The 240686-nt window shown below is 42.0% G+C and overlaps 2 protein-coding genes, 4 non-coding genes and 2 pseudogenes across 12 annotated transcripts; 5 read left to right on the plus strand and 3 right to left on the minus strand.

Annotated features, from left to right (window-relative positions):
* Positions 1-19646: 19646 nt before the first annotated feature.
* LOC136334114 (general transcription factor IIE subunit 2 pseudogene) lies at positions 19647-21075 on the plus strand (annotated as a pseudogene).
* A 55160-nt stretch (positions 21076-76235) lies between these two features.
* LOC136336665 (small nucleolar RNA SNORA18) lies at positions 76236-76372 on the minus strand. The gene has a single exon (XR_010731500.1). It is a non-coding gene; the product is annotated as a small nucleolar RNA SNORA18 (small nucleolar RNA).
* A 2379-nt stretch (positions 76373-78751) lies between these two features.
* On the plus strand, positions 78752-78827 carry TRNAV-GAC (transfer RNA valine (anticodon GAC)). Its single transcript has one exon. It is a non-coding gene; the product is annotated as a tRNA-Val (tRNA).
* A 3121-nt stretch (positions 78828-81948) lies between these two features.
* On the minus strand, positions 81949-82140 carry LOC136336785 (U2 spliceosomal RNA). The gene has a single exon (XR_010731601.1). It is a non-coding gene; the product is annotated as a U2 spliceosomal RNA (small nuclear RNA).
* A 3985-nt stretch (positions 82141-86125) lies between these two features.
* Positions 86126-86649, minus strand: LOC136334194 (large ribosomal subunit protein eL32-like; annotated as a pseudogene).
* Positions 86650-91787: 5138 nt separating this feature from the next.
* Positions 91788-196452, plus strand: ATOSA (atos homolog A). 6 transcript variants are annotated; one of them, XM_066276283.1, is made up of 14 exons: positions 91788-91984; positions 93266-93380; positions 145494-145543; positions 155818-156002; positions 161447-161649; positions 161934-162059; positions 162670-164509; positions 167036-167155; positions 169772-169851; positions 170934-171042; positions 179370-179528; positions 187780-187848; positions 190320-190519; positions 195884-196452. In XM_066276283.1, the coding sequence occupies exons 5-14, from the start codon at positions 161510-161512 to the stop codon at positions 196035-196037; spliced, it is 2997 nt and encodes a 998-aa protein (XP_066132380.1). In that variant the 5' UTR covers positions 91788-91984; positions 93266-93380; positions 145494-145543; positions 155818-156002; positions 161447-161509; the 3' UTR covers positions 196038-196452. The 6 variants fall into 6 exon arrangements, 5 of the variants coding, with proteins under 5 accessions (XP_066132380.1, XP_066132379.1, XP_066132378.1 ...); XM_066276284.1 differs by lacking the exons at positions 91788-91984; positions 145494-145543 and adding exons at positions 92299-92384; positions 92876-92938; XM_066276282.1 differs by lacking the exon at positions 145494-145543.
* An 11807-nt stretch (positions 196453-208259) lies between these two features.
* On the plus strand, positions 208260-231829 carry ARPP19 (cAMP regulated phosphoprotein 19). 2 transcript variants are annotated; one of them, XM_066276285.1, is made up of 4 exons: positions 208260-208334; positions 208563-208617; positions 225382-225504; positions 228993-231829. In XM_066276285.1, the coding sequence occupies exons 2-4, from the start codon at positions 208573-208575 to the stop codon at positions 229161-229163; spliced, it is 339 nt and encodes a 112-aa protein (XP_066132382.1). In that variant the 5' UTR covers positions 208260-208334; positions 208563-208572; the 3' UTR covers positions 229164-231829. The 2 variants fall into 2 exon arrangements, with proteins under 2 accessions (XP_066132382.1, XP_066132383.1); XM_066276286.1 differs by lacking the exon at positions 208260-208334 and adding an exon at positions 208404-208426.
* On the plus strand, positions 231205-231306 carry LOC136337008 (U6 spliceosomal RNA). Its single transcript, XR_010731730.1, has one exon. It is a non-coding gene; the product is annotated as a U6 spliceosomal RNA (small nuclear RNA).
* Positions 231830-240686: the final 8857 nt, after the last annotated feature.

The following is a 240686-nucleotide window of genomic DNA, read 5'->3' on the forward strand; positions in this document are numbered from 1 at the left end:
ACTGATGCACTCTCAGAATAAAATTATTCTTAGAGGGATGGCCTTTAAAAATCCTCTTAAGGAAAAAAATGTGTGTGGTAGGAGGAGAAGTATCTATCTGTCTCAGAAGCTGGGTGGGGGTGGGGACTGGGCAATGAGATCCTCTTCTAGTTAATAGAGGGTAGTGATTGATCAAGAGGCTTGGTTCAGGGCCCTGGCCGGTTGGCTCAGTGGTAGAGCTTCGGCCTGGCATGCAGAAGTCCCGGGTTCGATTCCCGGCCAGGGCACACAGGAGAAGCGCCCATCTGCTTCTTCACCCCTCCCCCTCTCCTTCCTCTCTGTCTCTTTCTTCCTCTCCCGCAGCCAAGGCTCCATTGGAGCGAAGTTTGCCCGGGCCTGGGGATGGCTCTGTGGCCTCTGCATCAGGCGCTAGAATGGCTCTGATTGTGGCAGAGCGATGCCCCAAGATGGGCAGAGCATTGCCCCCTGGTGGGCATGCCGGGGTGGATCCCAGTCCGGTGTATGCGGGAGTCTGTCTGACTGCCTCCCGGTTTCCAACTTCGGAAAAATACAAAAAAAAAAAAAAGAGGCTTGGTTCAGGGAAAAAGGAAACTAAATTTAGAATTTCTGTAGTGCTGACTGCTAGTCGTGTGACCTTAGGCCAACCAGTGGGGTGGTGGGAGGTAGGTTGAGCTCTGCTCCAAGGATGATTAATACCAACTTTATTTCAATAGTATATATAATTTTTAAAAAAAGTATTGCTCCTCTATAGATAGTTCTGTTCTCTCCTGTGATGGTCAATTTTATGTGTCAGCTTGGTCAGTCTCTAGCCCAGGGTTATTCAAACACTGATCTACATGTTGTGATAGTCTTTTGTGGATGTTATTATTGTTCATAATTAGCTGACTTGAAGTAAAGGAGATTACCCTACACAAGTGCAGAAGTGTTCAATTCCCGGGACTCTGTCAGAGCTTATCAAAGTCCTTTATGGGTATCTCATTCTCTAGCTTTTCCTTTTAGATTTTTGGTGAGTGAGTTTCTTGTTTGCCCCCACGCTTGCCACCTGTCTCAGGCAAATTAAGCAATTGTTTCCGGGTTTTTTGTTTTTGTTATTTTTTAGTGAGAGAGAGAGTGAGGGACAGACAAGACAGGAAGGGAGAGAGATGAGAAGCATCAATTCTTTGTTGCTGCGCCTTAGTTGTTCATTGATTGCTTTCTCATATGTGCCTTGATGGGAGGGGACTCCAGCAGAGTGAGTGACCACCTCGCTCAAGCCAGTGACCATAGGCTTTAAGTCAGTGACCTTTAGGCTCAAGTCAGCAACCATGGGGTCATGTCTATGATCCCACACTCAAACCAGTAATCCTTTGCTCAAGCTGGTAAGCCTCGTACTCAAGCTGGTGACCTCGGGGTTTCGAACCTGGGTCCTCAGCATCCTAGTCTGACGCTCTATCCACTGTGCCACTGCCTGGTCAGGCTGTCCCCGATTGTTTTTGACAAATGCCCCAGGGGCAAGGTTTTCAGAAGTGTAAAGCCAGTAGCCAGGGTTGCCATCACAGCTGTCTGGCCCATGCAGGTTCGCATTGAATTCGGACAGTCGGTAAAGAAACAACGGAGCCACAAACTGGTGGGCCATCTTCTTTAATTCTAGCTTGCACCCGGCGGGCAAGTAAAAAACACATACTGGGCTCCAAAACCCACTCACATTCAGTGCTCACAAAGCTACTGACTTATCCGAGTTTCCTAGAATCAAAGGTTTCTAGCTCACCAGACTTATTCACCTCTGTTCCCCATCTCCTTCCTTCACTCTGCACAAACTCTGCACAAACTGGCTTCTCACTCATCATTCCGCCATCTTGGCTGCTTCTCCACATGGCCTGTCTCTGCTCTGCTCTCTGCTCTCTCCTCTAATGCTAATCTCAGGAACCAAGAGCACAAGATCCCGTTCTGCCCTCATTTTATAGTGTAGAAATCCAGACCTTTAATCCAATATACAAAGTAGGGAAGTCTCTAATACAAAGTCACTTTCTGAGGCATGATAGGATTGTACCACCTCACATCAAAAAGGGTGGGAAAGGCTTAATCCCAAAACCAAGCCCCAGGCTACAAGGATTCTGCCTGCCCACAGCCCACAGAGACACACATTAATATCACCTGGGTGACAGCCTCCACATGGGCAGTGCCATCTTTAACAAAGTGAGCATAATATATTTTATCTGCCCAACAAGAAGGTTTTCAGAATTGAGCAAGATCTGAGTGAGGTCAAATAAAATAAAATTAAAAAGCAGCCTTATGAATAGAGGTTTCCCAGAACTTCCAGATGGATCAAATAATGATCATTCTCTGAGAATGGTGTTTTGGGAGAGCTCCGACCCCATCTCCCCCCTTCAGTGGCTGCGAGGCTATTGGTTTTCACCACGATTACAGGGCTGTTTGTTTTTAAGGCTACTACAGAACCAAGAAGGGGAAGCAGATGGGAATACCACAGATTAAAACAACACAAAGCTAGCTGTGCTTACTGAGATTCAGCTATTTTCATTAAATAAACATTCTTCACAATGTTGCAAGCCTTTGGTTAATTCCAGAGTTCTTAAAAAGTTGATTTTGATGGTTTTTGCTTTTATGGAGGGGTGGCTTTTTGGAAATCCTTGCTCTGCCCTGTCTCTCCCCCCCTGCGCCCCCAAAGATGAAAGCAGGCGCCGAGGACACCTGGCCCTCAATCAAACACTGATCTACCTGTTGTTGGGAAGGCAACCAGCAAACACAAGGCAGTGGTAACAGTCTTCAGAACTCCTAGGGTTTTTTCAACCTTTGTAACTTCTCCGTGGTGGTTATGTTTGTCATACCAAGTCTGTTTCTCCACAGGGTAAAATACAGAGGTCCTGAGGGCCTGGATTGGACACAGTGATCAGAGAAGAGGAGTTCACTTGCCCTTTTCTGAATTCACACATTGAGAACATCATAGCATGTTATCTGAGATTCCTGAGAAAACCAATAGACATTTCAACTCTGGAATTGCCTTTAGATCTGTTCATTGGAGGTGGGGCCAGGTGAAATAGATAGTTTCAAAACATAAAACCTAAGCAATAGGAAAGCACGGTCATGGTCAGATAGTTTGTGAGGAATAATCTTGCATGGTATATATATGCCATTAAAAAGAAACAATAGAAACAAAATGGAATGTCTTTTGCTAAATCCTACCAAGATTCAATCCCTAACCTCATTGAAATTTCAGCCTCTCCCAGGAGTGGAATTTTAAACCAATCAGTCTAGAATTTCACTGTCATCGCTAGCAAGGTGATATGCCTGATAAGACCCCATGCCATCCCCTTAGGGAAGATGTTCTTGCCTTAAATAATCCACTCTTATCCTAAGAATGCAAGGTTGGCTTAACATCTGAATGTCAATTAATGTAATATACCATAGTAATACAATAAGGAACAAAATCCACATTATCATCTTAAGATAAATGTAGAGTCCTGGCTGGACAGCTCAGTTTGTTAGAGCACTGTCCCAAAGCACAGACGTTGCCAGTTTGATCCGAGATCAGGGCACATACAAGAATAGATGAATGGCCTGACCTGTGGTGGCGCAGTGGATCAAGCATCGACCTGGAACACTGAGGTCACCAGTTCAAAACCTTGTCTGGTCAAGGCACATATGGGAATTGATGCTTCCTGCTCCTCCCCCACTTCTCTCTCTCACTCTCTCTCTCCTCTCTAAAATGAATAAATTTTAAAAATAAATAAATAAAAAGAGTAGATGGATGTTCCTGTCTCTCTCTCTGTCTCTCTCACTCCCCCCTCTCCCTTCCTCTCTCACTAAAATAAATTTAATTTTAAAAAGATAGATGCACCGCCCTGGCCGGTTGGCTCAGCGGTAGAGCGTCGGCCTAGCGTGTGGAGGACCCAGGTTCGATTCCCGGCCAGGGCACACAGGAGAAGCGCCCATTTGCTTCTCCACCCCTCCGCCGCGCTTTCCTCTCTGTCTCTCTCTTCCCCTCCCGCAGCCAAGGCTCCATTGGAGCAAAGATGGCCCGGGCACTGGGGATGGCTCCTTGGCCGCTGCCCCAGGTGCTAGAGTGGCTCTGGTCGCAACATGGCGACGCCCAGGATGGGCAGAGCATCGCCCCCTGGTGGGCAGAGCGTCGCCCCATGGTGGGCGTGCCGGGTGGATCCCGGTCGGGCGCATGCGGGAGTCTGTCTGTCTCTCCCTGTTTCCAGCTTCAGAAAAATGAAAAAAAAAAAAAAGATAGATGCAGAAAAATCATTTGACAAATTCAGTGTGTTGTTTTTAATAATTAAAAACTCCAACAAACTAGAAATAGAAGGGAACTTCCTCAACCTGAATAAAACACATCTATGAAAAGTTCACAGCTAACATCATACTTTTTTTTTTTTTTTTTTGTATTTTTCTGAAGCTGGAAACGGGGAGAGACCGTCAGACAGACTCCCGCATGCGCCCGACAGGGATCCACCCGGCACACCCAGCAGGGGGCGATGCTCTGCCCACCAGGGGGCGATGCTCTGCCCCTCCAGGGCGTCGCTCTTTTGCGACCAGAGCCACTTCAGCGCCTGGGGCAGAGGCCAAGGAGCCATCCCCAGCGCCCGGGCCATCTTTGCTCCAATGGAACCTCGCTGCGGGAGGGGAAGAGAGAGACAGAGAGGAAGGAGAGGGGGAAGGGTGGAGAAGCAGATGGGCGCCTCTCCTGTGTGCCCTGGCCGGGAATCGAACCCAGGACTTCTGCACGCCAGGCTGACGCTCTACCACTGAGCCAACCGGCCAGGGCCACTAACATCATACTTAATGGCCAAAGACTGAATACTTTCTTTCTAAGATTGGGGACAAAGTCCAGTATCACCACTTCTATTCAAAATTGCATTGAATTAGGCAAGAAAAAGAAATAAAAAGTTATCCAGACTAGAAAAGAAGTAAAACTATCTCTGTTCACAGATGGCATGATCTAATACAGGGGTCCCCAAACTTTTTACATAGGAGGCCAGTTCACTGTCCCTCAGACCGTTGGAGGGCCGGACTATAAAAAAAACTATGAACAAATCCCTACGTACACTGCACATATCTTATTTTAAAGTAAAAAAACAAAACGAGAACAAATACAATATTTAAAATAAAGAACAAGTAAATTTAAATCAACAAACTGACCAGTATTTCAATGGGAACTATGCTCCTCTCACTGACCACCAATGAAAGAGGTGCCCCTTCCAGAAGTGCGGCAGGGGCCGGATAAATGGCCTCGGGGGGCCGCATGCGGCCCGCGGGCCATAGTTTGGGGACCCCTGATCTAATATATAGGAAATTCTAAGGGATATACAAAAAAAACTAATAAATTCAGCAAGGTTGGAGGACACAAAACCATTATACAAAAATCAATTATATTTCTATATACTACTAATGATCAATCTGAAAATAAAATTAACAACAACAAAAAATATTCCATCCTGGCCAGTTAGCTCAGTCAGAGTGTCATCCTAAAACACCAAGGTTGCAGGTTTGATCCCCAGTCAGGGCACATATGGGAAGCAGTACAACTGAGTGGAACAACAAATGAATACTTCTCTCTCTCTCTTTCTCCCTGTCTCTCTAAAAGCAATCAATAAAAAAATTTTTAGGCCCTGGCCAGTTGGCTCAGCGGTAGAGCGTCAGCCTGGCGTGCGGGGGACCCGGGTTCGATTCCTGGCCAGGGCACATAGGAGAAGCGCCCATTTGCTTCTCCACCCCTCCCCTCCTTCCTCTCTGTCTCTCTCTCTTCCCCTCCTGCAGCCAAGGCTCCATTGGAGCAAAGATGGCCCGGGCGCTGGGGATGGCTCTGTGGCCTCTGCCTCAGGCGCTAGAGTGGCTCTGGTCGCAACATGGCGACGCCCCGGAGGGGCAGAGCATCGCCCCCTGGTGGGCAGAGCGTCGCCCCTGGTGGGCGTGCCGGGTGGATCCCGGTCGGGCACATGCGGGAGTCTGTCTGACTGTCTCTCCCCATTTCCAGCTTCTGAAAAACTAAAAAAACAAACAAACAAACAAAAAAATTTTAATGTAGAGGATGGCAATAAGTAATCACCACAAGTAATTGCTGCAGACAACAGTCATTTGAATAGATGCTAAAATTAGTAGCTGAAAGTATGATGAGAAGATAGATATGTGTAGCCTGACCAGGTGGTGGGCAGTGGATAGAGCATCGGAGTGGGACACAAAGGACCCAGGTTCAAAAACCCAAGGTTGCCAGCTTGAAAGTGTGGGCTCATGTGGCTTGAGCATGATCTCACCAGCTTGAGTGCGAGGTCACTGGCTTGAGTGTGGGATCATAGACTTGACCTCATGGTCAGTGGCTTGAAGCCCAAGGTCACTGGCTTGAGCCTAAGGTTACTGGCTTGAGCAAGGGGTCACTTGCTCTGCTGTAGCCCCCCAATCGAGGCACATATTAGAACGCAATCAATGAACAACTAAGGTTCTTGAACAAAGAATTGATGCTTCTCATCTCTCTCCCTTCCTGTCTGTCTGTCCCTATCGGTCCCTCTATCTGACTCTCTCTGCCTCTGTCAAAAAGAAAGGGAAGGAAGGAAGGAAGGAAGGAAGGAAGGAAGGAAGGAAGGAAGGAAGGAAGGAAGGAAGGAGGGAGGGAGGGAGGGAGGGAGGGAGGGAGGGAGGGAGGGAGGGAGGGAGGGAGGGAGGGAGGGAGGGAGGGAAGGAAGACTGGAAGCCTAACCAGGCGGTGGCACAGTGGATAAAGCATTGACCTGAAACGCAAAGGACTCAGATTCGAAACCCTGAGGTTGCCTGGTTGAGTGTGGGTCACTGGCTTGAGCAGGAGATCATAGACATGACCCCACGGTCACTGGCTTGAGCCCAAAGGCCACTGGCTTGAAGCCCAAGGTCACTGGCTTGAGCAAGGGGTCACTAGCTCAGCTGGAGCCCCCAGTTAAGGTACATACAAGAAAGCAATCAGCCCTGGCCGGTTGGCTCAGTGGTAGAGCGTCAGCCTGGCGTGCGGGGAACCCGGGTTCGATTCCCGGCCAGGGCACATAGGAGAAGCACCCATTTGCTTCTCCACCCCCCTCTCCTTCCTCTCTGTCTCTCTCTTCCCCTCCCGCAGCCAAGGCTCCATTGGAGCAAAGATGGCCCGGGCGCTGGGGATGGCTCCTTGGCCTCTGCCCCAGGCGCTGGAGTGGCTCTCGACGCCCTGGAGGGGCAGAGCATTGCCCCCTGGTGGGCAGAGCGTCGCCCCTGGTGGGCAGAGCGTCTCCCCTGGTGGGCGTGCCGGGTGGATCCCGGTGGGGCGCATGCGGGAGTCTGTCTGACTGTCTCTCCTCGTTTCTAGCTGCAGAAAAATACAAAAAAAAAAAAAAAAAAGAAAGCAATCAATGAACAACTAAGGTGCTCCAACAATGTATTGATGCTTCTCATCTCTCTCACTTCCTGTCTGTCTGTTCCTCTCTCTGTCTCTGTCTGTCTCGCTAAGAATGAAAGAGAGAGAGAGAGAGAGAGAGAGAAAGAGAGAGAAAGAAAGAAAGAAAGAAAGAAAGAAAGAAAGAAAGAAAGAAAGAAAGAAAGAAAGAAAGAAAGGGAGAGGGAGGGAGGGAAGGAGGGAGGGAGGGAGGGAGGGAGGGAGGGAGGGAGGGAGGGAGGGAGGGAGGGAGGAAGGAAGAAAGGAAAGAAGAAAAGATTGGAGAAACTGTTACTTTTGGAAGAGACTAAAGAGACATGGCAGTGAGGTCCTAGATTGGATCCTGGACAAGAAAAAGGCCATTAATGAGAAAACAGTCAAAATTCAAATTAAGTCTGTAGAGTAGGAGGAGCTGATCAGACACTGTATAGTTTGTATTGTATTGTACTGTTTTGTATCGATGTGTGTTTCTCTGTTTCAATATTGCACTGTGGTTATGTAAGATTAGCAAGTCTGGGCAAAGGATAAATCGGGAACTCCCTATACTATGTGTACAACTTTTCTAGTATCTAAATTCTGATTTATATAACTATATTCTGAAAGTACAGTTGTGAACCACTTCCTTGCTTTATAGGTTGCTAACAGAATAATGTGAAAAGAAGCAACACAACGCGTTGTCTTGGAAACCTAAATTTTAACGTTTTCTATGCCAAGGCTCCATAGTTATATAATATATACATTGGCCAGTAGGTGGTAGCACTTGACCAGTTTCTCATCAGGAAAAAAAAAAACCAGGAAGAAGAAAAGCTGAGATCGAGCAGTGGAAAGTAAAACAATGAGACTTCCCCCCCAGGCTCGTGAGCTGAAGATGACAAGGTACAGTCACTACAGGGAGATGCCATTTTTATGGGCACTTAAGTGATGAGCTATGGAGGAAAGAACTTGTAAACAGTGATGTAAGGGCTGGAGGCAAAATTATCCACCCCACCCTGCCCCCACCCTGCCGCCACCCCAGCCTGGGGAGTCAGGCGGGAGCCAGCAGCACAACCTCTGCTGAGGTGCAAATGCCACGCTGTTAAAGAAGAACAAAAGGCGCAAATTTTTTAAGACAGTAAAAAAACGAATTACAAAGAAACAATAAATCATTAATAGTGTAAGAATTTTTAAAATAATACTATTACCATTTTGTTGTTGTCTATGATGTTGGTTTATTCTTAGAATTGTGGGCCTGGAAGGAACTCCACTCAATTCACTTTCTCCTCTGTCTGTCTTCTTTGTCAAGTCCCAGACCTGCTCCCACACCTGAGTTCTCTCAGTATTTTTAATAGTCGCTCAGCCCAGGCAGGTCAAGAGACTTGTTTAAAATACCACAGCCAGGCCCGACCTGTGGTTGCACAGTGGATAAAGCATCGACCTGGAACACTGAGATCCGGGTTGAAAACCCTGGACTTGCCCAGTCAAGGCACATATGGGAGTTGATGCTTTCTGCTTCTCCCCTCCCCCTTCTCTCTCTCTTTCTCTTTCTCTTTCTCTCTCTCTCTCTCTCTCTCTCTCTCTCTCTCTCTCTCTCTCCTGCCTAAAATGAATAAATAAATTACCACAGCCAGCAAGTGTCAGAGTTTGGATTTAAAACCAGACTTTGGATAAGCCCAGCCCTTCCACAGAGCTTAAACCCATTCTGAGCTCCTGCCTTTTATCTGTGGGCGACTGGGCTCAAAGGGGCCAGGAATCTAGATTGATTTCCAGCTGGGCACCAAGGACTGGCCGATGGAGTTGAGTTACACTAAAGCCAAACCCTTTCTGCACTGGTTAAAACATATGAAATCTGTGTTTTAATAATGTTTTATATTCTGGTTTTCCTAGATTGAGAACTTTTGTTCCTTATGCCACACCCCCATCTGGCTAACCTTTTCTTTCCCCCATTCAACTGGGAGGGTAATGGTAATGAAATGTAAAACCCAAAGCTTCTGATCAGAGCTTCCTGCTACCCCTGAAGCTTCTCCCAGAGTGACCTCAATCACCAGGCCTGAAACCAAACAAACAAAAAAAGAAATCTATTTAAAGAGATCCTTTCTACCACTCCTAATCCATAGCCTTCTGCTAAGGGACAGATGGGCATTGCAGTGCCAGCTCAGCGCGCTCCCCACCAGTATTAACACGTTCAGCTAACATTCATTGCCTGGCATCCTGAAACTCTCCCCCCATCCCCTCACAGCTCATTCTGCAAAGCAGCAGGTTGGAAGGATGTGTGGAAAGACACGGCCTTCAGAATCAGCCAGAAGCAGCAGGGATCCCTGGGGCCTAGGCTTGAGAAATATGAGGACTGACAGGAATGAGCTTAAAGAATCAGTTCCAACAGGAGCTGTTCTTGAGTTTCTGGTGCAAGAATAGGTTGGACCCCTAAGGGAAGCTATCACTGTGGGAGTCTTAGGGTCTAATCCAAACCAGGGAGATGGACGGTCCCAATCATGGGTGGTTCTTCTCCATGGTTACTCCTGAGAAAAGACAACTTAGAATGTAGAGGCAGAGACATGATTCTGAAGTCTGATGTTGGATGCTTGTGAGGACACTGAAGTCCCGTGTGACTCACATCTGTCTTTCCTCTCAACCTGAGTGCTTGCAATTCACTTTGACCCACCAGATAATGAGATCCAGAGCACAGGTTGCCTGCAATCCTGGGGGCAGGCTTTTTGTACTGCTTTGGAGCTTCTTGCCACATCTGCAGCTGAATGTGACAGACGGTATGTGGGTAAGAGGGCTTGAATACTGTGATGCAAGAATCCATGGCTTTAGAGAACACATGGCCTGCTTTGCTGATAGTGCAAAACTTAATACAAGAACTCAATACCCACAAAGAGGCAACTCAAGAAAGACAGCCATGCATGGCTGCTAACAATTTGAGTTGCTGTAATTTCCTCCCTATACACCCCCCCACAATTGTCAAGGGTGACACTTGCTTTTAAACAGAATGATAATAAAAATGGTAGCACAAAAAAAAAAAAAAAATGGTAGCACAGCCTTGTGACCCTACGCTGATCTGTGAAACCTTCATCTTAAGGATGCAAAGTGCCTGACCAGGCGGTGGTGCAGTGGATAGAGCATCAGACTGGGATGCGGAGGACCCAGGTTCGAGACCCTGAGGTCACCAGCTTAAGCACTGGCTCATCTGGTTTGAGCAAGGCTCACCAGCTTGAGCACAAGGTCACTGGCCCGAGCAAGGGGTTACTCGGTCTGCTGTAGCACCCTGATCAAGGCACATATGAGAAATCAATCAATGAACAACTAAGGAGCCGCAACGAAGAATTGATGCTTCTTATCTCTCTCCCTTCCTGTCTGTCTATCCCTATCTGTCCCTCTCTCTGACTCTCTCTCTGCCCCCCCCCCCAAAAAAAGGACTCAAAGTTCCCAGGGTAGGCTGGGGAGGGGCCCACCCTGTTTTGTTTTTTAGCTTCAGTGTACATCTTTTTAAAATAAGAACTTTGAGTTGTTTGGGGTTTTTTTAATAGTCAAGGTAACATTTCAGATTTAACCAAATTAAAGTATAAAATATATTTCTTAACATATATAATTCTCAGTTAAAATTCAAATTCCCCAGATTGTCCTTTAAAATGTCCTTTATAGCTGGTTTGTCTAAACTAAGATCCCATAAAAGGACCATATTTTGCACCTGTTTTTTTATGTCCCTATCATCTCAATCTACAACACTGAACTTTTTTCATGCTGCTGACTCCTTGGTGACATAGGTCAGTTGAGTTGTAGAATGCCTGGGTGTGTCTGATGGCTAATTCCAGATGTCGTTTAGCTTGTTTCTCTATTCCTTGAATTTCCTGTAACCTGGAAATTAGGTCTAAAAGTTAGATTCAGGTTAAACGTTCTTAACGTTCCAGAATTCTAAGTATATTCTTTTTTTTTTTTTAAGTTTTTTTTTTTTTTAATTTTATTTATTTTTTTACAGAAACAGAGAGTGAGTCAGAGAGAGGGATAGATAGGGACAGACAGACAGGAACGGAGAGAGATGAGAAGCATCAATCATTAGTTTTTCATTGCGCGTTGCAACACCTTAGTTGTTCATTGATTGCTTTCTCATATGTGCCTTGACCACTGGCCTTCAGCAGACTGAGTAACCTCTTGCTGGAGCCAGCGACCTTGGGTTCAAGCTGGTGGGCTTTTTCCTCAAACCAGATGAGCCCACACTCAAGCTGGCGACCTCGAGGTCTCGAACCTGGGTCCTCTGCATCCCAGTCCGACGCTCTATCCACTGTGCCACCGCCTGGTCAGGCTAAGTATATTCTTATAAAATGGAGAAAGTATCTCACGGAAAAGCTGGATGACATAAATGGAACACTGGGCAGGGGCCGGGAAGGATGGGCACTGTCTCCAAGTGCTAAGTTTCCCTAAATGTAAGTCAGTCTGTAGAAAAAAAACTAGAGAAAAACAAAGTGGGGGTGGGGGAGCAAGGAGCCACAACTGTTTGCTGACATGTAGGTAAGAAACAAAGGGGAACCCTAAAGGGACACCTATCTTACACGTGCCTGAATACGTATGGGCTGTTTCGGGAAGCATATATAAGGGGCTGATGAGTACAATCGCTGGCGGGAGGCAGGGGTGGGGGCATGAGGGTATGGGGTGGGAAGAAAACTAATTTTCATGTATAACCTTTTGTACTACTGAAATCTTTTTTACCATGTGCATGTATGACTTTTTCAACAAGTCTCTTGGTGGTGGTGGTGAATACATTGATCTATAATGTTACCCTTCTTGGAAAGATTTGTCTTTTCACATGTTTTCAGCTAAAGGCACCTATCAGTGAGAGAATTTCAGGTATTCTACCCAGGAGAAAGCTTTTCCCAACTCTTCTGAAATTAGATGTCAGCTGCAAACTGTGCCACCGTGCTTCTGTGGAAGTGTGTGCAGCCGCACTGGGGTCTGGGCGGCTCTCCGGGAACCGGGATCCCTGGTCAAGCAGGGGCGGCTGTGGCCTTAACGCCCCTCTCCCTGCTGGAGCCCTGTGTTCCCCCAGCCAGAACTGAGGAGGTATTTTTAACCTTGGTGTTGGCTTACACAGAGGTTCAGGTATTCTCTGGGGTGTACTATGAGACAAGAAAGCTGAGATCTGACGCTTAGACTCATTTGCCCTACCTCACTGTGCTGGTTTAATGCACCTTGGAGAATTGGACTGTAAAAGCTGTAACAAGTGAAAACTACTTATTATACTTCCCTAGAAACCCTTTGGATATCACCTTTCTTTTGTTTCTGACACAGAAGTGCAGCACAGGGATGGGCAGCTGCCTCAGCTAGAGCAGGAAGAGAAACCAGATGTGGGGCTATTACAAAAGAACTAGAATTACAGGTAGGTTATATAGGTCCTTTTCAGAAGGTGGTGTGCATTAGTCATAAGATCTAATGGCACGTGCGTGAGACAGATCAAGTCAACAGGAAATGGATCACGTGGCCTGGGAGAGGAGGACAAAAGTTGAAGTTATAGATGCTACACAGAAAAACTCTTAGGAAAATGCGGGTATCATGGATTTGTTTTTTCTTTTTTTCATATCAAAGGAGAGAATGAAGGAATGCTGATTTACAAATCTGTTAACAAAAGTGGGATACAGACATTTCATGAAAGTCAACAGATATCCTGCAAGGCACCAGGGTCACAAGTGCTGGGTTAGGAAGTGACAAGTCTGGGCCCATGTCGGAGAACCGTCCCTCCTTTTAAGCGTTAAGAAGGTAAACATAATCAGGTAGTCAGTTTGTTTCAAGAAGGAAACACAATAGGAAGATACATCTGAAGAGACAGAAAACATTCTGATTGTGAGGCTGTGTGATTCTTTCATTCCATGGCCCTTGTTTGTTTGTTTTTTTTTTTGTTTTTTTTTAGATTTTATTTATTCATTTTAGAGAGAAGAGAGAGAGAGAGAGAGAGAAAGGGGGGAGGAGCAGGAAGCATCAACTCCCATATGTGCCTTGACCAGGGAAACCAGAGTTTTGAACCAGTGACCTCAGCATTCCAGGTCGACGCTTTATCCACTGCGCCACCACAGGTCAGGCCTCCATGGCCCTTCTTAAACTAGAGCCCACTAAAGACAAGAAATCAAATTTAATCCAAGTCTTTTTCTTCTTAAGTTTTATTTTTCTAAGACTTTATTTATACAGTTTTGAGAGAGCGCATGCACACAAGAGAGAAAGAGAGGAAGGGGAGGGAGGAGTAGGAAGCATCAGTTTCCATATGTGCCCTGACCGGGGAAGCCCAGGGTTTTGAACCGGGGATCTCAGCATTCCAGGTGGATGCTTTACCCACTGCACCACCACAGGTCAGGCCAGTCCAACACTTTAGGGTTCACACTGGTCTAAGCATAAGCTTGCTACTCACATTTCTCGTCACGATAAACTAAGAACGGCCTCCTCCTGCACTATTGGGGTGATCGTAGTTTATGGCTGTCTGTCTTGTTCCAGATTCCAAATGTATGTTGGAACCTCAAGGGGCTCCTCAGGGCTGGATGGGAGAAAGGCTGCTGCTAGCTGTCTGAGTCATCCCAGAAAGGCAGCCTTGGTACCCAACTTCCCTCATTGTGACGTCTCCATCTCACACTTCCATTCCTCCCTCCCGAATAGTCATCCCTCTTCTTCAAACTCTAAAATAATAAAATAACTCTGATCATGGGGCTCTATAACTATTCAATCTTTCTTTTTCACTTAATTCTTTTTATATCTTTATTCATATCAAATGACACAATGGGAGAAAGCTGAAATCTGGGTAATTTTCAAAATCAGAATTCATTTACAGATGGAAGTGCCCATAATGTATGTGACTTCGTGTAGTTTTGGTGTAATGTCTATTGCCACACCGAGACTGAACTAAAGCATCTTGGTTCTTCAGTCTTGCTTCTTAACTGGGGGAAGAATGTGGAAATCATTGCCAAATGGACTGACTGCATGAGTCACAACAGGTGACTGTATTTTCCTTTCTGGTGTGAGGCAGTGCAAGATAAATTTAGTTTCATTATTTTCGTTGCTTCTCAGGAAGAGCAGGACTTGCCAAATAAACTGGGGTTACTGCTCTGATTCACTCCAGTTTTCATTTCCTTCAGGGGTGTTTCTGGCCAAAAAGGGATGGTCTTTTTGTTAACTGCTCAAAGGCTCTCTGTGAACCAGGACTGAGATGCAATCTTTGTTGTGAAAACATATCTGGACCACTTAATACCTGCAGTCATACAGTCTGTTGCATGTAGTATTGATAGCTAACAGGATTTTGACCCTTTGCTTTTCATTTTATTTATTTATTATTTATTGATTTTAGAGGGCAAAGGAAGGGTGAGAGAGAAAGAGAGAGAAAAACATGAGTTTGTTGTTCCACTTATTTATGTATATATTGGCTGGTTTACGTGCCCTGATTGAGGATTGAACCCACAACCTTGGCATATTAGGACAATAGTGTAACAAACTGAGCTACCTGGTCAGAGCTCTTTTCATTTTATATTCACCGTACCTGCTGTGTGGAGGATTGCCTTTTGAGCTGTGTGAGAGAGGAAGGTTTAAAATTTGACCTCTGGCCTGACCTGTGGTGGCGCAGTGGATAAAGCATCGACCTGGAATGCTGAGGTTGCTGGTTCGAAACCCTGGGCTTGCCTGGTCAAGGCACATATGGGAGTTGATGTTTACTGCTCTTCTCTCTATCTCTCATTTTCTAAAATGAATAAAGTGTTGGGCAAACCAATGTGTTTTAAGTGTAAAACAAGTGAGTTAGGTGTGCTCACTTGTATTTTGCATCGGTACAAGCAGCACCGTGTGTGTGATCTGTGGAAAGCTGCTGGTGCTTGCCCTCAGGATGACAGATTGCAAATTGCAGAGTGCCTTCCTGCTTGGGAGGGACCTTTGTTTGCTACCCTTTGTGGGAGGAGGGGTATTTCCACCCAGCCTGTTTGGTTGGGGAGTGCTGAGGCAGGTGGGGGCCTGTGGGTCTGGGTAAGTCCACAGAAAATCTGGAGTGGTGAGTAGGGGCCTGGGAGCCCTGGGAGAAAGGCAAGTAGTCTTCCTGCCTGTTTGCTCAGCCGCCATGAAGAGACTCGAATAAACAGAATGGCCCAGCATTTTCTGGCTCCACAGTTCCTTTACTGTCTGCCCGAATCCAGTGGGAACTGGCATTTGAATGGCCACAGCGACAGCCACCGGCCCTAAAGTCTTAAAAAAATAAAAAAATAAAAAAGCTAGGGAAAGAAAGAAAAAAGACCTGGCCTCTGTTTTCCAGGGATGACTAGTTCTGAGTAGCCTAAATGGAAATAAATACTGTATGGGTCAATACCAAGAGTTAGCATGGGGGATTACCTGGAAAGATACTGGAAGGAGGAAGAGTGAAGCGGGTGCTTCAGACAGGAGGAGGATCGGAGACACTCCAGCAGCGCGGCAGACCAGACACGCTGAATAGACACCCCAGCAGAACCACTCGCTGGCTTTCCTTTGGCTCAGTAAGCTCGAAGGAAGGGAAATTTCCCAGAGGGAGAGATTAAAATGCCAGGTGGAACCAGAATGGAGAATAATAAGCACAGGGGAGGAAAGCAGCAGTTACCCCGAGGGCAAAGCCTGACGAACCTTACTACAGAGCCTTCATTACGTGGTTTGTTTAGGCTGCCCTGACAAAATATCACAGACTAGGTGGGTTCATGTTAGAAGGTTATTTTCTCACAATTGTAGAGGCTGGAAGTCCAAGACCAAGATGTCTCTCACCTCCGCCTGAAAGAGTGTCTCCTTCTCCCACCTCCTCACATGGTCCTCCCTGTGCGCGAGCCTCTCTAGTGTCTCTTCTTTTATCAGGACACTAGTCTGGTGGATAAGGGCCCCACTCTAACAGCCTCATTTTAGCTTTATCGCTTCTTTCTAAAAAATTTTTTATTGAGCGGAAGGGAGGGAGAGAGAGACAGGACTATTGATCTGCTCCTATATGTTCCCTGACTGGAGACTGAACTGGCAACCTCTGTATTTTGGAATGATGCCAGTGGTCGCCTGTAAAGCCAGAAGCCAGGGCCAGGGCCACCATCACAGCAGCTGCCTGGCCCATGCAGGTTCACATTGAATTCGGACAGTCGGTAAAGAAACAACGGAGCCAAGAACTGATGGGCTGTCATCTTTAATTCTAGCTTACACCCGGCGGGCAAGTAAAAAATACACACTGGGCTCCAAAACCCACTCACATTCAGTGCTCACAAAGCTACTGACTTATCCAAGTTTCCTAGAATCAAAGGTTTCTAGCTCACCAGCCTTATTCTCCTCAGTTCCCCATCTCCTTCCTTATCCCAAATACAAACTCTACACAAACTGGCATCTCACTCAGCACTCCGCCATCTTGGCTGCTTCTCCTGGCCTCCTTCTGCTCTCTGCTCTGCTCTCTCCCCTAATGATAATCTCAGGAACCAAGAGCCCAAGCTCCTGCTTCGTCCCCATTTTATAGTGTAGAAATCCAAACCCTTAATCCAATATACAAAACAGGGAAGTCTCCAATACAAAGTCACTTCTGAGGCATGATTGGATTGTACCACCCCACATCAAAAAAGGGTGGGAAAGACTTAATCCCAAAACCAAGCCCCAGGCTACAACGATCCTGCCTGCCCCCAACACACATTAATATCACCTGGGCAACGGCCTCCACGTGGGCAGCGTTCTCTTTTACAAAGTGAGCATAATACATTTTATCTGCCCAACATTGGCAAACCACGGCTCACAAGCCACATGTAGCTCTTTGGCCCCTTGAGTGTGGCTCTTCCACAAAATACCATGTGCGGGCGCTACCTCGATAAGGAATGTACCTACCTATATAGTTTAAGTTTAAAAATTTGGCTCTCAATAGAAATTTCAATCATTGTACTGCTGATATTTGGCTCTGTTGACTAATGAGTTTGCCGACCACTGCAACCAACCAAGCTATCTCACCACGGCTTAATTCTGTCATTTCTTTAAAGATCTTATCGTTTAATAGGTGCTGGGCAGATAAAATATATTATGCTCACTTTGTTAAAGATGGTGCTGCCCAGGTGGAAGCCCATCGCCCTGGTGATAATATTAGTTGCCCTTCTTGCTTGGGATGGGCGTGGTTATGTTAATGTGTTGGGGGAGGGCTTTCGCACCGAAAGGTTTTAAAAGAAAGATTACGTTCCAAGAGAGCAGGAAAAGGCCACATGGAGGAGGCCAGGACATGCAGACAAGGTGGTGGAGTGCTGAGGGAGAAGCCAGTTTGTGCAGAGAGAAGGAGATGGGGAACAGTGAATAAGGCTGGTGAGGTAGAAATCTTTGATTCTAGGAAACTCAGATAAGTCAGAGGCTTTGGGAACCCTGAATGGAAAGGGAAGTGTGTTCCCACTAGTGTGTATTTCTTGCCCGCCGGGTGCAAGCTAGGATTAAAGCTAATGGCCCACCAGTTCTTGGCTCCATTGTTTCATTACCGTCTGTCCGAATCTAATGCTGTAAGGCCAGAAGTCAAGGCCAGGGCCACCATCAGAGCATTCCAGCCCTTGCAGGTTCTCATTGGATTCGGAAAGTCGGTAAAGAAACAGTGGAGCCAAAAACTGATGGTCCATAGTCTTTAATTCTAGCTTGCACCCGGCGGGCAAGTAAAAATACACACTGGGCTCCAAAACCCACTCACATTCAGTGCTCACAAAGCTACTGACTTATCCGAGTTTCCTAGAATCAAAGGTTTCTAGCTCACCAGACTTATTCACCTCTGTTCCCCATCTCCTTCCTTATCCCAAATACAAACTCTACACAAATTGGCATCTCACTCAGCACTCCACCATCTTGGCTGCTTCTCCTGGCCTCCTCCACATGGCCTTTCTCTGCTCTTCTCTGCTCTCTCTTCTAATGATAATCTCAGGAACCAAAAGCGAAAACTCTCGTTCTGCCCCCATTTTATATTGTAGCTTCACAACCTCTAATCCAATATACAAAATAGTCTCTAATACAAAGTCACTTCTCTGAGGCATGATTGGATTGCACCACCCCACATCAAAAAGGGTAGGAAAGGCTTAATCCCAAAACCAAGCCCCAGGCTACAAGGATTCTGCCTGCCTTTAGCCCACCCCAACACACATTAATATCACCTGGGCGACGGCCTCCTCATGTTATCTTTAACAAAGTGAGCATAATACATTTTATCTGCCCAACAATCCACCCCTATGCTCACTTTACTACCCACAATCTATACCACCGGCTTCCCTGTGCAAGAAAATTAGAACATTACACAAATTACAACAGCAAAAATAATACAGTTTCAACAATTACAAAGGTACACTTCACCAGTCTCTGAGCACTTTGCCCAAAGCGCAAAATGTCCTCGGCCTCGGGAAAAGCTTCCCGGGGCAGGGGAGTGCTTCCAGCAAAGCCACCCCCCACCCCCATCAGGGTATTTCACATTGTCCAAAATCCATAATCCGTAAGTCCATCCAACAAAGGAGCCAATAATGCCCACTCCGGTCGTAGTCCAGGAAATCAGTCCATGCACATGAGGCATCAGCCACCCCCCTCATTCCTGCCGTCCTGGCAGGTCTTACACTGTCCCAAAGAGGGGCCCGTGTGAGGAGCCACTGAGCCATTTCACCCACAGGTGTTGTAAAGTACCAAAGGCTACAGAATTAATATTAATATTTTAGGAGGCTTGGAGAACATTTTATTAATTTGGGTTAAGAGAAATTGTGAGAATAGTCTCTGTGCTGTGTGATTAGCATAACCAGGATGGCTCTTGCCATTGTATTGTAAATGAAAAGGGAAGGAAAGCATAGATTCCCTGACATTCCACCACACCTGTGGGGAAAGGAGTGAATGGCTAGCCAGGTGCAGGAAGGGAAAAGCCAAAATAAACCTTTTCTTATAGCAAGGAGCCATTTGCGGGCATTTGTCCCCACGGAAACTACCTCTCTTATGTAAATGCATGTGGTTAATACGTCTGACTCTGGACAGAGAGATGGTGGATGAACACTAGAAAATATAGGAAGGCCTTTTAATATGTAAAGAGATATCTTTCTACCATTGTGTTGACTTGTAAATTTTGTTTTCTCCAAAATGATGTATGGTTTGCAAATTGAACGTGGTCCTATCATGTTAAAGGACATATTACTATAACCAATAGCGGTAAGGGGCTCCTAATTGCAATTTTTGCTTCTGTACTTCCCACTTACAAAACTATAAAAACTAAGTAGAACAAAGGGCCAGCGCACTCTCCGTCAGATTTCTGTTGGAGTTCCCACCACTTGGCCAAGCTAGACAATAAAACTTTAATGTGTAGAGTGCCGAGAGCTCGGCCTGGCGGGACAGCGCTGGCTGTGCGGTTGGGCCAGCGGCGGCGCTGACCAGGAGCTGGAAGCGGCAGCCACGCGGGCGTGGGTGGCTGGCCGAGGCGGAGGCGCGGAGAGGCGGCGTCGAGTCGCGCGGGGCGGCCCTCCTAGCCCAGCATTATGGATCCAAGCCTTTTGAGAGAACGGGAACTGTTCAAAAAACGAGCTCTTTCCACTCCTGTAGTAGAAAAACGTGCAGTATCTTCTGAGTCATCATCATCATCGTCAAAGAAGAAGAAAGCAAAGCTAGAGCATGGAGGATCATCAGGCTCTAAACAAAATTCTGATCATAGCAATGGTTCATTTAACTTGAAAGCTCTATCAGGAAGCTCTGGATATAAGTTTGGTGTTCTTGCTAAGATTGTGAATTATATGAAGACACGTCATCAGCGAGGAGATACACATCCTCTAACTTTAGAAGAAATTTTGGATGAAACACAACATTTAGATATTGGAGTCAAGCAGAAACAATGGCTAATGACTGAGGCATTAGTCAATAATCCCAAAATTGAAGTGGTAGATGGAAAGTATGCCTTCAAGCCCAAGTACAACTTAAAAGATAAGAAGGCCCTGCTTAGGCTCTTAGATAAGCATGACCAGCGAGGCTTAGGAGGGATTCTGTTAGAAGACATAGAGGAAGGACTGCCGAACTCCCAGAAAGCTGTCAAGGCTTTAGGGGACCAGATACTATTTGTAAATCGTCCTGATAAGAAGAAAATTCTTTTCTTCAATGATAAGAGCTGTCAGTTTTCTGTGGATGAAGAGTTTCAGAAACTGTGGAGGAGTGTCACTGTGGATTCAATGGATGAGGAGAAAATTGAAGAATATCTGAAGAGACAGGGTATTTCTTCCATGCAGGGGTCTGGACCAAAGAAAGTGGCCCCTATTCAGAGAAGGAAAAAGCCTGCCTCACAGAAAAAGCGACGGTTTAATACTCATAATGAACACATGGCTGGAGTGCTGAAGGACTACTCCGACATTGCTCCTGGCAAATAGTGGACAATTTCGTAGGTGAGCAGAGATTTACAAATACAAAGTCAAGATCTTTCTTGCTGACACTGGGATCTGAAGACTGTCTTCCCATTCTACTTAGGACTGAGGAGAGGAGCAGTTCAGTTTACAGAACAAGTACGCATTACCAAACTCAAAGCTTATTTGAATGCAATAGGCTAATGAGGAATGTGATGTTCCCTGCTAACTCCCTTCATGAGGGAAAGGCACTTAGCGAGGCACACGGGTGTCTTTTTTTATCTCTCCTTCTAAGTGGTTCCCTGTTCTGTTTTTCCTTTTATTCCTTTAGAACAAGTTTGCAGATAGTCTTGAATGCACTATTTGTTTATTCCAAAATAACATATTTATAATAAATTCATTGCAGAAGGAGCTCGAAAAAAAAAAAAAACTTTAATGTGTAAACGATGGACTTTGCTCCTGTCTTCCATATTTCAGGTTCCTCCGAATTTGGTTTAACACGTGGCAATGGCAGTTAGCATTTCCATCTTGGCTCTGGAGAGCATGATAACGTCCATCCTATGTCCCCAAAATCGCAGACCTACCGGGGCTGTAGTAGGTGCTCCTTCCAGCTGGGCTTCCATCTTCTGGAGACTGCAGATCACAACTCCAGCCCAATTCTCCTCATCCTCCAAAGAGGAACTGAAAACACCAGCTCCCACTGCCAGGCTCGAGTCCCGGGCCGCTGACACCCTCTGCTCCGCAGAACTTGCAGCTCCGGACCCGGCCTCAGCTTCAGCCTCAGCCTCAGCCTCAGCCTCAGCCTCAGCCTCAGCCCCGGCCTCCTGCCGCTGCTGGCTCTCCACAGCATCCAGGGCAATCTGCAACTCATGAACCTGTGATTCCTCCTCCAGCAGCTGCTTCTTTTCCAGGCAAATCTCGCAAACCTGGTTGGCCTCCTCCTCCAGTGTTTCCTCCAGCTCCAGGGTCGGCATCTGTTTCTCCCTCATTTGCTCCAGCTCCTACTGCTGCTCGGTTTGCAGGTCCCAGGCAGCCTCCTCCACAGAGCTCTCAGTTTCCTCACACATGGCTGTAAAAGTCAGCCAGCCTACAATCCCCAAAAGGACAGCCATGGGGAACCCTAACACTAACCAGTCCTCTACTCCACCACTCAAAGGCTCCTTGCTGATCTGTATCGAATCCTGCCACAGACTACGCCAAATGTAAAGCCAGAAGGCAGGGCCATGGCCACCATCAGAGCAGCCCAGCCCTTGCAGGTTCGCATTTTATCTGCCCAACAAATGCGAACGTGCATGAGCAGGTGGCTGTGATGGCGGCTGCGGCTAATGGCTTTACAATAGGTTACTGTTGGGCAGATAAAATGTATTATGCTCACTTTGTTAAAAATAGGCGCTGCCCACATGAGGCCATTGCCCAGGTGATATTAATATGTGTTGAGAATTGTTGTAGCCTGAGGCTTGGTTTTGGGATTAAGCCTGTCCCACCCTTTTTTTGATGTAGGGCGGTTCAATCCTATCATGCCTCAGAGAAGTGACTTTATATTAGACTTCCCTGTTATGTATATTGGATTAAGGGTTTGGATTTCTACACTATAAAATGGGGACGGAACGAGAGTTTGCCCTCTTGGTTCCTGAGGTTAGCATGAGAGAGCAGAGAAAGTAGAGCTAGCAGCGGAAGGAGGCCACGTGGAGGAGGCCAGGAAAAGCAGCCAAGATGGCGGAGTGCTGAGTGAGATGCCAGTTTGTGTAGAGTTTGTATCTGGGACAAGGAAGGAGATAAGGAACAGAGGAGAATAAGTCTGGTGAGCTAGAAACCTTTGATTCTAGGAAACTCGGATAAGTCAGTAGCTTTGTGAGCACTGAATGTGATTGGGTTTTGGAGCCCAGTGTATGTTTTTACTTGCCCGCCGGGTGCAAGCTAGGATTAAAGACTATGGCCCACCAGTTTGTGGCTCCGTTGTTTCTTTACCGACTTTCCGAATCCAATGCGAACCTGCATGGGCTGGGCGGCTGCTCTGATGCTGGCCCTGGCCCTGCCTCCTGGCTTTACAGTTACATCCTGAGGTACTGGGCACTGGGACACACTGAACATATAAATTGGGGATGGATACAATTCAGCGCCTATCAGAGCCTAAGCTTTGGGGCAGCAGCAAAATGAGGGAGCTAAACTTTGTCTCCAGATGAAGCCAAGCACCCTCAAAGGGGCTAAACATTCCTGGAGGTAGTTACCCCGTTTGTAGATGCAAATAAAAATTTACTCGGAAAGAAAGCAACCCCAGTGTGGGCCCTGAAAATATAACAGTGAAATGCTTGGTCTCTCTGACTCCTTGTTCCAGCCTGCTTTGTTCCTATGGTCCTCAGGCTAATAGCAGCTGCTTAGTCTTGCATATAGACACACTAATCAATAGAGGAATTCTGCCTGCGGCTTGAACTTTACAAAAGCAGCCCCTCCCATTTCCCCTACCCTTCAGATAAAAGAAGCCTGAACTCTGCTTTCTTGAGGCAATGTGAGGCACCACTAGGCCTCCGTCATCTCCTTTGGTGCCTTCTTGGTCAATACACCTTTCCTTACTCCAAACTCAAACTGACATTTTGAGTTTTGGCCTCTCAAAGTTGGGTTTTGGACCTGTAACAAGGGTTCCTACTGAAGAGCCACTGAGTCATTTCACCCGCAGGTGTTGTAAAGTACCAAAGGCTACAGAATTAATATTAATATTATAAGAGGCTTGGAGAACATTTTATTAATTTGGGTTAAGGTGTGCAGAGAAATTGTGAGAATAGTCCCTGTACTGTGTGACTGGCATAGTCAGGATGGCCCTTGGCATTGTATTGTAAATGCAAAGGGGAGGAAAACATGGATTCCCAGACATTCCACCATGCCTGTGGGGAAAAGGGTGAATGGCTAGCCAGGTGCAGGGAGAGAAAAGCCAAAATAAACCTTTTCTTATAGCAATGAGCCATTCATGGGCATTTGTCCCCACCTAAACTACCTCTCCTATGTAAATGCATGTGTGACTCTGGACAGAGAGATGGCAGATAAACACTAGATAATATAGGAATGCCTTTAATATTAAAGAGACATCTTTCTACCATTGTGTTGACTTGTAAATTTTGTTTTCTCCAAAATGATGTATGGCTTGCAAATTGAACGTGGTCCTATCATGTTAAAGGACATATGACTATAACCAATAGCGGTAAGGGGCTCCTAATTGCAATTTTTGCTTCTGTACTTCCCACTTACAAAACTATAAAAACTAAGTAGAACAAAGGGCCGGCGCGCTCTCCGTCAGATTTCTGTCGGAGTTCCCGCCGCTTGGCCAAGCTAGACAATAAAGCTTTGATGTGTAAACGACGGACCTTGTTCCTGTCTTTCATGTTTCGGGTCCCTCCGAATTTGGCTTAACACCTACAGATTCAAATCAAACAAATAGACTATTTAATATATCCAACAAAACTATTTTCTAAGAATAAGAATAAATGATGTTTACAGATACACAAAACAATAAACTCACCAATAAACACACTAAGGAACTTCTAAAGGATCATATCTCCACGTGGGTTCCCTCAAAAGTACATACTGATTGACACTTGAACATAGTGGGGATTAGGGGCACTCTTGACTCTACATTTGGCCCTTCACATTCATAGATTTCTTTCTCTCTTTCTCTCTTTTTTTTTTTTTTTTTTTTTATTTTTTTCATTTTTGGGGGGAGGGAGGGAGGGAGAGAGGGAGAGAGAGAGAGAGAGAGAGAAGAGGGGAGGAGCAGGAAGCTTCAACTCCCATATGTGCCTTGACCGGGCAAGCCCAGGGTTTTGAACCGGCGAACTCAGTATTCCAGGTCGATGCTTTTATCCACTGCGCCACCACAGGTCAGGCTTTTTTTTTTTTTTTTTTTTTTTTATATTTTTCTGAAGTTGGAAATGGGGAGGCAGACAGACTCCTGCATGCGCCCAACCGGGATCCACCTGGCATGCCCACCAGACAGCGATGCTCTGCCCATCTGGGGCATTGCTAGAGCCATTCTAGCACCTGAGGCAACCAGAGCCATTCTAGCGCCTGAGGCAGAGGCCACAGAGCCATCCTCAGCACCTGGGCCAACTTTGCTCCAATGGAGCCTTGGCTGCAGGAGGGGAAGAGAGAGACAGAGAGGAAGGAGAGGGGGAGGGGTGGAGAAGCAGATGGGCGCTTCTCCTGTGTGCCCTGGCCAGGAATCAAACCCGAAACTCCTGCACACCAGGCCGATGCTCTACCACTGAGCCAACCGGCCAGGGCCTCTCTCTCTCTCTTTAAAAGATTTTATTTATTTATTTTAAGGAGAAGAGAGAGAAAGGGGGGAGCAGGAAGTGTCAACTCCCATATATGCCTTGACCAGGCAAGCCCGGGGTTTCAAACCAGCAAACTCAGCATTGTAGGTCAGTGCTTTATCCACTGTGCCACCATAAGTCAGGCACCATCCATAGATCAAAAACATAATATTCAATCAGGTTTAGGAATCCACAGCTGGAAAACAAATTGTGATTGGGAATGCAGAAATACTGTTTCAATATGCTGTTTGTCAAATCTATGGACAGCTACATTTATTGAAAGAAATTTGTATATGAGTGGACCGCTGCAGTTCAAACCCTAGTAGTTGAAGGATGAACTGTTGTGTATTGAGAGGTAATGCCAGGAAACACTTGTGGGGCCATAGGAAAGTGAGAGAGGAAATGAAAGGCAGCCAGAAAAGATAACATTATCAAGCAAGCCACCACCATAGGCGACTAGAGCTTCATCCCACTAAGGAACCCACTGGAGCCAGTGTGGAAAATGTCTCAGAGTTTTCCTGCCCAAATGGCAAGAGAGCTATGTATCCACCAGCTGCCTTCAGCCCGTGGTTCAGGCAAGAGCGCTCCCCCGCTGACACCTCTTGCCTGCACCAGGCAGGAGCAAGGGGCTGCAGCCACCATCAGAGAACTCAGGCCAAGGTGCAGGTGCTGAGAATTGGAGGTTGGCTGGCTGAACTTGAAAATGATAAGTGTTGATAGGATATGGAAGGTCACTAGCAAAGTCTACTACCCATGTACTGTAGGAAACCTGCAAGATGATTGTGGAAGGGGAAGGCCTGGTGTGCTATAAGCAATGATGTGTTAATACATTGACGGCTACGTAGGTACATCTAAAAAAACAGTTAGCATGAAAGCATGTTTGTGGTTCAACACAAATCAAAACAGGATATAACCAAACTATTGACTACTAGCATATTTTGAATAAAGAGTCTACATCACTAACTAGTATGGGAGAGAAATTAAAGGTTAGAAATCATATTTTTTTTCAAAAGAACAAAATTTGACTGTTTAGATTGGTGGACGGAGGATATAGGTAGGTCACCTGAGGTCACCTGATGGAAGAGAAGTTTGGAAGGGAGTGAGGAGTAGCACAAGCTTCCAGAAATGGGAATCTCAATCAGAGTGGAGGAGCTGTGATGGGGAAGGGCTGGAGAGGTCAAGCAAGGAGAAGACAATGGAGAAAAATCTTGAAGACATTTTATTTTAGAGGCCAGGGTCCCCAATTTTTTTGTCCAGTTTTATTGAGTTATAATTGGTGTACATCGCTGTATAAGTTTAAGGCATGCAGTGTAATAGTTTGACTTCCACATACTGTGAAATGATAACCACAGTAGGTTTGGTTAACATCCATCATCTCATATAGACACAATGAAAAGAAAAGAAACATTCTCCCTGTGTCAGGAATTCTAAGTCCAATTTTTAAAATTATATACCTCATCCATTAATATGCCTCATTTATATATAATATTTGTACTGTATTACTAATATGTATATTATAAAACATATACTCAGAAAGAATTTTTAAAATGAGATTGATTAGTTACAGTAAGTTTTTTAAATATTTCTTCCTAAAGACAATATTGAGTGTGAGAAGGTTATGATTCATTATTTTGGAAATCTTGATCTACAGAAGATGGGTATATTTTGACATTGGGTTTTAGTGGTTGTCATGGCTGATAAAAGATGAAAATAAAAGTAAAGCAGACCCAAAGGAAAAGTGTGCTTAAAAATCATGATAATTTTTATTTTTTCAGTCTCACATACTCATTATGCAAGAAGCATTTTTGCTGAAATTCATCTAGGAAATTTCCATGACTGATTTCAATCACTGGTAATAGCATACTAAGGTGACTAAATTACACTGTTTTGAACAAATGAGTTCAAACCTCATTGAAATGTTTCATCAGAATAATTTTTAAACAGATTAGAAATTTATGTTTCTGCATTTTTTTCAGCTGGCCCAGCTAGGAGGCCACTGCAGCTGCATGGATAGGAGGATTAAAACCCCCAGTCAAGGTGGCGCAGTGGATAGAGCGTCGACCTGGAATGCTGAGGTTGCCGGTTCGAAACTCTGGGTTTGCCTGGTCAAGGTACATATGGGAGTTGATGATTCCTGCTCCTCCACCCCTTTTCTGTCCCCTCTCTCTTCCTCTCTCCTCTATAAAATGAATAAATAAAATCTTTTTTTAGAAAAAAAAATGCCTGACCTGTGGTGGCTCAGTGGATAAAGCATCGACCTGGAAATGCTGAGGTTGCCGGTTCGAAACCCTGGGCTTGCCTGGTCAAGGCACATATGGAGTTGATGCTTCTTGCTCCTCACCCCCCTTCTCTCTCTCTGTCTCTCTCTCTCTCCTCTCTCTCTCTCTCTCTGTCTCTCTCTCTCTCTCCTTTCTAAAATTAATAAATAAAACAATAAAAAAATAAAAATTTAAAAATTAAAAAAAAAAAAGAAAAAGGCCTCCAGTCATGAAGTTTGGAAAGGGGTCTGAGGTGGCAGAATTTGGTAATGGAAGAAGGAGAAGCCTGAAATTGTAAATTCCTGGATTAGTCAGATTTGTAAATTGCAAAGTACATTCAAAATACTCCCATGAATAAAAATGTATTACAAGGATCCGGCATATCTAGAGGGGACAAGGAACCATCTTCGTAAATGCATTGCTGGCTTCATGAAAATGTCACTCATGCCTTTGCAAGACACCAGGTAATCCAGCTTCAACTCAGAGCTCCACTACAATCCCCATCAATGGCTATGTTTATGACTCAATTTCTGAGAGTCTGTTCTGTCTTTTTCTCACGGCTGCTGCTTAATCATGGTTTCTGCTGCCTCACGATTCCTCTTTGCTGCTTTCTCTGTGTCTCCCTTTGTTCAACCCCAGTTCACTCATTTAGCATTTCCTCTCTGCCTCACATTAAAAATCTTAAAGGTAAAAAAAGTCTCTAAGGGAGAGAATATAACTGGTCCAGACATCAGTGTTGGCCAAAGGTGTCAGGTGAGGCCAATCCATTCACTAGCCAGACATTAGATGGTTGCCTTTGGAGCATGTGTCCGTGCCTGGGGTGGTGGGTTAGAGCAGGGGAATGACCAGGTGCCTAATAGAATCTGTTCATTATAGTCGGGAGGCTGGAAGATGGGATATTCCGGAGGTGGCTTACTTTACAGCAAAAGCCAGTGACATGCGTGCGTTATTTCACTTACTACCTGAGGCTTTACTTTGGGTGTTAACATAGGACATAACAATTACTAAGTTATTATTACTACTACTAGCAGAAGAATGATAAGATGCTAAGTGATTAAGATCACAGACTTTAGAACTAGAGACTACCTGTGGTCATATCCCCAGTACTCTCATTTACTGGCTATGTGTGACCTTGGGCAAGTTACTTACCTGGTCTGTGCCAGTTTCCTCATCTGTAAAATGAGTGTGATAAGACCTACCTCATTAGGTTGTTATGAGAATTAAATCAGTTAAAATACTAAATCACTTAGAATAGTGCCCGGCATATAATTAGCACTACATGAGTAGTATTTGCTATTTTACTTTCAATTATGAGTTTAAATTCCAACTGTATATCAGCCGTTATGCATTATATCTGCCACTTTAGTCTCTCTGATTTAAGTTTTATCTCTGATGAAATTTTTGAATTATTTTCTCTTGCTAGTTTTGGCTCTTCAATAATAAGATTTATACTTTAAAGATTTTATTTATTGATTTTAGAGAGAGGAGAGAGAGAGAAAGGCGGGGGGGGGGGGAGAAGGGAAGCGTCAACACCTCCCATATGCCTTGACCTGGCAAGCCTGGGGTGTCAAACCTGCAACCTTAGCATTGTAGGTGGACACTTGATCTACTGCATCACAACAGGTCAGGCAGATTTATACTTTAATCTGCATAAAAGAAATATTTTCTGACTCAGAATATTAAAACAGCTTTCCTTACCCTGGCCGGAGGCACAGTGGATAGAGCATCATCCTGGAGTACCTAGGTTACTGGTTTGATCCCAAGGTTGCCAGTCTGACCCTGAGGTCACTGGTTTGAGCCCTCATCAGGGCATGTATGAGAAGCGATCAATGGGTGTAGAACTAAGTGAAACAACTAGTTGATACTTCTCTCTTTTTCTCTCCCTTCCTTTCCCTCTCCCTCTCCCACTTCCTTACTCTCAAATCAATGGAAAATAAATAAATTTAAAAAATGGCTTTCTTTGTTTTTATTTCACAGCCAATTCTTGGAAATAATTCTTATCTAAATAAATATTATTTTTAAGTAAATAAATATTCTTTTTATTTCCCCTGTTCTTATGTTTGTTCCAGGATGCTATTTTGTCATCGTTTGATTGATTTCCTTCTGGAGAAGGTCAATTTCCTGGAACATTTGATGTCATTATTTAGAGATGAAGTAGGTGTTAGATGTTTATTAAAAGTGATCCACAGGAGTGATTCAGAAATCAGGATACGTTGATATTTTTTGCCTCAGTAATCTTGCTTGCCTGCTTACATGGTTGGATGTGAATGGTAGTTTAAATTAAATCTTTTGTAAATGATCAATAGTTGGTAAGATTTGCTCTAAGTATTGAAACTGCAATGTTTCACTATATTTACAGATGTAACTTAAAAGCAAATCTTCATGATGTCATTATACTTTGAGATTGCACACCCTAACTCTGCAACATAACTCTATGTGGCAGCAAGTCGGGAGATATATCAACCAATAGATCCATCACTCCTAGGACATGGGGGTCAGCCTATCCCTGAACTGAATCTGAAATTGTCTTTATCCTATTACCACAATGACCTTCAGTAACTCCACCTTGAAGGAATCTGGTTTGAGGTCTGTGCTGATCTCTCTTTCCTCTCCCTCAGGGGTCAACCCCAGAGCCAGAGTAGTAACCCAGAGACCATCCTTCCTGCCCGAAGCCCCAGGAGAGACAGAGCCAGCTCACGCCTCCCCAGTTTCCTTCTCACATGGCCAATGCTGCTGGCACAATTGCTCATCCTCAGAGCTGGCTCTCCTGGCCAGCGTTATCACTGTGTCAATTAATCATAGAATCAGGGCTTCCCCTCTTTCCCACTGAACCTGGTACAGGTCAGATGCCACTCTTGATGGCAGAAAGGGAGGCAAGGAATTTCAAATCAGATGGTTCAGAAGGGCAAGGCATATGTTTTCAAATTAAACTTAATATTATAGGGCTATGGAGGTGGCCCATTAAGTACAGATATTGTATTCCTTCCCATCTTTAGTGATGGTAGCCACCATCTGAGAGAGCTGCTCCTCAGTCTCTGTGCACCCCAGGATCAGCAACACCCGAAATAAGGTCAAATGGGTTCATAGACTATGGTGCCTTCCAGCAGCTCAAATATCCGTCTCACACAACATACTGGAATAGAAACATGTGACCCTCCACGTCATCAAAGCGGCATTTTCTAAACCAAAATCGTGTGCTCAATATAATTCTGGGTGCTTACACCAAAGTAAATGATATTTTTCCTGCCCCAAAGAAAAGTGTATATAATCTTATTACAGAGCCAAGAATAGCAACAAGAAATAATATGAAAAGAGTGCACGATAACGTTTAATCAGAAAACTTAAGTCAGATTGGCCAAAATGGCAGATACAATGCATGCTGGGGTATGCAACCTTAAGAGAAGCATTCACTCCTTTTGGACTTCACTTTTCTTGTTTTTTGTTCTGCTTTGTTTTTAAGTAAGAACAATATCAATCTCTTCCTATCTTTTGAATAATCCTATGAAGCACAAATGTAACAAAATATGTGTTAGCACTTTGAAAAATTCTTAGCACTATTCAAATAAGGCATTATTATTTGATTATTGCTGTGATCATTGTCATGGTGATTATTAATATGATAATATTATACCAGGGTTCCTGGCACTCAGAGAAATCTGCCCAGAGAAGGAAGTATCTGAAAATGTGAGCAAGCTTTTAAAGACGTTCAGGATTCAGAGGGGCAGGAACAGCCCAGGCTTGGGGGTGGGGAGGCAAGTGAACAAAGCAGAGGCAAAGAGAGAGGCGTGAGGAATATGAGGTATAAGATGGATGCCCTTGGCTGAGCGGAAGGATCGCCAGAGGGAGGAAGAGAACAGATGTTTCTGTGGATAAGGACACTGGCCCGGGGCAGTCCTCATCCTTACAGTGCCACCTCACATGCGTCCTACCACTAGAAAAGAAGACAGACAGCATTTCCTTTGTTTAAGACTAGGGTTTGCTTAGAAAAAGCTAACTATACTTACCAGTTCAGATGTCTGGAGAATTACAGTTGACCCTTGAACATCATGGATTTGAACTGCACAGACCCACTTAGCAGATTTTTTTTTTTTAAATAAATACAGGAGGGCCCAACCTGTGGTGGTGCAGTGAATAAAGCGTCAACCTGGAATGCTAAGGTCACCAGTTCGAAACCCTGGGCTTGCCTGGTCAAGGCATATATGGGAGTTGATGCTTCCTGCTCTATCCCCTCTCCTCTCTAAAATGAATAAAAATAGATAAATAAATACAGTTGATTCCTCATATCTGTGGGTTTTACATTTGTGGATTCAACTAACCATAGATCAAAAACAGTATTTTCAAGCCCTGGCCGGTTGGCTCAGCGGTAGAGCGTCGGCCTAGCGTGCAGAGGACCTGGGTTCAATTCCCGGCCAGGGCACACAGGAGAAGCGCCCATTTGCTTCTCCACCCCTCCGCCGTGCTTTCCTCTCTGTCTCTCTCTTCCCCTCCCGCAGCCAAGGCTCCATTGGAGCAAAGATGGCCCGGGCGCTGGGGATGGCTCTGTGGCCTCAGCCTCAGGCGCTAGAGTGGCTCTGGTCGCAACATGGCGACGCCCAGGATGGGCAGAGCATCGCCCCCTGGTGGGCAGAGCGTCGCCCCTGGTGGGTGTGCCTGGTGGATCCCGGTCGGGCGCTTGCGGGAGTCTGTCTGACTGTCTCTCCCTGTTTCCAGCTTCAGAAAAAAAAAAAAAAAAGGAAAAACAGTATTTTCATATTCCCAATTGTGGATTCCCAATCACAAAAGGACAATACTGTCTTGGATTCATAGTTGGTTGAATCTAAGCATAGGAAGAGCCAACCGTAAAGTCAAAACTTATGCATGGGCCCTAGCCAGATAGCTCAGCTCGTTAGAGCATCCTCCCTAAGCGCAGAGGTTGCCAGTTCGATCCCAAATCAGGGCACATACAAGAACAGACCAATGTTCCTGTCTCTCTCTCTCTCTCTCTCTCTCTCTCTCTCTCTCTCTCCCCCATCCTTTCTTGTTGAAATCAATAAAATATATATATTTTAAAAAAAACGCTGATGGCCCTGGCCGGTTGGCTCAGTGGTAGAGCGTCGTCCTAGTGTGCAGGAGTCCCGGGTTCGATTCCCGGCCAGGGCACACAGGAGAAGCGCCCATCTGCTTCTCCACCCCTCCTCCTCTCCTTCCTCTATGTCTCTCTCTTCCCCTCCCGCAGGCGAGGCTCCATTGGAGCAAAGATGGCCCAAGCGCTGAGGATGGCTCTGTGGCCTCTGCCTCAGGCGCTAAAATGGCTCTGGATGCAACAGAGCATCACCCCCTGGTGGGCATGCCGGGTGGATCCTGGTCGGGCGCATGTGGAAGTCTGACTGCCTCCCTGTTTCCAGCTTCGGAAAAATGAAAAACAAACAAACAAACAAACCCTGAAAACTTATACATGGACTTTGGGCTGCCCCTGCATTGTTTAAGGGACAGCTGTAAAATGTTTCATTTCACTACACTTCCTAAGCACTACCCCAGTGGTCCCCAACCCCTGGGCCAGGGACCGGTACCGGTCCGTGGGCCATTTGGTACTGGTCCACAGAGTAAGAATAAATAACTTACATTATTTCCGTTTTATTTATATTTAAGTCTGAACAATGTTTTATTTTTTAAAAATGACCAGATTCCCTCTGTTACATCCATCTAAGACTCACTCTCGACGCTTGTCTCGGTCACGTGATACATTTATCCATCCCACCCTAAAGGCCGGTCCGTGAAAATATATTCTGACATTAAACCGGTCTGTGGCCCAAAAAAGGTTGGGGACCACTGCACTACCCCACTCTTGCAAGTGACTGTATTCTTTTCTTGTGACTTTTTTTTTTTTTTAAGCAAGAGAGAGGCAGACAGACAGGAAGGGAAAGAGATTAGAAGGATCAACTCATAGTTGTGGCACCTTAATTGTTCATTAATTGCTTTCTCATATGTGCCATGACCAGAGAGTCTCCAGCTGAGCCAGCGACCCCTTGCTCAAGCCAGTGACCTTGGGCTCAAACCAGCAACCATGGGGTCACAGGTGCTGAGCCCATGCTCAAGCCAGCACCTGGGTTTCGAACCTGGGTCCTCTGTGTCCCAGGCCGCTATTCTATCCACTGTGCCACTGCCTGGTCAGGCAACCTTGGAGTTTCAAACCAGGGTCCTCAGCATCCCAGGCCGATGCGCTAGCCAGTGCACCACTGCCTGATCAAGCATGTGACTTTTGTTTTATCCAGTCCAGGGCTTAGCTGATGATAAGTGCCCCAAAACTGCTGGCTGAGGAGAATTCATATGAACTTGTATTATAATCTTCCATCATCCACCATTACTGTCGCTCCTGTCCCTTTAAGTTACCAATGACCTCATTCTATGCCAGTCGCTGGTCATTTCTGTGTCATCCTTGACCTCTGCTGACTCTGTTCCTGGCCCTCTCATTCTATGTTTTCACAAAAGGCTGTATTGTCTGCTCTGTGCTGGGAACAATTCCATCCCCCATCCCCCGGCAAATAGCTTCAGAATTCTGCCTGAAATGTAAACCACTGAGATATTTATACCTGTACACCCCTGTTGTCTTTTAAAGTACAAATGCATCCAAGGGTGCTAAAAAGAGCAAAGGTTCGCTCTTTGTTGTTAAGTATTTTAATTAATTTTTTTTTTCTACGACAGTCTACCTATGAACTGCACTTAAAGGAATGAAGAAATGCTCGTTTTGACAAGTTTAATTGGAGGAAAGGTCACCTACAACAGGAGGAAAACGTGCGTGAGGGCTTTGGTCAAAGAAGATGTGTAGTGAGGACGCCAGGGATGAACCTAAGTTTCAAACTTCTCAAACGCTTTCAAAGTTTTCAAATTTTCTCTTTTTTTTCTTTCTTTCTTTCTTTTTTTTTTTTTTTTTTTTTTTTTTTTTGGTGGCAGAGAGTACAGGGAGAGTCAGAGAGAGGGACAGATAGGGACAGATAGACAGGAAGGGAGAGAGATGAGTAGCATCAGTTCTTCATTGCAGCACCTTAGTTGCTCATTGATTGCTTTCTCATATGTGCCTTGACCAGGGGGCTACAGCAGAATGAGTGACCCCTTGCTCAAGCCAGCGACCTTGGTCTCAAGCTGGTGAGCCTTGCTCAAACCAGATGAGCTCACGCTCCAGCTGGCGACCTCAGGGTCTCGAACCTGGGTCCTCCACATCCCAGTCCGATGCTCTATCCACTGAGCAACCGCCTGGTCAGGCAGTTTTCAAACTTTCTCAAAACTCAACCTAGTCTATCTCTCTAGGTATCTAGGTTTCCCCCTCAAGGTTCTCACCTCCACTCTGGGCTTACAGGCTCAAAAGGGAGACACCTTTTATTGTTTGGGGCAGCTTCAAATTAAAATAAGTATAAATTACCCTCTTCCCTCCAAATAAGTCCTGTAGGGCTCTCAGAAGAAATCCTTGGCTCCTTTTCAGAATTGATCTCAGAGTTTCAGTTGCAAATGCTCGAACTGCAAATTACATCTGCCGTTCCCTGCTCACCCATCATGAGAAAGAGGGAGTGAATGTTACCCAGCTCTGCCCTGATTAAAACATGGGCTCATTTGAAAATATAACTTCTCAGGACCCATCTGTTCTGGAATGTCCTTCTGAGAGGATAAGACAACAAGGGAACACTTCTCTCCTTATTCTCATGCTCCGTCATTGACCTCGAAGATAGTAACTTCTGCCCACACTTTGTCCTCGCAGGATAGCAAGAAAGCTTCTCCCAGCTCGGCTCTTTAGGGAGGGGTAACGGATAGGACCTGGCAGATGGAGGTAAAGGTCACATAGCCTGTTCACTCTGTCTGGCTAAGACCTGTCTGTACATGCCCGTGAAACAAGCAGAGCTGGGTAGGGGCTCAGGGCCTGCCACCTGGGGTAGGTCCCCTCTCAAAGTCTCACAGAGAGTGAGTGGGGAACCAGCCTTTGCTACCGAGGTGGGTCAGGAGTGCTCTGTAGAACAGCTCCCCCCTTCCGCAGGTAGAACTGAAGGGCCCCCCTAGGCCACAGATGAAGCTGTGTCCCCTGGTCTAGCTTTACCATTAATAAAAATGTGGTATTATTCCCATGAGACTTGTATGCCCATTTCTCAACTAATTCAGAACCAGAAGGGAGGAAGCCTGTGGTTGACCGGCATTGCTAAGATGTCCGTGACGACTTGAGAAAAATTGCTTAGCAAAGAATTCTACTCCCTTGTTTCTCAGTGCTCTCTGAAGAACAAGAATCGAAAATCCATTCTTATATATTTTCTTTTTCTTATTTTTTACTGAATTAATTGGGGTAACATTGGTTAATAAAATTACACAGGTTTGGGGTGTGCCGTTCCATAATACACCCTCTGTACACTGCACTGTGCATTCGCCACCCGAGTCAAGTCTCCGTCTGTCACTCCTGTGTCCACTTCTACCTCCCGCCACCCCCGCGCTATACTTCCATAGAGATCTTGTCCCTACCTTCACCTCCACCCCTAGCCTGTGCCTTCCCCCAGCCCCTTTGAGACCTGGAGCTTGTCAGATGGATTGTAGGTTAAAGAACAACTAAATTTGAAGATGAGAACCTAGTCATCCACAAATTATACCCTGCTTAACACCCTTTCAGTGTTCCTCAGACTCTGGTTTGGGGTACTTGGAATCCTCTCTAAGGGCTCTCAATACAAGGCACACTTAAGTGTATGTGGTTTCCCTACACAGTTATCAATATTAAGAGGAAGACTGGAACATTTTAAAAATCATTACTATTTATGGAAAACCACTGTGGGAATACTGTAATCTATTATTTCTCAATGCGACCTTTCATAAGGCTAAATATTTTTTATCTTTCAAGCAAACATTTGATATATATTTTAAAGAAAGGTATATTTTTGTTTCTCATGTTACAAGGGGGTTTAAACAATAATTATAGAATTCAGTTAAAGTATTACATTGTCAAAGTTATCTCTGACACCATTACTGCAATGTCTCATTGTAAGGCTGGTGGCCATGGCCATGCAGGTTCACACTGGACTTGGGTTGATGGTAAGGGAACTGTGGAGCTGGAGGATGGTGGGCCATTCTTTTATTAGAATCGAGTCTCGCAATGGTGGAAACAAACAGAGAAAACTGCTTCTCCCTCTCTCTCAGGATTCTTTTTTTTTTTTTTTTTTGTATTTTTCTGAAGTTGGAAACAGGGAGGCAGTCAGACAGACTCCCGCATGCACCCGACCGGGATCCACCCGGCATGCCCACCAGGGGGCGATGCTCTGCCCATCTGGGGCGTCACTCTGTTGCAACCAGAGCCATTCTAGCGCCTGAGGCAGAGGCCATAGAGCCATCCTCAGTGCCCGGGCCCACTTTGCTCCAATGGAGCCTTGGCTGGGGGAGGGGAAGAGAGAGACAGAGAGGAAGGAGAGGGGGAGGGGTGGAGAAGCAGATGGGCGCTTCTCCTGTGTGCCCTGGCCAGGAGTCGAACCTGGGACTCCTGCACACCAGGCCGACGCTCTATCACTGAGCCAACCAACCAGGGCCTCTCTCAGGATTCTTGAGCAAACTGATGGGAGGGGGAGACCCTTTCTCCAGCAAACAATAGCAAAAACTGATTCCTCCCAACAGTGGCAGGCAATCCATAATTTACAATCTGCCACCCTGAGGGCAAGCACCTGCAGCCTTACATAGACTATACGCACATGTGCTACCCTGTGCTCATGCACCAATCAGGCAACGTACAAGTGAGCAAGCCTAAAGCATTTGTAACACACTTGTTTGCCCAACATTTCACCCCTATAGGGTTGCTTGCCTAACAATCTATGCGACAGGTATCTTCCATGATGGTCCCTGTGCAAGGAGTGAAGCACATTACATAAACAGACTACAGCAACAGCACAAGTTATACAATTACCATAATTACAAAGGTGCCCTTCACAATGTCTCCCTGAGCACTCTGGCCCGACACTTTCCAGCTCCGCAGTTCCTCTGCCATCTGCCAAATTCAATGAGAACCTGCCTGGCCTCAACCACCAGCATTATAGTGCCCTTCAAAATGTCTCCCTGAACACTCTACCCAAGGCACTAACTGGAGCCCCCTACCCCATGGTAGATGGGAGGGCCTGTATAGTCCAAGACTATGTCCATGGAAACTGTAAAGTGTCCTTGGTGCATCTCTACAACTGGATGAGAGCCGCTTCCTGGTGCAGGAGGCCCTCTACCGGAGCTGCCCCCACCTCAGTCAGGGTCTCTTGTACTGTCCAAAAGTGGCATGTCCATCCAACAAGGGAGCTGGTGCCCCCCTCTGGTTGCAGCCCAAGAGTCCATCACAGTGCTCAATGATCAGTCCATAATAGACAGCCTAGCTGTCTGCACAAATCACCAAGGTAAAAGGTTCATCTTCACTAATGGACCTCAGTGCCTTTAAGCACTCTGTTCATTGCCACAAGCCCCATCCAAACATCTCAGCAAACTTTTCCTTGTTACTGGGGGGGGGGGGAGGGCAGCATGGGCAGCAGCCCTCATTGCTCCTGGCAAGTCTCCAGGAACAACTATAACTCCTTCTCCACAGATAGCTCCAGTTTCCAGGCGCCATTGGTGTTCAGCTTGCATCTCACACTGCAGCCTTCGAGAAAGCCATAGGCCTCCTTCTCCAGCACTCACTCCAGTTCAAGCTGTCTCTGGTTCTCAGTCTGTAGCCTGACCCACAGTTCTCAGACCTGCAGCTCTTTCTCCAATGACCATTCCAGCTCATGCTATTGCTGCTGCTTGGTCTGCAGCTCATCCTGGAGCTCTCGACTTCAGGCAGCCTCTCACAGGGTTGTAAAAAACACTCTGCCCACAGTCCCCAAAAGAAGAGCCATGGGGAACCATACGCTGGAGAGCAACAACCACTCCTCTACCCAACCCCTCCAGGGTGTTGGCAGCTCCATAGCAATCTGATCCTAACCCTGCTCACTGCGCCAGGGTCAGTGGCCGTAGCCATGTAGGGTCAGTGGCCGTAGCCATGTAGGGTCAGTGGCCGTAGCCATATAGGGTCAGTGGCCATAGCCATGTAGGTTCACACTGGATTCGGACAGATGGTAAAGGAACTGTAGGGCCTGAAAATGGTGGGTCATTCCATTTACTAGAGTCTCACAACAGCGGATGAGCAAGCAGACAGGGAAAACTGCTTCTCCCTCTCTCAGGACACGTGAGCAAACAGCTGGGTGGGGGGGGACTCCTTCTCTGGTAAACAACAGCAAAAAATGACCATTCCCAATGGCAGCAGGCAATCTGCAATCTATAATCTGCCACCTGCGGGCAAGCACCTGCAGCCTTACATAGACTATACTCATGTGGTGCTGCCGCATGCTCATGCACCAATCAGAGTACAAGCGAGCAAGCATAACACACTTGTTTGCCCAACACTCATAAAAAAGCAATGAAATAAAAAATTAAACACTGGTTTTTTAAATCTGGAATGTTGGCTAGCTGGTTGTCATGGCCATATTTCAATTGAAATAATGATAGTCCATCTATGTATTTTTCACTTATGATTCAACTGGATTGACCTGTAATAGGAAAAGTCATGTATCAGATATTTAAGGAATCAGGTTTAGTAAAATCTCACCCCATTCCACTCTAGAAGTAGGCTTTCAAAATTAGTGGTAAAGTGCCTGACCTGTGGTGGCGCAGTGGATAAAGCGTCAACCTGGAAACACTGAGGTTGCCGGTTCAAAACCCTGGCTTGCCTGGTCAAGGCACATATGGGAGTTGATGCTTCCTGCTCCTCCCCCTTCTCTCTCTCTCTCTCTCTCTCTCTCTCTCTCTCTCTCCCCACTCTTTAAAATGAATAAAAATAAAAATAAAAATAAAGAAGACAAAATTAGTGGTAAAGCAATTTCATTAGCCGTATTTTGTAACCAATCAAATTCTCAGCCATAAAGGCTACAGAATAAAATTCATTTGCATGGTGTAAGGTAACATAATATTTAAATAGGAATCACACAAAGCCCTGGCCAGTTGACTAAGTGGTAGAGCGTTGGCCTGGCGTGCAGGAGTCCCGGGTTCGATTCCCGACCAGGGCACACAGGAGAAGCGCTTCTCCACCCCTCCCCCTCTGCTTCCTCTCTGTCTCTCTCTTCCCCTCCCACAGCCAAGGATCCATTGGAGCAAAGTTTGCCCGGGCGCTGGGTATGGCTCTATGGTCTCTGCCTCAGGCACTAGAACAGCTCTGGTTGCAACAGAGCAATGCCCCAGATGGGCAGAGCAGAGCATTGCCCCCTGGTGCGCATGCCAGGTGGATCCCGGTCGGGTGCATGCAGGAGTCTGTCTGACTGTCTCCCCATTTCCAACTTCAGAAAAATACAAATAAATAAATAAATAAATAGGAATCACACATTTTCAGCCTGACCAGGCGGTGGCGCAGTGGATAGAGCGACAGACTGGGATGTGGAGGACCCAGGTTTGAGACCCCAAGGTCGCCAGCTTGAGCGCGGGCTCATCTGGCTTGAGCAAAGCTCTCCAGCTTGGACTCAAGGTCTCTGGCTAGAGCAAGGGGTTACTCGATCTGCTATAGCCTCATGGTCAAGGCACATATGAGAAAGCAATCAATGAACAACTAAGGTGTACCAATGAAAAACTAATGATTGATGCTTCTCATCTCTCTCCGTTCCTGTCTGTCTGTCCCTATCTATCCCTCTCTCTGTCTCTGTAAAACAAAAACAAACATATGTATATATAATAAAAAGACATTTTAAAAAATAAATAAATAGGAATCACACATTTTCCTAAAGTATATTGTTATTAGATACTGCTGTTAATATGCATTTCTAAGCAAAGTATTCTTATATCTGATGCTTGGAGCAAATGCTTAAATATCTCCATTATCTTGAACACATATGAATGGGGGACAGTTCTGTTTGAAAATATTTGAGAAACAGTATTGCTCAGACATGAAAAATCATGCACACTAACAAAAATTTGAGGTTTCCTAGATCATAGATTTCCCCTGCCTTACCAATAACCTAGGATTAAAAATTTGGCCTCTTCTGTTGCCTCTTTTCTTTTTTGTTCCCCACACCTTGGTCACAAAACCTTCTCAATTGCTGTCTCTTTTTCTTTTTTTTTTTCATTTTTATTTATTTATTTATTTTTAGACAGGAGAGAGAGAGGGAGAGAGAGAGAGAGGGGAGAGAGAGAGAGAGAGAGAAGGAGGGAGGAGCTGGAAGCATCAACTCCCATACGTGCCTTGACCAGGCAAGCCCAGGGTTTCGAACCGGTGACCTCAGCATTTCCAGGTCGACGCTTTATCCACTGCACCACCACAGGTCAGGCTCTCTTTTTCATTTTTTAGTCACAGATTTGTCACTTGTCATTGGGACTTTTGCAAGAGCCTTCTGACTCCAGTGCTGTTCTTAGCTGCAGGTGAGGGGTCCTGCCCTGGCCCCCCTCTGGCTGAGTCCTCCTTCACAGAAGAATACTGCAGAGCTGAGGGACATAACATTTAGAGTCCAAACTCCCCTACTTTTACAGCACTACTGTGATACTATTATTTGGATCCTAGAATTTTTTGTCCAAATAGTCCTGAGACTGCAGGCTTTTCCCTGGGGCCCATCCTCCCAGCAGTGAATGGTAGATCACTATATCTAACAGCTGACCTAGGGGTGACCATTTGAAGCGGGTATGGATGTGCTGGTTGGACATGGGAAAGGCCTTCACACATTTTGACATGAGCTTCCAAGAATTTAAAATTCAAACCTGGCTCTCCAGGTTGTTTTAAAGGTAGGAGGATAAAACATATTTTATTTAGCAATTGGTCAGCTTTATTTACAACTTTTAAATATTTAGATGTACGGTGTATGGGCTTCTGTTTGTACTCTTGCCAGACTCTGCTAGCATTAGCAGAAGGCCTGCCTGCCTGGCCTCCCACACCCAGAAGTTTCCAAGATGAACAGAAGCTCCTCCAGCTCCTAAATACAATGGGAAGACATCAGTGGTAGCTTAGGTTTTATCTCTAAGACTCTTTGGAAATGTGCTTTGAGGTTTTTCCCTCAATTATTCATTTTGTGTCATTTACAAAGATTTTTTTTTTTTTTTTTTGTGGCAGAGACAGAGTCAGAGAGAGGTACAGATAGGGACAGACAGACAGGAACTGAGAGAGAGATGAGAAATATCAATTCTTTGTTGCGGTTCCTTAGTTGTTCATTGATTGATTTCTCATATGTGCCTTGACCGGGGGGGGGGCTACAGCAGACCGAGTGACCCCTTGCTCGAGCCAGCGACCCTGGCCCCAAGCTGGTGAGCCTTGCTCAAACTAGATGAGCCCGCGCTCAAGCTGGCGACCTCGCGGTCTCAAACCTGGGTCCTCCACATCCCAGTCCAACGCTCTATCCACTGCGCCACCGCCTGGTCAGGCTTTTTTGTGTTGTTTTTTTTTTTTAAAAAAAGTTTGTTTAAACAGCTAACTGCATTAGTGAATCTATCAACATCTCCAAGTTATTAAGGAATCCAGAGCCACATTTCTAGAAACTAAGAGAGCTACATACTAGCAGAGAGCAAGCAAGCCAATCAACCACCCATCTTTGCAACAGCCTCTATCCAGGGGTCCCCAAACTTTTTACACAGGGGGCCAGTTCACTGTCCCTCAGACCGTTGGAGGGCCACCGCATACAGTGCTCCTCTCACTGACCACTAATGAAAGAGGTGCCCCATCCAGAAGTGCAGCAGGGGGCTGGATAAATGGCCTCAGGGGGCCGCATGCAGCCTGCTGGCCGTAGTTTGGGGGCGCCTGCTACAGTACCTCGCCTCATTTGACCCTTACAACTATGCCTTCAAGGCAGCTAGGGTGCAATCTCATTCCCACGTATAGATGAGAAAACAGGCTTGGAGAATTTGAATGAGTAAGTTGCCTATAATTATACAGCTAATAAATGGCATAGTCTCTCCTAAGGCCTGATTTCAACTTCTCGCTTCTAAGGGGTACAGGATTTAGACTTACTCTAAGACATACAGATGCACTTTTGGTATTGAAAAAACTTCCCTTGGAAAGTATATTTGGCTTCCAGTTCTGATTTGGCACTGACTAATGTTTCTTGGGGAAGTCGTCCAACAGAAGTAGGCCTCAGTTTCCATCGTCAAGATAAAGGAGTTGAAGTAGATAATCACTAAGGTTTCTTCCAGCTCTGTGGTTCTTTTACAGTCTATACCCCAGATTGCTTTTCACATTTGTGAAAGTGTCCCTGAAACCGGGCAACATGGCTGTGTTATATTAATGAGTCTTTATCAAATGGCCCCAGGTGTCCTCCCTCCCTCAACCTTAATCAGATCAGCTGGCACCAGTTTAATCAGAAGTTAAAAATAAACATTGGGGACAAAATGGCAAATCAACAGTACAATTTTTTGTTGCTTTTTCCAGACATTTTTAGGGACAAGACCACAGGGCAGTATTTTCCATAGTAAACCAGTTCCAAGGTATATTAATAGGATCTCCTTGAAAAGGGAACTTTTTGGTCACTGGGTCCAACAATGTCAAACCCAACCCAATGTCTAGAAGCTGGACTCTCAGAATGAAATCCCTTCGGGGGCCTCACAGGTAAAATAAATGAGTCAAGTCAGAGATTTAGGGGGTTGGGGGGAAATTAGAAGGTGCCAACATTATTGTGTGTGATATCTCTTACACTACTCACACAAATTAGGGGATATTTTATCACTTCATATTCATTTTGAAATAACCCCTAATTTGTGTGAGTAGTATAGATAAAAATGACTTGGTCCCACCTTCCCTTTTGAAACTTTAAAGGAAGCCCTATTTACTTACTACAACCTCTGCTTCATGCCAGATCTCTTATACAAACAAGCTCCAAAGAACACTCAGAGCCCTGGGATATCCCCCAAAGCTGAGTTCTTTGGATCTTAAAACGAGGATTCAAAAGTTATTCTCAAATTCACTGAGTCTGCTGACGGAGCTGGTGCCATAGGATAGTCTTGATTAAACTCCTCAGCAGAAAATTAGTCTGAGAATTAGAAATGCAGTCATTTGCTCCATGGGGTCCCATGAAGTTTTCAGGAAAGATGCTTTTATCAATTCATAAATGTGGCCTGGAGTCCTGAGAATTCTGGGCTCATTGGCTGACAGCTCACCTCCCCACCAACACTCCTGATATGTATATTCATAGCAATCTGTGAACAAGCAAGAAATGTCTTATTTGTTTACTGTCTTTTAACTTTATTCAGTTTTTGTTTGTTTGTTTGTTTGTTTGTTTTAGAGAGACACAGAAAGAGAGAGAGAGAGAGAGAGAGAGAGAAGAGCAGAAAGCATCAACTCTTATATGTGCCTAAGCCCAGGGTTTTGAACCGGCGACCTCAGCGTTCCCAGGTCGACACTTTATCCACTGCGCCACCACAGGTCAGGCTATTTACTGTCTTTTAAAGACTTATTTTAAATTAATTTATTATTATTTTAATGGTTGTCTTCCTTTCTAGCCTGGAAGCCTCCTTGGGGGAGCCTCTGCTATCTTGTTTACAGTTATCTCTCCTGCACTCAGCACAGTGCCTGGTCCACACCAAGTACACAATAACATTTATCAATGAATGAATGATGTCCTGTTCATTTAGTTCAGGGGTCGGGAACCTATGGCTCACGAGCCAGATGTGGCTCTTTTGATGGCTGCATCTGGCTCGCAGACAAATCTTTAATAAAAAAATAATAATAATAATGTTAAAAATATAAAACATTCTCATGTAGTACAATCCATTCATTTTCTACCGCTCACGTTCATGGTTGAGGGTGGCTGGAGCCAATCACAGCTGTCCTCCAGGACAACACCAAATTTTTATCAGATAATGCGTAAGGTACACGGGTCGCTGTATGGCTCTCATGGAATTATATTTTAAAATATGTGGTGTTCATGGCTCTCTCAGCCAAAAAGGTTCCCGACCCCTGATTTAGTTAATGCACATACATGAGATACCACCTATGTGTCAGGTGTTAATATTGGAGGTAGGGATAATGTTATGAACAATACAAATCTGCCCTCATGGCACTTACAATCTAAAAAGGGGAGGGGACTGGAGAAATACTTAAGTAAACAAATAAACTCTATAATTTCAGGCAGTGCCAATAAAGAAAAAGAAACATCAAAAGACAAATAAACAGCCTGACCTGTGGTGGTGCAGTGGATAAAGTGTCGACCTGGAAATGCTGAGGTCGCTGGTTTGAAACCCTGGGCTTGCCTGGCCAAGGCACATATGAGAGTTGATGCTTCCAGCTCCTCCCCCCCTTCTCTCTCTCTGTCTGTCCTCCCTCTCTCTCTCTGTCTCTCCCTCTCCTCTCTAAAATGAATAAATAAAAAATTAAGGCCCTGGCCGGTTGGCTCAGCGGTAGAGCATCTGCCTGGCGTGCGGGGGACCCGGGTTCGATTCCCGGCCAGGGCACATAGGAAAAGCGCCCATTTGCTTCTCCACCCCCCCCCCTCCTTCCTCTCTGTCTCTCTCTTCCCCTTCCGCAGCCGAGGCTCCATTGGAGCAAAGATGGCCCGGGCGCTGGGGATGGCTCCTTGGCCTCTGCTCCAGGCGCTAGAGTGGCTCTGGTTGCGGCAGAGCGACGCCCTGGAGGGGCAGAGCATCGCCCCCTGGTGGGCAGAGCGTTGCCCCTGGTGGGCGTGCCAGGTGGATCCCGGTTGGGTGCATGCGGGAGTCTGACTGTCTCTCCCCATTTCCAGCTTCGGAAAAATACAAAAATAAATAAATAAATAATTAATTAATTAAAAAAAGACAAATAAACAAACAAAAATAGACCAATAAAAAGGATAAAGAAAAAATAATAATTTCAGGTAGTGCTAATAGCTATAAAGAAAGAGAAAAAAAAGTGTCCTGTACCCTTTATTACTGTACCCTTACAGTAATAAACAATCTTTTAGGAAAAGTCAGGGGAAATCCTTAGAAAGACTGTTACTTGATGAACTGACTAATGAATGTTGGGGAGATGCTTATGGGAGCAGTAACAGTGAGATGAATGTTCCAGTTGCAGAAATAGCCAGTGCAAAAGTCCTGAGGCAGAACACGTTTGTTTGGCTTATTTAAGGGATGTGGTTGAGAACAGAGTGAGGATGGAACATAGTGGAAGAAGGTCACATGGTAGGGGATAAAGTGGAGCTGTTGGCAGGGGCAGAGCAGGGAGGGCCTTGGAGGACATGATAGAGACTGATTCCAGGGATTGCAGAGCAATCAGTTGTAACAAGAGCGAAGGAGCGGGTAGGCCCACACCTGTACCCTGTTGACCTAAAATAACATATGAATGCACTTACAACAGGAACAGAAACTTTACTAGTACAGCTGCAATCCTCCAGGTGCTCACTCTCACACCAGGCCTCTGAACCTCAGGACACCTGACCTCACTGCTGCCTTTGGCTGGGTGGGCTGCCAGCAATGCAGCACGCCAAGGACTGGTTAGCAACTCACCAGCCCCGGGAATGCTCAGTTTGTGTGAGGCAGACGTCAACCTGGCTCAGTATCATTATCATTATAACAATGAAAAACACCCGAGCTGCTTTCCTGTAGGTTGGACGAATCAGACAGCACTATCGGGAACTCGGCCATAATAACTAGTTCGGGTTTAATCAGGTTGTAATGGTCCGGGGACTCCCTCCAGCAAACTGGGCTTCTCTCCTCTCTTGGGAACTTTGGTGCTTCCCCTCCGCAGACTTCACCCTCTACAGCTGAAGCGGTGGCCTAGGCTGCTGTGCTATCTTATCTCCTGGCTGCTGTAAGCAAGACCTAGCAGGTATGTGTCTGGAGAAAGAGAGCAGTGTGAAGGGAGGTTGGGGGTGAGGAGATAGAAGATGGAAGAGAGGTGGAAGGGGGTATGTCATGGGGATGGAAAGGTTAGAGACTAGGCAAAATGAGGGACTCAGGTAGCTTTGTAGTTGGATGAGGTAAGAGAGTTATCTGGAAAACTCAAGGCGGATAAATGAAACCTGGGTGCAATCTTGGCAGGGCTGAAAGTAACCTGCGCATGTTTTATATTAAAAGGTCAACGTGGAAAAAACTTTGTAACTTGTCATTTTGTAACCGGCAGCTTGGTCTTTTAGGAGAGACAGCAGAATTCGAGCTTTGGGGCAAAGTTCCATAAACGCAGTTGACCCTTGAACAACACAAGTTTGAACTGTGTGGGTCCACTTATATGCGGATTTTTTTCAATGAATATATACAGTACTGTAAATGTATTTTCTCTTCCTTGTGATTTTAAGTTTTCTTTTCTCTAGCTTACTTATTGTAAGAATATAGTAATATGTGTAACATACAAAATACATGTTAATCAACTCTGTTATCAGTAAGGCTTCCAATGAACAGCAGGTTGTTAGTTTGGGGGGAATCAAAATTATATAGATTTTCAATGGTGCGGGAGAGTCGGCACCCCTAATCCCCGCATTGTTCAAGGATCAACTGTACGTGGAGCATTTGATGTGAACTTCTCCTTCAATAATAACCACTCTACCAAATAAAGGCCAAAGATTTTGCAATGATACGTGACCAGCAAGAGCCATGCAGGTTAATAAATACTGAGGAAACGGCTCCAGGCCAGTTAACATCCCAAATGTGAAATTTCAAAATACTGGGTAATCAATCACAGGATTTGGGAGATAAGAGGGAGTTTAGACATTCTCAAATCTAGAGAGGGCAAAACTGAGCCACTTACCTGGATGTGATTTGTATGGAAAGGCTTTGGGGCAAGGCATACTGTCTCCAGTGGCCCAGTCCTCACCACTCCCTAATGCTCACGTCACATTGGCCAGCTGCACGGAATTGTTACCTTGTTACACCCTAGAGGATTTGAGGTTGTGACCTCTGGTCAACGAAGAAACCTCATTTTACCAGGGAGGAAGGGGAAGACTCCCATAATATGTTAAGAAAACAATTAGCTATCTGTAAATAATTGGGTAATATTGGGGTAAGTGATGTAAGGGTTAAAGTAAGAGGCTCAAGGAGAATTTGTTCAGAATAACTGGAATAGAAACCAATTATTATTATTAGTTTTTTGGGGGGGTTTTGAGAGAAAGAGAAAGTAAGGGAGAGAGATGAGAAGCATCAACTCATAGTTGCATCACTTTAGGTGTTCATTGATTGCTTCTCACATGTGCCTTGATAGAGGGGTGCGGAGGGGGGGGCTCAAGCCAAGCCAGTGACCTTGGGCTTCAAGCCAGAGACCTCTGTACTTAAGTGATTGTAAGGCCAGGAGCCGCCATCGTGACCATTCACATGCAGGTTCCCATTGGATTCGGGCAGACGATAAAGAAATGGCGGAGTCAGAGCATGGGGGGCCATCCTATTTATTGGTGTCTCACCAAGACAGGCAAACCACAAAAGAAGACAAGGGAAAAGCAGAAAACCAGCTCTTCCCATGAAGGGCAAGGGATCAGGGGAGCCCCTGCAATTATGATAGCAGGAACTGTGTGTCTGAGCTCCTGGTCTGTCCCACTTTATAGTGTAGAAAACCAAAATCCCTTAATCCAATATACAAACAAGGAAGTCTCCGATACAAAGTCACTTATCCAAGGCATAATTGGATTCCTCATGAGAGTGCACCACCCAGATCATACAATCAGTCAAGTGTGTGGGGAAAAGCTTAGTCCCAAAACCAAACCTCAGGCTACAACAACCTGGCCTGCTTATAGCCTGTCCCCCACACCCAATATAAGTCACAAGCGAGCAAACATATATATCATGTTTACAAACTTATTTGACCAACAGTGATCTTATGATCTTCTTGTTGATCCCATGCTCAAGCCGGCGACCCTGCCCTCAATGCGGCGACCACAGGGTTTTGAACCTGGGACCTCAGCATCCCAGGTAGATGATCTATTTATTCACTGTGCCACTGCTGGTCAGGCATAAAATTATACAATTTTAAATTGGTGCTGTATTATTTCTTTTCTAAAGCAATTTAACAGAAATTATCTCTTCATTCCCAACAATTTTATGAGGTAGATTTTACAAATATAATGATTCTCAGTCCCATACAGACTGAGAAACTGAGGCAAAGAAAAGTGGCTTAATTTAACATCTATACCTTGACTTTTTTTTAAATTTATTGATTTTAGTAAGAGAGTAAGGTAGGGAGAGAGAGAGAGAGGAATTTAGTTCTGTTCCTTCCTGTATGTGCCCTGATTGGGGATTGAACCACCAACCTCGTTGCTCTAATCAACCAAACTATCCAGCCAGAGCTATACCTTGATTTTTAAAAATCCTCCAAAGCCTGAGCTCTGTTATAAAGTCAGTCTGATAAGCAAAGTTCATAAATCAAATGAGGAGAAGAGTTTATGTTCTACAATTTAATAACAATGATCTTATTAAGTGGCTCACCAGGAATCCTGGAATTGGCTTTCTAGCAAATTATAGAGGACCTCTCCTTTCCTCTTTCTATTTTGTTATTTCTTCTTGTTGTTGTTTCTTTTTGTTTATTTTTTCCTCCGTCTCTTTACATCCCAGGACTTTTTCTTTTTCCTTTTTACAATGCCTCTCTTTTCCAAAATGAGGAAATCTATTCCTAGTTCTTTCTTAGTCCTTTACAATTGTGGATTATACTGATTAGTTAGCTGATTACACTTCAGCATAATTGCATTTCTATGTGCAATATTCTGACCGATTCTTTACATTTGAAGACATTATCACAAGTGAAAGACTGCTTTCCGTTTGAAGGATTATGACTCAAGTGAGGAGTTTTGGGTGGGGAGAGGGAATCAGGAAGTGGCCTTTACTCTCCAGGCTAGAAAGTGTACCTGAAAGTCCTCTTTCTCCCTCCCCTCTCTTCTGCAGAGAGAGAGGGGAGTTGGAACATATGAGTGAGAGGCAAGGAAGGCTTTGGAAGGGGTCAGCAGCTCTGGCTGGAGAGTCACAGTACCCCAAACAGCTGAAAGCAGGTTGACCCCAGCTTCACTCAGGGGGATGGACCTTCCCTTTACTTTGTTCATATTTCACTTTGTCCTGTTAAAAAGAAACAATAGACTCAAAATGGAGTCACTTGTGGTAAGCCCCACTAAGACTTAATACCTAACCTAATTGCAGTTTCAACCACTCCCGGGAGTGGAATTTTAAACCAATTAGTGTGGAATTCCCTGGTCTGTTCTAGTGAGGTAATCTACCTGATAAGATCCCATGCCTTCACCTAAGGGAAGGTGTCCTTGCCTGAAATAACTCATTCTTTTAACTTTCTTGTCCAGCCCTGTTTCTGGCTGTAAAAGCCTCCCACTTCATATAGCTCTTCAGAGACCCTTTCTGTTTTATTGAATGGAATGCAGCTTGATTCATGAATCATTCAATAAAGCCAAACAGATCTTTAAATCTACTCAGTTGAATTTTTATTCTTTAACAGTTCTATCTACTACTATTCTTATTTAATATTCACCATGTTTTTCCCTGGGCAACTCTACTCTTTTCTTGAAATCCCAGAAAATATCCCTAGGCCTCCTGTGGTTTCAGACTCTGGTAACAAGTTTTCTGTGACATAGAGATAGTATTGCCTGACCTGTCGTGACACAGTGGATAAAGCATCCACCTGGAATGCTGAGATCACTGGTTTGAAACCCCCATAGGCTTGCCCGCTCAAGGCACATATGAGAGGCAACTACTACAAAGGTGATGCTTCCTGATCCCTCCCCCTTTCTCTGTCTCCTCTCTTTAAAATCAAATAAAATCTTTAAAAAAGAGAGAGAGTGGATTTGAGCCTAGGGTTTTCCTGGTTTATCCTCTTTGAATACGCAAAACTGCCCTCAGGGGTTCACATGCAAAAGACAATTGAGTTTAACAATCATTTTGTGACTTTAATGGGTACTTCTTAGAAACACACTTTTATTTACAGAAACATTGTAATAGTACAGAGCGCGTCTGTATATCCTGTACCCAGATTCACCTGTGTATCAACATTTACCACATTTACTTTACCATTCCTTCTCTTCCTTCCTTTCTTCTCTCCTCATATCATTTTACTTTTTTTTTTCTGAACCATTTGAGAGCAAGTGCTCCTTCAGTATGTATTTCTGAAAAACAAGGATATTCTTTCGTGAGAAGAGGGGAGATAATGAGACAGACTCACACTTGTGCCCTGACTGGGATCCACCTGGCAACCAAGCTATCCTTAGCACCCAAAGCCGATACTCAGGCCAACCAAGCTACTGGCTGTGAGAGGGGAACATAGAGAGAACCGAGAGAAGGAGGGGAAGAGAAGCAGATGATCGCTTCTCATGTGTGCCCTGACTAGGGATTGAACCTAGGACATCCACACAAACTAATGCTCTATCCACTGAACCAACCAGCCAGGACCAAGGATATTCTTTTACATAACCAGAATATATTTAAAAATTCCAAAAATTTAATATTGATAAAATAATTTTATCTAGTTTACAGTCTATATTCCAGTTTTATCAATTGTCCAAACGATAACATTTTCCCCCTACTGTATAAGATTACATCATGGGTCTTTTGTCTCCTGTAATCTGGAATAGTTCTGAAACCAGAAATATCAGAGATTATGCTACCTTTCACCATTTTAACCAAATAAGTAGAGACAAGAATTGAATCTTTTATGGGCGCTTTATTCAGATGACCAGAGATCTGAGGAGATGGAGGTTATGTTTCCAAAGACATCTCACTCCTTACCAGAAGCCAACCTTTTTATAAGGATTAAAAAAAAAAAAAGGGTAGGTGAGAGTTTTGGACTTTCAATGGAGAATTAATCAGATTATAGTAAAAGTTAATGGGATCGTAGTCAGCACCTATTGGAGCACAAGGGCTTTGCTTGCAGTTCCCTGGGGCACGAAGGTGGATCTCTGGCAGATCTCAGATTCTCAGACCTCCATAGGCTATGCCCGCCTGCTCAGGCATTCAGCTCCTAGAACAAAGCCTCTATTCTGCATTAACCATTAAGCCCACTGACCATAACCAAAGCCACCATTACTCAAGCAAAAAAATTTTTTTTAATTTTATTTATTCATTTTTTTTTAGAGAGGAGAGAGACAGAGAGGGAGAGAGAGGAGAGAGAGAGAGAAGGAGGAGGAAGGAGCTGGAAGCATCAATTCCCATATGTGCCTTGACCAGGCAAGCCCAGGGTTTTGAACCCGCGACCTCAGCATTTCCAGGTCAACGCTTTATCCACTGCGCCACCACAGGTCAGAGCTCAAGCTAAAATTTTAACACTTGAGTTCTTCCTGTCAGGTCCTGGGTCTTTGTCTTTTAGGACCTTGACATTTTCAAAAAATGTAGGCCAGTTATCTCACATGTTCTTCAATTGGCTTATCTGGTGTTTTCTCATAATTAGATACAGATTATGCATCTCTGAGTGGATTATTCATAGGTGATTTTGTGTTCTCCCAGACTGCCACATCTGGAGACACATGATATCTTTATGCATGTATTGGGTGATGTTAGGTTTAACCACCCAGTCACTGTTTATTTATTCACTGTACATTTAATACTGTACCCTTACTCCAGTAAACAATTTTTAGAAAGACAGTGAGACCATGAAAATATTGTGCTCCTTGTCAAAGTTTTCCTCCTTGATTTGGCATTCATTCTTATTGAAGCCAATCTTTTCCATGATGGTTGCAAAATCACTGCCACTACATTTATCAAATGACATCTGCTATTAGGAGGAGTCTTCCTTTCTGTGCCATTGTTTGTTTGCTTGTTTACAGTTTCAGTGACATAATTCACATGCCATATAATTAATTCATTCTTTCAAAGTATACAATTCAATGGTTCTTTCTATTATAGTCAAATACACGTAATAGAAAATTCACTATCTTAAACATTTTTAACTGTACAGTTCAGTTGCAATACATTCACACTGTGCAACCATCACCATCATCCATTCCCATAACTCTTTCATTTTGTAAAACTGACTCTATACTTGTTAAAAAATAGTGCTTCATTCTCCCCTTCCCCCAGCTACTATCCTCTCTGTCTTTTACTACTTTCAGTGGACTCATAAAGTATTTGTCTTTTTGTGACTAACTTATTTCACTTAGCATAATGTCCTCAAAATTCATCCATATTGTAATCTATTCCAGAATTTTTTTTTTCCTTTTTAAGGCTGAAATATTCCATTGTATGTATATGCCACATTTTGCTTATCTATTCAATCACTAATGAACATTTGGGTTACTTCCTAATTTTAGCTACTGTGAATAATGCTGCCGTGAACATGAGTGTACAACTATCTCTTCTTGACCCTGCTTTCAGTTCTTTTGAGTGTATCTACTCAGAAATGGAATTGCAGAATCATAGAGTAATTTTTTTTAAGGGAAAGAGAGAGAGAGACAGACAGACAGACAGAAACAGACAGACGGGAAAGGAGAGAGATAAGCATCAACTTGTGGCACTTTAGCTGTTCATTGATTGCTTTCTCATATGTGCCTTGATGGTGTGGGAGTGCTCCAGTTGAGCCTGTGAACCCTTGCTCAAGCCAGTGACCTTGGGCTAAAGCCAGCAACCTTGAGGTCATGTCTATGATCCCACACTCAAGCCAGATGAGCCTGTGCTCAAACCTTTGACCTCAGGGTTTTGAACCTGAGTTCTCAGCGTCCCAGGTCAACACTATCCACTGCACTACCACCTGATCAGGCTTTATTGTTTTAGGTCTTACATTTATGTTCTTGATCTATTTCTCATTAATTTTTGTATACATTGTTCAATAAGAAAGATAAGTACATCCCCATGGAATGAAGCAAGGGTGGCAAAATCCTGCAAGTTCTGAATTTGGCTGATGGGAAAATGAGTATCCATTGTGCCATTCTTTTTTTGTATTTTGTTTTTGATTTGCTGTTTCACCCTTCTGGGCTCTCCCTTCCCAGCCCTGTATACTTTGGGTCATTAGTGCTCAGGGATAGGTCTGTCTCCCCACTGGAAGGTGAACTCCAGAGGGATAGATCTGGGTTGTCTGTCACCACAGTGACCTCGGTATCATGGAGCACCTTGTAACAATGAATGAGCTCATTGACTGTGTAGAGAAGTCATCACATCAATTTAAAAGAAAATACTAACAATATTTATCAGGTTTTAACTATGAATCAGACTTGTGCTAACTGCATTACTATTATTAATAGTTTATGATTTAAAAAATAGTTGTAATTAATATTAACAAGACCAAATAAAAAATTAATCACATAAGTCTGACTGATGATGATGCAGTGGATAGAGCATTGACCTCGGAAACTGAGGTCCCAGGTTTGAAAGCTGAATTCGCTGGCTTGAGCACGGCTCACCGGCCTGAGTGTGGGATCATTGACATGACCCCATGGTCACTGGCTTGAAGCCCAAGGTTGCGGGCTTGAGCCTAAGGTCACTGGCTCAGCTAGAGTCCCCTGGTCAAAGCACATATGAGAAGCAATCAAAGAACAATTAAGGTGCCACAACTATGAGTTTATGCTTCTCATCTCTCTCTCTTTCCCCCTTCCTATCTCTCTGCAGCCCCCTCTCTCTCTCAAAAAAAAAAGAAAAGAAAGAAATAAAAAGAAAATTAACTATATGCCTGACTGGTGGTGGTGCAGAATGCTGAATGTTAGCCCAGAATGCTGAGGTCCCTAGTTTGAAACCTGGAAGTTGTCAGCTTGAGCACAGGCTCATTGACTTAAGTGCAGGCTTGCTGGCTTCAGTGCAGGATCACCAACTTGAGCACAGGATCATTGACATGATCCCAAGGTCACTGGCTTGAACACAAGGTTGCTGGCTTGAGCAAGGAGTTAATCATCCTAAGGTGTCTTTTAGGTGTTGTTTTTTTTTTTGTTTTTGTTTTTTTTTTTCATTTTAGGGGGGGGGGGGAGATAGAGAGAGAGAGAGAGAGAAGGGGGAGGAGCAGGAAGCATCAACTCCCATATGTGCCTTGACCAGGCAAGCCAGGGTTTTGAACCGGCAACCTCAGTGTTTCCAGGTTAATGCTTTATCCACTGCGCCACCACAGGTCAGGCCTTTTTTTTTTTTTTTTTTTTAAGGAGTCTTAGATCCCTTTGAGGATCTGAAAAGCATGGGCTTCCTTTATCCCAAAATACATATGCTCACAATATTTTTCATATGAGAGGAGGAGGAAGGGACTCCTTGAAGCTAATTCTTTCTTTTTTCCAAGTGAGAGGAGGGGAGATAGACAGACTCCTGCATGCGCCCCAACCGGGATCCACCTGGCAACCCCAGTCTAGGGTCCACGTTCTACCCATCTGGGACCATGTTCACAACCACTAGATTGTTACTTTTAACCTTCACTCCATGGAGCCATCTCAGTGCTTGTGGCCAATGTGCTCGAATCAATCAAGCCATGGCTGCGGGAGGGGAAGAGAGAGAGCAAGAAAGAGAGAGAATGGGAAGGGGTGGAGAAGCAGATGGTTGCTTCTCCTATGTGCCCTGACCAGGAATCAAACCCAGGACATCCACACACCAGGCTGACACTACCACTAAGCCAACCGGCCAGGGTCTTGGAGCTAATTTTTTGATGCTAGTTTTGAACCCCTGCACTACAGATTATAGGCTTACAAACCTACAGCTGCACAGACAATATCCACGATTGGTCACTTTATACACTGACATTAATACATATAATTCATGCCTGTGTACTTTTTCTGAGAGATTTATAATTTAACATAATTTGTTTCTGAGCCTATTTTAATTTGTCATGCAAAACCCCACCAAAAAGACAGTGTTGCCTGACCAGGTGGTGGCACAATGGATAGAGCGTCGGACTGGGATGCAGAGGACCCAGGTTCGAGACCCTGAGGTCGCTGGCTTGAGCGCGGGCTCATCTGGTTTGAGCAAAAGCTCACCAGCTTCAACCCAAGGTCGCTGGCTAGAACAAGGGGTTACTTGGTCTGCTGAAGGCCCGTGGTCAAGGCACATATGCGAAAGCAATCAATGAACAACTAAGGTGTTGCAACAAAAAATTGATGATTGATGCTTCTCATCTCTTTCCGTTCCAGTCTGTCTGTCCCTATCTATCCCTCTCTCTGACTCTCTCTCTCTGTCCCTGTAAAAAAAAAAAAAGAAAAAAAAAAAGACAGTGTTGTTCCTGTGAAAGTAGAAAAGTGAGTACCTGCCTTCTTACTCTACCGGTGGTTACTCTAATTCCCTACTAAGAATTTAAACTTGAGACTCTAAAGGATTTATACATTGAGGAAAGTACTTGAGGCCATACTCATCCACATTCTGAGCATTAAAGAAGAGGAGGTGTGCCTGACCAGGCGGTGGTGCCGTGGATTGAGCATTGGACTGGGATGCAGAGGACCCAGGTTTGAAACCCCGAGGTCACTGGCTTGAGTGCAGGTTTGCTGGCTTGTGTGTGGGCTCACCTGCTTGATTGAGGACAGGGTCTCTGGCTTGAGCGTGGGATCATAGACATGACCCCATGGTCACTGTCTTGAGCCCAAAGGTCGCTGGCTTGAGCAAGGGATCACTTGCTCTGCTGTAGCCCCCTGGTCAAGGCACATATGAGAAAGCAATCAATGAACAACTAAGGAGCCACAATGAAGAATTGATGCTTCTCATCTCTCTCCCTTCCTGTCTGTCTGTCCTTATTTGTCCCTCTCTCTGTCTCTATCTCTGTCTTTGTCACACACAAAAAAAGAAAGAAACAAAAAAAAAAAAGAAGAAGAAGTATTTTAGAAAGCCCAAAAGCCCCATGTCTAGTGTTTAATCTACTTCTGGTTTGGATCTGACAATTCTAGGAAACAAAGGCAAGAAGGCAAATATCAGAATTGCTGCTGTTACTAGCTCTCTTCAGATTCTCACAAATACTAAATCCAGGTGCTACAGTAGGCGGCAGGATTAAGACACCCCTAGAAGTCTGGGTTATAGTGATCCTCCAGAGGCTAGCCTGGGGACATAGATATCATATCTAAGGACATGTGCAGATGGCCTGCTGAGGATAAGACTGGAGAGGGAGATAGGCATCACAGACCCTAAAAGGCCTGGTCTACCACCATACACTTTGAATTTTTTTTTCTGAGACAAAAAGAACCCACTAAGTAGAATGACATGATCAGGCCCACCTTTTGGGTGAATCACTCTGACTTTTGGAGAATGTAATTGGTGGTGGAGAGGACATGTGAGGCAAGAAGACTACTTAGGAGACTATATTAAAGGCAGTGGAAAGCCCAGGCAGAACGGAAGGGGTTTGGGGGCTGCATTAGGAAGACCCATCCGGGATGATGGAGTATATATACAAGAATGTGGGAGGGTCAGGCCTTGGAGAACACAACCAATGAGTCCCTTTCTCCCTAGCCAAATGATCTCTCTCAAAAAAGTCATTTTTCCATCTCATTTCTGACTGCAAAAAAAATAAAATGTTCTTCACTCCCAAGTGCTACCAGTGAAGACACTGATAAGAAAGAAGAGAGGAGCCTGACTGGGCGGTGGCGCAGTGGATAGAGCGTCGGACTGGGATGCGGAGGACCCGGGTTCGAGACCCCCGAGGTTGCCAGCTTGAGTGAGGGCTCATCTGGTTTGAGCAAAGGCTCACCAGCTTGAGCCCAAGGTTGCTGGCTCCAGCAAGGGGTTGCTCGGTCTGCTGAAGGCCCACAGTCAAGGCACGTATGAGAAAGCAATCAATGAACAACTAGGATGTTGCAGTGCAGCAATGAAAGGCTAATGATTGATGTTTCTCATCTGTCTGTCCCTGTCTATCCCTCTCTCTGACACTCTCTCTGTCCCTGTAAAAAAAAAAAAAAAAAAAAAAAAAAAAAAAGAAGAGAGGAAATAGGAAGTAGACATGATAGAGATGTTAGCTAACCCCGTGGTAAGTATATTGCCATATATTAAATGCAGCATATCAATGCATTGTACACCTTAAACTTACACAATGTTATATATCAATTTTATTTCAATAAAAATAAACTTTAGCCCTGGCCAGTTGGCTCAGCGGTAGAGCGTCGGCCTAGCGTGCGGAGGACCCGGGTTCGATTCCCGGCCAGGGCACACAGGAGAAGCGCCCATTTGCTTCTCCACCCCTCCGCCGCGCTTTCCTCTCTGTCTCTCTCTTCCCCTCCCGCAGCCAAGGCTCCATTGGAGCAAAGATGGCCCGGGCGCTGGGCACCGCCCCTGGTGGGCGTGCCGGGTGGATCCCGGTCGGGCGCATGCGGGAGTCTGTCTGACTGTCTCTCCCTGTTTCCAGCTTCAGAAAAATGAAAAAAAAAAAAAAAAAAAACTTTAGAAAGAAAAACACGTTAATGGTCAAGAAGCCAACATTGTCACCATATTCAGTGCTTTCTGAGTCACTCACTGACCAGATTGTTTTGGTCCAAGGCTGAGGCACACTTATGCGAACATGGTACATTGCGTAGTGTGCTTTTGCTTTCAAAATACTTCTATTTTTATTCTCCTTTTTACTCATCTAAGAATAACTTTCTTATTCTTTCCTTGGGTCAATTGGTGGTTGTTTTGAACTATATTAAAACCATTTTCCAAATGGTTTTGCCATGGTTGGAATTTCCTAAAACACTACTACTTTTGCAGACTTGACCAACTTTATTTTACTGAGTAATATCATACATATAGTGAAGTGCACTAATCTTAAGCATATAGTTTGAATTTTTACATATGTATACATCTGGATGATCACCATTGATATAAAACTAGAATATTGCCCGCATCCCATGAGAGTCTCTTGTGCACTTTTCATTCTGTTCCCTGAAGAGTTCATCTCTTTTCTGACTTCTAGAAACATCTTTTAGTTTTCCTTATTCTTAAGCTCTGTATAAATGGAATCATATACTGAACTCTTTTGTGTCTGGCTTTTTTCATGTAACATAGTTTCTGTGAGATTTCTCTGCTTTGTTGCTAGAGCCAGTTATCTCTTTTTTAAATGATAGGCATGTCCCATTATATAACTGTATCACAATTTGTCTGTTGATGAACAATTGGGTTGTTTCATCTTTTGGATACCATAGATAAAACTGCTTTGAATATAATGGACAAATGAGAGGACAGATGAACTCATTTCTCTTGGAGATAATGAAATTGTTGTATAATGAGGCAAGTGCATATTTAATTATAGTAGAAACTAACAGTGGTTTTCCAAAGAGAATGTGTCATTTTGTACCCCCATCCCTACCAACAATATATGGCAGGGGTCCCCAAACTTTTTACACAGGGGGCCAGTTCACTGTCCCTCAGACCGTTGGAGGACCAGACTATTAAAAAAAACTATGAACAAATCCCTATGCACACTGCACATATGTTATTTTAAAGTAAAAAAACAAAACAGAAACAAATACAATATTTAAAATAAAGAACAAGTAAATTTAAATCCACAAACTGACCAGTATTTCAATGGGAACTATGGGCCTGCTTTTGGCTAATGAGATGGTCAATGTCCAGTTCCATATTTGTCAGTGCTAGCCGTAACAGGTGATCCCGCGTCACCGGAAGTAGTACTGTACGTGAGCAACGCTGCGCTTTGCGTGGTCCTCTCACTGACCACCAAAGAAAGAGGTGCCCCTTCCGGAAGTGCGGTGGGGGCGGATAAATGGCCTCAGGGGGCCGCATGCGGCCTGTGGGCCATAGTTTGAGGACCCCTGATATATGAGATCTACAACCTTGAAAACACTTGATATTGTCAGTCTTCTAAATCTTAAACTTTCTGGAATTGAAACAGTGGTCTCTAATTGTGGTTTTAATTTGTGTTTCTCTGATGAGTCATATAAAGCCCTAGTGAGCTTTACTTCATATGTTTTTTGACAATTGGATATCCTCTTTTTCCAAGTTCCTTTTCAGGTCTATTGCCCAATATTTTATTGGATTGTTCGTCTTTTTCTTATTGATTTGTAGGAGTCTTGTTTCATGGTGATTCTGAGTCCTTCGTCAGATATATGTATTGCAAATGTCTTTTCCTTGTCAGTGACTTGATAGCAAATTTATTTTATAAGCAAGTAGAATTTCAAGTCCTTAAACTAAAAATTATAAGGAGACTGAGGGAAAAAATTCTGAGGCATAATTTATTATGTCCTTATGAATGAAAGAAGTGAGTCACGTTATCGGTTCAATTCTCTAAAAAGATACTTAGTTCAGTTCAACATAGTCATTTATCAAACATCTGCTAATGCCTGTTAGGGATTCCATAGTGTGTAAGAAAATCTCTTCCCAGGAGGCATTACTATTGAACAAGAGGCAAACAAATCAACCAAGACCACCATAGGATGTGAAAAGGTGTGTGTGATGTGGAGCGGGAGTATGAGTGAAGGAAAAACTAATTTGACCTGAGAGGAGACAGTACTGGAAAGGGATGGGTCTTGAAGGTGGAGCAAGAGATTTCCATGAGTAGGTAGGCTTTGCAGGAAAAGGGAACATAATCAGCAAATGTCCAGAGGAGCAAAAGGGCCAAGTTCCAAGGAGCAGCAGGTGTCAGGGGTGGCCAGAATGCAGAGTAAGGGAGATGAGGAATGACTTGTAGTAAAGCAGAAACATTAACCCAGCAAAGATGTGGAGAACCTTGTCACCACTGTTAATATTTGGGACTTTATCCTGTGTGCTGGCAAGGCACCATAGGATTTTGAAAGTATGCAGGTAATAAGATTAGGTCTAAAGAGTTTATTTATTTATTCATTTTAGAGAGGAGAGGAAGAGACAGAGAGAGAGAAAGGGGGGGAGCTGGAAGCATCAACTCCCATATGTGCCTTGACCAGGCAAGCCCAGGGTTTCAAACTGGCGACCTCAGCATTTCTAGGTCAACGCTTTATCCACTGTGCCACCACAGGTCAGGCCAGGTCTAAAGAGTTTAGATATGGCTAGAACGGGACTTTTAATCTTTTCTGGTATTGAACACCTTTGGAAGTCTGGCTAAGCCTATGGATTCCTAAGAATAACAATTTTAATTGTATAAATTAAGAAACATAGGAATGAAAAGAAATCCAGTAACATTGAAAATACAAAATGTTTCTTAATTATGATATTTGCTCCATTATTAGCACCTTTAAAAAAAAAAAAAAGAGGTCCTGGCCAGTTTGCTCAGTGGTAGAGCTTCAGCCTGGTGTGCAGGAGTCCCAGGTTCGATTCCCGGCCAGGGCACACAGGAGAAGTGCCCATCTGTTTCTCCACCCTTCCCCCTCTCCTTCCTCTCTGTCTCTCTCTTCTCCCGCAGCCAAGGTTCCATTGGAGCAAAGTTGGCCAAGGCGCTGAGAATGGCTCTGTGGCCTCTGCCTCAGGTGCTAGAATGGCTCTGGTTGCAACAGAGTGATGTCCCAGATGGGCAGAGCATCACCCTCTGGTGGGCGTGCCCGGTTGGGCACATGCAGGAGTCTGTCTGACTGCCTCCCCGTTTCCAACTTCAGAAAAATACAAAAAAAAAAAAAAGATGTACTGGTAGGTTTAATAATTGTAATAATTTTAAAATTATTTTTATTTATTCATTTTTTAGAGAAGAGAGAGAGAGAGAGAAGTGGGGGAGGAGCAGGAAGCATCAACTCCCATATGTGCCTTGACCGGGCAAGCCCAGAGTTTTGAACCGGTGACCTCAGCATTCCAAGTCGGTACTTTATCCACTGTGCCACCACAGGTCAGGCAATTGTAATAATTTTAAACTAATAAAGAGCATAGATAGCCTGACCAGGCAGTGGCACAGTGGATAGAGCATCGGACTGGGATGCAGAAGACCCAGGTTCGAGACCCCAAGGTCGCCAGCTTGAATGCGGGCTCATCTGGTTTGAGCAAAGCTCACCAGCTTGAACCCAAGGTCACTGGCTCGAGCAAGGGGTTACTCGGTCTGCTGAAGGCCTGCGGTCAAGGCACATATGAGAAAGCAATCAATGAACAACTAAGGTGTTGCAACAAAAAACTGATGATTGATGCTTCTCATCTCTCTCCAATCCTATCTGTCTGTCCCTATCTATCCCTTTCTCTGACTCTTTCTCTGTAAAAAAAAAAAAAAAAAAGAGTGTAGATAATGTCTTGAGATATGTTTCCACTATAATGTGATGTGAAAATATAGTTTCTGTTGATGACAGTCATGAGTTCTGTTAATACGATGGTTTGTTACTTACATTCATAGGGAAATACTAAATTTCAGTGAGATGTTAGTGAAGATAAAAATGTTCTTTTCTCACTAAGGTCACAGTGAATACACAGGGTGTATTCAATGTTTGCATCCCAGATTAAGATTCCCTATGATAGAAGATACCCTGGCTGACGGATAGACTAAAAGCAGGGGTCCCCAAACTTTTTACACAGGGGGCCAGTTCACTGTCCCTCAGACTGTTGGAGGGCCAGACTATAAAAAAAACTATGAACAAATCCCTATGCACACTGCACATATCTTATTTTAAAGTAAAAAAACAAAACGGGAACAAATACAATATTTAAAATAAAGAACAAGTAAATTTAAATCAACAAACTGACCAGTATTTCAATGGGAACTATGCTCCTCTCACTGACCACCAATGAAAGAGGTGCCCCTTCCAGAAGTGCAGCGGGGGCCGGATAAATGGCCTCAGGGGGCCGCAGTTTGGGGACCCTTGCTAAAAGGGATAAAGGAGGCAGGGAGGCCAGTTAGGAAGCCACTTCAGTGAGCCAGATAAACCTCAGTGTGGGGGTGGAGGACAGTGCCTGGTATTTAAAAATATGACCAAGGTGGCCCTGGCCAGATAGCTCATTTGGTTGCAGCATCATCCTGAAGAACAGAGGTTGCCACAGAGGATCCTGGGTCAGGGCACATACAAGAGCAGATGTTCCTGTTTCTCTCCCGCTCTCTCCCTTCCTCTCTCTAAAAATCAACAATATAAGCATTAAAAAAAAAAAAGGGAAACAAAGGTGTGTATTGAAAGTAGGTAGGAACATGACCGGGGAGGAGGAAGAGGGGAATGACTAGAGTTCACTGAGGTCCTGAGCTTGGGTAAGAGAGAGATGACAGCAGTCCAAACCACACTAGCTCTTACCTGGATTGCAGTAGTAGCCTACTAACTAACTAAAAAAGTCTTTTCTTGCCCCACTATAGTCTAATTTCAATAGAGCAGTCGAAGTAGACTTTTAAAACATAAGCGAGATTACATAATGTCTTTGCTCAAGGCCCTGTAATTTGGCCCCTTAGGGGCCAAAGTCCTTACAACAGTCCGTGACACCCCATGTGGCCTAGACCTCTGTTCCTCTCTAACCTCATCTCCTATTGTCTCCACCTCTACCCTCCCCCCACCCTCCCCCAGACACAATTGCTCTTCTCAAACATACAAGATAATGTTCCTGTCTGGAGTCTTTGTACTGACTTGTCCCTCAATCTGGAACAGAGGTTGGCACATGATAACTTCCTTAACTCCATTAAGTCTTTGCTCAAACCTTTCCAAGACTTTGCTCCCTTAACCTTCAAGTCACAAAAATGAGGTATACCCTCACAATCCTATGTAGAATGGCCTTTCCTCAAGTCCCACTTACTCTGCTCAGTTCTTCCCTGCCTTTTATTTACCAAATCACTTGCTTAACTTATTGTCTATCTCTTCTCTCTAGAATAGAAACCCCATGAGGACAGGGATCTCTGTTTTGGTCACTGTACTTCCAAACATAACAACAGTGATGGTACATAGCAGCTGCTCAGTAGATACAGTGTGAATGAAGAGGAAATGGTGGTGCATCTCCAAATAAAGGAGAAGCAGGGGCGGAGTAGAGGGAATCAGGGGATAAAGAGAATGTTATCGTACTGAGGCCGGATTGGTGAGCAGTCGTGGGCGCTGTAGATAGCTAGGTGGTCTAGAGTCGAGGGAAAGGATAATTGGTACAGAATTAGAGATTTGGAAGCTAATTAGCATGTGGAAGATAGTTGAACCTTGGGCTTATTCAGAGAGTACCTTTAGACTGATGAAAGAAGAGAACTGATAAATTGGGATGGGGGGGTAGACTAACATTTAAAAAGTAGTCAGAAAAGACATAATAAGCTCTTTCTTTTGTTCTTTATTTCTTTTGCTATTTGAGAACATACAGTAATTACTAAATTTAAAAGTGGAAAAGTATGGTGACTCAGGAAAGTTGTGAGACAAATATATTTTTATTTAAAAAATGTGTAATGATTCGGGGGGACACTAGAAACTATGTACACCCAATAAATTAAAATTAAAAAAAAATTTTTTAGTTTTTTTGTGTTGTTTTTTTTTACAAAGACGGAGAGAGAGAGTCAGAGAGAGGGATAGATAGGGACAGACAGACAGGAACGGAGAGAGATGAGAAGCATCAATCATCTGTTTTTTCATTGAAACACCTTAGTTGTTCATTGATTGCTTTCTCATATGTGCCTTGACTGCGGGCCTTCAGCAGACCAAGTAACCAGCGACCTTGGGTCCAAGCTGGTGAGCTTTGCTCACACCAGATGAGCCCACGCTCAAGCTGGTGAGCTCAGGGTCTTGAACCTGGGTCCTTCCGCATCCCAGTCTGACGCTCCATCCACTGTGCCACCACCTGGTCAGGCTAAAATAAAATTTTAAAAAATGTGTAATGAGCCTGACCAGGCACAGTGGATAGAGTGTTGGCCTGGGACGCAGAGGGCCCAGGTTCGAAATCCCGAGGTCACCAACTTGAGCACAAGGTCGCTGGCTTGAGCATGGGATCATAGACATAACCCCAAGTTTGCTGGCTTCAGCAAGGGGTCACTGGCTCAGGTGGAGCCCTCAGGTCAAGGCACAGATGAGAAAGCCATCAATGGACAACTAAGGTGCCGCAACAAAGAACTGATGCTTCTCATCTCTCTCCCTTCCTCTCTGTCTGTCCCTATCTGTCCTTTTCTCTGTCTCTCTGTCTCTCTCTCTCTGCCTCCCATAAAAAAAAATAAAATTAAAAATGTGTAATGAGTTCTTCTAATTTTGGCAACAGTGCTGTTGTAAAACAGTGCGGTTTTGTGTGTGCTACAATGTTTTGTTTCAGCATTGTTGGTGTTTTCTAGCTGACTTAACACAAAGTCAGCAGGCCAAATTTCTGTCTCTGGCTTTTTGATTCTCAAAGGAGAAATGGTAATTATCTGCTTTAACTCTAAGCAATTACATATTAAAATGTACTCAGTTGGAAGTTTAGCTGTGAAATGCAAAAAGACTGACTTGAAACTGCAAAATTATAGGTTGTACATTTGAAGGGAATGAATCAAAGTGCAAAGTAGTCACATTGTGTAATGCCCTTAATTTCGAGAACTCACCTATAGTGGTTGAACAGGAGAAAGAAGGTCTGGAAGTGAGAGAGAAGAGAATGATTTAAATAGTGCAGACATTCATCTCTGCCATTTTCCTCAACTAATATCTTTTTCTACGAGAGCTTGAAAAGCAAGGTTTGAAGAGGTGATTCCATTAATTGGTAGTAGTTTTCACATACTCTAGTCTAGTGTTAAGTATTTCACTGTGTTAAGAATAAGGTATATCATGTAAACTTTTGTAATCAACTTGTCAATTCCATTAAAAATATTTTTGGAGATTTTGACTGAGGTTACATTAAATCTATAGACTGAGACACCTTATCTTTATTTTTTAAATTTTTATTAATTTTAGAGAGAGAGATTGGGGGGGAGAGAGAGAGAGAGAGAAACATTGATTTATTGAGGGAAAAGATGATTAGTACAGAATCATCCTTTGGTTGATTCTTTTTTTTTAATTTTTTTTTAATTTTTAATTTTTATTTTTTACAGAGACAGAGAGAGAATCAGAGAGAGGGATAGACAGGGACAGACAGACAGAAAGGGAGAGAGATGAGAATCATCAATCATTAGTTTTTCGTTGTGCGTTGCAACACCTTAATTGTTCATTGATTGCTTTCTCATACGTGCCTTGACTGCGGGCCTTCAGCAGACCAAGTAACCCCTTGCTTGAGCCAGTGACCTTGGGCTCAAGCTGGTGAGCTTTTTGCTCAAACCAGATGAGTCCTCGCTCAAGCTGGAGAGCTTGGGGTCTCGAACCCGGGTCTTCCACATCCCAGTCCGACACTCTATCCACTGCACCACCACCCAGTCAGGCTGGTTGATTCTTGTATGTGCCCTGACCAGGGATCAAACCCACAACCTTGGTATATGAGAACAATGCTGTAACCACTGAACTACCAGATCAGGGCAGGAAACCTTTTTTCTTCTTTTAATAAATTATAAACTTTTTTTTTTTTTTTTCCCATTTTTCTGAAGCTGGAAACGGGGAGAGACAGTCAGACAGACTCCCGCATGCGCCCGACCGGGATCCACCCGGCAGGTCCACCAGGGGCGACGCTCTGCCCACCAGGGGGCGTTGCTCTGCCCATCCTGGGCGTCGCCATGTTGCGACCAGAGCCACTCTAGCGCCTGAGGTAGAGACCACAGAGCCATCCCCAGCGCCTGGGCCATCTTTGCTCCAGTGGAGCCTTGGCTGCGGGAGGGGAAGAGAGAGACAGAGAGGAAAGCGCGGCGGAGGGGTGGAGAAGCAGATGGGCGCTTCTCCTGTGTGCCCTGGCCGGGAATCGAACCCGGGTCCTCCGCACGCTAGGCCGACGCTCTACCGCTGAGCCAACCGGCCAGGGCCTTATAAACTTTTTAAAAGACTATTCATTTTAAAGAGAAGAGAGAGAGAAGGGGGAGGAGCAGGAAGCATCAACTCCCATATGTGTCTTGACCAGGCAAGCCCAGGGTTTCAAACCAGCGACTGCAGCATTTCAGGTCAGTGCATGATCTGCTGCACCACCACAGGTCAGAAAAACCTTATCTTTAAAATCTTGAGTCTTCCTATCCAGAAACATAGTCTGTCTTTCCAGTTATTTAAAGCTTTTTAAATGTTATTGTTTTTTCCTGTAAGTCTTTAACATTTTTCGTTAATTTTATTTTTCAGTAAACTAATAGCTTTGCAGCTATTGTGAATTGATCCCTTTTCTCTAACATTTTCAACTTGGTTATTGTTTTTTTTTTGTTTGTTTGAGATTTTTATTTACTGATTTAGGGAGAGAAGAAAGAAAAAAGTGGGGGGAGGAGCAGGAAGCATCAACTTGTAGTTTAGTAGTTGTTTCTTATATGTGCCTTGACCTAGCAAGCCCAGGGTTTTGAACTGGTGACCTCAGCATTCTATGTTGACACTTCATCCACTGTGCCACCACAGGTCAGGCGTGACCTGCTTGTTATTGAAATATTAGAAGCTATTGATTTGTCAAATGTCAGTCATATATTCAACTATAGTACTGAATTCCCTTATTCTGCTTCTGAAATGTTTTTTTCTCACCCTTTCCATTTACTTGTATCTTATGTCTCTTTTCCTGCTTTAGTGTGTCAATTAAAATCTCAAATATAATAGCAAATTGTACTGGTGTACTTTCAAGGAAATGCTTGCTTTGAATATTTCACCTTTAGGTATGATATTGCTAATGTTGTGTTAATTCTCTATAAAGAAAGTTTCTTCTCTTAGCTCTCTAAGGCATCTTAATAGGAATGGTTTTAAATTTTGACAAAGGTATTTTTCAGCATGAGATGATCATTTGGCTTCTATTTTCTTTAACAAGATAGTATGATGACTTGTATTAATAGACTTTGTAACATTGAAGCAGTGCTGTATTCCTAGTCCTGTATAAACTTTCTTAGTCACGATATAATATTTCTTCATTAAACTGCTAGATTCTCTGCTAATACTTACTGTATTTAGGATTTTTGCTTCTGTGTTCATAAATGAAGGTTTTTCTTGTGGTTTTTTGGGGGGACACGTACTTTCCAATTTGTTTTGTTATCAGGATTATGTTGGTCTCAGAATGAAATGAGAAGCTTTTCATCCGTTGCTTTGCTCTGGACAGTATATAACAGAAGAATTATCTGTTCTTTAATGGTTTGTTAGAATTCTCTTATAAACTGGTCTGAGCCTGGTATCATTGTGAATAGATCTTTGACTAACTTTTCTATTTCTTAAATGATTGATGGTTGGTCTAGTCAGATTCTCTACTCTTTTTTTTTTTTTTTTTTTTTTTTTTGTATTTTTCTGAAGCTGGAAACGGGGAGAGACAGTCAGACAGACTCCTGCATGCGCCTGCCCAGGATCCACCCGGCACGCCCACCAGGGGCTACGCTCTGCCCACCAGGGGGCGATGCTCTGCCCCTCCGGGGCGTCGCTCTGCCGCGACCAGAGCCACTCTAGCACCTGGGGCAGAGGCCAAGGAGCCATCCCCAGCGCCCGGGCCATCTTTGCTCCAATGGAGCCTTGGCTGCGGGAGGGGAAGAGAGAGACAGAGAGGAAGGAGGAGGGGGTGGAGAAGCAAATGGGTGCTTCTCCTATGTGCCCTGGCCGGGAATCGAACCCGGGTCCCCCACACGCCAGTCCGACACTCTACTGCTGAGCCAACCGGCCAGGGCAAGATTCTCTATCTCTTGATTTCATTTTATGGTTTATATTCTCCATGAGATTATCTACTTCATGTTAATTCTCGTAATTTGTTTGTATGCAATTATACAAATAAGATCTTTAAAAAACATTTTTTAAAGATTTTATTTATTGATTTTACAGAGAGAGAGAAGAGAGAGCAGTAGGGAGTGAGATGTATCAACTCATAGTTGCTTCATTGGTTACTTGTTGTATGTGCCTGGACTGGGCAAGCCCGGAGTTTCAAACCAGCAACCTCAGCATTCCAAGTCAATGCTTTATCCACTGTGCCACCACAGGCCAGGCCAAATAAAATAATTTTGTAATTAAAAATATCTTCTGTAGCTATAGTTATACAATTTCTCATGTCTGTGTCCCCTGCTTTGAGAGTTGCAGACTTTTTTTTTTTTTTTTTTTTTTTTTTTTTACAGAGACAGAGAGAGTCAGAGAGAGGGATAGACAGGGACAGACAGACAGGAACAGAGAGATGAGAAGCATCAATCATTAGTTTTTCATTGCGCATTGCGACACCTTAGTTGTTCATTGATTGCTTTCTCATATGTGCCTTGACAGTGGGCCTTCAGCAGACCGAGTAACCCCTTGCTCAAGCCAGCGACCTTGGGTCCAAGCTGGTGAGCTTTTGCTCAAACCAGATGAGCCTGCACTCAAGCTGGCAACCTCAGAGTCTCAAACCTGGGTCCTCGGCATCCCAGTCCGACGCTCTATCTACTGCGCCACCGCCTGATCAGGCGCTGCAGACTTTTTTTTTTATTTTATTTATTCATTTTTAGAGAGGAGAGAGAGAGACAGAGAGGGAGAGAGAGGAGAGAGAGACAGAGAAAGAGAAGGGGGCAGGAGCTGGAAGCATCAACTCCCATATGTGCCTTGACCAGGCAAGCCCAGGGTTTCGAACCGGCGACCTCAGCATTTCCAGGTGAACGCTTTATCCACTGCGCCACCACAGGTCAGGCCAAAATTTTTTATTTTATTTATTCATTTTAGAAAGGAGAGAGAGACAGAGAGAGAGAAGGGGGGAAGGAGCAGGAAGCATCAACTCCCATATGTGCCTTGACCAGGCAAGCCCAGGGTTTTGAACTGACGACCTCAGCATTTCCAGGTCGACGCTTTATCCACTGCGCCACCACAGGTCAGGCTTGCAGACATTTTTTAAAAATTATTTTATTTGTCGATTTCAGCAAAAGAAAAAGAGGAATATCAATCTGTTCTCTCTCTCTCTCTCTCTCTCTTTTTAAATATTTTAGAGAGGAGAGAGAGAAAAAGGCAGTATGGGGGGGAGGAGTGGGAAGCATCAATTCGTAGTTGCTTCTCTTACGTGCCTTGACTGAGCAAGTCCAGGGTTTAACTGGCAAACTCAGTGTTCCAGGTAGAGGCTTTATTCACTATACCACCACAAGTCAAACATCATCAATCTGTTCTGTATGTATCTGGACCAGGAATCGAACTGGCAACCTCTGTGCTTCAGGAGAAAGTTCTCAGCAACCCACATATCCGGCCAGGGCAGAATGCCGCAAGCATTTAAACTGCAACCTATTGAATTGAATACAAGAGATAATTTCTATTCAGTTCTATGGCAACCAGACTAAGTTTAATACAGCAATTAGAGATGTAGGTGTTTCAGGATTGGGTATTTTGGAAGGAAAGCCTGAAAACAAGAAAAACTGAATGGTACAATGTAAACAAGAGCATTTCGGTCCCTTGATGCTCTGTGTAAACTACCTGGAGAGTCTGCGAAAATCTGAAACATTTAACAGTGTTCCCACAACTCCCTCCTCTCACAGGGCCATCTTATCTCCACAGAGAAAAGCATTCACTCCTAATTTTAGTTGGTCTAAGAAATATAGCATTAAAATTTTTGCTTGACTATTGAATAACCAGCAGGATGCATCAATGTCAATTTCTTGACGTTTCGATTTCACCAGGCACCCGATTCCATCTTCTCCATTTTTCTTCAATCTAGTTTAATGAATCACCTATATCTTTCTTTTCAGCCTTATTACCTCGGGCAAATCATGCCATTAACTTTTTTGTGTGTATTTTTCTGAAGCTGGAAACGGGGAGAGACAGTCAGACAGACTCCTGCATGCACCCAACCGGGATCCACCCAGCACGCCCACCAGGGGCGGTGCTCTGCCCACCAGGGGGCGATGCTCTGCCCCTCCGGGGCGTCGCTCTGCCGCGACCAGAGCCACTCTAGCGCCTGGGGCAGAGGCCAAGGAGCCATCCCCAGCGCCCGGGCCATCTTTGCTCCAATGGAGCCTTGGTTGCGGGAGGGGAAGAGAGAGACAGAGAGGAAGGAGGGGGGGGGTGGAGAAGCAAATGGGCGCTTCTCCTATGTGCCCTGGCCGGGAATCGAACCCGGGTCCCCCGCACGCCAGGCCGACGCTCTACCGCTTAGCCAACCTGCCAGGGCCTTTTGGGTTATCTTTTACTTAAGATGAAGAAAAATGTTCAGCCTTCTTTCTTCAGGACTCACTTTCACTTGTAGGTAGCAAAACACCACTGTTGCAAAACACTAGCACATGAATATCATCATTTTATTGTCTTCTACCATTGATTTGTGCAAGCCTTCTCTTGTTACTTTGTTCCTGGCTCTTCTCAGAAACCATGTTCTAGTTAATAGTTTATAGTTTTGTTAATCCTGTTGTTTGCTTTGTTTCAGATGTGGAAAATCTTAGAGAGCTCTGAACTAAACTTTATTCTGATATAAATGTAGGTATCATCAGAGTACTAACACATGGGTTTTAATGCTACCCATTATCAATGTAATATATCTGAAAAACCATGAATATTTACCACAAAAGAAAGCAAATGTAGTTCACAAGCTTCTAAGACATATTAAGTTGAGGTCTGACATACTAAGTTTAGTGCATATTAAGATCCAAGTAAAACCTAAATGTTTCAGGCTAGATCACAGCACCATATAGGCAAGGGTCATGTCAATCTTGTTCACTACTAAATTCCTAATGCTAGTACATATCTGGCACAGAGTAGATAACCAGTACATATTGTTGATTAAGTAATTAACTGACATTTGTTTTTGGTTTTTTTTTAATCTTTTTTAAGACTTTATTTATTCATTTTAGAGAGGAGAGAAGGAGGGGAGAGAGAGAAAGAGAGAGAGAGAGAGAGAAGAGGGGAAGAGCCGGAAGCATCAACTCCCATATGTGCCTTGATCAGGTAATGCCAGGGTTTTGAACCGGCGACCTCAGCATTCCAGGTCGACGCTTTATCCACTGCGCCACCACAGGTCAGGCTTAACTGACATTTGTAAAGAATCTAATTCAGCCTGACTAGGCGGTGCCGTGGTGGATAGAGCGTCGGACTGGGATATGGAAGACCCAGGTTCGAGACCCCAAGGTCGCCAGCTTGAGCATGGGCTCATCTGGCTTGAGCAAAAAAGCTCACCAGCTTGGACCCAAGGTTGCTGTCTCAAGCAAGGGGTTACTTGGTCTGCTGAAGGCCCACAGTCAAGGCACATATGAGAAAGCAATCAATGAACAACTAAGGTGTGGCAACGAAAAACTGGTGATTGATGCATCTCATTTCTCTTCGTTCCTGTCTGTCTGTCCCTATCTATCCCTCTCTCTGACTTTCTCTCTGTCTCTGTGAAAAAAAAAATCTAATTCAGTCATGTATCTTAACATTTTTACTCATGATTTGAAAGCAATGTAAAATTGTGTAGATGTTTTCAAGTTTCAAGTATCAGAGATGTTTAGGTTGCCTTTGTTCTAGGGGTATATTGTAAGGATTTATGGAGCCATAAAAAGGAAGATTTAGGCCCTGGCCGGTTGGCTCAGCGGTAGAGCGTCGGCCTAGCGTGCGGAGGACCCGGGTTCGATTCCCGGCCAGGGCACACAGGAGAAGCGCCCATTTGCTTCTCCACCCCTCCGCCGCGCTTTCCTCTCTGTCTCTCTCTTCCCCTCCCGCAGCCAAGGCTCCATTGGAGCAGAGATGGCCCGGGCGCTGGGGATGGCTCTGTGGTCTCTGCCTCAGGCGCTAGAGTGGCTCTGGTCGCAATATGGCGACGCCCAGGATGGGCAGAGCATCGCCCCCTGGTGGGCAGAGCGTCGCCCCTGGTGGGCGTGCCGGGTGGATCCCGGTCGGGCGCATGCGGGAGTCTGTCTGACTGTCTCTCCCCGTTTCCAGCTTCAGAAAAATGAAAAAATGAAAAAATGAAAAAAAAAAAAAAAAAAAAAGGAAGATTTAAAAAATCTCAACAGTCAGAGGCCCTGGCCGGTTGGCTCAGCGGTAGAGCGTCGGCCTGGCGTGCAGGAGTCCTGGGTTCGATTCCTGGCCAGGGCACACAGGAGAGGCGCCCATTTGCTTCTCCACCCCTCCCCCTCTCCTTCCTCTCTGTCTCTCTCTTCCCCTCCCGCAGCCGAGGCTCCATTGGAGCAAAGATGGCCCGGGCGCTGGGGATGGCTCTGTGGCCTCTGCCTCAGGCCCTAGAATGGCTCTGGACGCAACAGAGCGACACCCCAGAGGGGCAAAGCATCGCCCCCTGGTGGGCATGCCGGGTGGATCACGGTCGGGCGCATGCGGGAGTCTGTCTGACTGCCTCCCCGTTTCCAGCTTCGGAAAAATGAAAAAAAAAAAAAAATCTCAACAGTCAGGCCTTGCAGAGAAATGGACCATCATTCCTACCAGTTGAGCCTGGTAGCACCTCCAGCAGCTTAACTGCAGTCCTTGGCTTAAGAGAGTGCCAGCCTAAGACTTGACTTGCAGTGGTGAACACACGATGCAACATATAGATGATGGTGTATTGTTGAATTGTACACCTGAAACATGTATCATTTTATTAACCAATGTCACCCTAATAAAATCAATTTAGAGAAAGAGAGAGAGGGATTGTCATCCTAGAGAGGGTTACCCTTAAGTCGGATATTGAGCCTCGGTTCAATCACTGTGGCCAGGGAAGTAGGGTCACCTGGCAAAAGAAAAGCTACTAATGAGGCAGGTTCTCTGAGGCACCTTGTATGACTTAGTACTATCTTACCATTGAAACACTAACTAGGATCTGTCAAGTATCAACAGCCAACAATCCAAACAGCTATACTGGTTTTATGTTATATTCATGTTGCCACAATGTTTGCTGTGTGAATTTCATTCGCTACACAGCCATCGGTGTCCAGTTGTGTTTTTTTTTTTTTAACAGAGACAGAGAGTGAGTCAGAGAGAGGGACAGACAGGGACAGACAGACAGGAATGGAGAGAGATGAGAAGCATCAATCATTAGTTTTTCATTGCGCGTTGCAACACCTTAGTTGTTCATTGATTGCTCGCTCATATGTACCTTGACCGCGGGCCTTCAGCAGACTGAGTAACCCCCTGCTGGAGCCAGTGACCCTGGGCTCAAGCTGGTGGGCTTTTCCTCAAACCAGATGAGCCCGCGCTCAAGTTGGTGACCTCGGAGTCTCGAACCCGGGTCCTCTGCATCCCAGTCCGATGCTCTATCCACTGCGCCACCACCTGGTCAGGCTGTCCAGCTGTGTTTTCTACAATAATCATGGTATGTCCTGAAGAAAAGCCAGAAATGAACCATGATTTACTGAAAGGAAAACTTCATGTATTATAGCATACTGAAGAGAAAGTTAATACATGGGCAATTATGAATAAGAGCTGAAGAGGGTTTTGAATTATTTTTCATATGTGCCATTCCTATACATCAGAAAACATTTCTGAAGTACATTACTCTCAAAAAATCAATTTCTGGCCCTGGCCGGTTGGCTCAGTGGTAGACCGTCCGCCTGGCGTGTGGAAGTCCCAAGTCCGATTCCCGGCCAGGTAAGGCGCCCATCTGCTTCTCCACCCCTCCCCCTCTCCTTCCTCTCTGTCTCTCTCTTCCCCTCCCGCAGCTAAGGCTCCAATGGAGCAAGGATGGCCCGGGCGCTGAGGATGGCTCTGTGGTCTCTGCCTCAGGCACTAGAGTGGCTCTGGTCGCAACAGAGTGACGCCCCGAATGGGCAGAGCATCGCCCCCTGGTGGACGTGCCGGGTGGATCCCGGTCCGGCACATGCGGGAGTCTGACTGCCTCCCCGTTTCCAGCTTCAGAAAAATATATACAAAAAAATAATAATAATTTCTGTGAACCCTCTGCATGTTGGATTTAGCTGCAACACTTCACGAAATCATGGATAATGGTCTTGCTGGGATATACTACAAATGATGCTGAATTCCTGAAATATGTTCTCAGGGCAAATCTATTGGGTAATCTCAGAATTATGTGAAGTAGTGATGTGATTCAAAGCAATGGTACTGTGAACTTCCCAAATGTGGCTTATTTTCTGAATATACAGTGAATACAATCGGGCCCAGGCTACTGCTATCCATTTATAAAAGGATTTCAAAATTGTTCTTTCTCTTATGGATGACATGATTACCAAATCAGAAGACTCTTTCTCAGTCCTTACCTCATTTGACTTCTCCCCAACGGCCAACATTGCTGAGCACCTTTCCTTCTGGTATCCCATGATATCTTTATCTACTCCCATGGAGTAACCACCATTTGTATGCTGATGGTTTCTGAGTAACACATATATGGGGATGGAACTCATCCCCAAGCTATGATGTAGAATCCTCTGCTTTCAGAATGTCTGTCTAGCCTGACCGGGTGGTGGTGCAGTGGATAGAGCATCGGACTGGGATGCAGAGAACCCAGGTTCGAGGCCCCGAGGTCACCAGCTTGAGCAAGGGCTCATCTGGTTTGAGTAAAAGCTCAGCAGCTTGAGCCTAAGGTCGCTGGCTCCAGCAAGGGGTTACTCGGTCTGCTGAAGGCCCGCGGTCAAGGCATGTATGAGAAAGTAATCAATGAACAACTAAGGTGTTGCAATGCACAATGAAAAACTAATGATTGATGCTTCTCATCTCTCCGTTCCTGTCTGTCTGTCCCTGTCTATCCCTCTCTCTGACTTTCTCTCTGTGTCTGTAAAAAAAAACCCCAAAAAACCAAGAATGTCTGTCTAGATCAGGCGTCCCCAAACTACAGCCCACTGGCCGCAATGCGGCCCCCTGAGGCCATTTATCCAGCCCCCACTGCACTTCTGGAAGGGGCACCTCTTTCATTGGTGGTCAGTGAGAGGACCACTGTATTTGGCAGCCCTCCAATGGTCTGAGGGACAGTGAACTGGCCCCCTGTGTAAAAAGTTTGGAGACCCCTGGTAGATGGTTACAGGATTTTCAAATTTAATGTGTCTAAAACTAAATACTTTACACCCCTGTTCTCCACCCCTACCCCAGCTCTCAGTGGCCCATCTGAGCTTTCTCTTATGTTTCCTATCTACAAGTACATGATGATCCACAACTATTTCAAGCCAGGGTGGGATGGAATAGTGGGGGCAGGAAAGTTGCCCTCTCCTTTGCCTACAGCCAGTAACCACCCAAATTCTATCAAGTCTACCTCCCAAATCTCTGTCAAGTCTGTCTTCTTTACTCCATCCCACTGCCGCTGCCACAGTTCAGGTCCGCATATTCTTGGGGTTGGACCTTTGGAATAGCTTCTTTGCCAGCACCTCTCCCATCATCTTCTTTCCTTCTCCATCTTCCACTTTGCTGCCGATGCCATCTTTCTGAAATAACCTCATTATTTATTTATTAAAATCCTTTATTGTTTTCTGCCACCCATTAAATAAAATCTCAGTTCACTACTATTGCTATTGGTGCAATAATCCTGCATAATAAACCATTCCCAAACATAGTGACTTAAAGCTACTAGTTATACTCATGGCTGTATGTGTTGGCTGTAGTGGTTCTACTAATCAAAACTGGGTTAATCTGGCCTGACCAGTGGTGGAACAGTGGATAGAGTGTTGACCTGAGATGCTAAGGTCCCAGGTTTGAAACCCCAAAGTCACTGGCTTGAGCATGAGCTCATCTGGCTTGAGTGTAGGTTCACTCGCTTGAGTGTGGAGTCATTGGCTTGAGTGTGGGATCATCAACATGACCCCATGGTCACTGTCTTGAGTCCAGAGGACTCTGGCTTAAAGCCCAAGGTTGCTGGCTTGAGCCCAAGGTTACTGGCTTGAGCAAGGGGTCACTGGCTCAGCTGGAGGCCCCCGCCCCAAGTCAAGGCACATATGAGAAGCAATCAATGAACAACTAAAGTGCCACAACTATGAGTTGATGCTTTTTGTCTCTCCCTTACTGTCTCTCTCTCTCACATGCAAAAATAAAATAAAAATAGTACAGATTACATTATCATGCTCTACCTAGTACATGTGAAAAATTTAGTTTCAATTATGAGTACTCCCATTTGTGAAAAGGAGTTAGGGATTTTATGTATTATTTTTGTGTCATCTTACAAACCTTTAATCTCTTTCTTAAAAACCTGAGATGATAACAACATAATAACCTAAGATTCTTCTTTTTTCTTTTTTTAGTGTGTGTGTGTGTGGGGGGGGGGGGGGTTGGTGGTAGAAGAGAGACAAACAGGAAGGAAGAGAGATCAGAAGCATCAACTTTGTTGTTGCTCAAGTCAGAGACCGTGGGGTCATGTCTATGATCCCATGCTCAAGCCAGCAACCTCGTGCTCAAGCTGGTGAGCCTGTGCTTAAGGCAACCTTGGAGTTTTAAAGGTGGGACCTCAGCGTTCCAGGTCAGCACTCTATCCACTGTGCCACCACTGGTCAGGCCTAACATTTTTCTTACAAATGATTTTGAAGGATAAAACTCAAAACTTTTTCTGAAATATCTGATCATTTAGTTTATCATGTACATTTTTTAAAATTTTTTATTTTGATTAGGTCTTTCATAGTTTTAGCAGCTGTCTTGTAGTTTCTACCCACAGATCTAACATGTATTAATAGTTCTGTGAATAAAGGAAGCAACATATTTACTCTATGAGGCGTTTCCAATGATGTAGGTCTACAGAAAAAGCCCCAGCGGGATAGACCTCAACCATATCATGTACATTTTGAAACAGAAATCACAGCTGTTGTTTTTATCTACCTTTCAAGTCAAATGGTATGGATTCTTTTTTATTTTTTAATTTTTTTTAACCATGTAAAGCTCTATTATAGACTTCTCATTAGGATGCAATGAACTGATATATTCTGATGAAAAGATTTAAAAAATCAGTAACTTGATTTATAATAGACTTACTGTCTCTGTCAGAGCATGGTGAGTTTAACTGTTTAGTGGAATCCAGCCTCCTGCTTCTGAAGATAGTTCAGCATATAGAGTAAGATAGTTCTGTGTATGATTCTGTAACAAGCATGAAGGGAAAAATAATTTCTATGAAAACTCTATTGGGTTTAATGTATATGTTTTGAAGCTTCATTCATGGCTGTGGTGTATACATTTAGGTCTCATTAAAAGGCATGGAACTTTTTTTTCTTTTTTAGTGAGAAAGAGAGTGACAGACAGGGACAGACAGACAGGAGGGGGGGATCAGAAGCATCGACTTTGTTGTTGCAGCACTTTAGTTGTTCATTGATCGCTTTCTCATATGTGCCTTGACCTGGGGGCTCCAACTGAGCCTGTAACCCCTTACTCAATCCAGTGACGTTTGGTTTCAAGCCAGTGACCTTGGGCTTCAAGCCAGTGTCTATCTCAAGCCGGAGACCATGGGGTCATGTCTATGATCCCACACTCAAGCCAGTGACCCTGTGCTCAAGCTAGATAAGCCTGCACTTAAGCTGGCAACTTGGGGTTTTGAACCTGTGTCCTCAGCATCCCAGGTTGATGCTCTATCTACTGTGCCACTGCCTGGTCAAGCAGAATGGAACTCTTGATAGTATTAGGGAAAGCAGCAAGTTCCCTTTGCCCCAAATTTGCACTGCTAGAAGGCATCATTCAGTTAAGAAGGATACCTCATTTTCAACTGTCTTTTGTATTGTGCTGCTAAGCCCCTAAGTCCTAGAGCAGTCCTGTCTAAGAGAAACACTAAGTGAGCTATATATTTAACTTTACATTTTCCAGTTGCTGCATTAAAAAAAAAAATTAGGCCATGACAAAGTAGCTCATTTGGTTAGAGTCATCCCGTATGACAAGGTTGCAGGTTCAATCCCCAGTCAAGGCACATATAAGAATCAACCAATAAATGCATAAATAAGTGGAACAATAAATCAGTGTTTCTCTCTCTAAAATCAATCAATCAATAAAAATTTTAGAAAACAAACAATATATCTAAAGTATGATCATTTCCATATCTAATCAATATTTTTAAAGTATTAATAGAGCTATTTTATATTTTTTTCATACTAAGTCTTTGAAACCTGGTATATATTTTACACTTATTGCACATTTCAAATGGAATGAGAAAATTGTATTAGAAATAATAAGCCCTGGCTGGTTGGCTCAGTGGATAGAGCGTTGGCCTGGTGTGCAGACGTCCCGGGTTCTATCCCGTCAAGGCGCACATGAGAAGCGACCATCTGCTTTTCTTCACGTCTTGCAGCCAGTGGCTCTATTGGTTCAAGCATTGGCCCCAGGTGCTCAGTTGATTCGAGCATCCGCCCCAGATGGGGTTGCCAGGTGGATCCCAATCAGGGTGCATGCAGTCTGTCTCTCTCTCTCCCGTCTTCTCACTTAAAAAAAAAATGTATATATATTAATAAATATTGCCTTGGCCAGATGGCTCAATTGGTTAGAGCATCGTCCTGAAACAGAGAGGTTGGCAGTTCAAACGCTGGGCTCAGGGCACACACAGGTCGATCAATGTTCCTGTCTCTCTCTCTCTGTCCCCCTTCCTCTATCACAAAAATCAATAAAAAAAATATTTTTAAAATAGAAATAATAATATTTATATTTCCTAAAATCTGCTGTTAAAAAACTAGATTCATATGCAAAAACATACTTAGTTTTCTAATAATGTAATCAAGAACTAGTTATTAAATTTATGTTTAAATTAATTAAAATTTAAAATTCAGGCCTGACCTGTGGTGGCACAATGGATAAAGCGTCGACCTGGAAATGCTGAGGTCGCCGGTTCGAAATCCTGGGCTTGCCTGGTCAAGGCACATATGGGAGTTGATGCTTCCAGCTTCTCCCCCCTGTCTCTCTCTCCTCTCTCTCTCTCTCCCTCTCTCTTCTCTCTAAAAATGAATAAATAAACTAAAAAAATAAATAAATAAATAAATGAAATAAAATTTAAAAAAATTTTAAATTCAGTTTCTCAGTTTCACTGGTCACATTTCAAGTTTTCAATTGCCACATGTGACTAGCGGCTACTATGCTGGCTGGAGCAGTTCTAGAGAACAGTGATGACATCAGGTCCTCAGTAATTATTTGAGCCTTTGTGCCCAGGCTGGTGCTACTCAACACAAGAAAACAAATGGCCCTGGCCAGTTGGCTCAGTGGTAGAGCGTCGGCCTGACGTGCAGAAGTCCTGGGTTCGATTCCCGGCCAGGGCACACAGGAGAAGCGCCCATCTGCCTCTCCACCCCTCCCCCTCTCCTTCCTCTCTGTCTCTCTCTTCCCCTCCCGCAGCCAAGGCTCCATTGGAGCAAAGATGGCCTGGGCGCTGGGGATGGCTCCTCAGCCTCTGCCCCAGACGCTAGAGTGGCTCTGGTCGCAACAGAGCGACGCCCTGGAGGGGCAGAGCATCGCCCCCTGGTGGGCAGAGCGCCACCCCCTGGTGGGCGTGCCGGGTGGATCCCGATCAGGCGCATGTGGGAGTCTGACTGTCTCTCCCCGTTTCCGGCTTCAGTAAAAAAATACAGGGAAAAAAAAAAAAGAAATACAAATGAACTTGAAGCTGCAGTTCATCTCTGACCTTAAAAAAGATAAAATGAATATGTGATTTTAAGATCATAAATAAAATATGTGTTCAGAGAAAAAACAGATGGATGTGTGTGAGTGTAAGCTCTAGAAGACATTGTGAGGTAAGACTTTGGGCCTTGAAAGTCCAGAAGAATTTAGATAGAAATTGGGGAGGTATATTATATACAGGGAAATGGCAAAAACCCAGTGACAGGAAGATTCAAGGTTTGGGTGGAAAACCAAACTAAATGGGACCAATACCAGGTTGTGGTAAAGAATTTATTCTCCACAGTCATGCTCGTTGAGTGTGAATCCATCTCTGTCACTTCCGAATGGCTTCACTTTGGAAATGTTATTTAACTTCCCTTTTCATGTTTCTTTAGTTATGAAATAGGGATAGTAATACTTCATAGGGATGTTGTGAGGATTGAATGAACTGATACCTATAAAGCATTCACATAGTGCTTGCTACTTACGTGTTCAAGAAATGTGAGCTGCTATTGTTAACTAAATGTGACTATTTGCTATTTGGAGTCTACATTTAACAAACCAGAGTCCTTCAGTTTGGAACTTATATCTCAAAGTATTGAGCCTAAGTTTATATAAATCAATTTATAGCCTTAAAAAAATAATAAATGAACAACCATTCTTAATATTTCTGAGGCTTAGTGTTTCCATTAGAAAATTTTGAAATAATCTGGCCTTGGCAGGGTAGCTCAGTTAGTTAGAATATCATCCCCATATGCCAAGGTTGCAGGGTTGAACTCCAGTCAAGGCACATACAAGAATCAACCAGTGAGCCCTGGCCGGTTGGCTCAGTGGTACAGCGTCGGCCTGGCGTGCAGAAGTCCTGGGTTCGATTCCCGGCCAGGGCACACAGGAGAAGCGCCCATCTGCTTCTCCACCCCTCCTCCTCTCCTTCCTCTCTGTCTCTCTCTTCCCCTCCCACAGCCAAAGCTCCATTGGAGCAAAGATGGCCCGGGCACTGGGAATCGCTCCTTGGCCTCTGCCCCAGGCGCTAGAGTGGCTCTGGTTGCCGCAGAGCGATGCCCGGGAGGGGCAGAGCATCGCCCCCTGGTGGGCAGAGCGTCGCCCCCTGGTGGGTGTGCCGGGTGGATCCCGGTTGGGTGCATGCAGGAGTCTGTCTGACTGTCTCTCCCCGTTTCTAGCTTCAGAAAAATACAAAAAAAAAAAAAAAAAAAAAAAAGAATCAACCAGTGAATGCATAGATAGGTGGAACAACAAATTGATGTTACTCCCTCCCCCCACTACCTTTCTCTCTAAAATCAATAAATAGCCCTGGCCGGTTGGCTCAGCGGTAGAGCGTCGGCCTAGCGTGCGGAGGACCCGGGTTCGATTCCCGGCCAGGGCACATAGGAGAAGCGCCCATTTGCTTCTCCACCCCTCCGCCGCACTTTCCTCTCTGTCTCTCTCCTCCCCTCCCGCAGCCAAGGCTCCATTGGAGCAAAGATGGCCCGGGCGCTGGGCATGGCTCTGTGGCCTCTGCCTCAGGCGCTAGAGTGGCTCTGGTCGCAACATGGCGACGCCCAGGATGGGCAGAGCATCGCCCCCTGGGGGGCAGAGCACCGCCCCTGGTGGGCGTGCCGGGTGGATCCCGGTCGGGTGCATGCGGGAGTCTGTCTGACTGTCTCTCCCTGTTTCCAGCTTCAGAAAAATGAAAAAAAAAAAAAGAAAAAAAAATAAATAAATAAAATCAATAAATAAATTAAAAGGAATTTTTGGAATAATTTAACCTAGTTCATAATGTTGTAATGGAAATTAAATGAGTCCATTTAGGAAGCAGCCTCCTTCCATCTATTAACCATAGCCTTAAGAAAGTTACTTACCTCTCTGACACTCAGTTTCCTAATCTATAGATGAGAGTTAATATTATGATGAAGTGTATAATATATGCAAAATGCTGATCCCATTTACTGTCACAAAAACGAGCAATTATTAATTTTTGAAACAATCTTAAGTCTTTTTATATATATATATTTTTTGAAGACTTTATTCACTTGAGAGAGAGGAAGGGGAGGGAGGAGCAGGAAGCATCAACTTCCATATGTGCCCTGACTGGGCAAGCCGAGAGTTTTGAACCAGCAATCTCAGCGTTCCAGGTCAATGTTTTATCCACTGCATCACCACAGGTCAGGAAATCTTAAGTCTTGATGGCTCAGAGATTTCCAGTGGCTCAGCTAAGTTAACAGGCTTTTGTATTTTATGAAGTACTATAGTCACTTATGCCGGCAGGAACCAGAATCATTTTTCACTTCCTTATACCTGTGGTTACAGAAGGTAGACAAACAGGAGCCTCAAGAAAGGACAAACAAGCCAACCAATTTAAGGGAAGGTAGAGGGTTGTTTACATGAACCAGTACCTTAGCAATAATTCTGTGATCTTTCGCTTTAGAAAAAATGAACTGCAGTGAATTTAAGTGAACCACTGGAAACAGTTTAGCTATGGAAAGAATAGCTTGTGTATCTTCTTGCTGCTTCAAGAACTAAAAGTACAGCCCTGGCCAGTTGGCTAGAGCATCATCCCAATATGACAAAGATGTAGGTTTCATTTCACCAGTACACGTTCAAGAATCAAGCAATGAATGCATGCATTCATAAATAAGTGGAATAACAAATCAATGTCTCTTTCTCTCTTTTCCTTCCTCTCTAAAATCAATACATTAGAAAAGCAAAAAGAACTAAAAGTACACAATTTGATTTATTTTTTCACTTACTAAGCAAGACTAGATTTACCTCTAAACTTTTTTTGGGGGTGGGGGCTCCGCTCCCAGAGGAGCTACAGTACCAGATTGATGCCTGGTGTGAACTGAGCAAGCCTCTCTTCCATTTCCCTGCTCTAAAAATTAACTTAATAGGTTGTCCCAGGATAGAGGACATATCAGGTGTTAAACTGATAAGAACAGGTGCCTATGCTTGATCTTAGCCAAAATGCCAAGAAGGGATACTACATATTTTTTTAAGTGTGAGAGAGACATAGACAGAGACAGAGAGAGAAAGAGAGACAGAGACAGGAAGGGAGAGAAATGAGGAGGATCAACTTGTAGTTGCATCACTTTAGTTGTTCATTGATTGCTACTCATACTACATGCCTTGAGTGCGGGCCTCCAGCTGCACCAGTAACCAGCAACCTTGATCCCACACTCAAGTTGAGGACCCTGCACTCAAGCTGGATGAGCCTGAGCTCAAGCCGGTCACCTTGGGGTTTCAAACCTGGGACCTTAGTGTCCCAGGTTGATGCTCCATCTACTGAGCCACCACCAGCCAGGCAGGAATACTATACATTTTAATTAATTGTACTATTTAATTTTCAATCACTTATTCATAATCATTCCTTAGCTGTAGGTCATAAGGTTGTTCCTTTGTGACACTTCAGAGATTTTCTTCACATTTGCATCTTACTTGCTATAATTTTTTTACAGAATTAAAAATCTCCATGGTTTGGTGACCATCCAGAACCTGGAACATTTTGAAAACTTGCAATATCAGCAACACAATGTTCAAGCCAAGAAAACATTACAACAATTTCTTTGCCAGAATTCTTTATTAGTTTCCTAGGACTACAGCAACAAAAGACAACAAACTTGAGTGGCTGAAAACAACAGAAATGTATTCTCTCACAGTTCCTAAAGAGAAAAAAACAAAATCCAGGTATAAGCAGGACCATCCTCCCTCTGACATCTCTGGGAGAAATCCTTACTTGCCTCTTACTAGAATGTGATGACTCCCAGCAATCCTTTGTATTCTTTGCCTTTGCAGCTGCATCATTCCAATCTCTGTTGCCTTGTCACGTGGCCTTCTTCCCTGTGTCTCTTTGTCCTCGTATCTCTCTCACTTTACAAGGATTCTAGTAATTGGATTTAGCGTCCATCTCAATCCAGCCTGACTTCATCTTAACTTTATTATATCTGCAAAGACCTTATTTCTAAATCAGGTCACATTCACAGGTACAAGGGTTAGGATTTCAACATATCATTGGGGTGGGGGGGCACAATTTAATTTTTATTTTTTTATTTTTTTACAGAGACAGAGAGAGAGAGAGAGTGAGAGAGAGGGATAGATAGAGACAGAGAGAGATGAGAAGCATCAATCATCAGTTTTTCATTGTGACACCTTAGTTGTTCATTGATTGCTTTCTCATATGTGCTTGACCGTGGGCCTTCAGCAGACTGAGTAACCCCTTGCTTGAGTCAGCGACCTTGGGTCCAAGCTGGTGAGTTTTGCTCAAACCAGATGAGCCTGTGCTCAAGCTGGCGACCTCGGGGTCTCGAACCTGGGTCCTTCGCATCCCAGTCTGACGCTCCACCCACTGTGCCACTGCCTGGTCAGGCCGGGGGGCACAATTTAACCCACAACACATTCATACCAGTATGAGACAACACCAAAAGTGCAGTGAAAATCTATCTTTCACTAATGAAGTTTGTACCACCCATTAATTTCCCAACTCTTGAGGTTTATTCCACCAGGGAAAAATGCCAGTTGATATTAGGGGTATGGTTTGTGGGCGTGTAGAAAAAATTTTATTTATTTATTTATTGTATTTTTCTGAAGTGAGAAGCAGGGAGGCAGAGAGACAGACTCCCGCATGCACCCAACCGAGATCCACCTGGCATGCTCTCTAGGGGGCAATGCTCTGCCCAGCCGGGGCATTGCTCCTTTGCAACTAGAGCCATTCTAGTGCCTGAGGTGTAGGCCATGGAGCCATCCTCAGTGCCCGGGCCAACTTTGCTCCCATGGAGCCTCAGCTGTGGTAGGGGAAAAGAGAAATAGAAAGAAAGGAGAAGGGGGAAGGGTGGAGAAGTAGATGGGTGCTTCTCCTGTGTGCCCTGGCTGGGAATCAAACCCAGGACTTCCACATGCTGGGCTGATGCTCTACTGCTGAGCTAGCTGGCTAGGGCTCAAAAATTTTTTTATTGGTCATTATAAAGGTTGACATGTATTGAGCTCCTACTCTGTGCCAGGTCCTTCACTTGGTACTAGAGGTTTAAGAGGAAAAAAAAAGGCACCAGTTCCTATTTTGATGGAGCTTGTTATCATAGCCTGAACTGGTTCCATGACCTTGGTTATGCTAACAGCCTTGTATTAATAAATACTTATAGAGACTTCTATTAAATACACAGTCTTGTTATATACTGCCCATTTCAACAAAACCAGTAAATGTTGAGGGGAATTATCTCCTTGCTGAAGATAGCTTTTATTTTCAATTGTATAGAAAGAGGGAGAGAAAGAGAAAGATTGATCTGTTATTCCAGTTATTTGTATATTTATTGGTTTATTTTTTATTTTATTTTTTTTTTTATAGAGACAGAGAGAGAGTCAGAGAGAGGGATAGACAGACAGGAATGGAGAGAGATGAGAAGCATCAATCATTAGTTTTTCATTGCAACACCTTAGTTGTTCATTGATTGCTTTCTCATATGTGCCTTGACCGCGGGCCTTCAGCAGACCGAGTAACCCCTTGCTTGAGCCAGTGACCTTGGGTCCAAGCTGGTGAGCTTTTTTTGCTCAAGCCAGATGAACCCGCGCTCAAGCTGGCGACCTTGGGGTCTCGAACCTGGGCCCTCCGCATCCCAGTCCAACACTCTATCTACTGTGCCACCGCCTGGTCAGGCTATTGGTTGATTCTTGAATATGCCCTGACCCAAAATTGAACCCGCAACCTTGGCGTTTCAGGATGATGCTCTAACCAACTGAGCTACCCGGCCAGGGCAGAATAAAACTTTTTTGAAGTTACTCATAAGTCTTTGGAACACTAGGAGAAAGCAAAATAGACATCAAATCAGATGGAAAAAAGGTATGGTCCTGCCAGTTGTGACTTTCTTGTGTCACCTACCCTTACTCCTCACAAAGAATGAACCAAAGATGTTTGTTTTGCTTGGGTGCTCCAATATGCAAACACACTTATTGCCAACTCTCTTTTTTTTTTTTTTTTTTTTTTTACACAGAGACAGAGAGAGAGTCAGGGAGAGGGATAGATAGGGACAGACAGGAACAGAGAGAGATGAGAAGCATCAATCATTAGTTTTTCGTTGCGACATCTTAGTTGTTCATTGATTGCTTTCTCATATGTGCCTTGACCGTGGGCCTTCAGCAGACCGAGTAACCCCTTGCTCGAGCCAGCAACCTTGAGTCCAAGCTGGTGAGCTTTTGCTCAAACCTCATCTAAGCTGGCGACCTCAGGGTCTCAAACCTGGATCCTCTGCATCCCAGTCTGATGCTCTATCCACTGTGCCACCACCTGGTCAGGCAATCCTTAGAGTTGTTATAAGTAGGTCATTATTTCCAAACACTCTGGACAAGTTTTATGCAGTTACAGGTTAGAAAAGAAGGGGATTATATACTGTCTAGACCAGTGGTAGGATTCAGCCGATTTGCACCGGTTCAGCAGAACCTATACGTAATTTTTTATTGAGTTCGGTGAACTGGTTGTTAACATGGCACTTGTAATCAGGGTTCTCTCTAAGGTGGGCACCTTAGCAGCCGTCCAATGCTAAAATCAGAAATTTACATTTGTTACTTTTTTTTTTTTTTTTGTATTTTTCCAAAGTTGGAAACAAGGAGGCAGTCAGACAGACTCCCGCATGCGCCCGACCGGGATCTACCCTGCACGCTCACTAGGGGGCGATGCTCTGCCCATCCGGGGCATTGCTCTGTTGCAACCAGACCCATTGTAGCACCTGAGGCAGAGGCCATGGAGCCATCCTCAGTGCCCGGGCCAACTTTGCTCCAATGGAGCCTTGGCTATGGGAGGGGAAGAGAGAGACAGAGAGGACAGAGAGGGGGAGGGGTGGAGAAGCAGATGGGCTCTTTTTCTGTGTGCCCTGGCCAGAAATCGAACCTGGGACTCCTGCATGCCAGGCCGACGCTCTACCACTGAGCCAACCGGCCAGGGCCTTCTTACTCTTTTTTTTTTTTTTTTTTTTTTTTGGCATAATTTTTCAATTTTATTAACACAAATACAATGTGCACACAATCTGTCTATTCATTTTCTTCACTGCGCAGCCTGGCATTGGGATTGGTGACTCTGATGGCCAGCTGAGCTGCTCTTTCCACAATGGCTTTGCGGTTCTTTGAGGAGACGTTGTGAGCAATCTCAGCACAGTAAGATTTGTTGCACATCAGCAGTACTTCAAGCTCCTTGACGTTGTGGACCAGGAACCTCCGAAAACCACTGGGAAGCATGTGCTTTGTTTTCTTGTTGCTCCCATAACCAATATTGGGTATCAAGATCTGGCCCTTGAATCTCCTGCGCACTCTATTGTCAATGCCTCTGGGTTTCCGCCAGTTTCACTTAATTTTGACATATCGGTCTGACTGGTGCCGGATGAACTTCTTGGTCCTCTTTTTGACAATCTTGGGTTTCACCAGGGGTCTGAGGGCAGCCATGGTACCAAGTAGGAGATGGCTGCCACCTCCTTAGGCAACGCCGAGGAAGAGAAGGGACTTCTTACTCTTTTTTAATGTTCATCTTCACAACAGCATATTCTAAGGGCCTGTAGTAATGTTCATTCAGTCCATAGTTATAGGAATGGGATCCTACTCCTACAGTGAAAAGATGGTAAGTATAAGTCACACAGCCGATGATGCTTGGATAAAAGCAAAGAAAATTGCAAGTGAGGACACCAATCAAGAAGCACAATGGAAATAAATAATAGTTTTGTGGTCTTTTTGGTCAGGTATTATTTACTATTTTTTCATTAATATGTTAAAATTCTTATAACCTAGTTTTGTGTATCTTTTATTGTTCTTATTAAGTATTAAATGCATGAAATAATAAACTACCTTTTGGTATATCTTTTTTTATACTTAAAATGGCCATTAGGGCAGGGAACCAGTTGTCAAATTATTTGAATCCCACCACTGGTCCAGACATCTCATTTTTCTAGGTGAAAGAAGGCTGAAGAATGTGACTTGACCGAGGCCATGCAACTACAGTAGTCAGTATTGGAAGCTCCACAAGAATAATGACCCTGTTTTTGGTGACCTTTGTATTCTCAGAGATTAACATGTGCCTAGCAAATAGTGAATGCTCAGTAAATGTGTGCCGAGTGAATGAAATAATTTGAATAATGAATAAATAAGTCAAAAATTCACGTCTGTCAAATACTTTTTGCACTGCCATAATAATCTTCAATTTTCAAACAGACCTAAAATCCTCAAAAAAGTTACAAGGTAGTCTAACAAATGTTTAGACAGCATCATTTATTCATGTGCCATTAATTATTTATTATTATTATTTTTTTTTTTTTTTTTTTGGTGACAGAGACAGAGAGAGGGACAAATAGGGACAGACAGACAGGAAGGGAGAGAGATGAGAAGCATCAATTCTTCATTGCAACTCCTTTGTTGTTCATTGATTACTTTCTCATATGTGTCTGGGGGGGGCTACAGCAGAGCAGAGTGACCCCTTGCTCAAGCCAGCGACCATGGAGTCACATCTATGATCCCACACTCAAGCCAGCGACCCTGCACTCAAGCTGGCGACTTTAGGGTTTCCAACCTGGGTGCTCTGTGTCCCAGACCGATGCTCTATCCACTGTGCCACCTCCTGGCCAGGCATTTATTTAAAAGAATTTATAGTTTGTGTTCTATATTATCCAATATTCTCAGCTTTTGCTCTCAAGATTTTTCCATGTCTTTATACCTCTTGAAAATTAAGCAGAGAAAGAGGAATTAAATCACAGATCTTGCTGCCTTGTTCATTCAGTAAGCCTTTTACAATACCTGTTATCTGGTCCCAGCTGTTGTGCTAAATTTAGGATTTTGGATTATCTGTAACTGTCTCCCATTACCAAGGTTAGTTAAGTGATTGTAGAACAAGAGAAACTTCAGTTATCAAATAAACTACATAGTACAGTATCTAATAATATCAGAGTCAAATCCACTAGGTATTAACATTTGTAACTGTAAAGCCAGTATCCCCGGCCACCATCACAGCCGCCTGGCCCATGCCGGTTCGCATTGGATTTGGACAGTCGGTAAAGAAACAATGGAGCCAAAAACTGGTGGGCCATCATCTTTAATCCTAGCTTGCACCCGGCGGGCAAGTAAAAACACACACTGGGCTCCAAAACCCACTCATTCAGTGCTCACAAAGCCACTGACTTATCCGAATTTCCTAGAATCAAAGGTTTCTAGCTCACCAGACTTATTCACCTCTGTTCCCCATCTCCTTCCTTCTCCCTGCACAAACTCTGCACAAACTGGCCTCTCACTCTGCACTCCACCATCTTGGCTGCTTCTCCTGGTCTCCTCCACGTAGCCTTTCTCTGCTCTCCACTCTAATGCTAATCTCAGGAACCAAGAGAACAAGCTCCCATTCTGCCCCATTTTATACTGCAGAAATCAAAACCTTTAATCAAATATACAAAATAGGGAAATCTCTGATACAAAGTCACTTATCTGAGGCATAATGGGATTCTTCATGAGAGTGCACCACCCTACATCAAAAAGGGTGGGAAAGGCTTAGTCTTAAAACTAAGCCCCAGGCTACAAGGATCCTGCCTGTCCATATCCTGCCCCCAACACACATTAATACAATTACACCCATCCCAAGCAATCACCTGGGCAACGGGCTTCCACGTGGGCAGCACCATCTTTAACAAAGTGAGCATAATATATTTTATCTGCCCGACAGCAACCATTACATAGTATGGTAAGGTGCCAGAGAACTGTAAAACTTAGTATTGGCAATGCCATTTTAAAGAGGAAAAGTCAGGCTTTCTGTCCTGTCCTTTCTTTAGAAAATGGAGGAAAAAAGAACATAGAAGTCTCCTGACTTACAAGGACAACTGGGTCATTTGGTTTTAAATTCTCTGAAAGGATTAAGGTTATCTGAAGAACTCCCTTTCCCTTTCAATAAGAGGCAAAATTTACATACCACCCTACACTGATTTTGGCTCTCCCTCCCTTCCTGGAATCTTGAAATTAAGGTGTACCTCTAGGCAAAGGAGGAGAGATAGATACTAATGCCCTGTGTCAGCCATACGCGGCTGGCATATTTAATAAATCTCCTCCTTTAATAAAACCTTTCAAAATTCATCTGGACTTGGTGTCTCTACGTAAACCCACTGAAGTGAGGTACGGTACTTTGCAGAATCTGGGGTACAGTACTGTTGGGCAGATAAAATGTATTATGCTCACTTTGTTAAAAATGGTGCTGCCCAGGTGATATCAATGTGTTGGGGGCGGGCTGTAGGCAGGCAGAATCCTTGTAGCCTTGGTTTTGGGATTAAGCCTGTCCCACCCTTTTTGGTGTGAGGTGGTACAATCCAATCATGCCTCAGAGAAGTGACTTTGTATTAGAGACTTCCCTATTTTGTATATTGGATTAAAGGTTGTGAAGCTATACTATAAAATGGGGGCAGAACGGGAGCTGGGGCTCTTGGTTCCTGAGGTTAGCATGAGAGAGTAGAGCCAGCAGCGGAAGGAGGCCACGTGGAGGAGGCGAGGAAAAGCAGCCAAGATGGCGGAGTGCTGAGTGAGATGCCAGTTTGTACAGAGTTTGTATCTGGGATAAGGAAGGAGATGGGGAACTGAGGAGAATAAGGCTGGTGAGCTAGAAACCTTTGATTCTAGAAAACTCGGATAAGTCAGTGGCTTTGTGAGAACTGAATGTGATTGGGTTTTGGAGCCCAGTGTGTGTTTTTACTTGCCCGCCGGGTGCAAGCTAGGATTAAAGACTATGGCCCACCAGTTTGTGGCTCCGTTTCTTTGCCGACTGTCCGAATCCAATGCAAACCTGCATGGGCCAGAAGGCTGCTGTGATAGTGGCCCTGGCCGTGGCTTCTGGCTTTACAAGTACTTTAACAATAGATTAAGGTATTGTTGCCATTTGTCAGAATTTTCATCTTCAGAATATTTCCTTGAAAAAATGTAAAATCTTCATGTTCTGTCCTGTTTTGATTACATACAATCTTAGAGTTAAGGCTAATAATTGTAATTGTGAATATAATTTTACAGTACATATCAACACATCTAGAACATATTACTAATTTTTCATAAAAGAAATTTCATGTATTTGATGGACCCAAGGCAAGAATATGCAATTTCCAATCTCGCATTTTATAAAAACTTCTGATATAAAAGTAATACATACTCATTGTTAAACCTTGGAAACCACAGAAGAATACAAAGACAAAAGTAAGTCACCTATAGACCTTTCCTATTGTAAGGTTTCTTCTTTTTTTTTTCAATTGAGAGAAAGAGAGAGGAAGGGAGAGGAAGGGAAAGAGAGAAACATCTTCCACCCATTCATGCATTCACTATCAATAGTTGGCTCTTTTATGTGCCCTGACCCGGGATCAAACTTGCAACCTTGGCATGTCAGAATGATCCTCTAATCAATTGAGCTACCAGGTCAGGGCCTCATTGGTTGAGTTCTCTTTGTGTCCTGACAGGGTAGTGAACCGGTAACCTTGGGTGTATGGGGATGGAGTTCAAACCAACTGAGCTACTTGGCCAGGGCTTCCTGTTGTGTGTGATTCTTTTTTTTTTTTTTTGTATTTTTCTGAAGCTGGAAACGGGGAGGCAGTCAGACAGACTCCCACGTGCACCCGACCGGGATCCACCCGGCACGCCCACCAGGGGGCGATGCTCTGCTCATCCAGGGGGCCACTCTGTCACGACCAGAGCCATTCTAGCGCCTGGGGCAGAGGCCAAGGAGCCATCCCCAGCGCCAGGGCCATCTTTTGCTCCAATGGAGCCTCGGCTGCAGGAGGGGAAGAGAGAGACAGAGAGGAAGGAGAGGGGGAGGGGTGGAGAAGCAGATGGGCGCTTCTCCTGTGTACCCTGGCCGGGAATGGAACCGGGACTTCCGCACGCCAGGCGGACGCTCTACCGCTGAGCCAACCGGCCAGGGTCTGTGTGTGATTCTTGTATGCAAAACTATTTCTTTTAAAAAAGCAAAATAAAAAACAAACAAAAAAAAATCCACCTTTTTCCCAATGTAACTGAAGAGCATGGCAAATTTTATACTTAACCTTGCTTCTGTTTTGAGCTCACAACCCCATTCCTACTTACTGAGTAGCTAAAAGCTTCAGTGCTTGTTAGGACTGCTTTTCTAAATTACAGCAGATCCTTGTCATCTGTTTGTGTTTGAGTGATGACACAACATCACAACACGAAATGTAATGTCACATTGTTACAGCACAACAAGAAAATTACAGCTCCCCAACAATAACACGGTGTCAAAAAGTGTCCTCCTGGCATGAGTCAGTGTTTTAGATGTTATTAAAAGTTATTTTTAGCACAGCGAATGCCTCGGGAGCTTGGGTTACGAATCCTACTTAAAATCCTTAGTAATTTGGGAAAATCTAGGCTGCTAGGGCTTGTTCTTTAACTTCCTAATTCCTGATGCGCATGGCTGTCCACTCTCCTTCCTTGACCACATTAGACCCGGTTCCACCGTGCGCTGTTTGTGTTCCACTTGAGGCTCGGTTGCAACTCTGCGCCAACATCGCGTGTGGAGGAGGAGGAGGAGACTAAAATTATCCTCCACGTCTGGGGCAGGCCCTCGGATGACATCTCCCCAGTTACCCTGTGCTCTAATAGCGCAGCTCGGATTCCTGGTCCCAGACGCGCCGCACCCGTCTCAGAGCGCAGGCAGGAGACCACAGCCGCCGCAGCTGGCCCGCGCCTAACCCGCCTTCCCGGCTCCGCCCACCACACGCAGCCGCGGAGCACCTGCACCCAAACCCAAGACCCTCAACTAGCGCCCCCGGGCGCACGGGACGTTGCCATAACAACCCGGCGCCAGCCGCGGAGGCCGCCAGGGAGGAAGTGACGAGTGGTGGGTTGGCTGTTGTTGGGACACGTGACCCGGGCAGTGTTTTGACAGGGCAAACAGCAGAGAAAGAACTGGGCGAGCGAGGGGGATCGGGAGCTGGGCGCCAGAGCTAGAGACAGCGGGCGGGCAAAGAGCTGGCAGAGACGCGGGGCAGCCGGGCCGGCTGGGGGCCGCGGGGCTCGGGTGCGATTCGGCCAGGGCGAGGGGCTGAGTGCTGGGAGCCGAGCGAGGCGGCAGCTGGGGCGGAGGTGGATGGCCACAGGGGCGCCGGGGAGCCGCGTCGGACTTGTCCTCTCGGGCCCCCATGGTCCCCTAACGCAACCCCGGGGGGCGCTGCGCGCCACACTCGGCTCTCGCCGGCCCTGCGCCACCCAGAGCCTCAGGTCTGAGGTTGGAGTGTGATGTGAGTCGCCGGGCGAGCGGCTCAGAGAAGTGCCAAGGGAGGAGGGATCGGCACCCGGGAGGAGAGCGAGCTAGGCAGCAGAGGCCGGCTGAGGGCGACATGAAAACAACTCTCCGGCGGGGAGAGGGGCTGGCGTGGCTCTCGGTGCGGCGGGGCTGAAGGAAGTCCGGGGCCGCGCAGGACGGCCGCGCGGAGCAGGGGCGAGCGCCCATTCGTGAAGCCCTACCTGGGGCGACCTCCGTCCTCGCCACGCAGAGCTAAAGGTGGTAGGGGGCGATCCGGACAGCGCCGTAGAGTTCGCCTGGGGCGGGGGGCTGGGCGCGAGGCGATGATTCGAGTTGCTTTCTGACCCTCTTATTGTGCAAACTTGGCCGCGGTTGCGGCAGGAAGGCTAGCCAGAGGGTAATTACACAGGTGAGGCCCCGCGGGGCGGGAGGAGCACTTGGGGAGGCGCCAGGGGGTCTTGAAGAGTTTCTTGCGCCCCGCACCAGGTCGGAGAATATACCAGCCACTGCGGATGTGCCGCTGTTCCCAGCAGCGTTTTTTACAAAGGGGTTAGTTAGCTTGTGTTGCTTGAGTCTTTTTTTTTTTTTTTTTTCTCCTTGCCCGTACCTCCAGGTTATAAATAGATCTTCCTTTCGATTCAGAGACACTGTTAAAAGACACTTTGGCCTAGAGAGCACGGGGCAGGGAAGAGGGGTGTTCAGTCCGGAGGAGATGGGGGCAGCGGTGCAGAAAGAGTTTTGCTTTTTTTCAAACCTGCAGATGCTGCTGTCACCGCAGTTTGTGCCAGGAAGAGGCCTAACTGTTAACAGTAGTTTTCTTGCAAGGTTTAAGTATTAGAGCCAGGACCTGATTATTTTTCTTTTGGTCTCTTTTAGCATTTTGCAAACAGCAGTAGTCACAGAATCAGCAGCGGGCCGGTTGAAAGAACCCACACGTCTATTTCACAGCACCCAGGGTGGAAATTGGATGTGAAAATGAAGCCAGACCGAGGTAAATGATTTAAGTAGGCTTTTTTTCTCCCCCTTATGCCCCATTTTAGAACCTTTAACCTAATTCCGTGGGAGGTTCAACTCTTTCTTTGTCTATTACATATTATTACTTGTTTCTGTTACAGGTTCCAGCTGGTAAGGTAGAGAAGGGTATCTGTAAGGGAGAGTTAGGGTCTGTCTAAATGGGAGGATACAATTTTCACAACTGAAGTAGTTCGGAGAGAGATTCTGTTGTAACTCAAAATGAAATTGTCAAGGACAGCATTTTATCTGTTGCCATAGTACTTGGTATGATTTTAGAGTTACAATACTCATTTTAGGTAAAGAAAGTCTTAACTTCATTTTAAAGAGGTTTATAAGCTTTTTCAGCTTAAGAATTTGAACTTGATAAATTGAGAAACTTTTAAGATTGAGTAGACAAATACTGTTTTATTATTAGTATTGCTTTCATTTGCTGATTTTTGTGCTTTAGGCAAACTCTAAAACTTTGCAAATTAGTCCAGGGCCTTATTCAATAAATGGATAGTTAAGGCTATTGAAATCATTAATGGTAAGTAAATGTGTCATTTCCCTTCCAAACCTGTATTTTCAGGATTTAGAAGAATAATGTATACACTGTTTTTTAAGGATTTAAGAGGATTGAAAACTCATCAGTTTTTTTGTTTGTTTTTTGGGGGGTTTTGGTTTAATGGTGTGGACCATGATGAGATTTTAATATAGTAGTAGTGAGGAATGAAGGCTTTTCAGGCAGATGGAGATTTGATTCCTAGGAAGACTTTAAGAAGAGGATTATTGTATATGGTAGGGAGTTGGACTAGATGATAAAGAACCTTCCAAATGTGAGACTTTAGGAGTGGAAATGTTAATTTATCCTCATATAAATTAGATGCTCATTTTTTAAAAGATATGTATTAAACTGGTTAATTTCTTCCATATTTTTTTCCAAAGTGGGTTAGAAAGACAAATTTTCTAGTTAAAATATGTCTTTGGAAGTAGTGTCTTTTAAAATGCACTAGATAGAAATGGAGAAAGCCATACTTAATTTAGTGGCTTAAATTAGTTTTATGTGTTTGGCTTTTTTCTTAAAATTAGCTATTTATTCATGAAGTATTTGTAAGTGTATTGTTCCTAAGCAGGTTGTTTGTGTAGAATCCCAGGTTTGTTTTGACTTTTAGATTACATCAGTGACTTTGGAAAAATGGCACCAAGGTCAGTAGTTGCAGCCCAGAATAAACAAGCAAATAAAATCAAAGCCGCTATTTGTTTTGTGTTTTTATTGTTGTTATTATTAAAAGTTGTGTTAGCCCTGGCCATGTGGCTTAGTTGATAAAGCATCTTCATGATGTACTGAGGTACAGGTTTGATCCCTGGGTTAAGGCATATATGAGAAGCAATCAATAATCTAAAGCCATAACACCCTGAGAGCACCTGATCAGGATGATCAGGGAAGCTAAGCAGGGTCAGCCTTGGGTAGTACTGCACTTGGCAGAAGCAATCAATGAGTGCAGAACCTAAATGGAGCAACTAAGTGGAACAGTGAGTTGATCATTCTCTCTCTCTCTCTCTCTCTTTCTTTCTACCTCTCCCCCTCCACTTCCTTTCCCCTTTCCCTCCCCCCAATGAAAAAAAAAAGTTGCTTTAAAGTTATAAGCAGTTTAAAAATATTTGCACACAGCCCTGGCCAGATAGCTCAGTTGGTTAGAGCATCATCACAAAGCACAGAGGTTGCTGGTTCAATCCCAGGTCAGGGCACATATAGGAACAGATTGATGTTCCTGTCTCACCTACTCTCTCTAAAATCAATAAAAAAATATTTGCACACAATCTCTGTTTTAGCCAAAACTAGTAACAAAAACACAGTAAAATGTTAGTTATATACTGATATATACTGATACAGATTATTAAGGAAAATAAAAAAATTTATTCATCCAGACTCCTAAAGAAGTAACTTTTCCTCTCTAAAATTGTATCTTTCTTAAGCGTTATGGTGTAAAAATGATGGGATTGTTTAATACTTCATTTTTTTCTATATTGGTGTCTAAGAAACTGTCCTATATGAGTTAATTTTATAGATAATTGAAACTGCTCTTTAAATGCCAAAAATATTTTCAGTTGTAATCATGACATGTGGACAGATCTCTAAAATAGTAATGCTTCCTTGTCCTTTAAAAAAAATAAAAGATATATAGAATCATTGTAGTTTAATCTTTACGTAATGATAAAGGGACATTGTCATGAATTTCAGCTTTGTACTCTGTCATCATCTAGAAGTGCCATAAAGAGAGATTTAAATTTACAAGGTTTTTTCTTTTATTTTTTTCTCCAATTTAAACCCCTTTAGCAGATTTTTATTTTTTAGATTTGATTTTTAAATCCCATGCTGTCAACAGTTTTTAGTGCTAATATGCTTATTCTTGCCTTTTTTAAATTTCACCACTTTAAATCTCTGGGCTAGAAAACTAGATAACCATGCTTAACACTGAGTTCTCTAGAATGAGAGTAAATAGAAGAACCCTTCAGATAGTCATTCAGAATCTGAGTCAAGAGTATGAATTCTAGTGTAGAAACTTTGCGACATTTGCTTAGCGAGATACAGCTGTGCTTCAGAGAGTTTCTAAAGTACATTAGGAGTCTCTTATCCTGCATGATTGGGTGTGATGGTTGGCTAGTTGAAAAAGTCAGGTTAAATGGGAAATTATAAAAAAAAATAACATCCTAAATTATTTAACCTAACTTTTCATGTAGGATCAGAGCCTTTTGGGGGGTGAAATGGGGCCTGTTTTTCAAAGTTAGATATGATTTTTTTTTTCAAGCGAGAGAGACAGAGAGGGGCAGATAGGGACAGACAGACAGGAAGGGAAAGAGATGAGAAGCATCAGTTCTTTGTTGCTGCACCTTGTTCATTGATTGCTTTCTCATATGTGCCTTGATGGGGGGAGGGGGTTGCTCCAGCTGAGCCAGTGACCCCTTGCTCAAGCCAGCAACCTTGGCCTTAAGCCAGAGACCATGGGGTCATGTCTATGAGCCTGTGCTTAAGCTGGCAACCTTGGGGTTTCAAACCTAGGTCCTCTGCGTCCCAGGCCGATGCTCTATCCACTGCGCCACCACCTGGTCAGTCTGATCTTCTTTCTTTTTTTCTTTCCTTTTTTTTTTTTGTATTAAAAAAAACAAAACCAGTAATGTATACCTAGTTTTGATTTCTTTAAAGTGGAATAAGACTTTGTAGAGCAATCTGAAGGTAGAACCTTTTACCTTAAAAAAAATTAATTATAAGTTACTTTTAATGTTTCACAATTTTATAAGTGTGTTGTATACCTGTATTCTACAGGAATTTGTTTTTGGGGGAGAGGGAATATATGTTCATAAATATTTCTTTCCAAAGCATTCAACATAGTTGTTTTTTTTTTTCATTTTTCCGAAGCTGGAAACGGGGAGGCAGTCAGACAGACTCCCGCATGCGCCCGACCGGGATCCACCCGGCATGCCCACCAGGGGGCGATGCTCTGCCCCTCTGGGGCGTCGCTCTGTTGCATCCAGAGCCATTCTAGTGCCTGAGGCAGAGGCCACAGAGCCATCCTCAGCCCCGGGCCAACTTTGCTCCAGTGGAACCTCGGCTGCGGGAGGGGAAGAGAGAGACAGAGAGGAAGGAGAGGGGGAGGGGTGGAGAAGCAGATGGACACTTCTCCTGTGTGCCCTGGCCGGGAATCGAACCCGGGACTCCTGCACGCCAGGCCGACGCTCTACCACTGAGCCAACCGGCCAGGGCCTTAACATAGTTTTAACAGAAATAACTTTTTTTTGCACTCATTTCATTGGTGTATATATATAATATTTAGATAAATTAGTTAATTTCAAGTGGCATAAACAGATTTGGAACAAACACCAGCTATTGGTTAAACATATAACTCTACTAGTAGAAGTAAAAACATTCAGGTAACTAGAAAATACAGTAAGTCCTCACTTAAAGGCATGGATAGGTTCTTGGAAACTGCAACATTAAGCAAAATGTATAATGAAACCAGTATTACCACAGGCTATTTAATAGAAACAAGAGTTAAGTTCCTATGGTGTATTTCTGGTTACAAAAACTTTTAAATAAAGATCCCAAGCACTTCTAATATTAAACATTGAAATAAATGGGAGCTCTACATACATTTAAGAAGATGAAAAAAAACGAGGAAGATGATTGTTTTACAACCTACTAATTCCAGTTCAGGGTTGCAAATGACTGGATCTTTTCCCAGCAGGTCAGGGCACAAGTGAGGAATCACCCTGGGCAGGACACCCTTCCGTAGCAGGATATATCACACACACCGCACACCCACACTCACTCAGACTGGGACAGTTCAGACACCGTTCACCTCACATGCACATCTTTGGGTTGTGGGAGGAAACTGGAGACCCATGCAGACAGAGGGAGAACGTGCTGAAGCCACACAGACAGTGACCCCATCTGGAATCAATTTTTCTTGTCAACATTGTAAAAAAACAACTATTTAAGGACCTACTGTACACTCTTAGCTATTAGTGTCTTAAAAAGTTTGATTTTATGGAGGGTGTGGAAAGCATTGGTCAGTCTTGTTAGTGGATTAGGTGGAAGTCAGGAAAGTTTCTCCTGTCCTTTCAAATAATCAAGATGTCACTGTATAGGGCAATGGCTACATTTCACAGTAGTCAGTAGTATTTTACCATTGTCTGAGGTAAATCTTTATTTTTAAAATTTCAATTTTTATTTTTAATTATTTATTTTTTTATGTGGGAGGCAGACTCCGGCATGCACCCGGACCAGGATCCACCCTATAAGCCCACTAGGGAGCGATGCTCTGCCCATCGGGGTGTTGCTATTAGTCACAACTGAGCTATTTTAGCGCCTGAGGCGGAGGAGGCCATAGAGCCTTCCTCAGTGCCCAGGGCTAACTCGCTCAAACCACTTGAGCCATGGCTGCAGAAGGGGAAGAGAGAGAAACAGAAGCTGGAGGGGTGAAGAAGCAAATGGTCGCTTCTGCTGTGTGCCCTAACCAGGAGTCGAACCCAAGATGTCCACAGGCTGGGCCAATGCTCTACCACTGAGCCAGCCAGGACAGGGCTTTTTTTAAATTTTTAAGCAGTTACATAACATTACTTGGGCAATGCTACCCAAGGTGACTCGTTCATGTTATTAGCACAGGCTTTGTAATCAGACCTGTATTTGTATCCTTGTTACATTACTTGCTAGCTATTTAATCTTTATCAATTTACTTAATCCCTAGAGCAGTGGTTATCAAACTTTTTGAAGTCAGGGCGCATTTAAAATCCTACAAATAATTGTAGGCACACTATATACAGATTTCTGAGAAATATGTTATAATAATTAAGTCAAATATTAAAGAAAAAAGTGTAAAGTCCAATTGTGCTTTTATGGTAATTAAATGAAATAAATACAACAAAATTAAATTTATTCTGACATTAAAAAACATTTTTATGTTATATTTTTTGAGTTATGCTTTTTAGAATTCATAAGGGGTTAAAAATTTTAAAAATGAGAAAAAGTTATCTTTATATATATAGATACATTCTTAGTAAGATTTAGTAAATTTGGCAGGTCCTGGCGCGAATGTGTTGTTTTTTCATTTTTGTGTTTATGAGAAACATGAGCCTGATGTGTCCTAGTGATTTCTGAAAGGCAAACTCTCATTTCCTGGTCAATACATTGAAGAATTCCTCCCCCCCCCCTTTTTTTTTTATGGCAGAGACAGAGAGCCAGAGAGAGGGACAGATAGGGACAGACAGACAGGAAGGGAGAGAGATGAGAAACATCAGTTCTTCGTTGCAGCTTTTTGTTGTTCATTGATTGATTTCTCATATGTGCCTTGACGGGGGTGGGGGGGGGGGGGGGGGGGGAGAGTGGCTACAGCAGATCGAGTGACCCGTTGCTCAAGCCAGCAACCTTGGGCTCAAGCTGGTGATCTTTGCTCAAACCAGATGAGCCCGCGCTTAAGCTGGTGACCTTGGGGTCTCAAACCTAGGTCCTCCACATCCCAGTCCAACGCTCTATCCACTGCGCCACCACCTGGTCAGGCGAATTCCTCCCTTTTTACTCTTAATTATGTTGAGTGCAGAAAACCCCCACCATCCATACCATCTTAACTTGACACCAAACAAAGGATAGAAGAAACTTGCCTCCAGTCTTTCCGGGAACATGGGGGGTAGTGTAAACAATTCAGCACCACAGCTTAACAGCCTTTTGCAACCTAATCAGGCAAGTGAGGTGAGGGGTTGGGCAGACTGTCAGCCTACAGCCAATTCCCCACACCTCTGTCCCCAAAAATCTAAACTCCAAAAACTCAGTTGGTTTTTTGGTCCCCAACAGACACATAACTCTCTGGAGTACCATAGGGCGCACCTGGAAATCTTCTAGGGCACATACTTTGAGAACCACTGCCTTTGAGTCTCAGATTCTTTGTAAAATCAGGATAATCCAACTTTTCATAGTTGTGAGAATGAAATATGACAGTGTTTGGCAAATGGATATAAATTGAATGATAACCTTGATCACATTAAACAAGATATTACAGATACCTATATGCTTGGTCAGTTAACAAAATATGTTAAGAAGTAATCGCCTTTTAATATATAATTATCTTTGAAAAATATAAAAACTACAAAAGTATGCCTGCCATATATGTGCAATTTATTTCTTTATAGTGTCATTTGTTATTACAATTATAGTTTAAATTCTCTGAGATAGGTGGAGTAAGCTTCCTAGGAATAGAGTTTTAAAGGATGTTTTAACTGCTGAGTAAATCTGGGCATCTGGAAAGGTTAAATAACATTACTCTACCTTGTACTTGAAAATGTCAAGTTTGGCCCGACCAGGCGGTGGTGTAGTAGATAGAGCATTGGACTGGGATGCAGAAGACCCAGGTTTGAAACCCCAGGGTTGCTGGCTTGAGCACAGGGTCACCGGCTTGAGCATGGGATCATAGACATAACCCCATGGTTGATGGCTTGAGCCAAAAGGTCACTGGCTTGAGCAAGGGGTCACTTGCTCTGCTGTCGCCCCACCCCCCTCCCCGTCAAAGCACATATGAGAAAGCAATCAATGAACAACTAAGGTGCCGCAACAAAGAATTGATGCTTCTCATCTCTCCCTTCCAGTCTGTCCCTAGCTGTCCCTCTCTCTGACTCTCTCACTATCTCTGTCCAAAAAAAAAAAAGAAAATGTCAAGTTTGGACCTGGTCCTAGGCATGGGTTGAATATGTCCAGTGTTTCAAGAGAAGTCTAAAGTGTGATCTTCATATAGATATAATTAAAACATTATGTTATTTAATGTTGACTAGCTCACCTATGGGCAGCCACGTTTACCTAAATAAGCAGAGGGCCAGGTGCTTCCAGGTAGAGCCAGCTGCATCTTTGTTGGGGCCACTCTGTCCGAAAGTATTCATTTATTTTATTTTAAAAGTTGTCCTAACATTATACCAACTAAAAACTCATTTAGATTAATAAATGTATATTTAGTTACACATTTTTGAGGACTATTGAAATGGTAGCCATACTTTGGTATAAAATTAGCTCAAAGGGGTCTGTCTTAGTAGCATGCTGTAATGCAGGAAGAGTTAGTACCCTAAGGCCTCACAGTCAAACTTAGAAATTCACATTCTAACTTCAGCACTTACTAGTTGAATGACCTTGAGGAAATTACATAGGCTGTCTGAACTTCAGTTCTGTTTGTTCTAACATCATCAACTTTAAGGATTGTGGGAGACACTGAGAACCTATGTTTTTGCACTTAGAATATACCTGGCACAGGGTAGGGATTGGTAAGTGTTTTACTTCCAAGGATGTACAACCTGGATCAGCTGCACTGAGAAAATGACTCCTTTTTTCTTCTCTCCCATTCTTTCCCTCTCTCCCTCCCTCCCTCCCTCCTTTCCTTCCTTTCTCCCTCCCTCTTTCCCTTCCTCCCTCCCCTCCTTCCCTCCTTTTATTAACAGAAAAGCATACAATTTAGCCTTTATACTAGGTTTTAAAACACTTTTTATTTCACTTTTTTTTTTCAGAGAGAGGGACAGATAGGGACAGGCAGACAGGAAAGGAGAGAGATGAGAAACATCAATTCTTCATTGTAGTTCCTTAGTTGTTCATTGATTGATTTCTCATATGTGCTTTGACCAGGGGACTACAGCAGACCGATTGACCCTTTGCTTGAGCCCAGCGACCTTGTGCTCAAGCTGGTGAACCTTGCTCAAACCCGATGAGCCCGCGCTCAAGCTGGCAACCTCGGGGTCTCGAACCTGGGTCCTCCGCATCCCAGTCTGACACTCTATCCACTGTGCCACTGCCTGGTCAGGCTATACTAGGTTTGAGGAAGGTTGTCAAGCTGTGGGAAAATGTGATAGGATAAGCTAAGTGTAATAAACTGGGGGAAACAGATCTGTTTATTGAGATTCCTACAGGCTTCCCTCTGCCTTTGGAGATAAGAATGCTCCTTCCCTCTGCGTATGCGGGGGCACCTCTCATGATCTGCTAAAGGTAAATGAAAGTTGTCACAGAGTCATTCTTGTATCTGCCAGAGAAAATGAGTGTTTCCCTGTTGTGAAGGCTGGTCAAAACAGGCATAAGAGATCAGTAGACCCTTACTGTGTTACTCTGCACTGCGCTGCAGTGTACAACCAGAGCAACAAAACCAGCATTGAGCTACACATCTGTAATGCACACACAGTGGGAGAGGGAAAGTGGATAACTGGAGCACACCAGCTATTTCTGGGCAGTAATATACTCTAATGAGCTCTTAGAGCAGCACTAAGGCAGAGAGATTGGGGCTGGTGGACACTAGAAGGAGGTTGGTGAAAGATATTAGGAGTGGTGAGATAGTGCCCCAAATTGTTTTTTTCTTCAGAACATTACCTAGGATTGATTCAGTGCTTGGAGCATGGATGGCCCTTCTGCTTCTGTGACTCAGAATTTAGATTTGTTCCGTGGTTCTGCAACTAATGGCCATTATAAGTTAAGAAATTTTGGTAGGCTAGTTTGGGAATCTAGGTATAATTCACATTGTTTTAAAATAATAGTGTTTATTCCAAGTATGATGCTTATTTACTTTAAAAATTTACCCTTTTGGGAGCACAACCAATTTGTATTTGGGGATTAACATGTTAAGTTAATATGAAGTTTCCAATTTTTATATTTTCCCACTTATCAAACTTATATATTGTTGAATGGAATTTTAAAAAGCCTTTTTTTTTTTTTAATTGAGAGTCAGGGAGGCAGTGAGGTAGACTCCTGCGTTTGTGCCAACCGGCATCCATCTGGCAAGCCCCTACCGAGTGATGCACTTCCCATCTGGGGCCGCTGCTCGATTGCTCAGCAACCAAGCTATTTTAGTGCCTGATATGAGGCCATGGAGCAATCCTCAGCACCCAGGGCCAGCTCACTTGAACCATTCAAACCATGGCTGCATGAGGGAAAGAGAGAGAGAGAGAGGGGACAAGGAGTGGGGTGGAAAAGTAGATGGTCGTGTGCCCTTACTGGGAATCAAACCTGGGACTTCTAGACACAGGGCCAAAGTCTCTACCACTGAGCCAACAGGCCAGGGCCTGGAATTAAAATTTGATAGCAACATCTGAAATCAGACCATTTAAAAACTTTATCCTGACATCTAGAAAATTTTTTTACATTTTTTAACCAAATCTTCAATTTTCTTTTGTGAAAAGATATCATGGTTTGTCACAGTTTTACTTAAATTTATAATAATAAGAAAATGTGTAACTTTGGTTTTAAAAATAGGTTAAAGGTCTATATCATATTTGGTATACTTGATGAAAGGGTACTTACTGATAGACAATAAGTTCTGCTTTCTTCATTTTACAAAAGAATTAGCCATAAGGATTTTTAAAAAACTTCCCTACTTTGTTCTGTAATTTAATTTACATGTAATTTTTAAAAATTTCAAACCCTTAGAAAAGTTGGAATCATGCAAGTAACAATCTAAATACCTTTTTATAGATTGTGAACATTTTGCCACTCTTATTTTATCACTTAGTAGATAGATAGATAGATGGGTAGATGAGACCAACAAGCATAGAGGTTTATTTTATTTTTTTATAATTTGAAAGTTGATTGCAGACATTATGACACTTGAGCCTCGTCTACATGGAACTCGCTGGCCTGAGCATCTGAAAGCTGATTTTGTACATTTCTTCCCAACTCTGCATCAGCTGGTTGCTTGAAATCACAACCGTGGCAGTAATTATACTGTGGAAATGGATCCTGCAGCAAACCAGGGCTTCTTTCCTCTGGAGCCAGTTGTTCAACATTTATCATCACACCATTGCATATATCTCCTAAAAATCAGAACTTTCTCCTACATACCTGCAGTTCAGTTATCACAATGACAAACTAACTCTGACACACTACTGATATCCAACATGTGGTTTGCTAGTCATCCCAATGTCGGCTTGAATCACATTGCCTTTTAAGGAAGTAAGATGCTTCCTGTTACAGAGAGGGAGTTAGACTCATGTTGGACAACATTTAGAAAGATTTTAGAGTACACTTGTAAGGACATATAAAGGTAGAAGCAAGTAAAATTATTCGCTTTTGGAAAAAACCAAATTGAATAGTTAAGATTTTAGCAGTATTTTCTTATTTTATTTAACTTAAAAAAATTATGTGGCCAAAATGGAATTAAGAGAAAAAAAAGAATATTGATGAAATTTCGAGACTTTTTTTCAATTGATAAAGGATTATATTTGAATTGGGAAGAATTATAGTCTTAACCCTAAAGCTTTAGGCTACCTCTCTGACCTATTTCTTAGTATTGTAAGGCCTGCAAGCACTTTGCACACGTTGCTCTTGCTGTTCTTCAGTCACCACAAGCACATTGACACTGGAGCCTGTGCTTTTGCTGTCCCCTTTTGGAATACACGTCTCATTACTGTGTCCTTGACTTCATTTGACTTTCTGCTGGGTTGTCACCTCCTCAGAGAGGAGCCTTCCCTAATCATCCTATCAAAAAGAGTACAGCTCTTTTATTCTCTCTTTATTCTACATCACTGTTCTTCAAAGTCCTTATCATTACTTACCCTGATGTTGTGTATTTATTTATTTGCTTTTTTGTTTTTCTCCAACAAGAATGTAAGCTGTATGAGGACAGGGACCTAATAACGTTTGTTCATTACTCTTTTACCATGTGTGGACTGATGCCTGGCATTTAGTCGCTGCTCCATAAATATTTTTTGTTAAATGAATGCTTTAACAATGCTTTAGTATCTTTGTGATGTAGCCTAAAAGTAGTATTACTGGAAAAGGTTATGCATTTTCTTCCTGTGATTTGTTGGTCTTGTAATCCTAAGAATGAATTCTCTAATGTCAGATTTTGTTTCTAAATGGGGATATTTATGTCCACTTCTCAAGGTTATTGGGGAATCAAATGAGATAACTACACAAACATAATGTAAGACATTTTATAACTGAATAAATGTTAAAAGTAATGTCTACTGTCTGAGTTCATAGGGATTAATTTCAGCGGGGGTGATTACTTTCAGCTGAGGTGATTAATTTTAGGGCAGAGGTTGTATTTTGGCAGAGACAGCAGCTGGATTGAACCTTAAAAACAGGTATAATTTAGACAGATGGAATTTTACAGAGCTCGAGAGGAAGAGGACTAGAAGAGAAGACATTGTGAACAATTAGAATGTTCAAAGGGTAGCATGTAAACTAATGGGGATTGGAGGGGTTACTTCTCTATTTTCCTGTTGTTACCATTCTTTGTAATATATGAGAGATTACTGTTCCTTTTTGTGAAAATTTTGGGAATACGAGCATAGCATACAATACTGACAATATAGCTATTGTTTTATGGTACTCTTGTCAGAGTCATAAATTGCACTATTTATAAGTATCTATGTATTATAACAAATACAGGGGAGAAAAACAGGATAAAGCTGGAGATTCCTCCTCTCCTTCCAGAAAATTGTTAGCTAAAACTTAGTGCTGCGGGATTAGAGGCCCTTGCTCCTTCCAAGGTCATGCGCACTATGAGAGCATGGAGGCCCCCACAATACTGATAAGCTTTCCTGGCTATATTAAGGACAGAATGGACTCATATCCTCTCTCTCACCCAACCAGATAAACATTTTCACACCAAAGCTTCAAGAAAAGAAACTTGGCCATAAGAGGGGTTTTTTTTTTTTTTTTGGTGTATTATAGTGGAAAGAGCACAAAGCAGGAAATCTCAGAGCCCATCATTTATAACCCCTTCCTTAAAAATTGTTTCCCTGGGTACGTGTATTTCCTAAATTGGTATATCTGCTATTCAGAAATCGGAATAAGGAACATACCTGTGTCTTTGAGGAAATATATTTAAATCCTAGTAATTATTGTGTTGATTGAATGCTGGTCCGAGAGGCATATTTCTGTAGTCCAGCATGTAACAGCCCTGGCCTGTGCTTTTTCTTCTATCTTACAGAATTCAGGTATCTGCCAGGGGACTATGAAGGGCTAACAATGAAGAAAAAAAAATCCTCAGGTTATGTGGAGGTACAGATTAAATTCCATTATGAAGAGCTTAAGACATGAACGTGCTTTTGTTATTCTGAAATCACTCTCAAGTTATTGCTAGAAATCAGAGTTGGAAAGATCCTTAGAGATTGTCTCTTTTATTTTTACAGTTGAGAAAATATGAAACCAAGAGAAAAAGAAGTAATCTATCCAACTACAAAAGTAAAACTCAAATTTTCTGCTAGTGGTTGAGTATTTTCTGTACTATACTACCTCCAGCAAGGGCACAGAGCACAATGACCTGTAGACTCTGGCACCAGAAATGACACAGTGCCTAGCCAGCCTTTTTCAAGGAGCTTGAAAGAAACAAAGGCTTGGTGATTATAATTTAACATTGTTCTCCAGCTAATATCTATAATATATGCTGGAAATAAAATGGTGAGCAAGAAGTAACACGGCCTCTGGGCTCTGGAACTTGTAATCAAATGTAGACTTTCCTGATTTTTTTTTCCAGAGTCAACAGACAAAAGTGTTTTGGTAGTGGCACAGATGGAATAAGGGAGTGGGGCAAGTTACCCAAGAGGAAAAGAGTTTTGGGTGGCCTGCATAGACCGGTAGAACTCTTACATGCCACTATTCTTTTCTGTTCGTGGTGGTCTCAAATATTTTTGGTGAGAGAAAGAGTGTGCATTCTGTTTTTTGTTTTTGAAGCTGAGGAAGGAAATTTATTTTCAGTAAGTGCAGGTTTCAAATGAGGTGTTCAGTTCATGAGGCTTTATTGATTTTTTCCTCTAGGCAATGCAGCTCAAACCTTCCTGGTCTGAAAAGTTAGAAACTACTGAGATATTCAAATCATAAGTACCTTCCACTGGCTTCCAGGTGAACTGATTGTATAAACTGGAATTGTGTTGAAAGGGAGAGCTTTGATGGACACATTGACTAGCATTTGTGTGAGGAAAAAGAAAACTACCTCCCTCAACACAAAAGGTGTACTTAGTGGGTTACAGAACGTGTGCATTCTGAATTCTTTGGAATCTACACATCTGTCTCTAGAGTATAGTGTCACCTCTAGTAAAGAGGGGTTCGTAGGACTGAGTTATGATAGCCTGTGAGGTGTGTGAATTGTGGTTGTAAACCTCTAATAATACTTTTTATCAAACTCTTAGTAAAAATAAAAATATCAACCTTGAATATATGCTTCCTAAGCCCATGTTGGCTGAATGTGATGAGGTAGAACCAAATACATAATTGGGAACATTGTAGGGGGTGGTGGTAATAGAGAGACAGTATAGCATAGAGCAGTGGCTTTAAATTTTATTTTTTTTTAGCAAGAAAGACAGAGACAGATAGAGACAGACTAGAAGGGAGAGAGAGGAGAAGCATCAACTCTAGTTGTGGCACTCTGGTTGTTCATTGATTGCTTCTCATAAGTGCCTTGAAAGGAAGGGCTTCAGCTGAGCCAGTGACCCCTTGCTCAAGCCAGCAACCATGGGGTCGTGTCTGTGACCCCACGCTCAAGTCGGTGATTCCATGTTCAAGCTGATGAGCCCATGCTCGAGCCAGATGAGCCCGCACTCAAGCTGTGACTTTGGGGCTTGAACCTGGGACCTCAGCATCCCATGTCAACATTGACACTTTATCTACTGTGTCACCACTGCTCAGGCTAAATTTTTTTGACTGCCCACAGTTACAAAGAAAATTAATGTTGCTGCCTAACCAGTGGTGGCACAGTAGATAAAGTGTCAATGTTGACATGGGATGCTGAGGTCCCATGATAAAACATTTACCCGGAACATTGAGGTTGCTGTTTCAAAGCCCAGGTTGCTGGCTCTGAGTGTGGGCTTATCAGCATGGGGTCGCTGGCCTGAGTGGGGGATCCTCCACATTATCCAAAAGCTTGCCAGCTTGAACCTAAAGGTGGCTGGCATGAAAAGCCCCAGGTTGCTGGCTGAGGCAAGGGGACACAGGCTCGGCCCCAGTCAAGGCCCGTCGGAGAAGCAGTCAGGGCACAACTAGGGTGAAAGCAACTACACGTTGATGCTTCTCACCCTCTCTCTCCTTTCCAGTCTCTTTCTTACTTTTGCAATAAAATAAAATTAACAATGAAAGAAAATTGTTGTTGCTGCCCTATAACAATACTCTCTCCCCAAACAAGTCTTCACTGAATCTTGCTCGTGCAGTGGTGGCTGATCTTTTTCCTATTTTGTTTAAAAAGAAAATGATAGTCCTAGCACCCTGAATTAATTTCACAGCACATTTCATTCTACAGATTGTTTTAGCATTTAGAACTAGAAAGACCTGTATTCAAATTCTACTTTTGCCACCTCTGTGTAAGCTTAATCAAATTACTAACTTCTTTGGGCTTCAGTTTCCTCACTAGTTAAAACTGAGAAAATAATTGTATTCATTTCATAGGTTAGTTTTTGTTGTTTTTTTTAATAATGACATAACCTGAGTAAAATGATTGTGCCAGGCACTTAGTAAACACATAATCAATAGCTTTCATTCTCTCCAAAGTTTGTTAGCTTAGGGCAGTGGTTCTCAAACTTTTTGAAGTCAGGGCGCATTTAAAATCCTACAAATAATTGTAGCTGCACTATATACAAATTTCTGAGAAATATGTTATAATAAGTCAAATATTAAAGAAAAAAATAAAGTCCAAATGTGCTTTTATGGTAATTAAATGAAATAAATACAACAAAATTAAATTTATTCTGACATTAAAAAACATTTTTATGTTACATTTTTTGAGTTATGCTTTTTAGAATTCATAAAAAAAAAGGGGTTAAAAAATAAAATGACAAAGTTATCTTTTTGTATACATAGATACATTCTTAGTAAGATTTAGTAAATTTGGCAGGTTTTGGTGCGAATGTGTTAAGTTTTTTCATTCCTGTGTTTATGAGAAACATGAGCCTGATGTGTCCTAGTGACTTCTTCAATGTTTGGGCATATATTTGAAAGGCAAACTCATTTCCTCCTCAGTGCATTTAAGAATTCCTCTCTCTTTACTCTTAATTGTGTTGAGGGTAGAAAATCCTAATTTACATAAATAGGATATTGAAAATTGTAGTAAAATGTTCAAAGCTTTTTTAAGATATTGCCACATATTCTTCTTTTATAGAAATCCAAAAGGCTTCGAGACAATTCTTTATGTTTAATCATCATCCAAAACACCCACCATCCATATCATCTTAACTTTACACCAAACAAAGGTAGAAGAAACTTGCCTCCAGTCTTTCCAGGAATATGGGGAGTAGTATAAACAATCCAGCACTGCCTGACCAGGCAGTGGCGCAGTGGATAGAGTGTTGGACTGGGATGCGGAAGACCCAGGTTCAAGACCCCGAGGTCGCCAGCTTGAGCGCGGGCTCATCTGGTTTGAGCAAAAGCTCACCAGCTTGGACCCAAGATCACTGGCTCAAGCAAGGGGTTACTCAGTCTGCTGTAGCCCCCCAGTCAAGGCACATATGAGAAGGCAATCAATGAACAACTAAGGTGTCGCAGTGAAAAAGTAATGATTGATGCTTCTTACCTCTCTTCGTTCCTGTCTGTCTGTCCCTATCTATCACTCTCTCTGACACTCTCTGTCTCTGTATAAACAAAACAAAACAAAAACTATCCAGCACCATAGCTTAACAACCTAATCAGGCAAGTGAGGTAGGGGGTTGGGCAGACTGTCAGCTTACAGCCAATTCCCCACACCTCTGTCTCCTAAAAATTTAAACCCCCAAAACCCTGTTGGTGTTTTGATCTCCAACAGGCACATATTTCTCTGGAATACCATAGGACGCACCAGGAAATCTTCTAGGGCGCACACTTTGAGAACCACTGGCTTAAGGAATTGGGATTGATAAAGAGGGTCAATCTTCATAAAATTAATTCATTTTTAGATATATTGGAGTTTGAGGTGTTACAGATAGCCAGAAGAATTAAGACATAGCTAATTTTAAATTTTTATTTATTGATTGATTTTTTTTTTTTTTTTAGGGAGGGGAGAGACAGGAACATTGATCTGTTCCTGTATGTTCCTTGACTGGGGATTGAACCAGCAACCTCTGTGCTTTGGGAGGATGCTCTAACAAATGGAAACAAATGGAGCTATTCAGCTAGGGCAGCAAATTTTTAAAAACACAAGCAGAGTATTAAAACTTCAGGACCTTAACGACTGAGTCTTTCTTAAAACTACATGAGGTTTACTTAATTCTACACAACTTTTTACCTTTTCAGATTTCTGCTAAAATTCTCTAAAATTTAAAATGCAGAATCTGTCTGGCTGGTGGTAGCACAGTGGATAGAGCATCGGCCTGGGACGCTGAGGTCACAGGTTTGAAACTCCAAGGTCACCAGCTTGAGTGTGGGCGCATCTGGCTTGAGCGCAAGGTCACCGGCTTGAGCATGAGATCATCAACATCATCCCACGGTTACTGGCTTGAGCCCAAAGGTCACTGGCTTGAGCAAGGCGTCACTGGCTTGGCTTAGGCCCCCATCCCCCCGCATCTCACTCAAGGTACATAGGAGAAGCAATCAATGAACAAATTATGAGTTGATGCTTCTCATCTCTCTTTCTACCTCTTACTTAAAAAAAAAATGTATAATGCAGAATTTGTCATTTGTATGACTTTTTGGCATAGTTTGTAGAGGTAATGACATCTATCAGTGATAAGTAGTTTTAGAAGAAAATAACACAGGATTTAGGATTAAATAGGTAACCAGCCAGCTGCCATAAGCTCTTTATCTACAAAATATTCTTATATCACAGAGTTACAATGATCTAATAGACATAAGTATAACATACAATAGCTCCATGGGAACTTTTAGTAAAACATTATTTTGTTGGGGGAGGGGAGGGGCACAAGGAAAACCAGTTAGAAGGTGACGGAAGACAATTGGACTTTGGGTGATGGGAATGCAGCATAATCAAATATCAAAATAACCTGGAGATGTTTTCTCTGAACATATGTACCCTGATTTATCAATGTCACCCCATTAAAATTAATTTTAAAAAACAAAACAAAAAACCCATCATTTTATTATTCTGACCAGATAGCTCAGTTGATTAGAGTGTTGTCCTAAAATGCCAAGTTTGCCAGTTCAGTCCAGGGTCGGGGCGCATATAAGAGTCAGCCAATAAATGTATGAATACGTGGAACAACGAATTGATGTTTCTCTGTCTCTCCCTTTCTCTTTCTAAATATCAATTAAAAAGTTAATAAAATGATGTTAAATTTTATCAGAATGAAAATTCATGATTGGTTCTAAATTTATAAGTGAATCAAACACATCATTTTTTTTTATTGCTTGATTTTAGAGAGACAGGGAAAGCAGGGAGGGAGAAAGAAAAAGAGAAGCATTCATTTGTTGTTCCACTTAATTGTGCATTCATTGATTGCTTCCCGTATGTGCCTGGAGCAGGAATCGAACCTGCAACCTTGGCATTTTGGGACAATGCTCTAACCGACTGAGCTAATTGGCTAGGGCCCAAACACATCACTCTTTACAATATAATAGCAGGAAATTAGCAATATCCCAGATCATGTCTTTAAAGAAATATGGGTAGAGGTAAAAGGGAACCCACATCATCTTGGTATTTTATGTAATAATGGTGCTATTAATTTATAAAGACTAAGTATTTAGGATATGAAAAGTGAATTCTTATACCTGATGTTGATACTTATTGAATCTGACTTGTATGTGCAAGATATTATTAGACATAGTGTTTGTCCCAGTAGCTTAGATTATAAATAACCCCTGTTCTAGCTCATTTTAAACAATGTAGTATGAGTGATGCCAAAAAACAGGCTAGAACATTTTCTTCTCTCCAAGATCTTCGACTTTGTAAACAGTGCTGTGCTCCTGGAACTAATCTAGGTCATCATAACCCAAAATCTTTTGAAAGATGAGAACCCCAATTAAGACTCTTAGGAACTTTTTAATATATGACTAAGAATTGTTTTAGCTCTGAGAAACACAATATTCTTGGATTGCTGTTTGGCCACTTGGCTTGTTTGTGCCATGTAATGAATACAAATCACTGAGTAATCATTTCAGCAATAATGATAACTGGGAATCTCCATGCAAATGCAAATTAATGCACTTTGTTATGGCTTAATTTACCTCAGTACTGACCTAACAGCATAACATTTAGTTTTTGAATAAAAAGTGATTTAATGAGGAAAACCATATATTTTCCTTATCTCCAAAACTGGTAATGTTGTGAAGTTTTAGCTGCTGTTTAGTCTTTCTTGCATATTAGTTATTGAGCTGTGAAATGTGTTGTTAAATGTGACATATTTAAGAAGCTTTGAAAGTATCAGTGTCATAAAAATTTTTCTTTGATAGTCAAGATTTAAATTTCATCCCCATTGTTATTAATATGGGATACTGCTAATTTATTGCCTTTTATTTGTTGGAATGGGTGTGGGTATTTGTATGCATGCACAGTGTCACTTGATTAACATCCTATACACCTGAAGTTTGCATAAGAAGAGAGGAAACCTAAATTGCTTGAGAGCCAAGTACTCAGCTAGGTCATTTATTAGTCTTAGAGAAATTATTCTTCCCACTTTACAGGTGAAGAAATAGATTCAGATGAGTTAAATAATTTGATAGCACAGCTTGTTAAGTGGGAAGGACTTGAGCCCTAAACTCTCTGGCACTTCTCCATTATGTGGTGCTGCTTTAAAGGGGTCTTTCCAGTAATAAGAACATCAGGGATGATGATATCCTATTAGTAGGGCACAATGCCTTACTTTGTTTCTTGCTGTTTTTTGTTTGTTTGTTTGAGAGAGACAGAAGGGAGAGAGAGATGAGAAACATCAAGTCGTGGTTGCATCACTTGAGTTGTTCATTGATTCTCATACAGGCCTTGATGGGGAGGAGTGCAGGGGGGTGCTCAATCTGAGCCCTTGCTCAAGCCAGCGACATTGAGATCATGTTGATATCCCACGCTCAAGCCAGCGACTTGCGCTCAAACTCTGGTGAACCTGCACTCAAGCTGGCAACCTCGGGGTTTCGAACCTAGGACCTCAGCCTCTCATGTAGATGCTCTATCCACTGTGGCACCACTTGTCAGGCATGTTGCTGTTTTCAAAGTAATTTTATCCTATCTTATTTCATTCTTACAACATATCAATGTTGAAGACCAAAAAAAAGATTCCTGACTTGAATTTGAGCAATTTAGCGGAGTGCTTAAGATCACAAAGCTGATTAGAGGTAGAGTTTAAGATTAAAGCCCAGATCTGTGGTTCTTGGTTCAGTGCCCTTTTCTTCTTGACCTTCTCTGGACTGGGTGTGTGATCTCTGATCATGAAATAGTGAAGTTTCACAGATTAAATTTTTTATTGTATCGTATAGTGATAAGATTACAGCTACAGCCTGGCTTGCTGGTTAGCAGCCAATCCTGTTTTCCTATATTATAAGTATGACAGTTTTGAGGTATAATGAGCTGTAGTAGTGGTTATTGAATAACTAATAAATGGAAAATATTGACTTGAGATTTTTGTATTTAAACTTTATTCTTGTATGATGCCACATTTGACTATCGAAATGTATATAAGAAAAGAATTGTTAAGGAAAGAATAGCGGTGGATAAGGGCATTTCTGTTAGATTCAGGAAGACCTAAGTCCTGTATTTGCCCTCTTGGTTCTGCTTACTTGGGCAAGGAACAAGCCAGTTCCCTCATTTCTGACCACAGGGAGAGATTAGCACCATGCCAGGCCTTCAATATGTAGTAGCTATTTGACTTTTATTTTTTCTAGTAGCAATATTTCTTTTAGAAAGTGTTCAACCCTGGCCAGATAGCTCAGTTGGTTAGAGCATCATCCCAAAGTACAGAGGTTGCCGGATGAATCCCTGGTCAGGGCCCATACAGGAACAAATTGATGTTCCTGTCTCTCCCTCTCCTTCCCTTCCTCTCTCTACTATCAATAAAATAAAAATAAAAAATAAACTCATGAAAGATCTGATTTGCTATTTGTTTTTTTACATTATGATAATATAAGTAATTTATATTTCTTGAGCTGGTCATTTGGAGAACACAATTCTGACCATGTTCAATGGGAAGCAGGGGAATAGGGGGTTTCCATGGTTGGGGATGGAGAATTGACTAGTATGGGACTGGCGTTTAATATAGAATTTCATATTGTTCAGATTCCTAATTTGTAGACTCTTGAGATCTGCAAAGTAGATAATGTGCCATTATGTTATAGCACACTCATTTATAGCTTTATATACCAACATACACAATCCAGAGAGAAGCAAGCATTTTTCAGAATTATATAAAGTGGCATTTTGAAATTTATTGGCAAACTGGCAGCACATTGGAAGCATTTCACTAAATAAATCTCTTGCTTGCATTTTACTCTAGAAGGTGACATGTCTCTTGGGTGCATTTTATTCATTTAAAATTATAAATACATTTTTCTGACTAAATTTAATATTTTCTATAAGTTCTCTTGGTATATGTTAACTCAGGTTTGTTTTTTATTTTTATTTAAAAATATTTATTGGGGTGACAGTGGTTGATGAAATTATACAGGTTTCACGTGTACAATTCTTATGTGTCACCACCCTAAGTGAAGTCCTCGTCTGTCACCATCTATATTCCCTCTGCCCTCCTCCCCCACTCCCCTCCACCCCTTTCCCTCCTACAGTCCTCACAAACTGTTGTCTGTGTCTGAGTTTTCTTTGCTTAATCCCTTTACCTTTTTCACCCAGTACTCCAACCCCCATCACCTCGACAGCTGTCATTCTGTTCTCAGTATCTGAATGTTTCTATTTTGTTTTTTAGATTATTTTGTTCATTAGATTCCACATATAAGTGAAATTATGTGGTACTTGTCTTTCTCTGACTGGCTTATTTCACTTTGCACAGTATAATCCAGGTCCAGTTATGCTGTTGCAAAAAAGCAAATTTTCCTTTTTTATGGCCGAGCAGTATTCCATTGTGTACATGTGCCACAACTTTTTTTTTAATACAGTTTTATTTATTTATTTGTTTGTTTTTAACAGACAGAGAGAGAGTCAGAGAGAGGGATAGACAGAGGCAGGCAGACAGGAATGGAGAGAGATGAGAAGCATCAATCATCAGTTTTTCGTGGCAACACCTTAGTTGTTCATTGATTGCTTTCTCATATGTGCCTTGACTGCGGGCCTTCAGCAGACCAAGTGACCAACTTTGGGTTCAAGCTGGTGACCTTGGGGGTCTCGAACCAGGGTCCTTCCACATCCCAGTCCAGTGCTCTATCCACTGCGCTACGGCCTGGTCAGGCTACCACAGCTTTTTTTATCCACTCATCTACTGATGGGCACTTGGGCTGATTCAAAACCTTGGCTATTGTAAGTGATGGTGCAGTGATCATAGGGGTGCATATATTCTTTCGAATTTTTCTCTTAAGCAAGAGAGAATAGTTATTGACCATAAAGGTGTGGGTTTATTTCTGGGCTCTATTCTGTCCCATTGATCTATATGTTGGTTTTTATGCCAGTACCATGCTGTTTTGATTACTATGGCCTTGTAATATAGTTTGATATCAGCTGTGTGATTTCTCCAACTTTGTTCTTTTTCTTAATATAGCTATTGCTATTCAGGGTCTTTTGTGGTTCTATATAAATGTTTGAAATATTCTAGTTCAGTAAAATACACCATTGATAAGAATTGTGTTGAATCTATAGATTACTCTGGATAGTATGGACATTTTAATGATGTTAATTGTTCCTATTCATAAACACAGTATTTGCTTCCACTTATTTGTATCTTTTTCAGTTTCTTTCTTCAGTATCTTAAAATTTTCCAAGTACAAGTTTTTTGCATCTTTAGTTAAATTTACTCCTAGGTATTTTATTCTTTTTGAAGCAATTGTGAATAGAATTGTTATTAAATTTTTTTGGGTTTTTATTTTTTAGTTTCCTCTTTTGATAGTTTGTTATTGGTGCATAAAAATGCAATGTATCACATGATATTTATTTTGTATTCTGCTACTTTATTGAATTCATTTATCAGTTCTAGTAGTTTTTTGGTGGATTCTATAAGATCCTCCAATATAGTAAGTTCCATGTCATCTGCGAAGAATGACAGCTTTACTTAACCAATAGTTTTATTATAATTATTTTTTTTTTAGATTTTATTTATTCATTTTAGAGAGAGGAGACAGAGAGAGAGAGAAGGGGGGCAGGAGCAGAAAGCATCAACTCTCATATGTACCTTGACCAGGCAAGCCTGGGGTTTCAAACTGGCGACCTCAGCGTTCCAGGTCGACGCTTTTACCCACTGTGCCACCACAGGTCATTTAACCAACAATTTTAGATTATAGATACACAAAGGATGTCATTAGCCTGTAATTAAAAAGTTTAAGGGTTATAACTGAAAGGAGATATTTTAAAACAATTAAGGGATTATATATTATTCCTTTCTTGAAAGATTAGTTTTGTCTTTTTAAAAAATAATTAATTTTTTAGAGAGTGACAAAGGGGGAAAGAGGAAACATTGATATATTGTTCCACTTATTTATGTATTCATTTGTTGATTCTTTTTTTATTGATTTGAGAGAAAGGGAGACAGACAGGAAGGGAGAAAGGGAGGAGAGAGATGAGAAGAATCAATTCATAGTTGTTTCACTTTAGTAGTTCATTGATTTTTTTCATATGTGACTTGACGAGGGGGGTCTCAAGCCAGGCCAGTGACGTTGAGATCATGTCGATGATCCTGTGCTCAAACCACTCAAGCTGACAAGCTCAGGGTTTCAAGCCAAGGACCTCAGTGTCCCAGGTTGACTCTCTGCTACTGTGTCACCACAGGTAAGGCCATTGATCGATTCTTGTATGTGCCCCAACCAGGGTTGGAACTTGCAGCCTTGACAGATTGGGACAATGCTCTAACAACTGAGCTACCTGACCAGAGAGAAAGGTTAATTTTGAATTATAAAGTTACTCATCTAAAAATTTTTCTTCCCATCTAAAACTTTTTAAAATTTATTTCTTTTGACTTCTAGTTGTATGACTTTAAGTATATAGACTTTTAGAGGTGGCTTTCTTATTTGAACAATGCAAATAATGGTACTTGTTCTATTTACCTCCTGAAATAAATCAGATAGTATTTGTATATAAATCAGGCATGGTGCTAGGTAAGTAATAATGTAGACAAACTTAGTAGTTCCCTTTAAAGCACTTACTGTGTGATAGAACAGAATTTTATTAAACCAGTCGTTTTACAAATAATTAACATTCTATGAGCTAAGTACTAAGAAAAAAGTACAAGGAGCATGACTAGACTTGGATCTAAACTGAAAGCTGCCTGGGGAAAAGAAATATAAGCTGAAACATCAATTGAAAGGGTTGTGGGAGACCACTCCTAGTGAAAGAGGAATAGTATTTGCAAAGAAACTGAAGGGTCCTTAGTAAGCAACAGTCCAGTCTGGCTGGCAGTGAATACCCTTTAGCCTTTACAATAGCTCTGTGAGTTAACTCTGTTTTACAGATAAAAATACTGAAGCTCAGACCTCACCTGGCTGGCGGTCACATAGTGGATAGAGCATTAGCCTGGTATGCAGAGAAACCAGGTTTGAAACCCCTAGGTCATAACTTGAGTGCGGGCTCATCAGGCTTGAGTATGGAATCGTAGACATGACCTCATGGTTGCTGGTTTGAGCCCAGAGGTCGATGACTTGAGGCCCAAGGTCGCTGGCTTGAGGCTCAAGGTCGCTGGCTTAAGCAAGGGGTCACTCGCTCTGCTGTAGTCCCCTCTCTCTCATCAGGACACTTATGAGAAAGCAATCAATGAACAACTAAAGTGCCACACGAAGAATTGATGCTTCTCATCTCTCTCCCTTTCTGTCTGTCTGTTCCTATCACACACACCCCTCTCAAAAAGTAAAAGAATACTGAACCTCAGAATGGTTCAGTAACTTATATAGGGTTTTACTGTTTGTAAATGGCAAATTGATTTTTTTTTTAATTAAGTGAGAGGCAGAGAGTCGAAGAGACAGATTCCCACATGTGCCCCAACCAGGATCCATCTGGCAAGCCCCCTACAAAGCGATGCTCTGCCCATCTGCTCTGTTGCTCAGCAACCAAGCTATTTCAGTGCCTGAGGTAAGGCCATGGAGCCATCCTCTATGCCCCAGGTCCAACTTGCTTGAATCATTTGAGCCATAACTGTGGGAGAGTAGGGGACAGAGAGAGAGAGAGGGAGAGAGAGAAAGAGGGAGAGAGGAGGGGGAGGGGTGGAGAAGCAGAGGGTCACTGCTCCTGTGTGCTCTGACCAAGAATCGAACCTAGGACCTCCACAGACCGGGCTAATGCTCTACCTCTGAGCCACTGTCCAGGGCCAAGTTCATTTTTTGAACCCAGTTTGGTTGGCCTAACGCCAAAAGCCTTGTTCTGTCTACTGTGCCATTCTTTCCCTGAGTCACTTACCACACAAGCTTATTGTCCTCCCAAACTCATCTTCCCTCTTATTATTTCTCAGAAGGCTTAGCAGTTCTGAGCCAATGATCAGGTTCTTTCTTTATGCTAAGCTAATGATGAGGCTTAACTCTTACAGGTTGCACACTGTGCACTCTTACATACTGTGGAGCAGTTTTAGCCTTTTTCATCTCATGGCACACAAACTAATTACTAAAATTCTGTGGCACACCAAAAAATATATTTTTTGCCAATCTGACAAAAAAAATAGGCATCATTTTAATTCATTCACACCAGATGACTCTTGGTGTTTTGGCTATTGTCATTTCTTTGTTTGACAATCTAAGAGAAAAGAGGCCAGTGCCCCTGACTAAATAGTGAGGAATTGCATGTTTTTAAATTCTTGGAGTACACCAGTTGAAAATCACTGCTCTAGAACTTCAGAGACTCTAGAAGTTTTTCCATGGTTAGGAGCCTTGTGGATTCCAGGGCTTATGCAAAGCTGCAGTGTTGTTTATGGCATCGCATGTAAAAATAGCCTTGTGGTGCTTGTGGGGGGCCTTAATAGAGCCAAGATTTCCATCAGCCTCTGCTTCCTACCCCCTAGACACTCCAGATAAACAAAGATCTGAGTAATAACAGTGTGTTTCTGCTGTAGCCTCTGCCTACTCCCACAGACTTCCCTGTAAAAATCCTAAAGCCATCACTGATAATGCATTTTATTGGAAGAATGCAAGTAAGAAGGGTTCTGTTGCTTTACAGATTTGGAAAAAACACTATCATAGTGTATGCACTGTTCTAGGGACATATTTCCTAAATGAGGGTTTTTTCTGAGTCTTCACATCTGCTGATCTACTACCTGCATTAACTCCCCCAAACATCTTTGTAAATTGGGAAGGGGTTTTGTTGTTGTACTTAAAGCCTATGGAGATAGTGCAGACTAGTATATTGAAGTCCAGTTCTTGAAACCTGAAAAAATATCTCCCACGCTTTTGTATTTTCAGATAATTTTATGATAGAGAAAATAAATGAATTCAAGCTAAATGTCATTGTTGTTTTATGTAAGAAGAGATGTTTTTTAAAAAACTTTTTAATTAATTTTTTTTAATGTTACCCTTTTTAGTTGAATTTATTGGGGTGACATTGGTTAATAAAATGTAGGTTTCAGGAGTATAATTCTACAGTACATCATCTATATACATTTTGTATTTGTTACCAGGAAGCAATGATTTAATGCCAGGACCTAGTTAAGTCTTTTATTGTTGCCAGAGTTTACTAAGTAACTGATTATTTTTCCTTTTTAAATCTTCTAATCAATCTGTTAACCTCAATTTTTCTTGCCCTCTTAAAAGGCACTGCATAGATTTGAAGGACAACTGTTTTAGGCCTTCACTCATTTTAATTGACTGGATGTGCTTTTCTAGGAATGGTGAAGTTTATTTTAAAGTAATTCATAGTTCTGGATACATGGAGGTCGATGTTTCATTCTAATTGTTTTAAAATTTGTGTTGCTGTATTTTCAGGGGTTTTTACTTGAAACATAAAGAAGTAAATTAATTGTGTTCACCACCCTCTTTGTCCTCAGTTTTATGTGAAACACTGAGATGTTTACCTTACAAATCTCTCTCTCTCTCTCTCTCTCTCTCTCTCTCTCTCGTTTTGAAAATTTTTATGAGTTTATATGAGCCAAACAGACAACAGGCTGGGGAGCAAGTTCTCAAATGCACTCCTAATTTCTTTCTTTTTAAAAGTACCCAGAGACCCACGTTTAGAATACTCTGTCATTATTGCTCTACTGTTCTTTGAAGTTGCCCAAACACAGCTGAGTTGGTAAGAGGAGCAAAGACAACAGGATAGTGCTGCCAAGTAGACAGGAAGCCGTAGTGGACCTAGTGAGCAGGGAGGCTGAGCACACCCTCCATCCAATCAGCTGTGAGTGCTGTTGCTATGTGCGCTCTTACTCTGCTGCCTTTGTGAAAAACCTTAGAGGGAAGCGGAATGAGCACCCACCACTGAACATTTGTTTTAACCACTGCAGACATCTGGATCCCTCAGTTACTGACTGTATAGCAATTGACAGCCAGAAGGCAACTTCTTTTATACAAGGATTCCAGTATGGTTTTCAGTGGAAACAAAAGGCTTCACAGAGAAGGTGTGTAATGAAGTGTTTTTAACGGCATTATTTTTAAGCTTTCAATTTTCCGTAGCTGTTTACAGTTGTGAGTTTGCTTTGCTTGGATTTTTAATCAAAAGGTCAAGAAAAATGATCTCACTTTGAAAAACATTAACTTAGAGAATTTTATTTTAGTTACATACAGCCTGTTATCTTTGAATAGCATTGCTTTAGAGATTATTAAAATGATGATCCAAACAATGAGTAGGAAGAAAAGAAACCAAAATACAATGCGCTCACTTTAATGGGGGGAGAATAAGATAAAAATGAGAATACTAGGAAGAGAATAGGGTTAGGCAAAATCATTAGCTCTATTTGGGGGCAAGAAGGATCTTTTAAAAAATAAAAGCTGTTAAGGAAAATTTATTTAAAATAAGTTACATGTTTTTAACTAAAATTTTGTTGTTTATGAATTTGACAGAGATTGCCAGAATTTAGATTAGTGAAAATTTTGACAGTTTAAGGAATTGATGTACTATGTTTTTACAAAGGATTTCTGAAGATGCTACCTCAAAATGTACATTCTCCTAATTATTTGATCTATTGTCTAGTTCTGTGCAGTTCGGTAAAAGATAGTAGTATAATCCAACTACAAAGTCAGTGTTGTGTTCTATTAAATGTCTATTTAGAAAATTGAAAAAGGATTTTGAACACAACATATCATAAATGTTAAGATTGTATTTTAAAATTAAGGTAGGCCGGTTAAATACCTGACTTAGTTAATACTGGTAGAATATAGTAGAATCTTATTAAATTAAACCTCACTAATTCAATATTTGTAATAATTGAATAGAATATGGGTTACAGTTTGGTCTTACGGGATCTGGAAAAACCAGTTTATTCAACTAATAAGAAAGTTTTAAAATAGCTTAGATATACAAAGGATTTTTTACATGTTTTCAAATACTGTGAAATTATAGTTTATGTAGATGATTTAATGATTCTTTTAAATGACTGAAAGCAGAACAGAAGACTAATTAGCATATTGCTCATTTATGAACAGTTTTCTTTTGCTCATTCAGTTTCACCTGGTTTGTAAGTGGCTCTTTTCTTAATTTACTTAGTGATTTATGTCTGATGAATAAAATTAGTGCAATATAAATTCACAGTTAATATTCAAGCTGTATTTCTTATCTCTACAAATATATTTGGAATCAGATTGTTTTTGATGGTGGTGTTCTTTTCTATAATTACCTGTCACTAAGAAGGCTTAGCAATCAATGTTAGCATTATTTAATAAGTGACAAGAGATATTTCTTTTCTTTGGGAAAAAAACTCAAAATATATCTCATGCTTTTGTGCCCATTACTGATCATTATCATTATATATATATATATATTTATATATATAAGATACTGTATTAAATTAAAGACTTCACGTCGTAGATGCAGATATACAAAATAAATTGTCCTTAAACATTAAAAAAGCATTTTACATAAATTGGCATGCTGCTGAAATTAAAAACTGGCATTTTTCAGTTTTTCCAGTTGTTAGATGTAGCCCAAAATTTGAACTTTAAAGGAATTATAAAAATTATAACAAAATGAAGAAAGCTATTCTTTGGACTCGGTAGCCTCTATATAAGCACTTAGTTGCAGAAGAGGAGCTGTGAAGTAGGAAGGGATAAGAGGCAGAGGTATGTTGAGATAATTAAATAATAAATGTGTGGTGGTCAGTCTCATCATTTCTATTTTTTGAGCTATCACTCTTCCTCAGTTACTATTTTTTTTTTAAATTATACAACCACAAAAACCAAAGTTTTGCATTAGTTGGTTTGCTACCCTTTCCCCCATGGTTTGTTTCTTAAGAATTAATAGACTTCCAAGAGCAGGCCGATTTCATTCATATATTGCGAAAGATAAAAGAACATGATATTGGCCTTGGCCAGTTGGCTCAGTGGTAGAGCGACGGCCTGGCATGCAGAAGTCCTGGGTTCGATTCGCGGCAGGGCACACAGGAGAAGCGCCCATCTGCTTCTCCACCCCTCCCCCTCTCCTTCCTCTCTGTCTCTCTCTTCCCCTCCCGCAATAAGGCTCCATTGGAGCAAAGATGGCCCGGGCGCTGGGGATGGCTCCTTGGCCTCTGCCCCGGGCGCTAGAGTGGCTCTGGTTGCGACAGAGCGACGCCCCGGGTGGGCGTGCCGGGTGGATCCCCGGTCGGGCGCATGCGGGGTTCTGTCTGTCTATCCCCGTTTCCAGCTTCAGAAAAAATACAAAAAATAAAATAAAAAAAAAGAAAAAAAAGAACATGATATTGGCAAGAAAGTTAGGCCTATTGCTGTGTCACACAGAAACTATGCCTTTGTGTTGCAGGAGGACTAGTCTTGCAAAAATCCCAGATTTTATTCCTGGGCTCAGCACCTAAATTTTTTTTTAAATAAATGAAAGTTCTTGTTCTCTATCAAAACCTCAGGGTAATAACTGATGTTTATAATTTGATCAAATGAAATAATATTGCTAGAATATTTCAAGTCTACCTATTATTTGACAATATAATTTTTGTCTTATTCTGTCAATTCTTTAAATCTAAATTGGTTACACTTTTGTGTACCTATAAGTAGAAAAATAACTTTAGTTCTCAAAAATAGTGACTTTCTGAAAGGAACCTTAAATTTTATTTTTCAATTACAGTTTACATTCAATATTATTTTGTATTAATTCCAGAATAGTGGTTAAACAATCATGTATTTTAGAGTGTTCCCCCTGATATTTCTAGTACCCACCTGGCTCCATACATAGTTATAATATGACTATATTCCTTGTGCTCTCCTTTCCATTCTTACAACTATTTGTAACTGCCAGTCTGTACTGCTCAATCCTTCACCTTGTTCACTCAGTCCCCCAATCCCCTTTCTGTCTCTTTGTATGTTTCAAAAAATTGTGATTTCTTTTTTGTGTTGGCCACTTGATAAAGAATAGCAAATAGAAGTGCTTTTATTTATGAGATGCCAGTGATTTCTAAAATTGCTTTTATTTTAAATAAATTGTTTTTGTTTATTTTGAAATCAGGTGATATTATATAAGTAGGATCTCATTTACAGTTCTTCAAAAAAATGCTGTAATTTAAAACCTCATGCTGGGAAGGGATAACAATCTGAGTTTTTCTTTTTCTATAGAAATCTGAAATTTTAAAAAATCATTCCTGCTTTAAGTATTATCCCTAATGTTTGATTCCTATGTGCATTCTTTACGTGCTGTGTGACACGTTTCTTTGACCCTTCCTTGCAGAAATTCCATTAGTTGTTCATATTCTGGTTCCAAAAAAGATTTGATTATCATAGTCAACTGGGCAGGGAAGTTTAGTCTTGACAACTTCTGTCAGGTATTTTCATTACCCAAAGCAAATACACTTGTTCTTACTTACTCAAATACACATTGCCTAAACTGCATTGTGTTTACTGCATCTAAAATTAAAGACTTGAGTTTCAAGGAAATGGCTGTTTGCAGTATTGCTTGAATTTGATTATATAATCTTTTAAAAGATTTAATTGATTTTTAGAGAGAGAGACAGAAGGGGGGCAGGGAGCAGGAAGCATCAGCTTCTCATATGTGCCTTGACCAGACAAGCCCAGGGTTTCAAACCAGCAACCTTAGCATTCCAGGTTGATGCTTTATTCACTGCACCAACACAGATCAGGCTGATTATATAACCTTTTGTGATGAGGCCAAGGTAAAAGTGGAAGCATGAAGACTATCACTTGAGAAACTGGAAGTATCTTATGGTTCTTTCTTCGCTAGTCTCCTCAGTTTTATTTATTCAAAGATTTCTGAACATCAAAGGATTTGAATTATATGGTTTATGATAGGCCCAGGGACATTAAAATAATAAACTATAGTAAGTAGTTAAGATAGGGTAGAAAAATAAGGTCCATACGAAATTGAGCCTCAGATTTTGCTATAAGGTTCTTGTCATCCGAAGTATGAATGAATCAGTTCTCTATGTCTGTTATTGCTAATTTGACTGTTAAAATTTAAGTTGACTTCTGTTTTCTTAATATTTTGAGTTTTTTATTTTCTTAGGCTTAACTTTGTAATAGCTTGTCTTATTTGTTCTATGTGATTTATTATTATTTAGCTATGTGATATTGTACATGGTTTCACCTCTTTGAGCCTTAGTTTCCCCTTCAATATAAATAGGTTTAGGGTAATTGTTGACTTTAAATTGATAGAATGTATGAAAACTACTTAGATTAGTGACACAGAGTTACAAATCAATAAAATACGAGTTTTCATTATAATAAACTTAAAAAATATTCTGCTTTTAAAATTCTGAGAATTCTCAGTGTAGACTTTTAGACTTTGCCCCTGAACTTTATATATGCAGGCATACTTTTAGGGTTCTCAGTTTTCTGAGATAGATACTTCATGATCATGGGAAAATGGGGGATTTAGGCAGACAGAGGGCAGGGTTTGAAGGAAAATACATGACATCTCTGAAGAAAGATAATAGTTAATGATAAGAAAATAATGAGTAAAATGGGAAGATAAATTTTTTAAAAAGGCAGAAAAAACCTGTGGGCTGTTTGTGTTATTTTGGGTATGTGTGAGTGTGTGTGCACACGAGTACCCACAAGTGCTGAGCTGACTGACTGACTGACTAGAGTTGTTAAGTCCACTGAGGAGTTGTTTTCTGGGAAGCAACTTATTTCTGACTTTTTTTTTTTTTAATTCATTAGTGAGGATTGGGCTATGGATGATCTTGTATTTGCCACCCATATTAATGACAAAAAATAAACAAGCCACCTCCTTGGTAGCCAGAAATTAAATATTATTATACATATATGTTGAGTGTAACTGTCTTAAAATAATAACTTCCAGAATAAAAATATCATGGTGTAGGGCTAAATTGTGAAAATTCAAACTTTTAGCCAAAATATTCAGAAAATGCTCTATCATTTTTTTTAAATGGTTTTATTTTATTGATTTTTTTCTTCTTTTTCCAAGGGAGAGGAGGGGAAATAGAGAGATAGAATCCCATATTTGTCTTGACTGGAATTCACCCAGCAATCCTCCCCATCTGGGGCCAGTTTGCTGCCTATTTGGGGTCATGCTTGCAACTGAGCTATTTTTAGCACCTGAGACAGGCTCTTGGGAGCCATCCTCAGTGCCCGGGGCTGATACACTCAAACCAACTGAGCCGTGGCTGCAGGAGTAGGAAGTGAGAGAGAGAGAAGAATGGAAAGGGGAGTGGTGGGGAAGCAGAGGGTCGATTCTCCTGTGTGCCCTGACTGGGTGGGAATTGAACCCGGAACATCCACATGCAGGGCTGATGCTCTACCACTGAGCCACCTGACCAGGGCCCTCTTTTGTCATTTTAATAAGTATGCAAAATTTCAACTGACCGCAGAATTTCCACTGCTTTGAACAGGTCATAATTTTGTTATTTTGGGAGAGAGGTTATTTATTTATTTATTTATTATTAATTTTACTAGGGTGACATCAATAAATCAGGGTCCTGTTCAAAGAAAACATGTCCAGGTCATCTTGTCAATCAATTATGTTGCAAACCCATCACCCAAAGTCAGATTGTCCTCCGTCACCTTCTATCTAGTTTTCTTTGTGCTCCTCCCCCTTCCCCTTTTCCTCCCCCCCCCCCACCCCTCGTAACCACCACACTCTTATCAATGTCTCTTAGTCTTGTTTTTATGTCCCACCTACATATGGAATAATGCAGTTCTTGTTTTTTTCTGATTTACTTATTTCACTTCATATAATGTTATCAAGATTTGGGAGAGAGGTTTAATCTGGGTTTCCATCCTGGTTTTCCTATTTTCATCAAGTGCTAAGATTTTGTGATTCCTACATAAACTTGTATTATTTAGCCATCCAATTTGCTAAAGGTACTGTTTAGCTTATTGAGAATTAGAGAACCAACACATGTAAAGAAAAGACAGTCTCTTCCAACCTAATATGTGGTGGGGCAGTAGGTAAAGCGTTGACCTGGAACACTGAGGTCACCAGTTCAAAACCCTGGGCTTGCCTGGTCAAGGTACATATGGGAGTTGATACTTCCTGCTCCTCCCCCCCTTCTCTCTCTCTCTCTCTCCCCTAAAATGAATAAATAAACTCTAAAAGGAAAAGAAAAGATGTTCTCTTCCAAGTATACTCTGTTTTATCACTGTCAAGTTCAATATTATTTTGCAGCTGACGAAAGGGTGGGAGAACCTTAAGCCCTTTGAGTAGTTTTTTTCATGTGTGCTGACCCATGGGAGTGAGTCTTTTTTCAAAAAAGGAAATTAGTTCCAGTTACAGTTTTATTAATATAAAATCATGTTTGTTTGATAACCAATTTATGGAAACAAGAAGAACATACATTTGCCTTTTTTTTTTTCTTTTTTTTTTCTTTTTTCTTTTTTACAGAGACAGAGAGTCAGAGAGAGGGATAGACAGACAGGAACGGAGAGAGATGAGAAGCATCAATCATTAGTTTTTCATTGCACGTTGCAACACCTTAGTTATTCATTGATTGCTTTCTCATATGTGCCTTGACCGTGGGCCTTCAGCAGACCGAGTAACCCCTTGCTGGAGCCAGCGACCTTGGGTTCAAGCTGGTGGGCTTATTGCTCAAACCAGATGAGCCCGCGCTCAAGCTGGTGACCTCAGGGTCTCGAACCTGGGTCCTCTGCATCCCAGTCCGATATTCTATCCACTGCGCCACCGCCTGGTCAGGCTACATTTGCCTTTTTTAATGTTGCCTTACACATGTACAGTTGTACTCTGGATGGTCAGGAGGCACGAGGACGTACATGAATGTTCGTATTACTCAAAGGGTTAGAAATGAGATTCCTGATTTTACCTGATTGCATTGTGTTGGTGTATTTGCTTTGGGTAATGCATACTTAAATCAAACGTCCAAACAGAAACAGAACAGAGATGTCACTATGTTAGTGTTTCTCAGCTTGGTGTACTGATCCTTTTGAGAGTCTGCTGAACTGTCAGTCCACTTGCTAGGGTAAAAAACATGCATGTATATATATATACACACATAATATTGTGAAAAATAGCCAGAGATTTATAAATTTTCTTAGGTTAAACAGTCTTGTTAAACATGGTTTAGGTCAAAGAGTAAAAGCATTAATCTTTTAAAACTGAGCCTTAAAACAGACCACATAAGGACTTTAGGATACGTATGCAAGCAAAGTTTTAGTAGTGAGCTTGGAGCACTGTTTTGTAGCTTCTTGGAAGATGGTAACACGATCCAACAGTTTCTCCCCATACATTAGTACTCTTGCAGATGGGTTTGCCCTGGAGTGTATCCCATATTCCTGTGCTGACCCCTGTATTCTGGATGAGCTTTTTATAGAGAATTTATCACAGAAGGTTCAGGCCTGGAGTTCAGTGTTTAGGTACCCAGGATGTGCTTGGCATCTCTGAGTTGTAGACTGTTAGACGAGACCTAGAAGACACTCCTTTGGCCTTAGGCTACCATCTGGACTTTCTTCGAGAAATCACTCTGCACTACAGATGACAGCTCCAATGCTATGGAGGTCAACAAGTGCCATCTCTGTTTGAGAGAACTGAGCCGAACTGTTCTTACTTATGTGCTCAAGTTTCTCAACTCTTAATTAAAAACTATTCCATCCACTTTTTATGTTTGCAGGAGTTTTATATTTCACACATACAAACACAGACCCAGTGGGAAATATGAATGTTGAGAGCACTTAGAAGTAAGGGTCATATATGTAGCAGAGGGAGAAAGGTTGATGAAAGGACAGAGTGTATTTTTGGGGACAAGCCTGTGTTGTAACCATATTCCCACAAGGGAAAAATGTTAAGACTAAATTATTTTAAGCCTGAGGATAATTTTGGAAAGTTATGTGCCATTTATCTGGGATTAGTAAAGCTGGAATAAAACAAAAAGCACCAGAATAGTGGAGCGTTGCTCTTTCAGCACAAGGTTGTCTGTCTTCTGAGTGTATAGCTAAATCTAGAACTTGTGGTTTGAGAGACGGGATTTTGTTTCCTTCTGTGACACTATTTTCTCAGCTCTTTGGTTCTTTCTTCATGGGCTGTGGAGTCATAAGACCAGACCATATAATCAGAAGTATTCCTACAAAGGATAGTAAAAAGGACATTTCCCACTTGAGGATTTTCAATCCCCAAAACAGTGATGAAGTAGACCTAATGGTTTCACAGAGCACAGAAAAATGAAATGAAACAGGGTTAATGCAGGTAAGAAGAAAATTACTAAAATCTGTGTAGCTCTCAGTTTGTGCTCATGCATCTGTGATTGAACTTTAAGGAGGCAAAACAAATGGATACAGAAAAATTTCCTCAATAACACTGACTAGTTTTAATTCTTACATTTTAAAGATCAAGCTCCTCTGAGAGCTTGTGTCCAAGACTTGGTTTCTGCCTGAGCACTCCGTAGCACCCCGATCTTCCCGTATTACCATTTACAACATCACCGTGAATTAGGGTTCTCTATATCCTGTCTGTAATACTGTCTTTGACTCAAAGCCGTGTTCGCCCTTTGCCTCTGGACATGTAGATAGTTCTCTTTACCACCACTCTTATTTTCTAGCCAATCTTGAAAATTACTTAAAATTTTGTTCTTTTTCTAGAGCTTGAGTTGCCTGCAACTCATCACATAATCACTCAGTAGGTTGCTGTGGTAAATTTTCTCAATAATCCCTTAAAAGACTGGAGGTCTAGAAATTGCAATAGTTTGGAAATTATAATTCAGCAAGTGCTCTCTCTTCCTCTCTCTATTTTTGATCACTCAAATGGTTTTCAGGCCCTGGCTGGCTGGTTCAGTGGTAGAGCATTGGCCCAGTGTGTGTAAGCCCCAGGTTCAATTTCCAGTCAGGGCACACAGGAGAAGCAACTGTCTGCTTCCCCCTTCCCTTCCCCTTCCTCTCCCACAGCCAGGGCTTGATTGGTTCCAGCACATTGGCCCTGGGCACTGAGGATGGTTCCATGGAGCCTCCACATCAAGTACTAAAAATAGCTTGGTTGAGAACATGGCCCCAGATGGGCAGAGCATCAGCCCCAGACGGGTTGTTGCTAGGTGGATTCTAGTCAGGGCGCATGCAGGAGTATTGTCTATCTCCCCTTCTTTTTCACTTGGAAAAGAAGAAGAAAAAAATTCTTTTTGCCTTGGGCTAGAGATTTGGTGATTACCTAATACGATTTTATTATTTTAAGAACAAATGTTTCTGCCTGACCAGGCACTGGCGCAGTGGATAGAGTGTCGGACTGGGATGCAGAGGACCCAGGTTCGAGACCCCAAGGTCGCCAGCTTGAGCCCAAGGTCGCTGGCTCGAGCAAGAGGTTACTCAGTTTGCTGTAGCCCCACAGTAAAGGCACATTTGAGAAAGAAATCAATGAATAACTAAGGTGTCACAACAAAAACTGATGATTGATGCTTCTTATTCCTCCGTTCTTGTCGGTCTGTCTCTATCTATCCCTCTCTCTGACTCTCTCTGTCTCTGTAAAAAAAAAAAAAAAAAAACCCCAAATGTTTCCTTGTCCCATTTTAGAGAATTATATTGATAAAGGGGATTAAAAACTCACAAAACTGTTTAAGTACAAAAGAGGGTGGGAACTAAACCCCTCTTGACTTAAACTAAGACCTGCTTTAGGAAGCAAAGAAAATTCAGGAAATTAAGTTTAGTGCATTGTTTTAGGTCCCTGGTTGGCAAACTGTGGCTCGAGAGCCACATGCGGCTCTTTGGCCTCTTGAGTGTGGCTCTTCCACAAAATACCACGTATGGGCGCTACTTTGATAAGGAATGTACCTACCTATATAGTGTAAGTTTTAAAAATTGGCTCTCAAAAGAAATTTCGGCCCTGGCCGGTTGGCTCAGCGGTAGAGTGTCGGCCTGGCGTGCGGGGGACCCGGGTTCAATTTCCGACCAGGGCACATAGGAGAAGCGCCCATTTGCTTCTCCACCCCCCCCCCCCCCTTCCTCTCTGTCTCTCTCTTCCCCTCCTGCAGCCAAAGCTCCATTGGAGCAAAGATGGCCCGGGCGCTGGGGATGGCTCCTTGGCCTCTGCCCCAGGCACTAGAGTGGCTCTGGTCGCGGCAGAGCGACGCCCCGGAGGGGCAGAGCATCGCCCCCGGTGGGCAGAGTGTAGCACCTGGTGGGTGGGCCGGGTGGATCCCGGTCGGGCGCATGCGGGATTCTGTCTGACTGTCTCTCCCTGTTTCCAGCTTCAGAAAAAAAAAAAAAAAGAAATTTTAATCGTAATATTTGGCTCTGTTGATTAATGAGTTTGCTGACCACTGATTTAGGTGATAACATTTGTAGAATTTTATTTCCAACTTTGACTTTTTAAATTAGAAAAATTACAGAAACAGTTGGCAATTAAAATATCAAATCTAAGGGCCTGACCCGTGGTGGTGCAGTGGGATAAAGCATCAGCCTGGAACACTGAGGTTGCCAGTTCAAAACCCTGGGCTTACCTGGTCAAGGCACATATGGGAGTTGATGCTTCCTGCTCCTCCCCCCTTCTCTCTCTCCTCTTTCTTTCTCTCTCCATCTCCCCCCCCCCTTTCCTCTCTGAAAATTGAATAGTTTTTTTAAAATACTCAAATCTAAGGAAAAACTAAAATAATAATTATATGGTTAACTGAAGGTTTTATCACTTTAAACAGAAATTAGCTGAATTAGGAAGAAAACCACATATAATGGAACACTGACCATTCATTATTTCAACATGAGTTCAAGTGGTAGTTCGTGCCAGGCCCTGTGCTGGGCAACAGGGTCAATTCGTTCTCATGGAGCTTGATGGGTTGGAGGAGAGGTGCAAATACTGATGTAATGTTATTTGTTCTAAATTTTAGGAAGGAAGAACCTAAGTTACAATGAGCTTTTCTCCCAGGAGCAATAAAAAGCCATGGATGAGTGTTAGGGACTGGAAGAGCTGGGATAAGACCTAATGAACAATTATATCTTTAAGCTGAAATAGGGATCATCTCATTATTTCATACCCTTGTTTTTTTAAATCCATGGAACTTTAATCAAGTGCCAAAATTAAAATTTTGACCCCATAAGAGTAGAAATTCTGTTAGAAAATGGAATGAAAAATTTCCATGAGTAACAAACAAAATTAATTTTGAATGCATTTAACAGAAATATTCAGGACCTTTATTAAGAAAATGTTAAAACTGTACTAAAGAATTGTTTTTCTTCTTTTTCCAAGTGAGAGGAGGGACAGATAGAGAGGCAGACTCCCACACATGCCCTGACAGGGATCCACTCAGTGACCCCTGTCTAGGGCCGATGATCTGCCTATCTGGAGCCATGCTCTCAACCAAGCATTTTTTAGCACCTGAGACAGAGGCTCCACAGAGCCATCCTCAGTGCCCGGAGCCAATGCGCTCAAACCAATTGAGCCATGGCTAGGGGAGGGGAAGAGAGAGAGAAGGGAGAGGGGTGGAGAAGCAGGTGGTTGTTTCTCCTGTGTGCGCTGACCAAGCTGTCACAGCCCCTGGACAGCCCCATGTGGGGCCAAGACTTTACCATTGAGCCAACCAGCCAGGGCCAGGAATTTTTTTTTTTTAATTTTTCCATTTGAGAGAGAGGAAGAGATAGAAAGAGAAAGGGAGATGGGAGAGAGAAAAGATAGAGAAAAACATCAACTTTTTATTTCACATAGTTGTTTTATTTAGTAGTGTAGTCATTGATTGCTTCTCCTAGTACCTTGATTGGGTTAAACCTGCAACCTCTGGCATGCTGGCCAACGTTTTGTCCACTGAGCTACCCAGCCAGGGCCTAAAGAATGTTTTAAAAGGCTTGTATAAATGAAGAGATACGAACCTTGAAATGAAGTGTTTTAAAAGTTACTTGAATTTTTTTTTGAGTCACTAGCTATAATGCTAAGGATCGTTGATAAATTTGTAAAGACCAGAAAAGCAGTAAGTGTTAAGAGAGTTGGAGTACTCTCCTGATAAGCAAAATAAGCAACCTCCTTACCTCAGAGTTTTTCCACATCAGCAAAGTTGGAGAAAAGAATTATAGCAATTGAGGTGGGGCCATGTGGCCTGCCAGGAGGAGAATGCTGGAAACAGGAGGAATTCTAGTGATTCGCTGGAAAACACACTGAGGGTAGGATATCTTGACGTGGCTCTATAACAGGGGTCCCCAAACTTTTTACACAGGGGGCCAGTTCACTGTCCCTCAGACCGTTGCAGGGCCAGACTATAAAAAAAAAACACTGAACAAATCCCTATGCACACTGCACATCTTATTTTAAAGTAAAAAAACAAAATGGGAACAAATACAATATTTAAAATAAAGAACAAGTAAGTTTAAATCAACAAACTGACCAGTATTTCAATGGGAACTATGCTCCTCTCACTGACCACCAATGAAAGAGGTGCCCCTTCCAGAAGTGCGGTGGGGGCCAGATAAATGGCCTCAGGGGGCCGCATGCGGCCCGCAGGCCGTAGTTTGGGGACTCCTGCTCTGTAAGATAGCTTAGCCAGAGCATTAGATTCATACAGGAGAGTAATAAGAGATGAGGTAGAAAAGGAACATATCTGCCCTTTTCACCTCTTCTGTCATTACTGCCCTTTATGCATCCTCCAGCTAAAAAACTGAAATTGATGAGGGATCAGGCATGGGATGTTGTTACTAGAAGCAGTCAGACTTTAATCAATGATGGCTTATTGGGAAGAAGTAAAAGGAAGGAGGCATAGATGATGCTAACATTTTGAGTCACAAAAAAGCCAAAATAGCTGTGATGGGACAAGTTTTATACTCTAATCAGCACCCACATGATTATTTTTAGTTTGTGGTAGCTTTGATATACCCAGGTCAGTCTGTGCTTATGGCAAAAGTGTTACTAACAATAAATGAGATGGTATTATTCTATAACTCCCAAAATTTGGCACACATACAATCAGTTATTTAAATTGGAAGCACCATCTAGTTTCTCCTTTTTTTTTTCTTTTTAGTCAGAAAGAGAGACAGACAGGGACAGACTGGAAGGGAGAGCGATGAGAAGCATCAACTCGTAGATGTGTCACCTTAATTGTTCATTGATTGCTTTCTTATATGTGCCTTAGCTGAGGAGCTGCAGCCAAGCCAGTGACCCCTTGCTCAAGCCAGCCACCTTGGGGTCATGTCTATGATCCTGTGCTCAAGCCAGTGACCTCAGGGTTTTGAACTTGGTTCTTCAGTGTCCCAAGCTGTCACTCTATCCACTGCACCACCGCATGGTCAAGCAGGGCCATCTATGTACAGTGTGTCCGTAAAGTCATGGTGCACTTTTGACTGGTCACAGGAAATTAACAAAAGACGATCGAAATGTGAAATCTGCACCAAATAAAAAGAAAACCCTCCCAGTTTCTGTAGAATGAAGTGGCAGCATGTGCACATGCGCAGGTGATGATGTAACACCGTGTATACAGCGGAGCAACCTTGGCAATGTCAGTCGAGATGTGGACGGTACAGAGGAAAGTTCAGTGTGTTCTGTGGCTCGCTAAATTCGAATCCGCGACCAAAGTGCAATGTGAATATCGGTGTGTTTATAACGAAGCGCCACCACATAGGAATAACATTACTCGGTGGGATAAGCAGTTGAAGGAAACGGGCAGTTTGGTGGAGAAACCCCGTTCTGGTAGGCCATCAGTCAGTGACGAGTCTATAGAGGCTATACGGAATAGCTACCTAAGGAGCCCTGAAAAATCCATGCATGAGCCCACATCAAACTGCACTGAATAGGTATGAAACTGGGAGAGTTTTCCTCTTATTTGGTGCAGATTTCACGTTTCTATCGTCTTTTGTTAATTTCCTGTGACCAATCAAAAGTGTGCTATGACTTGACGGACACACTGTAGTTTCACACACCTTCATTTTACTGTGGTCAGTTTGCTGAGTGAGGGTCATGTTTTTAATTGACCTTTCCCAAGGTCTTGAGGCTAGTTTATTATGAAAATAGATTGGGTTATTTATTTTCTAAACAGATGATTTTAGAATAATACAACAATAAATAATTGCTTGATCGTTATAACTACATTCAATTAATTATTGTTGTGTTGGTTAATTGGCTGAAATAAAACCAGTTTAATCTCGTTCTAGGAAATAATTCATACTTGACTGAAGTTGATAATGACCACAGTGCCATCCAATAAAATATTAATTAAAAGCATTATATTAGCATTAAATGCCACTGCTTGATTATTATCTTTATTAAAGAATACTGCCTTTGGCAGAGTACCATTTTTTTTATTTAATTAATTGTGTTTACATAGATTCTATGGGGCAGAGTACCATTTTAAAGATGAAATGAAGCAACAGGAAACTAACTGCCTTTGAGGGAAAAAAATTAGGGAACAAAAAGTATTGTTTCTGTTTTCACCAATATTATAGCGAAGTGGTATCTTTATAAATAGCCATTTACAGCTAAACTGTACTTTTCCATTCTGAATAATCTCCCACGTTTGTGAAGTTAATGAATAAATACACTTGAACAAACATGGTTAAAAGGGTAGCATTGTCACCCTTCCTCAGGTGGTTGAACAACTGAATGAACCGGTGGGTATTCTTTCTCAGTGCTATTACATCATCTCATTTTGTTTTTGGCAAGTTATCATTCTCAAAGACTTCTGGTCCATTGCTCCGTTTTTTAGAATTGGTAGTTTTCCACTTTTGTGGAAGATGGTTTCTATCCTGCCCATCCTTGCTCCTTCAAATGATTAGCTTCTCAGGCTGATTGAGGTGGGAGCAATGGAGGAGGCTGGGGAAGGACTCCATAGAACTGTAGTTTGACTCTTGGTTACTATTCACACAGAGGCTGAAGTCAAACAGCTCTCAGCCTAGAACTTTATGGCGATGTTTTTCAAAGGCTGGTCCTTAGACCTGCACTGCTCTAACATTAGCTTTTCATTTGTCCATAGCAAAGACAACAGCCATTCTCAAAAGGGATTGTCCTTTTTCTAAAATCATGCCTTCCTTTTTTTTTTATTTTTTTATTTTTCTGAAGTTGGAAACGGGGAGGCAGTCAGACAGACTTCCGCATGCACCCGACCGGGATCCACCTGGCATGCCCACCAGGGGGTGATGCTCTGCCCATCTGGGGCATCGCTCTGCCGCAATCAGAGCCATTCTAGTGCCTGAGGCAGAGGCCACAGAGCCATTCTCGGTGCCCGGGCAAACTTTGTTCCAATGGAGCCTTGGCTGCGGGAGGGGAAGAGAGAAACAGAGAGGAGGGAGAGGGAAAGGGAGAGGGGGAGGGGTGGAGAAGCAGATAGCACTTCTCCTGTGTGCCCTGGCCAGAAATCGAACCCAGGACTCCCGCACGCCAGGCCGACGCTCTACCACTGAGCAACCGGCCAGGGCCGCCTTCCAATTTTTTTGTTACCAACACCCCGGTCGGGCGCATGCGGGAGTCTGTCTGACTGTCTCCCCGTTTCCAGCTTCTAAAAAAAAAAACAGAAGTGAAATACTAAAATTTTTTAGCAGTAGATCTTAGCAAGTAGCTTCAGCAAGGTTATTTTAGCAAACTTTAAGAAGCTCATTATTTATATTGTCATTAATACATATTTCTATGTGTTTATGCATTATTAAAAACAAAATTGTGTTATTTAACTTAATGGACTTTATCATGCATTTTTTTAAATAATGCAGTTATTTTCATGGCTGGAGGATATTTTATCATGTTGCTGTAAATCACTCAAACCATTTTCCATAAGTAATTAAAAAAATTTTTTTAACTTTTATTATAGTAGATATAACATGGATTTTCAATATGGTTTAATTTTTGTAAATAATTTTTTTTATTATTTATTAAATGAGAAGCAGAGAGGCAGACTCCCACATGTGCTATGACTGGTGTTCATCTGGCAAGCCCACTATGGGGCGATGCTCTGCCTGTCTGGGGCTATTGCTCCATTGCTCGGCAACCAAGCTATTTTAGCACCTGATGTAAGGCCATGGTGCTATCCTCAACACCCAGGGCCAACCTGCTTACATGAGCCATGGCTGCAGGAGGGGGGTAAAAGCAGATGGTCACTCCTGTGTGCCCTGACTGGGAATCAAACCCGGGACTTCCCACACGCCAGGCCAGTGCTCTACTGCTGAGCCAACCAGCCATGGCTCTGGTTTTAATTTTTATGTCTTTGATTAAACATCTTCTCTGGAGAGATTAGACATTCTTTTCTATGTGTTTACTCTTTTTATTTTGCCTTACATGAATAAAGTCTTTATCTTTTTATTTAACCTTTTAAATAACAATGGTTTAATTAAAATAAATACAGAATACATAAATAAAATAAATATAGAATAAGGTAGAAATAGAAACACTTTGAGAACCACGTTACAGAACTATTTCTATTTTTGTTTTTTTCTTTCATGAATATTTAGATTTTAATCTTATCAGTATTTTCCTTTGTGTTTTCCAATTATTTGCAAGCTGAGAAACTTCTCATTTTTCCATAGATCAAATAAATACATATTGAATGTTCTGCTGGTTTTCTCCATAAAAATTATATTTTAAATGTGGCTCTTTACCTGCAAGGTATTTATCTTGATGTATGATCTCAAAGTATGGTTCAGAGATCACCTGTATCAGAGGCATGGAGTGAGGGAATCTCTAGGTTTTCTACAAGCTTCAAAGATGATATTTATGTTAGGATCCATTGCTACTATAAGAAATTACCACAACTTTTGTCATAAAACAACACAAATTTATGATCTCACAGTTCCAGGGGTCAGTTCAAAATGGGTTCCCTGGAGATTCTAGGGCAGTGGTTCTCAACCTTTCTAATGCCGTGACCCCGCAATACAGTTCCTCATGTTGCGGTGACCCCAAACCAAAAAATAATTTTGGTGGCTACTTCATAACTATAATTTTGCTACAGTTATGATTCGGAGTGTAAATACCTGATATGCATTATGTATTTTCCGATGGCTTTAGGTGACCCCGCTGGGGTCGCGACCCACAGGTTGACAACCGGTGTTCTAGGGGGACGTGTGTCTCCTTGACTTTTATGACTTCTAGAGGCCTCCTATATTCCTTGGCTAATGGCTCCTTCTTCCATCTTCAGAGATAGCAATGTAGCAGACTTTCTCATCTCTGACCTCCATCCAGCCTTTTTTTTTTTTTTTTTTTTTTGACAGTGAGTCAGAGAGAGGGACAGATAGGAAAAGACAGACAGGAAGGGAGAGAGATGAAAAGCATCAATTCTTCATTGCGCCACCTTAGGTGTTCATTGACTGCGTTTCCATACGTGCCTTGACCGGGCGGCTACAGCAGAGCGAGTGACCCCTTGCTCAAGCCAGCGACCTTGGGCTCAAGCCAGCAACCTTTGGGCTCAAGCCAGCAACCATGGGGTTGTGTCCATGATCCCATGCTCAAGCCAGCAACCCTGTGTTCAAGTCGGATCAGTCCACGCTCAAGCTGGCAACCTTGGGGTTTCGAACCTGGGTCCTCTTGTACCAGTCCAATGTTCTATCCACTGCACCACCGTCTGGGCAGGCTATAAGGATTTGTAATTATGTTGGGTCCAGCATTATAATTCAGGAACCAAACCCTATCTCAAGATCTTTTAGTCATATCCACAAAGTTCCTTTTGAATGTAAAGTTATATATTTACAGGTTCCAGAGATTGGGACATGGACATCTTTGGGAGGGAGGTATTATTCTGTCTATCACAATACTTAGACAAATTAAAAATTGAGAACTATCGATATGTGGTACTCAATATTTTCCCCTGAGTCACCATATATACTCAAAACTGTTATTAAGAGCCCTGGCCAGTTGGCTCAGCAGTAGAGCGTCGGCCTGGCGTGCGGGGGACCCGGGTTTGATTCCCGGCCAGGGCACATAGGAGAAGCGCCCATTTGCTTCTCCACCCCACCCCCCCCTCCTTCCTCTCTGTCTCTCTCTTCCCCTCCCGCAGCCAAGGCTCCATTGGAGCAAAGATGGCCCGGGCACTGGGGATGGCTCCTTGGCCTCTGCCCCAGGCACTAGAGTGGCTCTGGTCGCGGCAGAGCGACGCCCCAGAGGGGCAGAGCATCGCCCCCTGGTGGGCAGAGCATCGCCCCTGGTGGGCGTGCTGGGTGGATCCCGGTCGGGCGCATGCGGGAGTCTGTCTGACTGTCTCTCCCGTTTCCCGCTTCAGAAAAATACAAAAAAAAAAAACAACAACAAAAAAAAACCCTGTTATTAAATAGTCTGTTTTGTCTTTAAAAGCTTATATGTAAGGTCGAGTCCTTAAAGTTTTATATATAATTATTGGTAGTTATTTGGGGAACTCTCCATTTTATTTCAGTAGGTTTTTTTTTTAATTTATTGATATTTAGAGAGAGAAGAAGGGACAGACAGAAATATAAACCTGTTCCTGTATGTGCCCTGATCAGGAATCAAACCAGTAACCTCTTTGCATCAGGAAAATGCTCTAACCAACTGAGCTATTTGGCCAGGGCTATTTCAGTAGTCTTTAAAAAATTATCTAGCAAAGTAAAAAGTTGATAATTCTCCTCTAGTGTTTTTGTATTATCTATGAATTAAAAACCTTTAAAAGCACATGTATCTTTCATATGTCTTTGGGTATATTTTAATTATTTTATAAATTTTTTAAAAATTTTATCTATTCATTTTAGATAGGAGAGAGAGAGAGAGAAGGGGGAAGGAGCAGGAAGCATCAGTTCCTATATGTGTCAGATCCCCCAATATGTTCACAGACCCCAGTTTGAGAACCTCTTCTATCTTGTCTACATATAATATTATTGGTGGGTGCATATAAGCGAATTCATGGCTGTACCTAAAAACAACTCCAACGTACATATATTAAAGTGGGTTTCTTGCTTTACCAACATTACCACTACTTTCTCTATATGCCCCCCACCAACTCGCTGCCTAATATGCTAATTTTCTCCCATTGCTTGGACTTAAGGTACCAATAGAGCAGTGATTCTCAACCCTGGTTGCACATTAGAAAACCCTGGGAGCTTTTAAGAGAATGTAATACCCAGTCTTTGATATGTTACCCAGTGTTGCATGGGGATCTGAGTTTTGTTTTGTCATTATTATTGTTTGTCTTTAAAGGGCTCCAGTTTGATCAAAGCCCAGGTAGGATTCAAAACCACAAGATTCTAAAACTGTTAAAAATATCTGCCAAGAGGCCCTGGCCGGTTGGCTCAGCGGTAGAGGGTCGTTGTGGTGTGCAGGAGTCCCGGGTTCGATTCCCGGCCAGGGCACACAGGAGAAGTGCCCATCTGCTTCTCCACCACCACCCCCCCTCTCCTTCCTCTCTGTCTCTCTCTTCCCCTCCTGCAGCTGAGGTCCATTGGAGCAAAGATGGCCTGGGCGCCGATGATGGCTCTGTGGCCTCTGCCTCAGGCGCTGGAGTGGTTCTGGATGCAACACAGCGACTCCCCAGATGGGCAGAGCATCGCCCCCTGGTGGGCGTGCCAGGTGGATCCCGGTGGGGGGCATGCGGGAGTCTGTCTGACTGCCTCCCTGTTTCCAGCTTCGGAAAAATGATAAAAAAAAAAAAGTCTGCCAAGACATTTTGTCTTATTAAGGATCAGTAGAACTACATATTTTGTAATAGTGCTCCTGTATGCCAGGCACTGTTCAACACAACCTGCTGGTATCTCATGAAATCAGGTAGAAATGAGATAGATATTGCCTCCATTTTTTCAGGGAAGAAGAGCTAAGAGACTAAGTAGGTTTCCTTGGGCTACGTAGTTTTTAGCAGCAGAGCCAGGATTCACATCATCTGTTAACCATGACCCTTTTTGGAGGGGTCTTCTCTTTTTCTTTTTAGCTAGAGAATGAGATGGGGATGGGTGGGAAAGAATGGACAGAAGCGGAGAGAGAGAAAGGGAGAGAGATGAGAAGCATCAGGTTGTAGTTCATCAGGTACTTTTAGTTCACTGATTGCTTCTCATGTGTGCCTTGCTCAGCGTGGGTGCACCAGCCGAGCCAGTGACCCCTTGCTCAAGCCAGCGACCTTTGGGCTCAAGCCAGAAACCTTGGGATTGTGTCGACAATCCTGAGCTCAAACTAGCAACCCAGGAGATTTGAACCTGGGACCTCAGCATTTCAGGTCAATGCTCTATCCATTGTGCCACCACTGGTCAGGCTATTTCATTAAGACTATATTTCTTTTTTAAAGAGGATAAAAGGTATTAAGTTGATTAGCTCACTTTGTTTTCAGGTCTGTTAAGATATGTTGCATTTAAATCAGTATCGGCTAAAACATAATTTAAGGGTAACCATATATGGTTGATTTTAACACATACATTTTCTACATTTTAAATCTCTGAAATTAGATTGTTTCTTACACTTGATTGTACAGTGTAGTTTAATTGGAAGATATTTTTCTTTCTCAGTGAAAGATAAAATAGTCATGTCTTAATATTGATGATATCTTAGAGTTAATGAATTAATAACACTAATTGTACATGAGATGACCGTTCTATATATAATTGGCCTATCTTTGAAGGTAAAGCAGTGTGATTATTAGTGTTGTTGTGAAATTAAATAAGAAAATATTCATCACAGTACCTGGCATATACTAAGAGTTTAAGCAGTTTCAGCTGTTACTATAACATTATAACTGTTAGTGTTAAAACAGCGAGATGGATCCACAACCATAGACCAGAAAACTGTGTCCAGCTATCTTTTCTTCAATGTAAGTGGAGGGAATAAACTAATTTTCAACTATTTTCTGTGGACAAGTCCCTTTAGAAACAGAAATGTGACTGGCATTAAATTGATAGTTCCCAGACTGCTGTATTTACAGACTGCTGAAAGCCATCATTGTATAATACACCATACAGTACATTAGGGACTCTCACTCTGGCATATTCTCAAAACACTGACTTTAATATAGATATTCAGTACTCTAGTCCAGGGGAATTGTGTCCAAGAAACACAGCACCAGAGGTTATATGAGAAACAAAGTTATTGTCAGTAGACTTTGAGAATGTCAGTTGTTATTAAAAACTCTGCTTCCCACAGTAACTTAACAATTTTTACTGGTAATACAAGTCTTAACAATGTTACAGAAGTAGCATTTCTCCCTTCATCAGCAACTAACCTATGCTTTTCAGTCCCTGAAGACAAAAATTTAAGTATATTTTTACTTATCAGTCATTAAAATGCATAATATAAAATATAAACTTAATTCAAATTTGTACAGAAGGCCCGATTTTTGGTCCTGAAACTAAAAACTCATCTGAGCTTTGCTACTTTTCTTTTTTCCTTGTGAAATTGTCTTCTCTAATATTGGGGGGGTTTTCTTTATAATTCATGCTTCCTGAGGGAAATTTCTTTGAGTGTAATTCTGGCATAAGTTGGGTCCCCAAACTATGGCCCGTGGGCCGCATGCGGCCCCCTGAGGCCATTTATCCGGCCCCCGACACTTCTGGAAGGGGCATCTCTTTCATTGGTGGTCAGTGAGAGGAGCACAGGATGCAGACGCAAAGCACGGCGTTGCTCATATACAGTACTACTTCCAGTGACGCGGGATGCACACGTCATGGCTCTGGAAGCACGTCATATCCCTTGTTACGGCTAGCAGTGACAAATATGGAACCGGACATTGACCATCTCATTAGCCAAAAGCAGGCCCATAGTTCCCATTGAAATACTGGTCAGTTTGTTGATTTAAATTTACTTGTCCTTTATTTTAAATATTGTATTTGTTCCCATTTTGTTTTTTTACTTTAAAATAAGGTAGTGCAGTGGGCATAGGGATTTGTTCATAGTTTTTTTTATAGTCCGGACCTCCAATGGTCTGAGGGACAGTGAACTGGCCCCCTGTGTAAAAAGTTTGGGGACCCCTGGCATAAGTGAATAGATATTTTTATTATTTTTTTTAATTTGCAAAAAGGAAAAGAAAAAAACCAAATATATTTTTAGTAGATTTTATAAAAGGCAAATCTTTTTTTTTTTTTTGTATTTTTTTTCTGAAGCTGGAAACGGGGAGAGACAGTCAGACTCCCGCATGCGCCTGACCAGGATCCACCCGGCACGCCTACCAGGGGCGACGCTCTGCCCACCAGGGGGCGATGCTCTGCCCCTCCGGGGCGTCGCTCTGCCGCGACCAGAGCCACTCTAGCGCCTGGGGCAGAGGCCAAGGAGCCATCCCCAGCGCCCAGGCCATCTTTGCTCCAATGGAGCCTTGGCTGCGGGAGGGGAAGAGAGAGACAGAGAGGAAAGAGGGGGGTGGGGGTGGAGAAGCACATGGGCGCCTCTCCTGTGTGCCCTGGCCGGGAATCGAACCCGGGTCCCCCGCACGCCAGGCCGACGCTCTACCGCTGAGCCAACCGGCCAGGGCCAAGGCAAATCTTTTTAGTTAATAAACTTAAGTTTTTAGTTTCACAGCAAAATTTAGCTTACAGTAGAGTTGTCCTATATGTCCTGTCCCCAGATGCACAACCTCCGCCACTATTCACGTCCCAATCTCAGTAGTGCATCTTCCAGTCCGCGAACCTCTGTGACGCATCATCAACACCGAAACTTCATAGTCCACATTCGGGCTCACTCTTGGTGAAGAGGATTCAGTGGCCCCTCGTCTACTGCGGAGGTTAGGTTCCAGGACCCCCTGCAACAGGCGAGAATCCGCAAAGTAGCGACCTTATATTTATTTTATTATATATATTTTAAGGCCTTATAAACCCTCCCCACACTTATAAACCTTTTCAATTTTTTAGGCTAGGAAATTCTTATTTTACCACAAAAAATAATTAAAATAATAAATATATAAAAATACCTATATACTGCAAAATCCTGTGATATAGTGAAAAATCTGCAATACAAAATTAGATATATACAATTTTAAAAATCGCGATACAGTAAAACTTTGGAAACAACCACAATATGGCAAGGAATGACTTTTTTTCTAGAGTATTATTGGAAGTGAATATTTTTTAACATATGGCTGTTTTTAAAAGTAAATAATATACATTGAAAAACAGTATATTCATCAGCAGTCCTTGTCCAGTGGAGTCTTTGTATTTTAAAAATTACTTTGGTACATTCTAAGTGAAGTAAAAGATGGCATTTTCTTGAGGGATTTATTTTACATACTTATGTATCAAGTCAAAATGACCTTTATACATCTTCTGAACTTGATAAAGGACATCCATGAAAAATCTCCAGCTAATATTATACTTAGTGGTAAAATATTGAATGCTTTCTTACTAAGATTAGGAAGAAGGCATTTAGTGTAGCCACTTCTATACCACATTGTATAACTAGCCATTGCAGTAAGGTAAGTAAAAGAAAAAATAACTATTACCTGACCTGGTGGTGGTACAGTGGATAGAGCATCAGACTGGGATGCAGAGGACCCAGGTTGAAACCCCAAGGTCGCTTACTTGAGCAAGGCTCACCAGCATGAGCGTGGGGTCACTGGCTTGAGCATGGGATCGTAGACATGACCCCATGGTTGCTAGCTGAGCCTAAAGATCACTAGCTTGAAGCCCAAGGTCGCTGGCTTGAGCAAGGGGTTACATGCTCTGCTGTAGCTCCCTGGTCAAGGCACATATGAGAAAGCAATCAATGAACAGCTAAGGTGCCATAATGAAGAAGTAAGGCTTCTCATCTTTCTCCCTTCCTGTCTCTCTGTCCCTGTCTCTCTTTCTGTCTCTGTCATACACAAAAATATACCAAAAGTATAATAAGACATCCCTGCCTGAGGGAGGAAGGAGGTTTCATTTAATAGAGGTTTCACTCTGTGAAATGATTTGGGGGGGGGGGTATATTTCCAAAGTTAGAAGAGGGGAGGCAGTCAGACCCGCATGCGCCTGACCGGGATCCACCCGGCATACCAACCAGGGGGCAATATTCTGCCCATCTGGGGCATTGCTCTGTTTCTGCTGGAGCCATTCTAGCACCTGAGGCGCAGGCCATGGAACCGCCCTCAGCGCCTGGGCCAACTTTGCTCAATGGAGCCTTGGCTGCAGGAAGGGAAGAGAGAAACAGAGGGGAAGGAGAGAGGGGGAAGGGTGGAGAAGCAGATGGGCGCTTCTCCTGTGTGCCCTGACCGGGAATTGAACCCAGGATTTCCACACACCAGGCCGACCCTCTACTGCTGAGCTGACCAAACAGGGCTGTGAAATGATTTTTAAATTGGTTCCTAGACAGTAAAAGTTTGGGCTTTAAACTGTAAACAGTGATAACCATTATGGAAATTTAAAACAACATAATCACATTATATTTTAAATAGAATTCTAACAAGGGATATGGTAATGTATGGAAAGGATAAAAGACTAAATGCATGGAGACCAATTGCAGAACTATTTTAATTGTCCATGCAAGAGATGGCATTAGTAGTATTGGCAAAGGTTATATAGGGTGAGGGAAAAAGTGACTAGATCTATTTAGTGAGGACTCAGTTGCCAAGTTTTTGGCTTGGGCAGTTGAACATGAATAATGTTAAACTATATATGGAACTCGGGAGGATCAGATGTGGAGTTGGAGGAGCATGGGCAGGAAGGCAAAATTATAATGTTGGACTTAGTGAATTCTACTGTATTTATCATTATCTTTGTTTTTCTTTTCCTTTTATTCCTCATTCTTCTTTCTAATTTTCTCCTCTTGCTCTCACCTTGACTTTATTAAGTAGTTATGATATAACAAAAGGTTTGGTTTTTTCCCATTTTGAGTATGACTAACAATGGTTCACTGTTTGACATACCTCACTTCTGATCATCACAATTATGCAAGATGGTTGGATAGTCGTTATAATTGCTAGCGATTCATGGTACTACTCACCATTTCTACCCTCTGAATTCCAATGGGAATTATGTACACATAAGACTGACAGTAGAATGAGAAAGAAAGTATTGCTTTATTAAGTTGGGCATGCACCCATAATCCCCCAAATGCAAGGCTTCTGGAATCCCATTTATGCCTTGTATTTTCACTCCTTTTATTAATTGAGAACACCTAGACTCTAGGCACAGGCTCTAGCATGCCATATCCACAAATCTGGAGCTAAGTGCAAGATGTCCTCCTCCGAGTTTCAGGAGAAGACAGAAAATATGGAGTCAAATTCTTGACTTCTAGCTTTGTTATATTAGTTTTGCTGCCATAACAAAATATCATAGACTGGGTAGCTTAATCAACAGAAATTCATTTTCTCACAGTTATGGAGGCTGAGAAGTCCAAGATCGGAATGCCAGTGATTTGATTTCTGGTAAGGATTCTCTTCCTGGCTTGCAGATGATGCCTTCTTGCTGTGTGCTCACATGGTCTTTCCCGGGTGCATGTTTCCGGAGAGGAGAGAGAGATTGCTTCCTCTTCCTGTAAGGCCACCAATTCTCCAGATTAGGACCCCATCCTAATGACTTTATTTAACCCTGATTACCTTCTAAAAACCCTGTTTCCAAATACAGTTGCTATGGGGCTTAGGACTTCAACATGGATTTTAGAGGGATACTATTCAGTCCATAGTGCTTGGTAACCTCACTTCAGAGTAAAGGGATAGTCCAGTGACTATTGAAATAACACCAGTCATTTAGTTTCCAAATATTTAGCAATTTTCCAGATATCTTTCTCTTACTGACTTCTAATTTAATTCAGTTGTGGTTTGAGAACACACTTTGAATGATTTAAATCCTTTTAAGTTTATTGAGACTTGTGTTATGGCCCAGAATATGCTCTATCTTGGTAAATGTATTGTGTATTCTGCTTTTGTTGAGTGAAGTGTTCTGTAAATGCTGGTTAGGTCAGGTTGGTGGTAGTGGCCAAGTTTTTATATTCTTACTGATATTCTATTACTTGTTCTATGGATTATTGAAAAGGGAAAGTGTTGAAATTGCCCAGTAAAATTGTGGATGAGTTTGTTTCTCCTTATAGCTCTATCAGATGTGTTTTTTTTTAAATTGATTTTAGAGAGATGGGGTGAAGGGGAGAAGCATCCATTTGTTGTTCCACTTAGTTGTGCATTCATTGGTTGCTTCCCCTATGTGCCCTGACCAGGGATTGATTCTGCAACCTTGCTGTTTCAGGATGACATTCCAACTAACTGAGCTAACTGGCCCAGGCTATCAGTTTTTTATTTTATTTTTTAAGTGAGAGGAGGGGAGATACTGCACCTTGACCAGTATCCACCCGGCAACCCCGTCTGGAGCCGACACTGGAATCAGTCTAGCTATCCTCAATGCCCAGGGCCAGTGTGTGAACCAATGGAGCCACCGGCTACATGAGAGGTGAAGAGGGAGAGAAGGGGGAGTGGAAGGGGAAGAGAAGCAGATGGTTGCCTCTCCTTTGTGCCCTGACCAGGAGTCGAACCGGGACATCCATATGCCTTACCAATGCTCTATCCACTGAACCACCCGGCCAGGGCCTCAATTTTTACTTTATATAGTTTGAAGTTATTTTATTAGTTGCACAAATGTTTCAGACTGTTATGCTTTCTTGATGGATGGGCCTCATTATCATTATGAAATAACCATCATTATCACTTGCAATACCATTTGCTTTGTCTGGAGTCTATTTCTTCTAATATACTGCTCACAAAAATTACGGGATATTTCAAAATGAATAGGAAATGAGAAAAAAAGCATTTCATTTTTTTTATTAAATAAGACCATCAGAAAAGCAAATGACAAGTCAAAGAAAATTGTTCGATTATGCAAATGAGTTGCAAAACCAACTTTTATTTCATTAATGAAAAATGCACTACACAAAAGGCGGAAAGTACTAGAGTATCTGCACATTCCCTGATCCCCTAGTTTTTGTGAGCAGTGCATTAATATAGCTGTTCCAGCTTTCTTTTGATTAATATTAGCATGATATATCTTTCCCACCTTTAACTTTCAGCCTATTTGTGTCTTTATATTTAAAGTGTGTTTCATATAGGTTGTATATAGTTGTGTTTTGCTTTTTAATCCATTCTGCTGATAAGCTCTACTTTTAATTAGACCATTCACAGTGAAGGTTATGATTGAAATCTACTGTCTTATTATTTGCTTTCTGTTTGTCCCATCTGGTCTTTGTTCCTTTTTCAGTATTCTTCTGTTTTCTTTTGGATTTAATTATAATTAGATTTGGGGGGGACTTTTGATTTGTTTTGTTTTATGATTTGTTTTTTTTTTACTTGTTACTTTATGGTATGTGATAATCATCTTTAACTTGTCACAGTTATCCCTTCATACATATTATACCACTTTATGGAAAGGTCTAAGGACCTTAAGGTGACATACTTCCATTTTATTCTCTCTTGACTTTTATGCTATTGTTATCATGCATTTCACGTTTACAGTTATAAATCACTCAATATATTACTATTATTTTCCCTTTAAATAATCAGTTCTATTGAAAAGTGATTTAAAAACCAAGAATAATTTATTTTATATTTGCCTGCATGTTTATAATTTCCAGTTCTCTTTGTGTAGCTCCAGATTTCTAAATCGTATCATTTTCCTTCTGACAGAAGGGACTGGCTTTAACATTCTTGCTAGTGCACGTCTCTTGGTGATGATTTTTTTCCCCACCTTTTCTGTGTCTAAGAAAATCATTTCTTGTTTTTTAAGGAATTCTAGGTTGACAAGTGTTGTTTTCTTTTTCTTTCACTACTTCTCAATTTCTCCAGACCTGTCTGTATGCTACTGTTTTCTCTCTGGTGCTCTGCCCTGTGAATCCAGCCACCTTGACCTCCCCTTACCCTAATTCTTTTGCCCTTGATTCAGAACACTGCTGCCCTCTGTCTGGCTCCCCCTTTTTTACCCTTAGGCCTAGAAACTTACTCTAGACCAGTGGTTCTCAAAGTGTGTGCCAGGGCCCACTGGTGCGCCCTAGAAGATTTCCAGGTATGCCCTATGGTACTCCAGAGAAATATGTGCCTGTTGGGACCAGAAAACCAACAGGATTTTTGGAGTTTAGATTTTTGGGGGGACAGAGGTGTGGGGAATTGCCTGTAAGCTGACAATCTGCCCAACCCCCCACCTCACTTGCCTGATTAGGTTACAAAAGGCTGTTAAGCTGTGGTGCTGTATTGTTTACACTACCCCCCATGTTCCCTGGAAAGACTGGAGGCAAGTTTCTTCTATTCTTTGTTTGGTGTAAAGTTAAGATGATATGCATGGTGGGGGTTTTCTGCACTCAACACAATTAAGAGTAAAAAGAGGAATTCTTCAATGTATTGATAAGGAAATGAGAGTGCCTTTCAAATGTATGCCCAAACACTGAAGAAATCACTAGGACAGATAAGGCTCATGTTTCTAATGTCAGAATAAATTTAATTTTGTAGTATTTATTTCATTTAATTATCATAAAAGCATGCTTGAACTTTAATTTTTTCTTTAATATTTGACTTAATTAGATATTATAACATTTCTCAGAAATTTGTATATAGTGTGCCTATAATTATTTGTAGAATTTTTTTTTTTTTGGATTTTTCTGAAGATGGAAATGGGGAGGCAGTCAGACAGACTCCCGCATGCGCCCAACCGGGATCCACCTGGCATGCCCACCAGGGGGCGATGCTCTGCCCATCTGGGGCGTCGCTGTGTTGCATCCAGAGCCATCTAGCGCCTGAGGCAGAGGCCACAGAGCCATCCTCGGCGCCCGGGCCAACCCTGCTCTAATGGAGCCTTGACTGCGGGAGGGGAAGGAGAAGGAGAGGGGTGGAGAAGCAGATGGGCGCCTCTCCTGTGTGGCCGGGAATCGAACCCAGGACTCCTGCATGCCAGGCCGATGCTCTACCACTGAGCCAACTGGCCAGGGCCTATTTGTAGGATTTTAAATGCACCCAACTTCAAAAAGTTTGAGAACCACGGCTCTAGACAGTAAGGTTGCACAATTGTTGAGCTCACCTGTTTATTTTCATCTCAGGATCACTGTCCTTTCCTGTACATCTGTTGTGAAATGTCTAAACGCAGTTGTTTGTGTGTTTTGTGCTGTTTATGGTGTTTGGGTAAATCAGTACCTTGTTACTCTATTGTGAGTGGAAATAGGCCACTGACTACCAAAAGCAAACCAGTCAGCCTTGTAGAAGAACTCATAAAATGGGCGAGTATAGAAATCAGCTATTTTCCCTTACATACATTCCTATTAGGAAATAAGTCTTGTGCTAAGTCCTGTTTTTCTTGTGTACAGAAGCCCAACCTGAGTAAAGTAAAGATGTTCCTTTCTCACTGAACACTTATCATTACCATTCTGTAAGTGAGGAAATTAAGTAACATGCTTGAGCTTGCCTGGGTTTGAACATAGTGGCTTTTACTTCTGTCTTTATGAAAATAATAAAATTGAATTCTGCATTGAGTGTTTTAGTTAGTGCTGTTACAGAATAGTTATTAAAGGTCAATTTTGTTTTCAAATCTTTACATGAATTTTAATTTTTACCTTTTTTGGACATCAGTTATATTTTATATAATATTTCATTTGTGAAGGTGGAAAGGTTTTGTGCTTCATGGCTTTCCTTGAATCAAATACATGATGAAGGAAATACCTCATGAAATCAATAATTTTTTAAATTATAATATTCTGGGTCTTTGTATGAAAACTTCACTAAGAATTTTCTTTGACTAGAAGGAGGTTTTCAAATACCTGACTACACGGTTAAAAATTTAAGGTTAAATAATAACTAAAATCTAATCTGAAAATTCCTAGCAAGTAATGGCAGAAATCAAAGGGCAGAGTCTTTTTTTTTCTCAGAGATAAGAATTATTATTTTATCTTGCCCGGAGTCCTCAGTATTTGAATTTATATCTACTAGATTATGAAGTGTAGTTTTCCTCTCAGGCCACAGTATCAAACCATCACAGTTCTTAGAAGAGTATCAGATTTCTAAGTGTCAGATTTAAATGAATTATAATTTGCCATTTTTAATTTTTTAATCTGTAGCAACATTAAGATCATTTATCTAAAACCAACAATAGAAATTATTATAAGCAATAAGGTTATCAAACAATAAATCATCTCTTAGATACCAGCTAATAATTAAGAAAGCTACTTGCTTAAGTTATAGTGAATATTTTATGCTCATTAAAATGAAGCACTCTACCTTTTGAATACTATCAAGAACTAAAATTCAGATTGAATTGGCCTTTTCTACTTTAAAATATATCAATGGATATACCGCTAGCTACTTTCTTATAATAAAGGGAATTTGTAGAATCTTAAAGCTAGAAGAGATTTTTTATAAGTGGTATAGTCTGGCCCGAGCAGGCCGTGGTGCAGTTGGCCTGGGATGTGGAGAACCGAGGTTTGAAACCACAAAGTCACCGATTTGAGTGTGGGTTCAACTGGCTTGAGCATGGGATCATAGACATGACCCCATGGTTGCTGGCTTGAGACTAAAGGTTGCTGGCTTGAGCCCAAGGTCACTGGCTTGAGCAAGAGGTCACTTGCTCTGCTGTAACCCCCTGGTCAAGGCACACATGAGAAAGCACTCAGTGAACAACTAAAATGCCGCAACGAAGAATTGATGCTTCTCACATCTCTCCTTTCCTGTGTGTCTGTCCCTGTCCATCCCTCTCTCTGACTCTCCCTCTGTCTCTATCAAAAAAAAGAAAGAAAAGAAAATACAGAGCCAATTTTCAAAGAACTATGTTATTATAAAAATATGCATGTGGGCCCTGGCCGGTTGGCTCAGTGGTAGAGCGTCGGCCTGGCGTGCAGGAGTCCCGGGTTCAATTCTCAGCCAGGGCACACAGGAGAAGCGCCCATCTGCTTCTCCACACTTCCCCCTCTCCTTCCTCTCTGCCTCTCTCTTCCCTTCCCGCAGCCAAGGCTCCATTGGAGCAAAGTTGGCCCAGGCGCTGAGGATGGCTCTGTGGCCTCTGCCTTAGGCACTAGAATGGCTCTGGATGCAACAGAGCGACGCCCCAGATGGGCAGAGCATCGCCCCCTGGTGGGCATGCCGGGTGGATCCCGGTCAGGTGCATGCGGGAGTCTGTCTGACTGCCTCCCCGTTTCCAACCTCAGAAAAATACAAAAAAAAAAAATGCATGTGAACTTAGTTTTTCTACTGCAATGCTTTAATCATAACTTTAGCTCTGGTTTCGTTTGGTTTGCCACCAGGAATCACTGTTGCATTCTTTGCTTTGTACATCTCTTGCCTAAACAGAATTCATCTTGAGTATAAACTGTCAGTTTTAAGAAGAGCTGTGTCCTCCCTCTGGTGCCAGATACCCCACTTGTAGCTAGCAAAAATGCCCTTTATACCACAGCCTTCCACACATACTTGTTGTTTCAGAAGTCCTGTTCCCAGCAGACTTCCACAGGTTCCAAGAGGAAAGAGGAAGACCACGAATTCCTGTATTAAGTAATCAAAACATGACCCGTGGCCTGACCAGGCGGTGGTGCAGTGGATAGAGCGTGGGACTGGGATGCCGAGGACCCAGGTTCAAGACCCTGAGGTCACCAGCTTGAGTGCGGGCTCATCTAGTTTGAGCAAAGCTCACCAGCTTGGACCCAAGGTTGCTGGCTCGAGCAAGGGGTTACTCGGTCTGCTGACGGCCCGCGGTGAAGGCATATACGAGAAAGCAATCAATGAACAACTAAAGTGTCGCAATGCGCAACAAAAAATTAATGATTGATGCTTCTCATCTCTCTGTTCCTGTCTGTCTGTCCCTGTCTATCCCTCTCTCTGACTCTGTCTCTGTAAAAAATAAAAATAAAAAACAACAACAACAAAAAAACATGAGCTGGCTTGAGCCCAAGGTTGCTGGCTTGAGCAAGGGGTTACTCACTCTTCTGGAGCATCCCCCCCTCAAGGCGCATATGAGAAAACAATCAATGAACAAATAAGGAGCTGCAATGAAGAATTGTGCTTCTGATCTCTCTCCCTTCCTGTTTTTTCCTGTCTGTCCCTCTCGCTATCTCTCTGTCTCTGTTACAAAAAAAAAAAAAATTTTCTGTCATTATTTTAGATACATAACTGTACCACAGTTATGGTACAGTTTAGCCAGTCCCATATTATTGGACATTTAAGTTTATTCCAAGTTTTTAAACTGGTATAAGCATTTTAAATTCCTTCATTGACATCCTGTTAATTGTTTATCCGTGTGTCCTTGAACACGCTTGGTGAAAAATTTACTTCCCAGGTTAGTTGTTTTGTCTGTGGATCACTCTGATTGTTCAAAGTTTTTCCAGTTGCAAATTTGTTCATCGTTTTTTGTTGGACAGAAAATATGGGTAACTTTAAGAATATGGCTAAACTCTAGAGCCAGAAGAGCAAGCCACTAAAAGAGCAGCAAGTCCTCATGGCTCCCAGCCAGGCTGTGGTATAAGTACAATGCTCACCAAGGTCTTGGAGGAAGAGGGACTCTGGACTGTTTTGATTGATACCCAATCTCCAATGATCTTTCCTTCATTGCCTATGAAAATTTATAACATTCTTTCTCTTTCCTTCAATGTTATGTTTTAAATCAAGTAATTTATCTCACATGGGGCAGCTGACAGCTGGGCATCACTCAGCATTGCACAGACCAGGAACCCCTGCTCTGCCATAATTCCTAGCTCTCCAGGATTGTCCCACAGGCTGAGGAAAGGAACAAGATGAGCCTTGGGGAGCTAAAACCATGCCACGTAGCCCATGGCAAACCCAGCTAACCTTGAAAACATGCAGACCCACCAGAGAAAGAGACTGAATGGAATCCTTTTTACTTCTTTTGCTCCCCTCTGAAGGACACAACGATTTAACTCAGCAAGTCCCGGAGAACACAGGAAACCCTTGATTTATGACCTTTCTGGTTCCTAGAGAGGTGGAAGTTGAGACCTCTCTTTTTTTCCATTGGCACATTATTATAAATTAGGGTACTATTCCTGGAAACTAATTCTATACCATAAATATCCCAAATGTATTATTAAAAGATATGTTGAATATATGTTATTTTCATTCATGTTTTTATGAACATAAGTATGTAAAAGAAAAATTTATAACCACAGTGAAAGATGCCGTGTCTGGGTGGTTAGGAACCGAGATTCTGGATGCAGCTGTATAAGGTCAAATTCCAACATTGCTATTTATTAGTTTAGTGGTCTTGCACAGGTTCACCCCTCTATGCTTCATTTATCTGTAAAATGGTAGTAATAGTTTTCACCTTCTAGAGCTGTCTAAAGACTAAATGAGTTCAGGTATAGAAAGTACTTAAAGCTGGCAATGCCTTGACAATGTTACTAAGTGATGGCTTTTATTTTATGTGTCACAAATGGTCAATTTAGGAAAGCTTTTCTAAATGGTCTTAATACCCTGGCCAGATAGCTCAATTGGTTAGAGCAGTGGAGTCAACCTGGTCCTTACCACCCACTAGTGGGCGTTCCAGCTTTCATGGTGGGCGGTAGCAGAGCAAAGTATAAATAAAAAGATAGATTTAACTATAGTAAATTGTTTTATAAAGATTTATTCTGCCAAACTTAGCAAAAATTCGACATAAAGTACTTGGTAAGTAATTATTATTATATGCTTTAACTTGCTGTAACTCTGCTTTATAAACTTTATAAAGTAAAGTTACTTCCCTACTTTATAAATCACCATTACTGTGGAACCAGTGAGCAGTTAGAAAATTTTGCTACTAACAGATACAAAAGTGGACGGTAGGTATAAAAAGGTTGACTACCCCTGGGTTAGAGCATCATCCCAATACGACAACATTGTAGGTTCAGTCCTCGTCCCAGTTTGGGACCAAACATACACATACAAAGACAGATCAATATTTCTGTCTCTCACTACCTTCCTCCCTGTCTAAAATCAATAAATAAATTTAAAAAAATAATAATGGTCTTAAAATACCAGCTCAGTAGAGTTGGATTCCAAGGCTCCTCTTCTGATGAGCCTTCCTGATAGGCATTCTTCATTCTGCCTGTCAAGGCTGGTCACAGTCTAGGTCCAGTCTTGCCTCTTCCACATTTTCTCTATACAAATTTTACACTCAAGTTGTACTTTCTCTTTCATGGTTCTACTCAACAACAACCTCTTTTGTAAAAATTTACCACTGTTACCTGCACTTCTTTGGAATATATTGATATTAAATGTTACAGTGTTCTCTTTGTTTTTAATATCATCTCTGAATCATAAACCCTTTGAGATTAGGAGCTATATAAAGTATAATTATGTTCCCCGTGATCTAATACAGTATAGTAGGTACTTAAAGTGTTTTTGCTTAATTGGGTTGCATAACAAATTGAACTTTGTGTGTGTATATGTGCATGCATGTTCAACTTGTGTAATAGGTTAAAATTTTTGAAAATAAACTACTTTAAAAATTAGAGCACTTGTGAGAAATTTAAAAATTACTATAAATCAGTGAAAATATCTGCAGGGTAGATTGTTTGGAACTGCATAGTAACCAAAAAATAATCACAATTCATATACAAATATATTGCAATTCAGGCCTACATCTCCTGCTGGATAATTATAGCATTTCTCCCTCTGAAACTACTACTGTATAAGAATGGCAGAGAAGGACCCAATGGTTATGAATGTTCATATCACACAATTAGGGCTGTGAGAACAAGGAGCTAGTTAAGTCAGGGAGAAGGGAGAATAAGCCTGACCAGGCAGTGGCACAGTGGATAGAGCGTCGGAGTGGGATGTGGAGGACCCAGGTTCGAGACCCCGAGGTCGCCAGGCTCATCTGGTTTGAGCAAGGCTCACCAGCTTGGACCCAAGGTTGCTGGCTTGAGCAAGGGGTCACTCAGTCTGCTGTAGCCCCCCCCCCCCCCCCCGTCAAGGCACATATGAGAAATCAATCATTGAATAATTAAGGGACCGCAATGAAGAAATGATTTTTTTCATCTCTGTCCCTTTCTGTCTGTCTGACCCTATCTGTCCCTCTCTCTGACTCTCTCTGTCTCTGCCACACACACACACACACACACACACACAGAATAGGGAAAGAAACTGCATCTTTTTAAAAAAATTTTTGATTGATTGATTTGAGAGAGAGAAGGGGGGTGGAGAGAAACATCAATTTGTTGTTCCACTCATTTATGCATTCATTGGTTGACTCTTGCATGTGCCCTGATCTGGGACTGGATACGCAACTTTGGCATATGAGGATGGGGCTCCAACCAGCTAAGGCTTCATCTTTTTCTAATTTTTAATAATGGTAACAAAACGACTTTGCTAAGAATAATGACATCATAAAGCATTTTAACCTTTGGCTATTGGTGAAGTTTTGTGTGAAAACTGTTGTACTTGACATCCAAAAACATAATTTATACATAGGGTTAAATATAAATCGGCAGTATTTTAACTGAAGTTTACATAAAGCTTTTTATGCTTAAATTTTCACCAACTTTGTCTTAACTTGAATTTTGAATTATTCATCATCTCCTGACTCTGAGTACCTTGTAAATCAAGAGTTTACTGTATTTTAATTGCCTCATTTTAATTGTTTTTACTCTTTGTTGGTGAATATACTTTAATATGGGATGTGACAGTTTTTTAGGCATAAAAGATGAGTTTTATCAAGAGTACATTAAAGTGAGGGCTCTTTTTTTTCTTTTTTTTAATACCAGATACTCTAGATGAATATTTTGAGTATGATGCAGAGGAGTTCTTGGTCTCTTTGGCCTTGTTAATAACAGAAGGACGGACACCGGAATGTTCTGTGAAAGGTCGCTCAGAAAGTTTCCACTGCCCTCCAGCACAGTCCTGTTACCCAGGAACTACCAAACATGAATGTAGTGACAAGCTGGCCCAGGTAAGAATCGTGTACTGAATGCTTTTTATTTATCTTTTATATAAACCAGGGGTCGGAAACCTATGGCTCATGAGCCAGATGTGGCTCTTTTGATGCTACATCTGGCTCACAGACAAATCTTTAATAAAAAAATAATGTTAAAAATATAAAACATTCTCATGTATTACAATCCATTTCCTACCACTCATGTTCATGGTTGCGGGTGGCTGGAGCCAATCACAGCTGTCCTCCGGGACACCAAATTTTTATTGGATAATGCGTAATGTACACGAGTCGTTGTGAGGTCAGGAAGTAAACTTCCCTCCTTTTAATCAAGTAGTCAGCTAGTTAATTGCAGAAACCCTTTTGACGAAGAAGATGGCTAAAAGAAAAAAAGAGGAGTATCGTACTTTTCAGCAGGAATGGACAGAGAAATTCACTCTTGTGGAGAGAGCAGGTTCTGCAGTATGTCTAATATGCAATGATAAAATTGCATTGATGAAATGGTCAAATAAAAAGCGGCACCTCAACACACTACATTTTCATTGAAATATCCAGCCAAGTACAGCAGGAAGAAAGCATGTCAAGAGCTACTTGTGCAGAGTGCAAGCTAGTCAGCAGCAACTCTGTGTTTGGACCCAACAAGGTGACTGGAATTTGGCTAGCTTTGTCGGTGCTTTAGCAATTGTGAGAAACAGAAAGCCATTCACAGATGGGGAGTATGCCAAAACATTCATGCTTGATGTTGCCAAAGAACTTTTTGACGACTTTTCGGATAAAGACAAGATAAGCAAACAAATAAAAGACATGTCTCTGTCAGCAAGAACTGTTCACGAGCCTGACCAGGAGGTGGCGCAGTGGATAGAGTGTCGGACTGGGATGCTGAGGACCCAGGATCAAGACCCTGAGGTTGCCAGCTTGAGTGTGAGCTCATCTGGTTTGAGCAAAGCTCACCAGCTTGGACCCAAGGTTGCTGGCTTGAGCAAGGGGTTACTCAGTCTGCTGAAGGCCCGTGGTCAAGGCACATATGAGAAAGGTGTTGCAGTGCGCAATGAAAAACTAGTGATTGATGCTTCTCATCTTTCTGTTCCTGTCTATCCCTTTCTCTGACTCTTGCTCTATGTCTGTAAAAAAAAATTTTAAATAAAAAAAAAGAACTGTTCACGATCATACCATCATGAATGCAAATCAAATTGAGGCAACACAAGTGAAGGACATAAATGCAGCACCATTCTTTTCTCTTGCTTTCAATGAATCAACAGATGTAAGCCATTTATCCCAGTTCAGCGTGATTGCAAGGTATGCTGTCGGTGACACACTACGTGAGGAAAGTCTTGCTGTTTTGTCTATGAAAGAGACAACAAGAGGGGAGGATTTATTCAAGTCTTTCACTGAGTTTACTAAAGAAAAAAATCTACTGGTAGATAAACTTATTTCGGTGTGTACTGATGGTGCTCCGTGTATGGTGGGGAAAAACAGAGGATTTGTAGCACTTATTTGTGAACATGAACCCATCCTAAGTTTTCACTGCGTCCTACATCAAGATGTGCTTTGTGCTCAGATGTGTGGCGAGCAGCTTGGTGAGGTGATATCGCTGGTCATTTGGGTGGTCAACTTTATTGTTGCCCGAGCTTTAAATGATCTCCAGTTTAAAACACTGCTGGATGAAGTTGGGAATTATTATCCTGGTCTGCTTCTGCACAGCAATGTGCATTGGTTGTCAAGAGGGAAGGTGCTCAGCCATTTCATGGATTGTTTGAGCGAAATCCAGACTTTTCTTGAACTGGAAAATGTCAAGCATCCTCAGTTAGCTAACACTGAGTGGCTCCTGAAGTTCTACTATCTCGTGGACATGACTGAACATCTGAACCAGCTCAATGTGAAAACACAAGGCGTTGGAAATACAGTCTTATCCCTTCAACAAGCAGTGTTAGCATTTGAAAACAAGCTGGAACTCTTCATCGCTGACATTGAAACAGGTCATTTACTACACTTAGAAAAACTGGAAGAGTAAAGATGCATGCACAGCAAGTGACCCTGCTCAACGTCTTGATCTCCGGCAGCTAGTGGGCTTCACATCTAATCTCCCGTAGTCATTCAAAGCGTGCTTTGGAGAATTTTGTGAGTGCATTCGTCTTTTTAAGTTCATCATCCATCCACACAAGTGTGCAGTGGACAGCGCCGACCTGAGTTACATCCCCGGTGTCTCCTTCAGAGATTTTGAGCTACAAGCTGCTGACCTGAAGGCCTCAGACATGTGGGTGAATAAGTTCAAGTCACTGAATGAAGATTTGGAAAGACTTGCACGACAGCAAGCAGAGTTGGTGAGCAAACACAAGTGGGGAGAAATGAAAATATGTCAACCCGCAGACCAGCTGATTGTCAAAACTTGGAACGCATTTCCTGTCACTTATCACACACTGCAGCATGTGCTGTACGGACAATGTTTGGCTCTATGTATGCATGTGAGCAGTGTTTCTCACATCTAAAGAACGTTAAGACCAACCTGTGATCACGTTTAACAGATGTAAGTCTCAATGCCTGCTTGAAGCTTAACCTCACCACGTATCAACCAGACTACAAAGCCATCAGCAAAACCATGCAGCACCAGAAGTCGCATTAATGGTAAGAAGTACTTTATTCATCATTGGTTAGCAACAGCATAACAATGTTATTAAAAATAATTCAGAGATTTACTGAACTTTAAAAGTGTTGGTCTTACATAAAACACACACATTTACTTGTATTTAGTGTTAAATATATTGTATGGCTCTCGCGGAATTATATTTTAAAATATGTGGTATTCATGGCTCTCTCAGCCAAAAAGGTTCCCGACCCCTGATATAAACTGTATAAATTCTGTCATCACTTTGTTTTTCTCTTTTAATTTTTTTAAAATTGAATTTTAGCCTTGACTGGATAGCTTGGTTGGTTGGAGCATCATCCCAAGGCATAGAAGTTGCCAGTTCGATCCCCGGTCAGAGAACATACAGAGACAGATTAATGTTCCTATGTCTCTATCCCATTGTTTTCTACTAAAATTAATAAAAAATAAAAATAAACCTTAAAAAATAAAATAAATTGATTTTTAGAGAGAGAGAAAGAAACATGGATTTGTTATTCTGCTTATTTATTTATGCATTCATTGGTTGATTTTTATATGTGCCTTGACCAGAGATCAAATTCGCAACCTTGATTTATCTGGATGACACTAACCAATGGAGTTGTTCGGCCAGGGCTCTGTCATCACCTTTGTTACACTGCAATTATAATACCCACATTTGAATATAAAGTCAGTCACAATCATAAGGAAAAAATCCTAATCCTGGACCATAACTAAATAACCTTTGTTCTTTTCTTTTTCTTTTTTCCTTTTTTTTTTTTTTTAACAGAGACAGAGTCAGAGAGAGGGACAGACAGACAGGAAGGGAGAGAGATAAGAAGCATCAACTCTTTGTTGTGGCACCTTAGTTGTTCACTGATTGCTTTCTCATATGTGCCTTGACTGGGGGGCTTCAGCAGAGCAAGTGACTACTTGCTCAAGCCAGCGACTTTGGGCTCAAGCTGGTGAGCTCATACTCAAGCCGATGAGTCTCTCCACAAGCCGGCGACCTCAGGGTTTGAAACTGGGTCCTCTGCATCCCAGTCTTATGCTCTATCCACCGGACCACTGCCTGGTCAGGCAACTTTTGGTCTTAAGGTTGTTGAAGTCACGCTAGTAGTAGCTGATCAGCAGGCAGGTGAGCAGCCAACGTCATATGTTTCTTCTCACACACCAGATTTCAGGTTACATGTACTGCCTGACCAGTGGTGGCACAGTGGATAAAGCATTTCCTGGGACGCTGAGGTCTCAGGTTTGAAACCCCAAGCTCGCTAGCTCATGGGATCGTCGACATGATCCCATGGTCGCTGGCTTGAGCCAAGGGTCAGTGGCTTGGCTGGAGCTCCCCAGTCAAGGCAATATGAGAAGCAATGAATAACTAAAGTGCCACAACTATGAGTTGATGTTTCTCATCTCTCTCTTCCCTCTCTCCCTCTCTCTGTCTCTCTAATAAAAAAAAATTAAATATGCTGCTGTTATTCAACTTTTTTATTTTGAATCTCAGCCCTGACTCATCAATTTTATGTTCTTGTTTATTGTGATTGATGTTAATAATTTTTTTCCTCACATTAACCAATTTCCCTTTATATATATATATTTTTTAATGGGCAGATACATTTTGCTATCATAATGTGTTGGTATAAAATACTGTTAAAAATATTTATTTTGGCCCTGGCCGGTTGGCTCAGCGGTGGAGCATCGGCCTAGCGTGCGGAGGACCCGGGTTCGATTCCCGGCCAGGGCACACAGGAGAAGCGCCCATTTGCTTCTCCACCCCTCCGCCGCGCTTTCCTCTCTGTCTCTCTCTTCCCCTCCTGCAGCCAAGGCTCCATTGGAGCAGGGATGGCCCGGGCGCTGGGGATGGCTCTGTGGCCTCTGCCTCAGGCGCTGGAGTGGCTCTGGTCGCAACATGGCGACGCCCAGGATGGGCAGAGCATCGCCCCCTGGTGGGCATACCAGGTGGATCCCGGTCGGGCGCATGCGGGAGTCTGTCTGACTGCCTCCCCGTTTCCAGCTTCAGAAAAATGAAAGAAAAAAAAAAAAAAAGAAAAAAAAATATTTATTTTGCCTGGCGTGCAGGAGTCCCAGGTTCAATTGCTGGTCAGGACACACAGGAGAAGCTCCCATCTGCTTCTTCACCCCTCCCCTCTCCTTCCTCTCTATCTCTCTCTTCCCCTCCTGCAGCCAAGGCTCCATTGGAGCAAAGTTGGCCCCAGGCACTGAGGATGGCTCTGTGGCCTCTGCCTCAGGCACTGGAATAGCTCTGGTTGCAACAGAGCAACGCCCCAGATAGGCAGAGCATCGCCCCCTGGTGGGCATACCAGGTGGATCCCGGTCGGGCGCATGCGGGAGTCTGTCTGACTGCCTCCCCGTTTCCAGCTTCAGAAAAATAAAAAAATAAAAAATGTATTTTGGTAAATACTGTATAATTTGCTGTAAGGATTTTTCTCCCAGTTAGTAAAATGTAGTCCAAAATTTTAAACTTTTAAAATCTTGTATATATTAAGCATTTAATGACAATGAGTTTTCAATATTTTGGTCTTCATTGAAAATGAATCTTTCTTCTGTAATGATGATGTAATTAACAAAAAATAGGCAATGCTGGGCCGCTCGAACTAGAGCAAAGATATCCCCCCTCCCAAGAAAATCTGCATTATAAATGTTCAGTACTAATCCTTGCATTTCAGAGCTCACTAGTATAAATCCATTATTTAATGAGGAAACCTAAATTGACAAGTCAAAGCAGGTTCTGTAATTGATGGCTCATTTCTTGTACAAATGTATACTTTAAAATAATTTTCAAGTTAAAATACAAAATTGCAGGGATTATTGAGACATTTTGCTTATATTCATTTTCTCTAAGTGTCGCCAAGCCAGACGAACCAGGTCTGAGGTCACATTGTTGTGGAAGAATAACCTTCCAATCATGGTGGAAGTGATGCTACTACCAGACTGCTGTTATAGCGATGATGGGCCTACCACAGACGGGATCGATCTCAATGATCCCGCAATTAAGCAAGATGCATTATTATTAGAAAGATGGATATTGGAGCCAGTTCCTCGACAGTAAGTTATATAACTGAGTTCAAAATTGTTCTTGGTAAATCAAGTTTTCCATTACTTTCTATTGATTATTTTAATACTATATTCTATCTTAGAATCTCTCTGTATAGTAAAATACAGATATTTAGTACTGATGTGACTTTAAGTGACATCGGTAAATCTAATTCCTATGTTCTTGAAAGCAGGCATTCTGAGTGATATGTTCAGCTTCTGTATTTCCAAAATTCAGTTATTTTGTACCTGCTGACAATTAGATGATGGGGTGTTTTTTTTTTAACTTCCCTTAGGAATGGTGATCGATTTATTGAAGAGAAGACTCTCCTATTGGCTGTCCGCTCATTTGTGTTTTTTTCTCAGTTAAGTGCTTGGCTGAGTGTTTCTCATGGTGCTATTCCACGAAATATTCTTTACAGGTATGTGTAGACACAAAAAGGATGGTGTATATTCAACTACATTCGTTAGCTACTTGGTTAGGTACCTTTTATGTATTTTATTTCCTTCAGTTCTCAATATAAGTGAATAAAATTTATTGACATTTTTCCCAAAACAAGTTAGAGAAGTGTAGGGGTAAATCAGTATTAACTTTTGTTTCTTGGGTTAAATTTGGTGCATACTAGTTTTCAGAAAACTTTTATGCTTACTTTGTAGAACCAACAATGGACTTAGTGCTGCCATTGTAAATAAAGTAGAAAACGTTCTGGGCTGCAGAACTTCCATAATAGTAGACTGACTTAATTTTTTTTCTGTTTTGACAAATGATTTTAAATTATAATATTTTTGAGCTTTAATGCTTAAGTGGTCCAGTGTTCTTAAAAGAAGATCATTTCTATCCCAAGCATAATCTACTGTACTTCTTATGTTGGTTTTATCAGAATGACATATAAGGCAAAACAGCTAAAAGTAAAACCCAATAGTAATTAATGCAAACAAGGATAAGCACCTGTTTAAAAATGTTTTAATAATACACAATAATGATACATGTTTCATAACCCAATGATTACATATTTTTCTGTGTGATTCTAGAATCAGTTCTGCTGATGTAGACCTGCAGTGGAATTTTTCACAGACTCCAATCGAACATGTGTTTCCTGTTCCCAATGTTTCTCACAATGTGGCCTTGAAAGTCAGCGTTCAATCCTTGCCCAGACAATCTAATTACCCAGTTTTGACGTGTAGTATTCACACAAGTATTGGACTTTATGAGAAAAGAATTCAAGACCATGAACTTAAAGCCCATCAACACCGCAATTCTAATGAAGCAGAACAGTGTAGTACAAACAGTTCACAGCGTCTATGTAGCAAACAAACCTGGACTATGGCACCAGAAAATGTATTACATGTAAAAAATGGCACACCTCCTGAATATAGTGCAGCTGTCAAAAATGGCAAACTATATCCAGGCATTGGCAGTAAATCTGAGTGTGGAACTTGTCAGGCCAATATTCTGGGCTTCAGTGGTACAGGAGATAAAAAGTCACATGAAACATCAGTGAGAACTTTAAAATCGTTTTCAATGATTGATTCCAGTGTCTCTAGTCGCCAGAGTTCCTGGCAGTCCATTGGTGAGACTAATCCTTTAATAGACTCTTTAATTCAAGATCGACAAGAAGTTATTGCAAGAATCGCTCAGCATTTGATTCATTGTGATCCAAGCAGTTCACATGTTCCTGGATATGCATTTAATACCCAAGAGTCTAGTTCACTTAATTCAAAACTTTTCCGGGTTTCACAAGAAAATGAAAATGTGAGAAAATGTAAAGAAATGTTCTCCATTTCATCTGGTAATGCAGAGCTTACCTCCTCAGCAGACATCAATGAGGGGAAAACCCAACCAGAAATTCCTCGAAGTGAAACTTGCACTTCTAATCATCTTTATTCTCATCAGTCGGTTAGTGAGACTAACCCTCTAATAGGCTCGTTACTCCAGGAGCGGCAAGATGTTATTGCAAGGATTGCTCAGCACTTGGAGCATATTGATCCAACGGCTTCACATATGCCCCGGCAATCATTGAACATCCATGACTCTACTTTGGTTCCTTCAAAAGTGTTTAAGAGTTCATATGAAGACAAAACTTTGTTGAAGAAAAACAGGGATGATGCCTCTGTTTTTATTTCTAATACAAAATTTTCCTTGTTAGAAGACTGCAATGAAGGGGAATACTTAATACCTGCTAAATCTTTTTGTTCTTTTAAATGCAATAGTAAAGTCAAGTCCCCTTTGAAACCTCAGATAAGAAGAGAGCTATGTCAGGACAATCCTAGTGAAGTCATCCAAAGTACATTTCAGGGGATACAGAACAAAGCCACTAGTTTATTAGCGCCCTCAAATATGTCTGATTGTAAAGAAAATAACTTGGACTTGACAATCAGATTGGAAAATACACTTTCTGAGTGTCAATTTAAAGAGTATGAAATTAACAATGGAATTAATAAACAATATTCAGATTGCAATAGTATTGACAAACAGATTTGCACAAATAAGTATAAGGAAAAAATAAAAAATGAAAACTGTAATCCAGAATCTTTTAACAATCACCAATTTGATAATTCCAAAAATAATGACTCAAAAATAAAAGTTACTATGTTGGAAATGTCTGGATATTTGAACAAACATGAAAATAAGTGCTCAAATAAAGACTCAAAAAGGCCTACAACATGTGAGCAAAATATGCAACTTAATAGTATTGAAAATTATCTCAGTAAAGATAATGAAGATTTCAAGTTCAAAAAACCATGCCAATTAAAAAATGAACAGGATAAGAAAGAAGATCCGATTGATGAAAAATTTCAAAACTGTTCTCAGAGAAAGACTATAAAAGACTGTGTGTCTACGTGTGAACGACTGAAACCTACAGAGGTATTGGTAGGTAACATCTACTCTCTCTTTTTATGATTTTGTTTATTGATTGTAGATGAGACAGAGAGTTGCGGGAAGAGAGGGAAGCATCATCTCATAGTAGTTGCTTCTCATATTTGCTCTGATCATTATGTGCCTTGACTGAGCAAGCCAGGGGTTTCAAACCGGCAACCTCAGGATCCCAGGTCGACGCTTTATCCACTGTGCCACCACAGATCAGGCTCAAATATAATTATTAAACAAGTTATGGTTTGATTTTTGATATAGGGGGTCTAGTTATAAAGGCCCAAGGTGCCCATTATCTGTAGAATAAAAAGTCTGATAATGAATAATCTGCTACAGAACTGGTATTAATATCCTTGCAAATAACTGCTCACTTAAAAGTAAATGCTAGATGCCTAACCAGGCAGTGGCGTAGTGGATGGAGCGTCAGACTGGGACGCGGAGGACCCAGGTTCGAAGCCCTGAGGTTACTGGCTTGAGTGCGGGCTCATCAGCTTGAGCCCAGGATTGCTGGCTTCAGCAGTGGGTCGCTTGGTCCCCCGGTCAGGGCACATGTCAGAAATCAGTCAATGAACAACTAAAGTGCCACTACAAAGGTTGATGCTTCTCACCTCTCTCCCTTCCTGTCTGTCTGTCCCTATCTGTCACTGGCTTGAGCAAGGGGCCACTCAGTCTGCTGTAGCCCCCGGTCAAGGCACATACGAAAAAGCAGTCAACAACTCAGATGCCACAACGAAGATTGATGCTTCTCATCTCTCTCCCTTCCATCTGTCCCTATCAGTCCCACTCTCTGTCTCTGTCACACACACACAAAAGTAAATGCTAGGTAAATTCTTCCTGTTGCCCTTTTTTGTTGATTTCAATGTTGTGAACAGTTGATGGAGAATAAATAGGACTCAAAAATAAAATTTCTTTTCACTTAACGTATTGTTTATTAGTTGTTCTGGCAGTGTATCACACAATGATAGTGTGCCCACTGTGCTAAGCCACTGTGTAGCTAAGGATTTTAGGAATATCTATATTGAAGTCACTAGGCTGTTGGTCAAAATGCCTGGGTTCCAGGTGTGACTTCACTATTTGGTCCTTGAAAAGGTCACATAACTTCAAAAACCTTAGTCTCCTTAATTTTAAAATGAGAATAACAAGTCTCTTTTGCCTATTTCAGAGTTATAGTGACAATCAAATAATGGATTTAAAATACCTGTTCTATAAACCTTTAATGCACTATGTAAATAAAAGATATGTATTTCCATTTTATTTGACTTTCCACCAAACCACTTTTAAGCTTTAGAATATTATTATTAGACTCAAATTTTATGTGTTTCTATAAGTAATATTACAAATTTATATCTTAATTATATGGAAAACTTGATTCAAACCTGAGTCAAGTTTATCTTCTTTATCACTCAGATTTGTTTTGCTGGACATTATTAGAGTTTTAAAATTATGCCATGGTTCTAATTTATATATTTTTAACAAACGATTTCATTTCTCTAAAATATGGGTTAAATCAAATGGTAGTTTCTAATATCTTAAAACTATAGTTGTCACCAAAACCTACCCTGGCCTTAAGAAATCAGCATGTTCACGATCCTTTCTGGACCCTCATAGGGAAGCTTACTGTGACTGGTATTTTTCAAGCCACTAAGATTCGTTTTTCATGTACTTGTTAAAAATCTAATCATAAATATTTACTCTATGCCCAGGCACTCTTCTGAATGTTTTACCTGCATGGACTTAGTTAACCCTTCCACTTCACTATGAGATGTTATATTCTATTATTAACTCCAGTTTACAAATGAGGACCTTAGGCATGGGGAGGTTAGGTAACATGTCCAAGGTCACAAGACCAGTAAATGGAAGAGCTAGGGCCCAAATTAGTCTTTCCTGATTTTTATTCATGTGTGTTTATGAATTTCTGATCTTCGGTTCTAAACTTGTCTAAATTTTTTACAAATTAGCCCTATTTTCTATATTACTTCAAAAAACTTGATACTGTGACTGCATTACATATATTTTGAAATTTATGCTTATTTTATTGCTGTATTATGCCCCACCAAATTGTATTCTCAAAGAATGCCTCTTAATATTGACAGTTTTATTATATTATGCTATTTTTTCTTACCTGTGAGTAGTTTATCTTTTCACAAATGAAAAGAATCAAACATTAGCTAGAATTCTTTATAAATATGACTATATGCTGATAAAGCATTTGAACACACTTTTTTTATAAGATTTTATATTATTGATTTACAGAAGGAGAGGGGAGTGTGAACTATCAACTCATAGTTGCTTCACTTTAGTTGTTTGTTGCTTGCTTGTTGCTTGTCGTATGTGCCTTGACGAGGCAAGCCCTGGGTTTTGAACCAGTGACCTCAGTTATCTTAATGTTTACATATGTTTGTGTATATAGAGATACAGATACATAGATCATTAGCTTCACCACCAAGGATGTAATACTACAGTACATATTAGAAATAAGTCTAAGACCAAAAAATATTACCATTAAAATCTTAATTCTTTTCCTAGCTGAGGACTATACCATTAAAACATTCAAATGTCTGGCGGAAACATAATTTTCATTCTTTGGACGGAACCTCAACCAGAGCCTTTCATCCTCGAACTGGATTGCCTCTTCTTTCAAGTCCTGTAAGTATTTTTCTCTGATCTCGTATTTAGAATTTGAAAATATCTAAAATGTTTGCAACCTGATCTGTGGTGGTGCAGTGGATAAAACATCGACCTGGAACGCTGAGGTCACCGGTTTGAACCCCTGGGCTTGCCAGATCAGTGCACATATTGGAGTTGATGCTTCTTGCCTGCCTCTCTCTCTCTCCCTCTCCCTCCCTCCCTTCTTCCCCTGCCTCTCTCAAATGAATGAATAAAATTTAAAAATAATAAAATGTTTGTAAATCATTTATCAGTATCAGAAAATACTATGGACTTCTGTTCGGTAGGGTGGACTGTGTTGATAAAGGAAGATCCCTTTCCTCCTTCCCAAACACAGAAATCCTGGATAAAACATAACACAACTTGTAAACATATATATAATACAGTATAAGAACAAGAAGGGTAAACCTCTGACAGCTAACGGGCAAATTATGGCTTTCTAGGATATCTGAGCTTAAGATAGTGCTAGGATTTAATGCCCCTGCTTGGACAGGAGTCGAGGCTGGGATCTAGAAACCAAACTGTTCTTAAATGTAGAAATGGGTAAACTACCCTTATAAAAATGGGAAAAGAGGGAAAAAATCCACCTATTTACTTAAGGGTACAACAGGGAGGTGTATAATGGGTAGGAAAAGAAGCCTTCAAAAGAATTTTTACTTAGACCTAAGCCACCCATGATAGGAATTCTGAATTTGTGCTGAGGTTCAGAGCCATCTAGCTAAGAAATAACTATAAACTAAATTGCAAGCTGTGAAATTCATGGAGTACCAGCAGAAGAAACGTGAGACTATCCCACATCTATTACCTGTGGTATGAAGGATTTATTTTCAGAATAAATAACTTGCTGAAGATGATCTCAGAGGAAGAACATTACAAAGCTCTTTTAAAGAATCAGCAGGAGTAAGAAGTAGGAGAGTTCACGTTTAGGCATTTTGTTGTCAGAGCAACCTGAAAGAGAATAAAAAATAATTCTGTTAAAATGTTCCAAGATAGCCCTCACCAGTGGTACAGTGGATAGATTGTCGTCCAGGAGCGCTGACATTGCTTGTTTGATCCCCGGAACACTGACTCAAACCCGAGGTTGCTAGTTCAATCCCCAGTCAGGGCACGCATGAAAAACAATTAATAGATGCACAACTAAATAGAACAATGAGTTGCTACTTCTCTTTCTCCCTTTTCTCTCTCTGTCAAAAAAATGTTCCAAGATATAAATGAAGGTAGACAGGGAATTAAGATGAAAGAACATGAGGATTTATTTGAAAGAGTACTAAATGGAAATTCTAAATATGAAAAATATAAAGTATGTATACGTGTGTAATACATATACAGATGGATTAAACAGGGACTAAATTAGCTGAATAGAGATCCAGTGAATGGATTAGATATTAAAAAGCACTTAGAATGATACATAGAAGAGAGATGGTAAAATATGAAAGAGCCATGGAGGATAAAATGAGATGCTCAATATAATTCTAGTAGGAAATCTAAAAGGAGCACTAGGTGGAATAGGAAAATGCAGTATTAGAAGAAATTAATATAGAAACCTTTCCAGAATTGAAGAATGAGAGTTTACAATTGAAATTTGCACATTAAGTGCTGACTGTAAAAAATAGCATGGTGTACTTGCACAACTCAAAAATACTGAGGTTGTTTAGACTTTAGTACCATCTGTTTTTTCTTAGTCACCAGTTAGACTAATCACTCAGAAACTTAGACATACTTATATTAATTCTAGAAACATCGGTCTTCTAACTTGCATGTTGTATATGATTTTACCTTTAATTTACACTTGGGTCTTTCATTTTTAGGATATTTTGAGCTAGATAGTGGTTTGCCTCAAATGTAAAGTGGTATTCAGTGGTGCTTCAAACTCGAGTATAGTGTTTTTTAAATCTATCTCCTGTGAAGCCCCAGGGTTCATGGAAGTGTGCGTTGTGATGGGCAAAGGAGCAACACAGCTGCTTGGACCCCAGGCTCACATTGCCATTTAATTATTTTTTGCCATTTAATTTTAAAGCTATAAATTTTTTATTTCTGCTCCCAAAATACAGAAGTATATAAAATAAGAACATGTTATTAATATATTGGGATTCCATATGAAATTTGGTTTTAGAAAACACTGGTTCTGCTTCTTATAAAAGCAACCAAAACCTAATAAAAGTGCTTTTATTAGCCATGTTTTTTCTATAGTAGTTAATAAAATAAGAACATAAAAACCATATGTAATAAAGAGCATGATTTTAAGTAAGCTGTTACAGGAGAAGGTTTATTATTTTTAAGATACAATTAGCTTTCATTTTAAAAGTATTCTATCAATTCAAAAAAAATTATAGCCTTTATTATTTTCTTTTTTTTTATTTTCTTTTTTTTATTTTTTTTTATTTATTCATTTTAGAGAGGAGAGGGGGAGAGAGAGAGAGAGAGAGAGAGAGAGATGGGGGGAGGAGCAGGAAGCATCAAGTCCCATATGTGCCTTGACCAGGCAAGCCCAGGGTTTCGAACCGGCGACCTCAGCATTTCCAGGTCGACGCTTTATCCACTGCGCCACCACAGGTCAGGCTTTATTATTTTCACAAATGATTATTTTCACCTTAGGTTCCACAAAGAAAGACACAGTCAGGTTGCTTTGATCTGGATTCCTCGTTAGTGCATCTGAAAGGCTTATCATCTAGAAGGTATTTATCTTAAAATTCATTTGTGTATATGAAATAGTATTACACAAAATTCTGACCGTGTACAATAAATTATATTGGTTCTAAAAATAAAAAGTTTAACAGGATCTTATTTTCCAATTGGTTATCATTTTCAGTGTGATTTCAAACACACAGTTATTAAGAATGACTTAGGGAGAAATTAATACTATACATGGTCATCATAATAAACTCAACATTGGTTTTAACACTTTAAGTGGGTTTGTATATTTTTGGTCATTCGCCTCTTTTTTGTTCTATATTCCTTTGTAAAAAAAAATCAGCATTTTTTCCATATTGACATATAATACTGTCATTCTTAATTTACATAATTTTGCCTTTGTATTCTCATTTTTTTTTCTTTTTTTTTTTTTTTCTTTCTTTTTTCTGAAGCTGGAAACAGGGAGAAACAGTCAGACAGGCTCCCGCACGCGCCCGACTGGGATCCACCCGGCACGCCCACCAGGGGCGAGGCTCTGCCCACCAGGGGGCGATGCTCTGCCCATCCTGGGCATCGCCATGTTGCGACCAGAGCCACTCTAGCGCCTGAGGCAGAGGCCACAGAGCCATCCCCAGCGCCCGGGCCATCTTTGCTCCAATGGAGCCTTGGCTGCGGGAGGGGGAGAGAGAGACAGAGAGGGAAAGCGCGGCGGAGGGGTGGAGAAGCAAATGGGCGCTTCTCCTGTGTGCCCTGGCCGGGAATCGAACCCGGGTCCTCCGCACGCTAGGCCGACGCTCTACCGCTGAGCCAACCGGCCAGGGCTTGTATTCTCATTTTTAACTGAAAACAAAGACCAATATAGGAGACTGCATTATTGTATATTTTCAGTAGATGCTACTATGTTATGTTATAAATTCCACCATGAAACCTTCCAGGATACTACATTTTATTAAATCTAATCAGGAATGTTAAACTAGATATTTTATATCTGAAAATTTGGTTAGATTATTTTTTTATTATGGGAATTTAAGTAAAATTTATCAGATTATCTTAATTTATTGTAAATTAGAAAATATTGTGGTTAATGTGTCCATTTGCTGAATTTTTTAAATTTGTTTTGAATTAGTCCTCAGCCGTGTTTAAACATTGAAGATGACCCAGAAATTCATGAAAAACCATTTCTGAGTTCTAGTGCTCCACCTATAACAAGTCTTAGTCTCCTAGGAAATTTTGAGGTAAGTTTTTTGACACTATTTTAAGAATTGAAGTTTCTTAAGCTGGCTCCAGAGTATAATTTATATCATTTGTTCATAAAAGGGAAATGAATAAATGGGTTGTATTTTTTCAAAGCCTGAAAATAACCTTCTTTTTCTTTTCACTTCCCTTTCTTTTTCATGAGAAGTGGAATTGGGAGAATCGTTAGCAGTGACACCTAAGAATTGGGTAGCTTGTAGGAGGAGACAGAGGACCGAGAGGAGATCAAGTTGAATCGAGGTTTCTGTTCCTCTAGCTGCAGAATAGACTTCACTTCCTTCTTATCTGATAAAATTGGCTCTGGGATCCAGGAAAGATAATGGTGTGCTGATAGTGGCCCCTTCACAATCAATGAGGTTGACTTTAAAAATCAAATGGGGCCTGACCTGTGGTTGTGCAGTGGTTAAAGCATCGACCTGGAATGCTGAGGTCACTGGTTCAAAACCCCAGGCTTGCCTGGTCAAGGCACATATGGCAGTTGATGCCTCATGCTCCCCCCCTTTTCTCTCTCTCTTTTCCCACACGCACTCTTTATTCTCTCTCTAAATAAAGTCTTGTACTATATTTGCAATTTCTTGTAGCTCTAAATCTGTTCTAAAATAGTAAGTTGGTTGTTTTTTTTCATGAAATGGTTAAAGATCTCTGGTACGTGTGCTGCTTCATTTAATATGGATATTTCTACTTGGAGCCAAGTGTATTATTATGGGTTTACTTGTCATTAATTAGAAACAACCTTAAACATAAACCTGTTAATCACATTTTAAAAGTAATTTCAATTGGTGAATTTTTATTAAAAAAGTATTTTAATTTGTATTTTTAATTTAAAGAGCTTTCCCAGAGTTATAGTGGTTTGATATTTTAATATTGAGACTATCTTTCAAAGTTCCTTTAAATAAGGAAATATTTTATGGTAAGTTGATCTCTGTTCTATGTTACTATCAAGGTATCAGTTCAGAGGTAATGACCTCTCTATTCTTCTTTGTCATCAATTTAAAATTATGTAAGGCCATTGTGAAGATCAGATCCTCTGCAACCTTTGAATTTCAAGAACATCTATAAGGGGAAAAGAGAACTTTGATATATGAAAACATTAAGAAAGATGGTTAAAAGATTAGTACACTGGCCTGACTGGTGGTGGCGCAGTAGATAAAGTGTCGAGCTGGGTCACTGAGTTTCCAGGTTCAAAACCCTGAGGTTGCTGGCTTGAGTGCAAGGTCAGCTTGAGACCCTTGTCAAGGCATGTATGAGACGCAATCAATGAACAACTAAAGTGCCACAACTACAAGTTGATGCTTCTCATCTACCTTCCTGTCTTTCCATCTCTCTCTCTCAAAAAAAAAGAAAAATAGCACACTGTTCTTTTCACACGATTCTGTGCAGATGTGCATACATTTTCATGTGACTTAAAAAGAAAAACAGAAGTTCTGAGACTGTTCAACTTACAGGTCCTGTTTAATTTATAATGTATTACCACTAGATGCTTTCTCCAATAAATCACTGAAGATATTTATTCTACTTCATGCATTTGAGTCTCTATGGTAATTTTAAAAAGAGCAGAAGATAGACTTGAATTACTAAACTTACACATTTGTCTTGTTTTGTGAAACAGGGCAAAGCCTTACCCTACAAAATCTGGGTGTTTTGACATTATTTGTGGGGCTTTAGTTGGAATGTACAAACACATTGACCCAGAATAACACTCAAGTAGAAATCTGATTTCTGAAGCTAGTTATTTTTTCTTGCTAACATTTAGAATTTTTTGATAAGGGATTAATATCCAAAATATATAAAGAACTCATATAACTCAATAGCAAAAGAAAATAAATTAGAATTTTTTACTTCAAAAACTTTGTTCACATCCATCCCAATCATCTGTCCTGTGAAACTCCTCAATTCAGTCCAGTACAATAGTACCATTAGAAATGGATTACTTTTTCCTACATGAGAGAATCCTAGTAATTTCTATCACTATAAAATAGCTTGCATTTTCTAAAAGTTTATATAAGTAGAGTCATTCAGTATTTACTCTTTGGAGGCTAGTCAGGGGTTTCTTTAACTCACCATTAAAGTCATCCATGTTGTCCTGTGTATCAAGAATTCATTCTTTTTATTGCTGTTATGTTGATATACCACAGTTTGTTTATTAATCACCTAATTCTGGACATTTGGATCATTTTAGTTTTAGGCTATTAAAATCAAGCTGCTGTGAATATTCATGTTTCTGTGTAGGCATAAATTATTATTTTGCTTGGGTAACTACTTGGGAATGGACTGTGGTTAGTATTGTAGGTATATGTTCCAAAGTGGTGGTACCATTTTTAATTCCCAGCAGCAGTGTATGAGAGTTCTAGTTCCGCCTCCGCCTCCTTGCCATAGTTTGCAATAGTCAGTCGTCTTTTTTTTTTTTAATAGCCAAGGCTGTGTTTAAATGAGTTACCGAAAGGCCGAACTGTATATTCTACATTTGGGCTTCGTGAAATTCTCTTATATTCTTTTTTAATTAATTAATTTTTTTTTTTTTTTAGAGAGAGGAACAGACAGGAAGGGAGAGAGATGGGAAGCATCAATTCTTTGTTATGGCACCTTAGTTGTTCATTGATTGCTTTCTCATATGCGACTTGACCAGGAGGGCTACAGCAGAGCCAGTGACACCTTGCTCAAGCCAGCGACCTTAGGCTCAAGCCAGAAATCATGGGGTCATGTCTATGATCCCACACTTAAGCCGGCGACCCACACTCAACCTGATGAGCCCACGCTCAAGCCAAATGAGTCTGCGCTTGCAGGAATATGCTATAAAAACATGCAGAGTTAGGGCCCTGGCCGGTTGGCTCAGAGTAGAGCATCGGCCTGGCGCTCAGGAGTCCCAGGTTTGATTCCCGGCGAGGGCACACAGGAGAAGCACCCATCTGCTTTTCCACCCCTCCCCCTCTCCTTCCTCTCTGTCTCTCTCTTCCCCTCCCACAGCCAAGGCTCCATTGGAGCAAAGTTTGCCCAGGCGCTGAGGATGGCTATGGCCTCTGCCTCAGACGCTAGAATGGCTCTGATTGCAGCAGAGCGACGCCCCAAGATGGGCAGAGCATCGCCTCCTGGTGGATATGCCAGGTGGATCCCGGTCGGGCACATGCGGGAGTCTGTCTGACTGCCTCCCCATTTCCAACTTTGGAAAAACACACACACACACACAAAAAAAAACATGCAGAATTAGCCTGACCAGGCAATGGTGCAGTGGAGATAGCATCGGACTGGGTCACAGAGGATCCAGGTTTGAAACCCTGAGGGCACAGGCTCATCCGGCTTGAGTGCAGGGTCACTGGCTTGAGCATTGGGTCATAGATATGACCCCATGGTCACTAGCTTGAGCCCAAAGGTTGCTGGCTTGAACAAGAGGTTACTGGCTCAACTGCAGCCCCCCCCCCATCAAGGCACATATGAGAAAGCAATCAATGAACAACTAAAGTGTCACAACAAAGACTTGATGCTTCTCATCTCTCTCCCTTCCTATCTGTCCCTTTCTCTGACTCTGTCTCTGTAACACACACACAAAAACATGCAGAGTTAGAGACAGCAAGGTGCCCTAGGGTGAAGGCTCTGAGCGGTTGAGAATCCAGGTCCTCTCTGACCTGTACTAGAAACAGTGCACTCTGGAAACAGCAAAACAACAGGATACGATTCAGTAACAGAAATGTTTAGGCTCTCAGAACAGAGATTAAGAGTCAGCGGCCCTGGCCGGCTGGCTCAGCGGTAGAGCGTCGGCCTGGCGTGCGGGGGACCTGGGTTTGATTTCCGGCCAGGGCACATGGGAGAAGCACACATTTGCTTCTCCACCCCCCCCACCTCCTTCCTCTCTGTCTCTCTCTTCCCCTCCCGCAGCCGAGGCTTCATTGGAGCAAAGATGGCCCGGGCGCTGGGGATGGCTCCTTGGCCTCTGCCCCAGGCGCTAGAGTGGCTCTGGTCGAGGCAGAGCTTCGCCCCTGGTGGGCGTGCCGGGTGGATCCTGGTCGGGTGCATGCGGGAGTCTGTCTGACTGTCTCTCCCTGTTTCCAGCTTCAGAAAAATACAAAAAAAAAAAAAGTCAGCATGTTCCTTGATCTTTACCCCCTGAAAACTTTTTCTGTCTGCTTCCTGGGTTATTTGTACTGGCTAATAAATATCTGAGTAAGGCTGGGGACAGGGCCTCATTCCTTCAGTCTGCTGACTGGGGCTGTTGCCTCCCCTTGGCCCCTCAGAGCTTATCATTTGGTCTCCAAGTAGTTCACTGTTGCCGTGACATGCACTCAAGCTGGTGACCTCGGGAATTTGAACCTGGGTCCTCGGCATTCCAGTTTGATGCTCTATCCACTGTACCACCACCTAGGTAGACTCCTTTTTTAAATTTTATTTTTCAGTTACACTTTACATTTAACATTATTTTGTATTAGTTTCAGGTATATAGCATAGTGGTTAGACCCATGATGGCGAACCTTTTTATAAAAACTGCTCACTTTTGCAGTGCTGGTCAACCTGGTCCCTCCTGCCCACTAGTGAGCATTCCAGCTTTCATAGTGGGCAATAGTGGAGCAACCAAAGTATAAATAAAAAGATAGATTTAACTATAGGAAGTTGTTTTATAAAGATTTATTCTGCCAAACTTAGTGAAAATCCGACATAAAATACTTGGTAAGTAATTATTATTATATGCTTTAACTTGCTGTAACTCTGCTTATAAATTTTTTTTTTTTTAAAGGCTGGCACAATTGTGCTGAAGAATTCTTTTTTTTTTCTTTTCTTTTCTTTTTTATTTTATTCATTTTAGAGAGGAGAGGGAGAGACAGAGGGAGAGAGAGAGAGGAGAGACAGAGAGAGAGAAGGGGGGAGGAGCTGGAAGCATCAACTCCCATATGTGCCCTGACCAGGCAAGCCCAGGGTTTCGAACCGGCGACCTCAGCATTTCCAGGTCGACACTTTATCCACTGCACCACCACAGGTCAGGCTCTGCTTATAAATTTTATAAAGTTACTTCCCTACTTTATAAATCACCATTACTGTGGAACCAGTGGGTGGTTAGAAAATGTTACTACTGACAGAGATACAAAAGTGGGCAGTAGGTATAAAAAGGTTGACTATCCCTGATACAAACTTTAGAATTCACTTGTTTGTATCTATAAAACAGCCTGCTGGGCTCTGGCCGGTTGGCTCAGTGGTAGAGTGTCGGCCTGGCATGCAGAAGTCCCGGGTTCGATTCCTGGCCAGGGCACACAGGAGAGGTGCCCATCTGCTTCTCCACCCCTCCCCCTCTCCTTCCTCTCTGTCTCTCTCTTCCCTTTCCGCAGCTGAGGCTCCATTGGAGCAAAGATGGCCCGGGTCCTGGGGATGGCTCCTTGGCCTTTGCCCCAGGCCCTAGAGTGGCTCTGGTCGAGGCAGAGCGACGCCCTGGAGGGGCAGAGCATCGCCCCCTGGTGGGCGTGTCGGGTGGATTTCGGTCGGGCGCATGCGGGAGTCTGTCTGTCTCTCCCCGTTTCCAGCTTTAGAAAAATATAAAACAGCCTGCTGAATTTTGTTTGGATTGTATTGATAGAGCTCATCTTATGAATATTAAATCTTTTTTTTTTTTTTAGCCAGAGCGAAAGTGGGGGGGGGGACAGACAGGCAGAAAGGGAGAGAGATGAGAAGCATCAACTCATAGTTGTGGTGTCTTAGTTGTTCATTGATTGCTTTCTCATTTGTGCCTTGACCAGTGGGCTCTAACTGAACCAGTGACCCTTTGTTCAAGCCAGTGACCTTTGGGCTCAAGCCAGTGACCATGGGGTTATGTCTATGATCCCATGCTCAAACTAGATGAACCTGAGCACAAGCAGGTGACTTCGGGGTTTTCAACCTGGTCTATCAGCATCCCAACATCGAAGCTCTATCCACTGCACCACTGCCTGGTCAGGCTAATATTAAATCTTTTGATGCACAGTATAGCTCTACACTTATTTAGCTATTTTTTAATTTCTTTCATCAGTGTTTTGAACTTTTCAGCATGCAGATCTTAGACATATCATATGAGTGATTTTATATGTGTGTATCTATATATGTATATGTGTATACATGAATATATGTGTACATATACATATATAATCACCTTATGACCTTTCTCAACTTGTTTATTAATTAATTTTTAGATTTTGGGGGGATATTTTAGATAGATGTTTGTGTCATCTACAAATAGAATTTTATTTTTTAGTTTGTTTTCTGTATTTTATTTTATTTTACTGCTTTGTACTGAGTAGGGCCTAGAATTCATGCTAGCATATTAATTTAAAGTCACAAAAGTCTAAATAAAGTCAGAAACTACTATGAGTCATTTGCCTTTTCCATAAGCTTTTTTGTGTGTGCTCATCCTATTTTTTACATCTGTAGAATATTTTTCTTAAAGAAGCATTTATTGAGTACCTACTATGTGATAGGAAGACAAAGCTAAATGATCAAGTTTCTGCCTTAGAGAAGTTTACAGTCTACTGAAAAAGATGGATATGTCAATGATGTTTAGGCTCAAGTAATTAGCATTGTAATAGAACTTTCTTCAGTCCTCATACACCCACTCTCTCTACTAAGGGATTAGGGAAAGCTTTACTGAGGAACTGGCACTTGAGCTTGGCTACAAAAGATAAATAGGAATTTGCCAGGTAAATGAGTGTGGGTAGTAGCCAGGGATTCTAGACAGAGGGAACTACATATACAAAGCACAAGCATGTAGTAAAAGAGCATGGAGTGGTTGGAAAGCATCAACCGGAACTGGAGCATAAGTCTCTGCAGGTGGGGAGGGATGAGGCAAGAAAGGTACGGGGACTTACATGCCATGCTGTGAAGATCTGACTTCATCCCACAGATATCAGAAACACAGTTTTTAACCTGGCGAATGTTCTAAGACATTTAAGAAAAATGAAAAAAGACGACTTTGTCATTAATACAGAGGATATGCTGGAGATGGAAAGACTACTTAGAAAATGTTGCACTTGTTCAGAGGAGTGGTGATAAGGGTCTGAGTGAGGCTAGTTAGTGGTGGTTGGGGAGAGAGCTAAGCCAAAACACTGAGAGGTCAGATCACTAGGTTATGGATTGGATTGATTGCAGGGCAGGAGGGAGACAGAGAAGGTTACTGCAAAATGGGTCTCCTGGTCTATCTGTTTGACCAGGGGACTTTTTCAGATTTCGAGTACACAGACTATTGGACTAATAAGGCCTTACAGAGTTCTTGTTCAAAGAATTACTGAATAAACAAATGCTATTCACATTTTATTATATATACATGTATATGTGTGTTGATATATACATATGGAAGAGTGCTTGTAAAAAATTTAATACATTTTTGATACCTGGAAAGATAAACACTGAATCGTTAAAATGGTTATCTCAACAGGTGAGCTTGGGAAGTATTATTTGTACCTCTTAAGTTTTTCTAATTAAACAATAAAATTTATGTCACACACACCAACATTTTTTTTTCAGAAGCACTTATTTGTTGGTTAAATTTATAAGTGCTTGGCTTTCTCTATTGAAGGGAACTTTTGTATATATGATCTAATAACAAGTTTTCAAATGCTTCTTTGTAGCTAGCAACATGAATAGGCTCTGTGAGGGATAACAAAATTTCTGATCGTGTACCTGCTCTGGTAGAGTATATTTTATTTACAGAAATAAGAATAGCATATTAAATGATTATTTGATAACTAATTAAGTTATTGTTATTTAGTTAATAACTAAAAACATTAGGTTTTATGGTGAATGTCCAGGCTAGTTCAGCATGGGTTGGAATAGTGAGAGGAAGCCAAACTTTATAGAATGGTAGAAGATTGATGGGGTGGGGGGTTAATTTCAGGTCAAATGAACATCTGAAATGAGGGCTTGGCAGTGGCAGCAACCACTGATATACTGCCAGAAGGCATAGTAATGTACCGTATTTCCCCATGTATAAGACACACCTTTTTTCTGAAAAAGTTGGTGTCTAAAAACTGGTAGTGTCTTATACAGTGGTTGTGGAAGTGTGGCATTTCAAATGCCATAGATGGAACTGAAGACGAAGCAATACATGAAGACAGTGATTCGTCATCAGACAAGCTAATGGATGGGAGTTTGACAGTGATGGAGAGTTGTATGAATTTTATGATGAATAAAACTTGAGTTCAATAACTTTATGTAATTTTTTTTTTCAAATTTCGGGCCCCAAAATTAAGGTATCTTTTACATGGAAGTGTCTTATGCCTGGGGAAATACAGTATTTCTTTAAATAGAAAATGAATTTATTAACTTTTTAAATTTATGCCTTACAAAGTGTCTTGTCTTCCAGGAATCTGTCCTGAACCATCGCTTCGACCCCCTCGGCACTGTGGATGGCTTCACTGCCGAGGTCGGGGCCAGTGGTGTTTTCTGCCCCACGCATTTGGTTCTCCCTGTTGAAGTGTCATTCTACAGTGTTTCAGATGATAATGCTCCCTCTCCTTACATGGCAAGTGTTTTTCAAATTGTCTTTTTCTGCTAAAATCAACCAACTTAATGACAAATTTCTTTAAGTTTCAAGAGACTGAGGGTTGCTTTGATTCAGTGCTTGAAAATACAAAGTATTTCCTAAGAGAAAATTGAAGGCTGAATAGAGACTAAGTTACCAAACAAAATGTTACCTCACAACTTCTTTCTGAGCTAGCCCTAACTGTACAAATCTTCTTTTGCATATGACAGTGGTGCTGAAAATTTACTTGTTTCTATGTGATTTGAAAAAATGATAAAAAGTTGTTTAGTGACAGTATAATTCCATGTCTTGCTGAGTTCACACAAATTCTCAAGCACTTTCCGTGCAGTCTGCTCTCACAGGGTTGCCTTCACATGTGAGCCTCATCTCAGTAGAGGTTAGGCAAAGATTTGGTTTTAACCTAAGGTTTTTGTAAGACCCTTTTACCCACTTTCTCCTGTTTGATTTGTCTTTGGACCATCTTATTCTAATCCTAGGGTTCTTAAGAATGTTTGTTATTTTTGATTGCGTACTGATGTTTTACTGGCGAGTAAGGTAGCTAAGGGAAATTAGCAGTTTTGAGCCTTACAATCCTATGATTTCATCTCTCCCATTTTTATTCCAGTGGATTGAGGATAAAATATATCTTCAATGCAAAAATGATACTCATTATCGGTCCAGTTTGCTCAAGGAAGCCTTACACCATTCTGATGGTGAAAATTTTATCAAGATCCTGGTCAGCGTTTCATACTTTAGTAGTAAAAACATAGAGGTGTCAGCTCATTTATCCAAAACTTTTTTCTTATTAATATTTACACTTGTGGGTCATAATCATAATGATGATGATGCCCAACATTGGTTATTATGAAAAATGAGGCCTGCCCTGGCCGGTTAGCTCAGCGGTAGAGCGTCGGCCTAGCGTGCGGAGGACCCGGGTTCGATTCCCAGCCAGGGCACACAGGAGAAGCGCCCATTTGCTTCTCCACCCCTCCGCCGCGCTTTCCTCTCTGTCTCTCTCTTCCCCTCCCGCAGCCAAGTCTCCATTGGAGCAAAGATGGCCCGGGCGCTGGGGATGGCTCTGTGGCCTCTGCCTCAGGCGCTAGAGTGGCTCTGGTCGCAATATGGCGACGCCCAGGATGGGCAGAGCATCGCCCCCTGGTGGGCAGAGCGTCGCCCCTGGTGGGCGTGCTGGGTGGATCCCGGTCGGGCGCATGCGGGAGTCTGTCTGACTGTCTCTCCCTGTTTCCAGCTTCAGAAAAATGGAAAAAAATTAAGAAAAATGAGGCCTACTCCTCTACAAACATGCCCGTTATCACATACGCCATCTGTTATTCATATAAATTTCTATTTACCATAGAAAGAGGCATCTACTTTTCCAGTATAATTTTGAGAAAAATAACTAATTTTGGATAATTAATATAATGGAAAGTACCATTGAGATAAGTTCAATATCAGGATAAAAATGTTACCATACTAGAATGCTTACAGTGTTAGACTATAACTGTGAAGTTTCCCTTTTGCTTTAACAGAACATCAAGAAGTCTTATCAGTTTCACATATTCTACTTGCACACAGTGATAGAGAACTAGAAGATAAGGTCTAAAATACTGTAATCTGTCTATAGTGTACAGAACGCAGAGATATGATAAAAGTGAATTTGCTGAAAATCAGCTCAAATAAATATCTTTGAGTGAAATTCATGAGCAAGAGGTCATTTGAACTATGCTTTAAAAAACCAAAATAGCATTAATCCTTGACCTTGGATGATATCTAGAAAGTGAAGGATTAAGAGATAAAGGATTTTGTCACTTTGCCAGAAGGCACACATAAGTGGTTATAGATTTTGAATAGATACTAGAAAAAGTTTTAAACAGATTGAGTTAGTCTATTCTTATAGAATTTTTGATTTACATTTTTCTGATAACGTTCTTCAGTAAACTTTCCACTATGTAATTTTTTTTGTTAGTTTACTTGTTAGAAATGGGTTTCCTTTACAAATGATGCAGTCTAAATCTTATACCACAAATCTTTCCTACTGTAAATTAATAAAATTATTCTTGTTCTTCAGGGAATCTTATTTATATATTGGTAATTCCATCTGTTTTCAAAGTACTGATCATGTTTTGATAATACATATCACAGAGCAGCAGAGGTGAGACATGGAACTCCTGTTTGTTACTTATAAGCCAGTATCTACGGCCACCATCAGAGCCATCTGGCCAGTGCAAGTTTACATTTGATTCGAACAGATGGTAATGAAACAACAGAGCCAAGAACTGGTGGACCATTAGCTTTAATCCTAGCTTGCACCCGGCTGGCAAGAAATACACACAGTGGGAAAATACTTCCCTTTCCATTCAGGGCTCCCAAAACCACTGACTTATCCGAGTTTTCTAGAATCAAATGTTTCTAGCTCTCCAGCCTTATTTACGTCTGTTCCCCATCTCCTCCTCTCTGCACAAACTGGCTTCTCCTTCAGCACTCTGCCGTCTTGGCTGCTACTCCTCTCCTCCACGTGGCCTTTCTCTGCTCTCCTCTCTAATGCTAATCTCTGGAACCGAGAGAGAGCAAGTTCGGGTCTGCCCCATTTTATAGTATAGAAATCAAAACCATTAATCCAGTATACAAACAAGGAGGTCTCTGATACAAAGTCACTTAGGGTGGGAAAGACTGTCTTAAAACTAAGCCTTAGGGGCCCTGGCCGGTTGGCTCAGCAGTAGAGCGTTGGCCTGGCGTGCAGGGGACCCGGGTTCGATTCCCGGCCAGGGCACATAGGAGAAGCGCCCATTTGCTTCTCCACCCCCCCCTCCTTCCTCTCTGTCTCTCTCTTCCCCTCCCGCAGCCAAGGCTCCATTGGAGCAAAGATGGCCCGGGCACTGGGGATGGCTCCTTGGCCTCTGCCCCAGGTGCTAGAGTGGCTCTGGTCGCGGCAGAGTGACGCCCCCCGGTGGGCAGAACGTCGCCCCTGGTGGGCGTGCCAGGTGGATCCCGGTCGGGCGCATGCGGGAGTCTGTCTGACTGTCTCTCCCCGTTTCCAGCTTCAGAAAAATACAAAAAAAAAAAAACAAAAAAAAAAACTAAGCCTTAGGGCCCTGGCCGGTTGGCTCAGTGGTAGAGCGTCGGCCTGGCGTGCAGAAGTCCCGGGTTTGATTCCCAGCCAGGGCACACAGGAGAAGCGCCCATCTGCTTCTCCACCCCTCCCCCTCTCCTTCCTCTCTGTCTCTCTCTTCCCCTCCCGCAGCCGAGGCTCCATTGGCGCAAGGATGGCCCGGGCGCTGGGGATGTCTCCTCGGCCTCTGCCCCAGGCGCTAGAGTGGCTCTGGTCGCAACAGAGCGACACCCAGAGGGGCAGAGCATCACCCCCTGGTGGGCAGAGCGTCGCCCCCTGGTGGGCATGCCGGGTGGATCCCGGTCGGGTGCATGTGGGAGTCTGTCTGACAGTCTCTCCCCGTTTCCGGCTTCAGAAAAATACAGAGGGAAAAAAAAAACAAAAAAAAACCTAAGCCTTAGGGCAGGGGTCCCCAAACTTTTTAAACTGGGGGCCAGTTCACGGTCCCTCAGACCGTTGGAGGGCCAGACTATAAAAAAAAACTATGAACAAATCCCTATGCACACTATACATTTTTAAAGTAAAAAAACAAAATGGGAACAAATACAATATTTAAAATAAAGAACAAGTAAATTTAAATCAACAAACTGACCAGTATTTCAATGGAAACTATGGGCCTGCTTTTGGCTAATGAGATGGTCAATGTCCAGTTCCATATTTGTCACTGCTAGCCATAACAAGTGATATGATGCGCTTCCGGAGCCGTGACACATGTATCCCGCATCACCGGAAGTAGTACTGTACGCGAGCGACACCGTGCTTTGCGGCACCGCCACATACAGTACTCCAGGAGCATCCGCATCCTGTGCTCCTCTCACTGACCACCAATGAAAGAGGTGCCCCTTCCAGAAGTGCGGTGGGGGCCAGATAAATGGCCTCAGGGGGCTGCAGTTTGGGGACCCCTGCCTTAGGGTATAACAATCCTGCCTGCTTACAGCGTGTCCCCCACACCCAGTGCAAACTATAAGCAAGCAAACCTATATATATATCATATTTACAAACTTATTTGACCAACATTACTCTAATAAATAACCTTGGAACCTCTCATTACAAATTACACAAATGACTCACAAAGGCAAAATTTTAGCACAGAAAATTCTGTTTTTGTGGTATAGAAATGGTACGGGACTTTTTATTAAATAATTCTTTAAACATTAACTCAGAGTCTGTAATCTCTCTCTCCAGTGGGTGTCAGTGGTAAGAATATTGTTCAAGTGTTGTATAATATGACAAATTTTCACAGTTTAGAAACTGTTAATGGTGAAACCAAGCAAAAAGGTCTAGAAAGCAGGTGTGATAGTAGCAAATTCATGGTATAACTTGCATTATCATAATATTAACAGGGCCATATATTATTTCTTCTCTTTGTAAGTAACCAGATTAAGGTAAACTTCTGTTTTACTTAGCTTTGTGTATTCTCTATTTCACAATAATTTGAAAATAAGTTTTTCTGTGAGATTTGACCCAATTTAGTTTATCTTTTCTATTCCATGCTAAAATGCCAGAAGTATAGTAATATTTTCTACCATAAAATATTGATGCACTGACCTATTAAAATAATAATAATAGAAATCCAAATAATTCCCTCAATTCCTTTCTAATTTCTACTTTGCCCATGCCATACTGGTCTTCCATTGCTTAGAAATTGTAAAATGTTACCTTAAACTTTAAGGTTGGTTTTTTTTGTTTGTTTTTGTTGTGGGTTTTTTTTGTATTTTTCTGAAGTTGGAAACGGGTAGGCAGTCAGACAGACTCCCTCATGCGCCCGACCGGGATCCACCTGGCACGCCCACCAGAGGGCGATGCTCTGCCCATCCGGGGTGTCACTCTGTTGCAACCAGAGCCATTTTAGCGCCTGAGGCAGAGGCCATGGAGCCATCCTCGGCGCCCGGGCCATCTTTGCTCCAATGGAGCCTTGGCTGCGGGAAGGAAAGAGAGAGACAGAGAGAAAGGAGGGGGGTGTGGAAAAACAGATGCAGATGGGCGCTTCTCCTGTGTGTGCCCCGGCTGGGAATCAAACCTGGGATTCCCGCACACCAGGCTGATGCTCTACCACTGAGCTAACCGGCCAGGGAGGTTGTTGGGTTTTTTTAAATCTACATTCTTTCTTTATAAATTCATTTAGTTACTATTATCATGTTCTGAAAACTATTATAATTGTATATATTAAAGGAAATAAATACAGGCTTGATAGTAATTTTTGCCTCACCACTTTTTCTTTATATATTTAGGGGAGGGTAAACAGTAATGTATTGCCTCTAGCCATGTGATTATCAAGGTAGCTATTTATATATTTTTTACTTTTTCTTTCTGGAACCAGGAAGAAGAGGGACAGTATATACCATACCATTTTTTTATAGAGAGAGTTATAAGAGGGAAAGTGTTTAAAGCTTCATTGCTCTTTTGGATTTGGAATGCAGTTTGTTGATACACTATTTTCATAAATGACCATACGATAAATCATATTAGTCAAGATATAATCATACACTGCTCACAAAAATTAGGGGATCAGGTAATGTGCAGATACCCAAGTACTTACAGTTTTTTGTACAGTGCATTTTCACCAATGAAATAGAAGTTGGTTTTGCATCTCATTTGCATAATTGAACAACTTTTACTTCATGTTCATTTTGAAATATCCCCTATTTTTTCTTTTTTCTTTTTTTTAATTTTTATTTATTTATTTTTTACAGAGACAGAGAGTCAGAGAGAGGGATAGACAGGGACAGACAGACAAGAACGGAGAGAGATGAGAAGCATCAATCATTAGTTTTTCATTGCGCATTGCAACACCTTAGTTATTCATTGATTGCTCTCTCATACATGCCTTGACCGCGGGCCTTCAGCAGACCAAGTAACCCTTTGCTGGAGCCAGCGACCTTGGGTTCAAGCTGGTGGGCTTTTTCCTCAAAGCAGATGAGCCCGCGCTCAAGCTGGCGACCTCGGGGTCTCGAACCTGGGTCCTCTGCGTCCCAGTCCGACGCTCTATCCACTGCGCCACCGCCTGGTCAGGCAAAATATCCCCTAATTTTTCTGAGCAGTATATTTGTCAGTGTTATTTTCATGAACATTTCCCAATATTAACATATTAATTTAACAGTATGATGTCAAGTGCTGTTCACTTGGAGTTTGTGATATTTTCATATTAAAGTCTTTTTTTTTTCTTTTTACCTCCGTCCACTCCTTTATACCCACCTCTGCCCTGGCCTGTCTTTCAAACACACAGATATTGTCTGATAGGATACTCCTGTTTTATATTTACTTTTCCATAAGGTTGGCATGTTTTTGCATGCACAATATAAAATGATGGAGTATGAAATATAGAGTATGCAATTATTCTAATTACTCAAAACTATTAGCGCAGTTAAAACAAATGAATCAGCATTCTTTTCTTTTTTATTTATTTTTTCCCCCGAAGTGAGAAGTGGGAGGTGGCAGATAGACAGACTCCTGCATGTGCCCAACTGTGATCCACCTGGCATGCCCACCAGGGGACAATGTTCCGTCCCTGGGGTGTTGCTCCGCTGCAATCAGAGTCATTCTAACGCCTGAGGCAGAGGCCATGAAGCCATCCTCAGTGCCCGCGCCAACTTTGCTCCAATGGAGCCTTGGCTGCAGAAGGAGAAGAGAGAGACAAAGAGAAAGGAGAGGGGAAAGGGTGGAGAAACAAATGGGCGCTTCTCCTATGTGCCCTGGCCGGGAATCAAACCCGGGACTTCCACGTGCCAGGCCTACACTCTACCGCTGAGCCAACCGGCCAGCCCCCCCTCCCCCCCCCCGTCTAACTGATTTTAGTGAGAGAGAAAGAACATTGATATGTTTTTTTTTTTTTTTTTTTTTTTTCTCTTCTTCATTTTTCTGAAGCTGGAAACAGGGAGAGACAGTCAGACAGACTCCCGCATGCGCCCGACCGGGATCCACCCGGCACACCCACCATGGGGCGAAGCTCTGCCCACCAGGGGGCGATGCTCTGCCCATCCTGGGCGTCGCCATGTTGCGACCAGAGCCACTCTAGCGCCTGAGGCAGAGGCCACAGAGCCATCCCCAGCGCCCGGGCCATCTTTGCTCCAATGGAGCCTTGGCTGCGGGAGGGGAAGAGAGAGACAGAGAGGAAAGCGCGGCGGAGGGGTGGAGAAGCAAATGGGCGCTTCTCCTGTGTGCCCTGGCCGGGAATCGAACCCGGGTCCTCCGCACGCTAGGCCGACGCTCTACCGCTGAGCCAACCGGCCAGGGCCTGATATGTTTCTTATGTGCTCCGACTGGGGATCGAACTGTAACCCCTGTGCTTCAGGGTGGATGCTTTCCCGCCAAGGCAGCATTCTTTTCTTAAAGCTATTCGAGCATTAAGTATCACAGTCACCACCTGTCATCTTTTGGTCATCCTGGTTATCTAGAAATTTTCACACATTCAAAGCTTCCCTTGTTTTAATTTATACTTCTTTCCCAATTTTGGACTGTTGCAATGATTAGAACATTTTTCTCAGAGAAACAATGTTATATAGTACAGCCATGGCCTCTCAAATTTTAATGCATGTATGATATCATCTGGGAAATCTTAAAATGCAGATTTGATTTGGTAAGTCTGGAAAGAAGCCAGAAATTCTGCATTTCTAAAAAGTTCACAGATGATATTGATGACACTAGTCTGTCTCTAACCCATATGACTGAAGAATTGACTTCATTTTTAGCCAAGACTTAGATCCTTCCACCTGCCTGACGTTTCATATGTCTAAAGACCAATAAATTATCTTGCTTCTTCATTTGCCTCCTCCCACATGATACAAGGGAATAATTCTGTCATCTCCCTTTATCCTTTTTAGTTAAGGACCTTCTTCTATATCTTAGAAATGTCATGCAGTGTGGTGTTATATAATTGATATTTATTTGATATATTTGTTATTTTTTATATATTTGCTATTATATATTATTTATTGCAACATCTCCAGGTAGAACAGTAAATTGTTTTCATACCAGTGGGACCCTATTTCATACTCATAGATTGTATCTCTATTAATGCAATGTTAATGTTTTTTTATAGAAATAGAATTCAGAGACTTTAGTAATTACATGATTTATTATTATTTTAGTCTTTTATATACATACGCATCAATTTGTACTCAATTTGTCTTCTTTTATTTCAAGGGTGTGATTACTTTAGAGTCCCTTGGTAAAAGGGGTTATCGAGTACCTCCTTCAGGAACAATACAAGTGGTATGTGTTTTATAGCCTACAATTGCAATAATCATTCTCTCACACACATATAGACCTTAGCCCTTTCTCCTGCTACTGCTGCTGCGACAGCTTCGGTAAGTAACAGTGCGGCTGCAGCTTTGTTTGGAGTTTCCCTGCTCTGCCCCAGGAATGACCATTTGGGGACCTTCAAAAAAGTAAAGCTTTAATTAGCTAATCAAGGTGAATTCATTAGAAAAATAGTATATGACAGTTTACATAACTTAAATAGAAGCTATTTTCAATATAATTAGAACCTAGCCTTTCCTATGCCTTCTATTTAAAATAGTAAGCCAGATTGAGATGAACCTATTCAAAAGGAGAACCCAAATATTAGTATTTCCTTGGCAGGAAAACTTGGGAAACAAAATTCTATTATCCTTAGGTTAATAATTTCTACATTGATCTAATGAGGTGGTTATACACAATGTAGTGTGACAGATAACAAGGCAGAGAAAGCATGCTTCCTTTTGGTCTAGGTGTTGATCTTGTTTGGATTCAAACTGAGATCTCTTCTAGCCCAGTGCAGTCAGTCCTTCATCGTCCTTGGTCTATGGTTCTCAGAAGAGTAATTTGATATCAAGGCCACTTTGCCACTGAGTTCATCCCTAGGTCAGACCCAGGATCATCTTGAAAGCCCAGAAGTCTTATCTATTCCAGATTTGGCTCTTGCAGACTAAAAAGAGTCTCACACATATTTGTCAATTATACCTAAATAAAGCTGAAATTAAAAATAAAATAAAATAAGGAAGGTCTAGTGAGTCCCTCACACTTAGGATCTGGTATAATTCAACAAGCTTTTTATTATTTATTTAGGTGAGAGGAGGAGAGATTGTGAGGCAGACTTTTGCATGCACCCCAACCCACCCGGAAACCCTATCTGGGCCTGATGCTGGAGTACTGAGCTATTTTTAGTACCCGAGGCCCAATATGCTCCAGTGGAGCTATTCTTAGCACCTGGGGCTACACTTGAACCAATCGAGCCACTAGCTTTGGGAGGGGAAGAGGGAAAGAGAAGGTGATAGGGGGAGAAACAGATGGTCATTTCTCCTGTGTGCCCTGACCAGGAATTGAACCCAGGATGTCCATACACTGGGCCAATGCTCTGTCCACTGAACCACTGTCCAGGGCTCAACAAGCCTTTTGATGACCTTTGGTTTCAGTGTGGTCAGTGCTCATAAGGCCACTTTTATTCATCACCTTTGTTCTGGTACAGCAAAGGAGTCTACACATATGTTTCTTGAATATCATGCAGGAATGAAACAGGACTATGCAGTTATATATATATACACATTCATGTAAGTTTTACTGAGGAAGAATCACTACATATTAAAGTAGAATTTTTATGTTGCCTGGAAATTTTGATCTAAAAGGATGATAATCTGTTCTCTTGCCTCTGGCTGTGTGAAAGTGAGTCACTGGAAGGCTAGCTATCAGTTGTCATGATAATGAGGCAAAAACACAAAGGCAGCACATTCATCTCTTATTTGAGGACTGCCAACTTTAATGGTTAATTTTAAATATGAAATTTAATTTCTTACATAGTTTAATTACATATGAACATGGTTTGAACTTCTGACTTGCTAGTTGTGTGGTTTGTTGAATATATTAGCCTTAATCTTAAGACTCACTAGTTTTAACAAATTGGATCATAATATTGATATATTTCTCATTTTGATTCAGTGAGTGATGTCCAGTGCCACGGATGAGCTTCAGAAAGTATGGGCACCAAGTTACCTATTGATGTGTTGGTAATTTGGTTAAAGTCAGATCAGCAGCTTGGGGTTTTGTTTATAAGTCAGTCTTTTTAAAAGTACTATTCCTTTGATTATTTATAGCCAAGTATCAATTGAATTTAAATACATATTTTAGTATATTCATGATATTGATAATTTTAAAAAGTGTCACTGCAGTTTTTGAAATGAATCTAACTATGATATGAGAACATGAAGTTTTATTTAGCCTACTTTGTACCTAATAATGAACTTTGTTTTCTAAACTTGGAAATATCTCAGTAAGAAAAAGTCTCTTATTTTACTAAGTTTTGTTTTTAAGAATTCTATTTGCTCACTATTAAAATGTGAGGAAAATTAATATTCTACTTTGAGAAATTTGCAGTTGCTGTACTTTAATGAAGCTAAACTATGAACAAGGAGTAAAAGTTATGTATTGTCTATTATTAATATGAAATTTGTGACTAAAGATTTTGATTTGTTCTAGGATTTTTTATTGGTAAATAAAAAGATAAATTGAACCAGTTTTTAAAGTAATATGTATCAGCTCATAAACCTCTGAAATGTCATAAACTTTAGTCCTCAAAACTGAATTATATCCACTGGAATTAATTGGATTAATTTATTATTTAAAAATCTAGTTTATTGTTGGCACAACCATTTTGAGTCGAATCAGCAAATCACCATTTTTTAAAAGTAATTTCTATATTGTTTCTTCAGACCTTATTTAATCCTAATAAGACTGTGGTGAAGATGTTTGTTGTGATATATGACTTGCGAAATATGCCAGCCAATCATCAGACATTCCTACGACAAAGAACTTTTTCTGTACCGGTTAAACAAGAAATGAAGAGAAGTGTTAATAAAGAGAACATCCGACATACAGAAGAACGGTTATTACGCTACCTCATACATCTGAGGTAATGTTTGAATTGAAAATAAAAATGTTACTTTAGAACAGGGGTAGTCAACCTTTTTATACCTACCACCCACTTTTGTATCTCTGATAGTAAAATTTTCTAACCGCCCACTGATTCCACAGTAATGGTGATTTATAAAGTAGGAAAGTAACTTTACTTGATAAAATTTATAAAGCAGAGTTACAGCAAGTTAAAGTATATAATAATAATTACTTACCAAGTACTTTATGTCGGATTTTCGCTAAGTTTGGCAGAATAAATCTTTATAAAACAACTTCCTATAGTTAAATCTATCTTTTTATTTATACTTTGGTTGCTCTGCTACCGCTCACCATGAAAGCTGGAACGCCCACTAGGGGGCGGTAGGGACCAGGTTGACTACCACTGCTTTAGAAGAACTAATTTATGTCAGGCCCTTGCCAGGTGACTCAGTGGAGAAAGGGTTGTCCTGGCACAAAGAGGTCCCGGGTTCAATTCCTGGTCAGGGTACAACGAATGAGTGCACAACTAAGTGGAACAGCTAGTTGATGCTTCTCTCTTCCTCCACCTCTCTCTTTTTCTCTTTCTCCCTCTTTCCTTCTCTCCCTCCCTCGTTCTCTTCCTTTCTTAAATCAATGGAAAAATGTTTTAAAATAATTTATCAAAACAAATGCTAGTACATTTGGGGCAGTGAGACACATTTTCTAAACCAGTACTGTCTAATAGAATTATAATGAGCCATATATGTAGTTCTTTATTTTCTAGTACTTACATTAAAAATATTAAAAAGAAATGATACATATATTTTATATGATTTATTATAAATATAAATATGAATGAGATATTTACATTCTTTATTATTTATACTGAATACTTAAAGTCAAGTATGTATTTTTCACTAAAAGCACAATTCCATTTCAGCTGGCCATATTTCAGGTGTTCAGTAGCCACACATGGCTAGTGCTGCTGTATTAGGAAAGTTCTTAACCTTCATTCATTCTTCCCATGAATATTTGTATTAAACATGCTTCTGGGTACTAGGAAACAGCTGTGAAAAAAATCTCTGTTCTCGCCTGACCAGGCGGTGGCGCAGAGGATAGAGCGTCGGACTGGGATGCTGAGGACCCAGGTTCGAGACCCCAAGGTCACCAGCTTGAGCGCGGGCTCATTTGGTTTGAGCAAAACTCACCAGCTTGGACCCAAGGTCGCTGGCTCCAGCAATGGGTTACTCGGTCTGCTGTAGCCCCACGGTCAAGGCACATATGAGAAAGCAATCAATGAACAACTAAGGTGTCACAATACGCAACAAAAAACTAATAATTGATGCTTCTCATCTCTCTCCGTTCCTGTCTGTCTGTCCCTATCTATCCCTCTGACTCTCTGTCTCTGTAAAAAAAAAAAAAAAAAAAAAAAAAAAAAAAATCTCTGTTCTCATAGAGCTTAGAAATATCAGCTCACAGCCATAGGTTGTGAGATGCCACTTGGATGCCCTTGAAGTCCAAGTAGCCAGTATCCTAAACTTTTCAGACCTGAAATCCTAGTCCACCTGTCAGTATTAATGAGCAAGTCTACTGGTGGAGAGAGAGCTCAATAGCCTTTTGCTTGTAACTCTATTCCTAATATTTTTCTGATTCCATTCATAAGTAAATCCTTAATTACATCAGTGTCAGTAATTCACCTTAATTTTTGTTTTATTTTTTTAGATTTATTTCTTGATTTTATTTGTTTTTTGTTGTTGTTTTTTGTTTTTCATATTTCCGAAGCTGGAAACAGGGAGGCAGTCAGACAGACTCCCACATGCGCCCGACCGGGATCCACCCGGCATGCCCACCAGGGGGCGATGCTTTGCCCCTCTGGGGCGTCGCTCTGTTGCGTCCAGAGCCATTCTAGCGCCTGAGGCAGAGGCCACAGAGCCATCCCCAGTGCCCGGGCCATCTTTGCTCCAATGGAGCCTCGCTGCGGGAGGGGAAGAGAGAGACAGAGAGGAAGGAGAGGGGGAGGGGTGGAGAAGCAAATGGGCGCCTCTCCTGTGTGCCCTGGCCGGGAATTGAACCCGGGACTCCTGCACGCCAGGCCGACGCTCTACCGCTGAGCCAACCAGCCAGGGCCAGTATTTCTTGATTTTAGAGAGAGGATAGAGAGAAAGAAAGGCAGAGGGAGGAGTGGGAAGCATCAACTTACAGTAATTGCTTTTTGTATGTTCCTTAACTGGGCAAGCCTGCAGTTTGGAACCGGTGACCTCAGCATTCCAGGTGGATGTTTTTTTTGTTTTGTTTTTTTTTTCTTCATTTTTAGAGAGGAGAGAGAGAGACAGAGAGAGAGAAGGGGGGAGGAGCTGGAAGCATCAACTCCCATATGTGCCTTGACCAGGCAAGCCCAGGGTTTCGAACCGGCAACCTCAGCATTTCCAGGTTGACGCGTTATCCACTGCGCCACCACAGGCCATGCCTGAGTTCAATTCCTTACTCCATGAATCCTCTTCATCAGAAGGAGGCATCTTTCATCCAGGGCCCTGGCAGAGGACCTCTTTGATCTATTACTGATGGTGACCACCCACTATCTTTCAATGATTTGGTCTTTTGGTGATCTAGAGTGAATCAGAAGTCAGCTGTACATTTAAGTCCCATACTTGAAAACATCTATTAGGTTAATTGGTTGCCCCATAGCACTGCTTAATTGGTACTCTTATCTTGGGGTCTTCTGGCTGATGTTCTGCAACCTAAGGACATTTTGAACCAGCACAATGTATTTAAACCCAACTTTCCACATATGGGAAATGTGCAAATTGTGGGAATGCAAAATATACCAAAACTGACTTGGAAGATTTTCTTTTTAGATTAATGTGAAACAATAAAGCTTTTCTTTTTCTTTTTTATTGAATTTATTGGGAGAGACTGGTTAACAAAATTATACAGGTTTCAGATGCACAATTCTACAACACATCATCTGTACATTGTGTTGTGCGTGTTCACCACCCCACGTCAAGTTCTCACCCATCACCATTATCCCCTCTGTACCCTTCTCCACCACCACCACCACTCCCGCAACTTGGAAGACTTAAAAGAGAAACAGTATGAAATAGCAGACTAAGAATAGCGCCCGGCCCAATCTAGGAAAAGATTCAACTCTCTTTAAACTTCCATTTGATGTCATTCCTCTTGAAGTTTTAAAAACCATAGCCATATGTAACCAACATTTACCAAAGTAAAAATTAACTACACCAGCTTTTATAATCCCTACATAATGATTAGATACTTTATATGCTCTGAAGAAACCTTTGCAAAGTATGGCACAGTTCCTGAAGCTCACCATGTTCTCCACCAGATTGAAATAATCAAAAACTGCCTGACCTGTGGTGGCGCAGTGGATAAAGCGTTGACCTGGAAATGCTGAGGTCGCCGGTTTGAAACCCTGGGCTTGCCTGGTCAAGGCACATATGGGAGTTGATGCTTCCAGCTCCTCCCCCCCTTCTCTCTCTCTGTTTCTCCTCTCTCTACCTCTCTCTCTCTCTCTCTCTCTCTCTCTCCCTCCCTCCCTCCCTCCCTCTCCTCTCTAAAATGAATTTAAAAAAAAAATTAAATAATGAGAAACTTCAGAGAGAAGAGTGAGACAGTCAGAGGTCTGCTCTAATGTATATATCTAATCACCAGATTTCTTAATTTAAGAATAAAAACCACAAACCCAGAGCATATTTCTAGTATGCAAAGAAAACCAGAGAAATTAGCAGCAAAAGCTGTGTTTGACTATCTGCCAGATAAGTTTATATGATTAAAGATTCCAATTTCCTGTGTTATGCTATAAATATTAATTAGGAAGGGATAGAAATGATTCCATATACAGTTTTGATAACCAGTTTTCATTTCACTACTAACATTTTAAATGATTTCTAATGATGATGAGGTTTTATTTAGCTAGCCACTACTGATGATATCAGTTCTCTCTCATCCTGTGAATGCCCTCAAAACTTGATTATTTTCTGTGGCAGCTTTTCAAGTGTGGAATCATTTTGTTTAATTTTTTTTTTTTTTTTTTTTGTATTTTTCTGAAGCTGGAAACGGGGAGAGACAGTCAGACAGACTCCCGCATGCGCCCGACCGGGATCCACCCGGCACGCCCACCAGGGGCAACGCTCTGCCCACCAGGGGGCGATGCTCTGCCGCGACCAGAGCCACTCTAGCGCCTGGGGCAGAGGCCAAGGAGTCATCCCCAGCTCCCAGGCCATCTTTGCTCCAATGGAGCCTTGGCTGTGGGAGGGGAAGAGAGAGACAGAGAGGAAGGAGGGGGGTAGGGTGGAGAAGCAAATGGGCGCTTCTCCTTATGTGCCCTGGCCGGGAATCGAACCGGGTCCCCCACACGCCAGGCCAACGCTCTACTGCTGAGCCAACTGGCCAGGGCTTTCTTTAAAATTTTATTTTATTTTTTTACAGAGACAAAGAGAATGTCAGAGAGAGGGATAGATAGGGACAGACAGACAGGAACGGAGAGAGATGAGAAGCATCAATCATCAGTTTTTTGTTGCGACACCTTAGTTCATTGATTGCTTTCTCATATGTGCCTTGACTGTGGGGCTACAGCAGACTGAGTAACTCATTGTTCGAGCCAGCGACCCTGGGCTCAAGCTGGTGAGCTTTTTATTTAGCTCAAACCAGATGAGCCCGTGCCCAAGCTGGCGACCTCGGGGTCTCGAACCTGGGTCCTCTGCATCCCAGTTTGACACTCTATCCACTGCACCACCACCTGGTCAGGCTGGAATCGTTTTTAATGTACTCAAAATTGTGGAAGGGCAAGTTGTTATGAAATGGATCAATCTATGTGGCTAGAAGATGCTAGAGCTGCAAAGCCCGATTTAGTGTAATTGGGTGATGCGAACTGAAACGACACTGTAGGTGCAGAAAGGTGCATGGATTGTCGTGTCAGGGGTAAAAGGTAGGAGTATATGTGCAGATTTACAGAAGGAAGCATCTCCGGCATTGTACGAGGGAAAGTGGAGTATAAAGTGTTTAGGGAATAGTTAAGGGAAAGGCACTTAATATAGCACATATTTTGGCAATGTAAGAGTTTAAACACCTTGTCAAAAAGTTACTATTAACTTAATAAAGGTAGGAAGACTAATTGTTCAGAGGTTTTATTTTGTCTTAAAGCCTCATTCCTTAGCTCCCTGGTTGGCAAACTGCAGCTCTTTGGCCCCCTGAGTGTGGCTCTTCCACAAAATACCACGTGCGGGTGCTACCTCGATAAGGAAGGTACCTACCTATATAGTTTAAGTTTAAAAAATTTGGCTCTCAAAAGAAATTTCAGTCGTTGTACTGTTGGTATCTGGCTCTGTTGACTAATGAGTTTGCCAGCCACTGCCCTCGCTGATGCACTTTTTGTTTGTTTATTCAGGTTCCAGAGTTCTAAATCTGGGAAGATCTACCTCCACAGAGATGTACGGCTCCTCTTCTCTAGAAAGTCAATGGAAGTTGATAGCGGTGCTGCATATGAACTCAAATCTTACACTGAATCGCCAATAAACCCTCAATTTTCACCAAGATGTTGATAAGGAGTGACAAAGTATTCACTCACCACCCAAGTTTCAAAGTAAAAGTTAGCATAGAACGGAGTGTACCAAATTAACCACCAGGAGAGTGGCTCCTCTCCTGTTCTCCTGGACCAGTTTTTATTAAAGGATTCCTGGAACGAGATCCACATATTCCAAGTAGACTGGAAACACTCATGTCCTAAGCCCTTTTGTACTGTTGAAACCACTTCATGGGACATGTTGCAATAGCAAAACCCCCTTTAGATTAGTGTTTACACATTTTATTTCTCAGTTATTTAATATTTAATGTTTTCCTTAATACTCAAGTGATGTTTGTCGTTAGTGTTCTAATGTAGCACAAATCCTATGTAAAATCATACTATGCATTTTTAACATTAATGTTGAAATCTGAAATATATGCACAAGTCTTTAATTTTGTGTGATGTGTTTTAAGTACTATTCATTTAAGTTACTGAAAACGAGAATGAAGTATTGAGCTTCTTTAAGATAAATGCACTATGCAAGCATGTGTACTTTTTGTATCTCCCAGATTTAGTTTCTCCAACACCCCCTTCAGGTTGCTGTCTCACATCATAGTCCTTTCACATTCTGTATTGGCAGTGCATTGTGGTCTAAGCTGCTTCACATTCCCCTTGCAAGTTCAGATTATCATGCTCATTCATAGTCTTTCTAGAATCCTTATTCTCAAAACAGTTCTATTTTTCCTTAATCACCACTACAGAGACTTTACATTAAATGGCTGTCCCATGCTAGATAATTTTTGCAAATTGTTAAAAGAATATGTACTTTGAAAACAAATTAGTATTTATATTGTAAATATATGCCAAAAAAAGAAAAAGTGTACTTGGCTTTTATTTTTTAGATGAGATGTGATTGAGTGAATTTCTGATAGGCATCTGGCAGTTTCTATTCTGGCTTTACAACTGACAAGAGGAGAGGGGGAGAAACCTTGAGCCTTGTCCCAATTTATTTTCTTATTTAGGGTCTCAATGAAAGGCATTTGGCAACTGAGAAAAGCCACTGAGCAAGGGAACAGGGCTGAGTGCATCAAAATCCTTCTCTCTATTCCCCTTAGAAAGAAGAGTGGCTTGCTTGACCAGGTCATTGTGCAGTGGATAGAGGGGTCAGCCTAGGATGCTGAGAATACACGTTCGAAGCCCCAAGGTCACTGGCTTGAGCGTAGGCTCACCAGCGTGAGCACAGGGTCGCTGGCTTGAAGCCCAAGGTCTGTGGCTTGAGCAAGAGGTCACTGGCTTGGCTGCAGCCCCCCATGCCTCATAATGAGAAAGTAGTCAATGAACAACTAAGGTGCCGCAACTATGAGTTAATGCTTCTTTCTTATTACTCCCTTTCTGCCTCTCTCTCTCTCTCTCGCTAAAAATATTTTTTTAAAAAGAAGAGTGGTCTGCCAGACCTGTGGTGGCGCAGTGGATGAAGCATTGACCTGGAAATGCTGAGGTCGCCGGTTCGAAACCCTGGGCTTGCCTGGTCAAGGCACATATGGGAGTTGATGCTTCCAGCTCCTCCCCCTTCTGTCTCTCCTCTGTCTCTCCCTCTCCTCTCTAAAATAAATTAAAAAATAATAATAAAAAATATTTAAAAAAAAAAAAAAAGAAGAGTGGTTTTACATGTTTGTGTAGAGACAGTGGCTAAGAGCAGGTCAGATAAGGCACAAGTACAGGGACAAAGTTGCAAGTTAGAAAACGGGTACTAAAGTGGGCCTGTCCTAAGAGACCTGGGAGTCTAGAGCCAGGTGAGCAGTCTGGAATTTGAGAGACTGGAAGATCTTGATTTTGGAACCTGGCTAATGGGTAGACTATTCAAGAGAATCTGGACAGGTAATAAGTGTGGTTTGGCCAGTAAGAAGCCTCTTAAAATTTTTTTTTCTATTTTTTTAAGTGAAAGGAGGGGAGATACACTCCCATATGCATCCTACAGGGATCCACCTGGCAAGCCCTGTTGGGTGGATGCTCAAATCAACCAAGCTGTCCTCAGTACGTGAGGCTGATGCTTGGACCAACCAAGCCTCAGTACACATGGTCAACACTTGAACCAATCAAGCCTGAGAGAGGAAGAGAGAACAGTGAGGGGGAAGGGATGAGAAGCAGATGGTTGCTTCTCCTGTGTGCCCTGACCTGGAATCGAACCCAGGACGTCTGCACACAGGGTCCACACTCTATCCACTGAGCCAACCGGCCAGGGCCAAAATTTACTTTATTTGTTTTGGGATTTTTTGTTTGTTTTTTCTGAAGCTGGAAACGGGGAGAGAGTCAGACTCCCGCATGCGCCCGACCGGGATCCACCCGGCACGCCCACCAGAGGGCAATGCTCTGTTGCAACCAGAGCCACTCTAGTGCCTGGGGCAGAGGCCAAGGAGCCATCCCCAGTGCCCGGGCCATCTTTGCTCCAATGGAGCCTCGGCTGAGGGAGGGGAAGAGAGAGAGAGAGAGAGGAAGGAGAGGGGGAGGGGTGGAGACCTGGAACCCTGAGGTCACCGATTCAAAACCCTGGGCTTGCCTGGTCAAGGCACATATGGGAGTTGATGCTCTCTTTCTCTCTTTCTCTCTCTCCTCTCTAAAATGAATGAATGAATAAATAAATAAATAAATAACCCAGAGGAGAAATGGTTATTTGTATTTCATAAAAGTAAAAGAAGCCTGGCCAGGCAGTGGCGCAGTGGATAGAGCATTGGACTGGGATGCGGAAGACCCAGGTTCGAGACCCCAAGGTCGCCAGCTTGAGAGTGGGCTCATCTGGTTTGAAAAAAAAAAATAGCTCACCAGCTTGCACCCAAGGTCAGTGGCTCGAGCAAGAGGTTACTTGGTCTGCTGTAGCCCCACGGTCAAGGCACATATGAGAAAGCAGTCAATGAACAACTAAAGTGCCACAATGGAAAAACTGAAGATTGATGCTTCTCATCTCTCTTCGTTCCTCTCTGTCCCTGTCTGTCCCTCTCTGACTCTGTAAAAAAAAGAAATAAAAAAAATAAATAATAAAAAGTAAAAGAAAAAAATTTCAGTGACACATTTGTGAATATTTGTTCTCAATCATCAGGCTGTGTGGAAATTACATGAGATTGGGACCCAGAAGGTTTGGATTGTAATCCTAGCTCTAATGGTATCTGAAGGGATAAACTCGTAAGAATCCTCTCTAACCCTTCTAGGTCTTTGTGATTTAGTGGATGGGGTGAGAGTACCGTGCCTTCTCTTCTTAAATTCTGACATCTAATTCTTACAATAAGTATCTTTTTTTTTTTTTAAAACTAATTGGGATTTTTTTTCATGTTTTTATTTTTATTTTATTTATTCATTTTTAGAGAGGAGAGAGAGAAGGGGGGAGGAGCTGGAAGCATCAACTTCCATATGTGCCTTGACCAGGCAAGCCCAGGGTTTCAAACCAGCGACCTCAGCATTTCCAGGTCGATGCTTTATCCACTGCGCCACCACAGGTCAGGCTTTTTTTTTTTTTTTTTTTTTTTTTTAATACAGAGACAGTCAGAGAGAGGGATAGATAGGGACAGACAGATAGGAACGGAGAGAGATGAGAAGCATCAATCATAAGTTTTTCGTTGAGACACCTTAGTTTTTAATTGACTGCTTTCTCATATGTGCCTTGACCACGGGCCTTAAGCAGACCAAGTAATCCCTTGCTCAAGCCAGCGACCTTGGGTCCAAGCTGGTAAACCTTGCTCAAACCAGATGAGCCTGCGCTCAAGCTGGCAACCTCGGGTCTTGAACCTGGATCCTCCGCATCCCAGTCCGACGCTCTGTCCACTGTGCCACCGCCTGGTCAGGCCTTGCAATAAGTATTTCTTTTTTTTTCTTTTTTCCGAAGCTGGAAACGGGGAGGCAGTCAGACAGACTCCTGCATGCGCCCGACCGGGATCCACCCAGCATGCCCACCAGGGGGCGATGCCCTGCCCCTCTGGGGCATAGCTCTGTTGCATCCAGAGCCATTCCAGCGCCTGAGGCAGAGGCCACAGAGCCATCCCCAGCGCCCGGGCCATCCTTGCTCCAATGGAGCCTTGCTGCGGGAGGGAAAGAGAGACAGAGAGGAAGGAGAAGAGGAGGGGTGGAGAAGCAGATGGGCGCCTCTCCTGTGTGCCCTGGCCGGGAATCGAACCCGGAACTCCCGCTCGCCAGGCTGATGCTCCACTGCTGAGCCAACCGGCCAGGGCTGCAATAAGTATTTCAATACTCATATTTAGACCTATACATTTGACAAAAGTTAATATTAATAGCCTGACCAGGTGGTGGCGCAGTGGATAGAGCGTCGGACTGGGATACGAAAGGACCCAGGTTCGAGACCCCGAGGTCGCCAGCTTGAGCGCGGGCTCATCTGGCTTGAGCAAAGAGCTCACCAGCTTGGACCCAAGGTCGCTGGCTCCAGCAGGGGGTTACTTGGTCTGCTGAAGACCCGCGGTCAAGGCACATGTGAGAAAGCAATCAATGAACAACTAAGAAGTTGCAACGCACAACGAGAAACTGATGATTGATGCTTCTCATCTCTCCGTTCCTGTCTGTCTGTCCCTATCTGCCTCTGTAAAAAAAAAAAAAATTATAAAAGTTAATATTAATAAATTTATATAAAACTTGGAAAAACAAGTAGTCAAAATACCAAAATGCTTTAAAATTTGTTTTAAGTTATTGCTTCTTTGACTTCTTTAGTAATCTAAAAATTAGTAATTTATATTGTATGCTTTTTTTTTTTTTCCAGGGACAGAGAGAGAGAGCCAGAGAGAGAGAGCCAGAGAGAGGGATAGATAGGGACAGACAGGAACGGAGAGAGATGAGAAGCATCAACCATCAGTTTTTCGTTGTGACACCTTAGTTGTTCATTGATTGCTTTCTCATATGTGCCTTGACTGCGGGCCTTCAGCAGACCAAGTAACCACTTGCTCAAGCCAGCGACCTTGGGTCCAAGCTGGTGAGCTGTTTTTTTGCTCAAGCCAGATGAGCCCGCGCTCAAGCTGGCGACCGCGGGGTCTTGAACCTGGGTCTTCCGCATCCCAGTCCAACAGTCTATCCACTGCACCTCTGCCTGGTCAGGCTGCATGTGTCTTTTCATGTGGCAATCACATTGTAATTTTTACAGAATTCTTTCTAGAACATGGTATTCCACCTTTCTGAGCATATTTTAGAAAAATTCAAGATGATTGAAGCATCCATGTGCATCTTGTGCTCTTCCTGGCTAGCTTGAGCAAGGGAAGCGTGCTGACATTTTTTCGCTCTACTTAGGGTCTTTTTGTCCATGTTGTTTTTCCCAGTGAGGTGTGGTCACCCAGCACCTCTCTGCTCTCACTTGCTCTGGTACTATATCTATCATAATGGTTCTTTTCCTCCCTTCTTTCGTTACAGGCTAGGATTTTACCATACTTCCTACATCACTGCACTTTGTATTCACAGATTGTCATATTGTGTGTTGGCATGCAGGTAAAGGTACCAGCAGACACCAGGCTGGGTGTTTCAATTGGTCAGAGTGTCGTCCCAAACACACCAAGGCTGTGGGTACAATCTGCCATCAGGATACGTATGTATATCAACTAATGAACGTGTGAATAGATGGAAGAGCAAATCAATATTTCTCCCTCTTCCTCTCTCTAAGAATCAATAAATTTAAAAAAGAAGAAAGCTGATAACTACCTTTAAAAAGGAACTCCAAATAAATAAATAAATAGGAACTCTGGGTCAAAAATAACCTATAGAAATTCTTTAGAAATTTTCTTATCAGTAGAGAATGAAAAATACTAAGTTATGGAAGAAGGACTGGCCGCAAGGCACTCAGTAGAAAGGCTCCCTTCTCTTACCATCTCCCACACGATTAGTCTTTTACAGAGGGTTAAAGAAAGGAAACAATTTCTCTTTGAAAAGCTTTATCCTTGGGGACTGGCTGGGTGGCTCAGGTGGTTGGAGCATCCTTACAATATGCCAGGGTTATGGGTTATATCCCTAGTTGAGGCACAAGCAGGAATTAGCCGGCGGGTGCGTAAAGAAGCAGAACAACAAATCAATGTTTCTCCCTCTTTCTAAAAAACAAAACACTTCATCCTTGGGATCCCCACTTTCTCTAACTGGTTTTATAAATGAAGCAGTGATTGTTCTTAAAGTTTATTTTTCAAAACTTACGCTACACATGTTTATTATAAAAAATTTCAAAAAACAAATTTTAGCCCTGGCCAGATAGCTCAGTTGGTTGGAGCATTGTTCTGGAGCATGAAGGCTGCCGGTCTGATTCCCCAGTCAGGGCACATACAGAAGTAGCTCGATGTTCCTGTCTCTCTCTCTCTCTCTCTCTCTCTCTCTCTCTCTCTCAAAAATAAATAAATAAATACAAATAAAGATTTTCATACCACATAATTATATAAACTAAATGTGAAACTCCTTCCCTCTGTCTGCCTTCTAGCTGTCACTTTACAGAGATAGTCACTGTTAAAATTTTGGTATATGGCCTACTAGCCTTAGGAACTAACAGTATAAGTCTAGATGGGAAGTAGGCTTTTCATCACAGTAGGAAGTCACTCACTCTCAATCCCAAAGACTTGGAATCAGCCCATTCTATTCCATCATGAATTATCTGTGAGAAATACAGGTCTTAAACTTGGGCACTGTGGGAGGAGAAAGAGAACATGAATACCTATTATGTGCCAGGTACTGTAAACAATTTGTGTGTGTGTGATAGAGACAAAGAGAGACAGAGAGGGACAGACCGGCAGGAAGGGAGAGAGATGAGAAGCGTCAATTTTTGTTGTATTTCCTTAGTTGTTCATTGATTGCTTTCTTATATGTGCCTTGCGGGCGGGGGGGCGCTACAGCAGAGCAAGTGACCCCTTGCTCAAGCCAGTGACCATGGAGTCATGTCTAGGATCCCACGCTCAAGCTGGTGAACCTGTGCTCAAGCCGGATGCACCAGTGCTCAAGCCGGATGAACCTGTGCTCAAGCTGGCGACCTCAGGGTTTCAAACCTGGGTCCTCTGCGTCCTAGTCCGACATTCTATGCACTGTAAGCAATTTATATTTAATAATTAAACTCATACTTAGAGACAATATGGATATATTCTACAGTAAAAGTAAAGGAGCTTGAATAGCTTACCCAAAGTCTCACAGCACAAGAGCCAAGATTCAACTCTAAGTGGAAGCTTATTTTTTGCCTGGCCTGTGGTGATGCATTGGATTAAACCTTGACCTGGAACGAGAAGGTTGTCAGTTCATAACTCTGGGCTTGTCGGGTCAAGGCAAATCCGACAGGCAAGCAATGAATAACTCAAGTGAAAGAAGTATAAACAAGCAATAACCAATTAAAGTGAAAAAACTTAGTTGATACTTTTTCCTCTCCCTTTGCCCTAGTTTGTCTCTGTAAAATCAATTTTTAAAATCTTAAAAAGAAAGAAAGAGGAAGGAAGGAAGGAAATGAAAAAGAAAGAAGAAAAGAAAGAAAAAAAGAAAGACAGGAAAGAAAAGAAAGAAAGAAAAAGAAAGAAAAAAGGAAAAGAAAAGAAAAGAAAAAAGCTTATTTCTTTCCCACTCATTTTGCCTTTTTTTTTTCATTCTTTTTTTCCCACTAGAAATTATGGCCAGGCATTAAAATATGCTTTTCATCAATATTCTTAGCAATAAAGTTTATAATTTGTTGTGTGATAGGTGATAGATGATAAGGCAATGCCCATTATTAATTAGGAATAAAGACTGATTTTTTAAAAGACTTTAGCAAGGAATATCCTAAGACAACTCAGAAGCCATTCAACTTATGGTAGTTTACTGTCAGGACACATGTAAATAGAGTTGAGGGAAGTTTTAGAAACAGTGTGGCAAATACTTAATGAAATTTTAAAGGTTTAAAGTTTTTTTTTTAAGATTTTATATTTTTAAGATATTTTATTTATTTAGTTTAGAGATATGAGAGAGAGAGAGAGAGATGGGAGTAAGAGAAGGAAGCATCAGCTTCCATATGTGCTTTGACCAGGCAAGCCCAGGGTTTTGAACCAGCGACGTCAGCCTTCCAGGTCAATGTTTTATCCACTGCACCACCACAGGTCAGGCTAAAGGTTTCTTCCAAACCCCACTGTTTATCATTCTTTTTAATTCATTCAACATTTATCTAACCTTTCCAGTTCATATAAAGTTCCCTCATCTCTCTAAATCTCCAGAGAAGTGGCATCCTCCACTTTCCAGGTTCTAGTTCCAACATTGAAATTTTTGAAACAGCTCTTTTTACAGTTATCTGACCTGCTTATTTTGGTAAGTTTCCCCAGGCTTTGCTCACAGAAGTCACCATTTATCCTCAGGGTTTTGGGCACTCCGTATCTCACTTGGTTTCCCTTAGATTTTCAGTCTCTTATCTTCCATTTGTTAAAAATGTATTCTCTTCTTGATATTTGCTATAATATCAGCAATGGTGCAGATGAACTTCCTCTCTCAGGTGTTTAAGGAATAGGATTGGGTGTGGTATTATCTCCCTTACTCAAACTCCTATCAACTAAACCTCAAAAAGACCCCTGACCTTTTAAAAAATCTTTATATACCTACCAAATTCTAAGCCCGAAAAATCTCTTGTGCATGTGTGCATCAGAATCACTAGGGGGAGCTTCGGTTAAATACCAATTCTTGGACCATGCTCCAGACCTAATAAGAATTTCCGTCAATAGAGTTTCTCAGTTATTCTAACTCCTGTGGCTAATTTAATCAAATTTAAATAAAGTTTAAAATTTGGTTCCTCAGTTGCATTAGTTACATCTAAAATGCTCACTAGTCGTGTATGGCTAGTGACTACTGCACTAGATAGCACAGATACAGAATATTTCCATCATTGCAGAAAGTTCTACTGGACAGCACTGATCTAGAATATCTAGATGGCAACTGAAGCTGTAAATGATCTCCTGGAGAGTGTAAAACAAGAAGAGAAAGGGTTCCAAGAACAGAATTGTGAGAATTTTCCCATTAACAGGCAAGTAAAGACTCAAAAGAGAATAAGAAGGAAAAGACAGATTCTGCATAAAGGACTGACATAATCTTAATGACTTCTATATTATTATTATTATTTATATTTATTTATTTATTTACAGGGACAGTCAGAGAGAGGGACAGATAGGGACAGACAGGAAAGGAGAGAGATGAGAAGCATCAATCGTCAGTTTTTTGTTGCGACTTCTTAGTTGTTCATTGATTGCTTTCTCATATGTGCCTTGACCGTGGACCTTCAGTAGACCGAGTAAACCCTTGCTCGAGCCAGTGACCTTGGGTCCAAGCTGGTGAGCTTTTTGCTCAAGCCAGATGAGCCTGCGCTCAAGCTGGCGACCTCAGGGTCTTGAACCTGGGTCCTCCACATCCCAGTCTAACGCTCTATCCACTGCGCCCCTGCCTGGTCAGGCAATGACTTCTATATTAAACGCACTAACTACAGGTTGAAAATAGAATGAAGGCTGGGACAAAAGTAGAGGCAGCATCCTGTTTTTTCTTTTCTTAAATATTTAACTATTTAACTTTATTCAATGCTTTTTCTGAGTGTTTGAAATGATCCATTTGGTTCTTCTCCTTTAATTTACTTAATTAGAAAATTACATTAAAATATATATTAATATTAACCATCTGAGCATACATGAATAAACCACACTTGTACACACACACACACACACGTGTGCACACAAGAAGGAATGGCCAGCGAAATTGAGAATATGAGAGTGATATCTTATAGGTCAAGAGAAGAAAGTCAAGAAACAGGATGTGGGTGATCAGTGTAAAAATTTTAACATTAGGGTCCATGGTTGATAATGTAGAGGACTATTACTTGGAGAGGGATGGCTTCCCAGACAGGTCCCCACAATGAGGCATTGGCCTTTGTGAGTGAATTCTCTACTGACCAAGACAGCCCCCCAGAAGTTCAAACCTGTCTTCATGCAAATGCCATTTTCTTTCACGAATAGATTCTCTTTATCCAAGGCCTCATATACTGAATTTTTAAAATATATATGTGTGTCTAGCAGATGTTAACTCAAGCTCACAAATGCATTTACATACGATATATATATATCAGAATGCCAATTTATTAAAAATACAACTGTTAGATGTTTCAGTTAGCCTAACTAGTGCATTCTTTTATCCCTGTAGTTCTGCATAAAAGGAGGCAAATTTTTAGAAAATTACTTTGTGAATAAGGAATAAGATCTAATATTAGGTGATCTTACAAAGTTTCTAAGCTGACCCAGCTTAAGCACTCTCAAGGGCTCTCCTTGTCCAAGAGTTGGCCTCTTGAACTCCTGTAGTTTAAATACCTCTTTTTATCCTTTTCCTAAGGGAGTGTAGTATTTTTTTTTCTTTCTAAATTGCAATCCCAGTCCAGTTCTTCCTGTCTGAGATTCTACCCAGGACAACCTGGTTAAGTTTTGATGGTTTCCAAAGTCCCACACAATTATAGTCATTATCTGTTGCTTTTCACTAGTTTAGCTCTTAAAAAGTAATCTTATTTCCAGGTTTCTTAGAAACACATTGTAAAGCCAGTAGCCACAGCCACCATCACAGCCGCTTGGCCCGTGCAGGTTTGCATTTGATTTGGACAGACAGTAGCCAAGAACTGGTGGGCCATTACCTTTAATCCTAGCTCGTACCCGGTGGGCGAGAAATATACACAGTGGGAAAACACTTCCCTTTCCATTCCAAAGCCACTGACTTGTCCAAGTATTCCTAGAATCAAAGGTTTCTACCTCACCATCCTTATTCACCTCTGTTCCCCATCTCCTTCATCTGCACAAACTGGCTTCTCCTTCAGCACTCTGTCATCTTGGCTGCCTCTCCTCTACAATGCTAATTTCAGGAACAGAGAGAGAGAGCCCCCCTGGTCTCCCTTATTTTATGGTGTAGAAATCAAAACCCTTAAGCCAATATACAAATAAGGAAGTCTCTGATACAAAGCCACTTATCTAAGGCATAAATGGGATTCCTCATAAGAGTGCACCACCCCACATCATAACAGTCAAGGGTGTGGGAAAAGGCTTAGTGTTGAGAAGATATTAGTATTAAAAGGGTGAGATAAGCTTAGTCTTAAAACTAAGACTTAGGCCTGACCAGGCACTAGCACAGTGGATAGAGCGTCAAACTGGGATGCCAAGGACCCAGGTTCGAGACCCCGAGCTCGCCAGCTTGAGCGCAGGCTCACCTGATTTGAGCAAACAGCTCACCAGCTTGGACCCAAGGTCGCTGGCTCGAGCAAGGGGTTACTCAGTCTGCTAAAGGCCTGCAGTCAAGGCACATATGAGAAAGCAATCGATGAACAACTAAGGTGTCACAACGAAAAACTGATAATTGATGCTTCTCATCTCTTTGTTCCTGTCTGTCCCTGTCTATCCCTCTCTCTGTCTCTGTAAATAAATAAATAAATAAATAAATAAATAAATAAATAAAGGAAACATTTAAAAAAATATTTTAAAAAACATACACACACACACACAAAAAAAAAAACACAAAAAACTAAGACTTAGGCTATAAAACCCTGCCTGTTTACAGCCTGTCCCCCATACCCAATACAAACTATAAGTGAGCAAACATATACATCAGATTTGCAAACTTATTTGACCCACACACATCATTGGAACCATCATGTATTATCAGTAGCTGTTCAGAGGGCAAGTAGAATGCAAAGACAAACGATTTGGCAATTAAGAAAGTCATGGGAGGAGTTTAGCACCTTCAGTTTCAGTAAAATTGTTGGAGTGGACCCCCAGGAGTAGAGAAATGAAGTAGACAAATTTGTTGAATTCTTTAGATATTTATTCAGTATCTAAGAAATGTTAGGCTCTGAGGTGAAATATAAGCAAATATGAACAAGGTTCCTGCACTGACTGACGTCGCTTATCTGAGCAGAAAAGGTGAAATTAACAAAGTAATCACAATTACCGTCTAACGATAGAGTGTGAGTTAAACTAAGCAGAGATGTGATCGCATTAGGGGCTTGGGGTGAGCTTTCCCGCGGCAAAGGCATAAGGCTGGGATGTGAAAGATGAACAGGGTTAAGCAGATGAAGCAAAGGGGCAGAGACTTGCGTGGGGAAGCAGCACAGGAGCACAGGGGCCCAGGGCGCCCAGAAGGAAATCTGCCTGGCCGCGGAGCCCGGGGCGAGGAATAGCACGAGCCTAGGAAAATGAGGGGAAATGAAAATAGGCCAGAAAAGGCGGGGAGGGCTCCTCCTCTTAGAAACTACAAGTCCCAAAAAGCACTGGGCAGACGGATGTGAGGTGAGCGTGAGCTGCGACCTTTGAAGGAAGAAAGGAAGTACCTGGGCGTCAGAGAGCCGAAGGAGCGGGGTGAGGTAGGCAGGGCCGCGGCGCGGGTGGCCGGCCGGGGGGCGGCGGGCGGCGGGCGCGAACGGTCGAGCGCCGCGGAACTCTTGTGTCGACACAGGTGGCGGCCATTTTCGCGGGCGGAGGCGGCCCGGGCGGGCGCTCGGAGAGTGGGGGGCGGGCGGGCCTGGGGCGGCCGGGCAGCTTCGGCCTCGGCCTCCCGGTAATTGAATCTTTTCCCGGCGTCTCGTCTGCAGAGGGAGCAGTATGTCCGCGGAAGTTCCCGAGGCAGCCTCCGCGGAGGAGCAGAAGGTGAGCGAGGGTCGGGGGCCGCGGAGCCGGGCCTGGCGGCGGCCTGCTCTCGCCGCTGGCGGAGGGGCGCGCCGTGCTGCAGCCGCCGCACCTGGTGCAGAGGGTGGGCCGTGCCCGGGCGCCTCGGCGGCGGAGGCACAACACTCCCGAGCCGCCCGCCTGCCGGAACTGCTAGTTGGCGCCAACGTCCTGGGAGTTTGAACGTTGTCCACGTCTTTGCTGAAACGTGTCTTTTCTAAGGCCTGGGTGGGTCACTTTATTCCTTTATATACGTAAGAGCCCAGGACTCAGCCCTTAATGCTTGGAACCTAAGTTTTCCTGTGACTTCACTTGGCTTAGGAAGTTCTGTTTTGCCCTTGAAGAATTAACTCTCCTATTGTATCGTTTGCGAGCTGTTAATTCCCAAGGCGGTGTCTCCGGTGTGGGCGGATTTCGGTTGGAATTTCAGTTCCAATCTTTGTGGGCCGCATTATCTTGGTCAGTATTAAACTCTTTAAGCTTCAGTCTCCTAATCAGTAAAATGAATGATACTGCTTATTTCAGATGGTGATTGTGACCATCTGAAGGCTCAAGGGACGTGGGTAATTTACGGTGTGGAGCGCAATGTGTTCAAAAATGTGAGCAAGTGATATTTGCATATGGTACTTGACTGAAAATCGGAAGGTCGGAATTAAAGTTATTTTTAATAACTTAGTTCATCAGGGTTACCATGGAAACAGGAATATTTTGTAAACTCATCTGTAGTATCTTTTTGATGTAAGGAAATACGCCGTGAATCGGTATGACTCAAATTACGACTATACAGGCTTTATATATTATCTAGTCTAGTGCTTGCCGCTTCTACCATAATTAATTCTGCTGTCCTGACCTCCTGGGTAACTTGTGGCTGGCCCACAAACGTCCATGATAAATTGTTTCCTAAGTTGTTTATGGAGCGTTATCAATACTTTGTTTAAAAAAATCAGTTTGCATTATCATAAATAGCGTTTATTCTAATGCTTGGACTTTGCAAGAATTTTTGCTTAATGTTGCACCTAAACCCATTTCATATGGTTTTTTGTTGTTGTTGTTGTTTTTGTTTGTTTGTTTTTACAGAGACAGAGAGAGGGATAGATAGGGACAGACAGGAATGGAGAGATGAGAAGCATCAATCGTTACTTTTTCGTTCCTCATTGTGACACCTTAGTTGTTCATTGATTGCTTTCTCATATGTGCCTTGACTGTGGGCCTTCAGCAGACCAGGTAACCCCTTGCTTGAGCCAGTGACCCTGGGTCCAAGCTGGTGAGCTTTTTGCTCAAACCAGATGAGCCCGTGCTCAAGCTGGCGACCTCAGGGTCTCAAACCTGGGTCCTCGGCATCCCAGTCCGATGCTCTATCCACTGTGCCACCCCCTGGTCAGGCCATTTCATGGTTTTTTTTTTGTTTGTTTTTATTTTTTTTCATTTTTCTGAAACTGGAAACAGGGAGAGACAGTCAGACAGACTCCCGCATGCGCCCGACCAGGATCCACCCGGCACGCCCACCAGGGGGCGACGCTCTGCCCACCAGGGGGCGATGCTCTGCCCATCCTGGGCGTCGCCATGTTGCGACCAGAGCCACTCTAGCGCCTGGGGCAGAGGCCACAGAGCCATCCCCAGCGCCCGGGCCATCTTTTGCTCCAATGGAGCCTTGGCTGCGGGAGGGGAAGAGAGAGACAGAGAGGAAGGCGTGGCGGAGGGGTGGAGAAGCAAATGGGCGCTTCTCCTATGTGCCCTGGCCGGGAATCGAACCCGGGTCCTCCGCACGCTAGGCTGACACTCTACCGCTGAGCCAACTGGCCAGGGCCATTTCATGTTTTTAATTTAACCATGTTAACTTTTCCAGAGTGAGATGGTTCCTTTGTAATATTACTTGTGAAGTAACTGGAGCAAAACAAGAAAACAGCCATAGCATAAATAAGGTAGTCCAAGTAACCACCTTATTTGGAAATATTTCCATGAAAATTAAGTTGGCTAATTTTCACACTTTGTAAACGGTGGGGGGGTTGGAGGCAAAAAATAGAGTTTAAAGATTAAAGTCTTGCCTGACCAGGCGGTGGCGCAGTGGATAGAGCGTTGGACTGAAATGTAGAGGACCCAGGTTTGAGAACTCCAGGTCGCCAGCTTGAGCGCGGGTTCATCTGGTTTGAGCAAAGCTCACCAGCTTGAGCCCAACTAAGGTCGCTGGCTCGAGCCAGGGGTCACTTGGTCTGCTGTAGCCTGCTGGTCAAGGCATATATGAGAAATCAATCAATGAACAACTAAGGAACCGCAATGAAGAATTGATGTTTCTCATCTCTCTCCCTTCCTGTCTGTCTGTCCCTACCTGTCCCTCTCTCTGACTCTGTCTCTTCCACACAAAAAAGAACTTGGCTCTACGTCAGGCTCAGACACAGAGGACCCAGGTTTGAGACCTTGAGGTCACCAGCTTGAGCACGGGCTCATCTGGTTTGAGCAAGGTTCACCAGCTTAAACCCAAGGTCACTGGTTCTAGCAAGGGGTCACTCACTCTGCTGTATGTAGCCCACTCCTGTCAAGGCACATATGAGAAAGCAGTCAATGAATAACCAAGGTGCCACAATGAAGAATTGATGCTTCTCATCTCTCTCCCTTCCTGTCTGTCTGTCCCTATCTGTCCTATATATCCCTCTCTCTAACTCTCTCTGTCTCTGCCACACACACAAAAAATTAAAGTCTTTACAGTAATACTAAACATCTTTTGTTTATTGTAAAATACTTATAGTAGTATTCATTATTGCTTGGGATTTAGGAACCCAGAAAAATAAACCCATGTCTACGTCTTGTCCTAAATCAATCTCAGTTTTGACTTTTGATGTACAGTAGTGCACTATGTAATTTTCTTTTGAGATTTGTATGTTACCAGAAGTATAAAGTGTTGATTTCTACAGTGTAAATGCTTTAACTTGAAATAGCTTAGTATTGTCTCAACAATATTAAGGCTATCTTGAATGTTTTCATGAGTGTCTAACATTAAAAATTTATTTCAGGTCCTTTGGTTTTAGGGCTGCTGTCATTAATACCAAAGAGTGTTAGTAATATAATGTCCCTTCTTGAATTAAGAATTGGCTATAAATGTTGAGTGCTGATAGTTTAGAAATGGATATCATTTCTAAACACAAGGAAAATGTGCAGAGTCATTTTTGTGTTTCTATGGGCCAAATCACCTGTTTCTTCTATTTGGAAGAATAGTTAGATGATCTAAAACATTGGCTTATTGTCTTGGTACGCAGTTGACCTTTCACTTAAAGCCACAGTCACAGTGTTCAGCTAAAATACCTTTATAGTTTTATGGTACCTTAGCCTCTGAAAAATTGAGGCGAAGAGATGAGCCCTGCATGGAGTAAGAGCTAGATCACTATTTCTCTGAATAGTATGTATATCCTTTTTAAGAAGGGGGAAAAAACCTTTATAGAACACTTTTTAAAAATTGGGATATTGATTAAATACATTGTGTCTGTAAAGTCATGGTGCACTTTTGACTGGTCACAGGAAAGCAACAAAAGATGATAGAAATGTGAAATCAGCACCAAATAAAAGGAAAACTCTCCCAGTTTCATACCTATTCAGTGCAGTTCGATGCGGGCTCACGCACAGATTTTTTAGGGCTCCTTAGGTAGCTATCCCGTATAGCCTCTACAGACTCATCACTGACAGATGGCCTACCAGAACGGGGTTTCTCCACCAAACTGCCGGTTTCCTTCAACTGCTTATCCCACCGAGTAATGTTATTCGTCTGTGGTGGTGCTTTGTTATAAACGCGCCGATATTCACATTGCACTTTGGTCGCGGATTCTAATTTAGCGAGCTACAGAACCCACTGAATTTTCCTCTGTACTATCCACATCTCGACTGGCATTGCAGTGGGCTACTCCGCTGTATACACGGTGTTACATCATCATGCGCACGCGCACATGCTGCCACATCATCCTACAGAAATTGGGAGGGTTTTCCTTTTATTTGGTGCAGACTTCACATTTCTATCGTCTTTTTTTTTTTTTTAATTCATTTTTAGAGAGAGGAGAGACAGGGAGAGAGAGGAGAGAGAGACAGAGAGAGAGAAGGGGGAGGAGCTGGAAGCATTAACTCCCATATGTGCCTTGACCAGGCAAGCCCAGGGTTTCGAACCGGCGACCTCAGCATTTCCAGGTTGATGCTTTATCCACTGCGCCACCACAGGTCAAGCTCTATCGTCTTTTTTTTTTTTTTTTTTTAATTTTATTTATTCATTTTTTTAGAGAGGAGAGGGAGAGACAGAGAGAGAAAGAGGAGAGACAGAGAGGGAGAAGAGGGGGAGGAGCTGGAAGCATCAACTCCCATATGTGCCTTGACAGGCAAGCCCAGGGTTTCAAACCGGCGACCTCAGCATTTCCAGGTCGAGGCTTTATCCACTGCACCACCACAGGTCAGGCTCTATTGTCTTTTGATGCTTTCCTGTGACGGGTCAAAAGTGCACCATGACTTTACGGACACACTGTATGTTCAAGCATAAAAATAAATACAAACTCATATCTTTTATACCACTCTAAAACTAAAATACAGCCTGACCAGGAGGTGGCGCAGTGGATAGAGCATTGAACTGGGATGCAGAGGACCCAGGTTTGAAACCCTGAGGTCTCCAACTTGAGTGTGGGCTCAGTGGGGTCGCTGGCTTGAACCCAAGGTTGCTGGCTTGAGCAAGTGATCACTCACTCTGCTGTAGCCTCTGGACAAGACACATAATGAGAAAGCAATCAATGAAGAACTAAGGTGCTGCAACTCTGAGTTGATGCTTCTCATCTCTGTCCCTTCCTACCTGTCTGTCCCTATCTGTCCCTCTCTGTCACAAAAATAAAATGAAACTAAGATACAAACAGAACCAGTCTAAGGTATTATTTCAGAATCACATGGTATTTTGGTGAGAATTTCCAATGTATAGAGAATATGGTAGCAATTACGAAAGTGCAGGAGGTTTTTGAGTGTGGTAAGTTAACACTCTCCAAGACCGTAAGATGGCTCACTTCTCATTTCAAGTAAGCTGTGTGGCTTCTTAATGATAGAGTCACAGATAAATCATTTAAATTATAATTCAATTCTGTCCTTTTCTCATTCTGGACAGTAGGAGTAACACTGCTGAATCTGTGATCATAAATGATAGCTCTAGCCTGACCTGTGGTGGCGCAGTGGATAAAGCGTCGACCTGGAAATGCTGAGGTTGCCGGTTCGAAACCCTGGGCTTGCCTGGTCAAGGCACATATGGGAGTTGATGCTTCCAGCTCCTCCACCCTTCTCTCTCTCTCTGTCTCTCTCCTCTCTCTCTCTCTGTCTTTCCCTTTCCTCTCTAAAATGAATAAATAAAAAAATTAAAAAAAAAACAAACCTTTAAAATAAATGATAGCTCTACTTAGAAATGAGGTGGCAATTCAAATGCCCTAGAATATTCTTTTTATGTTTTTATTTTATTTTTTTTGTGTGTGTTTTTCTGAAGTTGGAAACAGGAGGCAGTCAGACAGACTCCCGCATGCACCCGATCGGGATCCACCCGGCACGCCCACCAGGAGGCGATGCTCTGCCCATGTGGGGTGTCGCTCTATTGCAGCCAGAGCCATTCTAGCGCCTGAGGCAGAGGCCATAGAGCCATCCTCAGCACCCGGGCCAACTTTGCTCCAATGGAGCCTTGGCTTCGGGAGGGGAATAGAGACAGAGAGGAAGGAGAGGGGGAGGGGTAGAGAAGCAGATGGGCGATTCTCCTGTGTGCCCTACCCAGAATCGAACCGGGGACTCCTGCACGCTAGGCTGACGCTCTACCACTGAGCCAACTGGCCAGGGCTGCCCTAGAATATTCTTATAAATAATCTGAGATTATCATTGAAATGGAAACAAACATTAAAAATTTTTAACAGCCTGACCAGGTGGTGGCGCAGTGGATAGAGCATCAGACTGAGATGTGGAAGGACCCAGGTTCGAGACCCCGAGGTCGCCAGCTTGAGCGCGGGCTCATCTGGCTTAAGCAAAGAGCTTACCAGCTTGGACCTAAGGTCGCTGGCTCCAGCAGGGGGTTACTCGGTCTGCTGAAGGCCCACGGTCAAGGCACATGTGAGAAAGCAATCAATGAACAACTAAGAAATCGCAACGCGCAACGAGAAACTGATGATTGATGCTTCTCATCTCTCTCCGTTCCTGTCTGTCTGTCCCTGTCTATCTCTGCCTCTGTAAAAAACTAAATAAAATAAAATAAAAATAAAAATTTTTAACAGAGGATTCTTGAATCTGTGAATTCTACTTTGAATACTACTAAGCACGAGACAGGCGTGCTCTCTGGTAAGGAGAGTGAGACTTAAATACATAGTTCTGTTTTCATTGTTGAGTATCTTTTTTTTTTTTTCCTTTTAATTCTGAAGCTGAAAACAGGGAGAGACAGTCACACAGACTCCCGAATGCGCCCGACCGGGATCCACCCGGCACGCCCACCAGGGGCGACGCTCTGCTGCGACCAGAGCCACTCTAGCACCTGGGGCAGAGGCCAAGGAGCCATCCCCAGCGCCCGGGCCATCTTTGCTCCAATGGAGCCTTGGCTGCAGGAGGGGAAGAGAGACGGGGGGGGGGGGGGGGGGGGGGGGGAGTGGAGAAGCAGATGGTTGCAACTCCTGTGTACCCTGACTGGGAATAGAACCTGGAATATCCACACATGGGGTCGATGCTCTACCTTTGAGCCAAGTGGTCAGGGCTTGAGGCTTCTTTTAGAGGCATGAATATTTAGATCTTGCTCCTAATAATGTATTTGCTCTCAAAGTCTGTGTCATCTGGTCTTAATATAGGTGCACTGGTTCTGTTTTGGTTAGCATTTGCCAGGTATGTTGTATTTGTTTTCCCATATGTTTACTTACAGCTGTGATAGTGTGTTTATTTTTTGGACTCAGCAAATGGCTAGATTTTAAATTCAGCTTCTAGATTCAAGTGGACAGGTTATGAGCCCATTTATGTTTATTGTAGTTATTGACGTAGTGGTTTCTGTTTCTCCCATCTTATGTTTTGTTTGTTTTTGGTCTTAATTTTTTTTTCTCTTTTCTTGCCCTCTTTCTCTTTTTTCCCCCAGTTAATTGATTTTTCTTTCTTTTTATCCCCACTATTAGTTTGGAAATTGTGTACTTTGTTTCTGTTATTTCATTGGTTGGTCCCCTTTGAAATTTTATCATTCCTCTTTAACTAAAATTGTAAAATTAATATTATAAACCCTTTTCTAAACATGCCCTAACTCTGTTGCTTAGACCATCGCCCCAAAGCACAGAGGTTGCCAGTTCGATCTTCGGTCAGGACACATACAGAAACAGATTTTTTTTTTTTTATAGAGTCAGAGAGAGGGATAGACAGGGACAGACAGACAGGAATGGAGAGAGATGAGAAGCATCAATTATCAGTTTTTCTTTTTTTTTCTTTTTTTTCTTTTTTATTTATTTATTTTTTTTTATTTATTCAATTTTTTAGAGAGGAGAGGGAGAGAGAGAGAGAGGAGAGAGGGAGAGGAGAGACAGAGAGAGAGAAGGGGGAGGAGCTGGAAGAATCAACTCCCATATGTGCCTTGATCAGGCAAGCCCAGGGTTTCAAACCGGCGACCTCAGCATTTCCAGGTTGACGCTTTATCCAGTGGGCCACCACAGGTCAGGCAATCATCAGTTTTTCGTTGTGACACCTTAGTTCATTGACTGCCCTCTCATATGTGCCTTGACCGTGGGTCTTCAGCAGACCGAGTAACCCCTTGCTTGAGCCAGCGACCTTGGGTCCAAGCTGGTGAGCTTTTTTGCTCAAACCAGATGAGCCCGCACTCAAACTGGCGACTTCGGGGTCGTGAACCTGGGTCCTCCGCATACCAGTTCAACGCTCTATCCACTGCGCCATTGCCTAGTCAGGCTAAAATCAATTTTTTTAAAAATTGTAAACTATATAGGACTGTAAGACACTTCAACTCTAAAAATGTACTGTTCTAATTTTAGTATATGTGCTGCTGAAGCGAGCACTAAAAATGTACTGTTATATAGTATTTTTGTTGTTTTGTTTTTAAGCTTGCATATTTGAAAAGTGACTTGTTTGCCAGTATATATATGCACATACACCAATTTCTTTATTTGCTATTTTCTTCTATATTTCAAATCTTTTGGGGGATTTATTTTCATTCTAGCTGAAATAAATGTTCAGGAATTCCTTTGAAGGATGTCCAGAAACATGGAATCGCACCAAATTCTGTGTGTCCCCTTTCACCTTTTTTAATATGACTATAGGGATAAATTGCTTAGTCCTATCTGGAGGGTGGAAACAGCTTTGGGTAGTTCAAACAGGAAAGAGGTCTGGTTTAGGGAATTGGGTTACACCTTATTAGAAGGGATAGAAAAGCAAAGGGGGAAGATAACAATTCCCATAGTGAGGGAAAGCTGTTGACCCTGCGAGAGTGAGCACTATACTGAGCCCAGTGTCCGTCATACCCACTCTTATGTAGCTGGTACAATAGGCCCAAATTATCTGCTCCATGACCCCCTACAAGAGCTACTGCTACATTGTTGGTGGCATCACCTGGAACTGAATGGATTCTTTTCTTTCATGCTTTTTAATCTGTTGTATATACCATTGGCAGGACCTAATATAAATTTTTGGGGAAATGTAATTTTATGCTCCTAATTGTAATGATGAAGGGGAGTTTTTAAAGAGGGGTGACTGGGCTGAATGCCACTGGACACAGTCTGCCACCTGACAAGTTATTTATACTTCACTCCACAAGCAAATCTGTAGCTGTGTCAGAGCACTGGTGAATGTCCAACCAAGCATTTGAACCTGCTTACCAGTAAGGTCCTGGAACTGTCACATCTGTAGAAGGTTAAAACTGTGTCTGTATTGTAGATAAAAAATATTGTGGACATCTTATGTTTAAGAAATGTAATTTTGGCCTGGTTGCACAGTGGATAGAGCATCGGACTGGGATACAGAGGACCCAGGTTCGAAACCGAGGTTGCGGCTTGAGTGCAGGCTCATCTGGTTTGAGCACAGCTTACCAGCTTGAGCCCAAGGTCGCTGGCTTGAGCAAGGGGTCACTCAGTCTGCTGTAGCACATATTAGAAAGCAATCAGTGAACAACTAAGGTGCCACAAGGAAGAATCGATGCTTCTTATCTCTCTCCCTTCCTATCTGTCCCTCTCTTTGTCTCTGTCTCTGTCACCAAAAAATAATAATAACAATAATTTTGATACATTTTCCTGTTAAATGCAGCTGAAATGATAAATCCAGCTATTAATTTGCATCTAGAAAGGACTTGCCATTGTGCTCTATATTTGGCAAGAAAGTTCAAGAATTGGTTTGTTTTTCTAGGACATGTTAGAAATCCATTCTAAACCTAAATGATATTTTCAGCTGTAGTTGCCATAATGCCCAAAACATTTTCTATAGTATGTTGTTATTTTAATTGAATTGAACATGCTTACTATTATATGTAAACATATATAAATGTATTTCTTACTAGGAAAGGAAGAGGGGGAAAAAAGAAAAGAAAGTAAGGGCCTGCCTGATCAGGCGGTGGCTCAGTGGATAGTGTCAGACTGGGACACAGAAGACCCAGGTTCAAGACCCCGAGGTCTCCGGTTTGAGCGTGGGCTCATCCGGCTTGAGCACAGGCCCACCAGCTTGAGCGTGGGGTTGTTGGCTTGAGCCCAAGGTCGCGGGCTTGAGCAAGGGGTCAAGGCACATATGAGAAAGCAGTCAATGAACAACTAAGATGCTGCAATGAAGAATTGATGCTTCTCGCCTGACCTGTGGTGGCGCAGTGGATAAAGCATCGACCTGGAATGTTGAGGTAGCCGGTTCAATACCCTGCACTTGTCTGGTCTAAGGCACATATGGAGTTGATGCTTCCTGCTCCTCCCCCCTTTCCCTCTCTCTCTCTCACTCTCCTCTCAAAATGAATAAATAAAAAAATTAAAAAAAAAAAAAAGAATTGATGCTTCTCATCTCTCTCCCTTCCTGTCTGTCCCTGTCTATCTGTCTTGCTCACTTGCTTGCTAAAAAAGAAAGGGAGGCCCTGGCTTGTTGGCTCAGTGGATAAAGCATTGGCCCTGTATGTGGATGTCCTGGGTTCAATTCCTGGTCAGGGCACACATGAAAAGCCACCTTCTTCTTCTCTTCCTTTTTTTCTCCCCCTTCTCTCTCTCTCTTCCCCTCTTGCAGCCAGTGGCTCGATTGGTTTGAGCATTGGCCTCAGGTGCTGAGGATAGCTCAGTTGATTCAAGCATCAGCCCCCAGATGGGTTACTGGGTGGATCCCAATCAGGGCACATGCGGCAGTCTGTCTGTCTATTTTCCCTCCTCTTTTTTTTTTTTTTTTTTTTTTACAGGGACAGAGAGAGAGTCAGATAGAGGGATAGCTAGGGACAGACAGGAACGGAGAGAGATGAGAAGCATCAATCATCAGTTTTTCGTTGCGACACCATAGTTGTTCATTGATTGCTTTCTCATATGTGCCTTGACCGTGGGCCTTCAGCAGACTGAGCAACCCCTTGCTCGAGCCAGTGACCCTGGGTCCATGCTAGTGAGTTTTTTGCTCAAGCCAGATGAGCCCGGGCTCAAGCTGGCAACCCTGGGGTCTCGAACCTAGGTCCTTCCGCATCCCAGTCCGATGCTCTATCCACTGTGCCACCGCCTGGTCAGGCCCTCCTCTCTTTTAATAAAAGAAAAAGTAAAGGAACGCCAGATAAGATGTCTTATGGTGCTCAGTTTTACTCCCTTATATAAAATGGGGGAAACCTGAAGAAAGACTGCAAACTAGGGAAAGTTGGTACCCCTATACCAGAAATTTTAAGGAATCTGTTTTAGATACAGAACTGATAATTAAAGTCAAGCAAAGGAAGAAGTAGAGAGTCTTTACTTCCTAGACCCATGAAAGCTGGCTGTTATTATTAGAAATGTGAAACTGAAAAGCTGTAATCACGTTAGAGTTGTTTTTAATGTCAACCAATTTAAAAAAATAAGGGTTTTTTTGTTTGTTTTTAGTTGTTGTTGTTGTTGTTGTTTTTTAATTGAGACAGGCATGTGCCCTGGCCAGGTTCTACCTGGCATCCCCCATCTGGGGCTGATGTTCTGCTCATCTGGGGCTGCTGCTCCGTTACTTGCCAACTGAACTACTAGTGCTTGACTTATGACCATGATTGGTTCCAACAGACCGGTCGTAACACGATTTGGTCATAATTTGAGTAGGCTATATGCACAGTATTGTGAAATGATGTTATAAAAATGTTTAAGTCATATATTTTAATTTTTCTTTATTAATTTTTAGAGAGGGGGGAGAGAGATAGAGAGAAGGAAAGGGGGGGGAGAAACAGGAAGCGTCAACTCGTAATAGTTGCTCCCTGTATGTGCCTTGACCAGGCAAGCCCAGGGATTTGAACTGGCGACCTCAGTGTTCCAGGTTGATCAGGGGTCCCCAAACTACAGCCCGCGGGCTGCATGCAGCCCCCTGAGGCCATTTATCTGGCCCCCACCGCACTTTTAGAAGAGGCACCTCTTTCATTGGTGGCCAGTGAGAGGAGCATAGTTCCCATTGAAATACTGGTCAGTTTGTTGATTTAAATTTACTTGTTCTTTATTTTAAATATTGTATTTGTTCCCGTTTTGTTTTTTTACTTTAAAATAAGATATGTGCAGTGTGCATAGGGATTTATTCATAGTTTTTTTATAGTCTGGCCCTCCAACGGTCTGAGGGACAGTGAACTGGCCCCCTGTGTAAAAAGTTTGGGGACCCCTGAGGTTGATGCTGTATCCACTGCGCCACCACAGGTCAGGCGTTTAAGTCAAATTTTATCATAATTTTCTTTCATTATTGTTATATATCATAATTTTCTTTGTTCATTTTATGCCATTTGTATCCTCTCTACCCCATTTTGTTTCTTATTTTTACATTCATCAGGTTTAAGTAAAACACTGCAATACCACTACAACTGGTTTAACATTTGCAAAGACAATTTCCTCTTGGTAAACATCTTGGGAGGGGTTTGATGAAAAATATCCAAAACACAAAACACAGATTGCAGTGCCGAGTCTGGGATAACAGTTGAAATGGTGCATGCAGAGATGGTAGTGCTGCCGGAAGCTGGTCCGCACTGTCGTACGCCCAGCTCAGCAGGGCAACGCTTGCGCTGCCAGGGCGCGGAGCAGTCATGGCGAGCGATTGTGGTCGTAAAGTCGAATGGTCATAAGTTGCATAGGTCATAAGTCAATCAGTATTTGTGCCTGAGGTGAGACCATGGAGCTGTCCTCAATGCCCAGGGCCAACTTGCTCATTTGAGCCATGCTGCAGGAGGGGAAGGGGAGTGGCATGGAGAAGCGTGTGGTCACTTCTGTGTGCCCTGACCGGGAATTGAACCAGCGACTTCCACACGCCGGGCCTATGCTCTGCTGCTGAGCCAACTGGCCAGGGCCAAAGATAACTTTATAGTAGAACTCAAGTAGGTCCTTCCTCCCAATTCTACTTCTGAGTTGTACCACTACTAATACCCTTCACTCAGCCATAGTAGATGCCCGAGTGAAGTCTGAGCCATAGAGAAGAAACTGCAGTGATCCAGCCTACCTCCTACATGAAACTGGTAACCTTAAATTTATGATTTCTCCAGCTTCTGTGATCACTACAGTGTAGTATAGTATCTTCTATGAGCATTAATTAGATTCTAAAGTTAGTAAGGCAAAAATGCTTATAACTAAAATCCCCCCTTGACAACCCTGGTGAAGTCATGATCAGATTGGAAACTGCCCCATCAATTCTCAGTAGGTCAGTTATTCACTCTGTTGTGTAGTGATTGAACAGGCTGGGCTGATTCTTTAGTCAATTGCTAACTGAGGTAGTAGGCTTTTGCTGTAGAGGCTGAGTTTTTCAACACTAGAATGGTAAATAGTACATTGATGTACTTACTACACTCTGAAAGACACCCAGGGATCAAGACCATGGGAATGACAGGTTTGCATAACACACCTCACGCTTGAGCTCTGGGGCATACCCTTCTTGAATGGAATGACTGGCAGAGTCACTGATGCTATTTAAGAGTCTTTATCTGGGCTGAGCACACAGTAATTTTGTGTGTATCAAGTGAGTGAATGATGTGACCACTGTAAAAGACTAAAAATCAAAATAGATGTATGAAACTGTAGCATAAAAGGAGGAAAGTAGACTACTTGAAGCCTAGAGGGAGCATGCATGTAAAAGAAGCCCTATAGAACAAGTATGTATATATGACAGCAGCAGCTTTCTTCTCAAATCCTCTAAGACTAAAAATGAGAAGATATAACAACACATGAAGCTGTTCAACATGAAGATATGTTGACAATATTGGTGAATAAAGCTGATTATAAAACATGATTGAATATAATTTTGAGGCGGTGGCACAGGGGATAGAGCGTTGGCCTAGGACATAGATGACCCAGATTAAAAACCTCGGGGTCACCAGCTTAAGCGTGGGCTTATCCGGCTTGAGCCACGTGGGTCTCTGGTTCAAGAGTGGGGTCATACACATGACCCTAAGGTCGCTGGCTTGAGCAAGGGGTCACTCACTCTGCTGAAGCCCCCAAACCCTCGTCAAGGCTCATATATAATTTTGTGGAAAATATATGCAAAACTTGTGTGGTGCTTCTTCAGTTCCTAGATTAACAAATGATTTACTTGCTGTACAAGAACAGTACGCTTGGCATTTCTAGATTTAACATTTCTGCTTTTTGACTATTCATAAATAATCTGGGAGAATTAAGATACGCAGAGATGTGTCATTCTGCTTAACTGGTCTGTGGAAATGAGTACATTAGCTAGAAAGTGCACCTTGCCATTGCCCAGCCTCCTCTGTCAGGACATCTCTGTTTTTCTTTTTTTTTTTAAATCAGTGGTAGTCATCCTGGACTCTACCACCCACTAGTGGGTGTTCCAGCTTTCATGGTGGGCAGTAGCGGAGCAACCAAAGTATAAATAAAAAGATTTAACTATAGTAAGTTGTTTTATAAAGATTTATTCTGCCAAACTTAGCAAAAATCCAACATAAAGTACTTGGTAAGTAATTATTATTATATGCTTTAACTTGCTGTAACTCTGCTTTATAAATTTTATCAAGTAAAGTTACTTCCCTACTTTATAAATCACCATTACTGTGGAACCGGTGGGCAGTTAGAAAATTTTACTACTAACAGAGATACAAAAGTGGACGGTAGGTATAAAAAGGTTGACTACCCCTGTTTTAAATGATATTAAAATTTTCTTTTATTAATTTTAGAAAAAGACCAAAAAAATGCTCAAAAGATAGAATTGGACTGAATGAATTAGTTCAGTCAATGTGTGAATATAATGGACATAATATGGCTATTGGGATCAGAAACCCACATGTGGAGCTTTTTCCGTAAGGGAGAAACTCTAAGTCAGGATTAAGCAGCCTCTTAAGTGGTCTCTATCAAGAAGAGCAAGAGTTAGTCACTATGGCATGAGTGAATCATTGGTTCATGGTTTTCTTGGCTGGAGAAGGAAAAGTGAAGAGATGAAGAGCTAAAATACTTCCTGTTGTTACAAACTAAAGGGTTCTTTTGCCTGAGCACATCAAAACCCAGTAAAACAGGAACAGGAGTTTGCAGCAAAGAAAGTAAGGGTTTATTAAGAAAATGGCACCAAGCCAGATGACACAGGAGAGCTGGCACTCTTAAGACCTGGTTCCCTGATGGTTTCTAGGGGATAGGTGTTATTTGGGGGAAATTTTTTATTTTATTTTTTTTATTCATTTTAGAGAGGAGAGAGAGTCAGGGGGGAGGAGCAGGATCATCAACTCCCATATGTGCCTTGACCAGGCAAGCCCAGGGTTTTGAACTGGCGACCTCAGCATTTCCAGGTCGATGCTTTATCCACTGCACCACCACAGGTCAGGCCTGGGGGAAAATTATTAATCATGGTGACTAATAGAGTTGGGGTCATGGGCTCCACTGATTGGTTGGGGCCAGGGTAGGGAGCAGTTGATCATTCTTGCAGGTCCTGGTATCAGCCATGGTGTTCTGCCTAGTTTTATGAGGGCTGGTGTTAAAGCTGAATAGCCTTAAAATATTATATTGATAGTCCTTGGTCAGAAAACGTTTTTTGTTGTTTTTTTTTTAAAGAGACTTTTGCCAGTATAATCAATTTAAGGGTTTTCTTTAAATTTTTATTTTTTTATTTTATTTATTCATTTTTAGAGAGAGGGAGAGAGAGGAGAGAGAGAGAGAAGGGGGAGGAGCTGGAAGCATCAACTCCCATATGTGCCTTGACCAGGCAAGTGCAGGGTTTCGAACCGGCAACCTCAGCATTTCCAGGTCGACACTTTATCCACTGCGCCACCACAGGTCAGGCAGAAAACATGTTTTTGATGCATTAAAAAATGGAATCTTTAGGCCCTAGCCGGTTGGCTCAGTGGTAGAGCGTTGGCCTGGCGTGCAGGAGTCCCGGGTTCAATTCCCGGCCAGGGCACACAGGAGAGGTGCCTGTCTGCTTCTCCACCCCTCCCCCTCTCCTTCCTCTCTGTCTCTCTCTTCCCCCTCCCGCAGCCAAGGCTCCATTGGAGCAAAGTTAGCCCGGGGGCGCTGGGGATGGCTCTCTGGCCTCTGCCCCAGGTTCTAGAATGGCTCTGGTTGCAACAGAGCAACGCCCCCTGGTGGGCATGCCGGGTGGATCCTGGTTGGGCGCATGCGGGAGTCTGTCTGACTGCCTCCCCATTTCCAACTTCAGAAAAATACAAAATTTAAAAAAAAATGGAATCTTCAGCCTGACCGGGCAGTGGTGCAGTGGATAGAGCATTGGACTGGGATGCGGAGGACCCAGGTTCGAGACCCCGAGGTTGCCAGCTTGAGCGCGGGCTCATCTGGCTTAAGCAAAAAAACCAAAAAACAAAAACAAAAAAAACCCTCACCAGCTTGGACCCAGTGTCGCTGGCTCTAGCAAGGGGTTACTTGGTCTGCTGAAGGCCCACGGTCAAGGCACATATGAGAGAGCAATCAATGAACAACTAAGGTGTCAAAACGAAAAACTAATGATTGATGCTTCTCATCTCTATCCATTCCTGTCTGTCTGTCCCTGTCTATCCCTCTCTCTGACTCTGTCCCTGTATAAAAAAAAAAAAAAAAAAATTGGAATCTTAAGCATGAACAGTCATTAGGCATTTATATACACAAATGTGAAGATTGACGAAGATGACGTTTCTCTTTTTCATAAATATCAAAAGTGTTCTTTCTGTATTGAGTTATTCAGGCAAAATATGCTGGTAAAGTAAGCTGCTGTTAATTTGTATTAAAGTATCTCAGGAGTTTCCAGTTATGCACAATTTTGGATACATAGGTGATCAAAAGAGCTTTTATATTTTAACAGTATTAAGATGATTTTCTAAATATAGGCAAAGAGCTGATGAATTCCATAGAAGGTGACTAACTATAAATGTATTATACATGACTGGAAAGAAATGGCAAGCAAGACTTCAGAGCTGAGATATCTTGATATTTTTATCCAGTGTGTGGGGTGTTCCACATGCATCACACAGCTATAATAGAGCTATCACATGGCTCATTTGAAAAACAAGATAGAGATGTTTTAAAAGCTCTGTGTTTGATTTCTTAGGCAGATGCTGCATTACTTGGCATTAGACAACTAAAGTCAAAATCCAGATATTAAAAGGTGAATTATTTTAAATAACTGAATTGTGATAGAGAAGTAATTTATTTCAAATTATTTCAGGAAATGGAAGATAAAGTGGCTAATCCAGAGAAGGTTGAAGAAGCAAAATTAAAAGCAAGGTATCCTCATCTGGGACAAAAGCCTGGAGGTTCAGATTTCTTAAGGAAAAGATTGCAGAAAGGGGTAAGTTCTTGTGTATAACCTTCAAATACTTAAGCTCTGTGAACTCAGTGTGCAGGTAGAGATGGTGAAATGGGCATCTGCATATCTAGTTCTGTACCTTACCAGGTGTGTGTGTATGTATATAATTTCCCCCCAAGTTTTAGATTGTTCATTCTGCATAAATAGTAAGAATTAAGAATCCAGGACTCTTTATCACTTTTAACTGTAATAATTTCAAGCATGTAGAAAGGTGCAGATAAATAATATAATAGAACCTATTTACCCACTATCCAGATCTAACATGTTTAAATATTTTGCTATATTTACTTAAGCTTTATCTTTGTGAGAAAGAAAATAGCTCTAGTTAAAACCTCCCATGTATTTGTGTATCCCCTTTCTCTCTTCTCTCCAAAAGCAACCATTATCCTGAAGCGCAGGTATTTATTATTCTGCCCATGTTATTACTACTATTTTTAAACTTCCAACCGTTTTAAAGGTGATTTTCCACACAATGTCCAAAGGGATAAAATACTTTTTATTTGAACGAAATGATCATTTTTAAAGCATAGCTGACTGTCTCCTTTACGTAATACATTTCACATATAAGTGCTCTGATACAATTTATTCACTTGTAATTTTAGTAGTTCAAATTATTGAAAACATTTTAGAAATCTGCCATACTTTGTGAAGCAGAAATCATTATTTCCGAATAATGAGATCTGAATTGAAATAATGTTACATGTTTCTTAGGTTTTTCTTTTCTAATTCCTTTCTTTATAAAAAAATTTAAGGGCTCCATCTTCACTCTAAGCACAAATTATATACTGTACAGGAAGCAAGGAAAATTGAAACATTGTTTATGGAACAGAATTGTTTATTGAATCAGATGCCAAATCATGTTTCTCCCTAAATGAATACCTTAAATATACTGCTATCTGCAGCTTGAATACAAAACTTACAGTGTGTTTAGTTCTATGTGGATTATTTTCTCAAGTAAACCAAATTCCAATAGAATATTTTTCCAACTTTATTGAGATACAGTTGACATAGAACGTTGTGTAAATTTAAGCTGTATAATGAGATGCCTTAGCCTGACCTGTGGTGGCGCAGTGGATAAAGCGTCAACCTGGAAACACTGAGGTTGCCGGTTCAAAACCCTGGCTTGCCTGGTCAAGGTACATATGGGAGTTGATGCTTCCTGCTCCTCCCCCTTCTCTCCCCCCCCCAAATGAATAAATAAATAAATAAAAATAATGAGATGCCTTGATACATGGACATAGGATGAAATACTTATAACAGTTAACACACTCTTACTTACATAATTACCACTTTGTTGTTATAGTGAGAACATTAAAGCCCTTCTCTTATTAGCAACTTTTAAGGGTATGATCCAGTATTGTTGACTAGTCACCATGCTGCACATTAGATCCCTGGAACTTACCTTATAATTGAAAGTTTGTGTCCTTTGACCAGCATCTTCCCATTTCCCCCACCTATTAGTCCCCATTCTACTCTGTGTTTTTGTGAGTTGGCTGTTTTCAGATTCCACATATAAATGAGGTCATGTACAAGTCGTGTATTATGTGTCTTTCTACCAGAATAATATTTTAACAAATTACTATTTGTTGATTTTAGAGAGAGGAAGGGAGAGAGACAGAGCTAGGAACACCTGTCTGTTCCTATATATATGTGCCCTGACCGGGAATGGAACCGGCAATCTCTGCGCCTTGGGACAAAGCTCTAACCAAGCTAGACAGCCAGGGCAACTAATGATTTTTTAAAGTGGCAAAATATAGAATGGTAGTTTTCTTTAATTTTCCTGGCTTTAAAGAAACTAACATAAATAATAGATTAATGGGTTTTTTTAAACTTACATGAAAGAATAACATTCACAGCTTTGAAATAATAGGATGGCAAGGAAAAATTATACCAAAAATATAAAACCTCTGTTCCATGAGAAGTAATTTAGTGGGGAAATTATTACAAAAATATAGTTAATATCTGTAATACATAAAGAGATCTTTCAGATACACAAGAAAAACATTAAGGAGCTCCTCGATAAAGGATTTTAACACAAAATATAGATATTAAAACACTGAGAAAAATATTTATCCATGATATAAATCAATGAAATGTAAAAAAGAACAATCATACCATACAACTAAATTAGGGAAATATTTAAAATAATACCCACTGGTGATGTTGAAGTTGAATGTTGCTAATACGCTCTTTGCTCTGTGTAGCATTTAAAATTATTACTAATGTTTTAGAAAGGGCTTTGGATCAAGATTTATAAATATGTTCATATCCTTAGAGTAAATAATTTCTTGTGACTTAACCCCAGGATATAATTCAATATAAGGAAGAAGTCTTTAAGTTTGAAGATGTTCTTTCTGGCTTTAATTCTAATTAGAAGCAGCACCACTATTGAAGAGCAGAGAGGTAGTTCAATTGTGATAAGCCAGCAAAATGGTATCTTGGAGTTAGTGTTGTTGGTGTAAATAGTTGCAAATGAGAAAATGCCACTTAATTAAGAAATAAGTATACAGAATCCTCCTATGCTAAAAGAGTTGATTTTTAAAAGACATCTGAATGACAGAGTCCTGGGTTTTAGTTTTCCCTTCGTTATAATAGCAAACTGGCAAATTGCAATGTACCTTTAAATAGTTTCTTCTTAATTTGAGAGGATTGGTTAGATGTTATTTATATGAGGTCCCTTTCTGTTTCACTATACTTACTAATGTTATTATGAGATGTCAAGGATTGACACCTATTTTAGACTTTTAACAATATGATATGTGTACATAATGACTATATAAGACTGTCAGAGCTGGGTGGAATATCAAGAAGTAGTCTTAGTCCATGCTTTTTTCTATTTGTTTAGTTTGTGAAGTCCCAAGAAAACTGAGGATTCAGTTTTAAGAAAGAAGGTCTTAAAAGTTCAACATTGCCATGGCCGGGTAGTTCATTTGGTTAGAGCAGTGGTCCCCAACCCCTGGGGTACCAGTCCGCAGAGAAAGAATAAATAACTTACATTATTTCCGTTTATATTTAAGTCTGAACGATGTTTTATTTTTAAAAAATGACCAGATTCCCTCTGTTACATCCATCTAAGACTCACTCTTGTCACTTGTCTCGTAAGTTCGACAGTTAAATTTAAAAATATCACAGTTTTTATGCCGGTTGCATAACTTTATTTTGTGCATTTATCCGTCCTACCCTAAAGGCCAGTCTGTGAAAATATTTTCTGACATTAAACCGGTCCGGGCCCAAAAAAAGTTGGGGACCACTGGGTTAGAGCATCATCTTAAAGTGCAGAGGTTGCTGGTTTGATCCTGGTCAGGGCACAGACAGGTGCTGATTGATATTCCCGTGTCTGTCTGTCTCTCTCTTTCGCTCTCTCTCGTTAGAATAACTTATTTTATACTGACAATATAGGGTCACATGTACATCTTAAACTAATATAATTGCATATGAAAGCTTTTAAACTGAATTTTTTTTTCTTGTAGCAAAAATATTTTGATTCTGGGGATTACAACATGGCTAAAGCAAAAATGAAGAACAAGCAACTTCCTACTGCAGCCCCGGATAAGACAGAGGTCACTGGTGACCACATTCCCACTCCACAGGACCTTCCTCAACGGAAACCATCCCTTGTGGCTAGCAAGCTGGCTGGCTGATTAAGAGCTGAACTGCATGAATCTTCTAATTCCCATTGTTTTTTCTTAAGATGTTACTTCCTTGCTTTTTATTTTCTTTCAATCACTTAGTCATTTGAGGAGTGACAGCTTTGCAGGTAGTGGTAGTGTGTGCTGCTATTGTAAGGGAAGATACATGTGTAGAGTTTTGATTAGTTTGACAGTGCACTGATGAAGAGAACATGTTAGAGCAACATAAAGTAATCTACTTGAAAATAATTGTATATATTACCTATCTCCTAGTGTAGGTCTGGTCCTAACAACTACCAAGCAAATTTTAGTTTTAATGTTTTGGCTTTCTTAATCATCTTAATTATAGCTTTGTATGTTAGTCTTATTTAATTAACCTCCATTGTATTGATCTCTTCTGTATTTTCCTTTTGGATTTTATAAAACAAGTTTAAGACCACAAGTTGAAAGAAAGGTCACATTTCAAACACAAATAGATGGGGTTCCAAAAGATTTGTATTTCTGTGCTTGAACTTGAATGGCCTTAAACCTGTTTCAGCTTTAATGATAGAAGTTTACTTGGGCAATATTTGCCCTTTCTGGTGTAACTTATGTGACCCTAGTGCTTAACAGCTGCCATTGAAGCTAATATTTTTACTTAGTTATAGCTAGAATACCTTTTGTTGTTAAAGATATGAATGAAGTATGCATGTGCATCAACTGTTGAATTCACTTTTGTGCCATTTTTGTAAATATAGTAGTTTTGCACAACCTCTCACAAATGTCTGTATTAATTTCACATATTAAAAAGTAGATGATGTGCCAACCAGAAGCACAAAAGTTCCTACACAAAACTCTGTATGTCATTAGAGCTTTTGTATAATAAGAGTAGTTTACAATCTTGGGCTTAAAGAATACCAACTGAAATCTTTGCTTAGTCTACGATAGACTTAAGCTTTTTCATTTGTTACTAATACCCATGAGACATTCAGTGGCCTTGCGCAAATATGATATGTTGCTTAGGCATATCTTTTGTCCTATGCAGAACATTTCATTTTGACTTTTATGAAAATTGCAATTTATGTAATTTATACAAACTTTTTAAATGTAGAAACTTTTTACTTCAGCGGTCAATTTTGGGGACACGAGACTAAAAGGCTTCGATACTCTGCCTCCTGTGGCCCCCTCCCTCCTTTTTTTCTTGCTTCTTTGACTCAAATCATGTTGGGCTGTGCTGTTCAGTCTGTTCAGAAGCGTAGGTGTCTGTATCCTTACTCTTGAAATTTGCTCTGCTGAATGCTGTATTTTATAATAATTTTTTTATAACCTTTCAGTTAATTAACAATTCTTATTCCTGTATTATTACTAATATTTGACAGTTGTTTAAATGAAAGGATCTTTATAATGAAACAAATACTTGAGAATACTGGCCCAGGAATCAACGGCAGGATGAGCTGAACTCTGGTAAATAATTATAAGTAATTATTATGAACTAAAGTGAATCAGGCTTCCGACAGAGTAATTTACATGTTAGGTGGAACATACTCATTAAAATATGTAGGTATTTTGCTTCTATAGATGTCACTTTAATAAAATGTCAATTTAATTTTGTGGGTTTTTTTAATCTAGTTAGTAGTAACTTTAACAGACTTTATTGGGACAAATGTACTGCACTTTTAGGAGCTCTTCCTGTAAGTCCTTGTAATGCTGTAACATCATAAAGAGGATCAGTAATCTAAGATGATACTATTTTTCTTTTCATTTCTGACTTACACAGGACTTCCCTTCTTTTGGATCCAGGCATCTTTTCTGGATCTTGGCTCCATTTGTGAACCTGCTTTCCTATCACCCCCAATCATTGTAGATGGTGCCTTGAGTTCTAGCACCTGCACTTAAAGGTAGCCTAATGTTCTGAGGAAAGCCTGCTGATGATCTTTCTGTTCTGCCCACCCCCAAAAGCAGAAAAGCAACAATATCAGCAATGTGCTAATTTGTCATTTTAAGAAATAGGAATATGTGGGTTATTCCACAGTATGTATAATTATTGTAGGATTGATATAAGAGTTACAAAATAGTGCTCACTTAGGTGCACATCTAAAATTGGAACAATACAGAGATTAGCATGGCCCCTGCTCAAGGATGAAGTGTTCCATATTTTAAAATTTTAAAAATATATATAAAACAATCCCAAAGTAGAATTTCTGCAATATCTACTTTTAATGAATATGTGCAAGGTATCACCATTAAATCACATTAAAGATTAATCTGAAATACAGAGAGACCATGTTATTCTTGACCATTATAGGACTCCTGCTGTGGTTTGTGACAAGTGATGTAACGTCTGCCTGAGTTTTAGTTTGTAAAATACAATGCTAATATTTAACCTACCTCAAAACTTGTTGAGGATCTGTGAAATATTGAGTAAGTGCCCAAAGTAAAATATTGTTGATTGTCTTTTTATTAAAAGTAAATTTCCTTATTAAACCAACCTGCCTTCTGTAAAGTCACAGTGCTTAAACTCTCAGGATATTCTCTTGGGAAAGACCTGTCATTTGTAGGTATATTTGCTTAGCCTCCATTATTGGTGCTTGGGATAGAGAGGTTTAAATTTTTCTGGTTTTGGTTCTGCCTAAACGCTAAGTTTACTGAAGACAAACGCAGGCTGTTTCATCATTGCTAGAATAAAGATTTTGACTAGATGAACTTAACTGTAATCATCTATTTCTATGATTTCAGAGTTGTGGTTTGAGAAGTGGCTAATTTTAATCCTGTTTATTGTAAATGAATGCTGAGATAAAGCTAAGGTAACAAATACTTCATGAGAGTATCTAATGTCTGAAATAAATTGCCTGTTTCATGGTTAGTAGCTCCTACTTAATAGTACAGTTTTAAGAACAATTGACTAAAATAATTATAGCTTTTGGCATTTAGGATAGTAATGATTGTTAGATTGTTTTTGATAAACTGGAAGGAGCATTGTGCAGTCTATTATTCAACCTTCTTGTGCTGCTGATCTAAAAAATACCGTATTTTCTCACGTATAAGACGTTCCCATGTATAAGACATGTCTTGATTTTGGGGCCTGAAATTTGGGGGTGGGAAGTACAGTGGTACCTTGACATACAAGTTTAATTCATTTCATTGCTGAGCTCAGCTCATGACTCAATATAAGAGAATGTAAAGAAATAAACTAGTTTATGAAGTGTCGTTACCTTCAAAGTCAGGCGAAGATGCTGGCGGAGGGGAAGGAGACTGGCAGAGGAGGTTTTCATTTCATGCTCTGTAGCTTAACATAACTTACTCTCTACACACTTAACACTACGTTTAATTGCAAAATTTAACTTACACACTACGTATGATACGTAACTTTATTGCTAAACTTAATTGCTATTTTTTTACTTTGCTTAATCATCACTATATGACTTCCTTTTCCTTCTCTGCCCTTTTCAAAGCTTTATGGCATGAAAACCCCTCCTCCAGCAACAGTAGCATAACAGTGGCCCTTCCCAAGCAGGAAGGTAATTAGCGATTTCACAGACAGCTGCCCAGCGCCATTTTTAACAATAAAAGCACACTCAGGAAACAAATTTTACAAACTCATGTGCCCAATAATCATCATTTTGTTCACTGACTTTTGGCTTTTTCACCACACTTTTCTCTCTTTCACTTAGAGGCCACTTCAACAAAAACCTTTCCATGGAAGTTTGTTTCTTCCTCCCTTTCAGACATTTAGCGGCTATCTAGTGGTGGGTGGCTGAAGCTCGTGATTCAAATATCTGCTCGTGACTTAAAGCAAAAAAGCCTGTGAGTGACTGCTCGTCTCTCAAATTGCTTGTAATTTAAAGTGCTCATGTGTGAAGGTACCACTGTATTACATAAAGTTACTGAACTCAAGTTTTATTCATCATAAAAATTCATGCAACTTCTCATTACTGTCAAAACTCCCAATCATTAGCTTGTCCTCATCTGTGTCTGATGACAAATCAGTCTTCAACAATGAACGCAAAAACAAGCATGGGAAAGCGGAAAATGCAAGCCCCCCCCCATCTACAACCACTGTATAAGACGCACCCAGTTTTTTATCCCAAATTTTTTGGGAAAAGGTGCATCTTATACATGGGGGAATACGGTAAGTCTACTCATCAAATGAGGCCTGGAAAGGTTGCTACTTGTTAATACTTTAGTTGTAATCAGTTGCTCTTTTACTTGATGTAACAAAACCATACCTCTGGATTTTTATTATTATTGTTTTTTTTACCAAACCAGGCATATATTCTTAGTTCAAATTAGTGAAGTTTTATCAAAGGTGAAATGGAAACTCAAATTGTGCTCTAAACTTGGTGTTTAGTGAGCTAGGGTAAGGTAGTTTATAGGAAGAGCACTTCTGAGTGGCGACTAAAGAAGTTTCTCTGGTGGCCTTTTCACATTCCCCAACATTAAAACATTTCCACCTTTCATTTTTCTTTTTTTTGCCACCTCATTTTACTTCATCCCCCATCCCAACTTACTATTTTAGCCCCCTAATGGTTTTCATTAAATGGTGTTTAGGACTGAGGAATTATCAATCCTTACTATCCTTCCCAATAGGTTACAGTTAAGGACATTTTTAATTCTCTAAAACACTATTCTAATCTGGATAATGACTAATTTGAGCCACTGTCCCAACTGTGCAATCAGCGTACACTGCCAGTCCACCACACCTTGCAAAATCGAGAGAAAAGAAATTCATTCTGAGATTAAAATAAGAAAAACTGATTTTAATAGTATGAATGGTTTCAGTCTTTTAAGTAGGTAAACCTATGTGTTTTTACTTTGCAAGTCACTGGTGGTCTTGATAACCATTTATGCTTATGTTATTTATCAATTAAATAGTATTTGAAAGAAAATATCTCATTTTAAATTGAATTTTATTGGGGTGGCACTGGTTAACATAATTTTACAGGTTTTAGGTGCCCAATTATACAACACATCTCTGTACACTGTATTATGTGTTTACCCCATAAAAAAGATGATCTAATTCTTTTAATAGGCCCTTACATGTTACCACATCTCCACATTTGTGATGCAGTCGGACACTTCGCCTGTATTAAAAGGACCAAGAGTTCATGCCTTTTTTGTTGAACATGTCTATAGAGTTGGCATTTAATGCTGAAAAATGTCAAATAACCCTTCCAAAATTATACTTGTGAAATATAAAGAAAAATAAATTGATCTACTTAATTTCTATTGACTTATTTTGCAGTTTTTGTGTCATTTAAATGTTACTTTTTTTTTTTTAGTATATTTTGTGAAGTTAATCCCTTTAGGTTTTGGCTACTATATACATTAAGAATTATTGTAGGCCCTGGCCGGTTGGCTCAGCGGTAGAGCGTTGGCCTAGCGTGCGGAGGACCCGGGTTCGATTCCGGCCAGGGCACACAGGAGAAGCGCCCATTTGCTTCTCCACCCCTCCGCCGCGCCTTCCTCTCTGTCTCTCTCTTCCCCTCCCGCAGCCAAGGCTCCATTGGAGCAAAGATGGCCCGGGCGCTGGGGATGGCTCTGTGGCCTCTGCCTCAGGCGCTAGAGTGGCTCTGGTCGCAACATGGCAACACCCAGGATGGGCAGAGCATCGCCCCTGGTGGGCGTGCCGGGTGGATCCCGGTCGGGCGCATGCGGGAGTCTGTCTGACTGTCTCTCCCTGTTTCCAGCTTCAGAAAAATGCAAAAAAAAAAAAAAAGATTGATTGTAGTCTAGTCTTGGTTCCTGAGATTAGCCTTAGAGCAGGGAGCATGTTGGAAAGCAGAGTAAGGCCACGTGAAGGAAAGGAGAAGCAGCCAAGATGGTGGAGTGCTGAAAGAGAAGCCAGTTAGTGCAGAGTTTGTATAGAGAGAAGGAGATGGGGAACAAAGGAGAATGAGGGTAGTGAGCTAGAAACTTTTGATTCTAGGAATCTTGGGTAAGTGTAAGCGGTGAATGAGTGGGTTTTGGAACCTAGTATGTGTTTTTACTTGCCCGCCAAGTGCAAGCTAGGATTAAAGATAATGGCCCACCAGTTTGTGACTCTGTTGTTTCATTACTGTCTGAATCCAATGAGAACCTGCATGGGCCAGGCTGCTGTGTTGGTGACCGTGGATACTGGCTTTACATTAATAAAAGCCAGAGAAGCTCATGGGGCTATAGCTTTAAAGACACGTGCTCTCTGAAATCAGATTTCTTACATAAGTTCACATTTATGGGTCGTAATTATTTTGTCTTGAGGTATATTCATCATTTACAATATAACAGCCCTTCCTATGCAGGAATACTATCAGCCATCTTGAACTGTTGTAAATTACACATAAATATAAAAATCATATTTACAAACTCTCTGAACACAGCCTAAATTATAAAATATTCTTGTTAGTCAAATAAGTTTGTAAATATATATATGATTGCTTACTTATAGTTTGCATTGGATGTGGGGAACAGGCTATAAGCTTGCAAGGTCCTTATACCCTAAGGCTTAGTTTTAAGGCTAAGCCTTTCCCTTCCTTCTAATACTAAGGTCTCAAACTAAGCTTTTCTCTACACCCTTGACTGTTGCATGATAGGGGGTGGTGCACTCTTATGAGGAATCCCATTTATGCCTCAGATAAATGGCTTTGTATCAGAGACTTTCTTATTTGTGTATTGTCTTAAAGGCTTTAATTTTCTACACTCTAAAATGAAGCAGACGGCGGGGGGGGGGGGGCGGGGGGCTCTTGCTCTCACAGTTTCTGCTATCAGCATTGCAGAGGCCTCCCCATCTCTTGCCCTCTATGGGAAAAGCAGGCTTTCTGCTTTTCCCGTGGCTGCTCTTGTGGCTTGCCTGTCTTGGTGAGACACCAATAAACAGAATGGCCCACCATCCTCCGAATCCGCCATTTCTTTACCGTCTGCCCGAATTCAATGAGAACCTGCATGTGAATGGTCATGATAGCGGCCCCTGGCCATACAATCCTTGAACCCTCTTATTTCAAGGGGGGGTTTCCTTCCTCAATTTCACAAATAGGAAAAGAAAGCTGAGGAAATTTTAAAATATTGCCTAAATACAACTCCTAGTTAGAGATAGAATTGGAGCAAACCATATAAAATTCTCCTAACTTTAAGAATGCTGTTATTGCCTGACCGGGCGGTGGCGCAGTGGATGGAACGTCGGACTGGGATGTGGGAGGACCTAGGTTCGAGACCCCGAGGTCGCCAGCTTGAGCGCGGGCTCATCTGGTTTGAACAAGGGCTCACCATCTTGGACCCAAGGTCGCTGGCTCCAGCAAGGGGTTGCTTGGTCTGCTGAAGGCCCGCAGTCAGGGCATATGTGAGGGGGCAATCAATGAACAACTGAGGTGTCGCCGCGAGGGACTGATGATTGATGCTTCTCATCTCTCTTCGTTCCTGTCTCTCTGTCCCTATCTATCCCTCTCTCTGACTCTCTCTCTGTCTCTGTTTAAAAAAAAAAAAAAAGAATGCTGTTATCATTCTTCTATTTTACACTTTCTCTCTAAAAGGAGACTGGGTTAATTAAACAACATGCCTGCAGGTAGTTTGGTAAAATATAGTTACTATGTATTTAAAGCTTTTCTGTTGCAAATACTCAATCTAAAGGCAACTTAGAATACACATTAAATGAGCATAAAAATGCAGCTAAAACTAGGCAGATAAAGAGAAGAGGACAAAAGGAAAATAAATGTAGGAAAATGATAGGGTTGCAGGTGGGGGCTGCTACGTACCGAACGCAAGTAATTATTGATCTGAGCCCAAATTGATTATAAATTTAAAGAGCCTTTATTAGCTGACCAGTGACTGCTAGCTGAAAAACAGCTAACAGCCCTGAGCCTAGGGAGACAGCAGTATTTAAGGGGATAAACCACAAAGTCATAGCTATTACATGTATGCACAACATTCTTGACATTTCATAAATAAAAAAAAATTTTTTAAATAAAAAAGAATTATTGTAGTCTTAAATTTTGTTCTAATTTAAATAATGTGTTAATGACATCCTAGTAATTAACTTTTATATTTGTAAAGGCTTTGTAGTTAAGGTAACATTAAAAGTTTGAAGATTGTGCCTGACCAGGCGGTGGCGCAGTGGATAGAGCATCGACTGGGATGCAGAAGACCCAGGTTCGAGACCCCGAGGTCTCCAACTTGAACGCAGGCTCATCTGGTTGGAGCAAAAGCTCACTGGCTTGAGCCCAAGGTCGCTGGTTCGAGCAAGGGGTTACTCGGTCTGCTGAAGGCCCGTGGTCAAGGCACATATGAGAAAGCAATCAATGAGCAGCTAAGGTGTTGCAACACGCAACGAAAAACTAATGATTGATGCTTCTCATCTCTCCGTTCCTGTCTCTCTGTCCCTGTCTATCCCTCTCTCTGACTCTTTGTCTCTGTAAAAAAAAAAAAAAAAGTTTGAAGATTGTGAGTCTTCTCTATGTCATGTATAAAACATGCTAGTATAGTACTGTCAGAAAGAAAGAGGGATAAGACATGGACTTTACATTATGGAAAGAGATATATATAAATATATATGTATATATGTTGACTATAAGTACAGAAAAGTTAATTCAGGTAGAAAGTATAACATTCCTTAAGAGATTGAAATAAAGTTCCAGGAAGTCTAGAGGAATGAGTTATTCAACTTGTGGTGTGGGGGGAAATGGGATGAGGAGTAGATCAGGGAAGTCTTACAGGTGGCTTTAAGAGATGGGTTACAGTAGGGCTGGGTGGGGCAGAAGGGGGAAAGAAGACCATTTTAAGTAGAGGAAATGTTCAAATAGTCAAGGAGGTGGGGAAATGAGGGCCTGTATAAGGAAGTTTGGTTGGAGAACGTGGTGTGTGAAGGCACTCTTGATTTTTCTCCCTAATTTGTCCTTTCCAGCCTTCAAATTGAGTACTTGGACCAACCTTGATTTCTCAAGTTGGGACCAACATCTACCAAAATCTACTAATTTTTTATTTCTCTCCACTGCCACCACTGTACCCCAAGCCACTAATATTTCTGACCTGCACAGTGCTTTAGTTCTGACACGTCACTTTCTATTGCTCCCTTGTCATGCTGCACCTGTACCCATCCCTTTGTACCACCCTGCTTCTGTTCTTACCACATTACCTCTTAAAATGTTCCAAGCTCATTAGAGAAATGCAAATCAAAACGGCAATGAGATACCACCTCACACCTGTTCGATTAGCTGTTATTAGCAAGTCAGGTAATAGCAAATGTTGGAGAGGCTGTGGAGAAAAAGGAACCCTCATCCACTGTTGGTGGGAATGTAAAGTAGTACAACCATTATGGAAGAAAGTATGGTGGTTCCTCAAAAAACTGCAAATAGAACTACCTTATGACCCAGCAATCCCTCTACTGGGTATATATCCCCAAAACTCAGAAACATTGATACGTAAAGACACATGCAGCCCCATGTTTATTGCAGCATTGTTCACAGTGGCCAGGACATGGAAACAACCAAAAAGTTCGTCAATAGATGACTAGATAAATAAGATGTGGCACATATACACTATGGAATACTACTCAGCCATAAGAAATGATGACATCGGAACATTTACAGCAAAATGGTGGGATCTTGATAACATGATACGAAGCGAAATAAGTAAATCAGAAAAAAACAGGAACTGTATTATTCCATAAGTAGGTGGGACATAATACTGAAACTAAGAGACATTGATAAGAGTGTGGTGGTTACGGGGGGGAGGGGGGAATGGGAGAGGGATAGGGGGTGGGGAGGGGCACAAAGAAAACAAGATAGAAGGTGACAGAGGACAATCTGACTTTGGGTGGTGGGTATGCAACATAATTGAACGACAAGATAACCTGGACTTGTTATCTTTGAATATATGTATCCTGATTTATTGATGTCACCCCATTAAAAAAATAAAATTATAAAAAAAAAAAAAAAATGTTCCAAGCTCATTTCCTGCTCCTGTTCAACACGTTTCTTTTTCATTAACTATTTCCCCTGGTTCATATCTTGGCTGGCTGGCTCTTTATCATTCTTAGCTCAACCTTTAACTTCCTTAGAGGAATGTCTAATTCATTATTATATCCCTAGTATCTAGAAACAGCTTATACATACCTAAATTCTTGTTGAATAAGTAAAGTAAAACAAAATAGCGGGTTGGAAATGTTAAGTGGAAAATCAGGTTAAGGATGTGGATACAGAGTTAAGCTTGATTCCTGGTCTTAGCCATGTCTAGTCTTCATTGAAATAGGCCTTGATACTCAGTAATTCTGTGAATGAAGAAATCTCAAAGAGCTTTGCTCTCAAACTGCACAACTTAAATTGGTATACCTGATTTTCCATGGCAAGGATGTGTTAACTGTTGGCTGCTGATTTGTCTTGCTTGTAATCATAACATTGCAAGCATTCTTTGTTTGATTTCCAAGACTTACTTACTATTGACCCATTTCCAGTGATTTAGGCTGGTCAATGTGTAGGTTCTTGCTTTTCTGCTTCTATAAATGCTAATATTTCTAATGACTGTAGAAATGGAAGTTGCCATCTGTTCGAATTACTGCAGATATGATCATGCCTTATTAACGATAAAGATCAGAAGTGGGCACCAGTGGGCAGCTTTTGCCAGGACACACAAACCTTTTATATCTTCCTTAATTCTCAATTACTTTAATATCAATATGAGAAGCCCCAGTCACTATGAATGTACTTGGTAAAAGTCTGGTGTTTTTTTGTTTTGTTTTGTATTTTTCTGAAACTGGAAACGGGGAGAGACAGTCAGACAGACTCCCGCATGCGCCTGACCGGGGTCCACCCGGCACGCCCACCAGGGGCGAAGCTCTGCCCACCAGGGGCGACGCTCTGCCCACCAGGGGGCGATGCTCTGCCGCGACCAGAGCCACTCTAGCGCCTGGGGCAGAGGCCAAGGAGCCACCCAGCGCCCGGGCCATCTTTGCTCCAATGGAGCCTTGGCTGCGGGAGGGGAAGAGAGAGACAGAGAAGAAGGAAGGGGGGAGGGGGGAGAAGCAAATGGGCACTTCTCCTATGTGCCCTGGCCGGGAATCGAACCCGGGTCCCCCGCACGCCAGGCCGACGCTCTACCGCTGAGCCAACCGGCCAGGGCTGGGTTTTTTTTTAATTGGCAGACAAACTTGTACATGAGTTAGGTCTATGGTTCTTGTTGCCAGCTCGGGTAATTAATATGTTCATATATAGTATTCCTACCAACTTTGTTTTCTGACAAGTTCATATGTAAACTTTAAAAAACTTTCATGAGACTTGCTTCACACCTTGTAACTACTGGGTCTGTTCTGTTATGATATTGCCAACTAATTGCAGTATGTATATTCATTTTCTCATGAGAGATACACGAGTCAGAAGCAAAGGGAGGAAAAGGTTTCAATAAGAGGAAGATGGTCTACAGCAGGGGTCCCCAAACTTTTTACACAGGGGGCCAGTTCACTGTCCCTCAGACCACTGGAGGGCCGGACTATAAAAAAACTATGAAAAAATCCCTATGCACACTGCACATATTTTATTTTAAAGTAAAAAGACAAAACGGGAACAAATACAATATTTAAAATAAAGAACTAGTAAA

This window comes from Saccopteryx bilineata, chromosome 4 (assembly GCF_036850765.1).
Source record: "Saccopteryx bilineata isolate mSacBil1 chromosome 4, mSacBil1_pri_phased_curated, whole genome shotgun sequence".
Classification (NCBI taxonomy): Eukaryota; Metazoa; Chordata; class Mammalia; order Chiroptera; family Emballonuridae; genus Saccopteryx; species Saccopteryx bilineata.

What these genes read in the sequence shown, in the direction of transcription:
- ATOSA (XM_066276282.1), top strand. An exon ending in TGAAACCTACAGAGGTATTG is followed by an intron (nt 164,510 to 167,035) that starts GTAGGTAACATC and finishes TTCTTTTCCTAG; the next exon opens with CTGAGGACTATACCATTAAA. An exon ending in CGCTACCTCATACATCTGAG is followed by an intron (nt 190,520 to 195,883) that starts GTAATGTTTGAA and finishes TTGTTTATTCAG; the next exon opens with GTTCCAGAGTTCTAAATCTG.
- ARPP19 (XM_066276285.1), top strand. Translation starts at nt 208,573, where the DNA reads ATGTCCGCGGAAGTTCCCGAGGCAGCCTCCGCGGAGGAGCAGAAG. An exon ending in CCTCCGCGGAGGAGCAGAAG is followed by an intron (nt 208,618 to 225,381) that starts GTGAGCGAGGGT and finishes AAATTATTTCAG; the next exon opens with GAAATGGAAGATAAAGTGGC. An exon ending in GGAAAAGATTGCAGAAAGGG is followed by an intron (nt 225,505 to 228,992) that starts GTAAGTTCTTGT and finishes TTTTTCTTGTAG; the next exon opens with CAAAAATATTTTGATTCTGG.